Genomic DNA, 288358 nt, shown 5'->3' with positions numbered 1-288358 from the left:
GCCTCAGCTTCTACTTCATAGACTGTCTCATTAAGTGGGGGAAGGTAACGTAAATGAGGGATGACAGATCCAGGAACTAGCATAAGTGCTTCAACTCTTTAAAAAATGTTTTAACCTCCAGGCTTCAAGTTGTTGAGTTAAATTACAGGAATGTAAGTCTGAAAGACCATTGCCTTTTAATGTTCTAACAATTGAATGTTGTTGATTTCATATTAAAGACGCTCCCCTACTTATGACCATTCGCGTTACGAAAAGTTGAAGATACTAACATTTTTTGGGGAGTATCGAAAAATATTGCTGTAAGTTAGATTTTGTATTGTGCGGACTTTTTCCCGAGTAGAGGACATTACTCTAGTGCTTCTTTCCGCCGCGAGGCGCTGTGAGAGTTCACCCAGCATCCACCCTGTAGAAGAAATCCGCTTCCTCTTCCTAGTGTGTAAACATACTGTACAGTATCTCCAGCGCGCTAAGAACTTTTTTATTGACGTTTTTATTGTTTAATATCTTGTGCATCCATTCAATATTGTTGGTGTGAAGTGTAAAGGAGAGGCGAGCCGTTTCCTTTGAAATGAAAGTGGAATAAGAAAGCTTGATGCGGTTGAGAAAAGGTTTGGATTGCTTTTTTCTGCCACTTTCTACCACGGAGGAGGAAGTCGCCTAACTCTTGAAGCTCATCTTCCAAAAGTCAGGTAAACTTAACTTTTTTTTGTATTTATAGAGCATATTATTTTATTAAATGTTTTTTTTTAGTACAAAACAACATAGGTTACTTATACAAGCCTTAAACATACTTATATAAACTGTAAATATACATTCCATACAAAATATAGCACTGAAGCTCGTTCGTAAGTAGGGCAGCGTATTCATTTCACAATTCAAAGGATGAGGTGTATTGTTCGAGGTGTCCTTAACAAAGTTGAAGGTTACATTATTTTTCTCTATTATGTGTTTGTTCAAAATGCCCAACTGAGCTCAAACAGCCCTTATGCTTTATTTTCCACCGTGCCTATATATATATATATATATATATATATATATATATATATATATATAATTTACCTTTCCATAACAAACAACATAAACGACAACAAAAATTATAATAAAATAAATAAAGTAGTAGTTATGTAATAGGCTTCCATCTTTTTTCAAATTGATCTATTTTAAATAGAAGTCTTGCAGTGTTTTTTTCCGTAATGTACATTTTCTTTAATTTGTCTCTTAATTGTTTTATGTCAGGAGGTTGTGGTTTCAACCAGAATACTGTGATCCTTCATCTTACTTTAAGCGAAGCTGTTCGGGCTGCAGAACACATTAGGAGGAGAAATGGGGAGACTGCTGAAGAGTGACGTCATGCTCGTCTCTGCATTTTAGTTTGTTTGTTTCTACTGTATTTGTGAGTGTAGCATGAAAATGGTGAAAGTAAGTCCAAATGCTAACCCAAACCCCCCTAAAAAAGAGTTTTTTTCAAGCGTGTCTAAGTACCATGGTACCTCTTCTTTCAAGGTTAATTTCTTCCAGGATCGTGCTGTTTTCTCAAATTGCTCATGTAACGAGCACATTTCTCCGATATAAAATAGTTCAAAACAAATGTATCTGCACCCGTCCCCCCTGAAGCATCCATGTGAACCCTAAATAGCTATAAAACATATAACACTGATCACTGCAAACACATTCAAATAATAATTAAACATAAAGAAATACAGTAATAACATAAATACGATCATATCACCGAAATAAAATGTGAGTTTATTATGAGAGCTGTAATGAATGTGTTCGCGTAGTGCGGACAAAGTGGGGGTGTGGGGAGCAGTTGCAAGGGGAGTCACGGAGATCGCATACCTGTCAACTCAAACGTTATGCCCGTATTTCATAAGTTTTTTTGATCATTTCATATTGTGTATAGCGTATAAAAAATGTTATCCAGGAAAAAAAGACCGATCTCATCTAGGCTGTTTTGGCTCTAATCCGGGTCATCTCAGTCACTGGTAGAAGACGACAACGTCATTGTAGATATAATATTGTCGCGGTATTCTACAAAGTCTGTCTTGCTGTGAGTAAATAGGTGTTCTGTTTGTAAGGTATATTAACGCTTAATAAGGAGGATTTATTTCATCATAGACTGAGGTTGACAGGTATGGGGAAAAAAACTGTCTCTCATCCTGTTAGTGCTTGTTTTAAGGGATTTGTAGCGCCTACCAGAGGACAGCAGGTCAGGTAAGCGGTGGTAAACCACTGTGAGGGGAGTCCTTTATAATGTTGTTGGTTGTGTTGCATTAGCCCTGGGATTAGCTGCATGCAACAAGCCAAATAGCTGTCCGTGCATCCTCATCAGTGTTTGGGACAAACGAAGGAATGCGTTCCTGGAACACAATTATGTTACTCCATAACAACCAGTGTAACGTATTATTAATAACATTTTGTAACTCTACTGTCATTACAACATGGTGCGTTACTGCAGGGTTCCACTACTCACATTGTGTATAACTATATTCACTAATTGCTGAATGCTTCACTCGAATTGTCACAAACAAATTTCGATCTGCCAGGAACCTACCTAGAAGGATGTGTGTGTTTGTATTGACACAAACAAAGTAACTAAATACAGTTATGGTGTTGCTGTCTCGAGCACAGAGTATGAGAATTTCTCGTCATGCAGGCATTGTCCCTACTGTATATACTCGCTTCAGAGACAAAATTCCAACTATAAAATACAATTCTCAAATCAGTGGGTTAGCTTAAATGTGTGTAGTTAGTTGTGTCAAACGTAGCGATTGTTAGGCAGCTTGTGGGAAGGGCTTGTGGCTTCAACAGGGACAATAAAGCAACAGGATATCGATGGTGCAAACATGAGCATTGAATATTTGGCGAAAGAGTGCTAAATTTTGGTCTTCCTTTTTCTGATATTAGTTTTACAATGCTTGGAGAAGAGAAGAATACGATTTGGACAATATCCAGAAATTAGTGGTTTAAAGCCTGTGACAAAATGGATATAGAGTGTCTCGACTGAGGGTTCATTTGCGAGCTCTCAAGATTGCACAAGCCAGGAAATATGAAGGCTGCACTGTTTTCACAGTTTGGTGTACATGTTTTTGTCAAGTTCACTAATGACACCACAGTGATCTGTCAAGGCAATAAGGCATCCTACAAGGAGAAGGTCCAGAGGCTGAAGACATGGTGCTCTGGACATGGCCTTGAACACACAAAAAAAGGAGATTATCGTGGACTTCAGGAAGAATGAGTGACCTGCCCCCTCTGTACATCAACAGCGAGTGTTTGGAAAGGGGTCAAGAGAATCAGGTTCCTAAGGGGTCCTGACTGGGCAGCAAACACTACAGCTTTCAAATAGAAGATCCAGCAGCGTCTTCACTTCGTAAGAGTCTTCAGGAGGAATAATCCAGACACAAAGTTGCTGCTGGCCTTGTACCACTCACCCATCAAGATCCTGCTGACATACTGTGCTTCCACCTGGTACGAAAGCTGCACTGAGGTGGACACAGGGAGGTTGCAAAATACAGTGAAAGCAGCAGAGTGCATCACTGCCTGCCCTCTCCCCTCCATCATGGACATCTACTCAACTTGGTGCCTCAGCAGAGCCCAAAACATCATCGAGGACAGTTTGCATCCAGGTGCCCTCTGTATGGCGCTACAGGTGCATCGTAGCAATAACTAACAGAATGAAGAACAGCTTCTTCCCAAGAGCTATTATCACCCTGTACTCCCATTTTCAGCGTCCGTGACCACTATGTACTTTACAACTGTCAACGTAAATTTGCACATATTTATTAGATATACAGAATACATTGTTTTTGATGTTGTATATCATTTTGCACATGTTTACCTTTTTAAATTGTATTACTTTCAGTGAAAGGAGAAACCCTCCAATTTTTTGTACTTATATAATGACAGTAAAAGTCATTCATCAATTTGTAGAGAAAAAATTTTTTACAGTACATGTATTTCCGTGTATGTAATTCCGAATCTAATTCGGTGGTTACTGATTTGGCCTGCAAGTGCTGCTCATGATTTCCCTCACGAATTATTTGAAATAGCCTCATATTGTGTCTAGCATTTTTGTTGAAAGAAGCCAAACTCTAAACGTGTTGTATTTTTAGTTTTGAATTATCTATTTTGCAGTTCATTGTTATGGATAATGATTGATCAGTCCAAAAGGAAGATAACAAACTGGGAAGCACAGCAACTGCTAGCTTTTAGCGGCTCATTACATTGAAAATAAATTCATCAGTTAAATCGCACTCTGAGGAAAGTCAGAAGAGCGTAAAGAAATGCAGATCACCAGCGAGTTCTCCATGGATTTTTAGCAGATTGGTGAGCGAATGAGGGGGCGTCAGGGAGAACGCAGTACCAAGCTTGCAGGTCCAGCCCACTGCTACGGGTAAGCTTACAACCCTCACAAAGTACCCCAGCGGAGCCTGGCGAGTCACCAGATGCCAAATCCATTAGCCATGAAATGGACGATCTGGAGCTACAACTCGTGGGAAACGTCTACATTCGGGACTCTCGTATTTTAATCATCGCGGAGACCTGACCCTTTTCGAGAACACCCAATGCTAGCACGCAGCTAGCCAGCGGCTCTCTAACTTGCATTCTTACACTGAAAGGAGAAGCCCTAAAAATGTTTAATGTTGTATGATGACAATACAACAATCCATTCAACTGCAATTGTGTATTGTCAGTGTCTGAAACTCATGACAAAAAGTTACCGGACACCAGGGTAGACAACTCTGAAAAGTTGCCTGCCCAGCCATAAAGTTGCCTGCCCCATTTTTCCCAACTTGAAACACAACAAGACGATTAATCGCAAAAAAAACAAAAAAAACATTGTTGCATAGTATTAAGGATTGATAGTCAGAATATATAACAGAACAACTCTTTAAAATTAAGTTTATTATAAATCTACTTCTAACATTCATTGCATGTATACGACATCGCTGTTTTTCCATCTGTCATCAGTATGCACCAGTATTTACTCATCTTCATTCATGCAATGTTTGCGTTGCGTCGTCTGCTACAAGCCACGTGAACTCCTCTTTCCACGATACTCTTCATGTACGTTTACGTTTTTTAGCGTCATAAATTATGTTAGCTTCTTTTGAATCTTTCTTCTGGGGCTGAGGTTTTGGCTTGATTCCTAACCACTTATCCATTTTTCTTGCGTTCTCTGCGCGTTTACTTTGGAAAATGATATGCAAATGCACGACCTTATAAGTTATTCGATGTAGGCTTCTGATTGGCTGCCGAGTATGCAAATTGCCAAACGAACCGAAATTCCGAAATTTCCAAACCGAACAACGATTTTGAAATCAGAATAAAGTAAAGGTTTGATTTGAAAATAAATATTTGTTTCTTTTTTTTTTCTCCTTGAAAAAGTTGTCGGCCACCCGGGCGGAGACGTTTTGTAAGTTGTACGCCCGACGTAAAAGATGCACGCCCCGGGCAGACGTTATTTCAGACACTGATGTGTTATTTTGTAAATCTATCGTTGGTATTTTGTTACAGTCATATACTCTCAGTCGGTAATGACGTCACCTCGAAGGTGCAATGCTACTAGCAGGTTTTCATTTTTGCCGGGAAGCTCTGGTCCCCATTATCCTCGAAAACCAAGGGATCTGTGTAGTTACTTTCGGAGTCATTCGCTACCAATTGGTGTCAGTTATCCTGTGGGTAAGGTTTTTAATGAAGTAGCAAGTAACTGTACAACACTGATCATTACGCGACCCACCTTCCCACCGACCTTGGGTGGTCTCTGAACCCCCCTACTCCCCTTACCTTGGCTGGCTGTTGCTAAGCAGCTAATAATAGTGTTTGCTGCGTAATTTTTGCCATTCTGGATCCAATCGGGAGCGAGCAAAGTTTGCGGTGTGACAGCGGCGAGAGGCGGGATCTTGTTTTCCTTTTTTTTCTTCACTGGCCCCTTCACCCTCCTCCTTCACCCTGGTTTTTAGCCCTCCTAGTCCTCCCCCTCTGCTTCCTCCTCCTCCTCCTCCTGGAGCTCTTTTTCTGCTCTTCTATTCAAAGTCAGAGTTGGCCGTGACGCGCGGCCCAGGGGAAGACAAGCAACAGCACACATCGTCCGCACAATGCAGCGAGAAGCGCATTGTGGCTACTTCTGAGTGACAATCCAGGACTTTCCTGCCATTTTTTTTACAATCTCCCATGTGCTTAGTTGTTGCGGTTGTGACGAAGAGTGTCGGGAAAACGCGGTGCTAAAGGCGGCGGAGATCTCACCGGATCACGCGATGTGGGGATGGACGGCGACTCGCAAGACTTTGACTCGCCCTCTCCAAGCGGACTATGAGGTTCCCCCTCGGAGTGAAACTTTGTCGGATCGCAAGTGGGAATCGATAAGAAGCGCGCAACATGGCAACTTCGGCTGCTAGTGCGCCCCCCGAGTCGGGGACAGGAGAGCCCGGTCGGCCGAGGCTAACGCGGAGGACTCGGTGGGACTCGAACCGCGATCCACCTCCACAGCCGCCGGATCTGGACTACCTGCAGCGGCCGAGTTACTGTGACGCGGGTTTCGCTTTAGAGCAAATCTCTCAGGTATGTTTGAACACACTGAAAAACAATTCACAGAACACCCACATCCAACGGCGTGTTGCTTGCATCTCCTTCCACTCTTCCCACTACAACGGGGGTCTCAAACTCAATTTACTCGGGGCTGCCAGAGTTAGGGTCTGGGTGAGGTTGGACCACATCGGGCTCACCACATGAAAACTTCTGATGTAAACATTCCACTGTGATCCAATATTTTTTTGCCTACACAATAAAGATCTTAAATAAATATGTAATTAGTACACAAAATAATAACAATAGAGAGATTAACAAAGACTACATGAACAAATACGTGAGTAGATATATCTAATCCCATTCCGATTCACTTATGTGTAATAACAATAGGGCTGCCACTAACGACTATTTTTATGGTCGACTATTCACTGATTGAAACAATTAGTCAAATAATCGTTTTTTTAATTCAGCATGAAGTTGATCTTATAACGTGGCAAATGATAATAAATACAAGAAAAATAAGTACAATGAAAAAGACATCTTACACCAACTGCTCGGTCAGTTGAGACATATAGACATAAAAATGTCAACATTGTCCATTATCTTAGGGACAAACAAATAAATAATAAATTCAAATCAAGTAAGGCACATTAGCCGCAGAAGAACACAGTAAATACAACAAATGTGTCCATTTTGTGAAGTTCATTCAGTGGTCAACTGTAAAGTATGCAACAAAAGTACTTAACGATTCTCAACAGTTTGAAATCAAACGGTTTTATCAAGGGACGTTTGTCTTTTTTTAACGTTTTGGCAACTGATGTTTGTTTTTTGGATTGCATTTGTCAGGCAATGTCTGGCATAACGCTCAAACTCTCTTGGATGGCGAAATATACGAGCAGAAAATGTACAATGAATGTCTCTATAACCGTATTGAACGTTAATATAATTTTACCAAGCCAAGTTGGACTCCATTTGGTCCAACTGTCTCTTTAAATGTTTGTGCGTCACCGATCTACTGCCATGATGCGCAACGTCTGCTTTTCAAACTTTGCAAGTAGTCTTTTTATTCTCTGTTTAAAAATTGTTACAAGTTTTGCGATACATAGTTGATGTTGATGCCGCCATTTCTGTATGTTTATGTTACTGCACGAGACAGAGACATTTTTGCGACTCTCAGCATTTTTATATTCATGTTGAGATGCCTCTCGGTTGGAACACCTGAAATGCATTGTGTACTATCTTTATAATCATTTTTTGTGTACAGTGTCGACTATTTGCTGTAGCCCTACCTACAACATGGTTCTCAAACTCATTTTACTTGCGAGCTGCCGGAGTTAGAGTCTGGGTGAGGTTGGGCCACATCGAGTTTACCACAAGAACATTTCCGATATAATAATTCCACTGTGATCAAATATCAGTTTTCCCCTACGCAATAACGATCTAAAAATAAAACAATCTAGATAAATAAATACATTACTAATGAATACACATAATAATAATAATAATAATAATAATAATAATAATAATAATAATAATAATAATAATAATAATAATAATAATAATAATAGAGAAAATAATAAAGATTCAATTAACTAAGTCATGGTTCATGGATCCCTTAACCTCCTGGGTTGTAGAGGCACCACTCCTGATCTGACTCAAATACAGCACCTTCATAATTTGGTCGCTATTGTTTTTTGGTATAAAGCGTCATCCTGCTCTTAAGGTATATGCCGTACGTCTTACAATACTGATACCAGATTCTAAATCACTGGCAGAATAGGAATGGGTGCTTGAAATAGTTGAAAACGCTTGTATTTTAATTTTGTTTTTTAAACTATTAAAAAGTACTTAAATTATGAGTGAAGTGCTTGTACATGCTTAAAATTGTTGCCATGCTTAAAATAGAAGCTTACACTGCTCTCTAGGGCCTCGCTTGGCCATTGCAATTCTTTCATTATGATTAACGGCAGTTGGCATTAGTTTGTATGGCATTGTCTTATGAAGTATTTTCGTCCCATAGGTGTCTCAAAAGGCCAAGTTCATGCTAAACCTAAACAGGGCACTATGAAATGTGTATTAGTGCAAGTATTATGAGCCATGCAAAAAAAAAAAAAATGAAGTAGCATTTCCCAGTGGTAAAATAGTAATGGGAAGAACTTATTAGGCTACATATTAATGTCATTTTGACCCAACACGTATATGAAGACAGATTTGTCCGATAATGATAAATACCGTAGCTATTTTGTTTAAACATACAGTGTCATGGGTCAACCCAGGAATAAGCTAACCAATCGAATCGCGAGGCTCACATACGTTAATGCAAAACATTTGCATTCGAATTGGTTCCAATTTTGAGCCCTGGCTAAATAATTAACACAAAGGTAGCATGCATATTAAACTCACACCGCCTGCACATTAAGCTAACATTAAGCCTTTATATTAGGACGTGGGCCCCAAACTATCATAATGTCCCTGTTCCACCAGCCACGACTTTGAGACCCCTGCCCTACAAGCTTGGAGTATATCCTGATGTTTTCCAAACACGTAACGTTCTGCCATCATAGCTCTAGCCTGCGTACTGTGCAGCAGTGTGGAAGTCCATGTGGCTTTCCCCCCCAAGCACCAGTTGGACCACATGCAAAGCAACGCAATGCACTCTTTCTCTCACCGAATCCGTTTTTATTGCACAACACATCGGATTGGTCTTGTGCGTGCTTTGGCTCTCAATCGGATGCTATTTGTTGATCTTATTAACAAAAAACGCCTCTTCCGATTACTTTATGTTGTAGACGTTGACAGCTTTTATCCCCCGCCCCTCTCAATCTAAGCTGGAGGTCCAGCTGCAAGCATTCTTTTGGACTCTTAATACTGTCAGTTGTTGTTTTGTTTTTTCTTCAGAATTGTGATTTTAGCGTGTGCCAACATGTGTGTGTTACCGGTAAAGTTCTGTTCAAAATGTATTTTCTATACAAGTTTTGAAGAACTCTGCTTAAAATTGCTTTGTCAGTGGAATATTGATGTATGAACACCACAGAATTTTTAAAAAGAATGTAACCAGAATGGATGACTATTGACTTCAGTTTATGAAGAAACCCCAAAGTGGATAAATAGCGTTGTATATTTATCCTTTACTGCTAAGTTGTTAAACATATGGCCCATGGGCCGGATCTGGCCCGTTGTATGATTTAATCTAGCCCGCCGTAAATCTCTGAGTCTGTAAAAAATAAGTAAGTCTCTTGCTCATTTCAATCAAAAGTTATGAATTTTTTAAAAATAAATACAAACTACATGCTATTTTCCGTTGCTAGAGGGCAGTAAAGGTGTAAAAGAGCAGACATCCAGTCTGGTTTCTTGTTAAAAACGATATTGTGCAATATTTTCTTAGCTTCAGTAGGCCCAGTCAACTATTATGATCTGATGTATTTGCCTTTCACTGCTAAAACTCTTATTTTGTATCTTTTTCTTCAAAGCAGTATGACAAGTTACGCTAGCATATTTTTATTTATCCCTCCCACTGGAGTTTGTTTATGTTTGTGGTGAGTTTGTTCAGATGTTAAGCTGCAATCACTCAACTGTAAAAATGAAAAAATTGTCAACACATTCAATGCTAAACATGAAATTTTTTTTTCCAATTATTTGTGAATAAAAGTGGCATGCTTATAAAAGAGCCCTTATCATCTGGGTTCAGGATTTATAGGGTATGCTACAAATGTATGCTAAATGATAAAGCATAGTACTGGAAAACAAAATATTTGGCGTTGACATTTTTTACTGATCCGGCCCACATGAGAACATAGTAAAACTGAGTTGGGGGGAAGGTGGGTTGCGTAATGATCAGTGTTGTACAGTTACTAGCTACTTCATTTAAAACTTTACCCACCGGTAGCACCATCACAGAAGGGTAATAACTGTCGAAAAATGAACTTATAGAAACAATTTGTAAATGAGATATATTATTCAAATTATTTATTATTTTACAGTGCTAATTTTTGTGATCACATGTAAATAGTTCTGAAAAGTTCATATAAATTTAAAAAGAGAACAGCCTTCATGTGATACTGTGTCACTGAACCACTTGTGCTCCATGGTAAACGGGCTATTTCATTTAACTCTTCTTGATTTTCAATCAATTTTGAAATGCCCTTGAAAATTATAGAGAATTTACTCATAATGTTTGAATCCTACGAAACATATAAGTTGTGCAATCATGCACGCCCCCACCAATATCGAGCAATCATTGTTTGGTCCATTATTATGTGATTGTTTAAAAAAACGTGCTATGTCCCCACCACGACCAAACCTATGCCCTCGGTTGTGTGTGCAGTCAGTGGCCAAAAATGTGTATGTACAGTATTTAACACAGTGTATGTATGTATATATATATATATATATATATATATATATATATATATATATATATATATATATATATATATATATATATATATATATATATATGTATATATATATTGAGAGAGGCATACCATATATTTTAAGACAAAATTCAAAAAAAACAGCTGCACTCGCTCGCAGTTTATGACTCTGTGTGATGTTAGATGATTTGATAATATTTATGAAATGATAATAACGCCAGAGCCTGTGTCCCATATCAAGAAATATACCACTTTAAAGTTGTCTCCTTCGCACAATTACTAAGGATCGTTGAGGCAAATTTTGACCTTAATTTTTGAGGGAAATGATGGTTTCAAGGAAGGTGCAAGCAGAATTATTTTGTAAATAGGTCACAAAATACTGCAAACAAAAAGTTTGTGGATGTGTTTCCATTCAGCTCAGTGGGCGCATGTGAGAGAGGAGAGCGTTCTATGTGTTTAGAAATCTGGCCATACCTACTGCTCAACCGATCAAATCTATCCACTGTTATCGCTCACCCAGTCAAATTGTTCTGTTTGCTTGGCTAGCGTTTGTGGGTAAATACAATTTTTTTGTGTGTGGGTTTTAATCATAACATGTCTCAACAGTCAACATACATTGTTTAATAAGCTTCCATATATAGGACTTCTTAGGAACGTAAAGCCAAATGGGGTATGTTGTTGTGAACGGTGACTATAAACTGTAGTCAATACAGTGCTTTTTGCCTTGGCTATGCACGCACTTAACTCAACTCAGAGCCTAGCAGTATTGGAGCGCTACAGCGGAAATTTGCTCATGTAGCATTTTATCTCCGAGACATATGTACTCATGAAAAGAGCCATTTCTGTCTCGCGAGCCAAAGGTTCCTGACCCCCGCTGTTAGGAATGTTCTGTAACTGCTGTTTTTGTAGGTATTGGCAAGGGTTTTGCTCTGCTATTATGACTTTCATGCTTTGTAAGGGTAGGTAACTGCGGCGATGATCCGTACCAAAATATAACACCTTCATTAACAGAGGACATCTTATTGATGCTTACATTGCATCCTACCACAACTCTTATAACACTTTCAATTGCTGAACCAGTCAAAGTTGCTCATGACTTGCCTGGGCAGGTGAATGCATTGTTTTAGAGGCAATTAAAATGTAACACTTGTTGTTTTGGTGTCCTTTTTTCTAGGGTAAGGCGACTGGGAGGAAAGCACCCTTATGGCTGAGAGCAAAGTTCCAGAGACTTTTGTTCAGGCTGGGCTGCTACATACAAAAGAACTGTGGAAAGTTTTTGGTAGTGGGCCTGATGATTTTCGGAGCGTTCGCGGTGGGCTTACGGGCAGCTAATTTGGAGACTGATGTGGAGAAGCTCTGGGTGGAAGGTAAGACTTTGCTAATATATTTTTTAAAATATTGGAGGACGTTAAGGGCTATGATCAAAATGCAGATCACTTATAAGAACAGTGGCACCTCTTTATACGAGCACCTCCTAACACAACGATTTAGACAAACGAGTTTTATTTGGAAAAAAAATCTTGCCCGGCATAAAATGGAAAATCAGGTTATGCGCATTCCCAGAGGCTATCACTAGAGACTGCTTACCGTTTGTGATTGCTTACCTAACAAAGACAACACGGCACCTATTTATTCACAGCAAGACTAACTATGTAGGATGTCGCAACAATATAAGCAATCTACGATGAAGTTGTTGTCTGCTACCAATGACAGAGACGATCTGATGTTCTGCCGAAACGTCCTACCTTGTTGAGCTGTCCTATTGTAGGCTTTACTGACAGCAGCAATTTTGTTTTATTTATAATCAAGTAGAACTAGCAACACTGAAACTCAGAATTTTTAAAAACAGAACTTCTACTGATGATATAAAACGAGGGTTGGCACGCATACACGTATTGCGTTATTGCCATGTAGTCAACAAGCACCATGCTAGCAAGCTAGCACAGAAAAACCCGCCAAGCTTAAAAGCTATGTCCGAAAACATGATTTTAAAACAGTTGAAGAGTGAAAAATGACTAAAATCATAATCACCGCTTTCTAAGGCACACATTGCTCTCCGCACTGGGCATTGGTAGGATGTCTTAATGGGTAGGATGGAATTTCAAAACACCGGATTAGAACTGAAATGTAAAAACAAATGTCACATATGAAATTTTTATACGGTGTGCACAAGGTAAATGATCAGAAAAACGTATAAAATCACCATGACTCCTGCTTCGTCCACGCACATACATTTGTCAAGACACTCATAATAAACTCCCATTTTATTTTGTTAATATCATCTTATTTAGCCTTTTTCTGTATTTTTTTATGTTAAATTGCTATTTCAATTTGTTTCTATTGGTGAAGAAGATGTTTCATAGCTATACAGGGTTCACTTGTATGCTTTTGGCATGTCGGCAACAAACCATGTAGCTTTTTATCATTTAAAACCGGAAAATTTTGCACGTTACACGAGCAATTCAGACTACGAGCACGATGCTGGAACGGACTAAACTCGTATAAAGAGGCACCACTGTATGTTGTTTACCGTTGTTAAGCACAACGTTTGAAATAAACCTAATCATCGGAATGCCTTCCCTGCTTTTTACGCTAAAGTTGTAATTAAGTTCATAAGCAGCTTTTGTGGTGGACAATTTATTTTCTACTTTCTTGCCAAGCCGCCATTTTGTGTGAGAGTGTGTGTCTGTGAGTGTGTGCTTGTGTGCCTGCCCCCAGCATTTGAATGCTTGCAGACTGTGTGTGTGGTCCCGGTTTGGACAGCGCTCAACTTTCCAAAAAGATTTGCCTCTGGCTGCAAGGGGAAAAGGGAGGGAGGGCGGAAAAGAGAGAGTGAGAAGCTGCTTGAGTGAGGACAGGAACTCGTGTTTGTGAGGCGGATCATAAAGCTCTCGCTTGTTGTTGCTCGATAAGAAAATATACATAATGAAAGCTATAGTAGAGGGAAAAGGAGAAGTGCATAGGTGGCGTTATTGGAGAGGAGGTGAACGAGGAGTGGGGTGGTAGTTGGGGGTGTTCAGTTGCAAGCTTTTTTTCTTCGTCTTTCCTTTGATCCGCATTCCAGCACAGCCGTTGGCTCATTTATGAATGGAGGAGGGCATTTTTGTACTCTATATAAATATAACAACAAAAACAACAATTGTTATGGAGTTAAGATAACCACCAACCCCCACATAAACAAATAAAGGTTTTAAGTTTGTGGTAGCATCTGTGGTTGAATTTCTTTAAAAAATCTTATACGTGCAAAATGTGAGGATATCGTACATGGTTTTGCATAAAATCTTTATTTATTTCATTAGTATATACCAATTATTTTTCGAGATAATGCATTTCAAAGACAGCATGTCTTGTCTTTGTCCTCCTGAGCTGTGACGTTATCGGAGGTACACCGGCACCCTAGCAAGCCAGTCACCATATTGTTTTACGTGTTAATTAGTCAAAGAGATAAGTGTTTTAGGCAAAGTTTGGTAGTTTTGGTGGAGAATACCTAGGTGTTGTGTCATAGGTGGATGCAGTAATTCTATAACATAGGGAGAGGAGCCAAAAAAGGGGCTAACTGGCAAAACACACAAAGAGTCGCCAACAGGGGGGGCTAACTGGGACCGATCAACGAAAGGCGGCCGCAGCTTCGGTGGAAAAACGCAAGGCTGGCTAAGCAAGGAACATGCAGTAAGCAGCCAGGCAAACTGGGAAGCAACATTGATAAGCGGCAATGGCTACGGCCATAAACGCAAGCTGGCCGGGAATAAACCATGGGACGCGGCAAAATTTGCGCTTACACCAGGCTAGCCGATCCAAAAACTTGCGGTGAGCAGCTAGGGTAACTGGGAACCTACAACAAAAAGCTGCAATTACTATGGCGATAAACACAAGCCGGCCAGGAAATAACTAAGTACACTGCACAATCGGCGCAGGTCAACTGAGCAAAAATCACGTATAGCCCAAAAATCATACAGTGAGCAGCCCGGCTAACCAGGAACTAATGGAAGCGGCAATAGTGACGGCGATAAACTCAAAGCTGCCGAGGAATAAACCAAGGAAAACTGCAAAACCTGCACCAGTGCCAGGCTAGCTGGCCAACCGACACACGGTGGGCAGTCAACAAGCCCTCAGCAGCCCTGAAGATAACGAGGAGCTAGCGGACTGAATTATCCCAACTGCGAAAGACGTCGCGAAATACACTCACAATCGCTGTTCTCTACAATCGCTGTCTGTTTTGGAGCTTCCAAACATGTTGTTTTAATGGGATTCCCCATTTTGATAGTGTTGTGCTCCTTTAATGATGTCACAACTCTAGAGGAAACAAGCCAGGGACATTTTTGAGGCTACATTTTTGTCAAATGTCAAAAGTGTCAAAGTGTCTTTGGGCAAGCCAGATGCCCCCGATAAGCAGGTAGGCGCCTTGCATTGCTTTTGCCACTATCAGTGTGTGATTGTGTGTGTGAATGAGTATGTATGAAGCACATTGTAAAGCGCTTTGGGAGGTCTTCAGTGACTTGAAAAGTGCAATATAGATTAAACCCTTTACCATTCGTACAGCACAAAGAGGTATGTTCGGTTACTGCTATACTTACTTTTTTGTATTTGTTTGTTTCTTGGATTGTTTGTGTTTTGATTTTTGGCCGAAAATTGTGTCGAGCTAAAGTATTTACCTTAATTCTAACAACATTGCTCCAGCATAAGATTGTGACACTTACACAGCTATTTTTCAGGTTTCATTTAGAATCAGGATTTCATAAATTGTGTGAACATATATATATACAGTATATATATATATATATATATATATATATATATATCCTCAGTAGGGTTGCGGGGGTGCTGGAGCCCATTCCAGCAATCATCGGGCAGTGGGCAGGGGACACCCTGAACTGGTTGCCAGCCAATCGCAGGGCACACAGGGACAGACAACTCGCTCGCTCATTCACACCTAGGGACAATTTGGACCGGCCAATCCACCTGAAATGCATGTCTTTGGAATGTGGGAGGAAACCAGAGTGCCCGGAGGAAACCCACGCAAGCACGGGGAGAACATACAAACTCTGCACAGGAAGTCCGGTAGCTGGATTTGAACCCACACAGGAGGTTCCCGAGACCTAAGTACTGTGCCGCACACGCGCTAACCACTGCGCCGCCGTGCCGCCTATTTATATATATATATATATATATATATATATATATATATATATATATATATATATATATATATATATATAGATAGATATAGATATATATATATATAGATAGATATAGATATAGGTACATAGATAGATATAGATGTATAGATTTATGGATAGATAGATAGATGAATCACAGTTTACGGCGCTTCACTTTTTCCACATTTTGTTATGTTACAGCCTCATTCCGAATTGTATTAATTAAATCTCTTATCTCAAAATTCTACACCAAATACTCCATCATGACAATGTGAAAAAGTTTTTTTTTAACTTTTTTTGAATTTATTAAAAATAGACAACTAAGAAATCACATTTACATAAGTATTCTCAGCCTTTGCCATGAAGCTCAAAATTGAGCTCAGGTGCATCTTTTTTCCACTGATCATCCTTGAGATCTTTCTACAGCTTATTTGGAGTACACCTGCAGTAAATTCAGTTGATTGGACATGATTTGGAAATGCACACACCTGTCTATATAAGGTCCCACAGTTGAGTGTGCATGTCAGAGCACAAACACCAAGGATGAAGTCAAAAGAACTGTCTGTAGACCTGCGAGACAGGGTTGTCTTGAGGCACAAATCTGGGGAAGGATACAGAAAATTTTCTGCTGCTTTGAAGGTCCCAATGAGCACAGTGGCCTCCATTAATCGTAAATGGAAGACATTTGGAACCACCAGGACTCTTCCTAGAGCTGGCCGGCCTTCTAAACTGAGCGATCGGGGAAGAAGGGCCTTAGTCGAGGAGGTGACCAAGAACCCGATGGTCACTCTGTCAGAGCTCCAGCGTTCCTCTGTGGAGAGAGGAGGGCCTTCCAGAAGGACAACCATCTCTGCAGCAATCCACCAATCAGGCCTGTATGGTAGACTGGCCAGACGAAAGCCACTCCTTAGTAAAAGGAACATGGAAGCCCGTCTGGAATTTGCCAAAAAGCACCTGAATGACTCTCAGACCATGAGAAACAAAATTCTCTGGTCTGATGAGACAAAGATTGAACTCTTTGGTGTGAATGCCAGGCCCCATGTTTGAAGGAAACCAGGCACCGCTCATCACCAGGCCAATACCATCCCTACAGTGAAGCATGGTGGTGGCAGCATCATGCTGTGGGGATGTTTTTCAGCAGCAGGAACTGGCAGACTAGTCAGAATAGAAGGAAAAATGAATGCAGCAATATATAGAGATATCCTTGATGAAAACCTGCTCCAGAGCGCTCTTGACCTCAGGCTGGGGCGAAGGTTCATTTTTCAGCAGGATAACGACCCAAAGCACACAGCCAAGATCTCAAAAGATTGGCTTCAGAACCACTCCGTGAATGTCCTGGAGTGGCCCAGCCAGAGTCCAGACTTGAATCCGATCGAACATCTCTGGAGAGATCTGAAAATGGCCGTGTAGAAACGTCTCCCATCCCACCTGATTGAGCTTGAGACTTATTGCAAAGACGAATGAGCAAAACTGCCTAAAGATAGGTGTGCTAAACTTGTGGGATCATATTCAAAAAGACTTGAGGCTGTATTTGCAGCCAAAGGTGGATCAACAAAGTATTAAGCTTAGGCTGTGAATACTTATGTAAATGTGATTTCTCAGTTTTCTATTTTTAATCAAATCAAAAAAAGTTAAAAAAAACGTTTTCACATTGTCATAATGGAGTATTTTGTGTAGAATTTTTAGATAAGAGATTAAATTAATACAATTTGGAATGAGGCTGTAACATAACAAAATGTGGAAAAAGTGAAGCGCTGTGAATACTTTCCGGATGCACTGTATGTACACTACTGAAACTTACAGGACATGGAGGATCGCAACAGTAGCTTTGATTTTCTTGTCTAAAGTCATTTTTTTGTTTATGTCGAGTTGATGTTGTTGAGCATCATGTATAGTGTATATTAAAACTACCACTAGTTTTTTTTTTACTATCTTGACTGACCTGTGCACACATGCACACTGAGTCCAGGCCTTGACGGTTTCCTAGGTCCCCTACATGAAGGGTTCCAGATGTTGGTAGGGAAAGATGTGTTTGTTTGGATTAGACTACACAGCTGAGGGATAGATTAGTTTTGCCCGGACCGTGGAACGCTGTGCATTTGTACGGTGGTAGTGTTGATGGGAGGTGGTTTGGGGGTAGGCGGGGCGTGTCCTGGCCAAGTCATCCAAGAGGAAAGAAAACGGGAATGAGCGTATGGAGCGTCTGTTTATGTTTCATTTGGAGCTGCCCTCCGCAGCCGACCCGTGATCGACCCCGCTTGGTAAGCTGTGTGGGCTTGTGGACGCGCATGCACCCGCCTCAGCAGTCAGCATTGAGGGATATCCAAAAGAACTGTAAATGTGTAGTTGCTTGAGTTAAGGGCAGTCAGTTTGCTATTTAAAAAGTATGGGTTGTTTTCAGACGTCTGTAGTTAATGGTCCTTTAATCAATTTAAAGATATACAGATGTCCGTCAAGCCTTCCGTCTGTCAATCCATTCACCGCAGGATCTCACGATAAGACTCACCGGTTTAGAAGGTGCACTCCCCAAAAATTGTCTTTTTTTTTTATACATAAGGTGCACCGTACTACTGGGCGCATGAAATTGAGACTACAGTAAGAGTTACCGTGTGTACGGTACATATTACATTATATGCATTGCATTTTGCCACTGACAAAATTTGCCAAAATTGCATATGCACTGTGAGTCGTGGGGGTGAAAGTGCCGATACATTACCAAAAGACCACTAGCTCAGGGATGCTGCTGGAAATGTGAATTTCGGGGATGAATAAAGTATCTATCTATCTATATATCTAGCGGTACTGATGACATGCAAAATGGTTTTATAGTTAATCCCATTATCACACTATTTTTACTCATGTTGCCAGCAACACTGATTTGCCTAATGCATTTTAATATATTAAACCAGGAATGTCCAAAGTCCAGCCCGTGGCCAGTTACAGCTCATGATCAAATTTTTACTGGCCCGCGGCCTGTCATAAAATAAGTAATATGTGGCCCTTCAGATGTTAACAGATGATGGCAGTAGCTGTTTGGTCACCTTGCCTTTGGCTTTCCATGAGAATTTTAGCCCAAATTTTTTCCGACTGGTGACTGTAAATATAAAAGGCAAGGGTCACTGTTGCCAGGGCAAGTGGAAATTGGAGTATTTTTTCACCCCAATCCGAAACAACTGCGTCCCGCAAATTTGCTGAGCGAATGTTGCTGTTTTCAAAAAATATAATATCAAGAGGCATTGCTGGACAAAACATGCTGACAAAAAAAAGGTACGTGGAAACAAACGCTGTGAAAAGGTGAAGCAACTGCAAGCTGTTTCAACGACAGTAATTTATTAAAAACTGTTTAAAGAATGCGAGGCTGAATAATTGGCCCCAACACATCTTTAGCTTGGACACCCCAGGGTTAAACAGTCTTTTCCCCTTTTTAACCTGTGCGTCAATAACCTCTCTGTTGAACATGTATGCGTACATAGTATTTTCGTGAAAGACTTTCTGATTTTTCCATTCCCTACAATTTGTTGGTGAAGAAGTGGAGATACTGTTTAACCTATCAGAAGTCACTATGATAATCAGTGCTCCCTTGCACTGTAAAAATCGTGTTATAATGAGATAACTTCTAGTGACTTGCCGCATGTATCTTACTGACTCTTACTGCCACTACTCAGGTTTGATTCCTGTTACATACAATAATTTGCAATTTAGGTCAGCGATATTTATAGATTAAACCACTGCTCAAACACGACAATATACCATAAAACTATGTATAGTATCACATATGATATAATGATAATTGATGTATGCATTTCCAATCCTATATGGCGTATAAGACATCTGACCAAATACAGACGCTGCCCTACTTACTAACGAGGTTCCGGACGGTTTATATAAGTATGTTTAAGGCTTGTATAAGTAACCTGTATTGTTTTGTAGTAAAAAACATTTCATAAGATAATATGCTCTATTAAGATAAATAAAGTTGAGTTTAACTTACCGTAAATTCCGGACTATAAGCCGCTACTTTTTTCCCAAATATTCAGCCCTGCGGCTTATTCAGTGAAGCGGCCATTTTATGGAATTTTTCTAACAGGCGCCAGCGGTGCTGGAGTATAAAATGTAAGATTAAGACCAGTAGATTATGTGCGCCAAGAAAGACTGCAACCTCTACGTTTAAGCATACATTGTAAAGTTAAGGTACGTTCCTATATTGAGGAAGACGCCCTTGATGGCGATAGTTATGAGGAGGAAGTTGAGAATGATCTACCGTGAATTTCACGATCAAGGGATGCTTATATTTTAACAGGTACGTCTGATACCTTGCGAGCGTGATCTTAACTAGCGTGTTGGTACCTTTCAAAGGCACGGTTTGGGATGAAAGTTGTATTATTATTATTAAAGCTTTGAAAACTCTCTCGGTGTACCGTCTTTCTTTGTAAATATGTGTAACCATGTATAATATGTATTTGCAACTGTATATTTTTGTAATGTATTTATTTTAGAGATTTATTCTGTTATGTGTTCTACGGACGAATGAAAAAGAAGGGGCGGATCAAACGCAGGCTGATGGGAATTCGAGTAAAGCTGGGTTACCAGTAGATCTGTCTGTTGTCGCAGCGGACAATAGCGGATATATATTTTTCCCACCCTTAACTTTGGAAATATACATTTTGTTTCCTTGGATTACTTTCAACAGGACCCGGACTTTACAAGTCTGCATCATATGTTAATTACGGGTATCATTTTTCATTCATGATACCGACTGAGATTCTAAATTTGTGCACTACCTATGAAATTACAATCATGGAATTTTCAGGATGGTCTGGATTAAACTTGTAATTGCGTCACGAGTTCTAATGCAGTTCTAATGCGGGCACACGCGGCTTACACATAGGTGCGGCTTGTGTAAGTACAAAAGTGGCAAAACACCTAAAAAGTGGCAGGTGCGGCTTATAATCAGGTGCGCTCTATAGTCCGGAATTTACGGTACTTTTTGGGTTGGATGCTGTGTGACCTCTCACAGCGCCACACAGTGGCGGAAAGAATCACTAGAGTAATGTCTTGTAAAGATCCACACAATACAAAATCTAATTTACAGCAGTGTCCGGATATTTTCCGACATCCCGAAAAAAATGTTCGTATCTACCGTTTTTCGGAAGTCGAATGGTCGTAAGCAGGGGAGCATCTGTATTTCTTTTTAATTGTCTTTTCATATACTGTATTCATGACACATACCTGATTGTTGTAAAATAATTGTGGCATATGGGATATAATCTACTTCAGACATTTTTTTTTCCAACCCATCTTACTCTATTCCATAACAACAGTGTTTATAAGCACTCTGACACAGGAAGTTGTGTTTATTAGACAATGTGACAAGGAGTGATGTGGATAGAGAAGCTTGCTTACTCAAAGAGGTGAATGTGTCAAACCTCAGAGACAAATATTATGCTCAGGCTGTTTTTTTTTCTTTGCTATTGCAGCACTTTCTGGCTGCCTCAACAATGTGGATAAGTGCCATGTTTATGTCAGCAATAGCACTCACAGGAAGTCATTTTCTGCAACAGGAAGTTGTAGTATTGTTTGTCTCGACCTCCAGCTGGCTTGGCTCTTTGTTCATCTATCTTCTATCATGTTGAAGATGTGTACTTCTCGATTATTAAGCTGTTTCTGCAATCATGCAGCAAGTAAGGAGAATAAGACCGCTTGTTCTTTTTAAGCGCTCCACCCGACCGCAAAAGGGAAAATGGAGCCATCCCTCGGCATTATGGGCCCAGGCAAATTGTAAAGAAAATAGCTGCACCACCTGCCTCTAATTAAAACAGTATCGCATAAATATTGGTCTTCCTGTAGAACGGGCGCTCACATGTTCCAAGTCAACCCTGTGCGTTTCTCAGACTAGGCAGCACTGATGTTGTTTTGGGGCAGAGTACATAAAGTGACGATGAGTTGAAAATTTGTAAATGGAGCATGGATCTTTCAGCTTTCCACAGAAATCGGTATTGGAATAGGATGTCGGGTCAAGTCAAGTCATGTTTATTTGTATAGCCTTTAATCACAAGGAGTCTCGAAGGGCTGCACAGACCACAGATTATTGCAAACCACCGACTATTATTACAACATCCCCTGATCTAAAACCTACATGAGGGCAAAGAAAAACTCAAAACCTCGACATGAGGACAATAAAGAAACCTTGAGCAGGGACCGCGCATGAGGTAATCTCCTTTCCAGGATTTTCAGGCTGCAATGGATGTTGTAATAACAATTAATACACAAATATAATCAGCAGGAAATCTAGGTCATTCATAAGCTATAGATAGAAGTGTGTTTTAAGCCTAGAGGTTGCAGATCGAATCTCAGGAGGCAGAGCATTCAACAACATTGGAGCCCGAATGGAGAACGCTCTCGAACATGCGGTTCTCTTCTTGGCTCTTGGGATCACTAGTAGACCAGCATTTTCAGAGTGAAGGCTCCGGACCGGAACATAGGGGTAAATTGGATCTGAAAGCTATGAGGGAGTAAGTCCATGCAGGATTTTGTATAATACCAACAGAATCACATCTTAGGGGAGCCAATGCAGGTCAGCTAAAATAATAATGTGATCAAACTTTTTTGTCTTAGTTAAAAGCCTCGCTGCAACATATTGTAGCAGCTGCAGGATAAAGTCTAGCTAGCTATGTTTACATGCAGCCCATAACCAACTTAAGAAATGCATAGTGGGGATGTTTCGGAAGACAAATCTAATGCGCAGAACATCTCATTCAGATTTCGACCAACCAAAAATCTTTGGGATAAACTAGGTATCCCGGATCAGTAAAATAATGTCAACCCCAAATTTTTAGCTTTGTTTTTCAGTACTATGCTTTATCAGTCAGCCTACATGTAATAATCACAGATGTCAAATGATTTTTTAAGCACTACACATTTACAAACATAAGGGAAAGAGACTTTCCTGTTTGGCATTGAACGTGGTAACTTGTTTATTTAAACAGTTTGGTGTATGCAGTTTTACCCCTGAACCAATTCAACAGGACATACAAACTCAAGTTAGTAATATTTACTTAGCCTTTGTGGCTCATTATTCTTGTCTTATTATTGTACTTTGTTGCTTCTTCTTCTTAGTGACATATTTACGGAATATTGGTATTTGTAGAAGAGGAACTACATAGGCAAGCTATGGCTGTCTAACACACCAAACAAGTATCACTAATGTATTTATTCCCCTTGACTTTCTTATGTTTTATGTCTACAGTGAGAAAATTGCATTTTTATCGACATGTCCAGTATACACACACTGTGTATCTCAATGCTTTTGGCAGAAACTACCCGAGAGAACTATTGGGAAAAGTTAGCACAAATTGTAAGAATCTTACTTTTGTAGTTAGGCGAAATGACTCCTGTGCTTTTTTTCTCAGTTTGGGTGATAAGACGGATCATAAACTTAAATGCAGAAACCTAGATCTTTCTGTTTTTCTGGTGCGTAGCAATGTTTAAAAACCACATCACGTAAATGGCCTTTCCCTTCGCACATGTTAAGACATTTTTCCAATTGATTCAGAACACGGCACTCCAACCATTTTCAAGCTGAGAACTACTTTTTGTTATCATTTAGCACAATAGCACCCAGTTTGATATGCATTTCCAAAATATCAACTTAACTAGATGACTTATAAATGTCTAAAAATGAATTGTATAGCTAAAAGAATAAAAAGCCATCTAAATAACCAAATAGAAGACTAATTACAAAGCTAGATAGATAGCTAGAAAGGAGGCCAAAATGTAATCTTAATAACTAGCCAAAAAAGGTATAATATTAGCTAGATAGCATGCAAAAAGTGTAAAAAGTTAGTTAGATAGCTTGCAAAATAGCTAAAATGTAGGAAGATAGCCAATTACAAAGCTAAACAGGTAGCCAGATTGCTAGCTAAAAAAACGTCACAATTTGTGTTAACTCACTTTTTGATACACAGCCATTGGAATTTAGTTAGTAGTATTTCATGTAAAATAAATCAATAAAATATGAACAAGTACATTTGTTTAATACACAAATATATTCTCATTCTACACTCTTAATTAATTGCTTAAAAATAATTATCAAAACATGAATAGATTTATTTTTATCCATGAAGCCCATTAACTAGATAAAATAACAACTTATATTATTACTATGTTATTACCAGGTTAATTGTGAAAAATAGGGTTAAACAGACTCAGTCAACCAATAAAAAAAACATTTTCTGCAGGCATTTCACTTTAGGGGACACCCTGATGCCTGCTGGCACCACGTTGGAGACTCCTTTTTCAGAAGCTCAAACTGACTTAAAATCCAAAGCTCTTTTTTTTCTGTATGCTTAGGTAGCAATGATAATAGAAACAAGGCTCAATGTGCCATATTTGACATAAAATTGATTTTGGTTTTCTCATTCCGAGTAAACTATATTACGTGAACAAGAACTGCATTCTACTAATGTGAAGCTTTGTTGCTGTCTGCTGAACCATCAAACTTAACCACTGCCAGCTCGGCTAATGACTGTGATGATGGTTGCAATTAATCATAGTCTTTTTCATGGTTGAAGCTATAGTAAGTACTGTAAAACGTTTCTTTTTAAATAAGTAACCTAATACATTCTTTGGCAGGCACAGGTTCTCCACATTACCGTACTACATTCTAGACACCTTTTTCAGTTAAGAGCTAGTTTTTGTTACTAATCAACGCTAAGGGCACCCAGTATGATATGAAAAAATGCAACTTAGCTCGATGCCTTGCTAAAAAGTTTTTACAGTTTGGTTTTAATTATAGTGTCTCAACAATTAATATTGATTGTCTAATGAGCTTCCATATACTGGGTCATTTCGCAACATACAGCCAAAATGGGGTCTTTTTCTGTGTCACCTTGACTGTAAACTGTAGTTGAGACTGTGCCCTTTATATATATATATATATATATATATATATATATATATATATATATACATACTTGTCCGAACCTTTAGTGTCGGTGTTGTCTCGGCTTCGCACGTGCTACAATTGGCTAAGCATGTAACAGAACAGTGAAAAGTTGACCAAGTTTTGTTTTCTCTCCTAACCATATTCACTCATTACATGAGCCTTATATAGCTCACAAGCCATAAGTTCCCGACCCCTGTTCTAGACCATACCATACCAAAGCCTTTTGAAAACAAGCTTGGGTAATCTTTAGCTCTGGGATATTAGATTATTAATTGCCACTATCGTTAGCACTTGAGAGTTCTCTGGTTGCCATATTTGTACTGACAGAGTGTTTGGATTTATATTAATAGATAATTTGTTATTTCTCAGTCACTTGATTGAGGGATCAAATGGATGAAACTTAGAATTTGTTTAAGCCCTAGCCTGAAAGTGAGGCCCCTGGAGTGCTTTCTATGAGGGGTGAAGGAGCATAGTGTAGAGGCCAGGGGCCACAGGGGTGGACCCTTGGGATCCTGAGGTCATCTCGTAGAGGCCCCCACTATTTAAAAGCTCACCTGATACTCACCCTGTGGCCTGGGTGCAGAGTGAAGGCTCACAGCAGAGGGAAGGAGGTTGGAGGAATATTTGGAAAGAGTGAACAGGAGGGTGGTGGTGGTCTTGGGGGTGAAGCGGGTCTTAAAATGCAGTTCACGTTGCAGCTGTCACCAGTCACTGTTTGTGTCCTGCATGTAAGTATGTGTATAAGAGTTGTAGAATGTGAGGTCATTTGCTATATCATTACAGGGAGGTCCTAGGTTACGATGGTGAGGTTTCAAATGTAAAAATGTTTTGTGCAATTACGTGGAAATATGTTACAATGGTGCACAACCAGCTGATCTCAGTCTCAGTTAGTGTTGGGCTTTATGTTTTCTGTTTGTAATTGCCCAGAATTTTGTGTTTTTCATATACTGTATTTTCTATAAAGTGCACCGGATTATAATGCTAACAAAATATATATTTTTTTCATACATAAGGCGCATGAAATTGACGACAGTAAGAGCGACTGAATTTATTCCTGTTTACCCGTTGGGCTCCTATCCATTTAACAGCATGTGATTGCGCAATGTTTAGGTGATACGTATCGTATCTCAAAACATTGTTTGCAATTGACACTTTACCACAAGATCACCAGTGGCACAGATGACGTACAAAAAGGCATTAGCGCTTAAGATCAGGGGAAAGTGTAATTGTAACCTGTGCAGTTCTTTGATACATTATTTGATTAAGGGTTATACAAATTCATGTACCTTGACTTATCTCATTATCACTCTATTTTTACTCACAGTACCAGAAACCTTGATTTGCGTAGTTCGTTTGATAAGTTAAACAGTCTCTTCACTGCTTGACGTGTGCGTCAATAACCTCTCGGTTTAATGTACACATACGTAGAAGGGCTTTTATAGTAATTTGTTGAAAGACTTTCTGATTTCTGTTTTTCTCTTTCGTAACCTAATGCATTTCCAATCTTGTCCACCGTACTCTGTGGTATTTATGGCACATCGTGTTATAAGGCGCACTTTCAAATTTTTGGCCAATTTGGGGTTTGTAAGTGCGCCTTATAGTCCGGAAAATACTGTATGTATTAACGTTCTGACCTGTGACTGGTGACCTTTATGCTACATTCTGACAGCATACAGATTTGAATGTTACACACACCACCATAATAACTGGATGCACGGTAGTCAATGAAGTTTTTACTCCACCGGATAGCTAGGAAGATATTGCTACTAATTAATTTTCCATGAATTACTTGGCAGCGCTGCAAGGCCTCTACCGACAAAAAATGTGGCACCAGTTTTTAAAAATGCTATATTTAGTCTTGTATGCTAGTCAATCGAAAGAGCATCATGTGTTTTTATTTTTGCTCTTTGAAATATTAAATGAAGTTAGGTAATGGGTTAATGATCCACATGCTCGATACATGTGAATGCGGCTTTATAGTCCCCTTCGTTTTCAATGCTTTTCTTCCATCTGTGATTCCTTAGCATATATAGTGAAATTATAAACACCGTTTAGGGAGGTGTCAATTACTTTCAGATTTTTGTAGATTGTCTCCTTATCCTTCTCTTGTAATGTGTTTTAAACACTTTTTCAAAGTGCAAACAGAAAATATCACTGTGTAAGACTGTTGTACTAACCCATAATTTTGACCAGATGTGACAGATAAGAACTGTGAGGTTATTTCATGTGCATATTAAGGTGAGGTGCTTACTATAAACAGTGCTGGCATTCATTATTAATGTTTACTTTTCGCTGCAATAAATATGCACAGCATAGATTGCAAAATTTAAAAACAAATTTTCTTCAAAAGGCATACGTTAGTTCAATGTAAAAACGGGCTCATCTTTTAAGTGCCAGTAAAACTTATTTTACTGTGTTGAAAATTGTTGCAGACCGCAATGTGCCATGCTGAAGGGACTGAGTATTTTTACACTAAAGGGGAAATTCATTATCTGCTTGTGTCATTATTGCAGACTGTCAGCTCGTTCATGGTGCGCGTACAAGTACGTTCATTTTGTAGACGTGCTCGAATAAACTCTTTTTTAATCTTTCTTGAGGTTTGGGTTGGTGTTTGGACTTACTTGAAGAAGGCTTCAACCCTGCAGTGATACGCATGTTGCACTCTCCCGCACTCCTCAATTCCTCCTACATAATGAATTCTGCCATGAACAGCTTTGCTAAAAGTAATCTAAAAGCATATTGGTACAGTGGAAAAACATGCATAACGTCTAATTGAAATCGCCTGGGCATTGTTAACACATACCTAAGAATATATTTCTTAGGACACATCAAACAATGAATCCCACCTTAAAAAAATTCTTTTTTTGTCCAACGGTATAAAAAGTGGTCAGAATTTAGCACATTGCTAAAAACATTATTAAAAACAATTTGTGGTTTAACAAAGATCAGCCGTACTACCCTGAGAACGCCAGATCTCGAAAGTTACAGTCTTGGTTAGTGGGGGACCAGGTGCTGCAAGATGGGGATTTTTTTTTAACCGTGTTCTGATTTTTTTTCCATATCACCCACCCCTAACTGCATACATCCATCTTCTGTGCCCCTTATACTCAATAGAAGCGACGCGGTGCTGTATCCCATCCCAGCTATCTTCAGGCAGTGGGCAGGGGATACCCTGAACTGGTTGCCAGCCAGTCTATGGGCCCAACCGCTAAGTGTTATATGTTATTGGTTGGCATCACAAAGTATGAATGATAGTCACTATGTATTAGAAATCTGGGTTTTGTTTCACGAGTTCACCATTTAAAGTTGATATTTTGACTTGGCAAGAAATTATGGGTCGTACTTACACATATATTTTCGGTATTTGTGCGTGAACACGGTCAATTCCCTCCATAAAAAGGGGGGGTCCATAGTACTTTGGGTGGACCCTACAGTATCGTGTTGTATTGTAGCACAATTTCACTACAAAAACACGTATTTTGCTGGCCTTTGCATCTGTTTTACATTGCGTGTGATGGAGAGCTGACTTGACAGAGTTAGTGCCCATTTTGTTGTTGTGCTTGTCAGCACAGTGGGAGGGCTGAGAGGTAGAATACGTTCTTTTTTGTGGATGAGAAGGAGCAGAGTGTGGCGCACATGTACAACTGAGCCCATTTTTTTTGTAGGCAGTTTAAATTTTGGTCAACTCAGACAAGGCTCACTATGTTATTTTCTCCAGTATTCATTTTTTTCCTCCACGCTCCATCTCCAACCGCTCTCATTCGGCAACGACTCAAACATGGCCACACATCCCATTCAAGCTCTATTTTTTGCGCATAATATCAAGTTTTCTTTTATTGATTGTTGTGCTCAAAACGAGGGATGAAAGACATCACGGATCACATACAAACGCATTTATTCGACACCCAAAACTCAGACACAGCTCGTTTTGACCAGAAAATGGATTTAAGCGCTGTTGAAAGGAATAACATTCCAGCGTTGTTGAGTTAAACTTTATGAGCTGATGAAAAGTACAGACTTGCTGGTGAGGGATTTAGTGTTGGGAAACACTAAGCCCGTGGTACACCTTTTTTTTCAAGCTAGCTTGCCCTCCTTTGAAAGCACCTTTGTGCACGGTACCCATAAATAAGCTACAGTAGAACCTCCAAAGTCGAATACCGCCCAGTTGTGGTTAGGTTTGAAATGACAGCAATCCCTTGTTTTTCGCAGGAGTTGCATTCCAAAAAAAGTCCCACGATAGTCAAAACCCGTGAAGCAGAAACATTTATTTATTAAAATATTCCCGTTCCCACAAAAATATCTTATATAGCTGATGTTATATTTTCCTTGTTTTTGTTTTTCTTGTGCTCTGTGCAGTCCTTTGAGACTTTTGGTGATAAAGGGCTATTCAAATGAATATGACTTGATTTGACTATTAATTAGATATTACATATATGTGGTAACAGATACATACAACTGTAACGAAATGCCAACCATAGATCTACGAATAAAAACACAGAACAAAGAATTGGAGTTGAATGAATAGTTTTTGTCGTAATTATAGAATACTACAACTAAATTGGAAGTGGAATACAGGCTTTCATTGAGAGGGACGAAAGCATGACCGACCTGGGTGCCGAGATGCTCAACTTGTTTGGGTGTTTGGCATTTGGATTGGCTATGGTCAAATTTTTTGATACTTTTTTCCTTTCTTTTTGTATGTGCTTGTCTGGCTCTCGGTCACCCCTCACGAGGGATATGACCAGGATGGGTGGGTAGGTAGGTAGGTAGGTAGGTAGATGAGAGATGAGAGATGAGATGAGGTTCGGCAGGTGAGGTTTCAGAGAGTTGTTACGTAGCCTAGCCGCAGCAGTAGGCCAGATCAGCGGCCTTGCTATTGCTTTCTCTAACAACGCCGCCTCAGTCTCTTCACGGACATGATAACGATCCACAAAGCACTGTTGGTGATGAGCATAGCTTTGCACGAGGGGTAAGATTTTGGGCCTGGACCCAAAACCCATAAAATGTCAATTATGAAGCCAGGCTTTTTCTCCCGCCGTTATTATTATTTTTTTCCCTATATAGAGGATTTGGATAGCATGCATGCTGTTCAGCGCTGTTACGTTCACTTTGGTAATTATTTGCATGACTACTTTTTACCTCTACTTGAGTAATATTATTCTGAAGTAACAGTACTTTTACTAGAGTGACACACTTCTGCTGCTTGCTATCTTCGGCGCTGCATTGCACACATGATTTGAGGGACCAGGCCCAAAGTAAACCCTAAGCTGCACTTAAGTGCCGCGTGTACTTCAGCTGAAGCGCGCACTTTGGCGCCGAAGTTTGTGCTTCGGGTTTACGTCAGGCCCTGCCCCTCAAATCAAGTTAACAGTCGTGTTTGAGCTTATATGGGCTTTTCTTCCCGCGGGGCCGGGCGGGTCGGGCTGGATTTTTTGGGCCCGATCTCACCTCTAAATGGTAAATGGTCTGCATTTATATAGCGCTTTTCAAGTCAATGAAGACCTCCCAAAGCGCTTTACAATGTGCTTCACGCTTACCCATTCACACACACACTCACTCACCAATAGGAAGTCAGCCATACAAGGCGCCTAAAATATATTACTTAGCACTCTTCTGACTTTCTTTAGAGTCTTACTCAGTTGTTGTTTATTTTTAATGTAAAGAACTGCTAAAATGATAGCTGTCGCTGTGCTTCACAGTTGGTTTTGGTGGCCACATTGACTTGAGCGCCCACCCCACTGTTTGACTGAAAGCATACAGCCCATCACAGTTGCACACACACACAAAGCCCTCCTCAACCTGCCCCCGTGATAGCATTTGCTCTGTGCTGTCTACTAAAGAACACAATGCACAATATGTGAGACACTGTGTAATATTTAACCACAATGTCGCTGTGTGGTTAAGTGCAACTGAAAACAAGTGCTACAAAGCACATGGAAGAATATAAACCACGAAGAGAGAAAGTGACCAAAGCAATTTTATTTATTTTTTGAGGAAATTGCAGTTCTGTCAAATACTGAAAAACATGTTTCAGAATGCAGAAAAATAAATTTCAGATTTAGTTTTTCTTTTATTGTAGCGTTTAAGAGCGCAATTTTTAGCTTCAAAGTTGTTCTTAAAGTGATTTTGGGGACGGGTCTCTCATAAGCCTCTGGCTTCACCCCGTCATCCCTTTTTTCTTTTCAGGTGATTTGTTCTTTTTGTTATGCGATGTTTGTTGCAACATGACTGAAGGGAAAAAAATAATTGACAAATAAAATACAAATACAAACGTGAATGAAATCTTACTAAGGCGAGTCAGACTCTGTTTCTCTCAACTGTTTGACATGCTTTTTAAATGTTCGTGGGTCACCGCGTTACCGCCATGCTAAGCAAGGTCAGCTTTGCAAACTTTGCTGGTAGTTTTATTGGTATTGGTAGTAGAAATGCTCCCAAACTGTAGAAGTTTTTTACGTGTTAGGTTATTAATTTTTTGCAGCAACATTTTAGTGTCATGATTCTTACGTTATGTTTCATCCATTCATCCATTATCTGCACTGCTTATCCCAAGTAGGGTCGCGGGGGTGCTGGAGCCCATCCCAGCTATCTTCAGGCAGTGGCCAGGGGATAGCCTGAACTGGTTGCCAGCCAGTCGCACACACAGAGACAGACAACTACCTCACTCATTCACAATTTGGACAGGCCAATTAACCTAACATGCATGTTTTTGGAATGTGGTAAACTGCACGGGGAGAACATGCAAACTCCACACAGGAGGTTCGATCTCATGACCTCAGAACTGTGCCGCACACGCGCCAACCACTGCGCTGCCGTGCTGCCCCTTATGTTTCATGTTTTCATGATTTATTACAACACTAATACTAATTTTACATAATACATAGTGGTCAAGCTCGGGGACGGATACAATTATAATTATAGCTTGTTTTCTTAAACAGTGTCTCTGAAGGTTTTCCACCCTGCCATTTCCTAAAAAACCTTTTACCAACAAAGCAGATTTTAAAAAATGTTCTGTTCATAAACACATACATTCATACAATATGGAGTTAATAGTATTTGTATTATTATATTAATATTATAGAATATTATTATTACTAATTATTATTATTAGTATTAGTATTATGACTCCCTGACATAATTTCCCCCCTGTTGTGTTCCTACTCCAACCAATTAGGTTTACAGTATAGACCTAACGGGGCAAGCTAATCAACTTTTAGCCAGCTTACTTTCAAAAGCTAAACATAATATGTCTTTTAAAAAATTGTACTCTATAAACATTTTCCATAATTTACCCTAACAGTCTAGAACTTTAATTGTGCCTAATACAAGTATAACACATTTAAAATAGAATAAAAAGTGCGAAGGGTAAAAGTTAAAACTTACCTTTTTTTCCACAGTGAAATTCCCACCAAAATCAAACATATGTCACTTCCTGTGAATGGCTTTTATGGATATGTAGTCTTTCTTGGGAGGCAATTGAGCACATTCTAACAGGGTGGATAATTGCTCCTGGGACATGTAGAATTTGAACAAAATAAAAAGTAGAAATCTAAATTCACGATATTTAATCGCATAATGATATTAATTTTAGTGTAGCTTATCAAATTATTAATGATTTTTAAAAAATAATTGTAATGGCATACAGCTCTTAAGGAAGTTGATTACATTGCACTGCAGACACAACTAAATTAAGCATGTGTGTTACCAAAAAGTTATCTAAAATACAAAATAATATTTTAAGTGCATTTTTTCTAGAGTTAAACGTTTTCAATCAGGGTAAATTTTGCTCCAGACACAGAATCAACCGTGTACTTGAGGTTGACGCCGCCATTTCTGTATGTTTATGTTACCACTTGAGACGGACACGCTATTGCGCATGAGCGATTCTCACTATAGATTATATTCACGCCGAGACGCCTCTCTCCGTAGGAAAAATGATCAATTCAATCAATACCATTCTCGACTGTTTCTATTATCGATTTTTGTCGATAACATTGATGAATAGTTGCAGCCTTACTCTTCATACGAGCTTCATTTATTCCAGGATTGTGCACATAGCTCGAATTACTTGTGGAAAAAGAGAATTTTCCTTGTATGAAATAATTAAAAAAATAATTGGTCCGTCCTCCAAAAGTATCAAAATTATCATGATCCCCAATTCAACATAGTGACTACAGTAATGAGATTTATAAGATGATCATAAGGAAACAAAACGTGTGTTTATTTTGCGACGATTGCTAAAACGTGGTCCAAGTAGAGTTGAGGGAAGGATGCAGGAGGAGCACGATAGACTGTTCAGATTACGCAAGCACTTACTGTAACACTTAAAGTTGTAACTTTCAGTTTTATTCATCACTTTCTTTCACCCTTCTAGCTGTACTCGCAACATTTTCCCTTTCTAAACGTCTTTTGAAGAAAAACGTATCCAAGTAGATTTGTCTCTTACTCCCTCTTCAAAATGTAATGGCCAAGGCAAGTGTCATTAAAAATTGCTGGATCGCGACAAGTGAGCCATCGCGAGCGGTCTCTAGTGGTAGCTTCTGGGAATGTTCGTAACTTAAATTTTCTGTTATATGTGGAAAAAGATTTCATATATCGAAATTCTCGTATTTGGAGGTGCTTGTATTTTGAGGTATGACTGTATTATGGTATAAATGCGGCTATTCCATTTTCCTACCTAGGTATTCTTTTGTGATGACATCATCAACAAAGACAATTAGTGGTCTCAGATTTGCTGTTGTTCAACTTGGGACACATTTCCCCTTCAAAGTATGAATTTGGTTCACTCGAGTAAAGTTCGAGTTCGACTGGATAGGCGAAAAACTTTCGTCGTTATATTCTTAGTGTGTGCACACAACCATATTAGAGGTATTTTCACTCTCATTCATAAATGACACTCAGAGAGATTCCTCCAAGCCGCTCCGTTTACATTTTGGATTCTCGCTGGCGCTCATATTTGAAAAGCAGAGAGCGCTGCGAATGACCGAACGCAAGAGATTTGTGCAGAGAATTACCCTCTTCCCTCCCGCTCTTTCTCCTTCTCTCTGCCAGAAAGCTCTCTCTCTTTCCCTCCATGTTCCCCCATCCCTGGCTGGAGAGAGTGGCCTCAGAATGCCAGATGTATTACAGAGTGAGCCACGGCAATGTAAACACTCAGGCCTGCCATAAGAAGCAGGGTGGTCTGGCCTCCCTCTCTCTCCCTCCCTCCTCCGATCGCTCCCTCCCTCTTCCTTTTACCTCCCTCCCTCCCGACACTAGCTGCCAGAGGGGTGGAGGAGGCATCAAACGGTAGAGGGGGAGAGCATGCGTGTAGCGGGAGCATAGTAGTGGCCGTGTTTCTTCAATGCGAGCGTACCATAAAATTCTATGGAAGCCATCCAACCCAACCCTGCGACACGCACGTCATCAATCACAATTCTTTCTGCAAGGCGTAATGCAATCTGGCAATTACACCGATACCACATTTGCTCGCAAGTAAAAATTTGAAGATGAAAAATATATCTGGTTTTGTAGAGGCTTTGCGCAAGTGGACAATGTCTGTGTGTAAGTTATTGAAGTGTGTAGAGGTAGGCGATACTAGAAATTTTGGTATCAATACAATCCAGGTAAATACAGAGTAGTACCTATCGATACCTATCCGGTACATTTTGCTTGGAAATGCAGTGATCATTGAATAATTGAACCCTTCCCCCCTGAGTTAGTTTGTAATTTTGATAAACGCAGCACAAAGATGTTAGGCACCAAAATGTTTTATGTAATCATAAAAAACCACATTGCAAATTACATTAGAAAGTTTAAAGAAGGACCAAAGCCAAGAGAGTTAATCCATAAAAAGCAGTACTGTTACGAAAATACAACTACTGTATAACAATGTCAACAAGACATCTACCTATCTTTGCACAATATTTTGGAAATTAAGACAGCATTGTGTTGATTGTCTCTCATTGGCTCTGTTGCCATAATGATAACTCTGGGTTTTTGTTCAGGAACAGTACCATGTTTACATTTGTGGTTGCAACTCGTTGCGCTCTTCTTGTTGAACTCTATTGATGTGATCATTTCAAGTTGTGGTTTGGCCTCAGTAGCACCCCATTATCATGCAAATCCCACCTGGCATTGTACTTTTCTGTCGTTGAAAAAAAGTCCACACTGCGCATACGTTTGGCCCTCAGGATGCGGCTGCAGGCCAGGTAAAGAGAAGTGTTTAAAGTGTTCCTGTCAGTTACAACTCAGGCATAAATTCAGAGATTGACAGAGGGCGCTGGGTGAGGGAGAGGCGAGCTGTGCTATCTACATAGAAAAGAGGCGTTCTGAGGAAATTGGTGGAGGAGCGATAACCAATAAATTTCCTCTTTTTTAAAGCATGCTCTATCTAGAAAAAAAGGAAAACAAAAAAAAAAACCTTTATTATGTGTGATTTTGTTTGAAACACTATTTTGGGTCATTTGCCTAATAGTTATTTAGTACATGGTTCAAAACTTTGCTTGTTCGGTTAATTGCTTTTAGATCTTTTCTAGCTGTGAATATAAATGTGAATAGTTAACATAATTTCCAAGCTATACAGTGACTTGAAAACCCCAAACTGGCCAGAAATTTGAAAGTGCAATTTTTAATCTGTTGCCCCTTTTAAAACGAAAAATACGGTGGATAACATCGGAAATGCATAGTTGCAATTAAATGATACTGCATATGTTAACTGTTCTACCTTTGAGTAACATATAGAGTGATCTTTGAGCACCCTCTTGTGGTTAACATGTTAATTTGTATTGCTAAAAGAAAACAAAAGTGAAGCTCAGACGCCAACCTTCGAACGCTCAATTCAAATCCTCTTTTTGTTTTTGCTTTGGACAATAATTTTCCGTACGTATTGTGATTGCTTGAATAAAGATTATTTTTTTAAATGCTAACATTTTGTACAAAATCATGTACGATTACGTGATTGTTTTAGTGATACTGCATATGGTGGCTGTTTTGCCTTTGTGAAAGATAGGGCTCTTCAAGTGCCCTCTTGTGGTTAACACGTTCATTCTTTGTTGCCAAAATAAGTTCTAGTGGTGAAACCAGGTCTCATAATGTTAATTTATGTTTTATTATTTTTTAATATAAATGTATGTATTTATTTTTTATGCAACCCTATCACTCACTGTAGGTTTAAATGCATGCGCCTTATATATGAGGAGTATATCCCAAATACTATTTTTTGGAGGGTTTGCCTTATAATCCAGTGCGTCTTATAGTTCGGAAAATACGATACTTTTCTGGTCCGAGCTAAAAATCGACATCATAATCTCATGAACTTTAAAAAAAAATCTTTTCAAATATGAATATTTTTACACTGCTGGGGGTTAATTTTTACTCTACTTTTTCTAGGGTCCTGCTTCACATGACGTCAAAGCTCAGGAAGTCAAATGCATTATCCCTGAAAATAACTGGAATATACCAATGACATTTATATTGACATTGTGCAAAAAAATATGTATTATTTTCACATTTTGTATGTTTTAGAATTTGGGAATCCATTTAAATCGTAGTTTTTAGAGGTGCTAACTTGAATATTTTATAATGATACCATGGACAATCTATTGATCGGAGGACATTTTGTATCAGTGAATGTTTTTGGTGTCAGATATGAGGAAATGTGAGGAAATAGTACAGTACATGATTTTTGCATATAATTTATATATATCGAATCGTTATCTTCCAATTATTCTCTGAGATGATACATTTTAAAGACAGCAGGTCACCAGCATGTTTGCAAGCCACTCGCTAAAATGATTTTAAGTGTTAGACGAAGAGGTTACTATTATTTTAGGCAAATAATTGTTAGTTCTAGTGGAGAATGCCCAGGCGTTCTGTCACACGTGCATGTATTAATGGTACAGCTCAAGGTGTTGATATTTTCCGCTGGATGAAAGATGTAAATGTTTTGAGAAATCGGACCAAATTCAGGAGTGTTGGGAAGGCCCTTTAAAGTAGTGGGTTGCTTTGAAGAAATCAGCAGTTTTTAAGATTGATAGTGCATCATCTATATTTTCATCATTTAATATATTCCCAAAGGTGTGTACATGACAAGTGAACTGTGCTTCATGCCTAAAAACTGTAAAATTGCCTCTATGAAATTAGGATAGAAGAAGGTAATGAAATCGAACACTATCATATGTAGGGTCTTAAACACGAATTACCAATCTTGTGTTCTGAAAACCCATCTCTTCTCTTTGTCTTGATATCGCTGCATACAGATGCTCCCCTACTTACAACCATTCGACTTACGTAAAATGTTAGATACGAACAATCTTTTCAGGATGTCAAAAAATATCCGGACATTGCTGTAGGATAGATTTTGTATTGTGTACACCTTTTTCCGAGGACAGGACATTACTGTAGTGCTTCTTTCCGCCGCTACCGGCATGTGGCCCTGTGAGAGGTTACCCAGCAACCACCCCGAAGAAGAAATTTGGCTTCTCCTTCCTAGTTTGTGTGTAAACACAATACACTTTATTTCTAGCACGCTAAGAACTTTGATGTTTTTATTGTTTAATATCCCATGCATCCATTCAAGATGGGTGGTGTAAAGTGTAAAGAAGAGGCGAGCCATTTTTTTTTTTTATAAAAGTGGAATAAGAAAGCTTGATGCGGTTGAGAAAATTATTGGAATTTTTTTTGGCCACTTTTTATCACGGAGGAGGACCTCTTGAAGCGCATCTTCCAAAAGTAAGTTAAACTCAAATTTATTTATCTTAATAGAGCATATTATTTTTTTTCCAAAACAAGACAGGTGACTTACACAAGCCTTAAACAGACTTATGTAAACTTAAAACATAAACATATAGCACTGATGCAACATAAGAACAAATTCAACTTACGAACGATCGACCGGAAGTAGGGCAGCGTCTGTATCTAATTTTCTGGCACTGTAACTGTTTTCTATACACATATCTGTCAGGGACATTCTTTCATTATAATCGGCCAAAGAAATTATGTTTATTACAATCGCTGTATGATACAGAGCTCTCCTCACATGTTGTGTTAATGGAACCCACCATTTTGCTCTGCAGCAAACAAGCCTGATGGGTCAACTTTGAGACTTTCTTGAGTTCCCCGGCGCATGGAGTATTTTGCTAAATATTTGCATAATTGCGGTGAGGAACACTACACGTTCTGCGCCTGATTTAAGAAAATAATCTGTTTGGGAATGCCTTAAAAGTCAGTGGACATGTCAAACCATGAACGTGAACCCAGAATAACCTTTCAATTCACAACAGTTTAGGTAACCATGGCAACCTGTCATGCGAAAGCAAAGATCTTGTTGATGGAACGAAAACAATTTGTCGTAGTGAGTGTTCGCCACGCTTCAGGAATGCGGGGAATCATGGGGACACCTGGAATTACGGAGGGCTATCTTTCCAGGGAAATGACTGCGTGATGGCTGAAGCAGATCGTCTGTTTTAGCTGTGTAGATTTTGAGACACCAATAGGAATTTTTGCAACAGAGTTGGAGCCACAATCTGCTCTGATGTTTTTGTTTTTCTTTGTATTTTTTTGTTAGAAAGCTGATGCTCTTTTTCGTTCTTCTTCGAGTACTGTCTGAAAATGTTAGTGATGGGAATTCTTTCTCCTTTGAGAAAACCGGCTCCTTTGGCTCAGCTTGCTGAAAATAGTCGAACCCCTTCGACTCCCAAACAGTTCATGTGTTTTGTTTTGTTTTAATTACAGATTACTGATAATAATGAAACTTTAGTTACCAATGACATTCAAAATGTCAAACACCGAGCCAACGCCACTCATATTAACCATTCACGAGCGTCTTCTAGAGAGAGAGAAAGGGAGGGGGAAAGGGAGAGAAAGAAAGAGTGAAAGTGAGAGAAAGAAAGAGAAAGCTAGAGATAGAGTGAGCAAAATAGAGAGAGAGCGATAGAAGAGAAAGAAAGAGAGAAAAAGCTAGAGAAAGAAAGTTGAGAAAAAGAGAAAAAGTGAGACACAACCGGAGAGAGAAAACAAGAGGGATTGAAAGAGCTGAAAAGAGGAGGAGAGATAATAATAGGGAAAGAGATAGAGAGAACAATAGAGAGAGAGCAAGCGGTTGTGAGGGAAAGAAAGGGAAAACGAGAGAGAAAAAAAGACCGACACGGAAAGTGAGAGAGAAAGAACGAGAGAATGAGAAGGAGAGAGAAATATTGAAAGAGAAGGAGATATAGAAAGAGAGGGAGAAAGAGAGAGAAAGAAAGAGTGAAAGTGAGAGAAAGAAAGAGAAAGCTAGACATAGAGTGAGCAAAATAGAGAGAGAGCAATAGAAGAGAAAGAAAGAGAGAAAAAGCTAGAGAAAGAAAACGAGAGAGAAAGCAAAAGAGGGAGAAAGAGAAATAGAGAGTATTTCTTTTTCATGGGGCGCCAGTTCTCGTCGTTCACTTCAAAGAACCAGCTCTTCGTTCTTAAATGACCCACCACTAGAATACGTTGGACTTGAATTCTTTTTTGTTTAGGGAAGACCTGAATGAAGGCAGCAACGTGGAAGAATCTGCCCATTGAGAGAGTGTGTGAATGTACACCTCATCGGACTGCTAAATACAAGCATTTTAGGAGCTTCAGGGGCTGGACAGGTGATTAGCATAATCAGGGCCGAGGGAATCCATACATATGTTAATGCACCCCTTTAAATAGGGAGGGGGGATGAGTCTTATAGCCGGACATGGCAGTACACATGCATGTCATAGCACTCCCCTCATACATCTCTGCTCATTTCTTGTTTTTCATTAAAAATGTTCCTCTAGTTCAAATCCAAACTTTACTTATAGGTCCTTCTCCTGTGTGGTGGCCCCCCTCCTCTCTGAAAAGGGGACTGTTGTCAAGGGGAGGCTGTAACCCTGTTCACGTGGGGTCTTGCTTCTCAGTGAAGTCTTTCATCACGTATTTGAGGCTGTATGCTCACCTGTATTGCAATGCCCACATTCAACACTGCAACCTCACTTTTGGGATAAACGCAAAGGCCACTGCCAAATTTTACAGTAACTGTACGAAAGTCGAAACCTTTTTACTCATGGCCGCCACCTCTGGCGTGTGTCATCAGTGCAGCTTCTGTCGAGCACAAACACGATGCCCGTGCAAATAAGTGCACGTTGACAAACTCAACACCGGCGTTAAATGAAACGAAACCGAGACGTTGGACAAAGGCTCGAGAGCACAAAATGAATCTTAATAAATGCAACAGGAAGACCCGATTGCCCAACCAATTGTGCATTAATCTGGTAGATAAGCGAAGAGCTCCTTTACGACATTTTGAATAATTTCACTATATACAATCACTTGATGGTAGCAAGCAAACAGCTAAACAGTACATAAATACCAATGTTACATGTAGCAGGAGAAGCCGCCTGACTGAGCGCACTCATCATCTAATCGCCGTTCTTTTTGGTCTAAAACGTTACTCATGCTATTCAGAAATGAGTTGGATCTCAGCATTGACGGGCAGCGGCCTTACCTTTAACTGGTCACTGGGATTAGCTTCCAGTTGTTCATGTTTTCAACTGCTATAGACATGGTAAAATTAGACTTCAATGTGCAACTCGTTCCACAATCAGTGTTTAAGAATATTACTCTCCTCTGTGTTTTACTCTGAAGGTCTCGACGCCCCCCTGCTTACGACCATTCGACTTACGCAAAATGATAGATACGAAAACATTTTTCGGGATGTCGAAAAACATTCGGACATCACCGTAAGTTAGATTTTGTATTGTGCGCACCTTTATCCGAGTAAAAGGGCATTACTGTAGCTACAGAGCTACCGGCATGTGGCGCTGTATGAGGTCACCCAGCTTCCACCCCAAAGAAGAAATCCGGCTTCTACTTCCTAGTTCATGTGTATACACACTGCACTGTGTCTCTAGCACGCTAAGAACTTTGACGTTTTCATTGTTTAATATCTAGTGCATCCATTCAATATGGTTGGTGTAAAGTGTAAAGAAGAGGTGAGCCGTTTCTTTTGAAATTAAAGCGGAATAAGAAAGATTGATGCAGTTGAGAAAATGGTTGGATCACTTTTTTTCGTCCACTTTTTACCATGGAGGAGGAAGTCTCCTAACTCTTTGTTTTTATAGTCAACTCATGTTTATTTGTACGGCTCTTATTCACAAGGAGTCTAATGTGTAACTTTGTTTATTTAGTACTATGCTTTATCATTCAGCCTGCTTTGTAACGATCTAAGGCATATAATTCTATTAAACGTTTATTTTTCAGTTTCAAAACAATACAGGTTACTTATACAAGCCTTTAACATATTTATTTAAACCTTAAACATACAAAATATAGCACTGAAGCAAAAATTACTTATTTAATTACAAATTTAACTGAACGATCGCGTTTGTAAGTAGGGCAGCGTCTGTATAAGCATTGTGGAAACGTATACTAATGGGTTGATTTACGATGAATAACAATGGTATGGTGGGATAAAGTTGAATCAGCAGAATTGAGCCGAACTTAATTTTATGGTCAACGAAGGAGGTCTAGCAAAAACAACCAGATCCAGCAGATGGTGGAAGGAAAAGGGAAGAGGAGTGATTTTGTGGGCTGATTGGTGGCAGCAGCTGAGCATTTTTAAAGGCAGGAAGGAGGCAAATGGACAGCAGACATGCACTGAGTATTTCCTGTGGTAAACTATACCTGGCGTTTCATGGACAGTGCAGTTTTTTGCCCCTTGTTGTTTTATTTCTCATGGTGTAAACTGTAAGATGTTAACAAATATACAACCTCAAGGTTTTTATATTCAATTCTGAGAGTGATTTGTGGCGTTTTTTCATTTTTATTAGAAAATTTATGACAATCTTTTGATACAATATAATCAATCTAGAGGCCTGATCAAATTACAAGAGTAAATTTCTAGTGAATCCGTTTTATTCTAAAATGGTGTCATGGCCGCTTTACAGTTCAGGATTCTGTGTGAGGTTTGCAAGATATCCCAAAGATGATGTGAGTAAACAAGTTTGAGATAAGATAAGATAATCCTTTATTCGTTAGAAATAAAAGCAGTATAAACATATTATTTGCACCGCTTATCCTCAAGAGGAGTTGCGGGGTGTGCTGGAGCCCATCCCAGCTATCTTCAGGTAGTGGGCAGGGGACACCCTGAACTGGTTGCCAGTCAGTCGCAGGGCACTCAAAGATAGACAACTCATTCGCTCATTCACACCTAGGGACAATTAACCTGACATGGAAATCAACCTGACATGCACGATTTTGGAATGTGGGAGGAAACCGGAGTGCCCTGAGAAAACCCACGCAAGCACGGGGAGAAAATGCAAACTCCACACAGGAAGGTTTGATCCCATGACCTCAGATCTGTGCCGCACATGCGCTAACCACTGCGCTGCTGTGCTGTCCAGCAGTATAAACAAGTATTTAGGAATACAGGTAATCAAAAATAAAAACACGTTACATGGCATTTGTAATGATCAAAAAATTAAAGGAAAACATATACATTTACAGGCATGCAAATTACTCCTGGTATTGTCCTTTTCTGAAGTTGAAAAAAATCCCTTCCCGGACTGAACTTCCTGTTTTTCTTTAGCTTCTAGTTGTAGTGGGAACATAGTTTTGGTTTTGTCTTCTGCCTGGCAGGCATGGTACAGCAGTAGGCCAGGTAGTGAAAGTAGCTAAAAGTGTGCATGACAGTCAAAAACCAGGTATAAACTTAAGAGTGTGGCGGGCACTGCGTGTGAGAGAGTGAGAAGGGCTGCATGATCTATAGAAGCGGCAATTTGAGGAAATAAGTCCCACAGATAAAAACCATTGCGTTTGCGATATCTTATATTATTAAAAATCTAAGTTATATTGATTAATTTCACATTTATATCCATCCATCCATTTTCTGCACCACTTATCCTCAGCAACGTCGCAGGGGTGCTGGGCAGGGGACACCCTGAAATGGTTGCCAGTCGCAGGGCACACAGGGACAGACAACTATCTTGCTCATTCACACCTAGGAACAATTTGAACCAACCAATTGACCTGACATGCATGTTTTTGGAATGTTGGAGTAACCGGAGTGCAATGCAAGCACGGGCAGAACATACAAATTCCGCACAGGAAGGCTGGTAGCTGGATTTGATCCCATGTCCTTAGAATTGTGCCGCGGACGCGCTAACTACTCGGCAGCTGTGCCACCTTCACATTCATGTATATTTTAGAATATTATTACATTTTATAAGTCAAGTCATGTTTATCAGTATCGCTCTTAATCACAAGGAGTCTCAAAGGGCTGCACAGACACCAGATTATTGCAAACCACTGACTATTATTACACCATGAGACTCTTGCGAGACCAATTAAACCCTGGCAGCCCGCCAGAACCTTTCTGTTGTATGGGAAACACGGACATACATTACATTTAGACAGATGTCCACATATACTCTTCACAAACGCAAAAGAGAAAACTTGGATAGGTCTACATGACCTTTTTTCCTCATGTATTGCTGAGGTATCTGTTCAAGACTAATTCATGATATTAAAACATAAAATCAATCTGTAAAAAAAAGTTGATGTCCTCTTTGACTGGCCATTTTACCAGACTTTTGACCTTATGTGGCCCGTGACTCAAAATATTTGCCCACCCCTGGTCTACAATTTGTTCAGCAATCCAAATTTTTGAAAAAGCCATCACGAACCAACCCAAAAATAACCCATATATGTCTGGAGTCACAAAAAATGAAAGCCATTTATAAATCTATTTTTAAATGAAAATAAATAGAGGATTCATACAGTCATTTGTAATTTATTGTTAAAAAAAAACATCACACACAAAAAATGTTAATGTAGATTTAATTTGTCTATCTTTTTCTATTTTTAACATTTCTGAAAAAGCTCTGCGAAGACACCATAGCAGCGCTGAAGAGCCACATGCGTCTCTAGAACTGCAGGTTGCTGACCCACTGCCCAAAATCAACTGTAATTCAACATTAATCATACGATAGTTTTCTACTTTTGTGTTTTTTTCTCTAAAGCCCGATAATTTTTACACCTGACTTTTGGAGTCTTTGGGCACGGGAGGTCACTCTAAGCAGAGTGATGTAGAGATTACCTATTTTGGAGGGGCTGGGTTGGGGCAGTGGGGCTTCCTCCCCCACCACAGGGGGTCTCTGATGATAGGGGCTCTAATCCAGCTAATCCTTTTCTCTACACACATGCACAGATGCGCATGCAAACATCTGCGAATACACGTAGCGTGTAAATAAACTCGCATGCAGCTTGAGCACGCAGGACTTGAAGTTCTGTTGTCATAAAAGCTGCAAAAATGATTGGAAGTGGGGCGGGAAGGAAAAAAGGGGGCTCTGGTTTGACAGAGCGGCTGGGCTGATTGCCATCATGATCTGGCCAATCACCGACCGACTTTAAATAGAGCAAAAAAAAGGAGAGTGGGTGTAAAAAGAAGGAGGGGTAAAGGGGAGTTTAGAACTAAAAGGAAGGAAAGAGGGTGTGAGGGTATAAGGGGAGGGCTGCGGGGGTCAGTGTCAGTTCCTTAGAAGCCTATTTTCTCTTCCTCCATTATTCAAGAAAGAGGGGTGCAGGGGTTAATGTTATGCAACACACTGAATACTACCGCTCGCACAAGCCTTTTACTTTTTCATCTTTCAGTTTTACTGCTTTTATTTTGTTGGTCCCTCTCATCATATTTTCTCTAAGCTTGCCAATGTGTGCAGTATTAAAAAAGTATTTGAAAGCCTGACGATCTAAAACAGGGGTTGGTAACCAATAGCTTGCGAGCAATATATGGCTCCGTTCATGTGAGCTCAGAGATGAAACACAAATTGTGCAAGCGCTTCTGGCTGATTCTGAGAAAACATTGAAAAGGTTGGTAATGGAGTTTGTAAGAGTGTTTGATAGGCGTAAGTTATGTGTGAATGTTGGCAAGAGTAAGGTGATGAAGGGTTCATGTGATGGAGTGGGCATGGCGTTGGAGATAAGGTTGAATGGACAGGTGCTGGAAGAAGTTGAAAGCTTTAGGTACATTGGTTGTGATGTGGCTGCAGTTGGTGGAATGGAGTGCGAGGTATGGCACAGAGTGAATCAAGGAAGCATGGTTTTGGGTGCTCTGAGGAGAGTAATGAGTAACAAGAGTATGAGTATGGATGTAAAGAGAGGACTTCATGAGAGTGCCAACTGTGTTGTATGGTGTAGAGACTAGGAGCCTGAATGCAGATTTGAGAAGGAAATTAAATGTTTTTGAGATCAAGTGTTTGAGGAGTATGTTAGGAGTGAGAAGATTGAATAGATTGTGAAAGACAGAACTGGAGTTGTCGTCGTCGTTGAGTCACTCAAGGCGCCAAAGGTAATCCTTAGTAGCGCTAGACTCGCTCATGGGAGGCTCCCTAGTTCTCCGAAGGAGAGGGGGCTGCGACTGTCCTGTGCCGCCACGCCTGACAGGGTGTTACCCAAGCAAACCAAGCAGACGAAGCCTCTGAAGTCCTTAGTACGTTCGGACAGGCCGGTGCATGATTTATGGAAGCCCCGTGGGCAGGTAGTACATGTGATTGGGGTGTGGTTGCAGCGAATGGTTCGAAAGCACCACTGGCATTTGGACTGGGGGCCAGGGTCGCTCTCGAAGTTGCCCACCCTAAGAAGAACGGAGAGAGGAGAGTAGAAAAAAGAGAAAGGGAGGGACAGATAGAAAGAGAGAAAGTCAGACAGAGTAAAACGCAAAAGGGGGAAAAGAGAGTGAGAGAGGTGGGGAGAGAGTAGGAAAGAGAGGGATAGAGAAAATGAGAGACAAGAATGTAAAGAGGGAAGAGAGAAAAGGAGAGACAAAGAAAGAGAGAGGACCAAGAAAGAAAGAGAGAGCGAGTCTGAGTGGATTGAGTTGGATTCGTAAGGCTCCCCGGGAGAGAGCCCTTCGCAGGACACCACGGGAAGGTTCCTAGTCCTTGTCCTGCGAACTGGAGTTGTGGTGGAACTTAGCAAGCGTGTGGAAAAGAGAGTACTCGGTTGGTTTGGAGACATGAAGAGGATGAATGAGGAGCGAATGTTAAGGAGGATCTACAGAGCAGAAGTCAATGGAAGGAGACCAAGAGGAAGGCCGCGATTGACGTGGATGGATGGTGTTATGAGTGCACTGCAGGCAAGAGGTCGCAATATATTGGAAGCTAGAGCTCTTGTTGGTGATAGGAATGAGTGGAGAGGTGTTGTAAAAGGATAGTGGGATGTTTGGACGCGTTTTAAGGGATGGGCAGGGCACCTGTATGATGCGGCAGGGGTAAACCAGTGAAAGCTGTTGGGCCCTGCTGTTAAGCAGAAGAGTATGTTGTGTCACCCTGACCCAATGGACATCGCCTCTTTCTTGTGTCCTGTTTCATCTGGAGGGACTAAAGCATGACCAACTCGGGTGCAGAGGTGCTTAACTTGTTTGGGAATTTGGGTTAGCCCTGGTTATTTTTTTTTTTTGCTACTTTTTCCTCTTTTCTTTGTTTTTGTGAAAGTGTTTGTCTTGTTGTTGGTCACCCCTCTCGAGGGATATGACCCGGGTAGATAGATAGATAGATTGCTTCACACTGAGAAGTTTTCCATACACGCGAAGTCAAGTCAATAATGATAATTATGGGGTTCGATCCAGGTTATATAGGGCACAATTTTAACCACAGTTTACAGTCAGGGTGTCACACCAGCAGATTCCATTTTGGCTGTAAATCGCTAAATAGTCCTTTATGTGGAAGAAGAGGTAAGATATTGGGCCCAGACCCAAACCCAGCCCACAACCAGTTTTCTTTCTCGCCGTTTTTTTTCTTTTCTCTTTTGTTCTTTGTGGAGGATCTGCAGAGCATGCACTTACTTTTACTCAAGTAACTATTTAGATAAAGAAAATACTTATCATGCTATCAGTTTAACTCCAAATCACTAAATCCGAAGAAATTTTCATCCTCGGTGCTGGGGTAAAAGACACGCCGCTTCCTCCTCCACATCCCTCACGTCAGATGTCATTTCCGCTTCTTGCCGAGGACTGACAAGCTTTACAAACATTTTGTTTTTCGGCTATATATTTTATTATTTGCATCTAGTCATCTGCAGAATCTGATTTTCTTTTTGGTGCTGTTTCATTCAGTTTCAGGTTCGTTCGCTGCACGCCGCCAAAATGCGCACTTTATTTTGATGCTGCTATGAAATATGATTTGAAGGACATGGCCCTAAGTGGGCGGTTTCTGGTTTATATAACCGCGACTTGGGTCGGGTCAGGCTGAATTTTTTAGGCCCAATCTTACCTGTATGTGAAAGCTCATTTAACAATTTATGTTCACTGTTGAGGCACTCTATAATGAAAACTCACAGAACAAACTTTTACTCGAAACAAACCTTTTACCCAGAGGCTTTAGCAAAGCACCAAAAGGAATTTGTTTGGGTTAGCCAGAGGAATGGGCGGTGCTATGCACAGGACAGGAAACGCGCACTCTTTCTCCTTTGCCCAGCCCCATCTGCACTAAAGTTAAATACATTAGTATCCTCTTTATCAGTTTTTTTTTTACATTAGAACTTTGCTTGCACCTTGTTTTGAAACCACAATTTAGGACAAAAATGACTCAATAGTTTTAAGTAACTGCGGGAGGGAGGCAAATTTTAAGTGGTACATTTATATTGATATGGGACACAGGCTGTGGCATTATTAGTATTTCACAGATTTTATGAAACAGTCAAACGTCACACAGTGGAATAGAATGCGCTGAATAATTAGCTGTTCCAGGATGAGTGGGTTTGGAGGGTTTGTTAAATTTTGTCTTAAAATATATGGTGTGGTTCCCTAAAAAAAAAGCTAAATATTTTTGCTTTAATGTCTCTTTGGATTCTTTGTGTTTTGGGTGTGTTAGGTGCAAAAAGTAATATGTTACCTTTCCTAGGTACTTCATTTAAAAAGGAATACCATTTCCCTCCGGATTACTAACATCCAAAATTAGCGCGTTACTCTGAAAATAACGATCCAGTTACAACTGACCGCAAAGACTTACATTGAAACCACTTAAAAGGACTTGAAAAGGCAAACCTAATTCCATATATGTTTTATCTTTGGGCATGAATCCACCTGAAGATTTTTTTCCTCCATTGCAGAATACTTTCCAATACATTTTTTTTCCAGGCAAGATGTGTTTCAAAAATGTATGTTACCAATGAAAGGATCAACATTCTGAATATGTTCACCGTATATTCTGTGTTTACATTTGCCCCATTGTTTTCTTGTTGGTTTGTGACTGAATAAGCCATGCCCCCTCCCTCACACACTGCGTACAATTCGCTACTGGGGACACACAACACAATTTGTGTTTTAAGCTCTTATAGTTGTAAATACAGTTTAGATGCGGTATATATGGTATGGGGAATATCAGTAGGAAGAAATTCTTGTATTCTGAGTTTGAGATAGTGCCACTCTAACTGTATCGAGTTGTACTTTGTAGGGCTATATAAATATGCCAACTCCACTTTGACAACGTGAATAGGGCCTTGATGCTGGCGGACTAAGGGTTCATAAATCCTCCTTAGCGGGAAAAAAACAGGTACAGATTAGATGGCGTTGAAGTTCGTGAACTGTTTCAAATAAGTATTGGAGTTACGCACCCGATTGTAACAACGTTTGAGTTACAAATTTTAATTAATAATGCATTACAGTACTCGTTACCGAAGTAACCTTTTACTCCCAACCCTGCTTGTCTGTAACTTCATTAAACAACAACCTGCAAACCAATGAATTGTAGGGAGACCCCATGAAATAGGAAGTAATGTAAGAAGGATGGCACAGGAAGTAATGTTAAGTCATGCCCAAATTTAAGATAGTGCCACACGTTGTGTTCAACCAGTTTGCAAACGAACATGGCAATACGAATCACAAAGGAATCACAGCTTTCTGTACACACACATTTTCTTGGTCCAGCTGGGGTGTTAATTTCACCCCGAGGCTGTGTAAGTGTTGACCCCAAAAACGTCGTAACCTCGTGAAGTGAGGAATTCTGAAAGCCCGAGGCCGTAATGTGCTGTTTCCTGTCCGGCAAGTACATTCCTTTAAGTTTTGTCGTCTATTGCTTTACCAAAATCGAGTGGCACCACAGTAGAAAACAACTAAATATGATGCCACTCTTCTCCTGTTTTGTGCAACGTTCGTTTTTCATTAGTAGGGCCCGAGGGGTGAACTTGAAATCCCGTGTTGAATTTGTCAGACAGGTCGGTCTGCTAAGACCGCTATCTCTAAATCGCTTCCATGCCTTCTCCTTTTTTTGTCACAAAATAAAGAAAGGCATAATGTCAATTCAAGTCTCTTTTGTGGACATGGACTAATGTTAATCAGGGAGATTACAAACATGCGATCAGATGGCCAGGTTTCTTGTGATTTAGGGGAATAAAAATAAATCAAGTTGGTTTTCCTGGTGCCCTGAAAAGGTGTCCCCCTAAATGCACTGGTAGTAAGGAATGTATACAAATCTGCTCTTGTAATGGTAATGGTTGTAGTCTGCCTTGGAAGCAGTTCATACTCCTGCAACAGATTTTGGATGTTCTTTTGCCTTATGGTAGCGTTTTAAGTATTTGATCCTATATGGATGTTAATTTAAAGTGTTCAGAGGTCTTTCTTTGATGTTAAATGAAATGAAGAATGTTATGTAAACATGTGGATACGGTACACCAGGTTTTACCAAGGTCTTCAAAACGTGAAAAAGTCTTGAATTTGATCACCGTAAATTAAAATCTTGAAAAGTTCTTCCATATTTTTTTAGAATTCTAAAATTTAAGTCTCAAACGTCTTAATTTGTTCCTGTCTTATCTGCGCGATAGAGCTAATAACTGCATAATAAGTAAACTAACAAAAGTATCGAACATTGCGTCATAACTTTATATTTTATATTCCCCGACTTAATCGATCTCTGACTGATAAATGCAATATGTGGGTGGGAAAATCCAGATTTACGAGTTTTCAAAAATGCTGCATTACCTTGGAGCTTTTTGTACAGTTAGTCTCGGACCTAATGTCGTCGCTGGAGTAACTTTGGGATGGGAAAGTCCAGGTTTATCCTGTTGTGGTTGAGTGATTACAAGTATAACTTGCTTCAGGGTGTAGCGGGGAATGAGGGGGGTGGTGGGGCACCAAGCTGAGGTCTGAACCCACCGCGGCGGCAGCGCTGCTGTTGTCCAGGGCGGCAGGGTTACGGTGGGAGTTGGGTGTTGACCTCCGTCGTGGGGTCACCCGGCTCACATCCCTAACAGGTCGCGGTGGCGTGCCTCTCCGCCACCCCAGACGTCGGGCTGCTGAAGCCTTCCCTGTAGTTTGTTCCGGTTGGCGCACGATGGCTGCCCAGCGTGTGATGATTGACCGGTTAGCCTGCCGTTAGCGCTAGTTTTGCCGTGTGCCTTTGTTTCACATTTTTCACTTCAGCTGTTGCTTTCAAGTGTTGGTTCCCGGTTAGCCTGGCTGCTCACCACGTGATATTCGGTCAGCCAGCTTCTGTTTTTTTGCCAGTTAGCCTATTTTTGGCTGCCCCCTCCCTTTGTTGTACCACTACTACATCCACCTGCAACACAATGCCAAGACATTTCCACAAAAACTACCCAAACTTAGCTTAAAACATTCGTAACGTCTTCGACTGAGTAACACATAAAACAATATGACGACTGGTTTGCTAGGGTGCTAGTGCTGTATTGATGTCACAGCTCAGTATGGAAAAAGTCAAGACATGCTTTCCTCAGAATGCATTATCTTGGAAGAAGTATATATCGATTTTATGCATAAAACGTGTACTATTTCTGTACATTTTGCTTGTTTAAGTATTTGGAATTACCTTTAACACAAGATAAAGACTGTCTTTAGCAGAGGTAGGCTATCTAACCCAGTTCTTTCTGTTTGGTATAGCGATCCTCTAGAAACAAGATGGCGGACATATTGGCACGAGCGCAGTCGCATGCGTTTGTCTACCTGTGTGTGTTTGTGCAAACCTCTTAGCAAGGGCAGTTTGGCCGCGGCCATCGGAAGTAGCTGAAAGGCGGCTTTTGTAGCCAGGGTGAGCTGAGAGAAGAGGGCGTATGCACAAGGGTTAGTCCAACCATTATATTGCGAGAAGAAACTGGCAGAGAGCCAGCCTCTTTATCTCGCACAGATTCAATCCACATTGTCTGGCACAGCGTGTTCAAATGGAAGCATCGAATTTAGATTTTCTCATTGGCTGGTTGTGTGCAAAACGGGATTTTTCATGATACAAGCGTGATAAGGTTGAAGCCAAGTGTACATGACTTTTGCTTTGCTCTGTATGTGTATGTACCATACACTGTGTCTTATAAGGCGCTTTATGGAATTTGGAGTTTTTTTAATGTTTTACTACCTCTTGCTTGTTTCATCATTGCATGTTCATGATGCGCGTGTAAGTTCATGCATGTTTACAGACTCGAAACTGATGGAAAACTAAAACAAAATTGGGATGTTGGACGTCATGAAAAAGCATGCCCCAAGGGAACTGGATGCCCAACCAAAAGTGCATTGATAGGGTAAATTAGCGTAAAGCTACCTGACGGAATTTTGGATGATTGTGAATAAGCAACTAGCAGGATTGATACTGAGTGACAATGCAATTATCTCCACCACCAAAATTATGGTGCTTGCTATTCTTGTTATGAAATCACTTTATTTTTTTCATTATTTTATTAAAGTGCTGTTGGTGTGTGCACCAAAAGTGATAATGCATGTGTAACTGCTGTGCTGGGATATGTATTTTTTTAGGTTGTCCTTACAGCAATTAACGATCTGAGAAAATCGTATCATTTTTCTCTAAATGATTATTTTCGACTGCAAACAGCTAAACTGTACACAACAGGCATTGTTGCCTTGGCAGTAAACAGCCTGGTGTTGTACCTTTTGTCTTTTTGTAGTGCAGAATGGTTCAAAATACCTTACCTTTCAAGAAAATGTAAAACAAATGAATCATCCGCCAAACACTAACAAATAGGAACAAACATACAAAATAATGGGGGGGACGAGCGTAATATCATTCTTGCCCCTACCTAATATGTTCCGCCCTGAACAGCTTTGATAAAAGTAATATAAAAGCAGATAGGCGCTGTGGAAAAACAAACTGTAGGGGTTCTTTGACTAAGTTGGGCAATGTTAACACATACCTAATAGAGAAAATATAATACCTTTAACTTTGATAAGAACATCACAAACAATGCACCCCAACTTAAATGTATGAAATCAAACGTCTTTGGCTTTTGCCCATCTTTAAACTTTTACTGGTCACTTTGCTGGGTCTCATAAAAAGCTAAGTACAGGAGTGGTATGAAAATTGCTTGAGCTATGTTGGTTATGCGGGTCCAAAATCCAATTTGTTATAAAAAAATTGTCAGCTGTAACTGATGTCTTAGTAATTTGTCAAACACACACACGCATCAAACATTACCATCATTAATTTCTGTACCCTTTCCTAACAGTGGGCGGGCGTGTGAACCAGGAACTGAAGTACACTCGACAAAAGATCGGCGAAGAAGCCATGTTCAACCCCCAGCTCATGATTCAGACACCACGCCAAGAAGGAGACAGTGTGCTAACAGTGGACGCCATGCAACAGCACCTGGATTCAGCCCTGCGAGCCAGCAGAATTCACGTTTACCTTTATAACCGGTAGATATCTAGTGGTTTCATCATTTTTGATCATTAAAGGAGTTATCCTGGTAGAGCTAGTATAATGTTGAAATAAAATATATGGTGGAATGATTTCAGTACTGTGAATTCAGGACCTGATTATAAGCAGCACCCAAAGGAAAAAAACATTTTGTACATACATAGGCCACACCTAACCATCAGCCGCATGTGCCCACATTAAAACATGAAAAATTTACAAAGAAAGACGGTACACAGAAAGATTTAATTATGTACGGTCTCTTAACCCCTTAGCAATCTGACGGACTACCGGCAGGCCACTGGACTTTTAGAAGGAGAATTATCATGATCAGTCTGAAACAAGATATCCGAAAACTATAAAGCCAGCGTAACTCACCATTAAGTCCCCTGGCCATCTTCAACTTTTTTGAATGTCCGCAAAAATCGAGCCGTTACATCAAGAACAACTCATAGATTATTCCCGAACACACGATAATGCTTACAGATAAATAGAAATCCGCCTTAAAAATTTCTGCTTCGTTGGATTTTGCTTTTTGTAATGCGTTCGTTTCGCCACATTATATCCGTTTACAAATTAACAGACTTGTAAAATTATTCCCAATGTGGTAGTTAGCGTTCTATTGACACTTTTTCCATGACGAAGGCCTGTCTGTTCATGCTAGTTATATTTATGCACAAAGCGCAAAATTACATTAAATTCTCGTCTTCCTCGACACATTCCTTCCACCTGTCTCACTCTTACCTTTACTGCTCGAGTGCCCCTGGCGGCCATGAGAAAAAATGCATAAATTAGTCGCATCATTGCATAAGACGCAGGGTTTAAAGATTGTGACAAAATTCGTCGCTAATAGTCTGGAATTTACAGTACTCCTTAGGGTTTAACATTTCTTGCTTTTTTTTTCAGACAATGGAAATTGGAACACTTATGTTACAAATCAGGAGAGCTTGTCACAGAAACACATTATATGGATCAGGTAAGATTGAAAAACAGCTCTTTTCTCTCATTATGGTTAAATTTCAATCTGCTTGTACAGAGGTACCTCTTTATACAAGTTCATTTCATTCCGGATCGTGCTCGTTGGTCGAACTGCCAGTTTAATGAACAAATTGTCCCGTAATGAAACGATTAAAAACTAATTGGTCTGCTCCCGTCCTCCCAAAAGCATACAAAAGCTATAGCTATGAAACACATCTATCTTCCTCATCACTAAAAACACGTCCAACTAGTAACTGAATATAAAAACCAGTAATAAGATAAATAAGATTATATTTAGAAAATCAAATTTTATTATGAGTGCTGAAATAAATGTTTGCTCGTGGTGTGTAGGAAGAGGGGGTTGCAAGGAGAAGTCACAGAGATTAAATACCTGTCAAATTATATGTTTTGCCTGTATTTTTAGAAGTTTTTTGATAATTTCACATGTATGCCGCATACAATTTGTATACGGGATTTTCTTTTTTTTTTTTTAGACCCATCTCGTTTTGCTCATTTCAACTCTAATCTGGATCATAACTCATATTACACGCCATTACTTTAGATTGTTACTCTACCCCTTTTTCTACTCTCTACTCACTGTCTTGCTGTGGGTTGGTGACACGTTGTGTTTGTCAGGTTTATTATCACTTAATAAGGAGGATTTACAATCATTGATAAGGGGAGCAATTGGGAGATGTTGACAGGTGTGAGAACATACACGAAATAATTAACAGCACCATTTTTTACTTTTTATTTTCTTGCCTGTAGTAGTTTGCATGCACAAACTAGACGAGCAGGTGCTGGCTGTAAGCAATCACAACTTTCCCCCAAAAACGTGTATACTCAAATTCTCATGTTTAAAGGTGCTTGTAAAAAGAGGTACCACTGTATAAGAGATTATTTTGAGTACAATTCAAAATTTGACAGGATAAAAAGGAAATTATTGGACACGGCTCTTGTACTCATCCTCACCTAAATATAATATTGATTCAACATTCTTGAGGTTCGCCTTCATAATCCAATAAATGCAGTACTATACAAAAGCCGCATTAAGATATTCCCTTCACAATTGGGTTAATCGGAATTTCTTTTTTTTTTCAACGTTATGGTGATAAAGATTCCACAACCAGAAAACGTTTTACTGGTCCAGGATTCTATTTTAAGATGACTTAACTTGTATGTGTCTTTAGATCATTGAAAAGCTTCATCCCTGTCTCATCATCACACCTCTGGACTGTTTCTGGGAGGGAGCCAAGCTTCAGTCTGGGATGGTCTATTTACCGTGAGTATTTTCTTTTTAATCGAATCATTAGGATACCTAATGCAATCTTCAACCAATGTCCTTGCTTAATGAATTAAGAATTGATTGTAGATGTAATATTGCTATGTCTTTATGTCATTTGGTTCCCTTTCGTATCCTCCGTATTATTTTCTTTGTCATGTTTGAGGGAATTTTATAATGCTTAGTTTTTTTCCCACCCAATGTTGTGTTGCTGGGCGTTCTATTTGGGCGAGGTTGTTGGGGCCGTGGTTTGTTGAAAAACCGCTAAGGAGCCACATGGGGGTGCCAGAGAGCCACAAGGCTGTATGCACCACCAGAGACGTTTGTACACGATGTGGCAACCTGGAGAATGAAAGGCAGGTTTTAGATTTAAAAACACTCAACCAAGAGGCTCTCCAGATTGGAACAAAAGAAGGTTAATTGATTATTTCAAAACGGTTATGAGGCTGCGGCTACTTTTGTGACAAAGTCCAGACTTGATTTGAGGGACCGAGCCTGAAGTAAACCCAAAGATGCACCTCGGCGCTGCATTTCGGTGACACACGTACTTCAGCCGAAGAAGGCACTATTGTGCCAAAGCCCAGACTTTGGCGCCGAAGTATGCATGGTCTTGAAATGCAGCTTTGGGTTTACTTCAGGCCAGTCCCTGAAGTCAAGTTAATTGTCAGGTTCGGGATGGTTCGTGCTTTTATACCTGTGGGCCGGGTCGGGTTGGGCTTGATATTTTAGGCCTGATATTACCTCTACCCTCTAGTTAACTGCCAATCAGTCTGAGGTGTAGGATTCCTTTAGCTCTGATTTAGCGGTGATGGACAACAGTTTGTGCCATGTGACTGGCTGGCAACCAGTTCAGGGTGTCCCCTGCCCACTGCACGATGATAGCTGAGATGGGCTCCAGCACCCCTGCGACCCTACTGAGGATAAGCGGTGCAGATAATGGATGGATGGATGGATGGACAACAGTTTCTCTGTTTAAGAAGATGTAGATCTCTGGATCTTGTTTTTTATATTTAATGTGTGCTTTACCAAGCACACTCAACCTAACCATCAGACTCCACAAGCGCATGTCGAGTGTGATTGTGTGTGTCCTGAATTCGTTCCCTCTGAAGGCTCTATTGTAGTGCCTGCTGGCATGCGTATCGCTGGTGATCGCTTCTCTTCAACCCTGGGCCTCACATCATTGTCTGGCCTTTCTGTTACTAATGGCCTGCTGCTACAGTAATACTTTTTCTGCATTGTCCTGAATATGTCTTTGCGTGCAAATATTGGTACTTGAGTTTTTATTTCTCACTGGCTAAAGTCCAGTCAGCTTGAACAGCGTTTACCTATAAATTTACACACGCATGCTTCAATTTATCCTCTTGGTGCGAAGAAGTAGATGAAGTTTTTACCCTGTTCTGGTTGGGAGGATGGGAATAATAACCCAAGCCTGGTTAAGCACATACAATGTGCTCTGAATGACAGAGGGAGAAAAATGGAGGTTTAGGCTGGAATGTGCGAGGCATAGAGAGCTTAGAAAGGACAAGGAGCGCTTGGAGCAGGAATCCGACCCTGGCACTTGGAGCCCCTCTCTCCTCACCCTTGACCTCCAAGGATTTAAATGAAAGAAATTATTCTTTAACATGAACACCTTTTAATCAGCCTCATTCAATGAATCACATGCTCAGATTTATATATTTCTCATACATACGAGCACCTCAACTCATGAGAACTTCGATACACGATTTTTTTTTAAAACCGAAAATCTTGCTCATCTTACCAAGTAAGATCCAAGCCACAAGCATTCCCAGATGCTACCACTAGAGATTGCTTGAGACCACTCACTGCCCATGATTTATCACTGCCTGCATCAGATCAGTTTAGTTTGCGCATGCGCCTCCCGCCATCAGGCACCTTTTTCCGTGCCCTTGGTTATACCTGAAGAGTACTTGTATTCCGCAGCGTGTTCGTTTTGATCACATCTCTTTAAACTCATTTTACAGCATCTCCTTTATGTTACTTTCTGTGACCTTAAGAGTCCTGGAGACGGAAATGGTAAGGTGTTTGAAAAAGAGGAGAATAATGACAATTAAAACGAGGCAAGTAATAATAGAAAAACACGAGCGCAGTAGTAGTGTGAGTACAATCGGTATGCAGTGAGTGCCGATCACAAAGCCGCGGAAGAATTTACCCAGTGCTTCACTGCAATAATTTCAGAGGGAGATTATAATACTTTTGCAAAAAAAAAAATCTGTGAAAATGAAGAAAAACAGGGAAGCTGATGTTTACGTAGGAGATCAGAGAGGTGCGAGCTAAGTGGTAAAAAGCTGCTGCTTTGGTTTCGTATAAATAACATCCAGATAAAGTGGCGATTGGACATGCAAAAAAACATTTTGTGTGTTCATGTTGATTTAAAGTAACAGTTACTTTGACTTTAATCATATAGTAAGTTCCAACGTATCATTAAAAGTCACAATCACTCCTTTGGCAAATAACACCCTCCCCCCTCCACTCCTGCAGTTCTGACCATGCACACACATTCGTTATGGCGACTTGCATCTCTATTGTGAGTGCTCATGAAAACTCGCATTATTTTGTTTAAGTATCATCTTATTTATTTTATTACTGTATTTTTAATGTTAAATTACTCGTTGAGTGTCTTTAGTGATTTGGAAGATGTTTTTATAGCGGTTCACTTGTTTTTCTCTGAGAGAACGGTCACGGACCAATTCTTTTTTAATTATTTATTATCAAGAAAGTTTGCTCGTTACATGATCAATTTACACTACGGGCACGATTCTGGAACGCACGTCCCACTGTATTTTTTATTTAGAGAGGTGTCATTGGGAAAGTGTTTGGTAAGGAAATAATGAATAAAGTAAGAAAGATGGTGGAAACATCTTGTAAGATTGTTTTAATTTTCTCTGCCAGTGGTAAAGACCCTCTGCAGTGGACCAATTTTGACCCAAAAGACTTCCTGGAGGACCTGCGGCGTGCGCACTTTCCCGTAGAGAGCTTCGAAGTCATGTTAGAAAAAGCAGATGTCGGCCACGGCTACATGGATCGACCCTGCTTAAACCCCACCGACCCCGATTGCCCCCTCACAGCCCCCAATAAGAACTCCACCAAGGTAAGCCTCTGGGTGTGTATTTTTCGGCTCAATGTTGAAGTTTTAAGTGCAGCTGTTGACAGTTTGTTTTCCTGTCCTTTTGGGGTATTATTGCACCAAAAGCCATTAAATGTGGCATGGACGCTGAGTGGTGGCTGCTATGGTTTGTCCAGAAAGTACATGCACTGGCAGGAGGAGCTGATTGTAGGCGGGACCACTAAGAATGACAGTGGACCCTTGCTCAGGTTAGTCTCTAAAGCTTTCCTCCAAGTTTATTTTGAAAAATGTCTGTTCTGATCTTTCTTTTGAAATGGGAGTGCGTGTGTCTCGCTCAAAATCAAATATCGCAGTGATAAGCGGACTCCAATGAAGTGTTCCATCTGCTCCATTTCAGCAGACTTCTTGCATAGACGCAACACTACACACACATACATTCTGTACATAAACACAGTACTTGTGCTCACTGCCATTGCCTTGCCAGTTCATCTAAATATAACAAGTTTTTAGCTGCACCAGACCAAATTTGAAAACAGGCACCCAGTCAAATCTTTCAGGTCAAATAGAGGTCCCCTTTTTTAATGATACCAGATTTTTTGTGCACTCATAAATGAATGTGCATAAAATATGCATCTAAATGTTATACACTACACAACATGGAAACATATGTTGGACTGGAGAGGGATGAGCGCCACCGGCCAGTACTTGCCCAAAACACACCACAGGTAGTGGTGCTCCCACGACCCTAATATTCTCACAATAAAGTCCAAAGTGCAAAATATATCAAAAAAAAACTAGCAGACACAATTTCAAATGGAAGCATTGTACAACTTTCAGTTTGGTTTTATAAAATTGTGTTTATATATTTTTTTAAATATAATATTATGTCTTTATATAAACATCTCAGTTTTCAACCATAATAGATTAAAAAAATATATTTATCTTTATATAAATGTAACTGAAATATCAAGACGTCTGTAAAGAACCAGAACTGGATGAGGACCCAAACCTATGACGTTTCTCACACAAGCCTTTTATTTTACGGGAATGGGGAGTCATGCACGTTAGGCAGCGGTCTGGCGTGAAATGATAGGAAGCCAGAGCCCGACGAGATCGATACCTATTGCCCGAGTAGATAACGGACAGATAGGGTCGATACCGGACAGGACGGGACTGACAGGATTGATAATGAAACAGGATATCGAAATGAAACAGGACAAACTAGAAGGGAATACGGTAAAATGGTTCTAGCTAGACGAACGTGACTAGTGTATAATACAGGCACTTATTTTGGTGTGTTACGACTAGATTTCAGTAGCTAATCAAATAAAGTTTCTTAGAATTCTCCATCCTGTGATGATAATGATACTTGCAGATGTGTTGATTAGCGAATGATGCAAAGACAAACATTTGCCTCTGCGTCATGTTCAGGTGTATTAGATTTCCGTGCCATAAGCATTCTGAAGAATAACATTCAGCAATATGATGCGGGCATGAGGACTGAAGCATCTTTTATTCTCATAAGTTTTCCTCTTTCACTTTGAAGTGGCCATACAACTCAAGCACGACACTCTCTGTAGTACTCAAGTCAACATGCATTGCTGCGAGAAGATTGTAGGGTCCAAATCTCACCTTTGGCCTGAATTCATACCTTTAATCCTGTATATGTTTTGCAACCTCTAAATTTGACATGAGGGATAGCCTATTAAAAGAAAAACTCTGTTGCTGAAGCACCTCTTTGGGATTGTTGCCCAGTTGTCCTACTATCTGTGCTCTTATTATGCATCTTTGCATTTTTTTAATCTTTCTTTGAAAAAAATGAAGACAACAAACACCACTTGTATTCTCTCCTGAAAGTGATTGTCTTTTCTTTCTCCAGCGCTCAAGCTTTACAGACCATGTTCCAGCTGATGACTCCCAAGCAGATGTTTGAGCACTTCAGAGGCTATGAAGAGGTTTCCCACATCAACTGGAATGAGGAAAAGGCCGCGGCCATTCTGGAAGCCTGGCAAAGGAGATATTCTGAGGTATTCTTTCACACAATAATGAATCTCCTCTCAATCCTTGACCATGATATTGTAAAGTATGAGCGGGTTACATTGTGATTATGCATGCAGGTGACGCTAGCCAGCCCTATGGTATTTGGTAGCAGGTGGTAGTGGGCATACTGTAGGACAAAGGTAAGAGCTTAAACCCAATCAGAGTCCGAGCCAACTGTGATTTCAGCCAATTTCGTGCCTAAAATGTGAAACATTACGTTAGGGTTTGGGCGGGCTTCTCTTTCGCTGACTTTTTTAAAAACTTACATACATTTCTGGATGAGTGCGTAATGCGCTGTCAGTGTCAGAGCTCATAGTATGAGCCATGATGTGCAACAAACACCGTGATTAAATCAGTATCTTGTCACAACTCACTGTATGCTAATGCGTTTCGAGGCCGTGGGTAGTTTTGGCAATGATAGACCGTCAATGATAAAAAAATCGTCGGTGGATATAACCTCTGCAGACACAGAAGTATTAAATATATAAACGTTTATAAAGTGTGGTTTAAATGAGATTTTGCTACAGAAGACAGGTTTTATTTTTTTTAATTCTAAATCACCTTCTAGGAGGGCACGGCAGCTAAGTGGTTAGCGCGTCCCGAAAATATTCTGAGGTCATGGGATCAAATCCAGCTACCAGCCTTCCTGTGCAGAGTTTGCATTCTCTCCCCATGCTTGCGTGAGTTTCCTCCGGGAACTCCGGTATCCTCCCACATTCCCAAAAAATGCATATCAGATTAATTGGCCGGTCCAAATTGTGTCAAGAACCAGAACAGGATCAGGACCCAAATGCATGACGTTTTCACACAAGCCTTTATTTTATGGAAATAGGGAATCATGCACGTTAGACAGCGGTCTGGCGTGGAAATACAGGAAGCCAGAGATCAATTCCAATTGCCCGAGTTGATATTGGACAGACGTGGTCGATACTGGACAGGACGGGACAGACAGACAGGCTAGATAATGAAACAGGATATCGAAAACAAACAGGGCAAACAAGACGGGAACGATAACTGGAGAGAATAGAAACAGGACAAAAATAGACGGGAACGAAACTGGAAACTGATAGTTAACAGGACAAAAATAAACGGGAAGAATACCGGATTGGAAAATACCAACAGGAAAATAGGACCGAGTCAGAACCCACGTCTTACGGGGCAGAGATTCGTTGATGGGCTGACAACGGAAGCGTGACAGCGCTGAGCTTAAAGTAGACAGAAAGCCAATCTTTTTTTAGGCCCGATATTACCTCTAGTGTAGGAGGGTATAGTAAAGTAGTAAGCTGGACATGTGTGGAATGCATTAGGACCAGTCAGATCTCTCATACAATCACTTTCCCAGCTGTGGCCCCATTGGTGGCTTGCCTGTGACATCATCTATCCCCCACCCCACACAGAACCCCTGTTTGAAACACACTGACCTCAGTTTGTGCGGGCATGCGCACTATTCATCGTATGACCCCCTGGGGTGCACCCACACAAAAAGATTATTAGTTCAATGGCTGTATATGTATATTTTTCCATCAGTGCTTGTAATACAAGTTATATGTGTCGTGCTGTGTTGTGTATATGTTTGACGCATTGGGCATTCCTGCGAGGTATGCTAACAGGGTGCAAGTGTGTGTGTCCGTGCTGTGTGAACAAGAGGGTGTGTGTCAGCCAGCCACGATTCCCGCTCAGCAGTAACTGCAGGTCAATGTTGAAGACATCTGTCTGTACACAGATAGGAAGACAGGGAGAAGGTGGCTCATGGACTTTCTTACAAAAGCATGTTTATACACAGCTCTGATTACCTCCCCCAGGGATATTACATTTTTTGTAAAGTTTTTTTTCTGATAAGCTTTTTTTATGAACAATTTTGTGTCAGATTAGATTTTTATATATCTTTACGTGGTGGACAGCTTACTTCGTTGCCTTGGCAGTTTGTATGAAGTAAGGTTTCAGGATCTGGCACACCACCTTACCCCAGAGGGAGACATAATCTCCACACACCTTTCACTAATTATCTTAAAACTTTATATTGACTGATCAGACATTACACTGCGGCGGGTCATTGCCATTTTCATGCAACTCTATCCGGTCTTCAATTTAGGGTTAGTTTGTGTTTCTGTTATAGACACTTTTTAGTTGTTTGTAAATTTCTTTGCATTTTCATTTTCTGTTTGGTCTTTGTTTCTGGTTTGGATATGGGCAGATGTGATTTTGTTTGGAAATGTAAATTGTTGTTTTGTGACCCCTTGTTTGTTTGTTACTTTGTTCCTTGTATTTCCATTTTGGTCTTTGGTTCGGGTTTGGATATTGTCATGTTTGATTTTATATGGACGTGTTATTTGTTTTGTGACCCCTCTTTTGTTTGTTACTTTGATGCTTGTTTGTTATTTCTTATATGACCCCTTTTCGTTTTTAATTTGTTCCTTGTTTTGTTAAATTCTGTCCTCATTTTGAGCACCGCTTTCTCAGTTCCTGCTTCTCTCCACTTCGGTCCACCCCAAAACGTAACAGAATGACCGGACCCTTTTACGTTTACTTTACATTGTTACAAAGCACTATTATTTTTTTTATTTTCAAACATTGCATTTTTATTATTACTTTGGCCAATTTCTAAGATGTACTTTCCAATTATTTTTCCCCTTTTATGTGGATGGTCTTGTATCATTTTTTTTTCCTCTTCAAAGTCTTCATGACATGTTTACCCTGGAGTGCCATGTCTAATCTTGTCGCATACAATGTTTCACAATGTTTATATCAATGACAATGAAGACAATTCAATTCAAATAAGTTTAAAACAAAATGCGCGTTTATATATTAGTTCATGTATTTTTGTTTATTATTCAAATCAGTACAGTTTTTTTTAAATAGATAGTTTTTTTTTTTTTACTAATAGGAAGCTTTAAATAATACACAATGTCCTTTTAACAATTCAATACAATGTGCTCAATGGAAGTCTACTCGTGGTCCTACAAATGTTAGTATGTAATATTTTATACACTCTCAAAGGTTTTGGAGAGAATTTAGAGGGAGATTCTTTTATCCCATTATTATTTTATTTGTTCGTTCCATTAGGGACAAATAACTTAGTCATTCTATGCTAATCCCTTTGAATTTATTTCAGGTTGTGCTGCAAAGTGTGGCAGCCAATTCCTCCCAGAAGGTCTTGACTTTCACCACCACCACTCTGGAGGATATTCTCAAGTCCTTCTCCGACATAAGCGTCATTCGCGTGGCCAGCGGTTACTTGCTGATGGTAGATGACGCGGGCTTTAATCTAAATCCGTACAAGATCAAGTATTCCTTTATGTGTCATCTTCTTTGTGTTTCCCCAGCTGGCCTACGCGTGTCTGACCATGCTGCGATGGGATTGCGCCAAATCTCAGGGGGCCGTTGGCTTGGCAGGCGTCCTGCTGGTGACTCTCTCTGTGGCGGCAGGCCTCGGGCTCTGCTCTCTGCTGGGAATCACCTTTAATGCAGCCACCACACAGGTAGTTCCAGAACTATTGATCAAGATTTAACTTTTTTTTTTTGAGTCTCGAATGGGACTGGTTAGCGCAGTAATTCCAAGCTGAGGGCTATAAATGACTTCTGAATGTAATATAGTGTGATTTACATGAATTGCATTATGTACAGTGCTGGGCGCATTACTGAAAAACAGTAATTAGTTACTTTTACTAGTTACTCATTTGAAAAGTAATTCCGTTACCACCCCATATTACTGACACTCTGAAAGTAACTATGTAGTTACAAATTACCGCATTGAAGACGACCCACTTAAACTGCTTTAAGTTAGCCACGTAAAAGAAGAAATTGAGGAAAACATGTACACCAACACGTGAAGGCAGTGAATCCCCTCATATTTTTTAGCATGGGCAATCCTGAAAGCATGCAAACAAACCATTAAGCCGAGACACTCCATATCCATTTTTTTCAAGATTTCCGGGCACTCTCCAAGACGTTCCCTTCTTTTTCTCCAGACATGAAGTATTGCAAAAATAATTTACTAAATAAAAAGACCAAACTTCAGATGACTTTAACCGTTAACGCTGTACTCACCTTTGCTCTATTGATTTTGTTATTCCTGTATAAGCCACGCTTCCTCCGCACGCACAGTCTACCATTCACTATTGGTGAAAAACAACCAAATTGCCATATATAAACGGATCCCCTGATTTCAGTATTTGATTTTATAAATGTAAACACAGTCGTTCTGAGCGTAAACGGTAGAGAAATTATCAGTACGTAGAATTTCAACAACCTTGTACTCTGTGCTTTAGACGGCACCACTGTAAATGCATTTAGTTGTAATTTGTTGGTAAATATAAACACACTCACTCTTTTTCAACGATGCTGGGGATCAGTTAGCGATAACGTTGTATATCATGATCTGCTTTTAATAAGTAGAAGATTAACACACCAAGGGGTAATGACAGTTTAGTTACAAAATTGTATTATTAACTCATTACAGAGAAAAGTATTTGCGTTCGTAACTCGTGAGTCCCAACAATAATTACTGGTATATAGTAATATATGTGTCCTTTCTTAAGAAACAAAAAAATAATTTTAGATAGACATCTCGGTTCCTGCGGTTCCTTGAAAACTCTTAAAAGACATTGAATTCATTATTCTAAAAATAAAGCCTTAATTGGCATTAAATGTCTACGAAGCACAATTTATTGTGTGCAAGAAATATTTGCCTTTTTTTGTTTTGTTTTTTTCAATGATTTTTTTGTCGACTCAGTCTTAAAATCGATTTGAAAAGGCATTAAAAAATATTTAAAAGTCTGGAATTTATTTTGCCTTAACTGTAGTAACATGTAAAGTGTTTTTGTTAAGATTTTTAATACAGTAATACCTCAACATACAAGCTGCTCGAGATACGAGAAATTTGAGATAGGAGATGTCTTTGGAACAAAAATCTTGCCCGACATACGAGAAAAATTCCAAGTATGAGAACTTCCAGATGCTTTTACTAGAGACCACTTGGCCGCTCACCGCCAACATGAGCTAGTCCCACTTACAATGATCTTTTCCGCCATACAGACGTGATCCCGCGCGCTCATGTTGTTATTTTTATAGCATTGCATCTCTCATGCTAGCGGGGAGTCAAGACGGAGGGATGAGGCCAAGAATTTAACGCACCTTGACAGAAAGTGACGACCCAGGCACCCGCTGACCGCCCCTGACTGGGCTATTTTTGTCTAATTTATGTCGTTTCTCTGTTTTGATTCTTAATTTTCTACTTGAATGTGTTTTTAATGATCAGTAAGATGGGTTATAGCGATTTACTGTAGGGTTAACTTTTGGGAGGCTGGTAACAGATTACTTGGTTTTCAGTTATTTAATATTGGATATATGAGCAATTCGAGATACCAGCACGATTCAGGAACAAATTAATCTCGTATGTAGCGGTCTCATCACATATACATAATCATATTGCTTCAATTAGAGAGAAAATTTTTTAATGACCCATCTCAGAAAATAGACTCAATTACCTCAGCAACTCACACTTTGTCCTACTGATAGGCCTGGTATACAAAAAAACATGACTAAAATATTCTACATGCATTGACGGTAATTGTTGGGTGCAGGTACTACCATTTCTGGCTCTAGGTGTTGGAGTGGACGACGTTTTCCTCCTCGCTCATGCTTTCAGTGAGACAGGACAGAACAAGAGGATCCCATTTGAGGTGATTTGAAGGCATTCACACATTTTTTGCTTTTGCACAACTATAATAGCTTGCATTGCCAGAAGAAATGCACAGTAACTGACAATTCAGCGTTGATTATTTAATTGGTATTTTAGCAGTATATATTTATTCATGTACAATGTGCACTTGTTTATAACGTGCAACCCTTAAGTTTTATCAAGTATTAGTATTACAATTTGTTTGACTTTTTTCAGCTCAAACGAATTATTGTAAGTGACAAACTTGTTGAATAGGTTACGCTTTTTTTTTCTGATATCATAAACTATGACCACAATACCAGAATTAAATGTAGAATGTCAATTTGATGTCCCTAGTCCGATTTACCATCAGATTCACCCAAAAATTGTTTTCTTTGTCTTGTTTTTTTGGTTTTACAGTGGGACCTCGCTACTTCACTCTTCGACGTTCGCGGCTTCAGAGCTTCGCGGCCTGTAATAGTTAAAAAAAAAAAAAAATCTATATATATATATATATATATATATATATATATATTTTTTTTTTCTTTCCTTTGAAGGGGCGTCGCTACTTCGCAGATTTTCACTTTTAGCGGGTGGTTTTGGTCCCCATTAACCGGGTCTAAAAAATAATCATTAAAAAAAATAATAATAATAATTTTTTTTTACTTGCGCCGCACCGCGGGTGCCGTTCGGTCGCTCCCGCAAGCGAGCCCCTAAGCCGCGGCGCGGGTACTTTCGGGCGCGATACGCACGACACCGCGAGAAGCCGAGCGCCCGGCATCTCCCGCTCGGGCCGCGATGGCCTTCGCCTCGGACTCGCCGGGTAGGTCGGGGGCTCGGCGCTGAGGGCGAGCAGCATGGCGGCGCAGTGGTTAGCGCGTGTGCGGCACAGTTCTGAGGTCGTGGGAACCTCCTGCGTGGGTTCAATTTTTTTTATTTTTTATTTATTTATTTGTTTTTTGTTTTTTTTAAGGTGCGCCGCTACTTAGCGTATTTTCACATATCGCGGGTGGTTTTGGTCCCCATTAACCGCGATAACCAAGGTCCCACTGTATATATATATATATTTGAGGACGAGTTTCTGTTTTCTCCATTCTTTAACATTTGTCTCTGGTACAGTTAGTTTTTTGGCTAGCTGCTCGATTTACGTGATTTTCAGCGTGATCGGCAACTTTGATCTTAAGAGAAGCGTCTAGAACAGGGGTGTCAAACTGATTTGAACTCGAGGGCCACACCATAGCACAAACATTCTCTCGGGGGCCGGACTAGTAGATTCAAGAGAAAGAAAAAGAGAAAGATGGAGGGAAAAGGAGAGAGGGCGGGACAAAGAAAGAGAAAGGGAGAGAGCGTGAGAAACAAAAGAGATAAAATGAGAAGTCGGGAGAGAGGGGGAAAGAAAGGGAGTGTAAGAAAGAAATCCAAAGAGAAATAGAAATACAGAAGGACAGAAGAGAGAAAAGAAAGTGCGCAGGGTAGGGAGAGACGTCAGAGCAAAAGAAGTTAAAAAGACACAGAGAGAAAGAGAGAAAGAGCAACAAAGGAAGAGAAAAAGAGAGACACAGAGAGTGAAAGAGAGAGAGACAGAGTGGGAGAAAAGGGGTGGAAAAGAGGGAGAGCGAGAGAGAGAAAAAGAAATACAAGTACAGTGTCTTTGTTGGAGGCAACATCAAGTTGCCCTATTTCAACCTGCAGCTTGTTTTTCTCTTGCGCTTCTCTGAGTGTTGTCTGGCGGGCCGGATTCAATCCCTTAGCGGGCCTGATGTGGCTCGCGGGCCGCCTCTTTGACACCTGTGGTCTAGAAGGTTTCCTCTTTGTAGGCCGAATTGCCATTTAACAGGTACCATCATAGCTTTAAAATTAAGAAGAAGACTGAAGTGAAACTTTGTACTCTTAAGTATTTGCGCAAAACAGAGATACTTAATTCACGTTTCAGTGAGGAACCCCGCCTATGCACTTGAGCCATCGAGAATTACCTAATTTATTATAAAACATGAATGCTTGTCATTTGGATATTGTTTCTGAAAATACACTGTAGGCGTCTTGTGGGTCAAGCAACACGGTTGCATTCAATGTTTTTCGATATTGTTTATCAATATTTTCGACTGATCAATCAATACGTAAATCTACTAAGACCTCGTGTTTGAAGCGGACCCAAACTTTGATTTCTTTTTTTTAGTTACAACAATGCATGTTATAGACAATAACTAAAATATTTCATTTAAATTGAAATAAAGGCGGTGCCCTACTTACAAACGAAATTGGTTCCGGATGTGGGTTCGTAAGTTGAATTTGTTCGTAAGTTGCTTCAGTGCTATATTTTGTATGTTTAAAGTTTATATCCGTATGTTTAAGGCTTGTATAAGTAACCTTTATTTCACTAAAAAATAAACATCTAATAAATATCTACAAAGATAAATAAAGTTAAGTTTAACTTACTTTTGGAAGATGAGCTTCAACAGTTTGGCAACTTCCTCTTCCGTGGTAGAAAGTGGCCGAAAAAAAGCGATCCGACCATTTCATCAACCGCATCAAGCTTTCTCATTTCACTTTCGTTTCAAAAGAAACGGTTCGCCTCTTCTTTACACTTTACACCAACCATATTGAATGGATGTACGAGATATTAAACAATAAAAACGTCAAAGTTCTTAGCCCGCTAGAGATTTAGTACACGTAGGATGTTTGCACATGAACTAGTAAGTAGAAGCCGTATTTCTCCTTTGGGGTGGATGCCAGGTGACCTCTCACAGCACCACACAGTGACGGAAAGAAGCACTACAGTAATGTCCTGTACTCGAAAAAGTGTTCACACAATACAAAATCTAACTTGCAGCAATGTCCGGATATTTTTCGACATCCAGAAAAAAATGTTCGTATCTACTGTTTTACGTAAGTCGAATGGTCGTAAGTGGGGGAGCGTCTGCATTTGTTCATACACTAAAGCAGACCTGTGTGAAGCCAGTTTTGCAAGGCATCAGGTTAACTTGTCATTGCAACATGGATTTTTAAACATGTGTTCTAGAGCCGTGTGTGTTTTTTTTGTGATAATTTAATCTCCTGTATGGGAAAACAGGCATGCATTTGCTTGTTATTGTTATTTCCTGCGCTCCCTCAACCACCAACTTCCTTTGAGCAGATGAAAATGAAACATAGCTGTACCAGATCGTTCCTGTCTTTTCACTCTCTAGCACACACATGCACAAACATGCCTTCTTGCAGACGCTCCCTGTGTGGTCCCGCACGTCGTCAAATCTTCACACAGTTGCCGCAAAACCCTTTGATACTTATCCACTTGCATTTTAATCTTGGGAAAAAAATGTTGTCCAAGAATTTCTTTCTTTTTTTCTCACTCTCTCTCTTGTATAACCTGATAGCACCTAAGCTTACTGCACTTACTGTCAATCAGCATCAGGGCAAATGACAATGCTCCATCTCATGTATTACACATTTGCCTGGGGCAACAGTTGCATCAATAAAGCAGTAAGTCATATTTATGTCTTGTCTGTCGTAGGACCGCACAGGAGAATGTCTAAAGAGGACAGGAGCCAGCGTGGCCCTCACTTCTATCAGCAACGTCACCGCGTTCTTCATGGCTGCACTCATTCCCATTCCCGCGTTGCGGGCATTTTCATTACAGGTACATGCTGTTCAAATTCCTATTGATTTTCTTATCCTTTTGGACAATTTCAAAAATAGAAATTTTGAGGGGGGGGGGAACTTTTTGTAAGATTAATCGGCAGTGTTTTAGATGATATTTGAAGGTCTAACATAAAATTCAAATCATGGAGTATCTATTTATTTATTTATTTATTATTTTTCTGAAACCAAAAATGCACATTTAATCGTTTTCGGCACAAACATTTCCGGTGCTGAAAATTTGCTGCATCCCTACAAAATACATCAGGGGGTCTCCACCCTTTTTCAAGCTGAGAGCTACACCCAGTTTAGTGTATATTTCTAAAATAACAACATGTTATTACTATATTGTTACTATGTTATTTCTTGGTTAACTATTGGAAGTAGGGTTCGATAGACTCAGTCAACTACTGAAAAAAATAGCACTGGTGAGCAGTTTTCAGAACAGGTCCACGGTCACTTAAGCTGTAGATCCCTGAAATACATGATTTGTTTGGGTTTTCCTCAATTTTGACATTATTTATTGCAACAGAAAATGCAAAATTATATTGCAATATTACGTTTTTTTTCTACATCCCTACTAATTACTCTGCAATGGGTGAAGAGCACTTGTGAAAAACAGTATTGAGAAACATGCCCAGAGTTCCCACTTTATTATCGTTTTTCTTATTGGTGATTAGCGGGGCTATCCAATAGGGCAGGGGTCGGGAACCTTTTTGACTCAAAGAGCCATAAAAGCAAAATATATTAATTTTATTTTGGGAAAGAGCCACACCATATATTATGAGACAAATTTACTCAATTGCTAAACCCGCGCCCCAGACAAAAGCTTAGTCTTCAGCACATTTATTTTTGATGATTTGATAAAAATTATGAAAAGAGAATAATGCCAGAGCCCGTGTCCCAAAATCAACAAACATACCATTTTAAACTTGTGTCTTTCTTGCAATTACTCGAGATCGGTTAAACTCATTTTGACCCTTTTTTTCATACATATTGGTTTCAAAACCAGATGTAAGCTGTTATTTTGTAAAAACGTCACAACATTCTGCAAACAGGGAGCCTGATGTGCTTATGCGTAGGGCGAGAGATGGGAGGGAGTGCTTGCACTTTTTGCATAGCTCCACCCATCCCTCCCACTCACCCAATCAAAAAACTTTAAGTTCTCTTCAGGTGTTTTGGCGTATTTACAGTGTGTTCTGTGGATTCATCATAAGGTATCTGAACACTAAAGAGAGATCATATAGTGAGGTTTTATATAACGGATTCTTTAGCGATGTACAGCCAGAACGAGTTTTTTTTTTTCGTGTGACACCTTGACTGTAAATTGTAGTGAAAACGTGCCCTATATATTCTGCCAAGCACTATCTCAATGTTAGCTTTGGTTTGGCTTTGTGTGTATCTGAACAGGATTAGTTGCCTACGTTTTGGACGAGATGGAGAAAATTTGCATGCAATCGAATTTGTCTCCGAGCCATAGGTACTTATAGAAAGAGCCATATATGGCTCGCGAGCCATAGGTTCCCGACCCCTGCAATAGGGCATGGATGCCAAATTCATTTTTACTGAGGGCTACTTCAGCAAAAATGGCTGTCCTCAAAGGGCCCAATGTAACTTCTAAATGTAACTAAATGTGATTCAATGGTATGTAAAATAAACGTAACTACTCCCTCGTGTAAAACAACTCTTAATTTATTCATTATTAAGTCACAAACATTAAAGTTGCATCAGGAAAAAATGTTGCTACACATGTATAGTTTGTTATAAACTAATTATTACAAAATATTCTAGAATATTCTTAGGAAAATTGTATTTCTCAGATCCACTCATGGCGTTGATATGAAACACTGCCATGTAGACACTGAGCGATCACTTCGCGGGTTTGAAGTCGACGGGCATGGTGGGAAATGTAGTTTTTGGTCAAAGAACTCATTCAACCCATTTATTTTTAGACACCTTTTTGAACTTAAGATCCCATTTTTGTTACTTATTGGCACAAAATTACTACCATTTTGATAACAAAAAACCAACTTATGTTATTACTATGTTGTTACTATGTTATTCATGGTTCACGGCTCTTAGTCGTCAGGGCAGCACTTCCTGTGGTGTATCTTGGTCAAGTAAAGCCTGGAGGAGCCCATCCCTGGGATTGGGTTTTCTCCCCCACGTAAAATGGGTAGTATTAGTTTCCATGGTTACTAGTAGATGGACAAGCCCCCCAGATCTGACTCAGATACAGCACCGTCATCATCTGGTCGTTGTTGTTGTCAGTCTGAAGCAGGAGTCAGGAATGAAGGTGTGGCTCTTTTCACGTGTTCACCTGGCTCTGCGATAAAATTCACTTTTTTAAAGCATGGAAAGCACTTTGGGAGGTCTTCAAAGGATTACAAAAGACCCATTTTTCAGGCACAGAATTTGTAGTGTTCCTCCCCACAAACATGCAGATATGTTTTGAAATATTCCACGTGGCATGGATCTCGATGAATGAATTAAGTAGGTTTGATCTCATAGCCCCTATGGCTGTGACGTCACCGATTGACACCAAGAACCAAAGCAATGGCCTGTTGAAAAACAGACGGCGATTGTAGTGATCATTCTGGTTTGGGCTTTTGACTGTTTCATCTGAGGCGCTTGATTTGATCATCTCAAGCTCCGGTAAGTCCACCTGCCGTCTTAATGCAGCGTGCGTTCTTTTTTTGTCTTTGCCTCCTTATGTGATTGTTACTTTTCCTTCCTTGTTTTTGCTGCGTGTTTTGCAATTTATATAATATTGTCCTGACAGCTTCCAGAGGCTTTCAGTTTTGTTTGGTCTAGGTTAGTCCCGTCAGCAGTCGGCCAGCCTGCTGTGCTCATAGTTTTTTCTTTCAGCTGGGTCGTGTTTGTTGCTGGTAGTTTTTTTGTTGTTGTTTGCTCGCGGTTATCCTGGCTGCCTACTGCATTGTTTCAGTCAGCCAGCCTCCTGTTTTTCCGCCAATCGGTCCCGGTTAGCCATTTTTAGCAGCCGGCTAGCATGCCTGTGTGGTTTTTTTTGCCAGTTTGCCCCATTTTGGCTGCTCACAAATTGTTTTACCATTGCTCCACCCACCTGCGGCACAACGCTAGGCATTCTCCACAATAACTACTGAAACTTGGCTTAAAACACTTTAAATTTTTCTGACTAGTTAACATGTAAACCAATAGGGTGACTGGCTTGCTAGGGTGCTAGTGTGCTTCACGTGAGGCAAAGTTTATGAAGTCAAAGATGAGAGACTGTCTTCAAAATGTATTATCTCTGAAAATAATTGGAACATACCAATGGTGTATATATAGATATTATGCAAAAACATGTACTATTTTCTCAAATTTTATGTTTTACAATTTCGGGATGCCTTTCAGTGACTTGATAATCGCATATGAATGCACAACATTTACCATTTACTATTCAGGCCAAAAGTGCAACACCTTGTTTCTACTACTCGCGGCAGGAGCGCTGTAGTGCTTTTTCTACCTTTAATGCTTGTATGAAGACATGGCATTACAAATTTTTTCCTGTGTCTCATAGCCGTTAGTTTTCCTAGCCGTTAGTTTTCCTTTTACCCTGTTCAGATTATTAGAAGTTAAGTCAATCACTGAAACATCATATCAGTTAGAAATCATATTTACTAGAAAATCGCAATTTTCAGAACCTGTCCACCGGCAACTCAGGTATTCTTAGGGGGCTACCTGGTGCCTGCAGTATCCACGTTGGAATAGCGTGGAATTATTTAATTGATGTGGTGGGCCACATTTGCAAGGCAGGGAGTAAGTTGTAGTGTCTCAGCAAGAAGCACTTCCTGCTTCCTGTCTGTAGTAGATCCCCCTCCCCATTTTGCTAAAGGGCAGGGAATTGTGTCCTGATAACAGCACAAGATACACAGTGGAACACCCGCGCTCTTGTGTTGAAGACAGATGTGATGGTAAATCTTCCCACTCAGAGGTCAGTGAGCGGTCAGAAAAGGCCTGTGTGTGTGGAGTCATAAGAGATCAGTCTGGACATTAGTGAGCCAATTCTAACTGAATTGTTTTGAACACCAACCCATTCTGTCTTCCCCCTGACTACACGGTGAACGGAGGAAAGGGGAGGGGGATTTAACAGATGTTTGTGTTTGTGTGTGTGTTTCAAGAAGCAGTTAGTGGTATTTCCGAAACTAACAGATGTGTGTCACTGTGCATATTTTGTTGTGCAAGAGTTCTCTGCCTCATACCTCAGACCTCTTGCCTCTTTGGGTGGTCTCGAACACACACTGGACTGTCTGTGCCTATCTGCGTGCGACTGTGTGTAGCAGCTTGGCAGCCACGCAAGTCCCCGATTATGCACCCGGCAAGGCCACAGCCTGATTTCACTCCTCCCTATTATTATCTTCATGATACTTCTGCATTCTATGCACAGGGTTCATACGTGTGCTTCAAATCCTTGAAAATGCTTGAAATTTAATGTTGTGTTTTTAAGTTCGGAAGAAGTGCGTGTAAATGCTTGAAATTGCTGCCCTGTTTCTCAGCAGTCTGACTCAATGGACCATCCATTAAATGACTCGGATACAGTACCTTCATAATCTGGTTGCCGTTGTATTTCGGAGTGGAGCGTTATCCCGCTCTTCAGCCGGACCTCGGAATTAACGTGGGACAATACTGATACCTGATACCATTATTCACTGGGGAAAAACTCTTCCGTTCCGAACTTTTGAGTATCACATCTTACAATATGCAATGCATCATTTGTAGCTTACATATTTTTGTTGAAAAACTAACTTTGAGACGATGATGTTGAGTTATTTTGTTTTGTGACATTTTTTTAAACAGGATCATTAATTTATTATTAGATTTGAATTAGATTGGTATCAGAATTTAAAGAACTCACCAATTTACTGTATATTAGCAATTCAAAGGCATATTTTAGTTCTAGGAACTGCGACTCATTCATTTTTTATGATTGACAAATTAAACGTTTGTAGTAACAGGCAAATCGATTAATGCAAATATGTTTTTTCTTTAATCTACTAATACACACAATGTGAGGAAATAGTATCCAAGCTTAGAAACTAAACCATCTAGTAAATTTTATGATTTTATTTCCTTTCTTTTTAAGTTACTTTTCATGTAAGCAGTTATGGTAATTCAGTGTGTTTTCTGCAGGCTGCAGTAGTGGTGGTGTTCAACTTTGCCATGGTACTGCTCATCTTTCCTGCCATCCTTAGCATGGACCTGTACAGACGAGAAGACAGACGCTTTGACATTTTCTGCTGCTTTTACAGGTAAGCACACTCAAACACGTTTCTGTAAGTGATCTGATCTTTCACCCTAATGAATTATCCAGTTGTCTAGCTAGCACTGTCTGATGCCCTGCTTTATTTGTATACCCTGGCCCTTCTTGGGAAAGCGTCACCAGTCTGCTGCCAGTCTGGGCACGCTTTCTGGCACATTACTTGCACAGATGTTCACTGTAGACACACAAACACAGACACTAAGGTAAATCCAAGTTGGATCTGCTCCTACTTTTCCAGAATAGACAGCCTAAGGTCAACCTGTCTAAGCATATGATAGTCACTTCCAAAGCTTTATCAAGCCAAACCTCCCAGGTTGAACACAGATCATTCCAGGAAATGTACTCATATTTCGCTACACTTCCCACCATATGTCATTAAAATTGCTTCTATTGTTCAAATATGAAAGAACTTATTAACGTAACCACAATCTTCCTATTCCCTTTCAGTATTTCAGAGCAGCGTCTAACATGTTATTAGGAGAATAAGACTTAAAAAAACAATCAGACCTCAGAAGTTGGGAAATTTGTCACCAAATTCGAACAAGATACACAGTCAATGGAATCCTTTTATTGCGTTTCAGTATGTTTCATATAGAGTAGTACTGTGCTAAAAGAAAGTCATCTTAACCGCAAATTGCAGCATTCACAGGGAGATTTCTATCACCTTTCATGAAGATTGGAAATGAATGGGTCTGTTCGATTACACGCTTCAATACCTTTTATAATAAAAAGGGGATGACTGTACGACTCCAGTAGGCGTTAAATCTTGAATTACCTAGTCCCTTTTAACTGTGTTGTTTTTATTTATACAGAACAGCTAGCGAAATGAAAAGCCAAAAGAACGGACCAAATGAAGATTGTAAATAGTCAGTTCAGTTTTGGACCACAATTCCTTTTTGTTCAAAAAGGTGTACAGTTAGTATTAAAGGTTGCTAGTGATGCTAATGTATCTGCCTGGAAGGTTGGATTATTCCGGGTTTACACAGGTGCTTGGAATTCTTGACAATGCTTGAATTTTAATGTTTAATTTTCAAGAATTGAAAAGTGCTTGAATTTTGGGTGAAATACTTGTTGACATGTTTCTCAACAAATGAAGCTGACACTGCTCTCTGGTGGCTTTGCTTTGTCATCGCATTTTTTTCCCTTGATAATTAACGGCAGTTGACATTAGTTTGTGTCACTTTGTCCTATGAAGCGTTATCGCTCCCTGGCGGTCGTGCCTAAGAGGTGCTTTCTACACCGAAACAAGGACTATGAAATGTGTATTAGTCCAATGATTATGTATTTTTAATAGACATTTATTATGGGCCATGCAAAAATTTGATTAGTAATCCCAGTGGTAAATTATAATGGGAACAATTTCCTTCAACTGAAAATGTAAGCCACATATTATTGGCATTTTTACCCAACACCTATAATAGGGGGGATATATTTATCTCAAAAATATTTACACAGGTATTGTGCAGATCCCAAAATATATTTGCGATTTACTCAAGATCTAAAAATCATATGTGTGGGTAAATGCACAGATTTAAAAAAAAATATGTAAATAGCAGATATATTTGTGGCTCTGCAAAATAAATGATTTACACCAGTTTTCTTAAGTTAATGGTACTGTTTAATTTGTAAAACTGGCTATGAAAGTCCTTGAAAGTGCTTGAATTTTGTCATAAAAATGTGTACAAACACATTTATTGCTTCTTGTACCGTATTTTTATGTCATCCATAGGAAAATTGTATAAATGGACAGTGAAGTTTGTCTCTTTGAGTTCTTGCATGTCTTTCTTTGCAGCCCATGTGCCAATCGTGTGATCCAGATGGAGCCACAAGCGCACCTGGATGGGTCAGACGGGAGCCGCTACAGCCCTTTGCCATCCTATCGCACAGGGCTCCCCTCCTACCATACGCCTCCACCAAGCTACAGCCCGCCGCCCTCCTACAGCAGTCACGGCTTCGCCCAGCAAACCCAAATCACCATGCAGTCTACGGTGCAGCTCCGGACCGAGTATGATCCCCGCACGCAGGCTTTCTACACCACTGCCGAGCCCCGTTCTCAAATCTCTGTGCAGCCCATCAACCCACCTTCAGCCCGGAGCAACCCTTACAATGACTTTTACAACAACAACAATAACAACAGCGGCAGGATGAGTCACCGGACGGCTCGATATCGTCATTCTGAGGCTTCCCCAGCTGCTGCCTCAGTGGAAGTTCCTCCGCAGGATTCTGCTTCAGGAAGCGGCCAAAGCCCGGAAAATAACAACTCCACACGGGACTTGATCTCCCAGTTTGGCGAGGCGTCTCATGTGGTGAGGTGCATGGAGCCACCCTGCACCCGCTGGACTCTAGCTTCCTTCGCTGAAAAACACTATGCACCGTTTTTACTGCAATCCACCACCAAGGTGAGCAGATCAGAGTGGCTTCTGTGTGAGTGTGTGGGAGTTTGAACGATGAGGGCTAGTTAGTCACTAGGGCTCATGACAGAGTAGGCGGAAATCTGGAGTCATGTCATATCTGAATCACACACAGTCTGACCTCAGTCTAATGGGTGGCCGGCCCTCTCACAACTCAAATCATCTGGTGGCCTGTACTTGACATCATTGCAGAATCTTTTCTTTGTCTTTTCATCATGCTGTCAAATAATACTCCACTTGAGCAAATTATTTCATGCGCAATCCCCTGCCTTCTGCCAAACGGCTAAAAGGAACATTCCATTTTATTCCATCTGCGCTCTTTGATCCTCCATTATTAGTCAAATCTGGCAGCACGTGGTTCGATGATCAGAGGCTTTGTATACGAGATTAAATAAACCCTTTTAGTTGAAGATCAAACCACAAGTGAATGTTGCTGAGGATGCAAGCTCTTTCTCCAAAAATAAGCATGCAAGAGTATTCCCTGCCAGATTTCATTTCACTTCCTTAAAGTACAAAAGACAGTAATATTCATCTATGCCAGCGGTCCCCGAACTACGGCATGCCTCCACGTTTGGTCGGGCTCCCTGATAAATACCAGAGAGCTATTTGATGGACATTCTTTTTTACCTAAAAAGAACTCAAAGTCAGGGTGCGCGCTTTTGGTTGTACCGGAAATCAAACCCAGCGCGCGTCTGTTAGAGGGCCGAATTCTTAACACAGGACTACTAGAGATATAGATGACATAAGAAAAGGCATTTGATTTGATCACATTACATTTAGTCACAGTACTAGAGTAATTCTGTTGTGCACTTCACATGTTACAATGACGATACATTTGTCACTTACTCTTCTTAGAATAGAATAGGAAAGAAGCCTAACTGGTATGGGGATAATGTCCTTCCTTTTGCAGGTGGTGGTGATCGTGCTCTTCCTCTGCTTGTTGGGAGTCAGCCTATATGGTACAACCCAAGTGCGAAATGGCCTTGAGTTAACCGACATTGTTCCGCGGGAAACCAGCGAGTATGACTTCATCGGCGCCCAGTTCAAGTTTTTCTCCTTCTACAACATGTACGTGGTGACGCAGCGGGCCGACTACCCTCATAAACAGCCGTTGCTGCACCAGCTGCACCGCACATTTCGCACCATTCGCTACGTGCTGAAGGAGGACAATGGGCAGCTGCCCCCTATGTGGCTTCACTACTTCAGGGACTGGCTGCAAGGTATTGTTGATATTATTTATTTATTTTTGGGGGGTTTAACGGAGGTTAGTATCCTGAAACGGGGTCACTTCCGGTCACATCCTGTTGAAAATTCTGGTTTGAAACGGGCACTTCTTGTTTAAAACAGGTGAATTCTTGTTGTAAACTATTACTATCGGTTTGAAACAGTCACTTCTGGTTCCTTTTTGTACATTCAAAACAGCATTCGGTGTGTTTTGGTTTGGGACAGAAGACAAAACTAAGCCCCAACACACCACGGCTATACTAGCTAACGTCTTGTGCATTTTCTGGCTGGCGTACTGCGACAGCTAAAACAACTTGACTTGAACAAGCTTTTCTCTTTACCTTTAAAAAATCAACCGACTCGCCATGGTTTGCACATATTAGGGTCATCTAAACCTAGGACCTTAGGGCTAGAGTTACAGGGTCGGTCCCTTAAGTGCGTGTCGGGACCACAGCGTCTTCTCTTTTACAAGTTCCTGCTCAAAGGTAGATACTCTGTCCGGGCCGCTACTGCGCTTGATCTAGTTGCAACATTGGCTAGAGAACAGCGGGACTTTATATTAAAAAATAAAGTCTCTTCGTATCCGTATGGGCTAAAATTGTATTGAATAACTTTTCTACACAAATATTTCTCAAAATGTAACACTTGTTTTATTGACATGCTGTTAGAATGTTCAAGTTTTTAATCTACATGAAGTATATTCTCACTTAAACAGTCACCCAGGCCATGAACACAAGCATAAAAAAAGAAAAACGGCAATCATGCACATTGATATAATCTCAGTGTAATAAAAAGACACAGGTAATCCTGTAATTCTTGTTGATACGATGTCTTGTGAAAGCGTTCGCGTCGGCCAATGAAAGCAATTCATTGTATTTAGTTATAACACATACAACAGGGACGTGCACTTCTGATTTAGTCTAGTGCAGATTGTACACTTACAGTGGTGCTGAGTGCGTACGTGTGCAAACCACACAGCGAGAGCTTGTGTATGATATTGCTCTGTGAAATGGTGGGACAAATTGGAGCCAGACAGGGCCGAGGAACAAGACCCAAAACAACATCTCCCGCAGTCGGCCCACGGTGTGACTGTTGGGAGAGCGCAATGCAGGCACATATGGATGAAGAGAAAGGAACACATGTTCTTGATATACGGCCCTAATGGTCTCTATGAATAAAAAACATAACATTTTCAGCTTTTTCCAAGGTGGTTCAGGGCCAGTTATCATATTAAATCAGCCAATCTTGTTAGTCAAGGGTTTGACTTTCTGGTGTTGAGTACTGTGTGCGTGTGTGTGTGTTTGCACAGGTTTGCAGCTTGCATTCGACAAGGACTGGGAGGCCGGCCGCATCACTCAGAACAACTACAAGAACGGCAGCGATGACGGTATTTTGGCATACAAGCTTCTGGTGCAGACGGGACGCAGAGAAAAGCCCATCAACATCAACCTGGTAAGCTTCAGAAATCGTACGAGGTGTGTCTGCCTCTGTAGCAGTAATTCGATTGGCCCAAGAGCAACAACGCCCACCCTGCAAACTCGTCCATTCCCTCCCCCCTTACATCCTTTCCCCCTCCTGTCTGTCTTCTCTCATCCTCTCGCACTTTGTGATGACTTTACCGAGTTGAGGAATTTAAAGCTCTCGCCGGGACTCTCGGCCCGCCTTCTGAAAAACCTATTAACTCTTGCCGTGTGTTTGCATGTGATAGATGAACGTACATGTAGGGCTCCACAGCGGGATTTCATGCACCCTTAACACTTTGGGATTCCAGGGTGGAGCTTAAGGGAGCGTTTGCGAGAAAGTTCAACTAAAACCATTCGATTCTTAACGTATGTGCACCAGAAGTGTGCAACAGTTCTGCATTAATTTTTGTATTGACCATGAGCATAGGTGAGTGAAACTTCATTTTCACATTTAAATGCAAACCATAGTACTTGTATAAAAGGATTCACTCAAGTCCTGGTTGTTATTAGGAGTGGGTAGATCCCCTCTATTATTACCAATACTCTTGTCCTGGGGTCAATACTTGGTCCTCCCACCAATTTCCTCAAAGCGCCGCTTCTCGCTCTTTTTCCCGCTTGGTCGAGTTTTGAATGATTATGACATTTCCAAGAATAAGTATCTGTATCAGTATTGATCGATACTTCCCTGTATTTACTTGGTTTGGATCAATATCTAAATTCCTAGTATTACCCCCCTTAATTGTTATGCAGGTACTATGATGTCGATATTTACACAAAACCGTTTTCCCTTAATTGATGGACAGATCACTGTAATTTAATGTCAGTGCAGCAGTGGTGACACAATATTTGTTTCGGTGTTTTGTGATTTTGCATGTTATGGGAACTGTTTGGTGACCCAAGTGGATGTAATTTCTCTTTTTATGCCAGAAAATAATTCCCAATTGTGTATTATATTTTGATTTTTTTTGTTGGGATTTGAGTTTGTGCTATTTTAGATTATTCTCCATTCTTGTACTGTGAAGAAGTTGTAACTTCTCTGGAGCGGCTTCAACGTCATTGCCAATCAGTCTGAGATGCTGCTGAGTTAATACCTCCACTCAAATAAGCTTATACTCACTGCGGAATTGGGAAGGAAATGACACCAGCTAAGTTCTCAGTTGGAGGCCCGGATGGCAACACAGAGTGGGATTAACATTGTGTCTTCTCTTTGGCAGCTCAGAGATGCAAACTGATGACAATGGCTATAATTGGTCATTTCCATATGCTTGCTTTTTCATTAGCAATGGAAACATTACCTACATGCAACCATTAGCTTACGCTGATAAACAAAACAAAATCAAAACAACATTGCAGTGTTGGGGAACATATTTCATGTTCAAGTCATTCTTCAAAGTCCAGTTCTTATTGTTTATAAGTGGTTTCCTCATTTTTTTCTTTAGTCCATCCATTTTTCCCATTTGTCTATGAATTGGGTCTTCTGTATTCTTATTCCAAATGTGGTCCTCTCCATTACAAATATTTCCTCCACAGTGCACATCCACTGCTATACGATGGAGAGATCTTGTTTGTGCCATTATGTAGTTATTACTTTTTTGCTCGCTGTCAGTAAATTTTTAACCAGGTACTCAACCTTTCTCTGTAACATTTCTTCTGATAGATTCCCCAAATAGAGCACCTTGAATGATTTAGGTATCCCATATCCCAATATTTTCTTTAATTTTAACCATACATTTTCCTAGTAATCTTGTATTATTGGACTCAGCCAAAATATATTCATGTGGTCTACGTTTACTTCTCCACATGCTCTCCAGCATGGTTGTTGAACCTCGGAAAGATCTCTCCTTATTTTGGGTGTAATGAAGAATCTGACGACATTTGTCCAGTTGAATTCCATCATAATCCTGGAGCTTATGTATGTGTTTTGAGAATATTCCAAACCTCGGCTTCTGTAATTTTTGAATCCATCACCTTTTCTTATTTTCTTTCAATATAGAGTGATTTATACACATTGGCAATTGCGTAAAAGGTTTTACCTTTTATAGGCTCTTTGAAAAATGTTGATGACCTTATGACTAGTCCCTAGTTTATCTCTTTGTGATAGTACTGTAGTCCTAATGCTCTTCTAATTAATACACACATTGGGGAACTCAAGTTGGTTTCATGTATATGTTTAAAACAAAGGCCAATCAATTAAGATAAAGAAAGTAAAATAAAAGTAACAATGAGCTAACAAAATAAGCCAAGAAGAACAGTCAAGCTGTTTAAACCCAAGGTGTTTAAAAGCTTTGCTGTAAAAGTCTATGACTCGCAGGAGTAAAGAAAGATGGAAGTAACCAGCGCTTGCTTGTGTTTTTTTCTCATATTTTTTAGGAAGATCACAATAATCCACCACTGGTGAGCTATTTTAGTAACAGGTCTGCGGACGACCAAGTTGTTTTTTGGGGCTACCTGCAGCACCACGTTGGTTGCAACTGACTTACTGAGTATATAATTTCCTTCACTAATGTCCTACACTTGGTGTTCAACTCGAGAAGAAGTTGGATTTCCTACTGTTGAGCTCCACCATGATTTTCCTGAATTACCCCTCCCCTCTACCTCCTCGTGTGCACGGCTGCCGCGTTTCCCATTCAACAGGGAAGCCAAGACATGGTTCCTTTTTACATTGTATTTATTTTACTTCGACAAGAAGTGGCTTCTGTCAGACGCTAGGTTTGTGTCCACACAAGGCATTGCGCATAGGGGGTCAGGAGAAGCAAGCACAAGTAACATTTGTACAGATGTCGTGTTATTTTTATTGCTCTCCTCCATTTGCTGGGTGGCATTTCCTTTAGTGTTAACAACAAGGTTAACTACACACAGACTGGCTCAGAGACTTCAGCCCAATTTTTTTTATTATTACGCCAACTCAAGCAGTCTTTTTTTGTGTGTAAAAAAAGAAAAAAAATACCTACACCCGTTACTATTTCCTCAACCCCCCAGACCTTTCCATCCTTCCAGAGAAAGAGAAATTTACTGCTATTTGAAAGGAGAACGGCAGAGCAATGTATTGTAAAGCTTCAAGCTACCGGATTCCTTTTACCTCCACATGGGAGGCCGGGAACAGAACCCTGACTCTATATCTACTAAGTACAATACAACCTTTAAAGAAATGATTGTTGTTTTATCGATGAATGACATTTTCTTTTTCAAAGATTCCATCAATTCTCACACTCGGTATTTCATCTGCAGTCCACTTATTGCTAATTCATGATATTGTGGATTTTTGTTGTTTCCGTAACATAATAAGTGGTGGTACTTCAATAATATTTCTAAAATGATTTTGATAAAAAAAAAAAAAGCATTTATGTATAAATTCCACTCCAATACATGTAGTTTTGCTCCTAATCAGTGAAAAGAAGCATCCATGTTCACATTTAAAATCAAATCAAATAGCTTAAGGAGCTGTACGGAATTGGAAACTATTTTATCTGGGTCCGCCACCTCTGGATTGTGTCATCAGTGCAGCTTCTGTCAAATTCCTTCATGCTGCACGTGCTAGTACATGCTCTTATTTTTTTCATCTTGCTTTGGGTTTGGGTTGGCGTTCGGACTGTACTTAAAGCAGGCTTCTATTTTTCCCCATTTCCATGCTACACAAACAAAAAGAAAACCACGACACTCTATACCACCAGCCTCTCTACACCCATTCCTCCTACGTAATGTGTTCCACACCAAACAGCTTTGCCAAAAGTAAGGAAAAGGAGATAAGAGTAATGGGAAAAAACATTAGGGCTCTTTGAACTCTTTGAACAATTTTAACACATACTTAATAGAGAAAATATTTAACTCTTATCCTTTTGAAGGACATGTGAAACAATGACTATTCAAGCAATAGATAAACACTTTTTATTAAAACCTAAATATTTGTAACCTCACCATTTTTTAAAAACTGGCTTACCAAAAACATTATTAAATACTAAAGCATATATATAAATCGTTCTTGTACAGTTGAGAGAATAAGTGCCCCTGACCACAATTTCCATGTTTCAATGCAGCGTGATAATTCTGGGAAGGGGAGAAGTACAAGAAGTTTCCAAAGTAAAACCACATTCATCTCTGCCAACCATCAGTTGGAAAGAGAGCTGAACTAATATTTGGTCTTATTTTGAAAGCCTCAATCGTCCTCTCACCCTCATGCTGTGCTTATATATGCATTTCTGTGGTAACCCCTCGCTCATAAGTGTTTTCAATTCAACAAGTCTTCTCGCTTATATTGCTAATATTTTTCCATTTTCAAGTTACACTAGAATTTCCCATAAAACAACACAGAATTGGATGTGAGTGTCAAGAGATGAGAGCAGAGACTCCATATTCTTTTGCTTTGCCAGTTGACGCGGCACAGACTTGTGGACGTGGACGGGATCATCAACCCTGGTGCCTTCTATATCTACCTGACTGCTTGGGTCAGCAACGACCCTGTGGCCTATGCCGCTTCGCAAGCCAATATTCGCCCGCATCCTCCCGAGTGGCTCCATGACCGCACCGACTCCATGCCCGAGACGCGTCTCAGCAGTAAGTCAATGTCACTCACAGTCACAAAGTACAGTATTGAAATAAGTTTGTCACAATTAGCCCGAAAGGGAGGCTGCAGCGCGGAGAAGGTGGTTAATGCGTCTGTGGCACAATTCTGAGGTCATGGGATCAAATCCAGCTACCAGCCTTCCTGTGCACAGTTTGCATGTTCTCCCTGTGCTTGCGTGGGTTTCCTACGGGAACTCCGTTTTCCTCCCACATTCCAAAAACATGCGTGTCAGGTTAATTGGCCGGTCCAAATTCTCTCTCGGTGTGAGTGAGCGAGCGAGTTTTCTGTCTCTGTGTGCCCTGCGACTGGCAACCAGTTCAGGGTGTCCCCTGCCCACTGCCTGAAGATGGCTGGGATGGGCTCAGCACCCCTGCAACCCTACTGGGAATAAGTGGTGCAGATAATGGATGGATGGATATTTAGTCCAAAGTAAGAAAAACTGGTCCAGCTAATCCACATACAGTTGTACCTCTTCCTACCAGCTTAATTTGTTCTAGGATCCTGCAAATTCCTCGTCTAACGAGCGAATTTTCCTGATATGAAATAATTAAAAACTAATTGGTCGATTCAAATAGTAAATAAAAATAAAATACTGTCATATTAACTAAATAAAATGCTAGTTTATTGTGAATACCGTTACAAATGTGTCTGCGTGCAAGGAGTCACGGAGATTGCGTACCTGTCAACGTATGCATTTCCCCTGTATTTTAGTTGTTTTTGCATATTTATTTTTTTGTGCAATCTTGAGAGTTTGTAAACTAACATTTAACTGAAACACTCCGTATCCATTTAGTCTCTAGGCTTAAAACTACTTAAAGATTTCTTTCTTCTTTTCTAGCTACTATCAAAGAAGTTTTCTTTTCTCTCTAGGCCTGGTGTGTTGTAAAATTAATGAAAAAAAATAAAAACACAAAAATTCAGCACGCTTTTGAATTGTCTGCTTTTGCGTGCCCTTGTGTGATTTCCAGTTGGTTTGTTGTTCCTGTATAAGCCACTACCCCCTCCTCACGTGCTGCCCACCATTTGCTACTGGTGAGACAACCAAATATGCGCATATACTGTAAGCCAGGGGTCGGGAACCTTTTTGACTCAATGAGCCATGAAAGCAAAAAATATTAATTTTATTTTGGGAAAGAGCCACACCATATATTATGAGACAAATTTACAAAATTGCTAAACCCGCACCCCAGACAAAAGCTTAGGCTTCAGCACATTTATTTTTGATGATTTGATAAAAATTATGAAAAGAGAATAATGCCAGAGCCCCTGTCCCAAAATCAACAAACATACCACTTTAAACTTGTCTCTTTCTTGCAATTACTCAAGATCGGTTAAACTCCTTTTGACCCTTTTTTCATACATATTGGTTTCAAAACCAGATGCAAGCTGTTATTGTGTAAAAACGTCACAACATTCTGCAAATAGGGAGCCTGATGAGCTCACTTTTGGCGCAGATGGCGTAGTGCGAGAGATGGGAGGGAGTGCTTGCGCTTTTTGCATGGCTCCACCCATCCCTCCCACTCACCCAATCAAAAGACTAAGTTCTCTTCCGGTGTTTTGGCGTATTTACAGTGTGTTCTGTGGATTCATCATAAGGTATCTGAACACTGAACACAGATTATATAGTGAACTTTTAAATAAAGGATTCTTTAGCGTTGTACAGCCAAAACGAGTTTTTTCCCCCTTTTTTTGTGTGACACCTTGACTGTAAATTGTAGTGAAAAACGTGCCCTATATATACTGCGAAGTAACGCAATCAGACTTAGTTCTGGATTGGCTTTGCGTGTACCTGAATAGGACGAACTACTCAAGTTTCGAATAGGATGGAGAAATTTTGCATGCAATCAAATTTGTCTCTGAGCCATAGATATTCATAGAAAGAGCCATATATGGCTCGCGAGCCATAGGTTCCCGACCCCTGCTGTAAGCTGATGCCGTGATCTCAGTGTTCAATTTTATAGTTCTGAATTCGGCTTAGATGCGGTAAATTCAGTAAGGTGACTCATCTCATTTAGAAATTCTGCGGCCTTGTATTCTGCTTACTCTGTTCTGTACTTGACACGGCCTCGCCATAACTTTATTTAGTTGTTCTCAGTGTGTAAATATGTTCCATTTCTAATCGTGTATGTTTACTAAGTTATTACCTAAAACTCTAAAGACTATAATATTCTATTATATTCTGTTATATTATATCAATCTCACACGAGCTGGAATAATATTTAACTTCTATTTTAAGGGAAGGGGCCTAAAACTAGCATCCTCAAAACTTTCCACTGGTCAAGTCCTCTTCCTGTATGCGAACTTTAAGCCAGGTTTAAAAATGTTGGCCTTTTTTTCCACACTGCTTTACGTGAACTGTGTTTGTCTTTTGTGCGTAACAGGGTTGTTTGCCTCTCAGCCTTGAACGAAGTACATCCAGGTGTACATTTGTGTAGCGTGGGCTCAGGTTGAGTCCAAATAGCATTCGCTGCGGTCATTTTAATGACGCGCTGTAACGTTATAGTCCACGCCAGTGTGGGGGCTCCCTGTCATCGTGCTCCCCCTGCCAATGCATGAATAATTAAAAGTGGTACACCTCGTTCCATGTCACACTCGTGCACTGCCACTCTACTTGTTGTTTTATTCCACCCTGTGATTCCAATCCAGGAGGTGCTCTACATGGATGATGAAAATGATTGGATTATGAAGTTGAGTAGCACAACTAGATTACACGCAGGATGCTTTAAAGAAGAGAGGATTTTAATGTTTGAGATACAAGGTTCTTACTCCTGTCTGCCCACTGCAAGCTCGTAAAATGGAGCATGACAAATTTTTGTTATTATTTGTGATTGCTGCAACTATTATAATACCTCGAGATCTTATTCAATAATAATATTATATCTATCTTCTTCCGCCGAATTTTGACGGGCCTCTCCTCCCAGAGCTTTTGGAGTAGCCCAACGATTCATATACCAAAAATTCCGGCCCGATCAGGACCTCCCTGCCACGATACGGATGAGCGATACGAGTCTCCGGGGCCCCGCAAGTCCCCATCCGGAATAATGGGTTTTGAGAATCTCCCATCCGGAATACATGGGCCCATTCATATCTATGGGTAGTCATGGAAATGAGGGCTTTTTCAGAGGTTAGGACTAAGCAGGGACTGTCCGGGGTGGCTTGAGGGGGGCAAACCCCACATTACTTTGAACATGGGTAAATGGTGATTTCCAAAGAGTGGATGCTAGCGATAGGATGCTAACAACTATGTGCGCCAATATCCAAGTGTTGGGCTGGCAATATTAGCGCAAGCTAGCTGTAAACACTGTCGGCAATGCTAACTTCTTCATAGTAAATAATTTTGGTAATGGCTATATTTTAACGACTTCATATTTACCTTGTATGCTAATGAATTCGTGTTAATGGGTTATGCTAACAGTTGCGTGCTAAAAAGTGATGCTAACGGCTAAATGCTAACTTCTTCATGCTAAGAAATTTTGGTAAAGGCAATATTTTAACGACTTCATATTTACAAATTATGCCAATGGTCTCATGTTGATGAGTTATGTTAATGGGTAACTGCTAAAGAGTGATGCTAACGGCTGAATGCTAAGTTCTTCATGCTAAAAAATTTTGGTAATGGCAATATTGGAACGACTTCATATTTATAAATTATGTTAATGGGTTCATGTTGATGAGTTATGCTAACGGATACATGCTAAAAAGTGATGCTAACGGCTAAATGCTAACTTCTTCATGTTGAAAAATTCTAATGCTAACATGCTAACGACTCAGCAAATTCAATGGGCTCAATGCATTCCGGATGGGCCAATTCAAATCGAACGGCCCATTCTATTTGAACATGTATATTTTAAAAGTTTTTAAAGTGTAATAACAGTGTTATTACTATGGTTCTACCATGAATGTGTTTTTTAGACGTCCACAAGGCATATCCTTGATTTTGCGGTTGTGGGCCCATCTCAAATAAACTTGCCAGTACCGGGGGGGGGTGTGGGGGGGGCGGAGTCCCCCCACAGAACCAAGTAAAAAATGACAGAAACATCTCTCTTAGTTAAAAACTTTATGCTAACTCATAATGCTAACAACCAGGGTTTTATATATACATGCCGGGATCATCTTCCAGATCAATCACAACTCTTACAATTGCAGCGGGAATTGTCTAGTGTTATACACTAATCCCTCGTTTTTTACGAGGTTGCGTTCCAAAAAGCTCCCGAAGGTAAAATCCGAAGTAGAAACCTTTATTCATTCAAATTATTTATTATTTTATTCATTAGCATTAGCATTAGCTCAGGAAGTAGAGCGCTCGTCTTGGCATCAAGAGATCGCAGGTTAGATATGTCGAAGTGTCTTTCAGCAAGACACTGAATCCCTAATGCCCCCAATAAGCAGGTTGTCGCCTTGCATGGCTGCATGGCCGTTATTGGTGTGTGAGTGTGTGTGTGTGAATGGGTAAGTGTAAAACACATAGTAAAGCGCTTTAGGAGGTCTTCATTGACTTGAAAAGCGCTATATAAATGCAGACCATTTACATTTATTTATTTATTATTCATTCAATCCATCCTGTTTGTGTTCCTGCAGAAACCATATCTTTTTAATCATCAAACATGTTTAAAATAACACCAGGTAGCCATTAGGGAGCACTAATGAACTGCATTTAGCTCTAGAGCAAGTTTAGCAGGTTCAGAAGTCTAACTTTATTTTGTGTTTTTGTGGGTCCAGAGCATTTTGTTGACATGATGGCTTTTAAAGAAATTAAAAATAAAAGATAAAAATTTCATTCATAATGTAAGTTCAATTAGCTGTTTTACGTACGTGTACAACTTAGACCGCAACGCTATTAATGCACAGGCAGACACAGGCAGAATGCGGGCAGGCCAACTGTGTCGCAAATCAGAATGCAAAACACAAAGTGCGATGAAAATCCCCGAATAAGTGAAACAACAATCAGTAATCAGCAAGGGATTACTGTATAGTACTTTGATTCGTTTGGTAATGGCGTTTATTGCAACGTTACAATAACGGTGGATCAATGTTTGCGCTTACACTCGCTCATATGTGGAAGTGATAGGCCCTCATTAGGCTGGCAGGCCCACAGACTGGCTGGCTTGGACTCAATGGAGCTCTGTTTCACAATGTTCCATCCACCCCCACCACAAACGTGCACACACCTATCTAGTGACTTCATGGCTCTGTATTAGTGGTGTGGCCCAAAACCGTTCTAAATTGGCGACCAGTATTCATGATTAATATTCATATATTATAAATGTACTGACATTGTCATAATTAGAATTATTAAATAATATTTGTGATATTAATGTTTTTTGCCACTTTTTTTCAGACTGATGACAATGAATGAATGAATGAAAACTTTATTTCGAACATTAAAATAAAAACAGGACAAAAACAATGAGTCAACAACAAAATAATGTCACATAACATGTTCGAAAAGGGGCAATCAGAAGCAGATGCTTATTTTCCCTACCCCTTTATCTTCCCTATTAAATACATTTTACAATCCTCTTCTCCTCTTGTGTCTAATATGACAAAATCTCATGGATATACTTATTACATAGGTCAGATATCAATAATTATAATACTGTAATTACAATAATCACATATTTTATACTCTAATCTTCGTAATACCCATCCCTCAACGTCATAATGCCACTAGTTACCAAATATCACTGCGGCACCAATGATAATAACAACAATAAAAATAAACATAATATTTATAATAACAGTTATGATATAATAATAGCAACAATAACAACAAGTTAACCATAGTTTTAAACGCAGTTTTTCCAATCTCACTCATATCCCATTTTCTTCATCCCAGTATTTTGCCAGTAATGTTTTTTTGTATTTGAATTTGAATACATGAATAGTTGGACATTGTTTGATCTCATTTTGTAAGTTATTCCAAAGTTTGACTCCACACACAGACACACACATACCTTTCCTGGTTGTTCTCACCTTTGGGATTTTGAATTTACTGCAGCCCCTAAAGTTATAATTTCCCTCTTTCTGAGTGAATAATTTTTGGATGTTTTCTGGCACCATGTTTTTGTTGACCTTAAATAACAGTTGTGAAGTGAAAGAAAATATTAAATCATCCAATTTTAATAGTTTGGACTGCATGAATATAATATTAGTATGATCCCGATATCTTACCCTGTGTATGGTTCTTATTGCACGTTTTATTTGTCAACACCTGAGTAGTCATTTACAAAATACAGTACTTACACCTCAAGTACATTAAAATCCCGCCACCTCCCAAAAATACAGTTTTAACAAAAACCTATCCAAATTTGATAGATGCACATGATATGTTCCTTAAAACAGTGTTAAAAGACATAAGATCCCTTTAGATGGACATTGTGTAATATTTAGTGCATCCTATTGATAAAAAAATAATTAAACTATTGATTTGAATATAAACAAAAATACATGCACTAACATCAATGGGAATTCCTTTAAATACTCGTAGGTTGAAAAACTTCAATTTCATTTTTTAGTCATTAGGTGACCAAACCCCTCAATTCCAACCCCTAATGTTGAACGCCAAGCAGGGAGGCAATGGCTAACTAAGGTAAGTAAGTCTTAGGTATGACTCGGCTGAGGCTTGAACCTAAGACCTTGCAGTCTTGGGGCGGGTGCCCAACCGAAAGGATATGAAACTTGAAAAACGAATCTGCTATATTTGGGACAGTTGCTTTTCAATCATCAGGAAGACCTGGCTCAATTCGAGGACCCCCGATTCCAGCATGCTGCTAGCCGGTTGCTTTTTACTTTGATTCCTTAGACCGAAAGTAGAAGCCTTCCAATTTAATTGTAATATTGTATAATGACCATAAAGACCAATCATTTAACTGTAATTCCGTGTTCTGTGTTTTTATTTGTAGACCTATAGTCGGTAGTTTGTTACAGTCGCACATATTATGATTTACTGATATCCAAGAAATAACTAAATGTTTCTACTTCGTGGGTTTTGACTTTTGCGGGACTTTTTGGGAATGCAACCCCCACGAAAGAGAAAGGGATTACTGTACATTTAAGAATTAAGCTGCGAGACCCCACGGATAAAACAAAAATAACAATCAATGACACACATACATTTTGGGTTCCTACACTGTCTCAAAATGGTCAGTTAAAACTGGAGATTTAGATCTGGATGAAACGGTTTTCTAACGAATCCTTTCCATACTTTCATAAAAGCGTGCATTGGGATATAAGTGTAGTTTGCCTGTTGATTAAATGGATGTAAAAAAAAACTTTCAAATGAAATCAAGATTAATCAGACACTAAAGTGTTGATAACATTTCAGCACATGACCAATTCTTATGATCTGTTTTGGCTTTTTCTGTTCTTCAGTCCCGGCGGCCGAGCCTATCGAATACGCACAGTTCCCCTTCTACCTCAACGGGCTCCGGGAGACACCGCAGTTTGTGGAAGCGATTAAGAGCGTGCGAGCCATTTGCGGCAACTTCAGCCAGCAAGGACTTGCCTCGTACCCCAACGGCTACCCCTTCCTTTTTTGGGAGCAGTACGTCAGTCTACGTCACTGGCTCTTACTCTCCATCAGTGTGGTGCTCGCTTGCACATTCCTGGTCTGCGCCCTTTTCCTGCTCAACCCGTGGACTGCCGGCATCATCGTAAGCGTTTCCTACACAATGCATACTACGTACTTGTCAAAAATGATGACACCTGAACATGCACTTTTCGTCACATTTTGGCGTATGGTGACCTTATACTTTTCTGCTAACCAATAGGGATAATCAAGGATTTTTCTGGCTTTAATTTTGAAAATCGTTAGGATTGAAACAAATGATTATTTACTGCAATCAGGAAACAAATTTGCCCTATGTGTCACTGGTGCTCCACCCTAAATCTTTTTTTTCTCTGAAGGATGCTAGAATTTCCTACACTGATAAAAAATTAAATTATGTTATTACTTTATGTTATTTGAGTTCTGATATGAATTACTAATTCTAAGAAAATCGAATCAATGAACCAGGCCCTAATAGCACACATAATTTATTAACACAGAGAATCACTGATGAAAAGAAAAAGAGGAAAGGGAAGGCGCCAGCGATTATGGGAGTTTTCGACCGCTGAAAGTCTTGAAGTTACTAGCACAAAAATAAATGTTCCCGCTATAATGCCAGTCGATTCCCTTGTGCAGAAAAAAACGCTCCTTACTTATATACTGTATATGGGGTGATACAGACGCTGCCTTACTCACGAACATTCTTTCGTAAGTTGATTTTTTTTCGCTAGTAGCTTCAGTGCTATATTTTGTATGTTTAAGGTTTACTTAAGCATGTTTAAGGGTTGTATAGGTAACCTGTATTGTTTGGTACTAATAAATGAACATTTAATAAAATAATATCCTCTATAAAGATAAATAAAGCCTAGTGTTACTTACTTTTGGAAGAGTTAGGCGACTTCCTTCTCCGTGGTAAAAAGTGGATTAAAAAAAAGCGATCCAACCATTCTCTCAACTGCATCAAGCTTTTTTATTCCACTTTCATTTAAAAATAAACGACTCGCCTCTTTGTTACACTTTTTATACAGTAGAATTTTTACACACGAACTAGGAAGAGGAAGCAGATTTTTTCTTCCGGGTGGATGCTGGGTGACCTCTCACAGCGCCACACACCGGTAGTGGCAGAAAGAAGCACTACAGTAAAGTCCTGTACTTGGAAAAAGGTGCACACAATACAAAATCTAACTTAAAGCAATGTCCGTATATTTTTCGACATCCCGAAAAAATGTTCGTACTTACCGTTTTTCGTAAGTCGAATGGTCGTTAAGTAGGGGAGCGTCTGTACTTGTCTCTAAAACAAATATATTCACAGTTTTTACTTAATATCTTAAAATAATATCTTCACTCACAAGATTAATAATCTCATATGTAAATTGCAGGTATATTTATGGCTCTGCAAAATCCATGATTCACAGCAGATTTTTCTTTTAATGGTACTGGAGAAATTGCTTGAATTTGGCCATAAAAATGGTGTACGAACGTGTTCCTTTGAATATTTTGGGTTCTTTTTCTGTGTGGAGAGCAGACCAGAGCATTTCTAGGAGATACACAGGAAAGGAAGTGGCATCTGCCGAGTGTTTTTGTAGGCTCTGTCACCAGTGTTTATCTTGGGCTGTTTAGTCTACTTGAACACTCCCAGACACTAAATAGACAGGGAAAGGACGCTAAATTACTTTGAAACCCATGCATAAAAAAAAATGTAAGATTTTATTTCCATCCTCTGCTCTTTCCTGTCTGTGGTGGCGGCATTTCCACAGAATTTCGCAAACAGGCGGGCGTGTGTACGAATACCTGAACGCGCGTGGCTGAACACACAAAACACCAGGACATAATTCACACACAAACATAAACATTGATGTTTTTGCTCTCTGATGGTGGGCTGTGATTTTATTTTATTTTTTTTATTTTTTTGGGTGAAGTGGCTTCTGCGGCCACCCCGGTCCTTGGACTTGGAAGGAAAAAAGCGCCTTCATCCGTCTAGTTTTATGAGCAAAATCAAAGAACAGACTATGAAGAGGAGTCTGGTTTGACCATCAGAAAGCTCGCTTTTTTGAAAATAGAAGAAAAATGCATTTGAGATTTCTACTATAACATTATCGTATTGTTTTTCTACAGTATTTATTGACATCTAATAATACAGACATGATGTTATGAATCGATGTATTTCCCAATTAATAAATGTATTACATTTGTGAATGATTTTGAAACCAAAATGTGTATAACGCAGGCACGTGCATAACGCTCAGACATGTGCAATGCGCACACCTAATGATTTTATTAAAAAGCTGTATAAAATTTGGTTTCACTTCTTCCTTCGTTTTAAGTGACAAAAGTTAAGGCGTTGCCTCCAGGTGTTAGAGAGAGAGGCAGAAATACCTTCGACTGGTAAATGATTTTGCCAATACAGACGCTCCCCTACTTACGACCATTTGAGAAGAAGAAATCCGCTTCCTCTTCCTAGTTTGTGTGTAAACAAACTGTACTGAATCTCCAGCAAGAACTTTGACATTTTTATTGTTTAATATCTTGTGCATCCATTCAACATGGTTGATGTAAAGTATAAAGAAGAGGTGAGCCGTTTCTTTTGAAATGAAAATGGAATAAGAAAGCTTGATGCGGTTGAGAAAGTGGTTGGATCGCTTTTTTTCGGCCACTTTCTACCAGAAGCGAAAGTCGCCTAACTCTTGAAGCTCATCTTCCAAAAGTAGGTTAAAGTTAACTTTATTTATCTTTATAGAGCATATATTTTTTTAGATGTTTATTTTTCAGTAAAAAACAATACAGGTTACTTATACAAGCCTTAAACATATATAAAACTTAACCATACAAAATACAGCACTGAAGCAACTTACGAACAAATTCACCTGACGAACGATCGTCCGTCTCGTTGGTAAGTAGGGCAGCGTCTGTCCTGCAATATACTACCTTTATACACCTAAGTGTGTCACCCCAGCCCTCGGTAGCAACACGCATCCAAACTTTGAGTTTTTTTTAGGTAAACATTTTTTTGCGTGTTTTAATCATGTTTTTCTCTTGCATCTTTTTATTTTCTCCTGTAATATAACTACCAAAAAAATAACATATTAAGTGATAATAAATCTTGCTCATTGTCCATTCAGGTTTGTTGTCTATTCTAACACATTATACACAAACACACACTTGCACACACAAAGACAGAGGTCCCCCCTTTGCATGCTTCTTCAAAGGATTTGGGCCCCATGTAACCTGACACGTCTCTCTTTTTTTCATGGCCTTCAAAGATTCACACATTTCTCACAAAAGTACTAGTACAACTAACCATAGCACAACCGTGAGACTATACGGAACACCTACTATCTGCCGAATCAGTAGAATCCACATGCATGTTGTGAATATGTAAGTCAAATGAAACAGTGGGTTAACCATCCTGCTGGGTCTGTTTTTTTTTTGCAGGTGTTGGTGCTTTCTCTCATGACAGTGGAGCTATTCGGCTTCATGGGGCTTATGGATATCAAGCTGAGCGCCGTCCCTGTGGTCATCCTCATCGCTTCAGTGGGCATCGGGGTGGAGTTCACCGTGCACGTGGCCTTGGTACACACCCAAATTTAACAATGCATTTTCGACCAGAGACTTCCTGAAGATGGAGAGATAACACGTCTGTTTTTGTGTCAAAGGCCTTCCTGACAGCCATAGGGGACCGGCACAGGAGGGCAGTGCTGGCTCTGGAGCACATGTTCGCGCCAGTGCTTGACGGTGCTTTCTCAACGTTGTTGGGCGTCCTTATGCTCGCGGGTTCCGAGTTCGATTTTATCGTCAGGTGAGTGCATTTCAACACCTACGGATACGGCGAGTTACAAGCTGAGAGGGTTGCCCCTACTTGCGACGCATTATCGGGGTGTTTGTGGCGTCTATGGGCCTTTGAGACCAAGCCTCAACCTGCGTGTTGCTTTGAAATCTGACTAAAATGCAAGCCATGCATGAAGGCTAACCTCCCCTCCACTTTACCTTCTAATCCACTTTTTTGTTCTCCATTTACCCGGAAAACTCTTAGGACTTAATTTTAGAATTATGTAAATATTGCTTTAATGGAGACATTTAGTCAGTATGGTGTGAAATTGGTATAACAAATGCTTTAAAGGAAATGTTTATGAAATGAAAAAATATGGACAAAGGCGAAAACATGAGACAAATAATGTGATTTGGGATTACAGTAGTCCCTCAGTTATTGCGGTTATTGGGGACCGGAACCAACTGCGAAAAGTGAAACTCTGCAAAGTATCGTTGCACCTTCATTTAAGCCCCCAAGAGTCAAGCTTACCTCGTGATGACATCCTTACCGACTGAGAGTTTACAATATATCACGTATGAGTATATATTGATGTACAAATAAAAACACGGAACTGCAGTTAAATGAATGGTCTTTATTGTCATAATACAAAAGTACAACCAAATCGGAGGGCTTCTCCTTTCAGTGCAAGAAAACGATTTAAAGGGTGGCTGGATAGCTGCATGCTAGTATCAGGTATCCTTGAATTGAGCCAGGTCTCCGTGAGGACTACATTGCTACCGTCCCGAATGTAGCGGTTTCCCAAGAGTTGTCGCTCCAAGTCCTCTGTTTTGTGGGTGATTAAGGCTTGGCAGGAGTGTCTTATGAGAATTTTTAGCCTTGCCTTCTCTCTCTCAACGCCTCCTCTGTCACTTCACGACCCTGATAATAATGCAAGTAATAATGGATGGTGATCACCATTGTTTTGCACTCTTCTACCTTTCTTCAGAATCCAATTTAATTAATTAATTTATTTTGAATGTATCAAGCCCCTAAAAGCTAGTCGTCTCCATGATTGGCAGTCTGTTTTGGGTGGTGGACACATTTACTTGTGCATAAAGGAAGAAAAAAAGGCTAGAAGAATCAAAAGAATACAAGGGAAGAGAAAAAAGATGGGAAAAAGCTGGAAAAAATAAGAAAAAGAGGAAAAATGCTAGAAAAAAGAATAAAAAGCTTAGGAAAAAGGAAACAAAAGATGAAAAAAATAAATGAAAAAGAAGGAAAAGATCAGGTTCTCTCACCATACAAGATCTTCTGAAATGCCTACCATGTCATTGGGCATTTATGTTGACCCTTTCCTGTTCTCAGGTTGCATGCAGGTGGAGTTTCTCTGCTTTAAAATGCGTGAAAGCTTGGCTGAGAAGCTTACTGTCTAAAGAACTTTTGGAGGCCTTGATGCTGATCTACACCGAAAAAGAATGTCTCATGTCCATAGACCAGGGGTCTCAAACTCAATTTACTTGAGCTAGGGTCTGAGTGAGGTTGGGCCAAATCGGGTTTTCCACAAAAAAAATCTGATAAAAAAGCATTAAACTGTATGTGTGGCCCCTTCAAAAGGTTTCTTCACTCTCCTCCTGCCGAGGTTTTTGAGTTTGTTCTTGCCCTCATGTAGGTTTAAGATCAGGGGATATTCTAATAGTAGTTTGTTGTCTGTACACCCCAATGAGACTAGTATTTAAGGGCTATACAAAACAAAACATGACTTGTTCTCAAATATTGCTTTTTTTATTATTCCATACTCAAAATAAGGATATACTAATAAAAATGTCAAAAATGTCAAATGCCAAATACTATACCTATGCAGGGGCAATTTCAGGTTGAGAGCTTTGGTGTCTGATGGTTAAAAGCATTTTTTTTTCAATTTCATTTAAAGTGATACAACATGTAAAATTCAATTATGATAACATTTTGATTGAAATATTATTGAATGTTACTACTAAATTGAATTATGGCACTCTTGGGCTTCCGTGATAACATCCCCTCACAGTAATACACCGGAGCCTCCACAGACTCCGCTGCTATACCGCAAGTAATACTAACCAAGTGAAAAAGAAATGAAAGCGGTGTTAGGAATCAAATGGACTGAACCATTTCGAGGCTGTGGAGTACTGTCATTCCAACGCTGGGGTGAAAAGAAAAGAGTTTTGAAAGAACAATAATCTAACACGGTTGCTGGGATGGGCTCCAGCACCCCCGCGACCCTACTGAGGATAAGCGGTGCAGCTAATGAGATGAGATGGGTTGAAAAACCTTAGTGTGCCCTGATATAATCCCAAGAACTCTTTGTGACCTCATGTCTTTGTGAGAAACCTTGTAACTTCAAATCTTCAAGAAATCATGAGCACACTTCCACTGAAAGCACCAAAACACAAAATATGACAGTAAAAAACGTACCGAAAATGACAGGACCATATCTAATTTAGTAAGTTGCTAACAATTAGAAAACATGCTACCTGTTCAAAACATATTTAAGACCAAACAGAGAAGTTTGAAAAAAACACATAAGTTTACAAAGGCAAAAACTGTATTGCAAAAATGTATTAGCTTAGTGCATATATGTACAAAATGGCTCACTTTCCTTTCAAAAGAAACGGCTCGCCTCTTCTCTACACTTTACACCAACCATATTTAATAGGTGCACGAGATATTAAACAATAAAAACGTTTAAGGTCTTAGCGCGGTAGAGATACAGTACACGTAGTATGTTTACACACAAACTAGGAAGTAGAAGGCGGATTTCTTTTCCAGGTTGGATGTTACAGCAATGTCCGGATATTTTTCAACATCCCGAAAAAAATGTTTCTATCTACCGTTTTTCGTAAGTCGAACGGTCGTAAGTAGGGGAGCGTCTGTACTGGTCTGAAAACTCGTATTCAGTTTTTTCCCAAATTCGTGCAGCCCTACTGTGAAATGTTTATGAGTGCAAGGATTACATATCATTTATGGACATTTATTATGGTCCATGCAAAAAAAACAATGTTGTGTTTCCTAGTGGTAAATGGTAATGGGAAGAACCTGCAACTGAAAATATAAGCTTCATTTTGCTTTCTTTTTTAAATGGTAAATGGTAAATGGTCTGCATTTATATAGCACTTTTCAAGTCAATGAAGACCTCCCAATGCGCTTTACAATGTGTTTCACACTTACCCATTCACACACACTCACACACCAATAGCGGTCATGCAGCCATGCAAGGCGCCGACCTGCTTACCTATATTGGGAAAAGATCATCTAAAAACGACATATTTGTGGTTTTAAAATACATTACTTGATAAATGCACACCAAGATTAAAAACCACATATGCAAATTGCAGATGTCTATTTGGCTCTGCAAAATACATGATTCACACTGGCTTTTTTCTTTCAATGGTACTGGAGAAATTGAAAAATAGGCTTTGAAAGTCGTTGAAAAGTGCTTGAATTTGGCCAAGATAAATGTGTATGAACCCTTCAACGTTCAAAGTAATTCGTTTTTGCCTGTCCCTAAAATTAGCTGTTCTGTTGCAACAATTCTAGCTTCTAGTTAATGAACAAAGAAGCAGTGAGGGTCACCCTAATAAAAGATAGCGAAAACAAGAATGGGTGCAAATAAAATTTGAATGGGACGTCAGTGGTTTGTGTCCAGAGTATTAAACTCCTCTTTAAAATATGTTTCCGGTAGTTTTAAACAACCCTTGATGGACATATGTGAATGTAGGGTGTGGCAGGGGGAGGGATCTGTTTGGGGGGTGCTAAGAGCACAGCTGTGGAAAACCCGGAGAAGTGGAATTTAAAAACCGACACACTCTGTGGTTTTATTTGGCGTGTGCACGCTTGCAAGCTGAGAAACTTAAAATCAGGCTTTACTGATGCCAAAGATGAGGCAGGGTGCTATACATTTACACTCCCAGAGAGATTTAGAAAAAGTTTCCAGTGAGCTCAGATTGTAATTTCATATTGACGTAGGGTTGCATGAAGCCGCATCACAGGCTATGAGAGGCCGTCTGAGAAGTAAATCATTCTTGCTCTCACATTTAACATTGTACTCTTAAACCTGCACAACTATACTCTTATACATACACAGTCAACGCTACTATACTCACATACATACTACTATACTCTTATATACACACACTACTATGCTTTCACACACATACTACTTTAGTCCCTCACACACATTATACTCTTTCACGCACAGCTCTATTCCTTCTCAAACACAATTAAAATTGCTATTACTGTAGTGGTTTTACACACCTAGTATAATAATCATCTCACCCCTCAGTGTTATTTTACTTGGGGTACTTTGGTAACCATGGTGATGCACACTGATCTGTGGGTAAGACAATCACTAAATGGGTATTTCAAGTGTCTTCCTGTTAGCCCAGACGGAGTACCTGGTTAATACCGCTCATTATAAATGTCCATGAATGAGGTTATACTAATATGTGTGAGAGAGTATAGTAGTGTTTGTATAATTGTATAGTAGTATGTGTGTGTGAGTATAATAATTTGTGTACAAGAGTATGGTGGTATGTGTGAGAGTATAGTAGTGTTTGTTTGAGGGTATAATAGTTTGTGTTTGAAAGTATAGTAGTGTGTGTTTGAGAGTATATTACAGGGTATATAACAGTATAGTAGCATGTGTGAGAGAGTATGTAGTATAGGTGAGGGACTATCGTAGTATGTAAATGTAAATGGGCTGCATTCATATAGCGCTTTTCAGGTCAATGAAGACCTCCCAAAGTGCTTTACAATGTGCTTCACACTTTTCCCTTTTACACACTAACTAACCAAAAGCAGCGTCAGCCATGCAAGGCAACTACCTGCTATCTATGTGGCGACTGCGTAGTTGTGTGTCTGTGAGAATTAAGTCATACAGTAATCTCTGTTATTGCGCTTGATGGCACCAGACCCCCCTGCGAAACATAAAAGTACGCAAAGCAGCGGTGACCTTCCATAAAAGACCCCAAGCATCAAAATTACCTGGAGATGACGTCCTTACCGAAAGAGAATATACGACTGTAACAAAATAACAACTATAGGTCTAAAGATTAAAAAAAAAAGAACACAGAATTGCATTAGATTGAATGGCCTTTATTGTCATTATAGAACTGTACAGTAAAATTAGGCGTTTTTCCTTTTAGTGTTAGAATGCAATTTGGAGAGCTGCTCGCTAGCTGCACGCTAGCATCAAGTATCCTTGGATTCAACAGTTGTAGCAGTTTACTGCGAGTTGTAGCTCTAGGTAATCAGTTTCATGGGCAATGGATCTGATGGATCTGGCGTTGGTGAGATACAGACTCATCATGGGATGCTTAAGACCTTTTTTAGCCTAGCTGTAGCAGTGGGCCAGACCTGTAGCCTTTCTATTGCCTTCTCCTGCGACACCGCCTCAGTCGCTTCCGAACCCGAGAATAATCCACAGAGCATCCACTGGTGATCATCATTTCTTTGCACTCTTCTGACTTACCTCAGAGTCTGATTGTCTTATTGAATATCTTTTCAATGTGATGAGCCGCTAAAAGCAAGCTGTCGCCATGCTCCGCAGTTTGATTTAGTGGCAACATTGACTTGTGCACCTGCCCCACAGTTTGACAGCACACACCAGCCTATCTCTGTCAAGGCACACAGGCAGTCACGTTTACCCAACACACAATCATTTACCCTGCCCTGGTGATAGCATTTGCTATCTGCTGTCTGTTCCAGAAAAATATACACGATACGTTAATATCAATGACAATAAAGATTATTTAATTAAGTGAATGAGAGTGTAGTTGACAGAGTATCATAGTGTTTGTGCATGCGTATGACTGTATAAGAGTGTAGTTGTGCATTTGTGAGAGAATGATGTAATATGTGTGAGTAAGTATGATTTATTCTCAAACAGCCTCTCATATCTTGCCTCCCGTGTCATTCACATGGCTTGCCTCTTTAAACGAAGGCAGTTTTCAGGTCCATGTGACCTCTAAACATACAAACCTCAGTCATATGCGCATTCACCTCCCAATCTGCTCTCTGACCTTGTAATCATGAAGGTCAACGACAGTGCGCCTACCAGCCAGGCCACACACACACGCATGCTTATGATGGACAGTGCGAGGACACTCAGGCTGCAACTAACAACTATTGTCATAGTTGACTAGTCACCAATTATTGAAATGATCATGTGAATAATCAGATAATTATCATTTTTTTCTCAAATTTAACATGATGTATTTAATCATATGGTAAATGATAATAAACAAGAAAAATGGGTACATTGCAAAATACTTATTTTAATTAAAATACTCTGAATTGAATCCATAAACAAACCTCGTTCCATTTATTTAGGGACAGGCAAATAAACAGTTAATTAAAATAAACATTTTGTATCCCTGCAAACCATGAAAAGGCACATTAGCTGCTTAAAACAGTAAAAAACATAAATGTGATATTGTGAAGTACATTCAGTGTTCAACCGTAAAATCTGTAACAAAGTTACTTATCGATTCTCAACAGTTTAATATCAAAGGGTTTTCACAAATAACGTTTGTTCTCGGACTGCATGCATTTAATTACAAATAGTTTGTCCGGCACAATATAGGATAACGCTCGAGCTCTCTTATCGGAAAATACATATAAAATGTACAATGCATTTCAGCATCCGATTAAACGTTACTAAAACATTACTGAGGCGAGGCAGACTCTGTTTGGTTCAACTGTCGGATGTGGTTTTCGAATGTTCGTGCGACACAGTTCTACCGCTACGATACACATGGTCTGCTTTGCAAACTTTGCTGATTCCTGGCTGAAATCCTCCAAAACTTTCAAAGTTTTGGTATGCATTGATGTTGACGCTGCCATTTCTGTATGTTTATGTTACCGCTCCAGGCAGGGACGGTCTTTGCTATTGCACATGCATGACTCTCAGCAGAGATTATATTCATGTAGAGATTCCTCAGTATGTAAGAAAAAACGTTGCGACAATAGTCGACAATGGAGTCGATTGCAAACGGTTTATTTTTTTAAAAATGGTCGACAACTTGGACTAATCGTTGAAGCCCAAGTGGACGCTTCTCTAGTCACCTCCAGCAGCTTTTTTTGCTTTCTGGCCCTCCATTTGGAAAGTTCTGCTGTTGTTTGAGCAAACAAAGCGGCACATTGAGACAGCGCATTAGCAGCACAGCCATGCTCGTATTTTCTTGCTGTGAGTGTTTCCCTGACTTTCTCCTGTCAGCCCTGTGAATGTTTTCTCTCTAAACAGCTCGTCGGGGGCAGCCGGGCCCCATATGTAGACTGCGCATGCATGTGATGTGTGTTTGTGTGTGAGCACATGTCCTGAACGTGATTTCGGCTTTACCCCACATCATCTGGACCACAATCAGAATTATAGTTTAGGTTACAGTATTTGCCACACATTCATTTTTTTCATTTACTGGCTCAGCTGTTGCAGATATTTGCTCAAAACTACTAAATACCATCGTTTGTGCATTTCCTAAGCTCTTCCACATGGATAAGTTTGATGTCACTTACCAAAAATCATTTTTACCCGTGCATAATTCTTATACTATCGCCATCAGCGCTAATGCTGAAAATAAGCCTGTCCTGTCCTATTCCTGGCATACTTTTTTATTCGATTTATGGCTGAAAATTGGACAAAAGCAGTGGACACAGTGATTCTTTTCTTCACATTTTCATTGTAGCCAATCAGTTTGTGAAACCGGTGGTGAAGGCCCGCTTGCAGGCGCTGACTCGCAAACACTCAATCTGATTGGCTAAAACAACAGTTTCATCATCACTTATTTTATGCCTCAGAGCTGATTGCGAAGGCCTCCGGTCAGATTCCTGACCCTGACAACAAGCAACGGCTGAAATGTGATCGTTGAATGCTTAAATATGAAAGCACACATCTCGAAGCAGTGTAACCAGGGAGAAGCAATGAAAGCAAGCTGACAGACAATTTGGAATTAATATAATAAGTCTTGATGGACAAAATACAATTACATCATGTGATTCAGATATTTTTAGGCCAGAAGAGAAGACATTGCAGGCCCTGGACACCACTATAGAATGTTAGGTACATGCTGCAGCAGCATGTGGTTCATTTCCCACTTGCTGATTACCAAGTACATCATTTGATGTTGCAATCAGGAACTGGCTCAGTATGAAAGCACCTGCTGTGCGAGTCAGAAGCAGTTGAAGACTTCATTCCATGCATCTGCTCCATACCTTAAAATGAAATTTCCAGTTAATTTCAGTGAAGGAAGATTAATTGAGCAACGCGACTTTGCTTGTTTTGAGTTTTTTACATTTTAGCATGGTTACAGAGTAAATCATATCGAACGGCACAGCTGTATTCGGGTTATGCCTGTAGACAACGGAGGTGGGGCTCCTGATTGAGACTTTCAAATTTTAAAGGGTAAAACGTGTTGTTTTTTACCTGATACATTGAAGATTTAATCAGACAGAAGGATTGTGGCTTGTGGAGTGGCCCGGGAATTTCACAGGAGCTTAGCTTAGAAAAAAAAAGGGAGAAAAAGCAAGAGGGTGAAATAAAAGACGAGTGGGGGGCATAGAAGTGGAGGAGGTGGTGTGGGTGCTCCTTCCTCCGGTAAATTGCTCTTGCTTCTAAATTCTATAGCCCTCACTCCATTCACTTTCTTAAGAGAGGAGGCCCCCTCGTCGACCCTCTTTTTCCCCGCTCCTCCTCCCTTCACATTCCTCCTTGCTTTGTTTTCCTCGTGTTTTGCTCACAAACCACACACACACATACTTATACACTGAAGAGGGTGGCCCCCTTATGCCCCCCACCTCCAACCCCCTTAACCCATCACTTTTTGTCTTTTTGTATTAACCTGTGCTGGCTAATTATTCTTCCTCTTTCTTTTCTTACAACGGCATCTTCAAGACTAACCTCTTTTTAGGCGGACTTAAAAACACATCAGGTACATTTCTGGTTTGTTTCAAACACACAAGTGCAAGCATGGTTTTGTAGAGGGGTCAAGTGTATTTGAGATTACTTCCGGTAGTGGTTTGGTGTTTTAATTTCAGTTATTTCGTAGGGTTTATTTTTTTGATTTGTTACTATTTGGTCATATTCCAAAGTTCTTTGCATGTAGAAGATGATCATAAACATGCAAATATGTGTACGGTTCTGTCTATTTGTCCTTTTGGGACAGTGTTTACTATTTAAGCACTAAATGTCGCTGAATGTAGTATAATCAAAGAATAGTGGTAAAAAGCGAAACATAGAATACACACTACAAAGGCCCAGAATGCATCATTTTGTCCAGCCTTTTTTTGTTTTGAGTAACCGGATCAGCCAGATAGAGAATGATGTCAGCTCACTTTAGGTGCTACTCATGTTATGTTAAAAAAATGATTTCACAACCTACAAATATTTTGAAATATACACGTTGATAGTTTGAGATTTTGTATTTATTATTTAAATGAATAAAGTTTTTTTAGAAGAAATATTTTACAACTATAAGGCTCGACATAATGTCCTTTTTAGAAAACAAGTCGGTTTTCTGAAATACAATCGATGCAGGAGTACTTATTAGTGGTGTTTACGCTTAAAGGGATGTTGTGTATTATTTAGCGACTCTTTGTGTTTAAAAAAAACTCCATCAAAAACAATATGATTTTTTTATCATAGGCAAAAATACACGTGCTTTTTTTGAATGGACGTAGGTCAAGAAATTTGTATTTATTTTACAAAACATATGGCTTAGACCTGACCTATGACCTAAAGGGTGGTGACATCACTGTCTGCCATTTTGTTGCGATGGGTACCCCAAAAAACAAAAATCTCACAAAAGGTTGGGCAAAAATATGAGAAGAAAAATTGTACAGTTTGGTCACTTTGATTTTCTGTAGGTTGTATTGTTCCTTGTGCTTTTTAGCAACCATTTTTTGTTGCACTAAAAATACAGCGACGTCTAGTGGTGAAATTACACAGTCTCCCTTAACTCAAAAGTGAAAGTGTTGAATTTGTTTTCATTTTTGATTTTACTCCTTAATCATGGCTTAAATCTTTATTTGTTTTAGCTTTAGCTCTTGTTAAAGTAGATTTTAATATTTCAATCTGAGTTAAAGCTTAAACATGTTATACTCAATAGTATTTAACTCAGATTTATATAAGCATCTGCTTTTTGGATGTGATTCAACTTAGTGTTGTCTGTTTTTTCATTTTTGGAAAAAAATCATCTTAGTTATTGTTAGACATAACTGTAAACTCACACTTAAAATTTCATAGCTTGACTTATGCGTGGGTTGTGTTTGCAGGTACTTTTTTGCAGTATTGGCCATCTTAACAGTTCTGGGAGTTCTGAATGGACTCGTCCTTCTTCCTGTCTTACTGTCCTACTTTGGACCCTATCCTGAGGTGAGCAAATGAACAAACTATAAACAACGTACAATGAATCCTCTTAAGTAGAACACCTCTTGACACAAGAATTTCGGTATTTGAGTTTTATTTGCAACAAAAAAAGGAAAATCCAGTACATGAACAGTCCCAGAGGCTATCACTAGAGACAGCTTAAGACTGCTCATTGTTTGTGACTGCTCACTGCCAGCATCAGCTCGTTCAGTTTGTGCATGCAAACTACTACAGGAAAAAAAGGAACTGTGCTGCAAAATGTTTATGTGTGTAACTTGTATTTCAAGTGTACAATAAGTGCTTTCGTATTAACAGTCTCTTGATCTCATATGTGTCAACACCAATTGCTACCCTTAATAATGATTGCAAATCCTCTTTATTAAGTGGTAACAAAATTTACAAACACAGCGCGTCACCTATTTACTCTCAGCAAGACAGAGTATGTCAAATATAATATTCAGTACAATATTAGCAATCTTCAATGATGACATCATGTGCTACCAGTGACCGGGACGATCCGGATAAGAGCCAAAATGAGCCTGTCAGAACCAGAACATATGGTAGAACCAAACGCGTACCGTTTCACTCAAAAATGTATTGGAATATCAAGGAAACAAACGCCAGCGATTCGGTGCTCGCTGTACAGGGGGAGCAAGCGGGATCGGAAAGTGATCGGAATGCGGAAGTTGATTTGCCGGAGCGGGAGATCGGAGCGTGGTCAAATTGGCAAAACGGGTCGATAGCCGGACCGGGAGATCAGAGTGTGGTCGGTGGTCAAAAACGGGTCGTTAGCCGGAGCGGGAGATCAGAGCGTAGACAAATAGACAAAACCGGTCGCTAGCCGGAGACAAACGGGAAATCAGGAACAGAAGAGTAGGATACGGATGAAGACGGGATGACGGGAGCCAGAGTCAAAGTACTTGCCTTGCATATGCCGAGGTTTGCTGACGGACTGACAAGGGATGACTGGAGTACAGGGTATATATAGGGGGGGACTCAATCAGGCAACTAGCAGCAGCTGGCGCCAAACGAGCGGGTACAGGTGAGTGCAATGAGCAATCATGAAAGGGCAAGATGAGATCGGTCTTTTTCGAAAAAAAAAAAAAAGATTCATGTATAAAAAATGTTATACAGCGTACACATTTTGAAATGCTAAAAAAAAACGTATAGATATGGGGAACACATGTAGGTTGACATGTATGCGATCTTCAGCATTTTGCTTGCAATGAAGTCTTTCTCCGCAACACACACAAACGTTTGTTTTGTTTATTTTAATCTTATTTTTTTTCTGTACTTTGGATTACTCTTTAAAAGTGTTTTTAGCTGTAGGAAGATGTGTTTTATAGCTACATGGGGTTCACGTTTATGCTTTTGGGAGGTCGGGAACAGGCCAATTCACATTATCATTTCATATCGAGAAGCAAGACCTCGAAACAAATTAAGCCCGTATGAAAAGGTACCACTGTATTTTGTATCCCCAATGTATAATAATACATTTGATCAATTTATATCAGGTATCCCCAGTGGACGGTCGCAGTAGATTACCTACCCCAGATTCGCCATCCCACGTGGTGCGCTTCTCGGTTCGTCCCCGACCCGCCACTCCGGGCACGGCTTCGGATTCGTCGGATTCCGAGTACAGCTCCAATAGCAGCACCTCAGGTATCAGCCAGGAACTGAGGAGTGACAACTTGCCCCGGCACGGGGATCAAGCTGGATCCCGGGAACAGCATCCGCAGCAGTGCCACCCACCCGCCAGCAGGGGCAGGATGGCCAGGATAGAAGAAGAAAGGAGGGTGGCATCGGGCAACAGGCGTATGACCAGGCAGTCAGACGCATCAGCCAATAATATTTCCTCGGTAATACCATACTTCCTCTTGCCTGCATACAAAATTACATTTTCTATCGTCACTAAAAATGAAAATAATTGTTATACAACATGTAATTCCATAAAGGTATAGAATTAACCACAAAATAATTGCTTTTTTTTTAAAGAAAAAAGACCATGTTTCCATCCCTGAAGAGTTTGATGAGAATTAGGAACATTGTATTGTATCATTTACCACTCATATATTTAAAGGGGTACGGTGTGATATTTAACCACTATATGTCGCTGTTGTGTAGTGCAATGTAGTGTACAAACTACGGAGACTCAAAGTGACCAAACCTTACTATTTTTCTTTGAACTTTTTACCCCCAACATTTTACAAGGTTTTTGGTATTTTGGGGCTACCAATAGCAGCAAGTTGGCTAACAGTCACCTCAGCTTCCTCATTTTATTAAAAAAAAAGAACAATTTTTTTGGACCTTTTTTGAAATATCCCTGTTTGTAGAGATAGTTCATGTATTTTATTTCTTACTAATTATTCTAGTATTGTTTTTGAAATCTTTTTTTCACCACTAGGAGACGCTAAAAAAAACCTCCTTTTCCATAATAAGAGAAATACATAAATTGTCATATAAACATGCATTTTTAAAACTAGTAAGAATAAGCAGTGAAGATAACTTATAGTAAGGATATTATTGTTGTTATTGATTCTTGTATGAGGTAAATATTTGATTTTGTTTTTGACAGTCTCAGGGTTGTAACGCTGGACCCGGGCTCAGCGCTCCTCAACACGCCAGGGACCCTAAAGTCCAGCAGCACCGGCAGGCCCCACCTCCAGGCCGCCCGCGAACGGACGCTTTTGAAACCTCAACCGAGGCCGGAGCCGCCGGCCACAACAGGGAACAGTTTTCCGGCTGCCGGGGCCATGCGCCCCCCTACCGCTCCAACCCTTACGTGCAGCCCGTCACTACGGTGACGGCATCTGCCTCCGTCACAGTGGCCGTCCATCCTGCCGGCTCCTCCTACCATCCGTATTCTGCAACGGACGCTTACCGCCAGGACGAGCCGCAATCGTCTTTTCAGGACCCCCACGTGCCTACCACACGGAGCACGGCGGAGGCCATGGAACTCCAGGATCTGGAGTTTGAGGCAGCTGATAGCAACAGTAGCAGGGGGGCCAGCTGAGGTGGGTGTGCTAGATTGATAAGTTTGTCTTTCCGCTTTACGCTTCGATCGGGGTTCGGCAACCCGTGGCTCTGGAGTTGCATGTGGCTCTTTAGCTCTATCTAGTGTTATTTGGGCGCTTTTTCAAATACCTTTTACAATGGAAAAAGATAATGGAGTGAAATATGTGTTTTTTTCCTTTTAACATGGTTTCTTTAGGAAAACAAGCATAATACAAACATTATTAACATTTTCCAATGCTGTAAAAATGTCGAGAGATATAGATCTAGAAAATGTCGACTCTTTTGTCAAAGATTATTTGCATCATAGCCTGCGACACATCATCAAGGTGGAAAACCACGCATGTGGCTGTTGTAAACAAACTAGCGGGGGGTGACGGGCCAAAGACCCCAAATGTAAAAAGTTAGAATTTACTGAGAACAAGAAACAATGTTTCTAAAACCGTATCATTTGCATTCATTGCCTATGCAAGAGGAGTTCCTGAATGTTTGTTCTTTATCAAAAAGTTGTCAAATAACAAAAAGAGCAACGCTGAAAGACATTTCCAGTAAAAGCATGCTAAATTTGCATCCGAGTACCTGTGTGAAGTGAGGAAAGTGCGATTGAATCTCACAGATTTAAGAAGTGGATTGAATCTTCAAACTTTACTACCACCGGAGGTTTTGTTGCCATCCGGGAGAAAAATATTTCATCAACATAATCTTCTTACGAAATGAATTGGTTCCAGCAGTGACATTGTATAATGAAATTGTTGTAAATCGAAGCATGTTTTCCCATTGCAATATATTGTAATGGTATTAATCCGTTTCCAGGTCATCAATTGAACCAAACCCCCATTAAATCAATTGATATTGCCCTGCAGACAATGTTTATAAATATGCCACATAGTATAGATAAAACAAGAAAGAGGGCTAAATAAATGCAGATTATTTATTTGTTATACAGTACAAAGCTTCATTATCCGAGAACAGTTTAAAAACAAAACAACAACAACCGAATGAAAATTATAAAGTGTAAAAAGTCAGTTAAATGTCTTAGCAAGCTTTTCCACTCACTGTGCCAGTATGGTCGCTCAGACTGTGGTCTCGTAATGATTTTGAAATGTTTCAGACAGATTTTATCAAAAATTTCCATTGACCGTCCACTTTTGGCTTATGTCTTTCTATGATAAAGGCCTGCAGTTTTCCCCGCAGGCGAACGCTTCCTTAATTTCTGCCGTCGATAACATGATCCAAATCAGCTTTCCTAAATGTTCGTTTATTGCCACTTTCATATTTTGGGATAATATTTTGCTTCTTTTCGATGGTTACTGTACTCTTGGCTCTTTTTTACTCCTTTTTTGCTGGACCCATGGCTGGAAACATTAACGATGCGTAATGGCGAAAATAAACTAAGCCCGGTTGCTGCTACCAATATATTAACGAACTAAACCATTTGGCGTCACTGACTTCAGATACTGAAAAACTGATAGTATAACGAGGATGATTTTAGCCCAAAGCACACTTCGGATACTAAAACATTCGTGAGATGGGTTGATCGTAAACCGAGGTACCACTGTTTTTGCAGAGTTCAAGAACCAAACCGAGGTATGAAAGAAAATCCAAGACACGCCTTTCTCCGCTAAGATGGTGAAGCAAACGTCACTGGTCAGCAAGTCATAGACATCAATACAGTGGCTGCTGCTGCGTTTTACCCATGCACCAACAAGTTTTAAATTTGCACAGAAATCTAACGTAAACAGTTTTAATTCAATTTTATATACTGTATCTTTGCTAAAGGTAGCTGCTTCATCGATGCATGCTGCGTATTAATTTTGTTTTTGCCCAATTCATTTTTTTTAAAGCCTCAAAATAAAAATGCCATCAAAATTATTTCAATTTAATTAAAACAACGGAACACACTGTAATTCTTTATTATTGTAATAAAATTAAACTTGAGACGGCATTCTACCAGGTGCGTCATTCAGGATGCGCTGCAGGTAAAATAAACATCTAATCTTGCCAGCTCAATATAAATTTGTAACCAACTTTGGATAGTAAGCTAATTATATAGTTAAATCAAGTCAGGTTTTTTTGTATAGCCCTAAATCACAAGAAGTCTCAAAGGTAGTACAGACACCATCCCCTGATCTGAAAGTTACATCAAGGCAAGGAAAAACTCAAAAGCGCCTGCATGCGGAAAATGAAATAACTAGTATAGAAGCGTATAGCATGTGGTGCTTTCATGATAAGGCATATGTATACAAGGCTATTCAATACTTTGTGACACCAGACATATTTTTTTGTGTTCCTATATGGTTCTTCAACATTTTGGTTCGTCGACCCTTGGGTTGGATAATGATTGAATGAAAACTAACGATAGTATTGAATGACATTACTAATAATACTTCCTGTCTCTCTTGCAGTGTGTTTGTGCTTGCCACAGCCAAAGACAGACTTCAAGCTGTTTACTCGGACCGGCGCCGCTCACCTACGGTCCTAAATCATTCTCCTCATGGTGCTCATTCTTACTGTAACCCCGTGGTGTTTTGTCTTAAAATATTTCTATATATATTTAAAAAAATGTATACATATGTAAATAGAAACAAATCAATTAGCTCTCTGTTTTTTAGAAACTAGAGATGTGCAAGTCCTGTGGGACTGCAATTGTGTTTATTGTGTACATGGATTTGTGTGTGAGATTCAAAAACATCATGTTGATCCATTTCAAACTATGCAAATATATAGAAAAAGAGTACAAAACAACATGCTAATGGTGGGCATCACAGACCAAGCAATGTGATATTCCAATGCATTATAATACAAATGTCAGATATATTTTATATAGTAAATACCATCTCTGCATGAGTATTAGTGTTAAGGTAATGCTGCAATTTTCACCCTTAAAGTTTTCCTTCCAATATATCATCATCACAGTGTTGAAATACCAGTTCATAATCCTAAAAATTCTATTCCATTTTTATAAAATTTGTATCTTGTAAATATTGTGAAACCTCTAATCTGGTAGTAAACAAAACAGTTCTGTTTCGTAAAAATTCCAACTTATCGCAAAATACTTGTATCAGTTCATAAAATTTGACCAATCATCATTCACTCCTAATGTATTAGTATTGGGGTTCGTGCGGGTGCTTATAAATCCTTGAAAATGCTTGAATTTTAATGTATTGTTTTCATGGATTTAAATGTGCTTGAATTTTGGGTTAATTGTCTGTAAATGCCTGAAATTGTTGCACAAATCTGCTTAAAAAATGACACTGACACTGCTCTCCGGTGCCTCGTTTTGCCATTACATTCCCTTTCCCCCTGTGATTGACCATAGCCGGCACTTGTTTGTATGGCATTATCCTATGAAGCATCATCACCTCCTAAGGTTCATGCTATACTTAAACAGGGCAAATATTAAATGTGTATTATTGCAAGTATTACAGACATTTATTATGTGCCATGCAAAAAATGAAGGTAGCGTTTTCCAGTTGTAAATTGTCTCAGGAAGAACTTCCTGCAACTGGAAATGTAAGCTACATGTCATTTTTACCTTACGCTTAAATGGGGAGAGATTCGTCTAAAAAACAAATATTTTTGTGATTTAAAGATCATTTGTCTTGACAAAGGCAACAACAAGATTGAAAATCACATATTTAAATCACAGATATATTTGTAGATCTGCAAAATTCATACTTCACAAAAATTGAGAATAGAAATTGGATAGTTGGCTTTGGGCATCTTTAAAAAGTTCTTAAATTTAGCCGTAAAAACGGTGTACGAACCCTGAACCAAACTTGTGATAGTGCTAACATTTTTAGCAATATAATATTGAATGATATTTTAATTTTGGGTTAAATAGTATATGCTACTGATATAGTGGGGGGAAAACTATTGTGATGTTATTGGAATGTTTATAGTATTAACAAAACACCAAATTGTGATATAATTGTTGATTGCAATCCCATATTGTGATTCTTTGATCCCCACCACCAATGAGAGTTAGCAAGCAGACTAGTTATTTTACACTCATTTCATATTTGAGTGTAAACAAGATTAGAGATGTTTGCTTGTACAAACGTGTGTTTATGTGTGTATAAAACATGGACGTGTTTGTGAAAGGTTGTTCGACAAAGGTACACCGGTTAACCTATGACTTCTTATCACAAACCTGTGGTAGTTTTTATAACAAGGACTGTTTTAACTCCACACGCTATGCGTGCTATTTAAGTTGAGCAAATATGAAGACTTTTTTTTTTTCAATGAAGCTTGTTTTTTGTTTGTTTATCAAATCACTGCCTCTTAATCGAAAACTGTTTGTGCACTCAGCTTCTTTTATTTGGGAGTTCCTTTTTTTGTTGAAAAGGGTGGGGAACCGTTGAAGTAATTTAAAAGGCCTCCGATTTCTTGACTAAAGTAGTCTCACGAGTAAGGAGTACACTCAAACATAAGTAAAGCACTTTTGTTTATTTAAATAGAACAAAAGACTGCTAATCCTACAACCGGTTAAATGTATCCATCAAAACGTGCACCAAAAAATTTGTTTACCTCTTATTAACTTATATTGTGAAGTAATAGTAAGATCAAGCCTAAAAAAATCCAGCCCGATCTCGACCCGCAACCATTAAAGCTCGAGAATGACCGATTAACTCGATTTGCAGGACCGAGCCCGAAGCAAAGCCGAAATTTCATATTTTATTTGTGAGGACTCAGAAGGAGGAGAGGTGATTTTGTGGACAAAATATAAGTTAAACAAGACTGTATAAACACATATATTGTTTATAAATCCCTGACTGCAGAGGTTACATTCCCTGACAATTTTTCATCATTGACGATTATTTTTCAAAAGTTGACGGGAAACTTTTGAGGCCATTTGTTATTTTACTTACTTATTTTAATTACCGGTTGAAAATTGGGCCATAAACCACAGCAGCGGTACGTCCTTAAGAATATAGCACGGCACTTTAAAAGAGAGAGAGGCAGAGACAAAGGAAGAACATTTAATAGACATACAGGATGGCTAATAGACAGACAGGAAGGAGTATTTCAATTGACATTGCAAACGTTTAGTACATTATTCACACATCGTTTTAGTATACATTTTTATAAACATAGCTTTTATTTTTTTAAAGTCAGCGAGAGGGAAGCCGGCCCACCCTGAGCGTAATGATTGACGATCTAGGCCCGACCCGGGCCGGAATTTGGGTCGGCATCGGGCTTTGGCTTAAGGTCCTACCTCTTTTGTGAAGTGAAGAAAAAATGCTAAATTAGCTAACTTACATATTAGCTGAAAGCTAACTAGACAAAAGCCGCAAGAAATGCTCTTAAATGGCCCATGAGCCGTTATGTTCCCCACCCATACTTTTAAAATTTCTATCTTTTTTTAACCTTAATAGGCTGCTAACATTTTTGTTTTTCTTCAACAACCTCAGAACGTTCTGGAACAGGGTCCAAATGAACTTTGAGGGGACTCAGTAAACCCTCATCTGGTTCAAACCTAGCGGATAAGCTAAATATTCGCACTTCATACTGTACTAGCTTAATTCTACTCCAGCCCGTCGCAACAACCATCTTTGTTCAAGATTTTTTTTCCTTTTAGACCAAGCACTAAGCTAGTAAACCTAGAAGCCTGCTAATGGCTAAATGCATAAAATTAGCATTTTGCCTACCGTAAATTCTGGACTACAAATCACACCTGATGAAAGGCCGCATGTGCAAAATTAAGACCAAATCCCAAACTTATTTCTGTATGAGAAGCACTGGATTTAAAGCAACAGGCTTAAACAGTTATAAATATAAACTAATTCACGTCCTTTTCTTACATTTTCAAAGCAACACCGCAATGAATACACTCCTTTGCGGACTATTTCCAGTGGACAACTGAGGACAGAGTACGCATAGGAGTGTCTTAAAATCGTGGCACAATATATTACTTTTCTTACACATTTTTCCGTTGATTTCGCAAAACCTCAATTTTACTCCATAAGGACAGTGGGAATCTTGTTTATCCATTCATGCGCGTCACTAATTAGGTGACGAGGCATTTAGCTACCGCAGGAACTCTTAGTTACTACTGCCAGTGCTTTATTCAGTTTCTTTACTTTGACCTTCAGGGAACCTGGCAGAAATTGACATGCCTTGTTAAATTAAAAAGTCTGATTCCCTTGCAACCATACGCCTCCTGAAAAAAAAAAGAACAAACCGAACCGTATATAAAGCTGTAGTGTACAAAAAAAGTAGCGGCTTGTAGTCCGTAATTTATGGTATGTATGTTTTGTTAACTGGAGTTAGAATGATCACCAAAGCGACCCAGGACCCTACTCGAGCAGCCCCTATTTTGTCAATGTCTTATTTTACTTCCTGTTCTCTATCCAATCAGCTGCTTGCATGAACAAAGTCGATCTCTTTTTATTATGTTTTCTCTCTCCGCGTCATATTGGCAGTAGACGAGAGAATCATAGCTGGCAACTATTGTATTCCATTTAAAATATGTTTTGTTTGTTTGTTCTCGAAAGTCAATTTTGATATTTATATTTTTTGTAATATAAAATATGTTGTCGTTGTGATGCCAGTGGATAACAAATGCAGGGATTTTATGAGAAAAAAATATTGTTTTTGATCTGTATAAAGTGCTAACTAATGTTAAATAGGGGGACAAAGAAAAGATGGTATAACAATTTTACACTACAGGTTTCATCATAGCTCTTATAAGATTTTTTCTTCCCGAGTAAAATAAAAAAAAAAAAAAAAAAAGCAATCCTTTTAGACTGCCATTTTGGATGTATACTGTTGTTCCGTTACAAAGATAAATGTATGCCATATAATTTATTTATATGAAAATTTATTTTTGTAGTGTACATAGTAGCGGTCAAGGCTATTTTGACAGAGGTATATTTGAAAGAGTTTATATTGAATCATATAGCGTACCGTACCACGGGAAAGGTGTACACAACGTCAACGCCTACCCATCAGTATTACACGGGAGTGTGTCTTTTAGTGTGTTTGTGTGAGCGTTTGTGTGCGTGTGTGGCCATCCAAGTACAACTTTGTATTAGCTCGCCAAATATTCATGTTCAAACACTGTTAGAAATCTAACTAATACAATTGAAAAAAATATAACTTATTTGTGTCTTTGTTCAACTTTATTAATAAAAAATGGAAATGCAAGGATAATGTGGTCTGGCTGGAGTTTTATTTTCATGTTTCTGAGTCATTTAAATCTTTTAACATATTAGATTGTGTTTCACATTATTCAGAACATTAAACAGCTGTATGGCAATGCCAGCAGGTCTGTACTGATCAATAGTATAGCTGGAGTGTAGTTTCAAACCACAGCCAGTGTGTGACAAGACTGCATTCTTTCAAAGAAGCCCTGGACAAATATTAGGGTACAGTAAGCATTGGGGGTGATAATGCCACAAACCTCCGTTTTGCTAATGATATTAAAAATAGTTTTTACTCGTCGTACATCACGATCCCACAATGTTACAAGAGTGAATTTTGACTTCAAGCGATTGAAAGACCCACAGGTGGTCGAGAGCTTCAGGGCCTTTATTGGCAGGAAGTCTGCTCCTTTGCTTGCCCCAATCAAAGATGTCAAAACCCTTACCACCAAGTTCTCAGAAACAATGACTGAAGCTTCAAAGTAGATTTTAGGGAAATATTATGCTACCATAGAAAGAAAACCTCCACTATGCTCCAAATAGAGAACCATCAGTTTCATCAGCCATGCAAGTAAAGCTATGCAAAAGGCCCTACTCAACAGTCTGAAACCACAGGCTGAAAACAGCCCAGCCGAAGAACAGGCCTGTTTCAGGTAGAGAGGGAGAAACACAGAACAGATTTTTAATCTCCGCATCCTATGCGAGAAGTTTCAACAACACCAGTGAAACAAGTCTCTGTGGATTTGAAGAAGGTGGTTGACAGAGTACGCCAAGCTGCCTTGTGGGCTACCATGGGAAAGTTTAACATGGGCCAGAAACTAGTTCAGACCATTGAACAGCTGTATGCCAATGCCAACAGTGCTGTACTTATCAATAATATAGCCGGAGCGTAGTTTCAAACCACAGCCAGTGTTAGACAAGACTGCATTCTCTCTCTGAAGCCCTGGACCAAAATGAGGGTACATTAAGCATTGCGGGAGATAACGCCAAAAACCTACATTTTGCTGATGATATTACTGGACTGTCTTGAGAACAGCAGGAACTCAGAGATTTGGTCTATTGCCTGGACAAAGCATCATTCCAGTATGGAATGGAAATCAGCAAAGAAAACAAGTAATGAGCAACAAGCCCCAGGTATCACCACATACATTACCATCAACCACAGAGAGCTTGAACCTGCCACCTTATTTTATATTATTGGAGCTGTCATATCAAAAGAGAGGTCTGGACCATCAATCAAGGCCAGAATAGCTGAAACAACAGCTGTGCTTGCCAAACTCATACCCATTTAGAGGGACAAGAACATGCAGTAAAATCAAACTTCAGAATCATGCAAGCGCTGGTTACTTCTATCTTCTATGCTTGCAAGACATGGACTCTCACAGCGAGTTACTGAAAACAGTTATTGGTTATATTTACTTGTTACCCCCAGATTCATGGTGGGGGGATTTTTTAAGGGTTATTGTTCTGTCTTCTTTATTCATTATCCATTATCCGTTATCGGTCAGTTCAGCTGCAAAGCCTAGGAGCCGGGACTCTTACTCTCAGCCAAAGGGCCAAGCTAAGGTCCTAGCCTTAAAGCCTTGCTGCGGTCATTGCGAATGCACCGTTCATGGTTAACAGATCGCTTAACTGCCTGAGTTGTTGAGGCACCACTTTCTGTGGTGAGTCTTGGGCAAGTACAGCCTGGTGGCACCTATTACTCTCCAGGTAGTGTGTTACTTTGAAATTAATTACTAATTACCATATATACTCGCATAGAAGCCCCCTAAAACTGCATTAAAATAGCCACATATGAACAGAAATAAAGGAAAATGTGCACCCCAACCTCTGAAATCAGTGAGGCCTTCAAAATTTTTTGGGCATGTGCAATATTGAGAGCTTGCAAAGAAATACTTAACCGAGACACTCCATATCATTTATGTCTCTTGGGCTTCAAACCACTCAAAGATTTTAATACCCATTTCTGGATTCTGTCCCAGACGTTTTCTTTATTTTCTCCAGGAAAAAAATAATTCAACAAATAAAAGTACCCAAATTCACCACACTTTTACCGTACATTTTGTCCTGCCCGTTGCCATGATTTTGTCATGGACCAGGAACGGAGTATGTTGTGTATGTAGTAGGGTTGTAGTAGGATTGTAGTAGATTCAAGACAGGCAGGGACGGTACATTCATAGAGTGTTTACTTAACTTCTTCCTCGTTAGTTCTCAAGCACAAGTACAAGGCTGCACATTGGTATACAGCGACACCGCAGGAAGGGGAGTGTATTACACGACACCACATATTCCCTTTTTGTTAGAATAGGACACAAACAGTAGCATTAATCTGAAATACGCAATAACTCTTCGGTAAGTATGAGCTTATAGAAAACATACATTTCATTATTCATTACCAGATTAGAGGTATATATTTATCAAAGGTAAGCAATATTGTAAGGAACTATACTGTCAATATCGGTAAGCAAAAGTGTGTAAACCTTGTAAACGTAAGCAGACTGTATGAGGATCACATCATAAACAAACATGACAATTTTTTTTAAACAATGAACATTCATCATGTTTTTTTTTTTTTTAAGTCACGTAATCTTGAAGCCATGCAGGAGCATGTCGTATTCTCAGTTTCAGGTTCAGGTGGCTCAGCACCTTGGTTGCTTGGCAGGAGACAAGCATCAGCATCAGCAGGCTGTGGCGCTGAGGCAGCAGCACAGGTGGAAGAATGGGCAAGGTGGAAAGCATTCCACACCTTTGCATCAGACAGCAGATAAGTGGCTGGACCCTTTTGGGCTACCACTGTCAGTGGCTTGGTGAACTTTGAGTGTCCTTTGGCAATGATTCCAGGTTTGCGGATGCGAACCGTAGAGCCAATCTGGAAGCTGGGTGATTTTGCACCGCGACGTTTGTCGGTGTATTGTTTTGACTTCCGTTGTTTGTTTTGTATGTTTTGTAGCATGTTGCCTTTGTCAGCAGTGGGGCGCATGGAGTGAAGACCTGTGATGTGAAGCTTTGTATTCAGTGGTCTACCATGCAACAGTTCAGCGTTAGTTTCTTAGTTTTATTTGAAAAGAGACGTAAGATGGCACCCATGATCCAGTGATTGTTGATTGTGCAGAGCAGGTCGATCGGGACCCGGAAGCGGCACTTCTCTGGCGAGCGATAGCGGTGTCGAAGAGGGAAAAGCAGGTCAGGTTACCGGGGCGCAGGAGCAGAGATGTTATCAAACGGAAACAGGTCGAAGCCGGGAAACGTACGGGAGTCAAAAACAGGGAGTCAGGTTCGGAAGGCTTGCCTTAGCGGGAGCTGAAGGTTCGCAACGATCAGACGCCGGTAACAGGGAGCTGGGGGGTTTAAAAAGTGGCAAGGAACCAATCAGCGACCAGGGCTGTTGGCGCCACTGAGGCAGCCACAGGTGCCCCGAATCAGTAATCATGACAGATTTCCCGATTTTTTTTTGTTCCTGTAAAAATCACGCACCCCACCCCGCCCCCTGCATACCATTCACAAATAGTTACAAAAAAACAAATATGTGCATACATGCCAAAGCCCACACCCTCCGATTTCAGTATTTCGTCTTATTGTTTTACATTCAGCTTAGGCGTGAGCATATACGGTAGAGAGAATCTCTACATAAGAAAAATTTCAGCATCCTCGTAGTCTGTGCTTGAGACTGCGTCGCTACAACTGTACTGTATTCAATTGTACTTTGTAGTTAAATATGAACATTCCCACCTTTCGGAAAGCTGCTGATGGATGGAGGGCTATATGTCATAACATGAGCGATTCAGGTGTATTAAGCGAATAGTAGACACTATAAGTTATGATCTGCATTTGATAAGTGACAGAATAACGCAGTAACACATTATATAGTAATGACAGTTGAACAGCGGCTGTGGTTTGAGGTACTCTGGCCATGATTGTTGGTCTAGACCTCTCTTTTGATGGTTGATGGTAATGTATGTGGTGATACCTGGGGGTTGTTGCCCATTCCTTTTTTTTTTTGCTGATTTCCATTCCATACTGGAATGATGCTCTGTCCAGGCAATAGACCAAATGGCAGAGTTCCTGCTCTTCCCCAGACAGTCTAGCAATGTCATCTCAAAACGGAGGTTTGCTGGCGTTATCTCCTCCAATGCTTAATGTACCCTCATTTTGATCCAGGGCTTCAGAGAGAGAATGCAGTCTTGTCGAACACGGCAATATTATTGATTAGTACAGCACTGTTGGCATTGGCATACAGCTGTTCAATGGTCTGAACTAGTTTCTGGCCCATGTTGTACTTTCCAATGGTAGCCCACAAGGCAGCTTGCCACACTCTGGCAATCACCTTCCTCAAATCCACAGAAACTTGATAGAGGTTTCACTGGTGTGGTTGAACCTTCTCGCATAGGATGCGCAGATTAAAAATTTGTTCTATGTTTCTCCTTCTCTCCCTGAAACAGGCCTGTTCTTCGGCTGGGCTGTTTTCATCCTGTGGTTTCAGTCTGTTGAGTCGGGCCTTTTGCATGACTCAACTTGTATGGCTGATAAAACTGATAGTTCTGTAGTTAGAGCATAGTGGAGGTTTTCTTTCTATGGTTTCATAATGTTTCCCTAAAATCTACTTTGAAGCTTCAGTCATTGTCTTTGAGAACATGGTGGTAAGAGTTTTGACATCTTCGATCAAAGCAATCAAAGAAGCAAACTTTCTGCCAATAAAAGCCCCAAAGCTCTCGACCACCCGTGCGTCTTTCAATCGATTAATGTCAAAATTCATCCACTCTTCAAACATTGTGGGACCATGATGTACGATACGTACAAACTATGATTGTGTGATTAAATCTTATGCCTTCCTATGTCATCAACATCACTAGTGGTCTAGCGATTACACAATTTATATTATTGTTATTATTGTCATTTATTTATTTGTTTTTTTACTGTTTATTGTGCGAATATTGTCAGACAATCAAGTGGTACAGAAAAGGTTGAGAACCATAGTATTAACATACTGTTTCTCCAAAATGTGGCCTCTAGCCCCTCTAATTCTGCCCAGCCCCACCCTTACCCCTGCATCCCTCTCCTCCATTTTATGATTTTGATTGACAGCTTTATAGACTGCAAGGAAATTGGTTGTAGTCCGAATACAGCTGGCCTTGCTCAGTCATGAAAACAGGGCATTTGGCTTTGAGCTAGCGGCCCTAGTTGGTTAGGGGTTGGGATACACCCCCTCTACCCCACATACCCCGCTAGCTCGACACCCCCAAACCCAAAAAACCCTTGCCGGCCGCATGGGTGGCAGCTCTACATCATCTGGCAGCTTGCCATTGAAAGTAACGACATGAAGACAGTTTCTGTGAAATGTCTTAATATGTCTTGTCTGCAATGTGAAGGAAAAGGGGGGTTTACCTCCTTAATTTTTAAAGACCCACAAAATAACACACATAAACAGCATACTGTTGACTATCACAGTTTGAACCCCTCTAACTCCGCTTGACGTTTTTAGTCCATCAGCTTAGAAGAATGCAAAGATTTTTTTTCTTTTTTTTCCTTTAGTCTGTTACAATCATGCCAACCTTTTGACACTAAAAAGCGGTAGATGCTATCATGCACCCTATTTTTACACGTGAAACACAATCCGTCTCCAGAATATTAGAAAAACAACATGTGCTTGTTTGGAACCGGAAGTGGCAAACTTTTAATAAAACAGAAGTTTAATGGAATTGTTGGAGCGTTTTTTTCACGCACAAATACTCTAAGATAAAGCAGCCTTAGACCAAAACAATAGTCTCGAGTGAGTCAAGATTTTTTGTTGATGTTTGAATTTAAAAAACAGACTTTTCAAAAGAAAATAATATATTTATAGGTTTTGGTAGTCTGGTGCATAAAACAGGAGTGTTGATTAGAATGCTACATGTAACTCAGAAGCTATTACATTACATTATACACACACACACACACACACACACACATACATATATATATATATATATAAAGAAGAAAATAAGTATTTGAACACCCTGCTATTTTGCTATTTCTCCCACTTAGAACCATGGAGGTGTCTGAATTTTTTTTATCTTGGTGCATGTCCATTGTGAGGGAGATAAAGTTAAAAGAAAAAGAAAAAGAAAAAAATAGATGGATAGATAAATAGATAGATAGAATAGATAGATGGATTGTCACAGACCAGGAACGGAGACGGGACCCGATTGCGTTCGTTTTACTCAGCTTTGTTTAGAAGGAGGAAAGGACTTGCACCCACGATCCGATGATCGTTGGTCACGGGTAGCAGATAGCTGGGAACGCGTAAGTGGCACTTCCGTGTCGAACGAAGGCAGTGTTGAGAGCGAGAAGAAACAGGTCGATGGCCGGGACAGAGAAGCAAAAACATACGGGTCCAGAAAAGAGGTCAGCAACGGTAATCAGACGGAAAACAGGGCAGGATAGAGTCAGGGAGTCACAAAAGCTTGTCTAGTGTGTAGCGTAGGTTCGCAGATGATCTGACGAGTGTTGTCAGGAAGGCGGGGGTTTAAAAAGAGTACAACAGCCAATTAGGGTCCGTGGCTATTGGCGCCAAGGGAGCAGACTCAGGTGCCCCGCATCAGTAATCATGACATAGATAGATAGATAGATAGATAGATAGATAGATAGATAGATAGATAGATAGATAGATAGATAGATAGATAGATAGATAGATAGATAGATAGATAGATAGATAGATAGATAGATAGATAGATAGATAGATAGATAGATAGATAGATAGATAGATAGATAGATAGATAGATAGATAGATAGATAGATAGATAGATAGATAGATAGATAGATAGATAGATAGATAGATAGATAGATAGATAGATAGATAGATAGATAGATAGATAGATAGATAGATAGATAGATAGATAGATAGATAGATAGATATTTTTTTTGGTCATTTTGAGTTTCGGTAGTTTGTATTCTTCCTTGCAGTTTGTAGCACCTATTATGTGTTGCGCTACATGATACAGTGACATCTATTAATCAACACACATTCACACTGGCCCTTTAAAGTTGCTTAGTATAAAAAGTCGAACGTTTAAATGAGTTTAGAGGTGACTATGGTGTGAAAAAAAAACGCTGCTATAATTTAGTAGTATAGTAGATTTTTTTAGAATTATTTATTATGTAAATTTGTGCATAATCTTACATAATAATTGGGAATATATTGATTAAAGCAACAACATCAAAATCTGAAGTGCCGTTTGGGAAACAAAATAGTTTTTTTTCGTGAGCCGAACCGTGTGTGCCGATTCTCTTAAAAGAGCTGCAATTCCGAAGACTACTGTGTATTTGTGCACACTTCATATTGCTATGGAGGCAAAAATGTGTTTACGCGCTCAATAACCTCAATCTTAAATCATTATATTCTTGTAGGCTAGTATTCCAGGAAGTCAGTTCCCATGCGTGTCTGCAGGTGTGTTTGTGAGTTTGATGCTGTGCACTTGTGTGTGTTGGAATGTCAGCTGTGAATGACAGTAATGTCATACATGGATGCAATTACTGGCTCTGTTTGAGTGATGACATGAGTTATATTCACCTGTAAATGTACTTGTGTCATGCACAACGTTATTTATATGGAGGATCATTCGACGAATGAGGAAAGTTCGACGTTAAAAAAATGTGATTTTAAGGTCATTGACCCACAAACCACTTTATTGCTACCCAAATTTGCTTATTTCATTTATCACAAAACCATTCAAATCAACCCTATTAGAGGAGCTGTACAAAATTCTGAACTTTTTAACTTGTATAATGCCATCATTGCAGCCTCCGTCAGCTCGTTCACGGTGCGCGTGCAACTACGTGCAATTCTTAGAAGCGTTCAAACAAACTCTTCTTTTTTCATCTTTCTTGAGGTTTGGGTTGCAACAATAAAATCTTGCCTCGAGACTTGAATCTTAGTCCAATGTTACATTATCTTGAAGCAAGACTTTCTTTGCATGTGAAAAAACACTCCAACGATCATATTCGATTTCAGTTTCGGTAAAAGTTTGCCACTTCAGTTTTTTTTGTGTGTCTTTGCATTTGTTTTTGTTAATATTGTGGAGATGGATTGTATTTTACATGTAGATATAGTTTTTTTGAGATAACATGTGATGGGTGGGTGGATTTGCGTGTGGGTGGATTTGCTGGATCCCTTAACCACTAAGGCCTGGTGGCATCCATCCCTCTCCAGGCCAACTACTGCTTTTTAAAAAGGTTTGCCTGTAAAGTATTATGACTTTTTAGGAGTAAAATAAATCGTTATCCTACAGTTTTAATTTTCATGAATTGGGGTATTTTTTGTCCATTTTGAAGCGTTTTTAAAATTACTAATTGAATTGTAACTTAATAACTCGTCAAATGTCATGTCCTGCATGGTTGTCATCCGCCCAGCTGGCCCCGCCCCTTGACATTGGCTGAGACGCATTGGACTGATTGCTCTTGGAGTACTTAAGCGCGCTCCTTTGTACTGTGCGTTGCTGGAAAGTTTGTTAAACCTGGTTAAACTCCGTGAGACCTCTGTAAGACTTCTGTGAGACTTCTGTGAGACTTCTGTGAGAATTCTGTGAGACTTCTGTGAGACTTCTGTTAAAACCTGTTAAAACCTGTTAAATGCCTACTTCTGTGAATCTGCCCGTATTTGATCCTGTTTTTTTTGGTCTGATCCGTTTGTTTGTTTTTTACAACTTGTCTTTTGTTTGGATTTCTAATCCACTCCGCGACCATCGATCCCCGAAACGAGTGTGCGCACCCGCCTCATCCTTCCCCCAATAAATTGTGAGTACGTTTACGCGAATGGGTCCTTTTTCCCTTTTTCCTGCTCCGTTTCGTGACATCAAATCACTCATTCAGAAAGTAACATAACGGCTTAGCTCACAAATAATAAAATTCATTTGAACTGACTTACTGATTGACTCAGTCATTCATAATTCTAATACATTTTTAAATGTTTTTTGTGACAAAAGAGGACAAGTACAACTGTTGACGAAAATTAAAAGAAAATATATATGTGAGCTTTAAATGTGCATTTACTACCTTTGCCAACACTCACAAACATTACGGGGTTGAAATATTTTAAAAAGGTCATCGACTGAACCTACTCAGGAACAAAACAAACTCCCCCTTTGTTTGTTAAATATCAACCATAAATGAGTCATCAGCTTACCTAAAGAGAGTTGTGTTATTTAGCGCCTTCTAGTGGTAATAAAAAGCTTAATTTATTAAAAAAAAAGGAAAACACATGAACTATTATCATAAACATGCATTTTTAAAGACTCATAGGTCAAAAATGAGCATTTTTAAAAAATAAGCTTCATCTAAAGGGAGGTGACATAATTGTCCGCCATTTCGCTGCTACAGTGGCCCTAAAACCTCAAAATGGCAAAGCAGAAAAATAAAAATGTGCGTTTATGTCACTTTGAGTCTCTGTGGTTTGTGCATTTTAGCACTCTTTTTCAATTGCACTACACCTGTGGTCCAATAATACACACTGTCCCTTTAAGATCCGTTCTAATGACAAACAATCTACTTACAGGGCAAATTGATTTATCAAAGAAACAACTCAAATGGGTGAAACCATCTTGGTCAGGGGTCTCCAAAGTGGTGTTGGGGACCAAGTAGCCCCCTAAGACCACCTGAGCAGCCCGCGGACACGTACTGAAAATAGCTGACCAGTGACGGATCACTGCAATTTTCTAGTAAATTTGATTTCTTACTCACGTGATGTTTTAATGGTTGACTTAACTTCTAATGATTTAAACCAAGTAATAACGTCGTACCAACATAGTAATAACACAAGTTGTTATTTGAGAAATGTATAACAAAATGGCAGCCATTTGCGCCAATCAGTAACATAAAAGTAGCTCCCAGCCTCAAAACAGTTGGTGACCCCTGATCTAGTTATACAATGACGTTGACCAGTGGTAAGGGCCTCGGCGTTTTTACTATCCTGGGGCAGGGCAAAAAGAGTAAGGGCCCCCAGGGGCCTCTTTTTCCTGAGGAAGCTACACAACAACCTCATGGTTAACTATTTACAGGTGTTCTGTGGACACTGTCATCCGAAAGTGCATCGCAGCATGGTGCTCTTACCACACCGAAGGCTCATTAAATTTACCCTTCTCATATGGGAGGTCCTCATAACTAAATATAAGGGTGACATTGAGCAGACCCACTGTTGTCGAGGAGGGGCCCTAAAAATCTTCCTGGCCGGCTACTATTTATGTTACCCCCATTTGTAAAGAACTACAAAAAAGAAGCCGGGGCACACTACCATTAAATGTTATAGCACATGTAGTGGGGGATTGGAATTAATTCATTACAAACTCGCAAAAAATATCTATCTATCTATCTATCTATCTATCTATCTATCTATCTATCTATCTATCTATCTATCTATCTATCTATCTATCTATCTATCTATCTATCTATCTATCTATCTATCTATCTATCTATCTATCTATCTATCTACTCGAATGTTTTAAGATTTTTTAGGTGTCCTTTAAAAGGTTTCATTACAAAATTTAAAATTAAATATGTTCTCTGTCAAGTAAGTGTTAATAATGCCCAAGTGTGTCAAAATCACCTGGATCGGGAACACCGGTGCTCAGGATTTGGCGCCAACAGCCAGGATAGCTGATTGGCGCACCCTGTCCATTTGAATCCTCAGCTTCCGGAAACAAGCTGTCTGATTGTACTATGCTACCTGTTGCCATCTGCTCAGAGAGCCCGTACCTCCGACTCTTTGCCTGCCTCCTGTTTTCTTCTACTTGATCTCCATTGCCGACCTGTTTCCGAATTTGCCTAAGACTTGCCCTGCCCGTCTGACTCCTGATCACTCTTCCCAACACGACGACGCCCTTCTTTCCAGCCCCGACCAACAACACGACGATTACGCCTGTCCACGACCATTCCCGGCAAGCCTTCATCTGCCTGTCAAGCTTCGTCAATCCGTCAAACAACGAATCGAAGAATCACGCCTTGTCATTCCTTCCTTCCAATATAAACCAAGAAACGAGTGCAAGTGATCTCAGTTTTCCTTCCATCTGACAAAGTGAGCCTTTATATGTATTTTCCTCCGCACCTATCTGCTTTCATGTTACTTTTACCCTTGATGTTCCACCGAGCGCATTACCCTGGAGGAAAGGAGGCAATGGGGATGAGGACAGGTAAGCAATTTCACGAATGTGCTCACGGTTTTCTTTTGTTCTAGGATGAAAATGTTGTCGCAGGTTCGATTCCCAGCTCCTCCGTGTTATATGTCGAAATGTCCTCGGGCAAGACACTGAATCCCTAATGCCCCCGATAAACAGGTAGTTAGTTGCCGTGCATGGCTGACGCTGCTATTGGTATGTGAGTTTGTATGAATGGGTGAGTGTGAAACACATTGTAAAGCACTTCGGGAGGTCTTCAGTGACTTGAAAAGCGCTAGATATAAATGCAGACCATGAAAGTAAGAAAAGGACTGCTTCACACACACCCAGATGCCAACCCAAACCAGTCAAAGAGATGAAAATATTTTTTCGAGCGTGTCTAAGGATTTCATATGCTTGCACTCGCAACAAAAGACGCTTGACAGAGGCTGCAATGATGATTTCAGCCAGAAGATGGCGTCAGCAAGTAAAATATTTTGAAGTTACAGAAACCACCTTTATGTACCCAATAGTGTTAGGCAAGAATAAACATGAAACATGAACATCTAAACTAACAGTAGGTTTTGGAAACAACAACTGCTAAAAACACCATCCCAGCTATCTTCGGGCAGTGGGTAGGGGACTCACTCCCTCATTCACACCTAGGGACAATTTGGACCGGCCAATTAACCTAACATGCATGTTTTTGGAATGTGGGAGGAAATCGGAGCGCCCGGGGGAAACCCACACAATCACGGGGAGAACATGCAAACTCCACACAGGAGGTTTGATTTCATGACCTCAGAACTGTGCCGCACACGCGCTAACCACTGCCCCACCGTGCTGCCCCAGATGAACTAACAAAAGAATGAAACAAACCTCAAAATCACAATGAGTATTTAGAATTTGTGGATTTAGTTACTGCAAATCATTTAAATATAAATCATGTCTTTAAATGTCCACGGCCTGAAAGAGTAGCACCCACACTTTATTAACATTGCCATGTGATACATTTGATGCAATGCATGTAATCAACTTTGTGAATCTAAAAGTTGGCCTGTGCTTGTGCGAATTATTTTGCAGCACTTTTGAAAACGCTCATTCATAAAACAATTTGAGTGGCCAGACAAGGATTTATGAACTTGATGAAAGGCTTTGTGTAATTTTCAAATCATATGTGTGTCTCTTTGGCGGAAATATACAACGCTTTGAAATTGAACATGTGCATGGACAAGCTGTGTATAGAGTGAACAAGTCTGAGCGAGAATGAATGTGGCCTTTTTATGGCTCTTAAAGTCGACAGGATGAAAGACATTTCTACACTGTACAACTGAAACTATGTCTGCCAGGGTTCTGAATATTTCTGAATGTTGAGTGAATGTAAAGCAATTGATCTTTGGATTCAAAGTAGTGTTTTGATATCTGTCTGTCTGTCCGCCCATCCATCTGTATGTCCATATGTCTTTGTTTATCCATCCATCCATCCATCCATCCATCCATCCATCCATCAATTCATCTATCCATCCATTCTTCCTTCCTTCCTTTGTTCCTTCCTTCCTTCCTTCCTTCCTTCCTTCCTTCCTTCCTTCCTTCCTTCCTTCCTTCCTTCCTTCCTTCCTTCAATCCTCTGAGTATTTATTTCATGCTAGCTAACAACCAAATGTTAGCCTAATGATGACTAATAGATAAGGAGACAGTTGTAATGATTCAAAAAATGACTACTTCTGTACAGTCTGTACTCTGTATGGACAAATGCAAGGGCAATGAAAAGAAATAAATAAAAGAAAAGCAGGTAGATTGTTTTGATTGGGAGCAATTCTCCCAGGAATGCTACACCCTAGGTCTTATACATTTACCACAACTGTTTGTCAGACTCTGATTAACAAAGCTGTCCATGATAAATGATAGATATGACAAATATTGGACTATCTGGTAATAACAAATCATACTGTTACAACTGTACACTTGCAGAGTTACAACTGGGTATGCTTCTAACCAGGGTTGGGTAGGGTTACTTTAACTTGATTACTTTCAATTACTTTTGGATTACTCCAATACCAAATATGCTAATAAAAGACAAAATAAACTAAATATGAATAAAATTACTAAATTTTGGGCAGGCTTGGGGAGTAACGGAATACATGGAACGGCAAAAATGATGTTGGCAAGCTGTTTGGATTTATTTTCATTTTGTCGCATTTTATGTTAGTTTTGCGGAGATCAAAGAGATCAAAGCCAGGAAAGAAAGCTTACCACGTGTTGTGAGTCATAATTTTATTCATATTTAGTTTCTTTTGTCTTTTATTAGCATATTTGGTGTTGGAGTAATCCAAAAGTAACTGAAAGTAATCAAGTTAAAGTAACCCTACCCAACCCTGCTTGTAACACTGTGTAATGTGTATCCCTCTGTTTGGGAGACTCTCACGCCACTGTACCATTGATGTCTGCTTGTAGAAGACAAATGAATGTACAATGTATAAAAGTTTGAAATGACTAGCAAAACAAATCATAAAATGAGGAGGGAGAAAGTAAAATGTGTTACAACTGTGCCCGGCCTCCCCTACTGGGTTTTTTTCATCTAAGTGGATGTTATATCAATGTTTCATCTTTTTGACATGGACCTGTCATGAACCGGAACAGGAGGAGAACCCAGATGCGTAACGCTTCTCACACAAGCTTTATTTTACAGGAAATGGGGCAGTCATGCATGTTAACCCAAAAATGCCAGTGATTCGGCAAACGTTGGGTGGAAGACGTAAGGCAGCAGTCTGGCGAGGAATGACAGGAAGCCAGAGGTCGACGATACCAATAGCATAAGCAGATATCGGACAGATGGGGTTAATACCGGACAGGACGGGACAGACAGGATTGATATCAGGCACTGGAGACTGGAGTCTGATAACAATCAAGACGAGATAGACGGAAACGATACCAGATACTGGAGATTGAAATTAAACAGGACAAACTAGACGGGAACGCTAACATACACGGGAGATCGATAACAAACAAAAAAAATAGCCAGGAACGAAACTGGAGATCGATATTAAACAGGACGAAACAGACGGGAACAATGCCGGACAGGAAACACAAGCAGGAAACCGAACAGAGACAAAACTCACGTCTTGCAGGTGCAGAGGTTCGTTGACGGACTGACAAAGGGTGAGTGAGAGCACAGAGCTTAAATAGGAGGGAAGTCAACGAGCCGCATCTGGCACCAAACGGGCAGGGCCAATTGGGCGACATAAGCAACCGTGACAGGACCTTCTGCTCTCTTGAATAACAAGATTACAAAACCGATTTTTAGAATAAGTTTACAGTTTATTGGTGACTGAAAGAAACATGTTTTCCACCACAGTGTCATCTGTTAGATTTATTATTGTACTTCATAATTCTATATGCAGTTTTGCGACTTTATTAAAAAGTCAATACTATACCACATTTTACTATCCTGGGAAAATATTGCATTTCTTTAATTCAATCCAGTCAAACTTAATAGTCATGTACAACTACAACATTCGGGGCACTTTTATATTGAATATGGTGTACCGTTAGTTTTGGAATATACAAGTGCAAATCCATTTCCATAATTGATTTATTGATGAGTATGCTACTAGTATGCAACAGTACTTTTAAACAGCATTTACGCAAACATATACACACACATTACCAGAAAACAATTTGAGCTTTTGAGTGTGTTCCGTGTGTTGTGCGCTCAATGCTGTTTCAGATTGGTCACAGTACCTTCTCATTTTCGTCACGATTCCCCCGGTTCCTCTTGAAGCAATAAAACCCCCATAAAGATACAAATGTTGGGAATACGATAAATATATCACATATCCAATATTTCAAAGGCCCAATGTGTAATATTTGAAAACTAGATGGCACTGTGTTGTCTGGTACGAGCGAGGGCTACTGATACACGGCAAATTGGGCGGCAGGATGCCGGAAGAACATGATGCCGATCCAAGAAGGGATTCCACGGTGAAAAAGAAATACATATTCCTCGACCTATGAATATATAAAAAAATAACATTGATATGATAGTTCATGCATTTTTGTCCAGTATTCAATTTTTTTTCTTGGATGACAGTTTTTTGTACCTCTAGGAGGCACGAAATATTACAGACTGTCCCTTTAAGTTACGTGAAAGTGTGTCAGGTGACACCTCGAAGAGTCCAAGTGCAGTGTGCACTGAAAATTGAAAAATAATGTCACGACCACGACGGAATCAGGACCCAATTGCATAACGTTAACCACAAGTTTTATTGATAGAAAGGGGAAGGGCAGCGCCCGCGATTCGGTGCTCGCTGGACGCAAGAAGCAAGTTGCTCTCGCAATCGGATTGTGATCCGAATACGGAAGTGGATCTTATGTAGCGGGAGAAGGCGGTGTCAAAAACGGAAACAGGTCGACAGGAGAGCAAAACGTGGTCGGGATCAAAACGGGTCGTAAGCCGGGACGGGAGAGAAGACGTGGTTGGGATCGAAAACAGGTAGTAGCCACAGACAAACGGGGAGATCAGGAACGGACAGGGGGAAAAACGGGTGCAAAAACGGGACAGGCGGGAGTCAGGGTCAAAAAGGCTTGCCTTGTAACAACAGAGGTTCGCAGACGGACTGACAACCGGAGAGTGACAGGACTGGGTTTAAAAAGGGACAGGGAGCAAATCAGATAGCCTGCAGCGGCTGGCGCCAAATGAGCGGGCACAAGTGATTCAAATCTGTAATCATGACAAATAATGTATTTGTTTCATATTTCTAATGATCTAAATCAATTGTGGCGGGTTTTAGGCACGGGCGAGGCCGACAGCCTCCTGGGCGGCTTTTTTACCATGACACAAAGGGGCGGTACAAAATCTTCCGAAAAAATAAAAAAACAATTACAAAATATGTGCGCCAAAGATAATTTGTATAATCTAACAACATATGACTTTGCCTATTGTCAAATGGCCGCCCCGTCGTTGCAGCTTTGACGCCCTTTCTTACTGTAAAGGTGTGGGGCGCGTATGAGGCTGAGACAAGAAAAAGTTTAAGGAAGGGGCGGTGTCTGGGACACTTCACCTTTGACTGGGGGAGGAGAAAGATTTTCTTTACTACTTCTATAGATAAAAAAATAGTTAGCGGCTCCTGCTTTTCAAATATTGCACAATATTCATAACTTCCAAAATACAGGCCAACTACTGCGCACTATTCTCAGTTATGGTGGCTCAGACTGAGAGGAGCTTTTCAAAACGGGAGTTGATAAAAATGTACCTGAGGTCAACCGTGTCTTAGGAAGTGCTCACTGGCCTTGCTATCATCAGCATAAATCACAAAATAGGGGAGCAAATTGCTTATGACGATTTTATCAATGAATTTGCATCAGGGAGAGCTGGAAAAGTCAGGTTTTAGTTTGTGTGTGTTTTTTTGCATTATACAACTACATTTTCTTTAGTGTGTTTTCCAATGTGTGTAATTGTATGATTTGCTTTATAAGAATAAATTTTTATTTTATATGTCGGGGTCGGTTGGAAGTAGTCTCGCCCAGGAAGTAATTTAGTGTAGAACTGCCACTGGGCATATAAATGTTCCAAAACACTTGGCATTTCCACGACTACGTTTCCTACAAAGCATTGCGCTAAGTTACGTCATGACAGTTAGCCAATCATATCCGCTCATATGCGGAACTTTACGAAAGAGGGAAATTTAGTTTCTTTGGGGGTCTATTTAGAATCTTACCTTTTTGGTGTCAAAAACAAAACGATACTTTCTTTTGGTATTTAAGGGTAAGTTTGCTTGAATTTGATAACTATCACGAGTCATGAGTAAAAGAAAGAATCCGTGTACGGATAAAATATCGAAAAGTACAACGTATTTATTTTAATTTAACTTGTAGAAATAATACTACTCGTTCGTATGTTGTCCTTGTTATTGTGTTCGTTCAGATGCCCTCCAATATTTTCACAGTTTATTAAAACGGGGCAGTGCAATGAAATCGAATGTGATGTTTTACTGATTTGATTATACTGGAATAACATAATCAGCAGTGTCATAATTGAAATGGCAAACGGACTCCGACCTAAAATTCACAATTTTGGTCGTGCAAATCTTCACAGATAAACTATTTGACCAGCCACACCTTGTTCCTTTTCTGGAAGGTCTCTGGGCAGCCCAAAAAAACGCGAAGAGCTCAATTTTTGCATGGATATTCTGGGCAATTTATGTGGTCGTGTCAGCACTTTAAGCACTGAAAGAATATGCTGTGCGATTCCATCTCAGGATAAAAAGTTGCATTGATCATGTTTTGTTGAGAGCAGTTTAACCTCTAAATTGTGCTGTGCAAGTATTTTTTTACAGCTAATGTTATATTTTACTAGTTATTTATTTTGTTGTTGTGCTGTATACAGCTCTTTGAGACTTTTTGTGATAAAGGCCTATACAAATAAATATGACTTGACTTGCAGAAAGGTGTGCTGGCCAACAAAAAATGAAATAATAAAGATATAAACATCAGTAAAAACATCTTGATAGGAACATAATCTTGGGCTGGCACAGCCTCAATTCACCACACATACAATGGATAAAAGATTTTGTTTCAAGGTCAACTCCCCGGCATTCACATGTATTTAGTTCAAAAATATTATTCCGGGAAGATAGATAGACAGATAGATAGATACTTTATTCATCCCCGTAGGGAAATTCACACTTCCAGCAGTCTCCTTTGTTGTTTATTAACAGGATACCCTCGGGGTGCTTTGTTGTAGTTTAGCCACAGCGGAGTGGATGACTTCACACGCTAGTCCAAAAGTTCGACGTCCGTGCGGCAGATGCAAATCTTTGTGCCCAGGGATACACCACCTCGTGTTAGCTCCGGATAGCAGCTCCGGTCCGGGTAGCTCCGGGTTTATAAAAAAAAAAAAAAAAATCATGAAATCGTGTAATTTGCCTTAGTGAAACATTTTGCACCTCTAGTAATTAATTTTTTATAATTGTCTAACTGAAACCCTGAAAAAAGAAAATGAGTCGATTTTTTTTTTCCTAAAGATTGCGTACTCTAAAAGTACAGTTTTGTCTCATAACACTTGGCTTAGCCGTTGCCATGGTAATGTTTGTGAACTAGCTGCTATGACATCACAAAGGTTTGAAAACAACATTTTAAAGGGCCTCTGCTGTCTTGGCTTAACTGTTCGTGCCAGTATTTGTGCAAACTGCTGTTGTACAAAAATCTGTTGTTTTCATGTCTATCCCCAGTGGGGTGCCCAGTATGTTCTCTCGCCTGATGCTATATGCCTTTGACCTGTATGACATGGCCCGCCAGAAGATGTTCGGCGTGTTCTTTGCGGCCGAGAAAGAGTGTTTGGTAGAAAAAGTGAAGAACTTGCAAGGGCAGCTCCATTGTCAGGAGGAGCGGGTCAAGTCTCAAGGACCAGCCATCCAAAACCTCTGTTGCAAACTGCAACTGGAAATGGATGAGTGCAAAACCCTGTGGGACCAGGTGGAATACTTGACCAAACAGGTGGAAATGGAACAGGCGCGAAAAAAAAAAGAAAGTGATCTTCTTCAAAAGGTGAGGGACATGTGCTTAATAGACGACGATCAGAGAATGAGAACACTCCAAGAACTAACCTTAGAGGAAGACCACGAGGTCACAGAAGCTCCGATGCAACCCTTCCTGAAAGAACGGGCGGAAAATGACGAGGAAGAGCGAAGTTGGAATGATGTTTTTGTGGCCGTGATGGAAGCAGAGAGCCAGCTGTCTTATCAGAAGGGCCTAGAATTTATGTTGGGGATGAAGGACCAGGAACTCCGCAAACAAGAAGCCCAAAACAAACTGCTCGAGTGGGTCATCAAACAAGAGATGGAGTTTTCTGCTTATTACAAGAAAGAAATGGAGAAGCTCTGCAAAAGCAGCTAAACTGGCATTAGGGCTTCACAATTAACCAAACTCTAATTGATATTGCGACGTGACGTAGTGAGATTTTGTAATTGCAAGACATTGTTTTTTTCAACGATTTTTATTTATAAGGATTTCTATTTTTATATTTGGCTCACTAGAATTGTCACAATTAGGGTTTAACGGCACTAGCGGGGCAGTTTCTAGGCAGCACGCAAAACACCCACTTGTGAGCGTCGTGTGAGCAGACAGCAACCCTAACAAAGCTCCCCAGAAGAGGGCGCTGTTTACTAAAGTTTAAAGCATGTCGGTATTAAGTAACGGTACTCACAAATAAACCGAACTTGCACAGAAAATGCACATTTCTATTTAAATTGAAAATCACATAAAAAATGCAATACTAGTCCGAAAAATCGCAATTAGGTTTTTTTTTCCCCAAAATAGTTCAGTTTTAATTGGCATTTTAGACTTGAGAATTAATTGAAAAAAAAAAAAAAAAAACTAAGTGAAGCACCCCTCTATGTTGCCATTGAACTCAACTAATAAGTGTGTCTGCCACATGTAATAGTGGATGGATTATCTCTCCTTTTTAGTCTTAAAGTAGGATCCAAGACCGCCTTAAATAAGCGTGCATGACTGTAAAAAATGTGTTCCTTTCCAGTTGCTTTGAAAAAATGGGTAATCAGATCTTAATTATCGACTTATTTGTTTTTTTTTGCTGCTGCTAAATGTTATTACACTGCATTTCATTGCACTATTACAATGCACTATTTTTACAACTTAGGCCAGTCGCCAAGCACTACCTTGTAAATATTTGTGCCTATGTATCCTAAAATTCTTTTATCTTACTTTTCTCATATTTTGTGTGTTTATTAGGTGTTTATCCTGGAGTGCCATGTGTAATGTAGTTGCAAACAATGTTCGCTACGTTGTTATCAATGACAAGACAATTCTGATTTTAGAAATGGTCATGTTAGAATAGATCAGCAGCCCAAGTGGTTAGTTTTAGCCAACTTGGAGATGCTTCAACATGCATTCAATTAATAATTGTAACCAATTGATTGTATTAAAATACATTGTGTTCTCTGTAATATGAGTCAGTGCATGTTTAAGCATCCTTGTTTATTTTTTGTAATTTAGTTTTCTAATGTTCAACATTCACCAGATCATGATTATACTATGTGAACGCTTGCCTAATGTCTTTCTTCCCTGTTAAGTTTTTAAACTTTTGTAGAAACTCAAAATGAGGAGAGAAGACATAAATGGCTTGTGAACTTACAAGGAAGACTGGGAGCGAAGCCTTCTGATAGGGAATTCTCTATTTCCATTCTAAAGCCTTTCCCAGAGCCCCCTCTTTTTATTCAATTTTCAAAGCTGCAAAAAACTAATCAGATATCAAAAAACAGCAAAATGATTGGTGGACAGCGACAATGATGTAATAGTCAAAACACAATCAACAGTGTGCATTAATAATTAAAATAAGGACCTGGCATCCTTTAAAATCTCCTTTGCATTTGTGCAATATTAAAAACAATAAATGGATCACCTGAATATTGAAAATGCACACTACATGCCTTCTCTGTAATCATAACTGACTTCTTTTTCCGAAAGGATGTTGGTTGAACAAACTGAGCAATGGCTCAATCGGTGGTCTTGGTCCAGGACTCAGAGGTGCAGTTGTGGCTGAATAGAGTTGAAGCTTGGGAGCAGGCCGACAGGGTGGACGTTCAGAAAGAAGCCTGCCTTCACCTGTGCTCACTGAGGGATTTCCTCCAGCGACTCATTTTGCACATAAATGGCATGGTATGTATTTAAATGTAATTCCATATTCTTAAACATGCAAATTGTGAAAAAATAGTACGTGTTTTTTGCATATATATATATATATATATATATATATATATATATATATATATATAATTTGACGATGCGATTTGAAGACCAAATGTCCTTGTCTTTGTCACCCTGAGCTGTGACATCATTCAAGGATCACCAGCAATTCAGTTGACAATATTGTTTCATGTATTAATTAGTTGTAAAGATTATAAGTTAAGTTTTAGTACTTTGGTAGTGTGCGTTTTGCCTGTGGTACAACACAAAATAAAGGTCCAAAAAAGGGCTAAGTGGCAAAAAACAAGACTAACTAGGACTGTTGAACAAAAGACAGCTGTATCCTCGGCAAAAAAAAAAAACAAGAAACCAAAAGGGTGGCCAACCAAGAAACACGCGGTAGCAGACAGGCTTACTGGGAATCAAGAATGAAAACTGCCAATGGCCATGCCGACAAACGCGCACTCAGCTGTGAATAAACAAATCAAGGCATACGGCAACCTGGCACTAATGCCAGGCTAGCCACACAAACAAAAACATGCAGTGAGCAGGCTTACTGGAAACCAACAACGAAAAGTGGAGACGGATATGGCGACAAACGCGAAGTAGGCAAGGACTAAAGAAATCAAGGAGCACCGCAAAACTGGTGCTAATACCTGGTTTGCTGGCCAAACGCCACACAGTTGGCAGCCAACGTCCGCCAACAGGGAGCAAACTAAACAGTGAAGCCCTTGGTAGCCGCGACACTAACGATGAGCTAGCCGGACAAAATTATACCAACTGCTAGATTCGCACTGTATAGCTTAATGGTCAATCCCAGCTTTTAGGTGAAATCGGATGTTTTTGTGAGATTGTTCACATTTGGGTTGTTTACAGTCCCAACTAAATGGAACTTGTATGTGATCCCCTGTGTAAACCCCACTAGTGTCCTGCATGCACAGAAGTTGACATGTGCTGTCACACGCTATCCGCTCAGGTTTGCAGAAGTACTCATGGATGTTAACGGCGGAGCGTTGTCCCCCCAAATACTAATTATGGATAAATCCAAAATCAGGCTGCACGATGAATTGAAATCTAATCGACATTGCGATGTGACGTAGTGCGATTGTCTAATCACCTAACACTGTTTTTTTTCCAAGGATTCATAGGGGGCAAACCCTAACAAAGCTCCCCGGTAGAGGGTACTCTTTACTTAAATTTGACCTTCTTAGTAATCCTGTAAAATTCACCTAAAACCTCAATCCAAGACGTACCAACAGTAAATTAAATGCTGCTGTTGCCAGTTTGGAGAATATGGATGGTTTCTGTCTCCTATGAAATGTAACACTAAAGTTTTGCCCCCAACTAGAAATATCACTGCAATTGATACTAACATGAGCAATCTAAGTTGGAACACACAGAAATGGTTGGCTCTTATTCTCGCCTGATTTTTTTTTTTTTCATTCACACGCAAGATGATGGTATTATCTTGGTCATCAAAGCGGCTGCCTTTTCCAGCAGCTGCCCTGTTGTTTTATTGTCTGCTCCTATCTTCGGTGTTTTTCTTCCCGTTTTGACAACTACACTATGGATTACTTCTATCCTATGGTCATGGGTTTTAGCGCACAAAAATGCGTCTATTCAAGGAATCAACTCCTTGCCCTGAAGAATTCTCGTGCCGGCGTGATGAAGGGGCCTATCGTGGAAGAAGAGCCGGAGCTAGCTAAGCGGCTAGCGGCGTTATAAGTCTTCGGTACCATCCTTAATCATGGTAAATGAGAACTCACGACCAAATAAGATCATCAAGTGCTGGTGGAAAACAATCGAAGGAAGCGCAGTTGCTGCATTTTGCGGAAACGTGGCTCACGTTTAGCATTCCGGACGCTAACGTGTAGCCACCCGGAGCTATCCGGCTTCAACGCCGCTATACAGAGACACGAAAGCCGGGGGGAATCGGAGAGGAGGTGGACTTGCTAACACGAGGTGGTGTATCCCTGGATTTTCACAAAGAAAAGATTTCCATCTGCCGCAGGGATGTCGAACTTTTGGACTAGCGTGACGTCATCCACTCCGCTACAAGCACCCCTAGGGCATCATGTTAATCTGTTAATAAACAACGGGGTAGACTGCTGGAAGTGTGAATTTCCCTACGGGGATGAATAAAGTATCTATCTATCTATCTTATGGGCATCTTAGCTGGGAAACAGCTGGAACAAATGCATGACACCTTACCTGGTCCTAGGTCAAATATGATTACTATCTGAAAAACTAAGCATTAGTATTTTGCACATTTTAAGTGTTTCCGAAAGTGGACATTTGGAAAGTCATCACTGGTGACATCATACAGACACCTCTTTGCTTAATAACAGTCCGATGGCTTGCAGGCGGGTTAAAGCCTTTCACTAGTATTAACCCTCTGAGGCATAACTGGAATCAAAAATTCAAGTCAAGTCATTTTTATTTGTATTGCCCTTAGATAATCCCATTGGTTGTTATTCCTCAAAATCTTTGAAAATAAAAAGTTTCAATACTGTCATATTCCAGGTATTCCTCATAAAACATGTGCACGACATGATGCCATTAGTATTTTTTCCCTACTAATTATCAACCCCACTCATAGGAGAGTGTATAAACTGATAGGTCATGCACCCAAGGGTTAAGTACTCATAAAAAAAATAACAAGCATAGAAAAATGCACTTTCCTTTTAAAAATCGAAATCACATTGAAATTGCAATACCGGTCTGAAAAATCGCAACTAGTTTTTTTCCCAAGATCGTGCAGCCCTAATTCAAAACCCTGCTTTCCACCTCGTTGAATGCTCTCCCCTGTGGTGTGACATGAATGTAAATATTGTCAACTACCACTAGAGAATACTAGCGCTTTATAAATGAGCGCCACTGTTGTCTACAGGAGTAACGTTGAGCAACATGTTGTAAATCCAGTTGTGATGTTGGCTGTAACAAGTGTTCATCTTCCATGAATTTATAAGTTCAGGATATGTTTTTGTCTGCCGTGGCTGTTGATTTGTTCGGTTCCTCCTGCCTCATTGAACGCCAGAACAGTGACGTCGGTCGCCTATCGATGGTGTGCAGGTCGCATTAATGTGTCTTGACCCTTCACGCTGAAGTCTCATTCCAAAAGATCAGATATAAATCGGATTCAGGACCATATATGAATGTGGCCTGGGCCTGGTGTAAAAATCAGATATGTGCCATTCAGATGGACTTTTATTGATCACATAGAAGTTCGCGTCCATGAAAAAAGATTTAGATTTGTGAACTTAACCTAAAAGGAAGCGAAGACAAGGTAAGCAAGGTTTCAGTTTCTCCAAGAAGGTTAAGTGCTATGCAATCGTTGTTCACTACAATTGCTGTTTGTTGTGTTAACATACCTGTCAACCTCCACGGCTCCATGCCCGTACAAACTCGTATTTTCCCGTACAAAATAATCGTGCACCATATATATATTTTTTTTTGGAATGATGCATGATGGGAAATCCTCAGACAACAGACAGATGCACACAGTAGCATCAAACAGCTCGCTTCGTTTGCAATGAAAAAAAGGATACGGAGATAGAGGCTTCTGTGGCGAACTCCTTTGACTTGATTGATTTGCCATTTCGTGATAGTCGGTGTACAAATTTGTCTTTTTCTGTCCAGATTTCCTTGTACGTCGTACTCATCTTAAAATGCATAAAAAACTTACTTTGTACGGCAAAACCGTACAGATTGACAGGTATGTGTTAATGGGATTTGCCATTTTGAAAGTGTTGTGTTCCTTCAATTGTGTCACAGCTATACGAAAACAACCCAAATAGGTAAACTTCAAAACTAACTTTCCTGTGTGCACGGGCGTGTGGAATACTTTGCAAGATGTTTGTACATTTGTGGGGAGGAACACTACACGTTCTGTGCCTAATTGAAAAAAAAAAATCTGTTTGGGAATATCTTTAACCTGCTTCAGATAAATTATCAATTGACTCAGCAGCCAAATGGCCGTCAGATTAATGATGCTAGGTAGTCTGAGTACACCCACACAAGCCCCGGCACACATTCTCAGCCTCTGTCCATGCCAGCTAGTGAACAGTAATTCCAGCGTTTGGAGGCCAACAGAGGTTGTTTTGTGCACTGCTGAGGTCGTCTTGTGTCTGGCCGGCATCGCAGCAATGTTGAGATTTTCAGTTGATAGCCCCGTTGGGACCTGCAGCGCTAACCTAATGTATCCCCAAATAAGCTGCAGCAGCCTAGGGAAGGAAAGGGGGTACATAACCAAAATTTCAGTGTTGACTCTCAAGTGCTCTTATCAGCTCTCGGTAATAGAAACTTTCTTGAATTTTCTTGATGATCTAAGACAGGGGCCTGGAACGTATGACTCGCAAACCAGATATGGCTCTTTTCATGAGTAAATTTAGCTTGGAGATGTTTTAAGGACCATGGTAATCTTCTCTATTACTTTCCATTTTTAGTATAAGCAAAGAATCAGCGACAGTGTTAAACAATTGTTCGTTCCAGATCTTACGGAACAACTAAAGTTTACACTCACGTTGTTATCCCAAAAGTCCCCATTTTGGCTGTCTCCAAGGAATCTTTTGTATCAAGTGTCGGGAACATTTTATACCATATTTGATAGAGCCATACCATATATTTTAAGACAAAATTCAACAAAGCTGCCAAACTTGCGCTCCAGACAAAAGCTAATTTTTCAACGCGTTATATTTCACTGTGTGATATTTAATAGTTTGATGAAATTTATAAAATAATAATAATAAAGTTTGTGTCCCGTATCAATATAAATATACTGTACAGCTTAAAATTTGACTCCCACTCTCAGCTACTTAAAGAGTGTTGAGGTTCATTTTGACCGTCATTCTTGTCCTAAATAATGGTTTCAAATAAGGTGCAAGCAAAGTTATGTAAAAATGTCCCAATATACTGCAAATGAAAAGAATACCTTCTTTTCATTTGGCACAGACAACGCTGGACAGAGAAAAGAAAGGGCGTGCGCTTTCTGCATAGCTCCGCCTTTCAAATCGTGCAAGTGTTTTAGGGTGTTTACACTTTGTTCTGTGGGTTTTCATCTTAAAGTGTCTCAAAAGTGAGCATACATTGTTTAATAAGCTTCTATGTAGAGGATTCTTTAGAGACATACAGTCAAAATGAGGTCAGTTGATGTGACACGCTGACTGTAAACTTGTCGAGACTGGGGCCTATGTATACCAGACTGAACTCTTTGAAACATTAGGGCTGCTTTAGCTTTGCAAGTAAAAAAAACTGCAACGCACGTATCTTATTTCAAACAGCATATGTAATTGAGCTGAATTCTATCTCCGAGCCAGATTTACTCCTGAAAAGACGCATATATATGGCTCGCAAGCTATAGCTTTCCGTTCCTGCTTCATATGGAAGCTCCTTAAACAATTTATAGTCTCTGTTAAGTGACTTTTTGATGAAAATCCACCGAACAAACTATAAACACCTGAAAACGCCAGCATAGCACCCAGAGCAGTTTTATTAAGTGAACGGTAGGGTGGGTGGATGTCTACACTTGGAGCACTCCCCAAACATATCCGTATCTTTCTTGTTTGCAGTAATGTGTGACATTTTCATAAAAGAAAGCTGCCCGCACCTTGTTTTGAAACCACTATTTACCAAAAAAAAAAACGAGCGTCAAAATTAGCCTCAACTATTTTAAGTGAGGGCAGTGGTTAGCGCGTGTGCGGCACAGTTCTGAGGTCATGAGATCGAACCTCCTGTGTGGGAGTTTGCATCTTCTTCCCGTGCTTGCGTGAGTTTCCTCCGGGCACTCCGGTTTCCTCCAACGTTCCAAAAAAACATGCATATTAGGTTAATTAGCCGGTCCAAATTGTCCCTAGGTGTGACTGAGCGAGCGATTTGTCTGTCCCTGTGTGCCCTGCGATTGGCTGGCAACCAGTTCAGCGCGTAATTAATGGATGGATGGATCTAAAGTGACTGCGGAAGGACACATTTAACTGGTATATTCATTGATATGGGGCACATGCTCTGGCTTTATAATTGTTTCGAAAATTTGATCAAATCATCTACTGTAATACAATGAAATAAATTTGTGCTTAAATTTGAGCTTTTTATCAAGAGAGCGGGCATGGTGGTTGTGTTGAAATACGTCTTTAAATATATGAATTGAAGTATGGGCAAAAGGGGAAGCCACTTCGAAACTGCTGTCCCCAGGAATAGGTGTGCTAGAAAATTCTAAGGACAGCATGCCTTATTTACGTAGATGATGCAATTGTGTTATTGAATGGGTGTTCCAATCACCACTCGTCACTTAAAGCTAATAATGACCAAAGGGGATAATTTGAACTGGATCAAAGGGAAGATTGAATATTCAATGTTAGGAATGGGAATATTTCGTAATATACATGCGCGATAGCCCAACTGGGCCAATATCAGTTGGCCAGCTCACAGACTGGCTAAACGGTGAAATTAATCAAATTGTTTGTGTGTTTCTGAAACTGACACTGAACAAATGAATCTACTTTGACATAGGTAAAAAGTGCTGGATTTTGCTACTTTATTCCTTTTCCTATTCTACAAAAGCAAAGTCCGGTTGGACTAGTCAACTACTATCTAATGTTTTGTCATGATCAATTTTATACTTAATGATAAAATAAATCTAATTTGGTCCTATCCCTCCACAAACAAAAAAACAAAACATAAAGAAGTGTACATGGTTGGCGGTGTAATGTTAACATAATGAATCTATGACGATCCGCATTAGGTCTCTTCAACAATGAGGTAAATAAAGTCAAGTCACAAGTCGGACCAGCTCAGTAGCCTAGATGGTAAGGCGCCCGCTTTGAGACTGGGAGGTTCGGGTTCGCGCCCCGGCCGAGTCATTCCTAAGACTTAAAAAGTGGTCGGCGGCGCCCTCTCTTGGCTGCGGCTGCATCGGGTCAGGTGCAATCGACATTTCGTTCTGTGTACATTGTTACACAGAATGACAATACAAGGAAATTATTATTATTATTATTATTATTATCTTTATTTGTATAGTCCTTGATCACAAGTAGGCTCAAAGGGCTGCATTGACCACAGATTATGATTACACCATCCCCTGATCTAAAACCTACATGAGGGCAAGGAAAAACTCAAAAACCTCAACATGAGGAAAATGAAGAAACTTTGAAGGGACCGCACATGAGGTAATTCCCCTTCCAGAATGACCAGGCTGCAATGGATTTTGCAATAACAATTAATACACAGACATCATCAACAGGAAATATAGGTCATTGATAAGCTATAGAATAGAAGTGTGTTTCAAGCCTAGATTTAAACAGTTCCACTGAGATTGCAGATCCAATCTCAGGGGGAAGAGCATTCTACGACACTGGGGCCCGAATGGAGAACGCTCTCAAACAATGCGGTTCTCTTCTTGGCTCTTGGGATCACTAGTAGAACAGCATTTTCAGAGCGAAGGCTCTGGACCGGAACTTAGGGGGAAATTACATCTGAAAGATATGAGGGATCAAGTCCATGCATGATTTTGTATAATACCAACAGAACTTTAAAATCACATTTTAAAATGAATGCAGGCACTAATTGGGAATGAGCACATAAGATAATCGGTTTGAATCAAAAGCGTTGATTGAGTCCCAAACTAGCTTTAAACTTTTGTTACAACAGAACTTAACGTTAAATTTTCATCATGACTCTATGCATATGTCATGCTGGGGTGGGTATAAAAATTCGAAGAGAAAAGAAAAAAAAGAGCTAGAGAAAGCTGGTATAGTTTAATTGGACTGAAATCCTTTTTACAGGCACACGAGTCATAAAAGACCAGCTGAGGATAGCCTGCTTCTTGGCAGTTTTCTTCATCCCTTGATGACTTCCCTACTTTTTTTTTGTTGCGTATGCCCAAAAAGTAAAATGTTGTAAGAGAACAGTTGCTCTGGAGAGAAATGTATGTTTCTCATTTTTTGTTGATCTCATTAATGGGCCACAATACATTAATTCCACAAGTAACAAAGCTCTCCACGGCCCGGATAAATAGAAAGGAGATGATGAAGTGTAATACAGTCTTACACTTTGTTCTGCTCACTGTGGAAATGCCTCTTTATTGTCATGACTGGTGTTGTTGGGCTTGATGCCAGGAGCAAGTGTTTCATCCCTGTGTTCTTATTAAATTACCAGTGATTTTTTATAGTTTTGTAAGCGTAATCTGATTCTGTCTGTCTTTTATCAAAATACAAAAAACAAGTGTTTTCTTCATTTGTAATTCAATTGTCAACAAGGCTTCAAATATACTAATCTTTTCTCTTAATTTTGTGCTGGTCAATTGTCTTTTTGTTTCGGGTTTTACAGTTTACCAAAAGACAACTGGCTTCTTAAGAAGCAGAGTGGTATTTCAATCAACTTCGTCCATTTAGCAATCCTGTCTTTTTTTATGCTACCTACACCCCAAACCATTTTAAGCCATAGGCAGAAAGGATAAACATTCTCTACTTTGAATATCTAGTTTACCTTTTCCATTTTATATATAATGCCTTTTTCTTTAGTATGAATACACAATATGAGGTTCTTTGTCAAAATATTTACCCCAGAAAGAGAAAATTACATACATTCTCCCTGCCTTAATGGCAACAATGATTTTTTTTTGGAGTACAAAACACCAGGATCGCTAAGAATTTTCACTAGAAATGCCATTGTTTTCCAGGGTAAAATCTTCCAAGCGTCTGGGCTTTGCATACCAATTATGGAAGTACATGAATAGCAATCAGGAAATCTATAAAGGCCATTTCAATGGCACATGCATGTGATTGTAAGAGAGCTTATGCTCTTTCAACACTTTGAGGCCCAGTCAGTTTCTCTGCTTGAGAAACGGCACATTGCCTCAATTACGCTTGCACATGTACATTTACACTGTGTGGGCTTCAATTTCAACCAACTCGTAGTTCTTCAACTTAATTAGCTCACAGTACAAACATGATACAGGGTGATTTAGGTAATACAGGCTTTGCTGTGTTTTGGGATACCGGTGTGTTTTTAAGGTTCAAAATGTAACCCCTTCATTTTTTTTTCTTTTGGCTTGATTCTGTTCCCAACAAAAGTTTCTAAATACTTAAATGTTGTGATCTAAAACCCTACCGCGTACTGGAACTGAAGCCGTGCATTAATGCACGCACTGTGTTTATAAAGAGAACAGTGTCAGGCACCCATTTGTATTTTCATTCAGACACCAATTTACATTTGCTCTTATTGCTACTAATACTATATTGCGTCCTTTGTAGTAATAGTACGGTAGTTTTTGTTGCATAAGTATTTCCGAACTTGCTTCTCCTCTTCACAGATGAAGAGTACAGTGATGAATTTAACATTTTGATTTTATTTGATTAAATACATGTTTGTTTTCACTTTCCCAAGAATTCCACAACAGAGACTATGAAGAAGTTGCCCGCTCTTGGCCAGATTCTTGGCCGCTTGTGCTGGTACCCTGTTGTCACTTCTGATGGTGAGTACGTCTCACAAATCTTGTGAACTGTGGTTAAGTGCGTCTTTTATAAGTTTGTCTATTCTAATTTTCCTCATTTACACTCAGGAACACTTGCTCTTTCTTACCGTAAGAAGAATCTGCAGACTGTCATTTTACAGTATATTATTTATAGAAAAGTTTTTTTTTCTCCCTTTTTTTCAAGATAAAAGCAGGGCACTGATTTTCCAGTGTCTGTGGGAACTGTACTCTGATCACCCAGCAAATGCTTTGGAAAGAAAGGCTAACCAGTGGATACAGGTAGGATATTTATTCAGTAAAAGTGCCAGGCAACCCCCTCAAAAAACTGTTCAATATACATGACCTGTCTCGTTGACCAGGCGACCTTTTAGCTTGTATGATGCCCCACTGGTCTTCATTAAAATTAGCTTGATTTGGCACTTGGCTATAGTGAGTAGCTTTTGACTACAATTCATTTTTTAGTGTAGTTGTATCCAATTGACATCTTGTTGCAGTTGTGGTGCAGTAATAATGATGGTTTTAGTCAATTGATATAAAGTGCAACAGCAGCTGAAATTGGGCAGTTTTCTCTTAGTCTCCTCACCAGGCAAAGATTAGCATTTATTGTGGTCTTAACCACTGAGTGACTTTACTGTGGTTTTTTTATGCTCACCAGGCTGCTCAATCGTTAGGAACTTTATAACAGAGTTCATGAAGTTTTACTTTGTTTTCTTTTGATTATTCATTTGCCATAAATACCATTGCCAATCAAACACCACACATGCAAGTAAACCTTGGATTTTCCATGTGGATATTTTTTTTAGTATTTGAAACTTGAATCAAAGTTCAATGTACAGTATTTATTTTAATCACAATAAAGTTGAAAAATGCAGTTAACCCTAGTCTACCTAGGGCGGGGGTGTCAAAGGCAAACCTATAGAAGTGCTTGGAAAAAAAAACGGAACAAACTGGATTCATCGAATATTGATTTTTTTTTTTTTTTTTAATTATGCATAAAGTCTAGCAAACCTAATTGAACTTTCTGAAAAATAAACAAATATATTCCAATCCAATCAGATTGATAAAGCAATATTTTTAATGGCTCCAGCAGTAATCTTCCATTTTCAACAGGCACAAGAGACACTTTTATTTGATATAAAATCACGCTTGCATGAACATTAAATCAAACTGAAGCTGGTATTATTTGGGCAACATTAGTTAACTAGATTTTATGTTTTTGCAAAACCCATGTAGAGAAAAAAATAATAGCATTTTTTTGTCATTTACTTAACAATAATAAAATAAGTTGCAAGGAGAAGTAAAATAAGGTGAAAACAAATACACAACTATTCTTGATGTATGGTACAATAATGAATCAAGATCATCTCAGAGGCTGGAGAAAAACTTCCTTGAGGATGGATGATTCATGTTTCGTCAATTTATTTTTTATACCAGGAGTCCATCCTAGCCGAAGTATTGCCCCCGACAAGACAATTTTGACACATTGCCATATCTTAGGCTTCAAACTTATAGTATGGATAAAAAACTCAAAATATGATCTAAGAATCAACTAAATGTGAGACACAATCGTGAAAAGAAACCAAATTTATTAAATATTTGTGATCACTTTGTGCTAACAAATAAAAAAATAGAAAAGTAGGCGCTGCAAAAATTTTGGCCCCATTTGAGTTAATACTTTGTACAACCCCCTTTTGCTGCAATTACTGCCACAAGTCTTTTTGAGTATGTCTTAAACATTGGAGACATCTTGAAACTGTAGTATTTGCCCATTCTTCCTTAAAATACGCTCAAGTTCTTTAAGGTTTGCTGGTGTTCAATTTGGAAGAGCATTTTTCAGATCTTTCCAAAACTGCTCTATCAGACTTTGGCTCAGCTGTCCTAACTCCTTTATATTGTTAGTTTTAAACCATCCCATTGTAGACTTTGCTCTATGTTTGGGTCATTGTCCTGTTGAAAGATGAAACCTGTGCGCCATTCTCAGTTCTCTTATAGACTTCAACAAATTTTCTGCCAGAATCACCCCTGTGTTTAGCCGATTAATCCCATCAACTATGACGATATTCCCATCAACCAGAAGCATGATGCTGCCACCACCATGCTCGACAGGCATGGTGTTTTCAGTGTTACTCTCATTTATCCCAAAAGGTTCCATTTTGGTCTCATCTGACCAGAGCACCTTGTTCTACAGTAGTAAAATGATGTCCTGAAATGGATTATATCGTATAAGTTATTGAACTTATAATATCTCTGCGTGTTTCTCTCATTCCTTCTCCCACAGCCTTTGCCAATTTATATGTTTTTTATATACGTCTGGGTTTTGACTTTATATTTGCTGTGTGTCTCAATTAAAACCTGCTTGATGTCTCTATTTCTGGGGTTAAAAGATTACATCTGACTAATCATTTGTCATCCAACAATAGTTTGGTCTTTTATCGCTGGAAACCACGCCCTTTTGGTCTATTTGAAAGCGCGAGCAATTTACTCCAGTTGGTCATCATTGTGTGTAAGCAGGTTAACCTTCGCTATTTGTATTTTGTCAGGCCCACCATGCCTCAAGCTAAATGGGATCGCTTTTGTGTAGGCTCGGCCTCAGAGAGTGCTCACATGGTAGTGATTGGAGTTTGTTCTGTGAACCGATGTGGAGGGTATAACCACATGGCTCTGCCGAAAAAACGCCAATGGCCCGCCGCATGGTATTCCAACTATTTTCTTGTCCCATTTTCAAGACTCCATGATCCCATTTTGTCTGCAAAGACTCCACTCTTTGCGGTGGGCTTATTACTGCCATGCGTTGAAGACACAAAAGCGGAGCAAAATTGAGGCACTGTTGTAGTTTTGGTTCTTTGAAAAAAGAACATTAATGTGGTCCAACAGAAGTGGTTACATCAGAGAAACTAAACTTCTTCAAACCAAAATGTCGTTTAGGAGTGATCTGATCTCTCAGTACTGCGCTCTGCACTCTGCCTTGCATTTATACTAGCTTTTAACAAAATGTACGTTTGTTTGGACCACCATTTAAACCCTGCTACTAAACTTAGTCCAAACAGCCCTTTAAATGCCATTTTTGTCATCAGTTTAGCATTTCCGCTGCTTTGCCTCACTTCATTATCACCATCAGCACCGTCAGCCATTTTCACAGTCAAGGGTCATTTGAATTTATTGGTGTTGTTTATTCAGTTTGTGTATGTATGTGAGTGTTAGAAAGAGATGAGGCCCCTTCTGAAAAATGCTTGTAAAAATGAGGTCCTTTATAACAAAGAATGCTCACATCTGAAGCGCTTCCTCATATGCTGTCCATACATGCTTACCTCCCGGAATGCCTTTTTTTCTTTTAAAGCTTTGCAAATGTCTTTTAAAAACTGCCGTTAGGGTTTTCCCTAATTAGCTTTGACAGTATGAATCCGGCTACAAGCTTAAAAGAATAACCTGCTGCTCCATAATGTCGCCATGACTTCCACAGAAACTGTTGTGTCAGCTTACCACTGAAGATGACGAATCAACACCTGTCAATTTTCTAAAATATTTAGATGTCTCACCAGCAGAATACCATCTCCAAGTACTCAGAAAGGTATTTAATTCTTGGTGATGGTGGCCTTTTTAATACACTGTAAAACATATACATCATCTACAAGAATTAATTTCCCTCTGTTCAGGTGGTGTCACTGTTACAGGCTGACGTGGGACAAAGCTGCAATTCTTTGGCAGGCATAACTGAGAGGTGAGCAAAAATAGTTGGACGAATTGTACCTTGTACATTAGTTACGACTTCTAAGCCTGCCTTTCCAGTAATCTGTTCATTCACTAAGTGATAGGCTTTCTGCTCAGGTGTTCATGTGAAAGGATCGTGGCTGTATGCAATGCTTGCATTCCCCTGATTACTTGCCCTGAGGTTTCACCTCTCATTGGAGCTTTGCTGCAGGGGCCACCCACATGCGCACATGCAACCATACCTCATAGCTTCCTGGAATCTATCAATGCTGCTTATGCTAGGTACTCAACATTTATTTTGTATACATACTGTGCCTTTGTTACAATTCTTTATATTGTGTTTGTATACAATAAAGTTATTGAATATTAGGTTTTTTGTTCAACATTTTGCACTGTAAATCCATGCATATTATATTTTCTTTTAGTTTTTTTTTTAAACAACTTTGCATTAGTTCTCTCTACATGTATGATTTTTTTTTCTCATGACTTTGCAGTAAGTATACTTTTCACCATCTGACTCGTTTTTTTTTCATGTTTACCCAGTCTTGATTTTTTATAACCGCAACTTAATGCACAGAAAAAAAAATACTGTAGATTTAAATGAAGACTACTGTATTTACTACCGCTGATTCTATTTTGGCCCTGTGCCCTTAAAGCTGAGTTCAACCCAAATTGTTTTCTAAACACATCTTGTCTAATTTGTTTAATACTGTATTTGTCGCTATTACGTCCTTCAAACCTCCAAAATTATTTTATTTTTTGGAAGATACATCAATTCAATCGCTGTATTTCCCTCCAAATCTGATATTTTTTTTTTGTACATGTAATTCACAATATACTTTATATTTTAATATTTAGAAAAAACTTAAATAAACCATTGCGGACCGATTTGCAATGAACAAACAAGAACGAGAAAAACAATTATTTGTGGATTCAGAGTTACCGTAAATTCCGGACTATGGCTCACACTTGATTAAAAGACGCACGCTCAATTTTAAGAACTAAAGTTTTTTGGGGATCTTTGGACAATTTCATATTTTGTACAAGCCGCACCAGATTTTAAGCCGCAGACTTTAACCCAATGCCCACCTGGCACCAACCGTGTTAGGAATTTTGGGGTTTTGTTGCCCCCGCACTTCTGAAGCCGTTTTCAGCTTTAGTGTAGGTTTTTACAACACGTCTTTTCGGATCATGTAACCATTCAAGATGTAGACTACTGGAGCAATGACGAGAATGTGCTCATATTTACTACTATGTCGAAAGAAGACGCGCAACCATACTGTTGAGAATAGTGCTGGATTGCAACACAGACGTGTCTTTTTGCGTGGTTGTCATTAGTGGTTGCCGCTGTGATGGCCCAAATTGCATTCGCTTATATTGTTTCTTCAGAATTTAAAGGAAATCTAAGCGACATAACAATGACTCAGATGATAGGAAAAGACAACAGAAATATTTTTTATGGATAAATTTCACTGCTGATCAATTTGGATGTATAAATTGAAGACTTGATTTGTGGGTGAAAAGGTTTAAGTTTTGTGAGTACGTGGTCAATATCGAACAAATTACTGTGAAACTGCTCATTTTGCTCCTGGTATTTATTATATGAAGAATGTTGTCAAAAATATTGACTCATTTCTCCTCTATGGGCTTCATAAATGTTTTCACACGTCACTGCAGAGTTTTGGATGCATAGATTAAAAGGTCAATCGCGGCTTTCCTCTTTTCCCCACAGCCTTAATGGATTTAGCGACCAGGACCCAAAAAGAGCAAATCATATTTGATACCCTGTGCCATTGGCGCCGCGAGGTTTCCGTCCAAAATTGCCCCAGCACACCTGACTGATTTACAATAACAGAAATTGTGAATAATTATACAATTTAATTTGACCTCTCTGAAGTACTTGTTGGTTTTTCTTGACAAATTGTTTTAATAAGTCACACTAAAGCTAAAGCCACAGTGTTTAAAATGTAACAAAAAAGTAGCAGCTTGTATTTATGATGGAAACACATTCACACATATACAGATTCTTAATTTTGCTCTGAAAATGCACCAGAACGATGCGTTTGAATTTAAAATGTACAAATTTTTCTTCCGGGAGAGCATGACCCCCAACCCCATTAGACTGTCCACTCACCAAAGTCTCACAAAAATCTATGGGAAATACTAGTATACAAGATCGCTTTGGTTGACTTTTAAGCTTAAAACAAAATTTCTTGTACATTTGTTTGCTTTGACAACTTTTGGGACTCTCAATCAGTTGGTTATTTAATCAGTGTTTTAGTTCAGCCTCTTGTTCCACTTAAGCTAGTTGAAGTTCCTTTGGCAACAATGCTTAACACATGTGTTTTTGATCATTTGTGCTATTCTTCTAGGAGCAATCACTGTTAAGTATGTTGTGTATATCAGGACACAAATCAAAGGCTCTAATTTCCTAGTTCCAAGTCTGTGATTGCATTGTTTTAAAAAGTATCCAAAGCTGAACCTCAACATCTGTTCAACACATGTTTTTCCCCTTACAATTGACATAATAGATATGACTTGAATTTTCACAGCGGGTGCTTGCCGCTGGAGGACCAGTTTGTTGTGGCCTTGTGGCATCACAACCTGCCCAGCCTTGAGGAGGCTCTACTCCATCTGCTGGAGTCAATCATCTTTGCTGAACCGGCGCTGTCCTCAAAGCAGATCGAGCAGCGAATAGCAGAGTCACTGCTGGTTAGTTTCTCACACTACACTGTGATGAAGGAAAAATAACACCTGCCCATAATTAATGTATTTTCCCGACTATAAGGCACACACAAAAACTCAAAATCGGTCAGATATTTGAACATGCGTCTTATAAGTATAATTTTATACTTATGCAATTTTTGATCAGCTGATATTTATCGCTGACCACAATTGCATGACAATGGTGGTCACCTAATGCCTTTCGTGATTTGTATGTTTCCGTAGTGGTCTGGTAGATAAGATCCGTTTTTGTTGAATTTGCTCAACATGTATCACATCGTTTCTCCCACTTCGAACTGTGCCTTACATCATTTGGTGTGCAGTACACAGTGCTCATTGTGTAGGCTAAATTGCTCGAGTCCGCCAAAACATCCTGCCCCCTCCTTGTTTAAAAGCCGAGCCTCACGCAACCGTTGGTCGAGCAACAAAGTCATTGATTATAAAATGACGATTAAGGTAATGGCAAACTTGCCTAATGTTGCGAGAAAAAGTACAAGCCTGTCCTACTTAAGGCGAAAAGCGTTGCGATCATGTTCTTACTAAATATTTTCTGCTGTATATTGAAAATTACAAAGGGGGATTAGGTATTACCGGAATAATAAAAACAGTAAAAGTAAAGTAACCCTCATCAAATTACTGACAAATCAGAGAGTGATTATTTTCACTTCAGATTTCTGAAAGAGACAAATACATCGATCTGAGACAAATTTACACTTATGAGTATTCTGTGTTTGTCATTATTTTTGTAAATAGCGTCACCTAGCGCTGACACATCAAGCAGTAAAATTTCTTGTATAGAAGAACAGAGGTAAGATATGTGAAATGTTAGCCTGGGTCAGGAGCAATGTTCTCTCTAAGCTGCGCACGTGCGCAATCGCGCACTGCCCACACATTCTCAGCCAGCTCACAAAAATCAGGGTTCGAAATTGCTAATTAAGAAGCGAATTAAGTCAAAGTTACAGTGCATGAAGGTAAAAATACACGGGTTCCCCTGACGCTGTTTTCTAAATGCGGTATTTTTAAGTCAATGTCGAAGGAGACCGAAGTTGAGTAAAGTCAGTAGAGTTTCTCGAGAACCGGCTTATTCGGCTCAGCTCACTAAACAACCAAACGGCTCTTCAGGTTGTTTTTGCTTCTTTAATCCCTACACGACCAAATATTATGTAAAATTGTGCACAAAATGACTTAAAGGAACGGGGGGAAATAGAACAAAAAAGAAAAAAATACCAAATTATAAAGTAGTGAAAAGCTGAGAAAAAAAGAAACAATAGGAAGAGAAGGAAAAATTCAGAAAAAAAAGAAAGAAACAAAGCAAAAAAAGTAAATAGAGAACAAAAAGAAAAAAGTAACAGCTAGGAAAGAATAAACACAATGAGATTTTTTTTAAAGGAATTCAAAAAACAGGGAAAAAGAAGAAAAGGTTTGTGTTGCATTTAAAGAATTTCCAATTACACCAAGTCAATCTTGTTGCCAACATTGTACTTCCACTAAAAAATGTGCTTAAATACAGTTCTGTATTGTGCAACCGACTAAATAAGCCCCCAAAAATGTTAGTATTATGCGACAAAAGATACCAGGAAAAAAACAAATGAAAATCTTGTGAAAGAATTGTTGTAAAAACAAATGACTTTTGTAGGCTGTACAACCTTTGCAAAAATACATTAGTCAATTCATTCAAAAGTGAAATTGTGTTTTGCATTGCCGGAAACTCAGCAAAATGTGACTTGATGTCAAGTTTTGGACATGTTTGATAATGGATTAGTTGCCACACTTGGGATTGCCGTTGCTCACTGTCGTTTCAAGCGTTGCTTACCGACTTTGTGTGAACGCTCAGACCCGTGGAAAATCAGAGGGAACATTGGTCAGGAGGGATTATTCATTCACGTGTTCACAGTTTTTTTTGTGGTATGCTACACATTTAATTATAGCTGCCCGGGGCAGTCCGTACCTACAGCTTTCGACCATTTGCATCTTTCAAAAATTTTGGATGGCATTATAGAGACAAGGTGTGCTAATTGTCTTGCCCAAGAGCACAACAACACATGACCAGGAGGGAGATGGTATTGTACAGGCAATCCTTGGGCTTACTGAACAACCCCCTGACCCCCTTAGCCACCCTCATCATATTTGCAATTTTGTACGAATCAGATTGAGCTACAAACTATTTAGTCGTCCAGGGGAACACAAAAGAAAACACAAACAGGCTAAAAGGAAAAAAAAAACAATTGTGACAGTAAGGTTAAATAGAACTTATCTAATCCAGATGCAAAATCACATAGCGTAATAGAAACACCAGCTAGAAGAATCTTATTTACAACATTCTAAAAATCGAGTTTTCAAAGGGTTACCCCTATGTCTAAAGGGAGAGCCCAGACACCCTGCGGAGTAAATTCATTTCAGCCGGTTGTATCCAGGATATTGTTTTTTGTTCATGACCATAGGTGAGGGTAATAACGTAGATCGACCAGTAAATCGAGAGCGTTGCCTTTGGCTCAGCTCGTTCTTCACCACCACGGACCGGTACAGTGACCGCATAATGGCAGACACTGCATCGATCCATCTGTTAATCTCTCGTTCCATCCTACCCTCACTCGTGAACAGGACCCCGATTACTTGAACTCCTCCACTTGGGGAAGGATCTCATCCTTGACCCGGACAGAGCATGCCACTCTTTTCCGGATGAAAACTATGTGATCTTCATCCCGACCGCTTCACACTCGCTGTGAACCGCTCGAGTAATAGCTGAAGATCATGACTTAAGGAAGCCAACAGAACCACATCATCTGCAAAAAGCAGAGATGCAATGCTGAGGCTTCCAAACCGGACCCCTTCCCGCCAAGGCTGCGCCTAGAAATTCTGTCCATAAAAGTTATGAACATTGTCGGTGAAAAAGGGCAGCCCTGGCAGGGTTCAACTCCCACTAGAAATAGATCAATCTTACTGGGGCAATACGGACCAAACTCTGGCACAGGGCATGATGCAGCGATAAGCCCTGATAAGACTGTGCAGTAGCCCATCCTCCAGCAACATCCCCTATAGAGCTCCCAGACAAACACAGTGAATACTTTCTCCATGTCCACTAAACACAAAGGCACTCCAATGCTCCTTCGAGGACCATACAGAGCTGGTCCACTGTTCCACGGCCTGGAGCAAAACCACACTGCTCTTTTTGGATCTAAGATTCGACTTCCTGAAGGACCATTTTCTCCAGTGCCCCTAATAGACCTTCCCAGGAAGGATGAGAAGTGTAATTACCTGGAGTTGGACCACACTCTCCGGTCCCCTTCTTGAAAAGAAGGACCACCACCACAGTCTGTCAGTCCAGAGGTACTGTCTCCGATGTCCAAGCAATGTTACAGAGGCGTGTCAACAATGACACGCCCATAACATCCAGAGACTTAATGAACTCTTGGTGGATCTTATCCACCCTTGGGGCCTTGCCACTGACGAGCTTTTTGAAACACCACAGTGACTTCAACAAGTTGTACACATTTCTGTATGTAAAAGGGAGAGACTGAGAGGGTAAACATTTGTTTACGCTGATCTGATATTTGCTTATGCTTTCAACCTACCGACTGGGGTAGTGTGAGGAGGGTAACGAGGACAGCAGAGAAAATAATCGGGACTACACTTCCCTCCATTCAGGACATTGGCCAGAAGCGCTGCCTATCCCATGCTAAGAACATTACCGGGGACCCCTCTCACCCCCATCATGGACTGTTCACTCTGCTAGCCTCTGGGAAGAGGTACTGCAGTGTGCGGTGCAGGACCACCAGGCTCCGCAATAGTCTAGTCCCCCTGGCCATTAGACTGTTAAATGGTCAATCTAACATATAGTTAACTTAAATCTAAACGGCTGCTAATCTGACTTTTTGCACTACTGGCAGTTTTTTTATAGCTTGCCACTCCTTGCACATTGCTCTCTGCACTATTGTAATTACAGCGTTATTGTTACAGTGTTAATGTTACTGTGTACCTGACTTGTTAACCTGACTGCCCATTTTGCACATCTGGTTAGCTACTCTTCTTGCACTATCGGCACTATGGTAAAATACTATACGTAGCCAAAATACAATACAACTTTATTTATATCTGTACATTCAAGGAAACTGTGGGGGTCAGATGCATCGACATTTCGTTCTGTATACACGTGTACTAGAATGACAATAAAGTAGATCTGAATCTGAATCTGAATCTGAACCATTTCTGTTTCATCTCTTGTTTTTATCACCTTGATACACAAGCAAGTCTTTAGACACAGCCGGGTTTTGGTGAAATACTCATTCCATCTGTTGTAGTGTGTCTGTCACTAAACAGGTTGGAGGCAAATGTTAGGTTTTACCCAGCTCTTAAGGATGTTTCAATTTCAGACTGGTGCACTCATGTGCAGCCCCTTTGTGTTTGTTTACTCCTTGTTATTAATGACTGCAGTCAAATGAGGAAAACCTGACATCAGCGAAGACAATCCCTCTTTGGGTATGTGCCACTACGCATAGCCAATGACAATAAACCTTCGCTTGCTCGTTTCCAAAAGAAAACAGGATGTTGTTGTGTGTTGTAATTTAGCTTCCTCCAAGTGTTAGCTGCAAGGTAATGGAGGCGGACACTGGAAAGGAAGGCCCATCTGTTTCAAATAGCACAAGCTGTGGCACAGTGTGCAAATTGGCATGCCAAGAATTATGAAAATACACACTTGTTCACTTTGCTTTTGTTTACAATGCACACAGCGCACGCATACAAGTATACCTAATTTGTTACTGGAGCCCACCCAGTTGCTCACATGCAAGTTTTGTTTTACCAGATATACCTGCAAATCCACTTGCTTTGATAGATGGCGTCACACGTTTCTGAAAGGATTTTCAGGATGGCATCACTTTGTAACTGGCGGTAGCGGACCGTTCATTTCGCACATGTGATTTAAGGAGTGTTACGTCTGAATCAATCCAATTCTCAAGAACTAGTTTATGGCTTCAAAACAATTACTGCAGACACATATAAAAGCATCAATAATAACATTGTAGAATTGCATTATTATTTAGGAATATAACCACATTTTACTCGCCAAAATCCTTTAATTTTGTGCACAAAATCCAACCTCTTTTCTTTCCTCATGAAGATTTCAATTACTCTGGCAAAGATTATACATGCACATACATGCAGTTCCATCAAGAAGTTCTTTTCTATCGCTATCAAAGCTAATGCTGTGTAGACCTTTGCGTAGATTTCTGACCCTGGCAATAAGTAATGAATGAACGGCCCACCACTGGTTTCTGGTAATAGGGGTACGGCATAGTATTTCTACCAGACCTCTGCAAAATCACATAGGAATAAATGTAAACTTAAAACTGAACTTTTTCCACCAACTAGTCTTGTGACTTGTCTGTCTGAGGTGCTACTTAGTGTGTTTGTATACATTTGCTTAGCTCACCACTGTACATCCATATTAAACTCTGTACATTGAAGTCATAAAGTCAGAACCATAACATTTTGTGTTATGTACTAGATCGCCTTGTATTTTTAAACTTAATAGTACAAAAAAGCCTATTACTTTGACTTTCAGACTTGGGTCTAGTCAATATCAACAATATTTATTCCTAGTTAGGAAATTTCTATTTTTTTGTGTTATGGCCAATTATAAAACTGTATTGTTGTTGTTTTTCATTTCATATGTATTTTTTACAATGTATATAGGCAAAGTTCCTGCAGTGATCTTGAAAAATTCCGGCTTTTGTCTAAAAAAAAAAAAAAAAAAAAGACCATTCTGTCTACTAACATGGATATTTGAAATGACACTCAAACAGGAGTTATTTGCAGACATGAGCAAGCTTCGCCTTTGAACAAGATCACACAGTAAACTTTGGGTATTAATTAAAATGTCGAGAATCCGAATCAACTGTAGAGCCTTATCTTTAAAAAGAGCAAAGCCCATCTGGTAAGCGTTTGTGCTGGGGCGTTTTTCAGAATGTGTTAAATGTAAACCATATGAAGTGCTTAGTGGAAATGAAAAGAAAATGAAACCGGAGCTGACTTGGGTAAAGTTGTCCTGGTGGGACATCTAGTGGTGTTTTGCTCACAACCCGTTTGCTTGTTTTCTAGCCAAGGGCCTGCGCTCAACACTGCTCCATCTTCTTGGTGGTGAACGACATCTTCAGGTGAGTAACATGGACAAGAGCGTAGTTTTGGCATGGACGGAGGGGACTTGTCCCCACCAATATTTAGCCATTGTTTTGTCCCCACCTATCTTATCTGTTCACTAAATAACGTGGTATATCCCCAACGTAGCCAAGACCAATCCTATGCCCTTGCACATCGACTTTTGTGTACACTTTGTGTGATGGTTGGAATAAACCAGCTTTAAGTTATTTACATCGTGTTTATCTGGAGTTTTTTACTTGTGTATTTTGCAGGTCCATGATTAAAAAACACGAGGATCACCCATGCATTAGGGAGCTCATCCAAAGCTTCACCAGCCGCTTCTATAGGGAACTGACTCTCACTCAAACTCTGGTACTGTATACTTCATATTTTAAAGATGATTTCATTACAATTTTTGCCTTTCATCTAGGAATGTTATCAGACCAGTTTATATGACTGGCATGAGGAGATTAATGCATTTATGCTCACCCAAATTTACTTAAATATTTATCTCAATTAATCATACGTTTCTCTCATATTACAGTTTCACAGTTCTAAATGACTTTGTAATAGTTCTGGTAATTGTTGGTGCAAAAAAGTCGTTGTCTTTTCAAAAACTGTCAGGGCTACAGTACAAATATTCTATAAAATGTTTATACTTGTAAGTTTTGTATAATGTAAAATAATTTTCATTGTAATTGAATAATAATTTTACAACTTTGTATACACAACCGTTCAAAAGTTTGGGGTCGCTTAAAAAAGCTCTTTTTTTCACTTTACAGTGGCTTGCAAAACTATTCGGCTCGCTTATACTTTGTGACCTTTTGCCTCATTTTAAAATCCAAACATAAAGATATAAAACTGTAATTTATTGTGAAGCATCAACAAAAAGTGGGACTCAATCATGAAGTGGAACACACTTTATTGGATATTTTTAAAATTTTTAACAAATAAAAAACCGTAAAAGTGGGTGTGCAAAATTATTCAGCCCCTTTCCTTTCAGTGCAGCAAACTCTGTCCAGAAGTTCAGTGAGGATCTCTGAATGATTCAATGTTGGTATAAATGACAAACGATGATAAATGGAATCAGCCTGTGTGTAATCAAGTCTCTGTATAAATGCCACCTGCACTCTTGATAGTCTGAGTTCTGTTTGAAACACAGAGAGTATTATGAAGAACCAAGAACACACCAGGCAGATCCGAGATACTGTTGTGGAGAAGCTTAAAGCTGGATTTGGATACAAAAAGATTGCTCAAGCTTTAAACATCCCAAGGAGGACTGTGCAAGCAATAATATTGAAATGGAAGGAGTATCAGACCAATGCAAATCGACCGAGATTGGGCCCGTCCCCCTAAACCTTCAGCTCATACAAGGAGAAAACTGATCAGAAATGCAGCCAAGAGGCCCATGATCACTCTGGATAAACTGCAGAGGTCTACAGCTGAGGTGGGAGAATCTGTGTCCATAGGACAACAATCAGTCGTGTACTGCACAAATCTAGCCTTTATGGAAGAGTGGCAAGAAGGTAGCCATTTCTTAAAGATATCCATAAAAAGTGTCGTTAAAGTTTGCCACAAGCCACTCGGGAGACGCACCAAACATGTGGCAAGAATGCAAGACTTTATGTGTGGCGTAAGTGCAGCACGGCTCATCACCCTCAACACACCATCCCCACAGTCAAACATGGTGGTGGCAGCAACATGGTTTGGGCCTGCTTTTCTTAAGCTGGGACAGGGAAGATGGTTCAAATTGATGGGAAGATGGATGGGGCCAAATACAGAACCATTCTGGAAGTCCGCAAAAGACCTGACACTGGGACGGAGATTTGTCACTAACAAGACAATGATCCAAAACATAAAGCAAAAGCTACAATGGAATGGTTCACCAAAAAACATATCAAAGGGTTAGAATGGCCAAGTCAAAGTCCAGACCTCAAGCGAATTGAGAATTTGTGGGAAGAACTGAAAACTGCTGTTTACAAACGCTTTTCATCCGGCCTCACTGAGCTCGAGCTGTTTTGCAAGGAGGAATGGACAAAAATCAGTTTCTAGATGTGCAAAACTGATAGAGACATACCCCAAGCGACTTGCAGCTTTAATCGCAGCAAAACCTGGCGCTACAAAGTTTTAACTCAATGGGGCTGAATAATTTTGCACACCCACTTTTTCGTTTTTTATTTGTTAAAAAAGTTTTTAAAAATCTGTTCCACTTCCTGATTGTGTCCCACTTATCATTGATGGTTCACAAGAAATTAGTCTTATATATTGATGTTTGAAATCTGAAATGTGGCTAAAGGTCACAAAGTTCAAGGAGGCCAAATGTGGGCAATGTTTAACGCACAAAATTTACTATTTAATTTCGTAGTAGTTTTTTTAGTATTTCGGTATTTTTGTCCAGACACGCAATGGAACGATGAGGACAAAGTTGGCACCAAAATGTTTTTTTTTTCTCAGTCGTACTTTGTATTAACTATTTTGTCATTATATTTTTAACATTTTCGTTGATGAAAAAGCCTGGTGGGCAGCATGTGGCCCAAAAGGCAGTATTTCCCCCTCCCCCCATGTTTTAAAGTATCTTATTGCTCTGTTTTTCCTGTCCGAATTTTCCAACCATACTGACATGTGTTCCTTTATGTAATATGGCGAACACTAGATGGCAGTGTCAGCCCATTCAACAGACGCCGTCCTTTTAGACCAGGGGTCGGGAACCTTTTTGACTCAAAGAGCCATAAAAGCAAAAAATATTAATTTTATTTTGGGAAAGAGCCACACCATATATTATGAGACAAATTTACTAAATTGCTAAACCCGCGCCACAGACAAAAGCTTAGTCTTCAGCACATTTATTTTTGATGATTTGATAAAAATTATGAAAAGAGAATAATGCCAGAGCCCCTGTCCCAAATTCAACAAACAGACCACTTTAAACTTGTCTCTTTCTTGCAATTACTCAAGATCGGTTAAACTCCTTTTGACCCTTTTTTCATACATATTGGTTTCAAAACCAGATGCAAGCATTTATTTTGTAAAAACGTCACAACATTCTGAGAATAGGGAGCCTTATGTGCTTACCTTTGGCGAGAGATGGGAGGGAATGCTTGTACTTTTTGCATAGCTCCACCCATCCCTCCCACTCACCCAATCAAATGACTAAGTTCTCTTCCGGTGTTTTGGCGTATTTACAGTTCTGTGGATTCATCATAAAGTATCTGAACACCGAACACAGATTATATAGTGAACTTTTAAATAAAGGATTCTTTAGCGTTGTACAGCCAAAACGAGTTCTTTTTCCCCTTTTTTTGTGTGACACCTTGACTGTAAATTGTAGTGAAAAACGTGCCCTGTATATACTGCGAAGTGTTTCCTTCGCATTTAGCTTTGGTTTGGCTTTACGTGTACCTGAATAGGATAGACAGTCCCGGTTTTGAACAAGATGGAGAAATTTTGCATGCAATCAAATTGGTCTCTGAGCCACAGATACTCATAGAAAGAGCCATATATGGCTCGCGAGCCATAGGTTCCTGACCCCTGTTTTAGACGCTACATTACAGCACAGTGTGTCACTGCTACCATAACCTTGCCATCAGTGCCACGTTTATCATTGACAGAGCGACATCCATTTATTCCAATTTTTCTCCTGCCACTTCAGACTCCCTTGAAGGCTTTCTTCCCTCACTCGCCCCCAAATCTGATGCTTCCGCTCTTGACCCAGCCTCCAGGTTAGTGTGCGTTTGTGTGTGAGTCTGCACAATCACTCAATGCACAACACATCGTGTTGTCTGAGTAAAAAGCTACTTCCTGCTCCGTTTTGAATGAACACTTGTTCCGCTGATCAATATTAGTTAATGGGCAGTTGTGATGACGCTCATGTGATGTGCCGTCAAAGTTATCCATCTCCTACTTGGAGTGCTAACCTGGGCAATCAATAGAAAAGCTGGAGTTCTATACAATGGTACCTCTACTTATGAATTTAATTTGTTGTGGGAGTACCTTCGTGACCTGAGAACTTCGAAAGTAGAGACAAATTTTGAATGCAAACTCGCTAATCCATTTCAAGCTCTGCAAAAGTAAAGTATATATTTTAAATAAATTCTTAAGGAGCATCATAACATTAAACAAATACATTTCCGCACAATAAACATAAAACAAGAGACACATCATGCAGAGGAAATAATAGAAGTATTAATTTTCCTTTTTGCCTCACGTTTCTTGAAAAAAAAAACCGATCCAATGACGTCTGCTTTTGCCTGTTTTTGACAATCTATCTGAAATGCTCAAGCAGACATAGTTCAGTTTCAGTTTTAATGGTACCACATTCCTACAATGAGATTCTAATGGGTCCATTTTGAAACTAACTGATGTGTTGACCAAACAACCCAATTCCTCCCCCTAATGCCGAACGCCAAGCAGGAGACAATGGGTACCAATGTTATAAGTCTTAGGTATGAGGCTCGAAACAGCAACCTCCCAGTCTCTGGGCGGGCGCCCTACCCGCAAGGCCGCCGATCTGGTAAATGGCGATAGCCAGACCCATCAACATGTGTTTTGGGTGATTCCTTTCGACAAATTTCGAGACTACATGGAATTTTGCTTGAACGTCTTTAATTTGGGCTGCTAGAATGATGGCTGCGTCCTCCTACCCGCTATCTTGCTGGAACTCCTCCACCTTGATGTCTCTGAACTGTGACTGTGACACGAAGAGCATGCTGGGAGTATGCATACACAATGGTTTGCCAGGCAGATTTTAAGCAATAGCCAGTATTTCAAGAAACTGAGTAGCTCTCAGGTGCGTGCTGTACTGGATTTTTGAACTAGTAACCTGAAACTCCTTTGTAACTAGAGAGAATATTTTCCAGTTTATGTACTTTGTAACCTGAAACTTTATATGTACAGACATTCGTATGTAGATGTACTTAAATCAATTTGACTTGTTTGAGTCTATCGGCCAAACAAAAAACATAAAAGGACACACAAGGAGCTGCCTCTCTATGCTACAGCTCACGCAAGGAAGGAGACCAACCGCCTCCAGGTTGTGATTCTTCTTAAAAGGACATTGTGTAATTTGACCAGTAGATGTCACTGTAATGTGTTGTGCAACTGAAAACAAGCTCTAAAAACCACATGGAATATTACAAATTTCGAGACTCAAAATGACCACACAATGTTTTCCTCACATGTTTTTGCCTAGTCTTTTCTGAGTTTTTTGGTTTTTGAAGCAGTATGGTTGACAATCATGTCAGCTTCCTATATGTGAGCCTCAAGTCAAATCAATGCAAATTTCTCAACCTAGAATTATTTTTAAAAATGCATATTTGTATAATAGTTTACGTATTTTTTTTTCCTTAATACAATATAGGTTTACATGATTTTTTTATTGAATTAATTTTTATTAGCACTTAGAGGAGCAAAATTCAGGGATCAGAATTTTCCGCGGATCCGCGGATTTCCGCTGTTTTTGAACCCCAAAGGCATTCCGACTTTTTCTCTTGCGTAGCAAACAAATTCAAAATCCGACTGTCTCACTCTTTCCTTTATTGCTCTGGCGCACCCTGGCGGCCGTTAGAAAAATTGGCCGCATTGTCGCACAAGCTGCAGGGACTGAACTGCATTTGAACTTATCTTGCAGTATTTACAAAAAAATCATTTATGTGGGCAAATTATTTAATATATAATCTTCGAAAAATGTTACTTAAATGATAAATATAAGCATGGTTTTGGACAAGTAAATTGCCTAAAACCCAGGTTTTTGTTTTTTTTTTTTGGGGGGGGGGAGATGGGGGTTGGTTTGGGGAGGGGGGCTCCGCCCTGGTTTATTCCTGGACGCTGGCTATTTCAGCTGAAAATGAAAATCTCCATTCTGATCCCTGAAAATTATACTCACTGTTCTTTTATTTGGCCAAACCTTTTAACGAAACAACACAATCGCAAATACCACACAAGGTTCTTGTAGCTCTTAGAATGGACTAAGTCCATGAATCTGAGAACAAGTCCAATACCTTGAAATAGATTCAAAAAAGTATTTAAAGGGAAACACTAGTTGTCACAGTTCAGTGTAGTGCAACCTGAAAATGAGTGCTACAAGGACGATTACAAACTACGAATACAGTACTCTAACTGACCAAACCGCATCATTTTTCTTCTAATTTTTATGCCCAGTCTTTCTCAAGGTTTGCTTTTAAATTATTTTATTCTTATGTATTTTCCTTTTTTTTAAGGTACCCTTAGTAGCAGGATGTCAGACAATCATGTTAGCTACCTATCAGTGAGCTTCATAACTAAAATTGTCAACCTACAAGCATTTATTTGATAGTTTGTTTTTGTTTGCTTGTTGTTCAAATCAATATTGTCCTTTAACCACTAGGAGCCGCTAAGTAATACACACAGTCCCTTCAAAAGTACACGGCAATTTGAATTGAATGATCGTAAATGAAAGCCTGACCAACTCATCTTCTGTAAATTCCTTGCGTTTAGAATCCGCTTTTCTTGCAGAAGTGGAATTACCTCATATGCGGTCCCTTCTTAAAGTTTTTTTTGTTTTGTTTTCATGTTGAGGTTTTTGAGTTCTTCCTTGCCCTTATGTAGGTTTTGGATCAGGGGATGGTGTAATTATAGTCTGGTTTGCAATAATCCGTGGTCTGTGCATCTCTTTGAGACTCTTTGTGATTAAGGTCTATACCAATAAACATGATATGACTTGACTTTTACTCCATGCTTTGTGGAACTCATTTTTAGTTGCATTTCACAATCCGGCGACATCTAATGGTTAAATAACTGACACTGCCCCTTGTAATTAAGGGCTATACAAATAAACATACCTTGACTTAAAATGCGTCAAAAAAGGTTACCATATTCTATACATTTATCAGTGTGTTCCAACACCTGTCCTCCATCTGTGCAAGAATTGACATGAATGGGGCCATTATGGCAGCAATGGAGCATAGCAGGAACTCTGTCAATGATTACAATTTATTCTTGTGCGTGCCACAAAAGGGAATTCTTCACGACAGCCTGAATGTAAATAAAAAGTGAACTTTTCACATTTGTTGATCCTGCTTTGATGCTCACTCCAAAGTTGTCTTTGCAGTATTAATCAAAGCTCGAAAGGATAGTATGTGTTTTTTGACCACTAGATGTCGTGGAGTGTCGAGCAACCGAAAAACAAGTGCTAATAAGTGAAAGAAAGAATAGAGACCACAGGGGTTTGGGTGTCCAAACAATAGCGTTTTTCTTTTTTTTTCTTTTTCTTTCTAAGGGTTTTTGGATTTGAGAGGTACCGACAGCAGCAAGATGACAGACAATCATTTAGCTCATTCTAGTGGAGCCTCATGTTAAAATAAAAGCACATTTTCAACCTCCAAGTATTTTAAAAAAGGAGGTATACTTGTGTATATATATATATATATATATATATATATATATATATATATATATAAGTTTTTGTTTTACCAGCAAGAAGTGTGAATGAATGAATGAAAACTTTATTTTGAATATTAAAAACAGGACCAAAACAATGTGTCAACAACAAAATAAAGTCACATAACATGTTCGAAAAGGGGTAGTCAGAAGCAGATGCTTATTTTCCCTACCCCTTTATCCTATTAAATACTATAAATAAGTGTGAAATAATACTACCTCCATCGTTTCTTGTAAAGAGACACTGTGTAGTATTTGATCACCAGATGTCGCTTCATTGTGTAGTGCACTCGAAAACAAGTGCTAAAATCACAGGGAAGATTAAAAACAGATACTCAAAAGGGGCCAAAAAAGCTAGAATTTACCTCATTTTTAAATTTTATTTTTTTAGCAGCTAGATCGCGAAACAATCTTGTCAGCTGCCTCTAGATTAGGGGTCTCAACCCTAAATTACTGTGGGGCCGCTGGAGTTCAGGTCTGGGTGAGGTTGGGCCTTAACCTCCTTTCCACAAGGAAAGATACAATAAAGATCGTTTTACAAAAAAATAAGATCTAAAAAAAAAAAAAAAAAAAGCGTTTTTAAGAATTATTAAGAAAATCCATATGTCTTAAAAAGGGAAATAATACAGCATGTAATAAATACTTTATACCTCTTCTACTAATCTGGGGTAATAAATACTTAAGAAACTTAAAAATTTGAGTGGTAAAATTATAATCAACTTGTCTCAAAGGCAGAAACTCACCCAAAGTTGCATGCAAGATGCATTCACTGTCCTTTAAGCTGTAGTTCAACAGTGGTGGCGATCTCCCATACCTGGTTCCATGTTTCATCCATTCATCTATTACCTGCACCGCTTTTCCTCAGTAGGATCGCGGGGGTGCTGGAGCCCATCCCAGCTATCTTCAGGCAGTGGGCAGAGGGACACCCTGAACTCGTTGCCAGCCAGTTGTAGGGCACACAAAGACAGACAACCATTCAGTCACTCATTCACAACTCGGGACAATTTGGACATGCCAATCAACCTGAAATGCATGTTTATGGAATGTGGAAGGAAACCGGAGTGCCCGGAGGAAACCCATGCAAGCACGGGGAGAACATGCAAACTCCGCACAGGAGGATTCGATCCCATGACCCCAAAACAGTGCCGCGGACGCTCTAAACACTCAGCCGCCCTTCTATGTTTCAATATAAGTACAATATTTTGCTATTAGATTGCAAAATATGACTCATGGAATTAGTTCAATTGTTCAAGTTTAACTCACGGCCATGGTTCAAACCAGGAAGTAGCCAGCCAATCAAATTCCAGGGCAGACGAATAATCGCTTTCAAAACATGAGCAAGTGAATTTTGAGCCCTGCCTAACTAATTAACAAGGAGGTAGCATCTACAACAAATTTGCGCGGGGCCCCAATACCAATTGAATTCATATTAAGGCAGGCGGAGGGCACAAATTATCATCTTTCGGTCGGCAAATGGCACGCTTCACACAAGTTTTAGACCCCTCCTCTAGGTGAGGCTTGTATCATGTAAAATGAATACAAATTTGTCAACCTACCAGGATTTTAACCCTGGAGAACCCAGTTTATATGATTTATTTTTTCTTATTATTCAATCAATATTGGTTTTTTTTTAACAAATGCACCCTTTGTGTTAGATAATTCACAGAGCCACTTTAAACCAAGGGTCTCTTATATGGTAGTAGTCCTAAGACCACCAGAGTCGCTTGGTTTCTAAGAATATATCATGGGTCATTGTGATTTTCTAGGAAATTTGATTTCTAACTGGCATGTTGTTAAGTGGTTGACTGATCTCATTTTAACATCGTAATATAATAGTAATAACATGGTAACAACATAGCAATAACATGTTATTTTAGAAATTCATATCAAATGCTAGCCCTTCTCACTAATTCGTAACAAAAAGCATAAAAAAGGTTGGCAACCTTGCTTTAAGGGTTTAACTGAGAGAATAAGTATAGCAATGTACACTACACGTGCACTTTAGTTGGTACACTTGAAAGTTCCACCCGATAAAAGGTCTCAAATGCGATTGAATCTGGCTTTGATAAATATACAGAATAATAAACTCTGTATTGTTGAAAGGCCAACAAAATCAACTCACAAATGTATCCATTTACCTAAAAAAGCCTGAATTCTCCCCAACTGCATCGTCATCGTTTTTCGAAGAGCAGAGCTTTTATATTTGGGACATTTTGCTCGATTGCATGATTTTCAGACTCTAATTGAGTGTAAAAAGTGCAGATTTGAGTGCTGCGTGAGCTAATGTGTTCTTTGCAAAAGCATCTGGGGAGGCTTGCAGACGTCACCTGAATTGGCTCAGCGATTCGCTACAGAAGCTGACAGAAGAGGAAGAGAAGGAAGGTGCTCGCACCAGGTCTGTCTATCCGAATTGGGTCGTAGTTTCCACACTATAAGGCGCACCGTACTATAAGTCCCACCCCCCAAATTTTTCTTGATTAATATATGAATGAATAAATAGAGGCTTCTGTTTCGCAGGTTTTGACTATCGTGAGACATTTTTTGAATGCAACTCCTGCAAAAAAACTAAGCGATTACTGTATATCGTTAAACGCGTATAAATACTGTATTTGGCAGGATGTAAGGCACACCGGTTTATAAGCCACACTTTCAAATTTCTGCCCAATTTGGGGTTTTTGGTGCGCCTCATAGTCCGGAAAATAAGGTAATTTTAAGTTTAATCCAAAGATTTTGAATAAAAGTAACGTCATCCATTTAGTGTATGGGGTAACTTGTTTGAGGCCTGGTTCCTGCTGGTCCAGTGTTCTCACTGGGTGCAGGTGGCTCTCCAGTTGCTGGCCACCAGCAAGCCTGGTACCTGCAAGCCCTTGCTGTGGCTTCTGACTTTTTACCATCACCCCACCAACAGGAGGCACCGTCGGGATGAACGACAGGTAATTCTGTCTTTAAACAAGCCGTTCGTTCACACCTGAAATAGCCATTCAAATAGAAATTTATTGACTTAAAGGCAAGTTTCCTGTTATAAAAATATAGTGACATCATGCGATAAGTAGCAAACGGTGATAATTACCCAATGGTGAGGGAAAGGGCAAATCTAATACAATGGCCGTCCACCTATAAACTTCAGACAGCGAGGTCCATTGTGAGATATGAAGTGAGTGCAGGAAAGACGAGCGCTCTAACCTCAATTTGGACGGCATGAGGATGGTATTTTTCTCTTAGCTGCCATTTCGGCCTCATATAAGAATTTGGGATTGTAAGGACACAATCTCCGTTTTATTTGAAAGACTGTACGTTATAAGCTGCACTGGATTGTAAAGCACTCCCCCCCAAGATAGTGTTTTGTGATTTATTTTTATATATAAGGCACACTGGACTTTAAGGTGTACAGTAAGAGCTAGTGTGGAATAAACAAATGAATTCATTCAATTAAAATGATTCATGGAACACAAATTAACATGACATATGGTTTTAACACTAAAATTAATTCATAAAAGTTTACTGTGATGTCCTCACTCTGAAGTACAGTAACCCCCTTTTTGACAGCTAGCAAACAACGTCCCGAAGTACCCCATTTATTTTCTTAAGCTGTTTATTTGGAGAATGGCCTCAACCATTAACCTTGTAAGGTTGCCGTAAAACTTAAAAAATAACAAAACAAAACTAATAACAAAGTACTAAAGAGTCCTGTTTGATTGCTAACTATACACGTACGTTAATTCCCATGAATAAAAATCACAATACGTTTCTTATAAACAATTACAACAAAAGAGGATTTGCAATGATCATATTCACCACAAGAGGGCACTAGAAGACCATTTTATGCGATTATCAAAGGCAGAATAGTTACCGTATGCAGTGTCATCTAGTTGTAACTATGCATTTCCTATTTAATCAACCGTGATTATGTTACATAAGGCTCACTTTCAAATTTTTGGCTGAATTGGGGTGTTTAGTTTTCAAAATATGGTAGAAATCAGTCAAAACTGTTTTAAAATAATTGGGGAAAACCAATGGAGAAGGGAGGGTCAGGCACATAAAAAAGGAAATCAATGATTACCGCTATCTATGCGAAGACAATGACGAAATATGGATCCTTCTCTGCTAACAGCGGAGAGGCGCCACCGTCTGCAACCGTCTTTCCGTTCTTCGCCTCATATTGACGTCTGTTTGTACTGGCAGGTTTGTGTCCAGCGAGCCTGGGAGCTCACGCGCGACCTTTTCTCGGTTCCCCGTCAAACCGACCCCTCCGAGGCTCTACGCCCCCTGCTGGCCCTTGTCTCAGCGAGCGCTCCGCGGCCATCGCCAGTGTTGATCCTCAGACTGATGCTGAACTGCGCCATCTTTTCCTGCCAGTCGCTGAGCATCTGCGCACCCGTCATCTTCAAAGTGAGATGGCCGACTTGCAGACGGGAAACTGGAGAAGTTGGAAGGGAAACGGTCTGATATGTTTAAAGTTTAGAAGACATTCAAAATGAGGATTCATCAATGGATTTCAAACTTGCAAGGAGAACAGGGATGCGAGCCTTCGGATCAGAAATTCCAACCTCTAAAGGCCCTCCCCTGATCCTTTGATTAAATTTCCTAGGTTACAAAAGCAGATCCACCCTAAAGGGTGTGGTCAGCAATGAACAGCATCATGATTGGCTGATAATGGCGATGATGTAAACAGTCATAATACGGAGTGTATGTACTGCCCTACTTACAACCGTTCCGGCCGATTGTTCGTAAGTTGCTTCGGTGCTATATTTTGTATGTTTAAGGTCTAAGTATTTTTAAAGCTTGTATAAGTGACCTGTTTTGTACTAAAAAATAAACGTTTCATAAAATAATATGCTCTATAAAGTTAAGTTTAACTTACTTTTGGAAGATGAGCTTTAAGAGGTATTCCTCCATGGTAAAAAGTGGCCGAAAAAAAGCGTTCCGACCATTTTCTCAACCGCATCAAGCTTTCTTATTCCACTTTCATTTCAAAAGGAACGGCTTGCCTCTTCTTTACACTTTACACCAACCATATTGAATGGATGCACAAGATATTAAACAATAAAAATGTCAAAGTTTTTAGCATGCCGGAGATGCAGTATAGTATGTTTACACACGAACTTGGAAGACGAAGCGGATTTCTTCTTTGTGGTGGATGCTGGGTGAGCTCTCACAGCGCCACCACACACTGGTCGCGGCGGAAAGGAGCACTACAGTAATGTCCTGTCCAGCACACAATACAAAATTTGACTTACAGCAATGTCCGGATATTTTTCGACATCCCGAAAAAAAAAAGTTTGTATCTACAGTTTTTCGTAAGTCGAATGGTTGTAAGTAGGGGAGCGTCTGTAGTCAAATCAAACCAACTGGTATCCTATGCTATCTCCTTTGCAGGTCTCCAACATTGAAAACAACAACAATATCAAAGTCTAAAATCAGAATCTTGTACCATCCTTTACTTTTAAAATATTGTTGATATCTTTATAAATTAGTCGACAATCAAAATATGAAGAGAATACATTAATGAATTTTGAATTTCATTAGTAGAGGACCCAACCCCTTAAATAAGAAATTCCAACCTGTTCTGAATTGTCCTCTTCTAAGCCCTTTTTTTTTTTTTAAATAAAACTTTTTGTTTCCAGAAGTTAGTTTCACTGAAAACATGTCAAATTCAAAGCACAGCAAAATGATTGGCTAATAGAGATCATGATGTACACAGTTCATAATAGTCAAACTAACCAGCTGATATCCTATGCAATCTTTTTTTTCTAAGTGTCCAATATTTAAAACAAAACAAACTTATCAAATCTATGTTCATTCGTATAAAATGATTTGTCAACTTTTGGAGCCTCTTTTTTTGCCATTTGCATGCTTTTGTGTGTCGATAATCAGCAAGTCGAGTATGTTTTGATGTAATTCTGCATGCTTGCCACCAGGTGGCGTCTGTGTTAGGTCCCATCAGCAAAGCGTGTCGCATCCTGAGCCTGCTGGAGTCAAGTCAAGAGCGTCTCCTGTACAGGGAAACTAGCAGCGGTCCCCATGCGCCCTCTGTGAGGATCCGTCAACTTCGGGACGCGCTGGCCACGCCCTCGCACGTGCTCATCACTCATGCGGGACACGCCCACTCCTCGCACTCAGACAGGTAGGGAGTTCACACACTCACACGTACGCAGTCGTTGGTCCGACAGGAGTTCAGGGTCCGCTTGAGACGTTGGCAACGTTATTGAAGGTTGTGAGTTTTTCACATCCGGGATATGAGCACACAACACACAAGGACAGGAGAGCAGGAGCAGTCAGGCTGCGATGAATGCTTCTCAAACTGATGGCTGACTACTCTTGGGCAGCACCAAAGATGCATGCAGAGAAAAATAACACCCTTATTCTGCTTGCATGTATAATAATAACTAATATATCGCGGTTTTTTGCTACTTGACAGATCAGATTATGCATTCTGATTGGCTTTACAGTCACCCGCCCCTTTTCTGCCTTGTTTGCTTGTGCGTCAATAACATCGCAGTCTAAGTATTACAAAAACGTCAAATCAATTCCAACGTATTTTTAAACGGCATGACAAAGTTGTATTACAAAAGTCTTTTTAAATTTCCAGTTTCTCTAAAAGCCGATATGTCAACAAAACACATTGGACCCGCAAAAGCACCAGCGGGGTGGGTAAAATCAAAGTTGGACTCATCGACCCGCTAAACTTGCTCTGGAGCCGTATGCGGCTCTTTGACGCTCCCTAGGTGTTCCCTGGCACCTTTTCACAAACGTTGGATGGATTGGATAAATATATAGTTTCCATAGAAATACAAACAGGGCACGTTCTTAACGTTTTCCAATAAATATAGATGGTTACAGTATGTTTATTCCCTTATGAGGCTTATGTATGGCTGTGACATTTTGGGTTGCTGACCCCTGCTTTGAAGTAATGAAACTATTTGTAAAAAAAAAAGTACATTTCTTTTATCTGTAAACAAATGTTTGAGCTGCAAATAGGGTTTGTTCTGTGGGTTCAATGAAAATATAGTATTTCAGCCCCTTAGGTCCATAGCAAGAGTTGTGCTGCCAATGTCTTTGCTCTATTTTTGTGATGCACTTACAACTTGTAGATTTTATTTGAGTATTTAAGTTATCACGTTTGTCCTGGAGTGCCACGTCTAATCTCATAAACAATGTACAGTATATCATCAATGACTTTGAAGACAATTCTATTTCTGTAATGTATGAGTGGAATTTATTCATTGTTCGACTTGGAAAAAGCATCCAGGGATTAGGCTTCAATACAGTAATCCCTCGTTTTTCACAGGGTTGTTTTCAATAAAGGACTCTTGAAAGTTAAAATCAGCCAAGTAGAAACCTATTTATTTATTCAATACTCTCATAAACTATACTATACATTGAAATCCAATAACAGAGCTTTTTACAGGCTCAAGCATTTAACAAAGAAAAGTACTGAACTTTGTTAAAGTTTTTTGAACTCATAACTTGGATACTGACAAATTATATTTTAAAAGTGTAACTGCTGTGATATTGCACGATTGATTTCGAAAATGGGGTGGAAGTGTGTTGCGAACACTATTTTACTTCAGAGTATTTTGTTGCCATCGTGTGGATGTTTTTGGTAAATGAAAATGTGGCGTAGAAATGCTTTCACCTTCCTCTGGAATGCAGTCCAACTTTGTTGGCGATAGAAAGCGTCTACCTCTTTGTTTTTATGTTTTCGTCAGTCCAGTGTTTAGTTGACACGAAACATTTGCGCTTCGTAATGTTGGCTTGGTGAGGGATGGGCACCACCAGGTTATACTTGCCCAAGGCACACAACAGGAAATGGTACCCCACCCTAGTGGTTTAGGGATCCAACCCACCAACCAATGTAGGTTCATCAAGCTGTTGTACATATGTGTACAACTTAGACAGCGACGTTATTGGCAGAAAAGGGGCTGGGAGACTGTTTAACCAATCAGAATGCAGAATCACCCAAAAGTAAAGCGCAATACAGCAAATTATTACCGTATTTGTTTTTTTCACCGGAGCATTCTTTTTCTTTTGTCTTTTAATACTTTTGTTGGCCTGGAGAGGGATGGGCACCACCAGGCTGTACTTGCCCAAGACACAACACTGAAAATGGTGCCCCTACGACCATAGTGGTCAAGGGAAGCAACCACCCACCATTACATGTGGAGTGCCGCGTCTAATCTCGTAAACAATATACAGTACGGTAATTTATCAGTGGAATGAATTCTTCACTGCAAAAGCATGCAGGAATTGGCATCTCGTATTATGATTCCGTCCCGATCCCGTCCGCGCGTCCCACGGTCTGACTTCCATGAAGTCATGTGTTAAATATGAAAACACGCCAACAAATTTCCAGTCTAAACTCTTCACAAGCTTGATCGGATCCTGAGACTAAACACAATAAGACACCACCATCGACTTCTTTTCCAGATTTATTTCAGATGCAAAATTGACATTTTTCAGCATGGCCACAAGAGACACTAATGCATTGTTCAAAGTTCCCCACCAATGTTCCTTTTTCTGTTTGTGTGCAGTTAGCAGCTTGAGATGTTTTCTCCTGTGGGACCGCCACGTAAATTCCACTGTTGCAGGACCCGTTAACTTCTTGTCTTTCTGCTGCCTTGGAGATGAGACAAAAAGAAGAATTGACATTAGAAAAACCTCACAAAAGAAAATATTTACTAGTGGACAGAACTTTAAACTCTTAACACACAACTTACATAATCATTGAACTGGTTTGATAACCAATTATGTGATTACTGAAATCAACCACAATGTTCATAATGAAGCATTCTCTTGTAGATATATTTGACGTATCTTAAGCTTTTATGTCTTTATTACGTGTTTATCATGGGGTGTCATGTCCAATCTCATTGCAAACAACGATCACTGTGTTCCCAATGACAAAGACAATTATAATTCATCTTTGCCTTTTTGTGTGAATTTACCAATACGTAAGTGGATGCACCGAATCTTCACGACTTTAAGGTGCACCCATGGAAAAAAAATCAATTTAACCCAAAATTTTAAAGTGCACCTTATATACTCCAAAATACAGTGGATGAAATTTGAAATGCATGGTTTCAATAACATGATACTGTATATGGCAACTGTTCTGCCTTTCAGTAACATAGTACCCTCTTGGGGTTAACATGTTCATTGTTTATTGCAAAGAATAATTTTTTGGGTTATAAAACTAATTTATGTTCTATGAAATTACCGTATTTTACGCACTAGGAGGCAACCCTGAATATAAGGCGCACGGAATTAAAACTGCTGTAAAAGCGACCATATCTAGTTGTCAATGATTAAGCAGTCGGAAATTGTCCCTGACCAAATTCACAAAATCATTGAAACGGGAATCAAACCCAGGTCTTAATGGTGAGAGCGGCAAAACACATCCTCACTATACCAACTAGTGATACAAATGATTTACAAAAATGCATTAGATTTGATCTGATTATAACACTATCTTTACCTACGGTGCTAGAAACAAATTTCGGAGAATTGAGAAAAAGTCATGCAATCCCTAATGCCCCCAATAAGCATGGCCTTGCATGGTTGACTCCCACTTTGTGTGTGTGTGAGTGAGTGAGTGAGTGAGTGAGAGAGAGAGAGAGAGAAGCACATTGTAAAGCGCTTTGGGAAGTCTTCATTGACTTTGAAAGCGCTATATAAATGCAGACCATTTACATTTAGCGCGCCCTAGTGGCTCCTTGGCACTTTTTCAACAAACCACGGCCCCAACAACCTCACCCAAGTACAATGCCCAGCAAAGCAACGCCATTATCACAAAAGACTTAGATTTTTATAGGGGTGTGCCTAATAATTGGGTGCCCCTTACAGTACGGAAGATACGGTAAATTGAAATGACAAAAAAATGACTAGATATGTCAAATCCCAATCCTTCGTAGGGCTTGTTGGCGAGTGATCCGAACACCTGTTCCTGCTGAACTGAGCCAGTTGTTGTGTAAGACTGATTATCAGCTCAGTAGGCACAGGAGGCCGAGCCCATTTGTTGCTGCCCGTCAATCAATAATTCCACATTTTATCATCCGATTCACATCTCGGGGTCCTCCCAGCTGTTGCAGAATGAATTCGGCCCGCATAAGGTTAGCTCGGCTGTTCAAAGACCACCTCGATTCACTGTCAGGCTAATAGAAAAAGAAAAGGCCATAAACCACTCAAACGTCGTAAACGAGCAACTTAAAGGCCGTAAATCCATCGAAGGCTTTTGCACGATCAACAGTTAGATCGTACCGACGCGGAGACGCCTTTCTGATCTCGCGATGAGCCGGGGTTTGTTGTAAATCTCCGGTATGTATATATATATATATATATATATATATAATGTGTGGGTGGTGAGGGCTGTCATACCCTCATTGCTCTCTTTAATAGTCCGTTGATGACCATTAGTCCTTTCATGGGGTCTATATATAGGTGGACTGATGACATTCTGGCCACGGACCTCATGTCTAATTCACACATGAGCCGCCTTCATGTACTATAAATGGATGCCCCTTCATCAGAGCGTCAGTCAGACTTTGGACCAAAGTCTTCTGTGGTGTGGGAAATGTTCTCCTCAGGTGCAGAACTTAGCCACTGTGAACAAAGAGGAAATCAATCACTGTTCACCAATCAGCTAAGCTCTGTGCCTGACTGGAGACAAAACACACAAAGACTCTTGAAACGTTCTCATCAGGACTACCGAGTCCAACCCGGTTTCTGGAGGATCGTCTCCTGTTCGGTTTTAACTGTGCACAAATTGCCTTAGCAGCAGGTCGGGTCAGGGCTGTGTGGTAATCCCTGGCAATGTGATTTTTAATCTTAATTCACAAATCAGCACGCCAGGAACCCCCGCAGCCCAGACAGAGGGCATTCACCGCGCCCCGGAACTTTCCTCGTTGAGCGGATGGAAAAAAGTCAACGCATAGGTCAGCGGTGCCAAATTAATTTTAGCTCAGGGGCCACAGAAAAAGCACTCTGACGGGAGCCGGACTAGTGAATTGATGGCATAAAAAGCGTGCCTTAGCTGGGGGTCTTTTTGGAGGCTCACAATTACCACACTATTAAAAGCACTTGTTTATATGGTGTAACCCCCCAAAAACAGTCCTTTGTGATTTTTTTTTCATATATGAGGCACACCAGACTACAACAAACACGGAATGAAAACTACAGTAGTGGCTAGGGATGCATAAAAAAACAATAACAACCATGTGTGTGCATTAATTAAGCAATCCACATATAATTCCTGATCACAATTGCAAAAAATCGGATGCAATGGGATTTGAACCCCAATCGCGGCATGGAGAGCGCCTACTATCTACTTAATCACTTTGCTTCCTTCATTCTCTAACATTTGTACCAGGTACCGTGACAAACTAGTGTGACAATGAGATAAGACCAATTCCCTTTTCCTATGTCATCTATGTCCCTAGTGGCCTAGTGGTTAGGAGCCGGCTGATCCACTGTTATTTGGGTTTAATATCTGTTGCCACCATTAGCAATGTTCCTCATGGTAATTTACCAATATGCATTTCCAATTCTATTCACAGAGCGCACTGGAATATAAGGCGCGCCATCAAAATGTTTTAGGTGTGCCTTATAATCTGGTAAATACAGTAAATTATGACTCGGCAATGTAAGATTTGATTGGAAACGATTGGGGGATTTTCCCCTCCACTAAGATTTAATCTAGGTGCATTTGTATACAAACAAAACAACAAATACATTTTCACTACAGTATAAAATCATGCAAACTGGAAGGTGACAAAAGAGCATACAAACATTAAATAATAGATTTAAGCTTCTTCCTGTATTTTATTTTATATGAACATTTTTACCTAAATATCTTTTCTTTGCTGTTACATTTCCTATCTATTATAGAAAGGATCTAAAGCCTCTTCGAACTTGTGCGAAGACAGCAGGGGATTGCCTTAAACAGCACGTCTGTGACTTTTATTTTCAGTAAAATAACATCAGGATGGGTTTCATCAATGTTCTCTGGTTGATAAATTCTAGTCATCAACCAGTGGTGGCACAGCGAGTGGCGCCTGTCTCCAGTGACATCCAGTGGACAAATTTGTGACTGCAAGTCATCTTTCTCTTGTGGATTCTCTCACAATTGTGTTTCAGGCCACATAGAATGATGCGGGGGGACAATTTTTGGCCCACGGACCATGAGTCTGTCACATGTGGGGTAGATCTTTCTTCTGGTTGGCCACACTCCACTAACTCAACGATATGCTCCTCATTAAGCGGATCAGGACGGATTCCGAAGGCATGCGGCGCTCGGATGGAATGCCGGGGCGGGAGGACCACCCGTCTTTTCCTATAAAGACTTTAAAGAAAATGAGTGGAAAGTCCCGATAGACGGCCATGTTTTTAAGTCTTGCTTTGAGCTCCTATATATAAAACAAGCAAACCCAAGTCGGAAGAATTACAAAAACACGTCCATGCAACTGGGGAGTAAATTCATCCATCATCTTAATTGGGCAGAGGTCTACACCGGACAGGTCCACTTTTGTTTACACAACTTGTAGAGTTACTTGCTCGAAGGGGCTCTTAGGGAAGCTTCTGTATGTTCTAATCTACAGGGTTCATACCCCCTTTCCATGGCCAAATTCAAGCACTTTTTTAAGGATTTCCAAAGCCAATTTCTCCAGTACAAATAAAAGAAGAAATCTGGTGAGAATCCTGTATTCTGCAGAGCTCAACTATATCTCCAATTAACATATGTGATTTTTAATCTTGCGTGTTTATTTATCAAGGCATATAGGTGGAGGGCAATGCCATACAAACTAATACCAGCTGCCGTTCATCACAAGAGAATAAATGCAACGGCTAAGCGAGGCCCCCAAAGCGCAGTGTCTGCGTTATTTTGAAGCAGACGTGTTCAGAAAAATGGCAACAACTTTAAGCATTAACGGATAATTCACCGCAAAATTCAAGCACTTTTCAATCTTTGAGAACATTAAAATTCAAGGATTTTCAAGAACCTGTACTCAAAGCCTCCAAAATGACTTTTTCCGTGTTTTGTCACTGTAGTTTTAGCTGCATGGGAAACTGATGACATACTACACCAGCTTCTGGGCCGAGCAAAATCATGTTTTTTATGGCTTCACAAAGTAACTCCACTAAGTACGGTAAGGGTCTCAAAGTTTCAATTGGGGGCCAATCACAGCCCCTAAGATGATAGTTTAAGGCCCCCGCCTTAATATAAAAGTTTAAGGGACAATGTGCATTATTTGAGCAATGGATGTTGCTGTATTCTATTGTGAAACCCATAACTAGTGCCAAATATCACAAGTAAGAATAGAAACTAGGGAAACTCAAAGTGAACACAAAAACTGTTGCCTGAATTCAGGCATGAAGAAAATGGGTCAGGGTTTAAGAAGCTGAGAAGGGCGCGGAAGAAATAACCTTTTTTTTTAATGTACTGTATAAGGCGCACTCCTGAATTTGGCTTGAAAATCGGTCTTTTTTCTCAGTTCGAATTTAGCATTGAAAGTGAAAAATGTTGTTGAACAAATAAGGTAAGGTCATGATTTAAATCATTTACTGAACACAATACCAACATAAAAATAACAATGTATTTTTTAATCATGTGCTTCCAAATCCAATTCATCATCAGATACACAAGGAGTTCTTTCCTTTGTTGTGCTTTTTTGCATTTATTTATATCTTTCCGGACAATTTCCTGTTTTCTTCATTCTCCAAGATTTGTCTTTGGTACCATGAATAAAAATCTGACACACGGATAAATACAGTAACTGCTTGTGCGAACTACTCTAATTTTAATTTTAACGCGTAACTGCAATGTAATGTAAATTGTCTGCATTAATACAGCGTTTTTCAAGTCAATGAAGACATCCCAAAGCACTTTACAATGTGCTTCACACTTTTCCATTTTACACACTAAAATACCAATGGCAGCGTCAGACATGCAAGGCAACTGCCTGCAATCGGGGGCATTAGGGATTCAGTGTCTTGCCCAAGGACACTTCCACATATAACACAGAGGAGCCGGGAATCGAACCTGGGACCTCTTGATCCCAAGATGAGCGCTCTCCTGAGCTAATGCAGCCACAATTTAACTTCAAAATGGTGAATTTCTTTTTTTTGTGATAATTATTAGAATGAATGTAAAACCTTGGGAAGTTTTTTGACATAATTTGTCTTTTGAGTGGTTGGAAATTAAAAAAAAAAAGCAAATCAGAAATGACAAAGTTAAAATACTGCAAAGGCATGGACATTCCATGGTCAAAATACCTCGAGTGTACATATAATTATTACTAACCCCAATGGGCAGGGGTATGAGAAAACATGACTTTCTGTGATAACAGATAGGATTGGTTGTTCACTAATACACAAAGGTAACTTGACAATGAAAGTGATAAGGACTGTGTATATTATTTGACCACTAGGTGTCGCTGTATTGGAGGAAATTAGTAATATTTTCTTCTATTTTTTTGCTCAGCCTATTGTTAGGTTTTTGTTTTTTTGTGTACCAGTAGCAGCAGGATGCCAGACAATGTCGTTTCCCTCTAGGTGAGGGTCATTTGAAACAAAAGCAAACTTTACAACCTATGAGTATTTTCCCAAAATGCACATTTACATGATAGTTTATGTATTTTTGAGAACTTCCCCTTTAAGTGCAGCCCTATCAATCCATATTAATTCTGAACTCCAAGTCAGTCACAAGGGTTTTGTCACGATCCTGTGCGCTGAGTTTTGTTTCTCTATTCTCTCTGCCTCACTTGCATTTAGCACATTGCCTCTGGTGTTCTGAATACTCTCGCCCTCGCCGCCTGCCTTTCCATCTACCAAACTCTGCCCTAATAAGGACTACCGCTTGAAAATACTATTCCGAGTGAGTTCATGATAGGTTCATGTGGATATATGTTGGCAGAAGCTCAGGAAGGTCAGCCTCACAAGATTGAAACATGTTTGCAGAATAGACAAAAAAACAGAGACACCTTCCCATTACATCAACCAAAGAAGAAATTATACTGTCATTGGCTTTACTTGCAAACTCAGTTTTGCTAAAATTGGACAGATAAGGGAACGAACGAGAAATAATTGGGAATTTGGCAAATCGGGATTTCTGCAAAAAGTTCTGATTTTCTTTTTCTCTCTATCCTCATCCATTCATTATCTGCACCGCTTATCTTCAGTAGGGCTGCGGGGGTGCCGGAGCTCATCCCAGGAATCTTTGGGCAGTGGACAGAAACCCAGAACTGGTTGCAAGCCCTTATATTTCTCTCTTTCTCTTTCCCCTGATGTATTTCTCTCTCTACCTTTCTTTCTCTCTCAATCTGTCTTTCTCTTTTAAACTCCCCCTTACTCTGTCTTTTCTCTCTCTTTTGATCCTTCTCTTGTCCCCCTCTCTTTTTCTCTCTCTTCCTTTCCCTCTAATGAAGTAGTCGCGCCCCCACAGACTGCTTTTACAACCATGTGGCCCTCGAGCTCAAATAAGTTTGACACTCCTAATATAGACAATAGAATACGCCCATTTCTGTTGACTATTCAGGACAGAGATTGTCTTAAATATTGGATGTATGCCCTGCACATAATAAGTCGTCAAATTATTTGCACAGAAAAGAAAAGGAGAAACCCACTAATGAAAAACAAAAGTAATAGCCTTCAGGGAGGTTACACTGTAGATAAAATACCACATGCATGGTGTTAGCAACACATGCACGTCACGTTAGACTCCTACCTATCAGAGTACCATCTCCTCTACCACCCTGCGTGCCGATTGGTCCATTTCCCCCCCGGCCAACGAGAGGCAGCGACGAGCCAGGGCCTGCTGCTCGCCGTCCTCCTGAACCATCAGCTCACCGTACAGGTACACGCCCATCGCCTGCAGTCACGCAAATACATTTAAGTGTACGACCGCGCTGCCATCGATGACGTGGGTGTGGAAAACGCTTTTACTTGATCATGGAGCAGGAAGTTCTCCACGTCGCCATAAGCGCGGGCGTGCTTGTGTTTGACCACCAGTTCGCACCAACGATGTCGCACCTGTAAGTCACAACACAGGGAAAATGTGTTTAATATTTTATGCCGTTGACCGCTATGGCCATTAAAATTTTGAATTACCGTACTATAAGGCAGACCTAAAAACCCCTATTTGGTCAAAAATCTGAGAATGCGCCTTATATACTGCTGAATACATGTAGGAAATGCATACGGTACTTATTCGTGTGCGTTAATACACAAGGATTTAGGGCAGGATGGACAAACGGGTCGCATTGGGTTAAAAAAACAATAATTGCACTGGGGCCTGATTGATGTACTGACATAAACCAATCCATTTTTTATTGTTTGGATTCATCTGCACAAGTTATGTTTCAATGTCTTATTTCTTCATAAAGGGACCATTTCATCCAATTGGTTTTGAAACATTCAAAATATATAAATATAAACATATGCATTTACAGATAAAAATAGAGTGGTAATGATATATTTTCGAATGCCTTTTCATTTGTTATCTGTACCACTGGTGGTCCAGTAATTAGGTTTTTGCTCTCACCACTGCGACCCGGGAGGGATTCCCATTCAATGTATTGCGATTTAGGTCGGCGACATCTTACGACAGAGCAATCGATACTCTAAATACATAACGTATACAAAAATAAATATGGTAACTCTTACTGTAGTTTTAATTCAATGTGCCTTGTACCGCGGTGTGTCTTTATTATGAAAAAAATATGACACAATGCTATTTTTGGGGGGTGCACCTTATAATGCCCAAAAAAACCCCCCAGTAGGCTTAAGATATGGTTCGCTTTTGAAAAACTTACATTTATTAGTTCATATCTTGAATCCCAAGAGTTTAAGCTTTTGAATGAGATGTGACATGACGTAATTTAGTGACTGGTGACATCGTACAGACATGCATATTTACGTTAACGGGTTAAGCTACAGTCTTTATTTGTAAATATCTCATATTTCAATTTGGGCACATGCGGCTTATAATCGGGTGCAGCTTATATAACAAAAATGCGGTTTTATAGTCCGAGTTTTACGGCAATTACTCGGTAATGCGTCTGTCACTGCCAGCGACCCTGGTGAGCATTAGCGGTTCGGAAGATCAATCAATAAATTGTGAAAAAAATGATAATGATCTTGCTCATATGGTAATAACATGATGTTGAAACCATCGAGCCTGTCAATCCCTTCACTCTCAAGTCCTGTCCTGGAGTCGGATAAACCAGCGAGTGAAGTCGCGAAGCGCGTCTGGCAGGCGGCCACCGAAACACTTTAAACGGAGCTGACGGCTCATCTGTGCTGGCTGAAGGCGCAGGAGTATATTTTGGCTCCGGTCCTGACCCGCTGCCGTCCAGACGTGACGGTTTACCGAGGGGAAGGTACGTGCGTGACCTTCTCAAGGTCGGAAGCTGAAACAATTTTTGAAGAAGCTCCTCAAGGAGGGAGGACGCTTGATAGAGTAAATGTGAGGCCGGACCACACGAAAAACTTTGGATTGGACTTTGGAGGACAAATACTTGTACAGTGGTACCTCTTTTTATAAACAAAACTCGCTATACGGAGACTCCAGGTTCGCGAGCAGTCCCAGAGGCTACCACTAGAGACCGCTGGTGACTTCTTACTGCCAGCATCAGCACGTTTAGTTTGTGCATTCAAACTACTCCAGGCAAAAAAAATAATAATTGTTTTTAATGGACGGTGAGTGCTTATGTATCTTGACTATCAATCTCATACCAGTAAATTAACCAACTTATTAATTGCCAATTCTTTTTTTTGAAGTGTTAATGTACCCTACTAACACAATGTGGCCCCTATTTACTTACAGCAAGGCAGACTATGTAGAATCCGGTCACGATATTGGTAATCTACGACAACCTTGTAGTCTGCTACCAGTGACAGATATGATCCGGATTAGAGCGGAAATTGTCAAAACGAGATCTGATGAGATATTTTTCCAGTATAAAAAAAATGTAATACGGCATACAAAATGTGAAAAGATTGAAAAAAACGTATTGAATACAGGGAAAACTTAAATTGACCGGTATGCAATATCCGTGACCCCTCCTTGCAACGCCCCGCCCCTTTTGACCCTGCAGAACGCACACACATGAGTTAAGGTGCTCATGATAAACTCACATTTTATCTTGTAAATATTATAGTATATATCTTATTAATGTACTTCTTTCATGATTAATTTCTATTTTAATTGGTTATTAGTGATCAGAAATGTGTTTTCAAGCTATTTCGACCAATTTGGGTTTTTTTTCTTATCGGGAAAAATCGCTCGTCCGAATAAAGAAATCACTGATTCTGTTAAAGAACCACAACAAATATCACCTTGTCAGAGTTTGCAGACCTTTTAATGGGATAATCCAAGCACATTTTCAGGACTTTCAAAGCAAATTTTCCAATTTTTCCAGTCTCAATTAACGAAAAAAACAAAGAAAAATCCAGTGTGAATCATCTTTTTTGCAGAGCCACCAATATATCTGCATTTATTTACATATGCACATTTATCAACACATGATTCTTAGGTCTTCAGTACATATTTGTTTTTGAGACAAACTTCTCCGCATATAGGTGTTGGGTGAAAATTACAGCCTACATTTTTAGTTGCAGGGAGTTCTTCCCATTAAAATTTACCACTGGGAAACGCTACCTTAATTTATTGCATGAGCTATAATAAATATCCATAATCGCTACGTAATCCTTCGAATCAAATGTACTCGTAAACCAATAAATTGCCTGAAAAAGTGCTGTATAAAAACATGTAGAGCAAAATAAGACTATACAACAATAAAATCCCCTCCTTTATCCTCTCGCAATAACCCGAAACACCACATACACAGACGAACACAATAGTTAAAATACAATAAAAATAAAATAAATAGTAGTAGTAAAGGTCTTATATCCAATAAAATAGTAAATAAAATATGATTATGACAAGGCACAGACTACCCAAGTGTGGAAAGGGCCCCGAGAGGGCCTTATCCACACCGATAGGGATGGCAGCAGTTGGCCTAAGATGTTAAGTCATTAAACCACATTCAACCAATGTAATCCCCACCTCCACACACATAAAGAAACGCTAAAATAATAAAAATAGAACAACAACAGACGAACAGAAACACAAAAGGTTAGAAGTTAAACAAATCAAACTAAATAAAAATGATTACCATATTTTCCGCACTACAAGGCGCACCGAGTTATAAGGCGCACCCCCAAAAAATAGTTTTTGGTCCTATATTTTCCATACATAAGGCGCACCGGATTATAAGGCGCTACAATGGGAACGTCGACAAAACAGTCAGATAGTTCAGTCAAACTTATTACCCCCTTAACATTCCCAAAGCTTGCAAAGAAGCAAATACGTGTCTCAGACATATACGGAAACAGTGTCTGTACGATGTCACTCAAATGCATCGTTCCAAATATCATTCGGAAAGTTAAAGTCGTGGGATTCAAGAAATGCCAACCATTCCTTAGTTTCCATTTTCTTTTTCGCACGCAACTTTACTGTGCATATGACAATAAACACTTGGAATTGAGTTTAATTTTAAAAAAAGATATCACAGAAACATCGAGATCAGTCTGAAACAAGATACAGGGAAAATATATAGCCGGAGTAGCTCACCGAAGTCGTTGTGTTCAATAATAATGTGCAACCATGGTCCTCTTATATCTGTGAGTGTAGTAAATCCAGGAGAGTAAAATATTTACAAATACAGTACAGAATAGTAAAATACTGTTTACTCTATGCCGTAGTTCTACCCAACATGCTATTCACATTCATCTTTTTCGGCCAATTGCAGGCTTTGTTTTGCCCCTTTAGCCTATGCGAGCCTGTAAATGATCAAAAGGATCCGCCCCCTTTACCTCCGAATAACTTTAGCCAATAGTGATCGATTCAAATGATGATTGACACATTGGTTAGCCAATGAAACGCCGGTATATAAATCCCAGCATGCACCGCGGACTACTTCGCGTTCGGGGGAAAATCTAGTCGGCGGCTGCTTGCATTAGTTGCCAGACTTTGCGACTTAATATTGATCCATATATAAGGCGCACTGTATTATAAGGCGCATGGTCAGCTTTTGAAAAAAATTAAGACTTTTAGGTGCGCCTTATAGTGCGGAAAATGTGGTAATTAAAATCCTTGCACTCATACGCATTTCATAGTGCCCTGTTAAGGTGTAACATACAGGGCGATGACGCTTCATAGGACAATGCCATACAAACGAATGCCAACTGCTGTGAATCAGTGTCGGTATAATTTCCAAGCAGACTTGTTGAGAAACATGGCAACCTTCAAGCATTTAAAAGCTCTTCAACCAAAACTTCAAGCACTTCTCAATCCTTAAAAACACAACATTCATTTTCAAGCATTTTCAAGGATTTCAAGCACTCGTACGAACACTGCGTCGTGAGGAATTGTGTAGATTCAGGAATTTAAATTATTTTGAGAATAACATAACTTCTGTGTTACCCGAATAATGAAGCGGGCAGAAGAAATGAACGGATGTGCGACCACGAAGGCAGCAAAAGGAACTCATGGTTTCTTTTGCGCACAGCTCACGGGGGCGCTCACGCGGCCCCACGGCAGCTGTTGCCGTGGCCGGGTTACATTCCTGGGGAGAGCCCTGGGGCACGGCAGCTGCATGGAGTTCACGCTATCTTATTTTTTTCTTATTCTAACTTGACTCCTTCCTCTCCGAGGGGCCCCTCTCGCTCTAACAGTGACATTCCTCCATTTATTAGCACCCCCCTACTGGCTTGCTACTGCAGCAACTGATACAACCTGAGTTGCAGTGTGGAGGATCACAAACACTGTTGGGACTAACGTGTTCCAAAGGAACGAGTTCCTCGATTGAATTGCTTCTCTCTGTCACAAGTACTGTGACTCATCATTATTAACATTTTTAATCGCTACTGTCATTACCACACGATGCGTTACAGTATTATTTTAGCTACTAATTTCATGCAGATCATGAATTAGTGTCCCCTGATCATGGAATACGCCTGCATCACTTATGTTTTCACATACAACCTTCCATCCACCATCCACGCGCACTGTGGTGTGGGTATGTTTATATTTAACCAGAAAGTAGAACTGAAACGGTCGGGGGTGGCCGCTGGAGCCCATCCCAGCCATCTCCGGGACGTGGGCAGCGGACACCCTGAACTGGTTGCCAGCCAATCGCAGCTGCAAATCACATTCATGTTCTTCATCGACGCACCAGCCGAGTGATCCACCGCTAAGAGTCGCACAGCTGGGCGATTTTACGTCCTCCCGGGACGATCGGAGACAAATTCACGACAGGGTTTATACTTGCGCCGCACCGCGGGTGCCGTTCAGTCGCTCCCGCGAGCGAGCCCCTAACCCGCGGCGCGTGTACTTTCGGGCGCGATTCGCACGACACTGCGACAAGCCGAGCGGGTCGGGCGCTCGGCGCGGAGGCCGGTGTCTGCCGCCCGGGCCGCGATGGCGCTACACGGCCCTCAATGGCTCCGGCCGACGGACGGGCGGCCGCGGGGGAAAGAGGTAGCTGGGGGGACCTGTGGGGTTAGGATGGGCGGGATTTCAGAACTAGAAAAAGAGAGAAAGAGAGAGAGAGAGAGAAAGAGAGAGATACTTTGTTCATCCCTGTAGGGAAATTCACACTTCCAGCAGTATCCTTGTGTTGAAAAATAAAATAATAAAATCAAGATATAGAATACAAAAATACCCAATATAAAGTTTTGCTATAGAGTATTTAAATAGTGCTACGGAAAATACATACTGTAATAAAAATAAGGTAATATGCAAATGTGGGGGTGTGGTTTAATGTGGGCTTTTACTCCCCCGGGTGGAGTTAAAGAGCCTCATGGCATGAGGAAGAAATGATCTCCTCAGTTTATGCAGGTGTCACCAGTAGTAAATGGTAGGCACTGCGTGAGGAGAAGGACATACAAACAACAACAAACCAACAAGAAATTCACTGGGCAAAAGTGAGCACAGAATTTACGGTAAGCGTACGGAATTTTGGTCTTTTTATTAGTGCAATACACCATGTCTGGAGGAGATAAAGAAAACGTCTGTCCTGTATGCTGATCTCGAGCTGAACGTGATAAAAGCGGCTAAAGAAACAAGCAACCTTGACGCAGCAAGAAAGTTTGGCTTAAATGAAAATGTCTGACGATAAAAAAGATACATCACTAGAAGTTGCACATTAGGCCAAGCGTGCAAAAGAAGGATATAAACATGGACAGTGCCCAGAAATGGAGGAGATCTTCGAGTGGTTTGAAGCCCAGAGACAAAATGGATATGGAGTGTCTCAGCTAAGTGTTCATTTGCAAGCCTTTGAGATTGAACAAGCCAAGAAAATATGAAAAGGATTCACTGTTTCCACAGGTTTGTGTACACATCTTATTCTATTTCTGTTAGTATGTGGCTATTTTAAAGCAGTTTTAGGAAGTCGGCCCATATACAAGTATATTTGCTCATTTGTAACAAGATAGTTTCTTTCAGAGAAACACACTACTTTTAGGCGGTAGTAATCAAGGGGTAATTGAATTACTTTTTACATGAGGTAACTATAATTAATTACTGTTTTTCAGTAACGCACCCAACAAAAGCCTTCTTATCACATCATTTGAGCAAAATGTTTGAAAATAAATATATGAGACAGACATCGCTGTTATCAGTTATCCAGCTAAAGTCAGCAATGTTGTAATTACAAAGGCAAACTATTATCACCTAAACCACTTTAAGGGACGACAACAAAGCCACAAGCGGGTTGGAATACCTCAACCATTACGCGTTGCATCATGCGCAAAAATTAAGTTGGTTCAGAAACAACCCAATTTAGGTCATGTCTGGATAAATGCGATAATTGGGTTAATTTGACCTTGCTTCCTAGGTTTTTGTTTCATAAAGACAAGAAATACAACCACATATACAGTTGCTCCTGTACATACAGGCAACATCCGTTACGTGAAATTTGAGCTACAAGATGTCTTTTGAGCAGTTATCTTACTGGGCATTGAAGAGAAAATCCAACCAAACAAAAACAAAAAGGCATTGTTTCAACTAGATTTCATGACAAACTGTGTTATCAGTTCCAGTCAAGCCAATTAAACCAATCTGGTGGCACCACCTGTTATTCTTTGGCTCCAGACGTGAAAGAATGAACAGCGATTAATTGTGTCCATTACTCATTGGGCACCATTTAAACAAATGCATTGTTCGTACAACATGAGCTTTGCAGACTAAAGTTTGCGATAACTCTCCTAAAATATTTTGGGAGATTTAACCGGAGTAAATTATAAGCCCCCTCGAAAAAAAAAGTACCCGGACAAAAATGATACTCACAGGACAATAAACTTTAAATATCCCGCTATAACCTCCACTGAAATTAAAACGTATCTGTTACAAGAACAAAAATATCACTCATCTGCTATTCTACCTGAAGGTGACCATAAAAGCAATAATTGGTCAATGCCTGGTCATCATTTTAACAAAGATTAGTGGCAACATTAAACTGTCTTTGCTGCGGGAGCACATTGACAGTGCTGTGCACAGCATAGTCACTTTTCAGATTTTAAAAACACGTGTTCCAAGTGTTTGAATGATGTGGCCTTCAAGGGAAAAATAGGACATGTTTAACAAATACCTGAGATCAAGTTCACATTCCAGAGCACCTCACATGGGAAAGGAAGCGGACCAAAGTCATGCGGCCGGCCTCAAACGAATGGATATTCGTGGTCACGAACAATGTCCCGGAGGGAAAAGCCTATGTGCCAGAAGATGCCCGATTTCTTTTCGAGGAGCTTTATGAATCATGCTGCCAACATGGCAGACAACTTGATGTGGCCAGCACTAACAGTTGCTGAATAAACGTTGCCAGCGCCTTTTTTACATAAAATGTTGTGACAAAATAAAAAACGCAATTAACCAAAGATTCAACATCAAACAAAATGGGAACCTAAAAGTTATCCTAAAAAAAGTTACAATATAGTAATCTCTCGATCTATCGTAGTTTACTTTTCATGGTTTCGCTACTTTGTGGATTCTCCTTATACTTTAAAATTATGAATTGATAGTACACAGGTTTGGTACACCGTTTTCACGAATATTTTTGTTGATCTGAACAATACACCTAAAAATATTTTTGAGACAAATCTCTTTTATAGGTGTTGGGTAAAATGACGGTATATGTAGCTTGCAAATTCAGTTGCAGGAAGTTACTTCCATCACAATTGAAAACTGAGAAACGCTACCTTAATTTCTTTCATTGCCCATAATAGATACCCAATCCTTGCATCATGGTGCCCTGTCTAGCTGTAGTGACCTGTAGGGGCCGATGACACTTCATAGGACAATTTCATACAAACTAATGCCAGATGCCGTCAATCACAAGTGATGAAGGAATATGATGGCAAAGTGAGGGATATTCATAGCTTGGTTGTTAGCCAGGTCCGTAGTAGGATAGCTGAAAAGAACAAATCACTGTAGCAACTAAGCTGAGCTAAATTTAACCCACGTTCATGCAACAGACTTAAGGCTAAGTTCAGCCAAGATAATAAACATTACACCAGCTTAATCCTTCATCTTGGTTTCGTGCAATACGCCCCCTGGAAGCGTCATGAAGCTTGTTGCCGATCCATGACCAGCATCAAACAGTCTCTGAAAAAATGCAAGCTAGATAAAACTGTCTGGAATCAATTGATGTAGAAGATGCAAATGCTTCTTCACACAAGAAATGGGGCTTGAGAAAGGTGTGTGCGTGTATTTGCCTAAGTGTTTTTCCATGCACCACTATGTTGATAATGGGCCTGTGTATTTTTAGTACACACTTAAGGTTTTTCCTGGAAACTCTAGAGTACGACTCCCCTTCAGCGTGTGCCAGGAAGTTCAACTAAGGATACAAATCCTCAACCAAATTTGAAGTTGTTCACGACAAGTACTAAAAGCATGAAAAAAGTAAACAATATGGTTTTCTCAAAATGGGTATTGTGTAAACAATTAACTTTGTTCTGTCTTTCATGTCATATTCTGACCTTAGTTTTACTCCTTTGTACTTGTTACACGGGGTACTGCGACCCAGGGGTGGAGCGGAGAACAAACAAGAGACAAGCTAAGCACACACATACACGCGCATATTGTTAATAGTGCCATTAAGGAACTTTGTGCAGCACTAAAAAAAAAACATGACGTGTATACTTGTGGGATTTTACTCAGTAATGGCGGCCATAAAGAGGAGAGTTGCTATTACGGGGAGAATTTACTACGCATTACTCAGCGCTGTAGAAGCTGGGTCGGAAGGCAAAAGGAGACTGTGCGCTCTTATTCTAAGAGGCTGTGCGAGTGCAGCTTACCTCAGCGTCTTGATTGTGCAGGTCGTATTCACGAGCCAAAATGCACAGGGTGGATGCGCTCAGCTTGTCTTCTTCTAAGAGGAGCTCCAAAAGCAACACAAGTTGATCTGAGGTCACCTGAAAGCAACAAAAAAAGACATCAACTGCTGCAAATCATTACACATTTACAAGCATATTTTCATTTGTGAGCATTTCCTGGAAGTTTCATTTTGTGCGACGCGGAGAGCAACAACACATCAATACAAGTCAATTAAAGCATCCATTTCGAGGCAAGGAGCATGGAGATAATAAAAGTGAACCGAACGCTGTAATGAAATAAATATGATAAATTGAGCGCATCCTTTCCAAATGGGGGAATATTAGAAAAAGAGCTAGAAATGCAGTGTAGAAAAGAAAAAAAACAAAGCAATCAAGATACATAATCCAACAAACACTGCAGTGACGAGTAGATACAGACATATATTTGACTCAGATTTTTTTACCGAATATAATGTACAGTTCATTAATTTTGCCTTATTCATTCTATAGAGATTTGGAAAATACATGAAAGAGAAATACAGAAATGCTTGTTCAATAACAGAAGAGCAATTAGGATTGTGCATAACGCTAGGTACAAAGAATATACAAACGGTTTTTAAAACCCCACAATTGTTAAATGGACACTCATTATCTAAGGGTAATCCAACACTTCAAGGTCCAATATTCAAGTACAACAATGACAACCTATGTGCCATCTGAAAAGATATTAATTTATGTAATTAGTCAGGTTTTTGGACACATGTTATTATTATTGTATTGTACAGCTGTTTTAGTGCAAATATTTTGTTGTTTCCTATTAATAGTTGATGTTGTTTTTTTAAAGGTAAGTATAATAATAAGCCACAATCAAGGTGTCATATTAAAATAAGGTTGAGGGTTCGAGTCAAGAAAATGTTACCTCTGAAGTGCAAAGGCAGTAGAGAAAAAAATAACGATTCAAAAAGAGATAAATTCTTCAACTTCTTTTCTCCCGATGACAAACATCATGAGGGAAGCCGACAAGTTGGCGGTGGATTAAAGAGATTATTCCGTCGATGGATGTGGGCTGCAATGATTCAGAATCCACCCGGGTGGGAAAGACTCTCAACTCAAAGACAGACCTTCACTGTGAGGCATCCCTTCGGGAGGGAAAATGAATGGCTAAGGCCTCCATAGAGGCTCACATGGAAGGAAGACAAAACAACCAAAAAGAATGAATAAAGTGGATGCTGTGGTGCAACAGACATCCGGTTTTCTTTCCTCACCTATCTACCCCTTACGTAACAGTATTCCGGTGTGCCCATAAAACAAGATCTCAAAAATGTAAAGTAAATTCCGGACTACAGAATACACCTGATTAAGAATGACACTCCACTTTTCATTGTATGAGCTTCACTGGATTTTAAGCCGCAGGCTCAAACAGCCATAAAAATGAACTTAGTCACATGCATTTTTTACATGTTAAGTGTACACCTATCGCCAACCGCGTGGGAATTTTGGCGTCGACACCTTTGGCTGAAGAACTCCAACGGCGCCCTGAATCGAAAGAAAGTTCTTTAAAGCTCAATAATGTATTTAATATAACAACGTCATAGAAAACCCTCATAGTTTTCTTTTCTTTTTCAATGTTTGATACATTAAGAAACAAAACATTTAATTCTAATATATTATATATTTATTTATATTTATATATTATATTATATATATAATTTAAATCTCAGGCATACACCACCTCGTGTTAGCGAGTCCACCTCGTGTTACCAAGGTGGAGGTCAGCTCCGGTAGCTACCGGTTGCTCCAGGTAGGTCTACGTTAGCGTCTGGGATGCTAGATGTGAGCCACGTTTCTGTAAAACACAGCAAACTGCACTTCCTGTGCGCTTTGTTTTTCACCAGCACAGCCAGTTCGTCTGTCTTATTAGGTATAGAGTTCACATTTACCATGATTACGGACGGCACCGAAGACCTATAACGCCGCTAGCCGCTTAGCCCTAGCTCCGGCACTGCATCCACGATAGGGCCCCCTCATCAAGCCGGCGCGAGAATTCTTCAGGGCAAGGAGTTGATTCTGGCAGCGCCAATAGACTTTTGTTTGAAATGGTACTTCGTCTCCATCTTGCGGTGGAATGTTTTTACGATTGTATTAATTTAATTTGTTTTAAGGGGAAACCCGTAGTTTTTGTGATCCAACCTTAACACCGTAGTGGGTTCAAGAAAACCGTACTCATTACGGCAAAACCGTAGTACTTGGCAGGTATGCAAATCCAACAATCGAAGACAGCCAGCACTCCACAATTCATCTTAACATTTAACTATCTTAAAACACTAAGCAGCCGATCACCATTTAACCAGCCACGCTTCTTTTTATCCTTCATCCTTTTCCTAAAACCCTCATCCTCTCCATCTACCTCAAATGAAGTAAAATACCCAATCAAAGATAAATGTAAGAAAATCAACACACACAGACAGACCCTAGAAACTTTCAAATGCGATGAAGTCCTCCCTCATTGATAAATTTAATCTCTTTTTACTATTGGACAAAGAATATTTCATAAGATGCAATGGAATTCTCCTATCTGAAACCAGTACTCCCAGTACTCCTTGCAGGTTCAAAGTCAATTGATGTCTACTCTCCTTATTTTGAGTGTCTACTAAAGATTCAGTTTAACACTCATCTTCACCCTCCTCCAAAGTGGGAAGATAGCGTGTTCGCTGAAGTGGACACTTTCTGAAGGGCCCACCCATGATCTTGCGCACCGCTTAAAAAGTCCAAAGCAATAAACCACACACTCACAAATCTTTGCAGTAACTCACTCACACACACACACACACGTGCTGCTAATCAATATGTCTGCGCCACTGTCGCCATAACAATTTTGCAGTCAAGGATGATTTATTAAAGATTGAACACACAATGTTCCACTAAATTTGACAACAGTTCCCTTTCACTTACATCAAAAATGCAAACTTCCAATACCCCTTAAAATCCGTATATTGCCCGTGTATAAGTTGTGTACTCACTTATTACTTTGCACAAGGCCTTGAAAAATTATTTAAATTCCTACAGATCTCAAAAAGGCGGTTCAATGTCTACTGCAGATATCTTAAACTTGTGGCCCCGGACGCCAATTGCAGCCTTCATCATGATAGTTTGAAGGCCCCCCGCCTTAAAATGAAAGTTAAAGGGATGGTGTGTACTATTTGACCACTAAATGTCGCTATATTCTGTCATGCAAATGAGAACGAGTGCTAAAAATCTCAAGTAAGAAAAAAAACTACAGAGACTTAGCATGATTATAAAGCACCATTTCTCCAATTGTTTTTGCCTATATTACGTCAGTTTTTTTTTAACATTTCGTTCTTACAAAGAATGACATACAAAGGAAATTATTATTATTATTATACCCATAGCAGCATGACCATGCCACTCCTCTAGGTGAGGCTCATGTTATGTAAATTGAATTTAAATTGCTTCACCTACGAGTATCTAAAAAAATACACATTTATGAAAGTTTATATAATTTTGCCAATCATTCAAATCAATATCCTTTTTTAATGATTGGCATTTTGTACCACTAGGAGGCATTCAATAATTCACATTGTTTCTTTAAGTGCAGCAGATTACGGAATAATTTCTTACTGATTGATGTATTTTGATAGTAATTCTCAAATGTTTTTCTACTTTTAGATCTTATTTTGCGTAGGGAATGTTTTTATCATAACATTATTTTGGAATATCTGATTTGGCCATATATCACCCAGACCTTAGCTCCGGCGGCTCTCAAGTAAATTTAGTTTTAAACCCCTGGTCTACTCGAAGTATGAGTTATTATTTTTTTTTTGTAGGAAGCTTGAGGTATTTGTCTTGATTGTATAACACACTCAACCTCTATTACAGGAACAAAATTTCAAACCCAATAGCACAGGATTGCAGCACAACACAAAATTGACTTTTAGATACTTTGCACTCAGAGTTGCTCAAAGCAATTTATGATTTATTGCTCATTAGCATTACTTGCATTGTGTTTGTGATGCCCAGAGAAAGCAATTATAGGGGAAAGGTGAACTTCATTGCTGAGTGCTCACTTATTAATGAGAGTAGAGAGAATGGCAAACAACCACTTACTAGCAAAATACACACAAACGTGCGCAACACACCCACACAAAATACTATCCTGACCCAAAATGCAATTTAAAAGAGCATCTAATTCCATACCATCCCTGGGAATGGCCGAATGTAGCTGGGCAGACTGTCGTTTAGGAGACAATGAGCGTCCCAAACATACATGCAAACTGCTGACACAAGCACCATTAGGTATTTACTGAGCCAGGTCTTGCAAAGACCTCGGGGAAATCTGCTGTGCATTTTCTCGCTTTGCAGAACAATGGCGTTCACATGACAATGTTCCTTACAACAACAGGTATGGATGTGAGTATCGGGTGCTTTGGAAAAGTCAAAACGAATCACGCTGGTGCAAAGGGCCATGGGAATACGCTAAACTGGTCATGCGATTGCCGATTTGTTGCTTGTCGAGGCAAGCTTTGACCTCTGGAGGTTTCACAAACAAACACGAATTCGCAAATACTCTTGATCGCCTCACTTTTGGAGACGGTCACAAGTGATTTAAAAGGGGTTGTCCAGATAAAGTATTTCGGTCCTAAATCTGCTTGCCAGCAATCCATCAGCTTCTCCATGGCAACGACAATAAGTTGAGCTCAAATCTGTACAATAAATAGCAGGGCGAACCACTAATGGTTCGATGCTTGAATTGATTGTGAGACTTGTTTTCCTCGTGATTTCTGACCGGGGTCCGTGCATATCCTGGTAGGCCGCATGTAACACTTCACAAAATTTAAGTTTCGGTACAAGCCTAACTTCTGAATTATAAGTTGCACCTAAAGAAATTTGAAAGTGCACCTTATTACCTGGTGCGTGTTACCTACCACAGAATACTGTGGATAAGGTTGTACTTTTAGATGTACATTACCATACAAGGTTTTATGGCATACGACAAGTGATGCAATGTGTATTTGTACGATGTGATACCCAAAATTCTGGAACAAAATAGTTTTTAAACAGTGATTTAGGATCTAGCATCAGCATTGTTAATAGAGGTTGGATCTCAAAATGTCAATCATTAGTTAGGGTTCAGCTCGGGCTGGGCTTCTTCCTCCCTGATTTTTTTTTAAATTTCCATTTGTCATTTGTTCTGCATTTCCTTTTCTTTGTGGAGGATTCGCGCAGCTTACACGCTCATCGGTGTGTGCGGATACAAGCAAGAGGGGAAGTCGGCCAAAATCAACCTTTTTTCCACCTTACAAATAAAATATGAAAATTTGTGTTTGCTTCGGCTTTGGCCCCGCAAATCAAGTTACTGTATCAGGCTTAGGCTAGGCCCGGGCTTTAATACCCGCATGCTGGAATTTTTAGGCCCGATCTTACCTGTAATTGTCACACACCACTCCCAGGCAATGCTAACTTCCGAGTCATTTCTGAAGAGCGAGGTAATGGTTTTCACCCAAAGAAAACAATGGCGACCAGATGATGAAGATGCTGTATCTGAGTCAGATCAGGAGGCTTCTCCTCTAACTGGTAACCATGGAAATTACTACTATCTGTTTCATGTGGGGGAGCAAAGCCCTACCGAAAAAAAGAAGGGAAAAAAACGGTCAGGAGAGGGATGGGCACCACCAGACTGTAATGGACCAAGACACACAACAGGAAGAGGTGCCCTGGCGGTTGTGGGATCAGTGAATCTAGTAGTGGCGGTGAGAGCACCGACATTTTACCACTAAACCACCAGTTGTTCAGATGACATACAAAAAGGTATTATATCTTATCTATTTATAATCAGACTATTTTTTAAACAGTCTCTCCACTTCTTTTCCAACAATTGTTGGAGAATGGAGAAATCAGAAAATCTTTCCACAAAATACTATACAAGCTTTTTTATGTACACAATACGCTGCAATGTTATTGACGCACAGGTGTATAACCTAAGACTCCAACGGTTGTACACAAATACACAGGGTAGCTCTGACTTTAGTCACAATTTCACACACCCAATATTCTGGTGCGCCCTATGTATAAAAAATATATGACCAAAAATCGTTACTAGGATTTTTGTGCGCCTTCCAATTTTACTGTGCCTTACAGTGCGGAAAAATTGGTAATTATTTGGCTCAAAGTGGAGATAATGGTAAGCGAGTGACAAAGGAATTACTGCTAAGAGTTACCAAAAACCAGAAACCTATTTTAAACTGTGTGGTTGACAAAAACCCCAAACATGATGCCATTGGCACCATTCAAAGGCGCAAGGAGGTGTTGCTCATGCCTTCTTTTCCTCTCCTGCACGCCTACTACCCCCAAGGGAGAGTACGGTGCTTGTTCAGCCGTAGCACATTAAAGGCTTTGGAGACGTTGAATAACTGTGACATTATAAAACCAAACTGTGATTTCTGAGAGGCCATTGACTTGCATGTGTGTGTGTGAGATGCCATTCAGCCGCTTGGCTGGCTTTTATTTCTGTCTGACCGCGAGCTTGTAAAAAGCCATTCTGGCTCCAGCGGCTAAAGGCCTCGTCTACTTGTTAGGTACTGAGGTTCGGCTCCCTTCTTTTTTTGTCTCCCTCGGCCGCCTCGTGTCTCCATGGTGGACTGCTGTCCCGAGACAAACGCGCTTCTCGTCACTCTTCCCCTGTCGAACGCGCCATTGTCCACTCCAGTCTTATTTTCCCCTTGATTTAAAGCTATTAACGTCCACCCACTTTTACACTCAAAGGTCTTGAGGAGGAATGGCTTGTTAGGCAGGTGTTGGGATTTGGTAAACGGTCTCACAACACTCACAATTTTAATTATCCTGTAAGTGCTCGTTACAGCAGCCAGGAATTTTAAGGCGGAGCAAAGATGGGACAGATGGTGGGGAGCAAAAGAGCAAGACGTGAGACTTCCAAGCCGAATGACGTAAAGCACATAAATGTTGGCAAAGAGTTACTGTAATTTTTGTCCTTTCAGCTTCCATAGTCAAAACATAACTCAGCCAAATGACCGCATCCTACGCTCAAATGTTGCCAACGTGTCTCTCTTCTCACTACAGTGGAACATCTTTATAAGACCACCTCTAAACACCAGTATTTTGGTACACAAGTTTTGTTTTCAACAAAAATCTTGCTCGCTATACGCAGGAAAATCCTGTTCCCGAGCAGTCCCAGGGGCAACCACTAGAGACCGCTCACCACTAGTGACTGGTCACTACCAGCATCAGGTCGTTCAGTTTCACATGGAATTTTATTACAGGGAGGTAAAAAAATTGTCCTGTGAGCATTGTTTGTGTGTACGTTCATTTAAAGGAGAGGTGCGTGGTTTGAGTTGTCCTTGAAAAGTTTCAAATAAAACATTTTCTTTGTTAAGTATGTGTTTAAAAGGCCCAGCTGAGTTCAAGGAGCCTTTATATCTATCTTTTTCATCGCGTTTATCTGCTTTTATTTTACTTTTATCATCGGTGTTCCAGCCACAGATATGGTAATAATTTAGCTCCAAAAGAAGATGACGGAAAGTGAATGACAAAAGAATTACTGTGAAAATTTGGCAGAAAACCTTTAAGGACAGGTTATTTTAAAATGTATGGTTGACATTTACCCCACCAAAACGCACCATTCAAAGGCGCATATTGCGCAGTTATATTATGTGTGCGGTCATTATTTTCTTCTTGTGAGAGGCACCGCCCACCAAGGGATTGAATCCTGCGAGACAACCCGAAGAGAAGCGCAAGAGAAAAACGAGCTGCAGGTTGAAATAAATCCACTTAATGTTGTTAAAGCCAGGTGCCTGTCACAAGGAATTGAATCCTGCGAGACAACGCTAAGAGAAGCGCAAGAGAAGAATGAGCTGCAGGTTGAAATATATCCACTTAATGTTTTTAAAGCCAGGTACCTCTCACAAACGCTGTATTTGTATTTCTTTCTTTCTCTCTCTTTCTCTTCCTCCCCTTTTCTCTCTTTCACTCTCCGTTTCTCTTTTGTTGTCCCTCTTTGTCTCTCTTTCTCTCTTTCTTGCTTTCTCTTTCATTCTTTTTACCCTTCTCCTTTCTCTCCTTCTCTCTTTGTATTTCTCTTTGATTTTGTTCTATGTCGTTCTTTCTTTCCCCCTCTATCAATATTTCTCTTCTTATCTCTTTTCAAATACAGTCCAAATGCCTACCCTGACCCCCAAAAGTTGAAAAAGAAGGGGTTTATTCGAGCGCATCTAAGAATTTCACATACTTGCAACGTGCAACAAAAGGAGCTGCAATGATGATTTCAGCCAGAAGATGGCGTCAGCAAGTAAAATATTTTTGAAATTACACACACACCTTTAAAGTTGTCAACCTCTGCCAATTTCTTCCCTTATCAATGATTGCAAATCCTTGTTATTGAGCAATAATAAACCTTACAAACACAAAGCGGCACCTATTTACTCAGAGCAAGACAGACTGTGTAAAATACCGCAATGTTATTAGCAATCTACGATGACGTAGTCGTCTCCTAACACTGACAATCTGGATTAGAGTCGAAATGTGCAAAATTTATCACTGCTTTTCAGTTCAATCACTATTTTAATATGTTTTAGTAATCAAGAGGATGTTTTCATAGCTATTTTGGGTTCACCTTGACTCTTTTGAGAGGTTGGGAACGGGGCAATTAGTTTTTAATGATTCCATATCTGGAAAATGAACTTGGTACACAAGCATTTCCAGCTACGAGTACAATCCTGGACGAACTAAGCTCGTATGAAGAGGTATCACCGTATAGCGCATGTTGAAACATATGTGGGAGTGTTTCATAAAAAGGTATGGCGAAGATGACTGTAAAAATAAATACGCTAAGTGGCCAGTGCAAAATGAAATTCCCCAGACTGCCTTGCATATGATACCGCAATCTTGTGGTTTCACATGGACAAAGGAGAGGCTAATAAAAAAAAGAAAGAAAATGAAAAAAGAAAAAGCTTGCTGACATCAGAATTTGCAAAACCAATTTTCTGGTAATGGGATTGGAGATTGTAAAAGGTTATCAGTGAGTGGCACGCTTGCCATTGGATGGGTGCTATCATCTCTTGGGGCAATGTTTACACCTGCTTCTGCTGCAGAGGCGCTACGATCTCAAAGATAGTTCCGGTCACACGCTGATGACTTCGGCGATGACCTCCAGATGGTGTAATGTGATGGTTGCAAGCTTTTCTTTTGAAAAGCACTTCAGCAAGCGCTAGCGAAGAGCTCGTGTTAGCGAGTTCAAGGAACACACAGAGCGAACCCGGCGGCAACAACAACAGCAGCAACGAGCCGCGATCAATGTGCCATTGATGCTCTGTCTGACTCGGGAATGTTTGTCACCATAAATATCACCATAATGGTGGGGAAAATATTCCATACACAAACACAGAAATGCCAATCATCAAAGCCTCTTTGCACTATTTAATTTCATCTTCTCAGCAGACATGCTAAGCCAGGGGTAGGCTAACTTTTGGAGTAGCAGGCCACGTTGGGTTGGGAAATTGGTCAAGAGCTGGTCCAGGAGACTTGATCTAATTCTGTCATGAATAAATACAAGTTATACATAAAAACAAGTTATATTTCTTTTATATTTGCAAAAGCAAAATAATATATAAGGTCCCTACTTTAAACACTTAATTTGATATTTAGTTTTGTAGTATTACTGTTTGTTGGTGATAGGAATGAGTGGAGAGGTGTTGTGAAAGGATAGTGGGATGTTTGGCCGCGTTCTAAGAGATGGGCAGGGCACCCGTATGATGCGGCAGGGGTAAAGTTTTGTAAAGGTAGGCGGCTGGAATGCCTTAATACAGGGCTACCCCCAGGCCATCCCCTCCGTCCGTGTGCTCAACACCACTTGCGGTATTCCCCGGGAAGACTCTTTCCACGTATTCCGAGACCCTGTAAATTCTGATCTCCCGTGGCCCGGTATCATCGTCGGCATGACCATCCCTTCAATGTGGTACTGGTGCTCGGATCAGGTAAAGTTCTTTGTTTATTTTTGTTCATGGCTTATGATTACTCCTTCTTGTCTTATCAGTAAATTGTATGAATGATTGAAGATCATATTACAATTAGTGTAAATGTTTAGGAACATGAGGTGCCCCTCAAGGTTTCCATTTTGGAACATTTATTTCCCCTTTATTGCCTCCTGTAAGAAGAAATATGTAATTAAGAACAAAGAAGTCACTTTGTTATTTAAGTGGTCCGTTTCACAAGTTAGCATTCCACCCTGCCTCAAACCTCTATAATCCCAATCTCAAAGAAGCCATCAGTGTTCAGCCTCAATGACTACAGGCCTGTCGCACTTATGCCTGTGGCCATGAAGTGCTTTGAGAGGTTGGTGTTCCGGCTCATCAAAGGTTACCCACCCCCAGACTGGACCCTCATCAACAAACGCTCCACCGACGATAAAACGCTGCTTTTCATGCTGTACTGAACCATTTGGATTAACTTGGGAGCTATGTCAGGATGCTCTTCTTGGACTTCATCTCTGTGTTCAATACCATCATCCCAGAGATCCTGGTGGAGGAACTGTCCCACTTGGGGCTCTACTCCTCCATCAGCTGCTGGAATATGGACTTTCTCTCCCAAAATCACAGCCGACACGTCTTTTCCACCCTGACGCTGAGCACCGGATCCCCCAAATTGGATGCTGAGCCCTCTACCGTTCATCCTGTGTACATTGGACTGTTCACCAACCCATCCCATCCCACAAATAGATTGTGAAGTTCGCTGACGACGCCACTCTGATTAGCTTGAGGCGGAATAGAGGAAGAAGGTGGAGACTCTGATCATGTGGTGTTCGAAAAATACAACTAATACTAAACACCACAAAATCAAAGGACTAACAGGCTCAAAGACTGTTTCTTCCCCAGGGCCATCTCTATCCTAAACAAGAGTGCAAAACTGTGAAAATATATATTTTGCGACTTACTTGGGACTTTTGTTGTTGCTGCTAATTGTTATTACACTCATTTTCGATGCACTGCTGTTACAATGCACTATGTGCCACCATTACACGATTTGTCAGCGCTCGCCAACTCCCTAGGAGCTCATGGACGAGGTAAGTATTAGTTTCAGGAGCGAGCAGCAGCAAGTCAACTGCAGGAGAGAGAGTGGGAAAGGTGAGAGGAGAGAGAGTGGGAAAGGTGAGATGGCACAACATTCATTTGGACAGGTAACTTAAAATTAGTTTTACCTGGTTATATCAGTATCAGAAATTATTTTCCCCCCATTTTATTAACACTCCACTTATTGAAACATGAATATTTTGTTTGTTTGTTTGTTTGTACATGATTCAATTGTTTGTTTGTTTGTACATGATTCAAATTGAATCTTTTCTTCCGGCGCCGTCACGAATGGCAGCCACTCCAGCAGCTCCCGTGTTATTTTCGATTGTTCTCGATTGTTCTCAGCTCAGGGATGCTGCTGGAAATGTGAATTTCCCTTCGGGGATGAACAAAGTATCTATCTATCTATCTATCTATCTAAACCAGTGAAAGCTGTCGGGCCCTGCTGTTGAACAGAAGAGTGTGTTGTGTCACCCTGACCCGAGTGACATGGCCGCTTTCTTGTGTCCTGTTTCATCCGGAGGGATGAAAGCATGACCAACTTGGATGTTGAGGTGCGTAACTTGTTTGGGTGTTTGGGAATTTGGGTTGGCCAGGGTCCAAAAAATTTTGTGTGTTTTTTTGCAACTTTTTCCCTTTTTCTTTCTTTTTTTTCTTTTTTTTTTTAATTTTCATTTATTTTCTTGATTTTTGTATGTGTTGGTTATAATTTTATAGTATTGTTTTAGCATTTCCATAGTATTTCCGTACTAAAAAAATTTGTTGTGTTTCAGTCCAAGGATTTTCGTTGTATTTTCATTGTAGGTCCTACAATGTAGGATTTTTGTAGTATTAACGTATTTGAATTTTGGAGTATTTCTTTCTATACTACGATTTTTTTTAGTAATTCTGGAGGGTTTTTTTTGGAGTATTTATGAAGTAGTATTTTTGTATTATAGTATTACTGAAGAAACATTTTTGATTTATTTCCGTACTCTGAATTTTGTAGTACTTCTGGAGTAGGTTTTTTTTTAGTATTTCTGTAGCAGTATTTTTGTATTATAGTATTACTGAAGTATAATTTTTTATTTATTTCTGTACTAGAATTTTTGTAGTACTTCCGGAGTAGAATTTTTGTAGTATTTTAATAGTATTTTAGTAGCACAATTGCAGTATTTCTGTAGAGCTTTGTAGTATTTCTGTAGTATTTCTGCAATATTTCTGTATTAGAGCACTATTGCAATATTTTTCTGTAGTGTTTTTTTCTTTTCAAAATTAAAGCAAAAATAATAAATTTGGTCCCCATTTTAAAGCACTAAATTCTGCCTTTAGTTTTGTGGTAATATTTGAATATTTTCTTAATAGCCACAGAAATGGAGAATAGGGGGGGAAAGCTGACACTAAGAAAAATACATTTATATTAGCAGTATTTTTTTACTAATCAATACAGAATATTTTCATGATTAAGAAGCAAGTGGCCCACGGGCCGTAGTTTGCCAGAACCTGCGTTAAGCGGAAAACGTGGCCAGACAAAAGGTTGCATGCGGCACATTCATTAGGCGGGAATCAAATCAACGTGATGAAGACTAAAGTACATGCCGGAGGCTTGACAAGCAGTCGGGGTTGAGTTTCTTCATTATTTGTGCAGTTCTCAGAAACAAAGTAGAGTTTTGCCTTGCAAACTTGCCGTTCAATAATTCACCCGACTTTAAAGTGACACATCTGCATGATATAGATTTTCAGCAGTAGTTATGTTTAGTTAAAGTTGTTGGAGGAATGCGTGACAAATAAATGTACAGTACATTTTTGGTGAATGTTAATGATTGAATCTGTATACATTCAGCAACCATCCATCCATCTTCTTCCATTTATCCGGGGTCAGATTTTAAACGTATAAGTTAGGATATGTTCATTCATTTCTTAACCTTTATTGAGTCAAAAAACACTTTCAGAGAAAAATCTAGATGCACACTGCTACTAGAAATTTTAAAGAGATATTTATAATTAAATGAATTAAAATGAAATTTAAATATTTTTATCCATTTGAAACTTTCTTCATGTATTTATTTTAAATTTTCCAGACACGCAATAAAACAATCATAATTATATTTAAAAAAAAAAAAAAAAAATTAATCTTTTTTATTTAATATACTAGGTTCAAATCCAGCTCCAGACTTCCTGTGCGGAGTTTGTATGTTTTCCCCGTGCTTGCGTGGGTTTCCTCCGGGCACTCCGGTTTCCTCCCACATTCCAAAAACATGCATTTCAGGTGAATTGGCCGGTCCAAATTGTCCCTAGGTGTGAATGAGCGAGTGAGTTGTCTGTCCTCGTGTGCCCTGCGATTGGCTGGCAACCAGTTCAGGGTTTCCCCTGCCCACTGCCCGGAGATGGCTGGGATGGGCTCCAGCCCCCCCGCGACCCTAATGAGGATAAGCGGTACGGCTGATGAGATGAGAAAATAATCCTTCTATAAGAAATATATGAAAAACACACACACACATACACATGTATACAAACACATATATATATATATATATATATATGCACATACACATACATATACACACACACACACACACACACACACACACACACACACACACACACACATATACATACACACGCACGCACACACATATTATATATATATATATATATATATATATATATACACATATGGTACATATCAATTAATCAATTAACAATGCAGTGGTCAGTGGAACACATCTTTTATTATTTATTTTATGAGTAAAAGCTCAAACGTTACCTTCCAACCAAGTTGGTGACCATAATTTTTTGCCTGTACTCATCCGCTCATGATGTAACATGATGATTTAACATTGTCTGATACGACAAACAACAAATAGAGCAGTGGTGGCCAACCCGGTCCTCAAGAGCCGCATGTCCTGCATGTTTTGGAGGTTTCTCAGGTGATGCAAATTTTAAGATTGTTTGCAAGCTGTGCGGGAGCTTGATAATGACCCAGGTGATTGGGATCACCTGTATTTGAACAGAGAAACTCCAAAAACATGCAGGACATGCGGCTCTTGAGGACCGGGTTGGCCACCCCTGAAATAGAGTATTACAAATTAGAATACACACATGATTATTTCACTTAATCTCCTCTAGCACACTAGACAAAGTCCCATGGTTCAATATTATGCTAGTTGGAAAACACTGATTTAATCTATTGCAGGGGGGGACCACCAACAGATTTAGTCCGATACTGAGAGAAGTAAAAGATAAAAAAAGAAAAAGGTCCCAGAGAAATCAATACATAGTCTTGTTTAGATAGTAAGCCAGAGTAGAGGTACCACTGTATGTATATATATATATATATATCTGTGTGTGTGTGTGTTTGTATAGGTCACCTTAGAGTCGTTTGCGAGAAAACATGGTAAATGACTTCTAGCACTTAAGTATTAACAAAAACATGTGTAAATAGCAATGTCCTCCTTCACCTTCTTATAACCTGATGGGCCTTTTGCCTGCAGTTAACCCAAAGCATTGTGAGATGAATTGGCGATGTATTTGTGTGAAAACAAGTACTTCACACCCTTACTCTAGTTTTTGCACATGTTGGATAGTCAAAATATGTGCTACATGTGCAAATGATATGGGTGCCAAGTTCCCACAGTGCCCATGTCTTCTGTGTATCTTGACCGTGTTCGTACAAGACTTTTGACCATCCCACATGTGGTATGGGTTTAACAAAAGTTCAGGGGTTAAGCTAAGCTAAAGGAAATACTACAGTGAATTTTGCTGTGGGGAAGGATTTCTTATGATACCATCATGTGCGCAACATCAGTGAACTTCCTAACACTACTTTGCTTTCTTTGTGCAGCTGCTGTTGAGTAAAATGACTCCTAACCGCAGTTGGACCCTGATCGGCAAAGCAATTACCACATTTTCCCTCTTGGTCATCACCACTATGGCTCAAATCGTTCAAACTTGCAAATACACCTCCAAAACCTCGGGGAGTTTAATTAATTTCCAACACATTTTCAATCCCACACATTTACCCGTCCCTAGCGAATGCTTCCCATGGTGTCCAATCACAGTTCTGGCATTAAACCGTTCCTTTGCCGATGGAGACATAAGAAACTCCTCAGCTACCATCACAACTTGTTTTTTATCTTTACACCTTCATCCTAGTTTAGCAATACAGATCCCTCTTCAGGAGGACGGTTTGTGTTCTGTTTGATCTGGGGACTTTAAGATAGAAAAGTGTCTTTTTTCACTTTCAGGCTCCACTGCAAAGGTGTAAAAAAGATCTCTCGGATCCAATTTTGCCTGCCAAACAGGGATTGAACCTGGGTCTCAGAAGCTGCTGCCTGAAACTGCATTTGAAGGGAAGACAATTTTGACAGAGTGCAGAAGCAAAAAGGCCAAGTGTGGTGAGTGAGATGCATTTGTTCGACGTTACCATAACTGAACATTGGGATATTTAGCCTAATAATGAGACTGATGTGAAAGAAGAAAAGCGGTCATCATGAGACCTTAAATAAACACAACTTGGTGAAACCTTTTGATGTAATGCAAGGTACCATCACAATTGCAGAGTTGCAGTGTAGCTCAAATTAAAATCACACAGCACTTGTCTATCACTCAACTGTGCAACCACAATAAGTAAAGTATTTAAAGATCATGGTCAATAAATATCAGAAAACACATGTAACAAAACACATTTCGGATGACTAAAATCCTCTTAATTATTCACTGAAATATTTCTCCCTTTACGGAGATACTTTGATGCAAAATATGAAGTAGCTTAAAACTCAAACCCTCTTGCCGGAATTGAAAAAACGCTCATCTTCAAATCATGTATCTCACACTCTGCCTTAACAAAATAAGGTGCTCCAGTATGAAATGTGACTAAAGGCTGAAAATAGAAGCTCTGACAGATTTAATTTCCTCCTGCCATTTGTTCTGGCCCCCGCTCCTATGTGGCGTGGGAGGTAAAATATCCCTGATGTTTGAAAAGAAACATCAGTAACCTCTGGCCTAACTATGCCTCCCTTTAAGGACAGTTGGATAAATATTTGTCGTGGACGGTACTGCTCTTTATAATTGGCGAGGTGAAGGGGCACTAGCTGAGTCTAGGAGAGTTGCAGGTTTGATACTGAATACGGTGGAGAAAGTACCTAAGACCAAATACAGACGAAAGACTAAAGTACAACGGTTTTGAGACACAAAAGGACCAACCTACTGCCAATGTAGGGCATAACAGAAGTATGTGTATATGTGAGTTTTGTAGTTAGGGAAGGTAATTAATTTAAACGGTGAAAATCTAATTTGGGAATGTGCAAGATCAGTTTCAATTAGATAGGATTCAAAATTGGAGCAAAACATCACGATATATTGCTGTTGTTGGGTATCCTGAAAATACAGAGGGCAGGAAAGATGAGATTAAAGAGGAAAGATGACTTGCAAACAAAAAGGGGGTGGCAGCGCACAAAGAGCGAAAAGGAGACAGCGCCAAGACGCTATCCAGATCCAATGAGAAAAAAGGTCAAGTTAAGGAAAACACGCTGTGAATTTTCCTTGTGTCTGAAGTCCAAGCAGACAATGGGTATTAAGAAAAGAATAAAAGCAGTTATCTTGTTCAGGGAAACGCTCAAAAAAGCAAAAGGCTTTGTCCGGTGTACACATCAGCCAATCTTTGCAAGTTCTATTGTGATCGGAGGGTGTGATAATACAAATAAAAGAGAAAAGACATTTCAGAGAAACTTAAAATGTTCAGTTTCCCTTACATCGTAATAGTGGTGACTCCTGGGGAAGATATTCCTTATTTTGCTGTGATAAGCCTACATCTAGAACTGCAACAACGAAATTGATTATTCAAAGTGTTGGCAACAAATTAGTTCATATTTGGTGTGTTGCACGATTTATGCGTCACTCAGTACGTATCGGAGACAATGCTGTCACACGCAGCGCAAGTCGGCGAGCATAACAGAATAATGTGGAGTGCGAACTAAGGCACTATTTTCAATTGCTACGGTCAATTCAACTCATAAAACAAGACTGACACGGAGAAATCAGTTCGACCGTAGTCCGCAAAAATGACGTAGCACGCCACTTGCACATCACAAAACAATTCGTCACTTGCAAACTTTGCAAAAGTCATATGGCACAGGAGCACCACGCTGGTGAGGCAGCAATCAAAACGAATACATAGAGTCACCGACGAGGGTGAAGGGTGTGTCACGTTTTAATTTTCTGGGGAAGTCTGAGTGATTATTGTGTCATTGTGAATTGTGTCATAATAATACTCATACTATTATCGCATTAGAAAACAGCAAACAATGAAAAGCTTCATGACGAGAAAAAGACATCATGCATGCCACAGCAAGCAGCTGTTATCACTGAGAGCATCCTCAACATGATTCTCATTGACGTGCTCATATTTTTGCATTGTAATGTTCTCAAGAAAGAGTGAGTGAGTCTGTAAACAAGGGTGAATGTGGTTTCTTTTAGCTTATTTATTTTGGAAATCACATTACTGGGTTTTCACACTTGCATTTATTTCTTTTTCCAAAAGCTCATGTCTCTTTTTTGTACTTAAAAAGACTATATTATACAGTAAATTTGCAGGGGTATACCATTGATTTGTGTGTATTTTTGTTTATTGTTAAGTTATTTGAACACCTTGAATGTTGATTCGTGTCACTGGGTTTTCAGATTTGCAATGATTTCTGGTTCCAAAAACTCATGTGCCTTAAACAACAAAGATGACATTTTTTGCACTTTATTAAAAAAAGTATATATTTTCAGCTGTATACGTTTGTATGTATTTTGTTTGTAATTTGTCAAACACAGATTCTTTTTTTGTTTAATATTAAAGAATACTGTTCAGCGCACCATTTTCTTTTTTCTTCCACACAATTTCAATATTTGAATACGGAAGAGGAAATTAATAATGCGTTATTATAATCGCCAGATTAATCGATTATTAAAATAATCGTTAGTTTCTGTGCTACCTGCATCCAGCCAAACATGTCGACAGTACGGATGCCCAAACTGGCAGGAGTTGGCACCAACTCCATGGCTTTCACATGAGTGCGCCGGCCTGTCTAAAAAGATCCTAGATTACAGAAGACATTGGATTGAGGGAGACGGTAATTACATGTTGTCATCCCCTGGCATGGTGAATCACAACCTTTTTGTGGGGGGAACAGATTCGTTACCACAAAAAACTTCTTTACTCTCTCAGCCTCTAAGATTGGACCACCCTACCAGTGTTCGAAATTCGCCCAAATGTGGGGACGACCTGTGCAAATCTACATACCATGAAACTCATTTATTCTCATTGTTTGTAATTTTCTTCCTTAATCAGAAAATTGACAAAGAACGCAGTACAGGAGAGCAAATCCGATCAAATCATTTTTCAACACCCTATGTCAACAGGCATACGCACAGATCTCTGGTGATTGGTCTCACATGCTAACAAATCCATCATCTTTGGAACAAAGTAGCAAGAAGCTGACCTCACTTTTTGCATGCGTAAGCAAGTGAGAGTGTGTGTTTGTGTCTTTGTCGAAGCTAATTACGTTAAGACCGTCAGAGGGCTACCCAGTCGTTAGTGGGGCCAACAGATGTTTCAATGCTGAGCAAGCTGTGATAATTACAAAACAAACTATCAGCTCATGTACCTTTGAAATCCATGAGGTATCACCCAAAAATGTTTAGTTAGGAAAGTTATAAATACAAACTGCCCTTCACTCAAAAATAAACAAACCATGCAATTTTACAACTACCTTTAATACCTTTGCCCAGTTAATCTGTTTTTACCAAACAAAAACGGTGGACATGCTTTTATGAGGTTTTCCATCCCCCAAACACAAACAGTATCATACTCTATTGTTCTCCACCAAAACCTTTCAATATTAGCCTGCATGTCTGATTAGTCCATTGGAGAACCCTCCTCTTATATTCAAAAGTGTCTAGTTTTGGATTGCAAAGCCCATTTGAGTTTATTAAGTATTGAACAAAGTAACACTTTTTTTATTCAAAGACACACCTGCCCATCAGACCTGTTTGACATGAGCACTGCATCATGACGGGAGCCCAACCCTGCTGGCTGCCACTTGTCGAGCTGCGCCTCTGAAGGTCCGTGGCATTGTGCAATTGTAGGGGTGATTCCCGACACCCACACAGTGCCGGAAGCGAACAAAATCATACGAAAAATGACCAATTACAAATAAGTCATCTTGAACACAATTTAAATTAAGACGTTTGATATTACTGAAGAATAAAAAAAGAACCCTCTGAGGATTTTAATTGCGCTGTTTTTTTTTTTTTGCAATATACAAACGGTGCTGTACATGGCCTACCGCTGTAAATAGTATTTTATTGAACAAGGTTCGACAATTAAAAAAAAGTTGTCTAGAGCGGCAAAATATTAAAAGCTTTACGTAAGCCTTATAATGAATGCAACACATATTGTGCGCTTCCATATAAGCTATATTACCATGTCAAAATGACTAAGTTGAATGCAGCACATCATATGAGAAATGATACGCCACATGACTACTCTACTGTAGAATCCTCAGGCCTAAGCAACAAAACAAGTGTCGTTCAAAATATATACTGACTAAAATCAGAAATCATTTAATAAAAACACTTTGTTCCTTAAAATGCTTACAACAGCATTGTGCTCTTACCCGTTTAGTTTGATTTCTGTGTTGAAATTAGGAGTTCAGCGTTAAAATGTGATGCTACCACTTTAAATGTGCTGAGCCTCTGCTCCACCACTTGGCTCTAACAGGAAACACGGGAGAGAGGATACAAGCGAAGAAGCTGATTCCCCCTTTTATCTCAGTAACACCCGGAGTTGCAATGTAATATTTATTTTACATATTTTTACAGCATTGTCATACTTAAGTTTGTGTCATGTTTGACCTCCTAGTGAAACCATTTTAAAAGAAAAAAAAATTTACTCAATTTTTTCAATTTGTATTCATTTTTGGAAAAGTCCCAGGGAACCACTCTGCACAGCTAAAGAGCTGCATGCGGTCCTGAGCCGTTGCTTGATGACCCCAGATCTAAAAGATGGCGCTTCACTGCAAGCCTTATGTCTGAGTGTGCCAAGACACAGCTTGTCTAATTCCTTAGTCTTTCCTATTTCGTTGTCACAATATGTTAACCCATTTTGTAACAATGACAATAAAGGTATATTCTATTCTATTCTATGCTGTAAATCAAGCATCATATATAGAATTGTGCAATGTTAGACAAACACAATTAAGACAAATACAGTCTCCTTGGGTTTCACGTGACCCCAAAAAAATGCTGCTAAGTGATTATCGAGACAAATACATGCGGAAAATTCTCACATGTTACCCCTTTTGCTGGTTAAAACAACATAAAAAGAACAATCACTGTGAATACAAAGTCTGTTGCCACTGGAAGATTCAACCGTGGGAAATGTGGTTCTTCACATAAAAAAAATCTTTGCCCAATTTTTGTTTGTTGGGTCAAATAAAATACAACTTAATTGCTAAAGCCTGATACAATAGTGACTACTAATGAAGACATTAGCTCAAGAACGTAGTTTGCCACAAATTGAAAAAAATTAAAAGCATGTGCCTAGCCTTCTGTATTTTTGTAATATTGTTCATGACAGCCTATTTTATTAAACCAAAAAAATGGCTATCAAGCAATTAACAAACTTATTTTGTCCAAATTTGCATTAAATTTAACTTAAAAAAAATCCTCTTTTGTCAGAAAAACACAATGTCAATTGTTATTAAAAAATGTGCATGACCTCTTAGCTATACATTGCAAAAATGAGCTTAAAACTGAAGCAGTATGTTTATTAGTAAACCATACTGATCGCTCAGTAAATCTGATGATGGAGTAATGTACAAACACGGACCCGCATACAGCGTATACCTCTTCTCTGACCATTTCCCGCCCTGCTGTGATGAAGCCTGTCCGGAAACTACCTGCCATTCCCAAAAGGTTTCTAGTGCGCCTCTCCTGCATTATTCCTGATTCATTGACACTAAATGCCAGAAATGGAGGACCAAAGATAAAGGTCAGATGTGATAGAAGGTTAAGGAGGCAATATAAAGCAAGAGACAGTGATGGGAAAACAGATATGAAGGGAAAACAAATGTTCAAGAGATCTCCTTAATCCTAGAGTCGCCAGAAAGAGTGCTTTGAACTAGTGACAGGTATGATTCTTCAAAGTCCAACAGTAGAGAGTATAGAAAAAGACAAGGTAAATGAAAGAATACAACAAGGTTTAGGTTTAAAGGATTTGGGGTAAAAGTCTTCGATTGATTTCTCAACAAGCACCAAAAATGTTTTTGTTTTGTTTTGTTTCTTTTAGAAAATTATTTTTGAAAACGCGACCTAAATTGGATCCGTAACAATAGGTAGTATCCCAAAATACAAACCAGTAAAGTGTAATTCTAACAGAACTCGCCACTGTCCTGGAGTGACTCTAGTCCAAACCAAATTTTTCAAAATCCTGAACATTATATCGTATCTTTCTAACCATTTATTGAGCTGTCCTCATTCTCCCATGCAGAACAGAACTTGTGTTGAAATCAACTGGGCAAATGGAAAGGTTGAAAAAAATGTTACAAAGTCAAAAGGGATGTCAAAAAATCTTAAATGTGATTATTGGGAGGAGGTATTAGTGTAAATCCGGCATGTGATTTGATGTGTCATTTTCAATTACTCTCAAGACAAAACACCTAATGATTGCCACTTTTCTACCATTCTAAAGCGTAGCCTACATTTTTAAAATGTATATTACAAATCTGTAAGATGCAAATCAGCTGACTTTTCAAAAGAGTTGATGGAGGCCATTTACAGTTGGTGACAATAAAGCTTATAGACAAATTAAGTTAATCGCTGGTCAAGAAATGCTTCAGAGATGGTAAATATTCACTGACCCCTCCTTGCTAACACTGTTACAGGTATTCCTAAAATCTTTTTTTTTTGCATTTAGGCACAGAACGAGTAAGGTTCCTCTCAAACTTATGGAAATATGTTGCAAAATATTGCATGTGCTGGGGCACTTAAAAAAATGCAGTCTCAGAGTTGACTTATCTGGCTTGTTTGCTGTAGAGCTGTGACATCATTGAAGGAACACAACACTTTCAAAATGGCAAATCCCATTAACACAACACGAGGCCAGCTCCAAAACAGACAGCAAATTTAGCTTGGTGATTGTGCCTTTTTGTTTGTGTTTTTAAACGTGTGTCGCGGTTTTAAAAAATGTTTTCCGAATAGCGCCGTCGCTGCCAGTTGGCATGCGTTGGCTGCCCACAGTGCGTTGTTTGGCTGGCTAGCCTGGCATTAGTGCAGGTTTAGCTATGTCCCTTGTTTTAATCCCAGCCACCTTTGCAATTATCACCGTAGCCATTGCCACTTTACGTTGTCGTTTAGCCTGGCTGCTTACCTTGTGTTTTTTATCGGCTACCCTGGAGTTAGCGCCAGGTTTGGCGTGTTCCTCGGTTTGTTTATTCCCAGTTGGCTTCACGTTTATCGACGTAGCTTTTCGTTGTTGGTTTGCGTTTTTTTCATCGGCTTTCGAAGTAAGACCATATCGACACAGAGAAGCCCCATTAGGTTTCCCCAGCTTTTTTGTACTTAAAAGTTCCCTGCCCTAACCAAGAGGGGCAAACAGGTCATTATGTTGCTCAGTAAAAGCAGAATGAAAGCTATTACCACACGGCCATGACTAATAATCTGCGAGATTTGCAGTGCACTGGACACATGCATGTGGGGCACATGTGCACACACACTGGTTATACGTGTCTATTAGGGGTAGTGGTCAGGCATGGGAATTAGGTGGACAAATCAATACCCTCACCTCAGAACTAAATAGGAAGGCAAGGGGGAAGTTGGTAATAAACAAGGATTTTATTATAAAGGGTAAAACTGGCGGCTCAGTGGGAGGTGTCTGGCTTTTTTCCATATCTCCAGTTGCGAGAGTGTGCATAAGCGTTGTATTCCCTAATCATCCATCAGGTCATTAGTCCCAAATGCTGCCTGTGCTACAGCTGACACGACATTTCAACTTTTTCTCCTCAATCACGCACTTCTGACTTAACCCGACATGCTTTTCAAATGTTCACTCTACTTACAAAATAAGAACGTTAGAACTCACGAATGACCTTTATTTTCCGAAGCCACCTTGTAACTGAAGGATTCAATTGTGATATCACGGCATTAGGGCAACAAAACAGTAAATCAACAAGGTGGATCAGCACTGCATACTTGTATATTATGCAATAACAAAACAACTACGCTTTATCTCCATATTCTGTTACCTTTTCATTTGAACCATATATGCAGTTCCTTGATCAGAAACTCTCGAGACTACCTGCCACTAGAATGTTAGCATCTGTTGCAAAAGCCATGCTGTCTTAAGAGTTGTATTTACCAGATCTGGCAGTATTTACGTTTTCACGCATTTTACCGGGTTTATTAAATTGCCTGCTTGTATTGAATGTGCCTAGTTGTTGATTTTGAATAATTGAGTATGTCCCTGTTCACATTTTGTCCACAATCAGAAGTGGAATTTTGAATACACTAATGATGTGTTGGAAATTGGAAAACACAATGTTAAAATGACAGATTGTGTTTGAATTACTCACAGGCAATACAAGATTGCAAAAAACAACAATCTCTAATAGTAACGTAACCAGAAAAAGTGGCCAATTGTTGATTGTAAATGCACATTTTTAATATTTTGAGGGGATTGAGATTTTTCTCAAAGGAATTAACAAAACATACACCAAAACATATTTGTTTCTTGGTTGTACACTGCAAATGCAATAGTCAATAGCAACCAGGGTCGACAAAGAATAGATTTACAAAAACTCAGAGGTGGGCCTATTTCACACCTAGGCATACAGAAGGCTGACTCGATTCAACACTCAAAAACTATTTTACGGCTATAAAACATTTACTGCAGCTACAGCTGCAAGACATAAAAAACTATAATAATAACCTCATTTAATTGCATTATTTAGAAAAATAGCCACATTTTACCCACCAAACATCCTTTTTCTTTGTGCAAAAAATTTCAATTATTATGTCGTATAGATTCTCCATGTGATATAGTTCCATCAAGAATTTATTTTCCAGCACCATCAAAGCTAATGCTGAAAGCTGAGCTTCTCTCGTCATATTTCTGGGATACTTTTTTTTTTATTTAGGGCTGAAAATGTCTATTTGACAGAATCAGTGAATCCGAGGATACTGTATTTTTCTTGATCCTTTCATTGTAATATTTCCGTTATCGCCTTTATAGACCTCAAAAAATGTTGAATTGATCCGGATTTTAAACATCTTTTTAAATTTTGTATTGAAACTAATTATGGGACACAATGCCAGATTTGATGCATTATGAGAAATAATCCATTTTAAATTAATTGGCACATTGGTCCGCCCTTTTTATGGCAGCACAGAAAGTTATGCTATTTCCCACTAGATGGCAGAAGGTACAATTTATCTGGGCATCAACCTGTTGCCAATCACAGAACAGTGTTTTCTGTTCACCTGAGCATGTGAAACATTGAGTATTTGTAATCTAATGAAACAAGCCCTTTATTATTTACATTACACTGATCTGTGTGCCCCAATGTCTGGCATTGCGTCGTGAGATTTTTGCATTGAAAAATAATTGCCCTGGAAATACTAACATAGAAGCATGACATCCAATTTTTATTGCTTTCTCCTACCTGTTGCAGATCCCTTTGCTCTACCGTGACCATTGTGATCTTAATAAAATTCAAACAACAAGCTGTTGGGGAGAGGAGCAAAGAGAAGAGGATGAAGTGAATTTGGACTATTAGCGTTTGAAGTACATGAAGGACTACTATAAAGTACACCTGGTCCTTCCATGGGGCAATCTGCACACACATCAACAAAGGGAGGAGTGAGCCTGGATGCAAGGGAGTGGGGTGAGTGAAAAAAAAAGGTGGCGGTGGAGGGGTCACTTCATGTTTCCTTTCACCGTGGCTTTTATGGTGTAACTTCAAACGCTGACCTCCACCTCCCCTCCCGCTCCCTTGTTCCATCCATCCATCCATCCATCCATCCATCTAGCCACTCGAAACCTCCCCTCCCTCTTTCCGCTATTGTGTACAGCCAAGTACATAGCAATTGGCCGTTCTTTCATGCAGTGGATTATGGCACCCCGCCTTCACGCCATCTTCCCCTCCTTTCAACCTCCAACAGGAAGAGGTCCTTTTGCTGCCACTTTTGGAAGTGTGTTTGTGCACAAGTGTGCGCCTTGTAAATATACCAGACGGTAATTTCTGGTGCTTGAAAGTGGTATGGGAGGAAGGGGGGCAGGGTGTAGTAGCTCTACAGGCATGTGCGTGCCTCTGGATAAAAGAAACCAAAATGGGGCACTAATCTAGATCTCAAGGATATCATGTCTGGGCTTGAGGTATCTACATACTGCAGGTACGTGCACAGATGTTGTGGATAGATACACAAGTACAAAGGCAAAAAACTATCAGTTCTATAAAGTGAAAACCCTAATGTCCAGCACAATATACTTTGAGAGGCGGCATCCAACAATGATTTCCCATAGGATATAACAAAAAAGAAACAATATGTTCAAGTGTAAGACCATGTTCTCACTAAAAATCTCACCCAAAAAAATTTGAAAAATGAGTGGTAAAAAATAAGAACGCAAAACCAACAATCCCAACTCGAACTTCTTCACATGTCTAATTTGCTATTAAAGTAAGAAATATACTGAGGGTTATTTAAAATGCAAAACCCACTATCTTAACAATAATAAAGCACAGTTGACTGGGCCTTTTGGTCCAGATTGGTGCATTTCCATCAATGCAAACAAAGCCCCCAAAGGGCAAAATATTGGAAGGTTAAGGAATAGTATCACAAGTATATATATATATATATATATATATATATAATTGGGGCGGCAGTAGCTCAGGAGGTAGAGCGATCGTTTTAGGATTAAGGGATCCCAGTTCGAATCCCTGCTTGTCCGTGTTACATGCCGAAGTGTCCTTGGGTAAGACACAGAAACCCCAATAGCCCCAATAAGCAGGTTAGCGCCTTACATGGCTGCACAGATCACGGCCGCTATTGGGAAATGTGAAGCACAATGTAAAGCGCTTTGGGAAGTCATTGAATTGAAAAGCGCTATATAAATGCAGATCATTTCAGATCATTTCATAATAATGTTTAAGAATAGTGGATATACAGTATCTGAGCAAAAGAAAAGGTTTGGTTACAAGCTTACATTAGTGACAGGTGAGCGCACTGAAGATGGCCTATCCTGTTCATTTTAGCAGGTTGAAATGGTCTTCAATGGATGACTGCACTGATTTGGCAGATGTAGGAGAACAACTTTATGGGACATATCTTTGAGCATGGAAGTCTGCACCATCAAAATATAATGACAGCAAATTAGCGCCATGCAAAACACGCACTGTGCGAGACTCATCTTGGGGTGGATCAGAAATGAGACTCAACTTTAATCACATTGACAGTTCCTAAGAAAAAAAAATATTTGAGGTTCTCAATGTGTGGTAGGCCTTGTCAGTGGGATGCAAAACGTTTTGGAAACTCTGATGTTTGACTTACAGGGCATAATTTAGCTGAATTTAAAAGATTCACTTAATTGCAGGAGATAATAAATCAGGGTTCCTACACCTTTTTCATGGCCAATTGAAGCACTTTTTTAAGGTCTTTCAAAGTAAATATTCCAATTCCTCAATCACCAATAAAATACAAATTCTGGTTGGAACCATGTATTTTGCAGAACCACAAATGTGTCTGATTTACATCAGCGATTTTTAATTTTGTGGTTGCATTTATCAAGACAAATTATTTTTTGATCTTGAATAAATCGCAAATATATTTGGGGATCGAAACAATACATGTACAAGTATTTTCTCCCAATGTGAGTAAAAATGACAGTAAGATGTAACTTACATTTTCAGGTGCAGGAAGTTCTTACATGAGAATGTACCACTGGGAAACAATATCTTAATTTTTTGCATGTCCCATAAAAAATGTACATAAAGGATACGTAATCCTGTCATTAATACACATTTAATAGTGCCCTCTTTAGTGTAACATTTTCTATTTGGCTTCAAAAGACACTGTCATGCAAACTAATGCCAATTGCCGTTAAACATGAGGGACGAAGAAATGCAAATGCAAAACGAAGCCACCAGAGAGCAGTGTGGGCGTCAGATTTAGGCACACTTGTTAAGAAACATGGCAACATTTTCAAGCATTTACAGGCATTTCAACCAAAATCCAAGCACTTTCCAATCCTTGAAAAAAACAACAATAAAATTCAAGCATTTTCAATTATTTCAAGCACCTGTCCAAACACTCATAAATGGAGAAAAACCGAGTCCGTCAGGAGTTCCACACAATTCAGAAACACACAGAGGGTGATATTTAAACGGCAAGCTACTACAGCTAATGACTCCTGGCCATCTTTAAGGCACTCGGATCAGTGTGTGTCCATTAATGTTGCAGGCGTATGCCGCGTTTGTGTGTCAATTAGTGGGTGGAAGGGATTAGCCCTCCCTCGGGATGCTTAATTAGCGCCACACACACGCAGACACACATGCGCAATCCAACACTCCCAATTTTATTGTATTTTTTTCTGAATAACGCGAACAAAGTAAAGCGTTCCTGTAATGCAATTACTTTCCTCTGTCACGAGTACTGTAACGCATTATTAACAATTCTTCACTCAAACGTCCTTTCAACATAGGAAGCTACTCCGCTACTAATCAAAAATAGTTCATGAATTTCAATGCCATCTAATCGGTACGTCTTCCACCCTTGTTCAGGACAGATTAATGAACCTTTAGTCCGCCAGCATCCACCACTAATTACGTCATTGAAGTGGAATTGGCATGTTTATATGGCCGTACAACTTATGGTGACACAATCTCAAGTGTAAGAATTTCTCCCTACTAATATTCTCCCCCCAAATATATCTTCATCTAAGCTGTGTTTCCAACTCTGAAATAAAATACCGAAATCAGAAGGTCAGCTTAAATTCACAAGTTTGGTTGGGCGTCACAAGTAGCGAGGGGAGTAGGCGTGGCTTATACAGGAACAACAAACCAACAGGAAATCAATGGGACAAACCTAAACGATAAAAGTGTTCTGAATTATTGTCTATTTGTAAAAATATGTTTTCATCATACCAGGCCTGGAAAAATGAAAACATCTTGGACAGTACTCAGCAATGGAGGAGAAAATATTCGAGTGGTTTGAAGTACATAAACAAAATGGGTACGGTAAGTGTCTAGTCTTAAGTTTTTGTTTGCAAGCTCTCAAGATTACATAAGAAATATGAAGGCTTCACCACTTCCACAGGTTGGTGTACACATCTTCTTATTTTTGTTTTATTATGTGGCAATTTAGGCGGTCGCCTTTGATGCAAGTATACATGGTAATTTGTAACAAAATAGTTACCTTCAGAAAAACGGGCTAATTTTGGGTGTCAATAATCAAGGGGGTAATGGAATTACTTTTTAAATGAAGTACCGGTAACTAATTTTTATCATACAGGCCAAAACGAAATTTAGTGGAGCGACAAATGAGACATACCCTCAATGGCAGAAGGTCATGGCAAAATGTGTCCACTCTTCCCCCTCCCTCGTTACTGAACACATACAATGACCATCACCGCATCTAGAAGTGGCATGTGATGTATACAAGTGCTTAACAGGTTAAATATGCGGGTAGAGGGCAGCACAAAAACAAATCAGTCTATAATTACAGCCTCAACATAAACTAAAGTCAATATTTGGGGATTGAAAAAGAATACAAAATAGCCAAGATGGTGATGAACAGCAAAAAGTTGTGTTACCGATATCGCACAGTGCTCCTTACCTCTTTGTAGTTCACCTTGGATTCTGATCGCTTCCTCTTTCTGCCCTTTCCCTGATGACTGAAGAGAATCCATTTTGCAACCTGCAGGGAGGATGAGGTGGGCGGGTGGTGAGGACGAGGTGTGGAGGGGGCAAAAAGAAGGAGGAGGGAAATGAGAGGCGTAATGAGGTGGAGAGAAAAACATCAAAAAAGTAGTGTTGAGTGAGCTATGAGAAAAGGGAGGGGAAAAAATTAAAGGGAAGTAAAGGAAACGGCAAATGCACGACAGTTAACCTGCGAGTGACGTTGCAGGATTTGAAAGTCATACTTGGGTTTGTTTAAGAGTCACTATCTGTGACTTAACATACAGTGCACAGTCTGCTCTTGCTCACTTATTTTTTTTGGACAGACACACATTTAATTCCAACCTTTCAGCGCTCTCCGCCACGCTCCATACATGACACAAACAACAGACAACCAAGACAAAAGAGTTAATAGTGGAATTAGAGCCCTGGAGCGCCTGCAAAACGGAGCTGCATTACAGTCAGAAATCTTAAACGGACAAAGTCTAAATGTGCACTTTTTTGCTGCGGCTTCAGCAAGAGTCTCAAGTATCTGCCACAAATTCTTAAGTTGGGAGGGTTGGGGATTTGAGCATTTTCAAATAAAACAGCCACTTTCTGGCAAATGTGATAGACTGAAAAGCAACAGATGCACGGGCAGCAGGCGCGCAAGTACTGGCTGGAGAGAAAATAAAAGGTGAAAGATGCTATCAGACACAGAGGAACGAATGAGTGAAGAACTGGTGACAGGGAGTGGGATACAGTTATAAAAGGAAAGAGAAAGAAAATAAAGACTTACCTCTTCCTTGACCTCCTCCACTAGCGTCGCCTCAGACCACACGGCGCTCCTTTCGCGCAGCCACTGGACGAGAGGGGAGAAGAAGAGCTATGAGCGATCGGGACAGAGTGGAATGCTGTGCGGAAAGAGTGAGGGAGAGAAAGAGAGAGAGCAGGAAGGGGAGGGGAATGCAATCACTCGCTTCTTCGACGGAAACTCGCAAGTTGACTCTTCGGAGGAGGAAGTGGATGAAAGGTGATACCTGACATCAGAAGGAATGATCACATCAACCTACAACCCTTAAACTCGCACACACACACATGCACACGTACATTCACTCGAGCACAAACACAGACCACTTAGTTTCTAACCTTATTAAGGCTTTCAGCAGAACTGAAGCTAGAGTGATGTTGACCCCACAACAACATACAATAGGAGCACTCAGAGGACCACCACCATAGCTTAACCCCGCAAAAATCAATAAAGTGAATATCCGCTGTCATCGATTTAAAAAAAAAAGAGTGCATCACGCTCAGTAAACACTAAATCAGTTGCATAAAATTAAGTTCTAGCCAAATGAATTGTTAGTGTAACTCCCCCTATAAAAAAATGAAAATGTAAAATTTGACACACACACACACAAGCCCTGCAATTGGCTGGCAACCAGTTTAGGGTGTTCCCTGCCCGCTGCCTGATGATTGCTGGGATGGGCTCCAGCACCCCCGCGACCCTACTGAGGATAAGCGGTGCAGCAAATGAGATGAGACACACACAAGCACGCACGCACGCACGCACACACACTGTGTGAAATATTTTCAATCGAATATGTAAAAATGCGTTATTGGTCCACCAAAACGTACATTAAAAGAAAACCTGACTACATTAAAAAAATGGTGATGACAAACCCAGCTGGCCCCGAAATCTTGTACTCCTGTCAAGTGTATACCAGGAGTCTCCAAAATAGTGATCGCCACCAGTGATGGGTCAGAGTCATTTTCTAGGAAATTTGATTTTCAACGAGCATGTAAAATTACTGACATGATCATTGTCTTTAAAAACAATGTTTCAGTGGGTGAACTAGCTTATTTTTAACTCTACTTCTAATAATTACAACCTGGTCACAACAACATAGTAATAACTAATGCTATTTTAAAAACGCATTTTAAACTATTGGCAAGATTTGTATAGCGTTTTCAAGAACAAATTTCAAGAAATGTTCAAGGACTTTCAAAGATCGTTTAAATTTGTCCGCACCATTAAAAGTGGAAATCCCGCGTGAATCATATATTTTGCAGAGCCACAAATATACTTGCGATTTAGATGTGGGATTTTTAATCTGGCAAGTGCATTTATCAAGACTGATAATTTTTAGATATTGAGTCAATCACGACCAGTGTTCCCTCTAAGCTGCGCGTGTGCGCAATTGCGCACTGCTCGCACGCTCTCAGAAAATCTAGCCAGCGCACAAAAATTAGGGCTCAAAATTACTAATTAAGAAGCGACTTAAGTCAAAGTCACAGTGCATGAAGGTAAAAATACACAGGTTCCCCTGACGTTGTGTCCTAAATGCAGTATTTTGAAGTCGTAGAACAAAGTTGAGTAAAGTTAGTAGAGTTTGTCGAGAACCGGCTTCTTCGGCTCAGCTCACTAAAAGGAATCGGCTTTCGGGTCCTAAACGGCTCTTCAGGTCGTTTTTGCTTCTTTAATCCCAACATGACCAAATATTATGTAAAATTATGCACAACATGACTTAAAGGAAGGGGGAATAGAACAAAAAAAGAAAAAAATACAAAAATTAAAAAAAAGAAACAAAAGGAAGAGAAAAAAAGAAGGAAAAATTTAGAAAAAAGCCAGAAAAAAAGAAAGGAAAGAAATGTATAAAAAAAGTAAATAGAGAACAAAAAGAAAAAAGTAACAGCTCGGAAAAAATAAACACAATGAGATTTTTTTTAAAGGAATTTCCAATTATATCAAGTGAATCTTGTTGCCAACATTGTACTTCCACTAAAAATGTGATTAAGTACAGTTCTGTCTCGTACAACCAACTAAATAAGGCCCCAAAAAATTTAATATTATGCAACAAAATATACCAGGAAATAAAAAGAAATGGATATCTTGAGAAAGAATTTTAAGAACAAACGACGTTTGTAGGCCGTACAACCTTTGCAATAGTACATGAGTCAATTCATTCAAAAGAGAAAACTAATTTTTCATTGCCGGAAACTCAGCAAAATGTAAGTTGATGTTTTGGACATGTTTGATAATTAATTATCTTGCCACACTTGGGATTATGGTTGCTCACTGTTGTTTCAAGCGTTGCTCACCGACTTTGTGTGAACGCTCAGACCCGTGGAAAATTAGAGGGAACATTGATCACGACTATTTGTTTTTGAGGAGTTGGATAAAAATGATGAATGAAATAAGATAGAGATATATAGATAGATAGATAGATAGATATAGATAGATAGATACTTTATTCATCCCCATAGGGAAATTCACACTTCCAGCAGTATCCTTGTGTTGAAAATAAAACAATAATAAAGTAAAAGGAATATAATACATAAATACCCAATGTAACGTGTTGATAGAGTATTTAAATAGTGCTACATAAAATACACACTGTAATAAAATAGGGTAATATGCAATGTGGGGGTGTAGTTTAATGTGGTATTTTACTCCCCCGGGTGGAGTTAAAGAGCCTCATGGCATGAGAAAGAAGTGATCTCCTCAGTCTGTCCGTGGAACAAGACTGTGACAGCAGTCTGTCGCTGAAGCTCCTCTTCCGTTTGGAGATGATGCTGTGTAGTGGATGTGATGATTTGTCCATGATTGACCGCAGCTTTTTCAGTGCCCGTCTCTCAGCTACTGTTGTCAGGCTGTCCAGCTCTGTGCCCACAACAGAGCTCGCTTTCCTCACCAGTTTATTAAGACGAGACGCATCTATTATGTAACTTACATTTTTAGCTATCCACAATGCTACCTTAATGTTTTATATGGACCATAATAGATGTCCATAAGTAATATGCAATACGTGCACTAATATGAATTTCATAGTGCCCTGGATAGGTGTAGCATGCACCTGACCTCTTCGGCACGACCTGTTTCATTGGGAAAAGAGGTACAAAGCAATGCTAGCTGCCGTTAAATACGTGGGAAGAATAAATCCAAATCGTGTCTAAAGCCCCCAATGAGCGGTGTCTTTGTTCTTTATAAGCAGACTTGTTGAGAAACATTACAACAATTTCAAGCATTTACATGTACTTCAACCTCGAAAACAAAACATTAAAATTCAAGCATTTTCAAGGATTTCGAGCACTAGTAGGAACCCCGATTAGCCTTTTGCGCTAATCAGTACCAAAAACGTGGATCTTAGGTTCAAGAAGGTTTAGTTGATAAAAATTCCTGATGTTTAAAAAGTATCTCAATGGGTTACATGCAATGTTCAATGCTATGTAAATATGCCTGAGTGCATATGACACAAAGCTACTCCAGCAGAAACGACACGGCAGGCAAAGATGGAGAAAAGCTCCGGGAGGACGTTGTCAGAGTGTGCTGCGGAGAAGCCAGTGAGTGCTGAGGCAGTAAATTGGCATTGTGTAACGGGATACCGCACATAGCTCCTTTTGCAGCCTTGATCCCTGCTGCCATTCCACGAATAGTAAGGCTTTTGTCTACTTCTCAGCGAGTGCCCAACGACCCGTCTGTGTCGAGTCTCTTTCAGTCAATCAATATTATCTGGATTTACACCTCTGAGCCATCATCTCATCTCGCTCACCTCACTTAAACCTTTTATGTTAAAACTAGGAAACAATTATTGTGATAGTAATCATTCCATGGTGTTTAAAAAATGAGGTTCACATCGCTGTTTTCTAAACATATAAATCATGTTTACTCAAAATGAAAATTAATAGCATTTGCTAATCACTCATTTTGGGTTAGAGGGGAGGTAGACACTTATTTTGACTTTAGTGTTCATGCACACAACAATCTATGGTCACTACTTGATTTGAGTGATGTATTTGATTATAAAATAGGGGTGAAATTGTAATATTATTATTCATTTAAAGAAATTAATATAATTTTCAGACTTCCGACTTCCGGAATGTAAAATAACTGCTCAAAAGCCTCTACTCAACATAATGCCGTTTGCTGTGCCTGTTGTGGTTGGTTTTGATTAATTTCTTACTTTTTATTGTACAGTGGCCATGGAACGAGACTTTAATTTCAATACCGGGGGAAAAAAATGTCGAACCAAAACTTGAATCAGTTGGGTGTATTATTTTATTCTTATTAGTTGTCTTAACACTGCGACTTGCTGGCAACCAGTTCAGGATATCCCCTGCCCACGGCCCAAAAATGGCTAGGATGGGCTACAGCACCCCCGAGACCCAACTGAGGATAAGCGGTGCAGATAATGGATTGATGGAGGGTTGGCTGAACACTTGATTGACCAATTGTAGAAAATGGCTCGCTCTTGAGGTTTTGACCCATTGTTAGTGAAACAATTAATTAAAAACAGGGTTTGTATACCTTTTTCTTAGTCAAGCACTTTTAAAGGACTTTCAAAGCCAATTATCCAATTTATCCAGTACCATTATAATAAAAAATTCGGTGTGAATAATGTATTTTGTAAAGCCCCAAATTGATCTACAATTTACAAATGCGATATTTAATCTTCCGTGCGCATTTATCAAGACATGATTTTTAGATCTTTGCGCATAAATATTTTTTTGAGACAAATCCTTTACTATATAAGTTTTGGGTAAAATTTAGCTTATATTTTTAGTTGCAGGAAGTTCTTTCCATTACAATGTACCACTAGGAAACGTGATCTTGTTTTTTTGCAAGGCCAAAAATAAATGTCCTTAATTGATACATAATCTTTCCATGAATACACATTTTATTGTGCCTTTTTTAGGTGTATGATCTGCATTTTTTTATATAGGTGTAGCGTGAACCTGTCCTCTTGGGCAAGACCTTTAGGGGGCGAAGACGCTTTATAGAACAATGTCGTAGAAACTATAGTCAGCTTCCGTTTATCATGAGCGAAAAAATGCAATGGCAAAGCGAAGTCACCAGAGAGCAGTGTCGGCATTATTTTTAAGCACAGTTGTTGAGAAAAATGGCAACAATTTCATGCATTTACAAACACTTCTCCCAAATACATGCACTTTTCAAACTTTGAAAACACATTAAAATTCAAGTATTTTGAAGGATTTTAGGCACCTGTATGAACCCTGTAAATTGTTTTCCCTATTTACTTTATGTGCTCTGTGATTGGCTGGCAACCCGTTCAGGGTGTCCCCTGCCCACTGCCCGAAGATAGCTGGGATGGGCTCCAGCACCCCCGTGACCCTACTGAGGATAGGCGGTATAGATAATGGATGGATGGATGGATATTTACTTTATTTCCTACCCGTCACAGAGCTTGCAAATGAAATGTAATTTACGGATGGGCTTAATTGTAAAGACCACTTTAACAACTGATGTTTTATTTTAATAATCCATGAAAATCGAATAAACAGATCATGTGAAGATGGCGACTTAAGAGTCAAAATACAACGGTGAAATAAAACTGATTATTTCTTTAAATAAAATTAAGTCTGACTGAATTCCAAGAATGACTCCCGGGACCCAGCCTGTTGCTTGGATTGTGTCATTTATATTGGAATTTAACCCCTTAACGTTACTGTTAAATTTGCCTAAAATCCCAATCCAAGGTCTACCTAAATGCTGTTGTTGAACTGTTTGGAGAATCTGGATGGTTTTGGTCCCTTTTGAAACGTAGCACTCTGAAGTTTTGTTCCAAACTGAAATAATCACTACAAGTGCTACTAACATTAAGTATTCTTCTGTAAGTTTGAACACAGAGAAATAAAAGGTTTTTATGTTCGACTGAATTTATTTTTTGCTATCACAAGCCTGCAAAAGGATGTAGCACGGGCATCCTAGCTAAAAGACAGCTGGGACAATAGCATGAAGCCTTATCTGGTCCGAGGTCAAATTTGATCGTTAATTCAGAAAAAACTAAACATTGTATTCTACAAATTTTTCTCAAGGTATGTCAAAGCGTTTTCAAAAGTGGTCATTTTGAGCCAACCAGGTTAAAGCCCTAAAAACTAGGCAGCCATGTATTTTACTTTGGTAAATTTTGAGACATTGTGAAAAAGTTGTAAATGTGTGACTTCTCTTTCCAGAAGTCAATCCATGATTGTGCACACTTGCACGTGATAACAGGTAAAAAGCGATCCTGGGTTGCATTTATGTGTATTTTCGGCTCTGATTTGAATACAGCCCGTAAAATTACATACAATTATGTTAAGAATTCTATTGGATAACCAATGTGTCAATCAACATTTAGATCACTCACTTTTGGCAAAACATTTTGAAGCCTATGTAGGTCATGGGTTTTTTTCCCAATACAAGCCCTCATAGGTTGTCATAGGCTAAAGGCCCGGTCACACAGCCTTTCACGGGCGTATCGCGGCTGAATCACGGCCAGAAATTTCTGCCCGTGAAGCAGACGCTGTTGCACGCTTTGAGATCGCGATACAGACGCGATACACCCGTGCTTTACACACGGTAAGAAATTCACACGCGGTTGGCCACGCGAAAAAGTTTTGCGCTGCTCAAAAATTTAGACCACGGGTAACCGCAGGCGGCACAGCGATGCAGCCGCGGTTACCCGCGATAAGGACGCGGAACAGTCGCCGGCCATTTTTGCACATTTTCCACCGCGGGCAACCACGGGCAAAAAAAAAAAAAAATCGCAAAATTTTACCCGCAATACAGACGCGAAAGGCTGTGTGACTGGGCCTTAAGGACCGTAAAAAAGGCTTGCAATCGGCGGATAGTGGTGTTAAACAAAATATTGAAAATCATTTAATGAGTCTATTTGTTTTTTAAGGGGAATTATCAAGAAAAATGACCCGATTACAACAAGGATCGTCAGAAGATGCAGGAATGCTTAAAGGGAGATTTTTTTTTTTTTAATCGGTCGGCATTATTTTGGTTCTGGAGTAAATATTTTACAAGGTAAGATTGACTGGAATGGTCTTGGATGTAACGAGTCAATATTTGCGGGGAATCCCAAAATCAGTTGACTACAAGAGCATGTTATTTGTGATCTATAGTTTTCGAGTTTGTGAAGATTTGTGATGAGTACGTTTTAAAACGGTCATCATATCTTGAATCCCAAGAGTGATATGTGGCATTTCATATTTCAGTGACTGGTGACACGGTGACGACATGACTGTTTTTTAACAGTCTGACGTCCCATTAGTGGGCCTTTAGAACGTAAGGGGTTAATCTGAACAAACCGCTCAACTTTTGTACCTGAGGGCCGCTTAAAAAAAAGAGAATACAAGGTCTACTCTTTTTTTCCTTTCTCGGTAATCCAACAGTCACACCATTTTATTTGTATTTTTTATTTTTAGGGATTTGAACAGAAATGCAAAATATTTTCTATTGGGTTACTATGAAAAATGTTCCTTTCAATTTGCGAATCGTTCATTTGCATCTTTGGATTGTTAATAAAGCTTCACGTTATACAGAACAATTATTTTTTGGGGAAGAAAAATATTTTTCAGTATGTGCTGTGGGCAACTGAAATGTGGTGGACAAAGGCTGCCAATCGCCCCCAGTTCCTATTTTAGACACCCACGCCAGATTCTCAACTGGCGTGTCAAGACCCAAAAGTAGGTTGTGGCCCCTTTTTTAGTGGTTCCCAGGCCTTTGCCTTGGCAAAAGAAGAAAAAAAGAGGGTCAGTTAAACTCCTTAACAGTAGATGGCGATAATGTTCAACTCAATCTCTTCTACCTGTTCAGTCGATTGGCGCGATTGACAGGGACCACATTGCATCATTGTGTGATTTTGTTGGTTTGTTTTCTCTTTTCTGCTCATAATAAAGGGTCCCAAAAAGTTAGTCAACATGGGAAGGAATAGTGGAAAACAGTGACAACAATGGTGGAGTCGGACCAGAAAACAATTGCAAAATACAAAAATAATGTACAAGTGTCTGCCATTAAAGCTATGCTGGAATATTTCTTTTTTTATGTGGCTATCATAAAGCAGTTTTAGAAAGTCGCTTATGTGCGATCTCGACTTTTATGCGAGTTTATACTTGAGGTCATTTTGGTTTTGCCCGTCATTATGTTTTTTTTGACGAAAAGGCGAATATATTCTACCATCTCTGCTTTAACTGCAAAATTCTTTAATTGAATGAATTTGAGAAGTTGTATTTTTTTCTTGTTCGGGTCACAGCTGGTCATTAGGGTCAAATATTACATTCATAATACTACATATTACCTCTTGTTTTCTTTTATTGATGTTCACTATGTTTTGTATACTGTTACCTAATGCTAAATCTATTGCACCCTTGTCATCCTGGAAGGGGGATTACCACTCGTGAGGCCCCTTCTAAAAGTCCCTTATTTTCCTCGTGCTGAGGTTTTGAGTTTTTCCTTGCCCGCATGTTGGTTTTAAAATGGTGTAATTGTAACCTGTGCAGTCGCTTGAGATATTTTGTGATTAAGGGGTATACAAATAAATGTAACTTGACTTGATTTGAATAGTGCGTACTGAAGTCAGACCAGTTTCGAACCAGTTTAGTAAACGTTGACATATCCTCAAAAGACATATATAAAAGATCTAGCACTGGCAAAATGAAGCCCATGTAAATTGTGGGCTAGTTCTTTATTTTAGGTACACCTCAGCCAACATTTAACTCCCAAAGAGATCGCTTAGTCATCTGTTGTGGCGTCCAAAAGCCTGAGCTCATTTTTCCATTCCTGCTTTTTAGCAGTGGGACAGTTAAATGTCATTGTTTAATATTTCCTGCCTTTCTGCAACTCAAACCTCTGTGGAGAGGCTCTGTGGACGCTGGGCAAACAAGACACATTCAGAAAATGCTTTTTCTTTCCCTATTTTAAACAATGTTTTTGTCCTGTGTACATAGCATTCACACGCGTGTGCATCTGTAAAAGGTTTCGATCGATGGGGCTGATCTGATTATGCGACGGCTGGCAGATCAAACACAAGAAAAAAAAATCTCTCTGCTCGGGGCCAATCAGGTAGAACAAAACAGAAGTCTGCTTCCCACTCAAAGCGAACACAGCCGCCCCTTAGAACCTGGAGGCTCCTATTACATCATCTTCAAAATGAAGGCTCCCACCCAGACGACAACAAACATGCATACACTACTGATTAGGCTCAACTTGATGGTAAAGAAAAAAATACAACTGAAAATGGAGTGAATGAATATTGCATGTAAAATGACAGCCAAAGATGAGACCTCGTTCAGAGTAATCATTTTTAAATGTCCTTGTTAATGCATTTAATTAGCGAAATATTTAAATTTCAAAATGTGTTTTTTTGTGATTTATACCCTGGGTCCGTAACCTTTTCTGCACCATGGACCAGTCTACTGTCTGACTATATTCTCAGGGCTTGGCGCAATTATAACACGAGTAATAATAACAATAATGATAATTTAAGCCTAAATCCACTGTGTAACGACTCGATCAATAGGGATCTTGATGACATGAAAAGGCATTAGATTTTATTTCATCATCATACTACATATTTTTACTCACAGTACTACGTTGTACAACGTTGCTTTGTCTAAACTCTTTCCCATAATGCTCCATTACAACATTTTACAATGTGGCACCATGAGTAAAAAAGGTGGCATCTATCTATCTTTATACCAAGATGGTATGATGATGAAAAAAAAATGTAATTCCCATAACACGCACTCCTGCATCCAATCTACAATCCAAGTAGCCTATACGGCGCTCTCCATGTCACTGTCCGGGTTTGATTCCAGTTGTATTCAAAGCTTCGCAAATAAGCTCAGCGATATTTTTTGACTGATCAATTATAGCTCATTTGTGATGACATACTACTTTAAGACCTTAGACATACTACTGTAAGACCTGGCTAAGAAAAAAGTCACAGTATAAGCAAAATTTAGGCTAATTAATTTTCTTCCTGTGCTGCCCGGTACTAAACGACCCAGGGCCCGGCTACCTGGCTCATTGCTAGGGTGGAGCTAGCTGGCTGCTCTTTAAATCGCTTCTTGCACTGAAAGGAGAAGCCCCCCGATTTTTCTGTACTATTCTGTAATGACAATAAAAAACATCCATTCAATCATTCGTCGCCATCTCAGTGCACTTTATAGGAACCGATTATTTTGTTGCCTTTTTCAGACTGCAGTTGTTGTATCAATAATATTTATTCCTGGTCTGTGCACACATTTTGGCTGCTGACCTCTGCATGCATTTCCCATGCATCACAGTAAATTCTTAATGAGCGGCATGTGATCTGCTGCATCTCTGAATTTGAAGGACCAGGAACATTTGGCATCTTGACATCCGAGATGATTTTGTTTCAGTTATCCCCTCAAAATGTAGCAAATGTCTGTGACAGGTGACTCTTTATTGGATTTTTCTTTCCACATTGCCTATTCTTTCAATTTGAGCTTATTGAGATCTCAATGATCATTGTAGATTTTTACATAGGTTTTTTTTGACTTACTCTAGTTTCCTAATTTTTCCCTGAATTTTGTCCAGTCTCTTATCAGTTTTGTCTTACCATTGCTGTATTTAAGTTTTATTTTGACATGCTCGCCATTTATTCTAATACATGACTTGCTTCGTTTGAACACATGGAAAGAATGGAAAAAGACAATTTGACCAAAAGAGTATGTAGTGCAGCAGTGGTAAATGGAATGAGAGGAGGGCCAAATATGTTTGGTCGGATGGATGGGGTGACACGTGCTCTGGAATTGAGGTTGATTAATTTAATGGATGCAAGAGTGCTTGCTAGGGATAAATGTGTATGGCGAAGGATAGTAAAGAATGACTGATATTGACGCATATGATGCGGAAGGGGTAAACCAGTGAATGCTGTCGTGTCTCACTGCTGATAAAGGGTGCATCTCACCGCTTGTTGTGCTGTGGCTTAATGTTCGATGTCAGGTTGGGAAGAGCAAATGAGTAATAATGTTTGGTTGAATGTGAGCGTGTTCCTGACTCAAGCCACCTCCCACGAGGGGGATATGGCCTTGGTCACATTCTATCCACACTGATACATTTAAAATGTGGACATCTATTAGTAAAACAAAGGGAACAGAAACCTCACCTGCGGAATTCCAGGCCGATCCAGCCAGTCTGCATAAATTGTGTCGAGCGTTAGGCCTTTTCTAGAACATAACGGAATAAGAGTTAGTAATTCCTTTAAAATTATCTATTCACTCACCAGAATTGCCCAAAACACCTCATGAAGGTAAAGCTCTGGGAATACTATGCCTTTAAGTTGACAGCAAACTTTGGGGTTAATCATAACACTTTAAACAAAAGATGGGGCGTACACGCAAGAGCATGCCGAAACAATGAAGTGAATATAAATGTATGCCGACGAGAGTAAACAGGAGGCGCGTGCAGCCGAGGAAGTCCAAGCACACACGCCATGACCTCAATGTCTAATAAACACATACGTGGAGACAAACATTCCAAGAGTGTTCGTAATCGTGCGGGTATACAAAGAACACACAAAGGACCACGCTAAATACAACACATTCCACATCATTATTCCTCGTATGTGCTTGAGGGGAATTCCACACTTTGTTAGCCGGAACCATTTATAGCACATTAATATGTGTCGGAGAACCCGTGAAAAAAGTTATTTTCTAATTAAACCTTTAAGTCAAACTTTGGAAGAAGATAAAAATGCATAATGCATTACATTGAACATTATTTCTATGTTATAAGACAATGCTAAACATTTACTTAACAGATTTACATATACAACCGGCACAAGGGAAAACATTAAAAATACTGCATTTTTTTTCCTCTTCACCCCATCAGATTTATTACAGAGTTCTGGTTAGGTTATTCTAAAATGTCTGTAAAAATAATTATTGCGCAAAAATTACAGTTCCTCTGGGCTTCTTTTACACCCAGTGTTCTCGATTGCCCGCGTCCCTGCGTCCTAGACGCATCATTTTTGCTGGGGACGCATAGTGTCAAATCAACGTGCGTCCCCAGGACGCAACTTTTTTGACACAAAATTGTCATTATTACCCGATTACTTTTTTTTTTAAACAAAGATTTACCGCACGCCAAAGTTTTCGTCAGGCAGATCCGCCATTGTTGTTTTGGTCTTGCGTTTTGAGTTTTCGTGTGCACGCCGATCTCGGCGCTTCGAGATCACGTCATTGTTGTGGTGGTTGTCGTTGAGGGAAGGTGAAAATCAACACAAAATTGGTAATTTCTTCAGTGTCAGTAATAAGTCGAAACATAATGCAGAAAGTGATAAAAACTGCAATAATTCCGGCAAGAAAAAACGGCGGAGAAATTCATACCTGTCAACCTGTACGCTTTTGCCGTACAAAGTACGTTTGTTATGCATTTTAAGACGTGTACGACGTACAAGAAAATCCGTACGGTTAGGAAAAAAAGGAAGTATAAAAGAAGAAAATAAAAAAAAGAGGTTTGTGGTTATCCCTTTAATCGGTATATTACCAACAATAATTTAAATCAGAAAATGAATTAATAATTTGAATAAGAAAATGTATTATTCTACTTAATTATATTTGCATGTATTTTTTCCTTCTACGGTGAGCGTCCAAGCTACTTAATTTTTGAACCTTTTTTATAATAAACCTCATTCATGTCGAGCAACTCAGTATCTCACAACAAAATGTTAATTAACAATATATATGATATACCGAAACACATGTACAATATAACATGTTAAACTACATAAATAAACACGTTTGAAAAAAATATGGTGTAAGATCATTTTGTAAGGGAAAATACAACATTTTGTAAGGGCATGGAGCCGTGGAGGTTGACAGGTATGGAAATTATTTGAAAGATCGCGGAGGCAAGGAAAACACGTGTGTTCTAGCGAACGATTCGACGAAAGAAAATAAACAAAAGAATTCTCCTAGCAAGAAAAGGACTTTTCTGCCAAAATGGACTCAATTATATTCCTGGTTACGTTATAAGGAGGATGATAATGGATTGGACCTTGAGAAGGCATTACAACTGTGGCAGGACAGCAAACCACGAAGAATATATGAACTGAAAGATCTGAAGTGATAACAGCTTTGTATTACCAATTAACTGATGATTAAAACTGAATGAAAGTATGGATTAATATAATTATTTCAACAATATTATTTTGTATAATCTACAATATTGTTGTGAACTGAGAAATCTTGAGGTGATAACTGATTTGTATTACCAATAAACTGTGATGATTAAAACTGAATGAATACATAGATTTTTATTGTATATTTGTCACCGATTTACAATTTCAACCTCGATAACACTAAATTTTGGGGACCTATAGATCTCTGTTGGGACCCATAGATTTTTGAGCATGCGAGTCCCAGGGACCCATCACTTTTCAGGGGTAAAATGAACAACACCTATAGTGAACTTCCACATTTCTATGAAAAGAAGAAAATATAATCTTCCCAAATACTTTATTTTACAAAGAATGGACGTTTCTCAAAGCCACGGGATTTATCTACTGTACTTGTACGTGTATAACAAACATTTATTTGGACCTAAAAAATATCTCAAAGTTTGGTTCCACGATAAAAACATGTGGTTTTACAATTGGAAGAGTGATTTCACATGTTTTTTTTTTTTTGGGCGGTGTAGCATGAAAATGATCAAAGTAAGAAAATGCCTGTTTCAAATAAAGTCCAAACGTCAACCCAACCCCCAAAGAGATGAAAAAAGAACCTGTGTATGGCTTAAAAATAAATCAAAATGGCAAAAATTGGCTAGGACTGGCTCTTCCAAATTGAGGAAAAAATGTCTGGCATTGAATGAGTTAAAATTCAAGTATTTCAAGCACCCGTACAAACCCTCCACACATGTACATGACACACAAAAAGGCTTCCGATTTTATTTCATTACAGTATCATACCATTTTTACTCATAGTACAACATGTGATTGTTTTTAGAATGGAGAAAAAAGAAATTCATCCTGAAAGATATGAATAACTACAAAAAAGCATGAGGGGGGAACGAACTCTTTGCTGTATCTGATGATGGACTTAAAGGGGTTGCACGTAAACACAAATAAATACCGTAATCATGGTTTAAAATCTCTAAGTTAAGTTTTTTTAACCTAGAGCAGCTAGCATATATTTAGGACTTTTGCAAAACTTGCTCTTCAAATGTCCTCGATGTTCAGCAAGGATAGGCAACTCGTACTATTGCATGGCAGCACACCCACACTATTCCATCATCTCTGACGCCAGCAGCGGCCGTTGTGTCTTGTAATTGTAGACTAGGGCTTAACTTAACGAGCAGTTAAGGGTTCTTTGAAGTTTTTTCATGGATGCATGCGAGGGGTAAAAGGGAAAAATACTCCCAGAGATGCAGTATTTTGAGTTACATGGCATCATTAAAGCTTTAAACCTAGATTTAAAACATTTTAACGCAGACATGTAAAATTATCAAGTCTAACCACAATAATTGTGGGAATATAGATCACAAAGTTACACAAATGGGAATAACTGATTTGTTGCCAGTTACGAATTCCATTCTTACTACATCATAGACATAAGGCACCGTTTTCCACCCAACCAAAGCAATTTTCTAACTGAAGGTATCTCTGAAAGGCGCTATACCAGGCGTCTCCAACCTTTTTTCGAGCTACTTTTCATTACAAATTAGCGCAAAGGGCACCCAGTTTGATATGAATTTCTAAAATAACAACTTTTCGTGTTATTACTGTTATTACAAGGTGAATTATTGTAGACTCAGTCAACTACTAAAATAGTAATTTTACTAGAAAAACAAAATGACCCAACACCATTTTCAGAACCTCTCCACGAGTAATTTAGGTGTTCTTAGGGGGCTACCTAGTGCGCGTAGATTACACATTGAAATAGTCAAAATATATAGGGCAGAGTGCCAGCTACAGTTTACACTTACGGTGTTACACCAACAGACTTCTTTCTGTCTGTAAGTCTCTATGGAATCCTGTATATGGAAGCTCATTTAACACTGTATGCCAATGTATGTCACTGTTAAGACTCTTAGATGAAAACCTACAGAAAAAAACGTAAACACCCAAATCACCAGCTTAGCACGCAGAGCAATTTGATTGGGTGAGCCGTAGGGGTGGGCTTGCACTTCGTTTAAAAAGCATTATTTACTAACAACATGACAGTCAAAAATATCCTCAACAATCTTAAGTAAGGCATATAGGACACAAGCGCTGGAATTATTATTATTTCATAGATTTCCTCAAATCTTCAAACGTCACACAGTGAAAAAAAATTGCTTTTGCGTGGAGAGCGGGTTTGGTGGTTTTGTGTTAAAATATATGAAAATATGTTTAAAAAAAAAAAAAAAAATATATATATATATATATATATATCCTCATATATATATATATATATATATATATATATATATATATATATATATATATATATTCCTTTCATGAATCTGAGTCAAATAGGTTCCCAACAAAAGCATGCCAATAAAACAAAAATACACTTTCTTCAGTAGCTTTAGAGAATATGACTAAGCCCCAAACTTTGAAAATGTATTATGGGTTGAAGATGTTTGAGAAAATATGGAACAAATGTGAATGCCTCAAAAAGGTGACCTGATAAATTATCGTTACACATCCGCCAAATTTAAATACTTTCAATCAATAATACAGTCACTATAACCGTTACTCTATTGTTCGTAGCTTACCAAAGTCTTTATTTGGCTAGCGGTGGTAATGCTAGAGTCCTTAACGCCCCACTGCAGGTGTAACTGGGGGCCACAAATGACTGTGGACACTTTAATGACAGCCCGACACAGAAGTCCAGCAAATCACATTTAACAAACCAGGCTGTTGTGATTCAGATATCACCTGTTTGAGGTAGGGAGTGAACAAAATAATGGCTGTGCACAAAATAATGTTTATATATATATATATATATATATATATATAAAGAGAGAGACAGAGTGAGAGAGAAAAAGAGAGAAAATGTCATTCATCTAAAAATGATAAGAACAGCTTAGTTGCTAGTTGAGAGATCTTGCCTCATGGGAGTTTATCTCAACCCATGCTCGGTTTTGAATACTTGTTTAATAAGATTTCGTTCATTATTAGGGATTGATTTCCTGACCAATATACTGATAATCAGTATACTCTTATTTTCTTAAAACATCATACTCAGCCCTGCAAATTGAGTTAATTGGTCGGGCTCAGGCTGGGTTAGGCTTTAATACCCATAGGCTTGGGGTCAGGTTGGATTTTTTTCAGGCCAGATCTTACCTTTAACCTGCCAGTACCCTCATTACAATGTTCAATAATGAATGACACTTATAATAGATAAAAATAATTAATTATTGTTGAGAGAATACTGTTATTTACATCTCTCAGAGTTGATCACTTCATATTTTCGATAGACTTGGCGCATTCTCAGTACTAATCAGTGACTTCGTTTACTGTGTGTGTTCTTCCCCACTTCATTTTATGTTCCACTCTTTATTTTTATGTTCAGATGGTTTAGTGATGTACGCCACAGGGAAGGTTTGTAACATGAATGCAGCAAGTGCCCACTTACATCCCTCAATGTGCTTCTTTTAGTGGGCTGTTTACTGGAAGAGACACCAGACCTAAATATTGACTATACCCAACTTCCTCTCTTTAATTCAATCAATCTCTCCTCGTCAGGAAGGCACATAGGAGAGACGGACAAAAAACAACAGCAGCGCCGAGAGCAGACGGAATGGTGTTGAAGGCTGGAGGGGCGAGCGAAACTAGCAGACGGATTTAAGTAAGCGAGGCAAGACGAGGAAGAGCGAGACGGGCAGTAGGAGAGGTTAATGAGGCAATCATGAGAAATAGAGAATTGAGTGATTAAGCCAGTGCTAGAGAGGAGGCTAAAAATTAGAGAGGAGGAAGGCAGGAGGGGCACTTGTCTTTTTACACTTCAGTTAATACTGGAGTGGATGAGACTCGTGCTTACAAGGATTGATGTTGGGGCCCAGTCTTCACTGATCGGGATCAATGAGAATCAAGGCCAAATCCGGCCAAAATCCCTGGAAACAAAGTTCTTCTTTATAATCCTAAATTACTAAAAAAAAAAAACAAATAAAATGCATCCAAACGCACCACACCCCGATTTATTCACTAATGTTTATTAGGGCAGAAACGATTAGACGGCGTCAACAAAAAAATGATGATAGAAATTGTAGACAATATATATATATATATATATATATATATATATATATATATATATATCTTAACTCATCAGCTGCACCGCTTATCCTCAGTAGGGTCGCGGGGGTGCTGGAGCCCATCCCAGCAATCATCGGGCAGTGGGCAGGGGACACCCTGAACTGGTTGCCAGCCAATCACAGGGCACATGGGGACAGACAACTCACTCGCTCATTCACACCTAGGGACAATTTGGACCGGCCAATTCACCTGAAATGCATGTTTTTGGTATATAATGTATATTTACCAGTATTTAATCTCTGCTGAAAATTGCAATATTGTCTCTGTTACAAGTGTGAACATACTGTAAACATACAGAAACGGCGGCTTCAAAATTATTTCCAGTAGTTCAAAATGTGAAACTCATTAGTTCAGTATTTTCTAATGATGGAGATTACATCCATGTTGGGGTGCATCGTTTGAGGTGTCATTATAAAAGTTAAAAGCTAAATATTTTCTTGACTATGTATGGGGTAAAAATGCCTAACTGAGTTCAAAGGGCTCTTATGCTTTATTTTTGATTGCTCCCATTAGCTCTTATCTTACTTTTAGCAAAGCTGTTCCGTGGGGAAATCATTAAGTAGGAGGAATAGGGTTCGCCGTGGTTTTTTTTTTTTGGGGGGGGGGGGGGGTCATTTTAGTAAGTGTAGCATGAAAACGGTGAAAGTAAGATACGCACTTACTTGAAGTAGAGTTCAAATGCCAACCAAAATCCCAACAAAGTAAAAAAAAGATGAGTTTATTCAAGCGTGTCTAATAAATGAGCAGACCGAGGTTGCAATGACAACACAAGCCAGGAGGTGGCGGCAGCGAGTAAAAAAGTTCCAATTTATGTACAGCTCCATTAAAGAAACTCCACTCTTTGTTTGTTACAGTTTAATCTATTACATATCGACTCAAATACATAGCCAATACCAAAAATTTTCAATTCATTCAGCTGCACTACACACCAATTCACACCAATTAAATTGGAAGGAAATACATTAACATGGGAGTCAACCCCAAAACCTTTTCTTCACAATAACAAATAGTCCATGCCAACTAGTCAAAACACAGCATTCTGGTTATTATGGAGTTTCGGGATATTGACTTAAGAGAATATTCGACCTGTTCTGTGCATCTCAAATGATGACCATTTTCCAATTGCTGTTGAGTGAAGATGATATCACAGTTGGTCTGGACTCGGGTAACAGCAAAAAACAGCTTTTAAAAAGAGTTGAGCTCAGATTGATTATCTCCTGAGCTCATTCGAACTGCGATGTCATCTTTAGTGGACGAGAACACGTGGTAAGGACGATATTGATCTTGATATTGAGCAACGATAAGAGCATGTAAGTTGAGCTACAAACGACAATGTACTGTGAAGAGCATATCCTAACCTAGGGTTCTGGAACAATTTTGACTCAAAGAGCTATGAAGGCGAATTTCTTTTTTTTTAGACCCATGCCACATGTTTTAAGACAAAATTCAACAAAACCACCAAAACAGCTCCCTAGACAAAACTAATTATTCAGCAAATTTTATTTTACTGTGTTAAGTTCATGCTTTGATAAAATCTATGAAATAATAATGCCAGAGCCAGTGTCCCATGTTAACGAATATACCACTTAAGACGTGTCTCTCTCCTGCACTTACTTAAGATTGTTGAGGATCAATTAGACCGTCATTTTTTTGTTGTGAATAATGGTTTTAAAACAACATGCAACTGCAAACAAAAATGATATGAATGTATTTAGGGGACGGCAAGGCAGTTGTTAACGCGTGTGTGGCACAGTTCTGAGGTCGTGGGCTCAAACGTTCCTGTGTGGAGTTTGCATGTTCTCCCTGTGCTTGCATGGGTTTACTCCGGCCACTCCAGTTTCCTTCCACATTCCAAAAATATACATGTCAGGTTAATTGGCCGGTCCAAATTCTCCCTAGGTGTGAATGAGCGAGTAAGTTGTCCGTCTCTGTGTGCCCTGTGACTGGCTGGTGACCAGTTCGGGGGGGTCCTCTGCCCACTGCCCGAAGATGGCTAGGATGGGCTCCAGCACCCCCTAGACCCTACTGAGGATAAGCGGTGCAGATAATGGTTGGATTGATGTTTTTAGGGGAGTGCGCTATTTGTACAGAGATCCACCCACTCCTACCGCTCAGCCGAATCAAATTGCTCTGGGTGCTTGGCTGGCGTTTACAGGTGTAGTCAGTTTGTTCTGTGAGTTTTGTTCATAATGTGTGCCACAGTGAACAGATTGTTCGATGAGTTTCTATATAAAGGATTCCTTGGAGACATACAGCAAAAACTGGGTCTGTTGGTGTAACACCGTGAGTGTAAACTGTAGTTCAAACATTGCCCAATATACAATATAATGGACCAAACAATTGTCTTTCTTTATTGTTTCAGCTTCGCATACACTAAAAGTAGAAAGTCACAGAGAGGATTGCTTTAGCTCTTAATTCATCTCGAAGCCAGATGTAATCATAAAAAGAGCCAAATCTAGCTCGCGAGCCATACGCTTCCAGACCCCTGTACAAACCAATAGTTAAAGTAATACAGATTATATGATGCTCTATTATCCCTCATTTTTTATCTCTGAAAGTTACTGAAACAAAGAAATATTTACACGTGGCCTAACATGGCGGTCAAAGACATCATATTTTGCAAGAGCGAGAACTCAGCTTAGCTAAGACACGAAGGATCGTGTCCCTGAGTCAATTATTCATGAATCTACGCATTCCCCATTAGCACTTCATGCAAAGTACATACCTTTCAAGGTCAGGAAAGCTACATAGCAGCATTTGCAGGAAATCCTGTCAAACAACAATCAATAGAAATGCATGCATTAACAGACATAAATAGGACCGTGTGTAAGGCATTTCGTTTTTTTTTAGCAAAACTGTTTAAATAAGGGCCATTAATTAGACAACAGAATCCAGGTCGACTGTATCAACTACACACTGTAGCAACTCAAACAGGTGTGGTTGCTCAGAAACGATTCATACAGACACTTGCCACTTAACTGTTGCACTGTCACAAATTTCGGAGGAAAAAAAACTATTGTAACACAGTGACACTGGATTTAGAACGCATCAGAATCCAATTAATTTATGGAAATAACACTGCGCCTGGGAGGACGGGTCACATTAAACGGTTCAAATCGAAGCTGAGATTTGATTAACAAGCGCGGAGGAAAATGCGAGCCACCATGGAGATTCCCAATTAATGCCATCGAGTGGAAATTACGTTCTTAAACTGGAGGCCTACCTGAGATAAGATGAGTTGCCCGTGGTATTTCTTCACAAACGATCTAAAGAAGTGGATAAATTGTTGCTCTCCTACGTGACTGGCCAGGAACACGAGGAGGAAATACCCCTAAAAAATGACAACGACAAATAATTAAAACAATTATAGGGAAAGTATCCATTCAAATAATGCATGTTCTTTACATAATGGTGATAAGTAAAGATGGAGTCAAAAACAACATAAAGAGTGAGAAATATGGCCTAATTTATAAGGAATTATGAAACCATTTTCTGAGGCAGATAAGCAATTAACAATGTTAAATTAATTAGGTAATACATTTGAAAGTAATAAAAAAGTTTAGTCATTCATGAGCTAGAAAACATAATTATGACAGTCAAGCACTAACAGTTTGTTGGAAAAGTGATTTGTGAACAACCAGTGGTTACTAAAATAGAATAAAAAAGATTGAATAACCGAACAAATTCACAGGTCATAAGTCATAGCACTAATGACCAATATAAATTTCAAATTTGATAAATTTATTTTTAAAAAAATGGACCTATGTAGGTTCCTAGGCATCTCGTCATGTACTAACCTGAAGATTTGACAATGGCCTAACAAAAGTTGTTGTGCATGTTTATTTATCTTTTTAAAAAATGATTCATTTACACTGAAACATGATCATCTCGTAAGGTTTCATTCTGCCAGCAAATATGTAATAAAAGATTTGGCAAATTAACACTAGAAATAGCAGGATTCATTGGGATAAATTACGTTCTACAGATGCTGCCAGAGAATGTAATTCTGAGAAACAATAAAGGTTCTCTTTCTTAACTAGCCAGAGGTTTTTTTTACCAATCTATCTCTAAGTCAGATTTCTGAGTGCCAACAATACACACTGTCCTACAGCCAGATTAAAAGAAAAAAGTTATTAAGGTATATGGAAAAACAGCTTGATGCTCTCATATTCTTGTGATCACAACTTGGTTCAACTCCATTAAATTATTCATTACCCTTTTTGAGTTATCTTACCTTGAGGTAGTGGACTTGTAGGAAGGACTTTTCTGGTTTCAGGGCATGTTTTACTTTGGAGGAGCCAGATTCATTGACCAGGCCCGTTTTGTCCATGTTGGGTCTGCAGAGGGACAAATAGACAAACAATGCTCTCCACAGTGAATACAGGCCAACACCAATACTAGTGAGATATGGACTTATTTCAGAAATGTGTGCAGCAGAACAGAAAAAAATCCAATCTAAAGTAAAAATACAATGTCAGCAGCATTAAATTCTACAACTCAGCTCGTCTATTCAGCGGTTAACACCTTGCTGCCATGGTTTTGCCCAAGGCACACTGCAAATTCATAAAATAAAGCTACACTGTGTTTATATGACCTCATAGAAATGTGCTGTTTTCATTTTATTGCCTGTGACTCACTAGAGGCACATATAACACAAGAAATCCACTCCGTGAGGATGCACAGGATAAGCTAGTGCTGGACATTTCTGTCACATGGACACAAATCATTCCTTGGACCCCCGTATAAAACATAAACAAACACCTACAAACCCAATAAATCCCAGGGAAACAGTGAGTGACGTGGGACGTGGTGCAATGATAGTTCCAGTTAGCCTGTATTGATCCAGCTGAGCAGATTAACTCAGTGTGCCAATAGGAAGGCCTTGAAGGATGGCCCCGCTGCCAAATCGATGCGGCAGGCGCCTGGCCAACCAATCGATGCGCACCTCCATCCCGAGCTACCACTTTTCCACCTCATGACAGGGGTGTCAAACAAGCACACGGACGGATGACTGAGCCCAAAAATCATGTACCCTAAAGCTTGTCAGGGAATCAACTAGCTGGACATGGATCTTATGCATGTTTTAGCAGTATCAAATTAATGATTGCAAAATAAACTCCAATTAAAGAAAGCAACTGAACAATGACAACTTTAAAATGCAAACAGAAAAGAAAAATAGAAAAGTACATTCAGTTAAGATTTTGTTTATAAATCTATAACTGAAAAACCAAGGGTGGTGTGTGTGTATATATATATATATATATATATATATATATATATATATACACACACACACCGTGTTTTCCGCACTATAGGGCGCACCGGGTTATTGGGCGCACCCCCAAAAAATAGTTTTTGGTCCTATATCTTCCATATATAAGGCGCACCGGATTATAAGGCGCTACAATGGGAACGTCGACAAAACAGTCAGATAGTTCAGTCAAACTTATTACCCCCTTAACATTCCGAAAGCTTGCAAAGAAGCAAATACGTGTCTCAGACATATACGGAAACAGTGTCTGTACGATGTCACTCAAATGCATCGTTCCAAATATCATTCGGAAGGTTAAAGTCTTGGGATTCAAGAAATGCCAACCATTCCTTAGTTTCTATTTTCTTTTTCGCTCGCAACTTTACTGTGCATACGACAATAAACACTTGGAATTGAGTTTAATTTAAAAAAGACCCATCACAGAAACATCGATATCACTCTGAAACAAGATACTGGGAAAATATATAGCCGGAGTAGCTCACCGAAGTCGTTGCGTTCAATAATAATGTGCAACCATGGTCCTCTTATATCCGTGAGTGTAGTAAATCCAGGAGAGTAAAATATTTACAAATACAAAACAGTAAAACATGTTTTATCTATGCCGTAGACAACCAAACAAGCTATTCACATTCATCTTTTTCGGCCAATTGCAGGCTTTGTTTTGCCCCTTTAGCCTATGCGAGCCTGTAAATGATAAAAAGGATCCGCCTCCTTTACCTCCGAATAACTTTAGCCAACAGTGATCGATTCAAATGATGATTGACACATTGGCTGGGAAATGAAACGCCGGCATATGTATCCCAGCATACACCGCGGACGACTTCGCCTGCCCACTGACCGATGATGACTGAGATGGGCTCCAGCCCCCCCGCAACCCTACTAAGGATAAGCGGAGCAGATAGTGGATATACACACATATATATATATATATATATATATATATATTATATATATTATATATATAGATATATATACATACTTTAACTCTTTTAATATTTCAGGATTTCATTTTCATTTGTTGCATAAACAGTGTATTTTCTGTATTGATTTATTGACTTTGACTTCACTGTTTTGTGTATCAACGATTTCAGATGCCAGCTGTGGCCAGTTGTTTATAAGAGTATATTGAATGCATTAGTCAAAGCTCCATCATCTGTTGTTGTTATCATTTTTTCTGGAAGGTTGGATTTTTTTAGAATCTTAGTTTATTACGTTATATATTATGTTCCATAAACTTTTCATATTGGTTTTGTTCTTCTCAATCGGGTCCCTGTAAAAGTTGTTTTCTGACAGGTTTTTATTGTTTGTCACATGCCTTTTTTCATGTACTCAACTTCAGACTCTAGTGTACACTTCCAAAGAATGGTTTTGTATGAAAGTAATTTCATATGACATGTATTAAATAATAATTTGGTCACGCATGGGTTTGGTTAATTTGTCCATACATATAAGATATAAAGGGGGAATGTTGATCATGTACAGTAAGTGTCCAAAAGTGTCAACAAAAATGTTACTTACAACGATTACATAGTCCCAAACTCATTTCTGACATACTCTGAATTTTAAGGCATGTTCAGACCCATTTTTTGGCATCTTTGTTATTAATCTATTTTGTTTTTTCCCCAGTATACTTTTTTTTTTTAGAAGGATAAGTCACATGATCTAAATTAAATCTGAGGGTGAGCAGAGGATGTGGGAGAAACCGATAATGGTTTGCTTGTTGGACTGAGAGAGGAAGTCATCAGCTTCCTGGAATTTCTAAATTTGACAGGACAACAGTTGCGAGCAACTTTCATCATGGATCTGGGGATGTTCAACTCTATATATGTGTTGAGGTCCGTCATACAAATGACACCAAGTGACCTGATATGGGTTTTTCTAAAAATACAGTATTCCGGTTATGATATTTGAATTTTTTGCCAAGTTGCTGTCCGTGCACTTCCATCCCTGCAGTGCCAACATGTGTCTGCTACTGCTGATAAGATGAAACAGACAGCAGGTTATGCGCTATGCCTGTGAAATCACACAGCTACGGTGAGTGGAATATATGTGGAAAGTGAGTGTAAGGCAAGGACTATAAGCCAAAGAGCAACTGAGGAATGATACTGTTAAAATAACAAACTGTATTCCTACAAAACGTGCCGTAAACACATTGAGGGCGTCACAATGTAAGGGAAAAAAAACATTTATCTATCACAACTGTCTTACACAAAAGATCTCCGTGCTTGCCACTGTCCAGACCTGGCATGTACTGCCATGTAAATCCCTGTCTTTCTTTGTTGGAGATGATTTACTGCAGCTTTAAGAGGAATCAGTGCTCCCTGCTTTAGGAAAATCGCACAATAGGGCTGTGTATTTCAGAATAAATGCTTCTCTTATCTGCCTTGTAGGCTGTATGTGCGAGAGAGCGGCTGTGTGTGTCGATTTCTGTGTGTGCATGTCGCCATAGCCACGTGTACACCTACCTGGGTGAGTCTGAGATTGAGCGACTGAGGGAAAGCGCAGGAGGAAATCAGGAGCTATTACTGACAGAATTTAAAGTCAAAGGGACACATGCACAGACACACGCACACCAACCCCGCATACACACAAGAATGGGTTTATAGCACCGCAGGCCATCTCCTGACAAATTACGCTACGTTGACTGTGGAAACCGGATAAGAAGAGCAGTGCTCCCAGCAGCCCAGTAAATCAGCAGGGAGAATAGTGTCTGGGCTGGGCCACCCTAAATAGAACTCATCTGAAAGGCACTGATAAACACAGGCCACCGGCCGCACGCTGCCGGACGTTCGACTATTGATTGTGACCCACTGAACTTGGACATCCTAGTCCGACATTTAGCTTTAGTAGGCGAAGGAATGCTCCTTGACTTTGTTGCACTTCCCATTCTTTGAACCCACGGCATTTTATTCAACCTTTCCTCTGCCAGCATAAATAGCCGGCATGAGCATTTGCGTCTGGTAGCCCTGTTGTAGCAATACATACACAGTGAATGGGAAGTCTGTTCATTGGGCGGAATCATTGGGAGACAAGTTGTTGCTCTCCAACCTTCTTGTGACCTCTGTGTTCCATTCACACCTAAGGCGGCCCTTTTGTCAAACAATCAACCGTGACGTTTACAAGATAAAAGAGTATGCTCGAGTGAATTCCTGAGAATGTTTTTTTTTTGGGTCTTGTTTATTTAAGCCTGTCAGCTGCAGAAAACCTAATCCTAATGCTGCTAATTACCCTTTGGTTGTCTGTACGTCTCATCAAGGAGAGCACCCTGATGTAGACTGCCACATGGACACTACTCTAAGCTTAACCCTTCATTTGTTGAGTTGCAAAACATAACTCCTGAACTAAAAAATCTGATTCATTAGTTTTCCATACAATTTGTCCTCAGTATGATTGAAGGTGAGCTGAGGCCTATCCTATGGAGTAGGACACAGATTATACCTTGGACTTGCCAGTCAATTGTAGGGCCTGAAAAAATATTCAAACTCACATTGACTTCCTTGCACAATTAGATAGATGAACATGTCTCTGGAATATTGAAAATGACCACAGATTAAAAAAAGACATTCAAGCACATTAAAATATGTTGGTAAGTGGAAGTAACAATTTGAACAACCAGATGTGCCAACTACTTAGGGCTATAAGAAATATCTGACTAAATTACAGACAGTCCTTAGTTCACGATCGGTTCATGTCCGTTGAGCAGCAACATAACCCATATTTGAATGCTTAAATGTAACTTTTAACTTTCAAATATGTGTAGGGCTTTCGGGGTCTCATTGGTTAACAACATTTATGTTTAGGGGCTTATTAGGGCCGTAAATGTTTTCATCCATCCATAAATGGAATGGACCCATAAATATAAATGCCATAAACCGCTGCAGCCAATTATGTCACTTAGAATTTTTAAAATATCAGTTAAATTGAGTAACTTTTTCATTCTAAGTGATGAAGCATGTTCACACTTTTCTGGAAACTTCCTGACGGCTTGTTCATTACGCATTTCCTGGAACATCTAAACCTTAAAAGCATGCACCTTCACATACTGAGAAAGCTTATGCAATTTCATCAGAATTCCAGTCCAATCGTGTTGAAATAAAAAGAAACTAAGATAGGGGACTGAGGTTTTTTCTCAACTTTGCCAGGCAGAGCGAACACTGAGAAGTGTGACACAGCATCCAACAATCAAAAAATACCAACACTTGCTTCAAGGATGGTGAAATGTCAAGTGTTGAACTTAAATACTGCATCCTGCTACTACCTCAAAAAACAAAATAATTTGGTAAATGATTCATTTATGCGAAAAAAAAATCTGTACAATTCTAGCTTTAACAAGCAAGGCCGATAGAGCTCGGTCTGTTCATTGAAACACTGCTCAACAGAGGGTAAAATTGACTACTCTAGTGTTTGCATTATGCTCTGACAGGACATTATTTGAAAAGTGACACATTTGAAGTTAATGCCATGCAGAAGTACAATCAAATCAATAAGGGGCTGACACGTTGCTGCACAGTGTATTGCTTGTTGTAATTGTAAATGTCAAAAACATAATATGCCTGCGAGAACTGGTTAATTGAAGTTGCAGAATAAAGTGTTGCCATTCTGAAGCAGCTAAATAGAGGTAGATATTTTACACTGAAACAGTGAATAAAAGACAGACATAGGTAATCTATGTATTACCAATCCACCACGGATAAAACCAGTAAGGTGTTAGTCCGCTTGTGACAAAAAGTAAAATGTGTGTGTGGTGTGTGAGTGTGTGTGTGTGTGTGCCCGTATGAGTGATTGAACACGCATTTTAGTTTACCGACCATTTCTAAAGAACATGACGGTACATTTGACTGCACAGCCACACCTGCCACACCTGTAGCTCTGGAATGCTTTTAGTAAACTTAAATACCGGTATGTCTGCACACAAGGATAGAATGTAATAACAATGAGGACAAAAATATGTGGTAGTGGCGTTTTAGGCGCTCACGTCTCTCATTCTAATGTGAACAAAAGCCTTTTTTACAGGTGACAGACATATTCAGTCGGAAATGCTAAGTATACCAGGAATGCGTTGATTTAGAATTGTCTTGAGAAACTACAGGGTAGCAATTAAGAGATGCTGTTTATTTGCTAACTGATGTGTTATTGGAAATCGGCCTAGGCCAAGGCAAAGACACAACTCTGATTTTTCTTCTCAGAATGATAGAACATTTCGAAGGCACGAGATTTTAAGAAAACCTACGTAAGGATTATCAGCTTTACAAATCACCAAAATAGTGACATATTTTCCCCAATTATCATGCAGTAGTAGTACTCAGATATCAATCTTATGATGCATTTAATCTGTAAGTTAACTGTTGCCATGTATTTGAAAGCAAAATATTACAAAGCAGTCATCATTTGGGGACTGCCTGAATTTTACATTTTAGGGTAAAACGCCATTTTATCACTAACAAGTAATATTAGTTTACCAACACTGAAAAATTGAGGTTGGAGTGAGAGACACACCTGAGGATTTGAAGCTCTTCTTCAGAGTTTTGCAACTCGTCCAACAGTCTTCTCCATTTCAGCAATGCCTTCAAATTGGACTGTTCTGCAGCTTCTGCAGCAGAAAGCTGTATGGGAATATAAGTAAACGGCATGTGATATAGAATAGTACAGTTGATAAACATATAATAAGGATCTAACAAATTTGGTGAATTTAAAAACCCACTTAAATGTAGAGAATCAGATGCAAAATGTGATTTTGGGGGAATGTTGCAATCATTTTTCAAACTACTGGACCATTTTCATGAATTGAGTCAATGAATAGAGGATTCCACTTACTCTTTGCTACTAATAATTAAATGAGATGATAAGGTTGCATCGAAAGGCAACAGCACCATTTCATTACAAATTGAATATTAAAACAGCTAAACATACATACATACACGAACGCACGCACGCACGCACACACACACACACACACACACACACACAACAACATGGCATCTTAATTACAGGCAAAAAAACATATAGAAATGAAAAAATATTCAGCCAGATAATCTTTTCAATTGCACAGGAGCCAGATAATCTTTTCAATTGCACAGCCTTTCCAGGAGAACACAAAAAATGAGGTTTCCTGTAAATAAAAGGGAAGACAAAGGGCACACTACGCAATGGTACAATTGGCTGTATACCCGCACAACAACGGTATCAGTCGCTGAGCAAAACTTGACCATCATTTCACGTATGAGATAGCGAGCAATCAAAACTGGAGAAAAAAGAAAATTCTACTGTATTTTTTAGTTTAGGGGCGGCAACTCCCAATTTTTTTTGGTTTTAATCAAATGATGAATCCATTTTTTTAACATTTTTTATTTCATCCTATAATCAAATATTGAAGTTGTGGACAAAAAGAAAAATGGTGCACAAAACAACAGAATCTTCTATAAATAAAACAATTTAAAGAATCCAAAATTTCAACATGGCATGGAAGAAAAAAATAACTCGTGTGAGTCCACTGTAAGACAGGTTTACTTCTATGATTTTTTTTAATGAACTTTAGATTGTTCTTTGCTTATAGCAAGGATAAAAAAAAATCATAATACCTTAACGATGCTGAAGGAAGCGGTAAATAAAAGACAGTAAGTGTCTGGTCAGGCCACACATAGCGAGACTTCATCCCACAACAAACCCAATTCAATTCATTTGGGAATACACAGAGGATATTTTCTTCAGATGTTTTGCTCATGTGACTATGAGGCTTTTACAACAAACAGCAAGAGAGAACACGGATGATAAGTAAAACCTTCTGTTTTAAAATTTTCTACCTGCCCTTCCTTGTATGGGGAGCCATCCTCCCAAAAAGAAATCTGTGGCTGTAACAGATGAGCTACATGGCCTTATATGTTATTTCTCATTCACTCCTAGGAAGCCCCACCATTGCAATTTATTTCCTGGGGATTAGACAATTAAGTGACATCAAATTGCTGCAGTAAACTACAACAAAAGCACAGTTCAGCGGCAGTAAATTACAATAAAAGTATGGCATACTTGTTGAGCCTGGGCCCAGATAATGTCCTCGAGGTAGGTGGCAAAACCCTCGCTGATCCATTCCTCTGTCCAATCTCTGGCACCGATGACCAGGCCAAACCAGGAGTGGGCAATCTCGTGGCACAGTCTGGACCCGCACAAGGAAAGACTGTTTTCACTCGGAAATGAGCTGCTAACCGGCAGCGCACTCTGAGATAGGAAAATGATGTGGGGGCTAGAGGAAACAGGAGAGACGGAAATAGTTAGGGAACGGAACATTTGATGTGCAAAACTTGAATAGTCTTTAGTGTCATTGAAAACAACATAGTGAACTATTATTGGTGACGAGATTAGACGTGGTATTCCAGGGTAAACTTGTAGTTAAGACTTTAAAGAGAGGATAGACTACAATTAGGAGGAATAGTCAAAAATATTTATAATAAAGTGCTTAGAGACTGACCTATGTTGTACCAATGGTAGATTAAAAAGTAGTGCAATTACATTTTGCAGCAACAAAAAGTCCCAAATAAGTTGAAATATATAACCTTTTCAGATTTTGCATGCTTGTTTAGGGTGGTTATAGCCCTGGGGAAGAAACTGTCTCTGAACCCGTTGAACCCGTTGAACTCCTTGTTTTAAAAGACATGTAGCCCCTACCAGAGGGCAACAGGCCAAAGACGTGGAGATGGGTCGTTTGAAATGTCAACAACCAACCAAACAAACATAATTTAAAATAACAGAAAATGGAACACAACTTTATATGGAACAATGCCACAAATTGGAACTATTACATTATTCAAAATTAAATTGCAATATCAAATACTACACTCACATCCATCCATCCACTATCCGCGCCGCTTATCCTCAGTAGGGTGGCGGGGGTGCTGGAGTCCATCCCAGCTATTTTCGGGCAGTGGGCAGGGGACACCCTGAACTGGTTGCCAGCCAGTCGCAGGGCACAGAGACGACCAACTCACTTGCTCATTCACACCTAGGGACAATTTGGACCGGCCAATCAAACTAATATGCATGTTTTGAGTATGTGGGATGAAAGCACCCAAGCACGGGGAGAACTCCACACAGGAAAGCTGGTAGCTGGATTTGATCCCATGACCTCAGAACTGTGCCGCGGACGCCCTAACCACTCGCCCTCCGTGCCGCCACTACACTCGCTTTCACGATTCCAAAAATTACAAAATCATAAAAATGAAATTTTTCTTTTTGACAAAGTTTGAGTCGTTCTGTCAAAAGCATCTTTATTTGAAAAAATAATACTATAGTCAGCATAGTCATGCATCAAAAAACTAAGATTGTTTATCAAAATAGTTCAACAATTTTAGTTTTAGTAGTTTTTTTAGTAAATTTTAAGCGCATAGGAGCTAAATGCAATGTGGTTGGTTATAAAATGAATGTATTAATTCAAATGTATTGATACTCATTTTATTCAAAGCTGAATTGAAAACCCAAAACATTTTTGGAAACTCTAAATCAAAAGGGAACTTAAATTGGGTATATACTGTGGTCTTCATTAAACGTTTCGCTTCAATCAGCCGTCTGTGAGAATTCCAGCACATGAAAACAGCCTGGTGTATACTTTTGAACGTACATCTGTAGGAACCGTTAGATGGTTTTCGCAGCAATTCTCTTAATAGCGATACAATTATGGGCTCATTTGAAAAAATTAAATTGTAAAGTTAGACGTAAAACATCTGGAAGAAAACTGAAAAAAGAATCAGATGCCAGTTTTTTCTAGGAACATTTGAAAATTTTGACTGTATGTCTGGTCTTTAAACAAGTCTAGCGAGACATCTTGTGTTTTATTTCCAGGTGAGAATCATTTGCACCAAATAAACTAAGATTACGATGCGAAAAGGCATTGTCGTTGCGTTAAATATCTAAATATATAATGGGTGGCCATTATATATTTTATGGTGATATAGAAATATTGAACAACCATAATTCTGAAATAGTAAGTGCTTTAAAAAAAATGTATGTTCAAATATTTTTGGGGGATGCATTATACGTTTTTTTTTCTTACAGGGAACCTCTTGAGACCGATACGTTTACCATTTTATTTTAACAACATGTTACTGTATATCAATAAAAAAAAAAACATTATCAAAGTCATTTTTTAAAATTTGTGTTATTTATTTTATTTTTTAAGTCAAGACATGTTTATTTGTATAGTCCTTAATCACAAAGAGTCTCAAAGGGCTGCAGACCACAGATTATTGCAATTATTATGACACAATCCCCTGATCTAAAACCTACATGAGGGCAAATAATACACAGATATTGATAAAATATAGGTTATTCATATGCTATAGAACAGAAGTGTGTTTTAAGATAAGATTGAAACATTTCCACTGAGATTGCAGATCGAATCTAAGGGAGAAGAGCATTACACAGCACCGGGGCCCGAATGGAGAACACTCTCGAACCTGCGTATCTCTTCTTGGCTTTTGGGATCACTAGTAGACCATTTTCAGAGCGAAGGCTCGGGACCAGAACATAGGGGGAAATTAAATCTGAAAGATATGAGGGAGCGAGTCCATGCATGATTTTGTATACTACCAACAGAACCTTAAAATCACATCTTAAGCTAAAAGGGAGCCAATGCAGGTTAGCTAAAAACGGGGTAATGTGATCAAAATTTATTGTATAGTCAAAAGCCTCGCTGCAGCATTTTGTACTAGCTGAAGGTTCTTGATTTTGGACTTGGGAGACCGGAGAGTAGTGCATTACAGTAATCGAGACTGGAGGTAACAAACGCATGAATTATAATCTCCAACTGAGACAGCATAGGGCGAATTGTAGCAATGTTGCCAAGATGGAAAAAAGCTGTTCTAGTAGTATTCTTAACGTGTGCTAGGAAGGAAAGATTGGGGTCAAATGTGACACCTAAATTTTTGAGAAGCATTTTGCCTGCTTAGTTTGTGGTAAAAAAAATTGGAATAGTTTAAGCTTTAAAAGTCAATCAAAATCCCACTCTAGTGAGAAGCCTTACACCTGCCGACTTTGTGGCGGTAAATATTCTGCACATCATTCTGGGTGATATTATATTTGTCAATGTTCAGAGCAGTTTATAAGAAAAAGTCACAGCATTTTGATGGACCAATAACTAACATTTCGGTCTTCTTAGAGTTAAGGCCCAAGAAGTTGAGTGACATCCATTCTTTTTTCTGAGTGAGGCAGGCCTCCAAATTTCCACAGTTTAGTGTGTCAGATTCCTCCATTGGAAGATATAGTTGAGTGTCATCTGCATAGCAAAGGAAACTAATATTATACTTGCGAATAATACAATACAATACAATACAATAATACAATACAAATACCATTATATATGTCAGATAAACATGTCTCCAGAAGAAGTGTTGGACAGCTCTCGTCACTATAGCTTGTACTTTATCAATCAAATAATCAAAACCTTCCGGTACTTTGTTTAAGGACGATCAATAAGGAGCGGTAAAGACGAGAAAGTATTTGTGTTTGCTACTCCAAATTACTTAAGAAAATGTATACTATATATCAAAACAAGGGACATAAGCATGGCTCTAACTGACATGTAAAAACACACTAAACTATACACCAGTCATTAAGAACATTCCAAACGTTTTGTTAAAAAAGCATAGACAAAACCAAGTCAATTGAAACAATGGTGTCTTAAGCTAACTGACCAATTATCAGGTGTATTTTTTCTTTATCAGGCCAATTACTGTTACATAATTTTTTGCCAGTATCGTAAGATAAATATCAGGCAAATAATTATTATGCATCCTTTGTATTTTTACATTTCTAAAATAGTTTTAAAAAAGTGATTTCAATTATAAAAAAGAATTATGAATAGTTTATAGGTTTATAAATAAGACACTCAAAATAAGGAGAGAAGACATCAATGGGTTTGGAACTTGCAAGAAGAACAGGAGCCCACAGATAAGAAATTCCAACCTGTTCTAAAAGTCCTCTCCTGAGACCTTTCTTCTTAGGTTACAAAATCACATCACCCTAAAGGGTGTGGTAATTGAACAACAGCAACTTGAGTGGCCAAAAGTGACAATGAGTAACCATTTCAAAAAGGTCAAAACAAAAAACAAAAGTGCGCAGTAATAGTCAAAATAGCAAACTGGCGTCCTCTGCATTTTCTTTTTTAGATTAAAAACAAAACGTAAATGTATCAGTAGTACTTATTTTTCAATATCGCAGCCTTGCATCGAAATGTAATCATATTTTCTTCAAATCTAGTCACCTGCATAATTTTGCAAAGATAAAGAACATAATAGTGGTGCCGAGAATGATTTCAATACAGTTGGGAGAAGCATCCTACCTCTCAGATAGGACGCACTGTGTTAAATATGGTGAAATGACATCTGAGCCCTTTAATGTTACCTGCGGTGTTCCGCAGGGTTCAGTGCTTGGCCCCCTTCTTTTCAGTATTTACATGCTTCCATTAGGTGATATTATTCGCAAGTACAATATCAGCTTCCACTGCTACGCAGACGACACTCAACTATATCTTCCGTTGGAGGAATCTCCCACACTAAACTGTGGAAATTTGGAGGCCTGCCTCATTGAGATAAAAGAGTGGATGTCACTCAATTTCTTGCGTCTTAACTCTGAAAAGACCGAAATGTTAGTCATTGGTCTATCTAAATGCCGTGATATATTCTCAAAAACTGCTGTGAACATTGACAAATGTCACATCACACAGAGTGACTCAGTTAAAAATTTAGGTGTCATATTTGACCCTGATCTATCCTTTGAAATGCATGTAAAGAAAATTACTAGAACCGCTTTCTTCCATCTTCGTAACATTGCTAAAATCCGTTCAATACTGTCTCAGTCTGATGCGGAAATTATAATTCATGCGTTTGTCACCTCCCGTCTCGATTACTGTAATGCACTACTCTCTGGTCTCCCGAAGTCTAGAATCAAGTCACTTCAGCTGGTACAAAATACCGCGGCGAGGCTTTTAACTAGGACAAAAAAGTACGATCACATTACACCGATTTTGGCTAACCTGCATTGGCTCCCAGTTAGCCATAGATGTGATTTCAAGGTTCTCTTAGTATTGTACAAAATCATACATGGACTTGCTCCCTCTTATCTTTCAGATCTGATTTGCCACTACGTCCAGGTCCGAAGCCTACGATCTGAGAGTGCCGGTCTTCTGGTGATCCCAAGAGCAAAGAAGTGTTCTGCTGGTTCGAGAGCGTTCTCCATCCGGGCACCGGTGCTGTGGAATGCTCTTCCCCCTGAGATCCGATCTGCAACCTCAGTGGAAATGTTTAAATCTAAACTTAAAACTCACTTCTACTCCATAGCATATGAATAACCTACTCTTCTCGTCGGCTGAAAAATAGTCTGTGTAATATAGTGTGGTGATCTGTGAAGCCCTTTGAGACTCTTCGTGATTTAGGGCTATACAAATAAAAATGACTTGACTTGACTTGAATTATTCAATTTTTTGGAGAAAAATCTCAAGAAACAGTAACCTAACATGTAAAAACACATTAAACTATACACTAGTCATTAAGAACATTCCAAACGTTTTATTAAAAAAAAAGCACAGACAAAACCAAGTTAATTGAAACAATGGTGTCTTAAGCGTCCCTGCAAAATAAGTAGTGTCTGTTAAGATCACCCCAGGAGCACAATTACCAACCACTAGCGGGTAAAATCAATTAAATTAAATTAGCAGTTTTAAGAGGATTTTATTTGACACACAATTACAAGGGAATGCTGTAAATTACGATCTGACTCTTAAGCTTTTTCAGACCCAGGGGAACATACTTAGCTGGTTAACGTTTATTTAGAAACTGATCTGTAATTACTGCATATTCGCATCTGATTTACTGGTTTGTGGAGATTATCAGGATTTCATTGGACGACGGGCTGCTATCAAACATGTGGTTTCACTTATGACAAGCTTTGAAATTATATGCCTCAGAAGTGTAGAATCATGAATGTGTTGGCTTTGCTTCCACTAACCCTGATAAGATGCAGTAAGTGTTAATTGGAATACACAATCTGAGCTGAGAGAAGCACAGAAGAAACATGGACTTTCATAGGGTTCATTCACATTTATATTGGCCAAACAAAATTTTACATTTTTTAGCACTTAAAATTAAATTATAAATATTTAAAAACACAACATTAAAAAAGAAGAATTTTCAAGAATTTCATGCCCCTATACGAACCCCTGCTTTTTTTTTTTTTAATTAACTGGCTGATACAAGGCCCGACTAGCAATGCACACAATGTAGCTTTATTTACCAACTACCCATTGATCAACCAGAAAACATTGAGGATCTCCATTCAAATGTTATTTTACTTCAATAAAAGTGCACTGTTTATGGCAATACGAAAAATACTAAATTTAAATCCAAAAAAGGAGCACTTGGGTGTCAGCAGTAATTTAAATATGCTTTAGCTCCTTTCAATAATAGATATGGAATGTGACAGCGGAGTTCCCATATTAAGATAAACATTTTCATGAGAAAAGAAAAAGCAGAACGACTTAAATCATGAAATCAATCATTAAAATATGTGTTTGTATGCTATTTTTGTCACTTTCCCGTCTGCTTGACCTTCCTTGAGTTGAATTCATTTTCACTGCAGTTTAATAGTTGTTGTTTTTTTTTTTTTTTGCAAATGTACAGCTGATGAACACTACAAGAGAGTCAATCTTAGTGAAGGAAAAAAAATGTAGAAAAAAACTCTTGATAATCGTTTTATAATCAAATCATACATCCATAAATTATAGAGTAATTGAACTTTGAGCCTCTGAAAAAAAAAGTCCTCTTGCTAAGACACACTTTCTATGCCATTATTTTCTAGTTCGCCCCCGTGAGAAAGTTTTTTTCCACCACGAGGCCCCTGAAGCTAAATGAGTTTGGATACCTCTTATGCAGACTGTCCAGGCAAATTCTGTCACAATTTTGGATGAAATGCAATAACATTAAAAAAAAACTAACTTCTACAACATTCCAGTACGGGAATATGGGATATTTTTCTTTTAACCATGAGCCTGCACTGACAGAACTAGAGCCATAAAATATCAGAGTCAAGGTCACGGCTAAGGACATTTCCTGAACATTATTTACTTGAGTTACATAAGCCGCTCTGAGTAGCCTGGGGGCTGTGGAGCCTGGGGATGTTCGGCTGTTTGGGTCCTACTGTAAGTGAGAGGCCTCACAAGAATAGGGTGGGTTCTCTAAGACGATTGCACATGTTATTTCATTTCATCAATGCAATAACTTAAAATCCCTAAATGATTTGCACTTCTTTGACCAGCGTTATGTACAAATAAAAACAAACATAAAAATACGTACCAAATTGTAAAAAAAAAAGTTGGGTCCAACAACAGGACATGCTACACACTTACAAAACTTAAAAAATGGTAACCTCGACTCGCCTCTGTCAAAATAAAACAAGACAAAAATAAGAGACGCTCATTTTGAATGAAATACACAAAATGAGACATTATTTCAAGGAGCTGAACAGAATTTGGAACTTTTTTACTCACTGCCGCCATCTTATGGCTTCTGTCATTGAAGCCTCGGGAGCGGGTTCACGTTGCGCGTGCAAGTAAGTGCATTTCTTAGACATTTAAGCTTCATGTTTACAAAGAATAGTATATGTACCCAATGGAGAGGCAAGACACCTGTAAACACGCTTAAAGCTGGTTCTTAATCAAATGGACATCCATGTACCACTTCAGACCAGAAGTCTATTCCAAAAACGTAGACTTTAAAGTGCTTTACCAAATATAAAGTGAGCACTGCCAATACGAGTGAATCTGCTCTTCTCCCTGCAACGAATTAGTAGCAGTTTAGTGAGGTTATTTTATAAACGTTATATGACATTAGATGAAAGGCTGCTATTATTTTGTTTCAACAACAAAGAGTTTGAAATGCAACAAAGGAAAAACTGTAAAGTTAGGATCATTTTTACCTGCCTTGCAATTAGTTTAAGAGCACATTAAGCTGATGTTTGAAAGACCCATCAATCTGTTGTGTCTCTGAGGAGAGCTAATCAGATAGAAAGCAGCTTCTGTTGTTAACCAACATGTCAACGTCATAGATAAGGGTCTTATGGGCATACTTCTCAAATGTAATCCCACATTTCTCCTAATTACAATAACAAAGGCTCTCGCTAGAGCAGCAGACGCTAACATTAGCCTTATGATTGTCTTTGTAGCCTAATCTTACTCCCTTCCAAATGGATAAGCACGCCTTTGTTGTCCGTTCCAGCAGCGCACATGTGCGTGAGTGAGCGTGAAAACACAAAGACAGCCTTTCAGCGACGGCGTTTGCACACGCTCTTCCGAGGGAGGTGGAATCCGTCACCACAGTGACAAACAGTGTCATCCCACCATTGCGGGGACACCAAACAACAGCATCTTTCACGTTGGTTGATACACTGACTGACAATATTTGACATAGGGGACCCGTCAGAGCTACCCACATGGGAAGACTTTCACATGCAGCACTGCATAGTTAGTGTACAGCTTTCTCCAAGAAAGATGTGGGGATTACCGTATTTTCCAAACTGAAGGCACATTTGCAGAAAATTCAAAAGTGTGCCATATAATCCAGTGCGTTCCATAGCCTGTAAATTACGGCATGCATGTGTTTTTGCACTGCTAATCCTCACTAGGTTCACGAGGGCACTGGAGTACATTACAAGTGGCTTCGGACAGCGGGCAGGGGACACCCCGAACTGTTTGCCAGCCCATTATGGGGCACACAGAGACAGACAACCTTTCATACACTCACCCATACTAGGGAGTTGCCAATCAACCTTGTTTTGTGGTAGAAACCACGCAGGCAAAAAGATGCAAACACCACACAGTGGGGGCAATAGCTAGAATTACACCTGGGACCTCTAGAGTGTGGGCCCGACACACTAATCGCCCTATTTTATATATATATATATATATATATATATGCACACATACATACATACACACACACACACACACATATAAAATATTGGTATGTACAAGTCAAGTATTATCGTGGGGTAATTAAGTATTTAGTCAACCACCAATTGTGCATGTTCTCCTACTAGCAAATATTAAAGAGGCCTGTACTTGTGAATATGGGTAAACCTCAACCATAAGAGACGGAATGTGGGGAAAACATCCTCTGATATCAAACCTACATAAGAGTGAGGAAAAACTAAAAACCGAAAATAACAGCATGAAGAAAAACAAGGTAATGGCCCTTCTTAGACAACAAGGCTCCAATGGATCTGGAGTGTGCACCAATCGATGGCACATGATCAAAATCATCACTGAACAAACAATAAGAGAAATTGTGCAGAAGTCCCAAGACTGGTGGTTAAACAAGAGAAAAGGATGAGCTTAGATGTTGCACATAGCATGTATTCCAAATCAACAGACCAGCATCTGGTCCTGATGCATGCCATCACCTGGAGCCCTTCTGTATCCACCGGCTGATTGACGAATAAGCTTTCTACCAGAAATATTCTCTAATACAGTCATGTACACCGCAGTAAAAAAAATTGATTTTGAAATTCTAGAATTTCTCGAATCGCAAAATTATTTTCACCATGCGTAATAACTGAAAACTAATTAATCCGTTCCCGGCCTCCAAAAATCATCCAAGTTAACACCGAATAGCTATAAAACACATCATCCCTCTTGTTTTTAGGCGGACACATGTATTTTACCCTCACTGAATTACGATGAGGTGTGTGTGTTTTTTTACTACTCAACTGATTAAAGGTAATTGTACGTTTAAATACAGAAAACTTCCTAAGCTTTGATCGACCAGTGGCATAAAATAGTGATTGAAGCCCAATTATGGCTTTTAATGTGACAACGAACAACTCTGACACACCCTAGGTAAGAGAGCAATGAGCGTCAGGTGTGTGCCAGGGAGAGTCCTCAATTTGGTGGGACATGGATTGCAATAGCGTCTGTTTTTTCCAACTCTCCATCCATTATTCATCTTTCCATCTATCATCCCTGGCTGTAGGCCATTTATTCCCCAGCGGGACACTGCCATGCATAATGCACGAGGAGCCCTATCATAGTCCTGTAATTGACATCCTCAGCCAGACTCTTCGAAGGGACACTACTAAAACTGGCCAGACTGAGACGCAGAGAGTAAAATGGAGAGAGAAGTGAGAGGGAGATGATGGTGAACTCCTAATTATGTACACTTGGTATAAAGCGAAATGCTTATTTGGGGACGAAACCAAAGAATGCAAATGGGTAACCCTTGGCCAAAAAAATTGAAACACCACCACCTAAATAATCTAAAATAATAAATAAACATGTATTTGCATTGAGCCACTGAAAAGGGATAATGGTCAAACACTGACTGCTAAATTGCTAACTGCTGTCTTAAAATGTTGTTATAAAACATTTTCTCATAAAACAAGGCATTTCAGGGCTTAAAAAATAATCCCCTAAAACAACAAAGTACACGAGATGAAGTAGAACTGCTGGAAGATATAACATGCAATTCATGTGAGCAAATTCATGTTACTTAAGTACTTTGAGTTTAGTGGCTAGTTATGATAAAAAAATAGTTTGTAGCTTCTGCACATTCCATTTCTCCCTTTTAATATGTACATATTTTGGGGCATTTTAGAAATCAATGATCAGGAAAATAAATAGGGGCAAATTGACCACTTATGGTCAATTTGTGCAGAAGCAGTTTTGTTGTTGAAAATCCGGTGCATCCGTAATGTATACTGTGTGCATAAAAAGAGGGTAGGGGGTGGTTGGGGCAATGGAGATTGAGTGTTTAAAAACATAACATACAAACACAGTGGTACCTCTTTATCCAAGCACCTCTAAACAAGAGAATTCCAAAACACAAGATTTCTTTTAACAAAGATTTTGGTCACTTTATGAAAGAAAATCAAGTTTACGAGCAATCCCAGAGGCTACCACTAGAGACAACTCACCGTCAGCATCAACTCTTCCAGTGACGTCCAGAAGCATGGCTTCACCACAGTTATATGAAATAAAACTATGCAAAGATAAACCTTTCAGTGAAGAGTGGAGAAAGTAAGTCAATGGACAAAAGCCACATGAAAGATGACATTCACACAAAGTACACTGTGGTCTATTCTTTCCTATCAACAAAAAGGTCATCCGTTCCTAATGTCAGTCAACAAGAATTAACTTTGTCTCCCTCTCTTTTTTTGACACAGCCGGCTATTACGGACACTGGGGACTATTTCACTCAACTTCTACCCACCTTCATCCTTTTTTAACAAGTCTGACTCACAATGTCTGGAATTCCAGGCTGGCTGCATATCAGCTCTGTGCTTCCCAGACAGGGGGCCCCCACAAGGCCAGGCCTAATGCCAGCCCATGTAGGGCCAGGTCACATGAGCATGGAGGCCCGCCTGGAGTCACCAGAGAGATGCTCAAATCAAATAGATTGCACAGTACAAAAAAACATGATCCCATAACAAGCATTTTTCTTTGTTTTTCTAGATACAAATGAAAATAATATAGCTTCATGGTGAATCAAACATTGTTGTTTTGGGGTCCTTAACACCAAATGCCCAATCATGCAAATGGAAGTAGACTTGAAGAGGTTAAGTTATATATCACATGGAAGCATCCAAACGGGCCATAATCTGATGAGACAAAGCACAAAGCATTTAGGATTTCCAAAGTAAAGAACAACAAGAACCAGCATGCAAAACCTATTACAACACATTCACACACTTGACCAGATCCACTTTTAATCCATATCAGCTGCATCGTGATAGCTGAGCTGTCTTCTCTTAACGCTAAAACAATCCTTTACTATTCATTGCTGGTGTAGTAAAAAAAAGCTGATGTCATTCCAGAGGAATTGTTGGCAGCAATGTTATGTGATAGATAACAAACACTCAGACTGGCGAGTTGGTCGTCTGCTTCAAATCGGTTGCTTACTGCTTTTTCTTCCACTGAGTCACAGAGATGGTGCGTCAGGACAACTGTTAACCGACTGCTTGTCACTCACGGCACACTCCATTATCAGAAGATATTTATGAACTGGTGTCAGAGTCATACTTTAGGGTTCACGCATGTCACTGATCAAAACGAACTGGTTATGTACTTTCATGATATTTTGCAAACTATCCATTTAATTAATATATATTTCTGGTAACATAGTTTTAACTTAATTGAAGAGACATCTGATTCCATATGCAAAGTCATACGCTTTTGCAATTGTTAGTTGGGAAATAGGCATGTTAGGTAGAATTTGTATTACCCTCTTAAAACAAAATTAAGCGAAAATCTTAAACTAAGAAATGATAGGGGTTCTGTGTTTTGGCTGATGAATAGCAATGTGGCTAAAAAGGCAGACATGACTAGAACAAAAATAATACATGAATTTACACTGCAGAGCCAACTAAAAGTTATTGTTTGAACAACACGCCTGTCACTAAATTATCGGTATATCCTCCCAATACATTTTGATTATAAAAATACCATGACTGATGAGGTATGTATAGGGTTTTAAGCAATTATTTGGTTTTAAACCCAGATTAGCGAACTCTGTAGTGCGACTTTATTCTTGCCAAATGCTATCTATGTTCAAAATTGGAAATTGACACCATATCTCGTAAATTTTGATGTTTAATTAAACTGATTGGTGTTGCATCAATGCATTAATGTTGAACTAGACACAAACAATCAAAAATAAAACAAAGTGATGCAAGCCTGTTTATCGTGAGCCTTGGTCTAGAATGGAAAGCTTCAACTCCTTAAGAAAATATTTTTCATCCAAAAATGTGGCTGAAAATATTGCCCACAATTCCAAATTGTATGACTGGGTGAAAAACAGACTATATATCACCCTCATGTGAAACATAGTGGCACCAGCTCATGCTTTGAATCTATTGTTATCACAATGAAACAGTTCTAGACCTTAATGATGCAATATTTATGTGAAAGCGAAAGAACAGTAAAAAAGACAAAGACTCCTTCACCGAACAACTACATATTTTTACACCACTATCTGATTGAGTTAATGGCTTGCCATCTGTGACCACAGGCCTCCAGTTCTCAGGAATGTATGTTTCCAGTAAAATCCTTTCTAATCTAACCTGGAAAGGAAAATCCAGGCCATGGAGATGCAATGTTCCAGGAAACTTGCAGGCATCAGCTTAATTCCATGTGACGAATGAAACGGTGGACAACGCCATCAGAAGGCAAATTTGACCCTAGGAAGACCTTTTGTCACGGTCCAGGGGGGCAGAAGTGGAGGATGACCCCCCCCCAAAATGGGCCGACAAGATTAAGAAATGGACCGGTACCAACTTTGCCATGAGCCAAAAACAGGCCAGAAACCGTCAACAGAGAAAGGTGTTCAGAGTCGAGTTCTTAGCTGTGTCCCGACGAACCAGGCACTTCAGGGATATGTCGACCATGAATCGTAATGCAATGTTAGCTTTTTTGGGTGAAATAATACAAAATGTAGGTAATGCAAGACTTGCAGCTAGTAAATGACTCAGAGTGAACCTCTTTCCCCCAGGCTATGAGGGAAGAGGAAAATATTACAGCATAGTTTTTCACAGTACTTTGTTTCACAGAGGTCCCACGCCCATTAAGGCGTCTGGCTTTGCACAGACAGATGAAATTACCCTCAGCCTCAAGGTTCCACACAGACGCACACACAGCTCAGGGTACGCATCGAGAGCAGCTGTGTCCCCTACGCTGCACAATGGATCCATCCATCACTTCTTGCAATGGGTTCGATGGACTCATCCATTAGTTAGGGGAATGGGTGTGCAGGGACAAGCCTGTCTTTAATCCAGAGTTATAGCACAGTGTGCCTGCTTTACTGTTACTTGCAGCACTCTATCCCAGCTGTTGCCAGGAGGTTAACATTCAAGGGCTGTTCAATGCAACTCATCTCGGTTAGCTGATCATTGATCACAATTGAGGTGTATAGAAGATGTCAACTGGGGGGAGTAGGTGGGGAGGATTACATTCAGAAGTGGCTATAATTTTGAGTAATGCTGCAAATACACTTTTACAGTTGCTCGTAAAATCCTTAAACTATCAAGAATAAATTGTTTGTTCATTTTTGCTGTGGAATAATATTCAATGATTTTCAAGACAAAGTGTGTAAGCCAAACCTCTCATCGGGAGTAAAATTTCTTGGCTTGAAGTTTCAAGTGTGGATAGTGATGTATTGCTTTCTAAATAAACTATGAGATTGAGAGCACAGGGAAAAGCTGAATAAAACGTGCTAACAAGTAGAATGCCAGAGTGGTGTTTCACAAAATAAATTTGAAAAACAAATATCAGAATTTGATAACCATGCAATTATGAAGCAGCAGACGCAAAAAAATGAAACCTGAGGTCTGTGTAATATTGACAAAATCTTAAAGTTAAAGAATGGGTTCTCAGGTCACGATCAGAATATTAAATGAGTGTTTATATAACAAAGGGATATGTTTCAAAGCCAGTGGTTAGATTTTGGAATTATGATTTAAATGCAGTTTGGTCTCAATCTAGTTATTTAAATAAATGTTAAGGCAAAAAAAAAAAAAGTTTTGGGTAAGGGTTTTCAGATGTCCAACCTTTTGAAACTGCAACCATTTGAAAGTAGGGCAAAAAAAAAAACCTGTGCGAGAAAATATGCTGAGCCATCAAGGGCGCAGGGAAATATTGGCTAGAGGACAGAGTGCCAACACATACGGTTTGTGAGCTGCCTCCCAAAGACAGCATATGAAACAAGAGATTACAAAATGTAAAAAAAGCTATGCCCAAAAGACTGAACAAATGTAATCACTCAAAGTGTACACAGGACACTCCTCCATCTTCTGTCCCTGTGCAGGCATGCGGAGGTGCCTTTTCATCTCGTCATGGTGCCTTTACGGGCCAACAGAAAAGGGGGGTATTCACATTAAATGGTGAGAAAATCCGACCCTGACCCCCTCCCACTTTCCTCAGCTCATCCTTAACAACTTGATTAACAATGTTGTCCTCCCATGCAAAAAAGGGACTTAGATCCATGCCCACCAAAACACACACAAAGAAAAAAAAAGAAAAAAATCAGGCCACCTTTTTTGCAAAATAACCTCCCAAGTAGCTCATGAAAAGCAAAGATTCTGTTGGACACAACTCAAGTTAAGGAGCAGAGAGAGTCAGGGAGTAGAGCAGAAAGCCAGGAAATCCTCTGAGATGCGATAAAGAAAAGACACAACGGCAAGACTTCGGGGAATACCGGGCGAAAAATACAGCGGGTTTTAGAAGTTTTGTGTGTTTTGAACATGGTCAATTACTTTATGGGATGGGCTCCAGCACCCCCGCGACCCTACTGAGGATAAGCGGTGTAGCCAAAGAAGAAGAAGAAGAATAAACTGGTGCAACACCTTGTAAAACATCAATATATTATTATGGTTTAAATGTGTTTTGCTATAAGTCTGAAAATGTTCATTGTTTAAGGGGCAAAAAGAAGGATTTGATTTCAATATGTCAGAGTGAGGTATGGGTTTAGATCCATGGACATGTTTTCAATAACCGTAGTGTGAGATTATCCTTAACCATCATAGTTAAAATTATTGTACACAGACACCATAGCTGGTAAAATTTGACCTGAAAAGACGTTTTTTCAATGCATAATGTATGAATCTTGAACTCGAGCTGGATGCTGCATATTCAAACAAGAATCAGAGAGTCACATGATATCAAGGTCAGACATGGATGATAACTTTTATCCTCACCCATGTTTACATCAGAACCCTGAATAAGCCTTGTCTAAGAAGTGGAATTGTTGGCTGAGCAAATCTCAACTAATAACAAATGTGATGGCAACTGACCAAATGACATACCTACAGTAAACCAGCTACATTATGTCATGGGTAACATGAGGGAGAAGTGTTGTACTATATAGTCATTCAGAAAATATTACTGAATATAATGCCGGTTTTATACAGGTAAATATCCTAAAACAGAGTACCACAAATTAACACTTTCAGAATGATCCAAGGCCCTTACATTCTTTATGTATTGCTTTACCGAGGGTAAGTCTGTCATACAACAGTTTTCAGTAAATACATTGATATTTCAAGCAGAACCATCGTAATTATCAATCCATTAATCGTCATTAAAGCGGCAAAGTATCCAATGTTGACGCACATCTTTTGTTCAGTTGACTTAATAAAGATGATCAAGGGACAGGCTTAATTTGAACTGAAACTGGTCTTTCATGAATGCCACGTTAGGTGCATTTTTGGTCAGTTGTTTCTGTATAGGAACTTGGGAGATGGTACTAAAAGCACCGTCCTTTCAATTACTGAACAATCACAAAAATCCAGCAATCATGGGCTCGGTCCAATAAAAGTTTAAAAAGGCATCATTGCACTAAAGGGCAGCGTGGCAGCTGGATAGCGTCTAGTGGGGTGCCAAGCGCCCCAGGCAGCCCGGCGAGTAACTTCCTCCTAAATGTGACCAATGTTACTTCCTGTAAGACCATAAACATGGGATGCAGTCAACTGAAGTCAAGCTGAAAATCCTCTGGTGCCACTTAGTAAGGTCAAGAGGTAAATGCCAAAGCATATTTTCCCCACTTTGACAGCTATATGGCTGCTTCCCTACAAGTCAAAAGCTCATGTTCATTTTCACAAAAAGTATTTAGATATCCACACATTAGCAGAAAGGCTAAAAATAAATCAATAAAATGATTAGGACTATCAGACATGTAAAGTGGTCCCAAAGACTTTTGCAGTGACAGGTTGATACACAAGTTTATCTGAGTCTGCTATCAAGGATGTAGCATCACAAACTGTTTGCCCCTTTAAAAACAACATGACAATTACAAATGCATATGTCTGTGACATTATCCTGAAAGACATAATGTGACCATTTCACGAACAATGGATGCTTGCAAACATAGACAAGCACAGGAATCAGTGTGTCAACGGTAAAACATAACAAAACCTTCATCGCCTATGGCCTTAAAAAGACCCATTTCAACACTGATGTCATTTCTCAACGTCATTCTAAAAAGAGGAAAATGACCAATCCCTCTGGCATGTCTTCATTTGTCCCTATTGCAAATCAACGCTCATATCTGATGGTTTCGCCATGTCCAGCAGGGACAGACATTGGCTTCAAAGACAGCAGAGGAAACACTGTGCCCTTCCTGTCACACCCAGTCGGGAACAAAGGACATAAAGATGCAATGAAGAGATTTCCCCATTGCACAACCAGTTTAAAGTGGATTATGTATAGCATATACTTTTATTGCATTGTGTGTTACAATCACAATATGGCTCACGGCTTGTGCCTAGAAATCATCAGGGATCAAGAGTGCAGTTTTGGCATAGACACATATAACCAACGTAATCGGCTGGGTCTTTCTCATATTTCACCAAGCCTTAAGTTTTTGCTGCTATGTTTATTCATTTGTGCATATTTGGTTCTGTGTCACCAGTACCGAACTGTGGTCAGTACATGGCAAGGAGGCATGGCTTTAAGAGTAATTACAAACCAACAAGATACCAATTAGGCAAACGTGAGCATGCAGCCACAGAATTTAGATTAAAAGTGTGCCGAGTTAGATATTTTTATTTGTAAAATTAGATTTAATGGTTAATATTGGTGACATAATTTAACCGGCCTGCGAGCACAGACTCTTGAGAAGCAAAGAGGTGTTATGCAATTGCACAATCGCACTACTTCACACAGCAATGTCGATTCAATTTTGGTTATTGGTGCAGCCCTAGTTCGCAATAGCACAGAAATAATTTGTTTCTGTGTGTCGCACATTGTCTTTTAACCTAAAATAATTTTTGGTGCGTGTTATACACAAGGTTTAACGTATATTAAATATAGCATATTAAATATCGCTGACCACAATGGCAAAATATTGGATGCAACGGGATCGAACCCGAGCCGCGGCCCTGCGTACGCCAAACCCTAACTACTATACCACGAGTGATGACATTTAAGAAGGAATCTTGTTATCACGGACTTTGAAGGACATGAAGTACAGTACATTGTACATTTTATGTTGGTATTGTGGTCATAGTTTACATTGTCAATAAATTATAATAATAAAGTCCGCACATATTCAACATTTATCACTTACAAAGCTTATACCAATGTTATACCAATAAACAAAAAATTATGGGTGCACGTTGTATACGAGTGTAAGGTCATACACAAATGAATGCACTAAGTGTACGGCTTTAAGATTGTGACAGAGTACTTATTGTACTGTAGACTACAGTATCTCTATAATAAGTCAGTATAAACGCCCTCATTGGTCTAAACACAATTGTGTTTACAATAGTGTAAGTGGCTGTGGAGGTTGTCAGCAGCACCAAGATCCTAGGGGTGCACATCAAAAACAAACTCACCTGGACCGTGAACATTGCATCACTGGTGAAGAGGGCACAGCAGCGCCTGTACTTCCTGCGGAGGATGAGGAGAGCCCACCTGCCCCCACCCACCCTCATCACATTCTACAGGGGCACCATAGAGAGCATCCTGACCAGCTGTATCTCTGTGTGGTGTGGAGGCTGCAGTGCCTCGGACTGGGGTAGTGTGAGGAGGGTGATGAGGACAGCAGAGAAAATCATCGGGACTTCTCTCCCCTCCATTCAGGACATTGGCCAGAAGCGCTGCCTATCCCGAGCCAAGAACATCATTAGGGACCCCTCTCACCCCCATTATGGACTGTTCACGCTGCTAGCCTCTGGGAAGAGGTACTGCAGTGTACGGTGCAGGACCACCAGGTTCTGCAATAGTTTTGTCCCCCTGGCCATTAGACTGTTAAATGGTCAATCACACACATAGTAAGTCTACACTGCTGCTAATCTGTACATCTGTTTGTCTGTTGTTGTTTTTTTTTTTTGCACTACTAGGAGTTCTTTATACCTAGCCACTCCTTTGCACATCTGTTCTCCTCTGCACTATCGTACTACAGTGTTATTGTTACCGTACAGTGACTTGTTTACCTGACTGCCCATTTTGCACATCTGGGTAGCTGCTACTCTTGCACTCTGCACTACTGTATAATACTATACATAGCCATAATTATTTAGTATATTATTAGTACTTCAATACTCCAACTCAATCCAACATTTTATTTATATCTGTACATTCAAGGAAACTGTGCGGGTCAGATGTATCGACATTTCGTTCTGTATACACGTGTAATAGAATGACAATAAAGTATATCTGAATCTGAAATCTCTGAACACGTGTAAAGCAGAAAGAAATGTATATACACCTGTAATTTCTTTGATAAACAACAAGTAGCAAAATGGTTATTTAGTTATTTAGTACAGTGCCAAGCCACATTAGGTAATATTTAATTTAAACATCACGCTTTAGCAAACTCATCTCAACATCTACGTACTTTTTATCTTGTCTAAAAAAAAAATTCTCAAAACGAAAACCCTTAACTGAAAGAGATTCATAATGAGAAATATTATATTGTTTTTATGTTTGAATTTTAAGACTGACATATAAAGCAACTGAAAAAAAAAACAAAATTCCAAAAAGAGCTGCCTGGCCTCATGCCTATATTCACATAGGCTTTGTTCATACATATTTGTGTGTGTGTGTGTTTGCTGATATTCTACATTGTGGCAGGCTCAGAATGAAGACCTGCCCTTACTTGACTGCTTAATCTTGCATTTCCTGCCCTCCCACTGTGTATCTGGGCAAAAAAACTTCACACCACTGTGGATCCTGCACTCCCCCTTTTCCCCAGGGTCACACTACAACAGATTCATGCTTGCCTGCCACAAGGCCCTCCACTCCTGCTGTTTCCGCCGGGCGACTGCACAAAATCGGCACTTGGCCCGTTCCCAAGCAGTTCCTACATGCCTCCCAATTTCCAGATTAAATAGCACCCGTCTCTGAAGTCCTTCCAGAGGCTAATGGCTTTTGTTGCTGGGAATAATCCGCACATCCTCTCCCACATCCCAGGGGTCTGAGGGCCTATGGCGAACACCGCCAGTGTGCCTCATCGTCCTCTCAAGCTTACATCTTGCTTGACCTCCTCATTTTCCAAAGGCATGACTGCTTACTGTGACGTACAAGGGCAACCTGGGATTCAAACCACCCGTGACGGAGAGAGGATTCAACTGAGTTAAAACCCATGCGGAGTTTTATAAAGTGTCAAAACAGGTGCTGTTTTAAATTTAATGAAGTCCTTAAATCTTGTTTGCTTGTCAAGGGTTCTGTTTGAGGAGGCAAACGAAAATGTGGGCTGTAAGTGCTGTTTATTTGCTCAACAGCAGGAAAAAAATAAATCAAGCAACTATCTCGGATGAGGAGTCAAGGAGTGTGGAAACCTTTCTTTATGTTCACAAATCCAGAGATAAATAACAATTGTCAGGTGTACAGGGAGTTAATATGTCTGTTAGGGGAATGTGTAAGTCCTTACTTATTTGGGGCCAGGTAAAGTGTCAGCTTTAAGGGAAAAAAATAAAAACATTCAGATTTGTTTTTCAACAAACTTTCACAATTATTATTTTAACACAATGTTTCTTAAATTGGGAACATATTTTTACATATCTGACCATTGTCCTCTTGTTTTCAAATACAAATAAACAAAATGTTTATGGAAATTATCTACTTTCTTTAGAGGTTTAATGATAAACTAGATGCACCAGATTCAAATACTAACCAGAAAATAAAAAACAAAAACTTGAAACATTCATCTCAAAAACTTAAGCTGAAATGACGATATGAAAGAAAAAAAAACACATTTTTTTTCACTTAGTTGCTAAAGAAAAAGGTACAATAAAACGTTAATAACCGACTGGTTTATTACTACATGCTGATTTGAAGTTTAAATAAATATATATATATATAAAAATATATACACACACACACACACACAGTAAGAGAGAGAGAGCAAGAGAGGGAGAGAGAGAGAGGGAGAGAAATTGTCCCTAGCTGTGACTGAGGAAGTGAGTTGTCTGTCCCTGTGTGCTCTGCGACTGGCTGGCAACCAGTTCAGGGTGTCCCCTGCCCACTGCCCGGAGATGGCTGGGATGGGCTCCAGCGCCCCCGCAACCCTTTTGAGAATAAGTGGTGCAGATAATGGATGGATGGATATATTATATATTTCTTTTGTTTCTCTTCTACATATACACACATATATCTCATCTCATCTCATCAGCTGCACCGCTTATCCTCAGTAGGGTCGCGGGGATGCTGGAGCCCATCCCAGCAATCATCGGGCAGTGGGCAGGGGACACCCTGGACTGGTTGCCAGCCAATCGCAGGGCACACACACACATATATATATATATATATTTGCACAAGGAAGAGAAACAAGAGAAATTATGTATAAGAGAAACAGGAAGCTCCGATTTAAAGCAATGCAGTATCAAAAGCACAAAGAAGCAGAAAGCTAATTCTTAGTTACTAATAAGTGCAATGGCCCACCAATTACAGTCATATCTAAAATAACAACTGCTATCATATCTTTACTTTGTTGATTCTTCATTATGTTTTTATTGGAATTATGTGGGCAGTTACAAATATTAAAAAAAAAAAAATCAAAAACAAAAACAAAAACTGTATTGATGAAAACAACAAGACAAAAAAAATCGTGTAAGTAGATTTTTTTCTAAACACTCTTAGTTTTTAGGATTTGTATCTATTTTACACAACCAGTCAGAGCTTACGTAATAGTTGTACCCACAAAACAAAAACTTTGCAAAAGGCGCAAAAAAAAAAAATGATTTGGTTTGGTCACTTGGGAGTGCAGTTTGTCCTATTCCTTGCACTTTTTAGCATTTGTATTTGGTTGCATGACACAATACAAAAATATCTACTGGTAAAATAATACACACTGCTCCTTTATGACAGTATCAAGTTTGGAAAAACACTCATAACGTTCATATTTTTCTTATGCAGGATACAAAAATACCGCACAGGCTAGAGATAGAATTTAATTAGATGAGTTTGGTGGATCAAAAGGGCATTTGGGAGAAAAGTTTGTTTTAATAAATGTGTAGGTTGGGAAGCCCAGTCACTGACCCAGCAGGTCTCCAAATGTTTGCTAGAGCTAATCTTGGCTCATGACGCACCAATCCGTGAGCTCACATCCAGACTTGAGAATAAAATAACAGGGAAATAGACTATGTTGACTGAACGCTTCAAATAACGTCTCTTTGTCAACACTGTAAATGGCAGAAGCTTGACAGTGAACCAACCCACTTCCATTTTAGCTTCATTCCAGTACTTGTGATTGTACTTATTATTTATTTTTTTAAACAGAAGGGAGTATTTTTATTTTCAGTCAGGAAAAATAAAGAAATTAACAGACCACCCCTACGGAACCACCTCCGACGAAGTTCTGTCCGACTGCCGTCTTGCAACAATTATCTTTTTTGTAGATTGGTGAACATTTTAATCAACTCTTCAATTGTTTTTCAGGTGTAAAGTCTGGCTTTTTTTAAAAACTGTATAGAGTATTCTTGTATTTTGTAATTCATTTGTCGTGACACTGAAAAGTCCTTATTTTTAATTGCGATTTTGTTGTGTCATGCAGGGATTCCAGTTGCTTGATTTTAAAGTTGCTAAGTATGAAAAGTGTCAAAGTTTAAGTTTGTTAAACGTTAAAAAAAATTTACATTATTATAACATAATATACCGATCACAAAGACTACCCAAATCCTACCTTTTTTCTTGATTATTTCTTGTTTTCCCTTTGATTTCTTTTTTCACTTCTTTATTTAATTGTTTTCCATATTGTCCATAATGTTACACAATCATTGGTAATATGTGGATTAAAGAAACAAAAACAACCTAAAGAGCCATTTTGGAGCTGAAAGAACCGCTGAAAGAGCCAGTTCTCTAAAAAGAGATGCAATTCCCATCAGAACAACAGTGGCATGTGCATTTCGAATACACACAGCACCTACTTTGAGTGAAGGCACTGCTGTCCTTCTGCTCGGACTTTTTGTCCTCTAATCCATTTGCACTGACCAAATCTAACTGTGTTTTTTTCAAACCACTCACTTATCCATCGTTTCAAATAAATGGAGGCGAGCAAAAACTCTCACAGATTCATTCAAGTTATTCCAAAATGCACGCTAACTTGCGCGGCAACATTGACGTGGTTACGTAGGTGGGTAAATAAGGTCACGTTACTTGGGGACTGCGCTGAAAGAGTGTGCTGTAGGTTGGGGAGAGTCCGCGCTAGTGTCCACTGACATACACAATGTTCTATGAATGGGATTATCCGATTGGGATAGCATATGTGGTGCCTAGACTGCCCTCATTACTACATCCACTTTTCTTTTGGGCGTAAGAGCATGTCCTTGGGTGGGCATTGTCCACATCATTAATCAATCACATTAAAAATCAAAAAAAATTTATGGGGCGCATGAATGGAAACTGAGGATTAAAATGGCACCAAAACAACAACACATTTAGTTGTAAGTTTGCATTATAGTTTTACCATTTTTGCCTATCGGGCTGTAGTTTGCCAACCTCTGAAATACACACTCCTAATTCATATGGCACATCTTAAAAAAGTTATGCAATAAATACTTCTTTAATAGTACAGTACCCGTTTTGTTTTGAAATTTGACCTAATAAATAGATTGTTTTAAACTTAGTTATTTCCAAGATTCTTGAATTCAAGTTCTGTATTAAATAGTGTAGAAAAACGAATTTTGTTATGATGCACTCTTCATTTTCATACACAAACATTGCACTCTTATAACTCAGGACAGTCTCTAATCACAATGTTGTATATATCTCTTTCTCCTTTTTATCCAAATAATCTGTTATCTTTTATTTCTCTTTAAAGTTTTTATTACATGTTCACCCTGGAATGTCATGTCCATTCTTGTTGCATACAATGTTTCACAACAGCAATGATAATGAAGACAATTCTATTCAATTCAAATAGCTCCATAACCTGTAATAAAGTTGATATAGATATAAAGATAACAGCATGAATGCAGGAGAAGGTTAGAGATAGCAAATTATTGTGATGTTTTGACCTGTTAGCACGTGGTATAGTAATAATTATGAATACTAGACATTTCTATTTTATTCCAAACAAACCATTCATTTTTTGCTCCTCAACTAAAAATTAGCAGTTGAAATCAATGCTTATCAGTACGTTTTAATTTGTGATCAGGATAATAATGGTATTAATTGGATCAATTTAACTTATTTTACTTTTTCAAGACAATTGGAAAAATAACAGTTGACAGAGGAATTCTGCTTTTGTCAACATATATATAGGTGAGAAAAAAAGAGCCCACTTTAGGTAAACTCGGTTCTTGGGGAAAACATGTCTCGTTTGAGATATCACCTCCACCCCTATGAAATGTGTCCTGTAGCATTCAGCATTAGGTGTCATAATAGGGTTGTGGAGTGGAGTAACTCATAATCTCGTACCTTTAGTGTGCATCTTTGCGAGGATCGTTAATAAGATCACCCAAACAGGTTTGGTGTTTCCTAAATTGTTATTTTAGGAATAACTTTTTGGGTACTCCTAATCAACACAAATTTTCTAGTAAGTCATCAGTTATCAACATAATTGAAAAGAAACAAATGGAGTGCAGTGAAAAAAATGTGTATTTTTGTTGAAAAATCCACTTTCAGATGTTAATTTATGGAAAAATGAGATAAAAGGAGTGGAAAAATGTCACGTGGAAATTTTACGGATAACGCCTATTAAAAGTATGCACAAAAGCATGCTAATCTACTCTGATAGAGTTTTGACTGTCTCTGACCTTAACAAATCAACAGGCGGACCTCTGTTAACACTGTACGCAAACACATCAACATAAATCTGGCTTTTAGAGTGGAGGGCCTTGAGATCACCTGGGCCGCTGCTGGGGAATGGAGAGGGGGTGTTCAGAAGAATTACTGCAAAGTAAGGATAAGGGCATTTTCCAGATGTAGTATGGTTGTTGAAGATGAGGAAAGCCCTGTTCCAGTTTTTAATACAGGTGGTGATGCTCTCAATTTAAAAGAAAAATATTTAATGGAGAGTAACACATGACCCCGCTAATGAAGAAAACACCTCTTAAATATGATGGGGTATTGGGGGAGCTGGGTGGTCGTTCGAAGACCTTAACATTCAAAACAAGCAATAATTCACAGCCCAGAAACAAGTGAAGCTGAGTCCAGGCAGCTTATTAAATGGTCGAAAGGATTGCAGCCAAACTCAATGTTTTCATTGCAATATTAAATTATAGCTTGCGTCTTCCAAAAATGCTAAAACACCCCAATACATAATCTGAGGATTTATAGGCACATACATTGCAACAGTATTCAATAAACATAATCTCTGTTTTGCTGTTGACCACTGCCAGTTCTTAAACCCACCAGACTGTGGGTGACCATCTCGCGACTTTGAGGATGTGTGTTTGTACCTGGCCATGCCCAGACTGGAAAACCCTGCTGGCACAATGAGAACATCGAGGCGGGGGAAGGGGTGAACGCCCAGAGTGGCTTGGGCTGCAGACAAACATCGAGGCAACAGGGCTAAGACTCCATTCTAGGATTAGAACATAGACAACAAAAATACCGGAATTAGATTTGGACTAAATACTAGCACTCATACTTTTTATAGACAGTAAAATATGAAAAAAATGATGGTGATATCAGTTGTTATAACTTTAAAACATCGATTGAAAAAGTTGGAAAATGACTATGTTGGTCCAGCCCAAAAGTGGGCAAAAAATGGCTCAATGATGTTCTTTTTTCTGTGTATATGCTGAGAGAAAGTCTTAAATCCGAGACCTCTGCCATACATGAGGAAAACAGATCAAATAAACCAATCCATTTGTTCTCATTTACCTGCACAAGTTGTTTTGTATTTGTTTATAAAGAGACTATTTCGTCCAATTAGCTTTGAAACACCTAAAATATACAAATTATCTTAAAAGAAAAACTTTAATTAAGAGCAATACCTCACCTTTTTAAGGACTACATTTGATGATTTGCATTGAAACACTCAATACAATTTAGCTATTTCAGAAGTGCTTTATTGCATGAAATTTTGTATTTTCAATTAAAAAATACAGAAAATTTAGCCAGTTATTCAAATGTTAGCCATTACCTTAATGAAACATATTAGGACACAGGATAAGAAAGACACCAACGTATAAATGCATTTTTACTAGTATTTTTTAAACATATTAGTTAGCATATAAAAGTGATTGATTTAATTATTTGAAAGTATTCTCCTGCTTTTTTTATGTAGTGAAAATGTTTACCCGAATTTGGGAACTTTGCCATTAGATTTCATATATATGGTAGAGTTTTGCTAGTACACCCAGGTGCTATTTCTTAATTGTGTATTTTTTATTCCAAGTGAGTTTAAACATATTACATTAAACAACACGTGCAAAATAACATTGGGCTGGTTCATTTCCTCAAATGGGATCCGATTGATAAATTGTAGTCAGCAAATCAAGCTTTGGAAGTGGCACTTATCTTAGGCGTCATCCAGTGGACATATTTAAAACTGCAGGTTAATGTTTGACGATGCAGCTCAGTTTTGTCTTGTACTTCTCTCAGCTTTGCCTCACGGGCCTGATAAATCCGGTGGTGGGCCTGATCCGGCCTGCGAGCTGTAGTTTACCCACCCCTGGTTTCCTCACACTTATTGTATTAACCTTTATTCTTTCTCAATTATGTGTTATTTTCTATAGCTAGAATTAATGAATAACACGGCTCGCTCATAACAACTTTCTTTGACGGATTGACTGAGAATTTACTTTTTATTGTCATCTCGAAATGTGAACTGTCCTAACCTGCGCCTTGTCCAGTAGGCTTACAGGCGCAAAGACACGGTGCGGGATCACACGCTGAGACTTCACACCGCGCTCGGTGAACCGGCAAGGGTAGTCACCATGGGAACAAAGGAAGCTGTCATCCAACATGGCTGATTGGTCTGGCACAGAACCATGCCCGTGCTGAGAGGACGGGTCGAGGCAGGCGTTCCACTCTTCCCTTGGAACACATTGAACAGTAAGAGAAAAGATCAATCCAAGTTCAATAAAAAACATTGAATATGTTTATATATTGAGGACAAGTAGTGTGCGTGAAGTATAAGACTGAATTCCATTTGTGCTGCCCCTTTGTTCTATATGTAAAAACGAAAGCCATGGAAATAGAAAACCACTCCTAAAAATATAAAGGTGTCATTATGTAATCCATTCCTTCTAAACGCAATAACTAGTGCTCATTCCGTAACCAAGAGTTTTCGAGCCGCGTCCAAGTTTCCTTCCAGCCTTTTACCGAAAATAAAGGCCTGCCTTGTAGTGGGAGATTCCTGAGGCTGGCGGCGAGCTACGGCTGGACTGTTACGAGAGGAAAATCAAGGCGGGAGGAGGAGGCTTACTGGAAATCACTGGCAGACGTAGTAGGCTTGCAGAGCAGGGACCCCAGTCGAATTGGGCCCCGCAAGCCAGTCACTCACTGTATCCCACATCCATAAAAATCTGTTTTTCTTGTTGGCACTCCAAAGACAATTTTGACTGGGTGCTGAATCCAAAGCATGGAATTTCTCAAAGCTTTCATGTATTTGCCATAGAGTTCTTCAGCAAGAGCTGGATCTGTACGGTAGGGGGAACGAAATAGAGAAGTTTGCCGTTGAATCTAGAAAAGGCAGACTCAAGCTAAATGATGCCAAGGAAGGAGAAGTGTCTGGTCCAATGTAAAACAGCATATTAAAATGATTAGGGAAGATTCAAAAATACAGGGTCTGTACACTTTTTTCATGGTCGTTTTCAAGCACATAGATAAATCTCTCCCCGTATATGTGTGAGGTAAAAACTTCCATTTTCAGTTGCAGGAAGTCCTTTCCATTGCAATTAACCACTGGTAAACAGTACCTTAATTGTTTGCATGGCCCATAATAAGTGTACATAATTGATACGTAACTCTTGCACCAATACACATTTCATAGTGCCGTTAAGCCATAGCATGCACTCGTCGTCTTGGAGGCGACCATTATGGGACAATGACGCTTCCTAGGAAATTGCCAAACAAACTAATGGCAGCAGTAGATGATCACATGATGATTTATCAGTTGATAAGTGTCGGTGACCATAACCCGAAAAACGTTTTATACAATGGGAATCGAACATGAGTAGTGGCGGTGAGAGCGCTGATATTCTACCACTAGACCACCAAATGTATAGATGATATACAAAAATGCATTCGAGTTTATCCTATTATTACACTATTTTTACTCACGGTGCTAGGAACACTAATTTGCTAGGTCATTCTGAGAGGTTTAAGAGTCTCTCCTCTTCTTCACCTGTGCGTCAATAACCTCTTGGTTAGTATTTTGTTTAAAGGCCTTTTGTTTTCTCCATTTTCTCTCATTCGTTGGTGAAGAAGTGGAGATTGTTTAACCTCTTCAAATTCACTATGCAGATCAGTGTTCCTGGCACCAAGAGAAAAAAATAATTTGATTATGAGATAGGCTCAAATGCCCTGTAATATGTTATTTAGACCAATGATGGTCTAGAAGTAAAGTGGCATCGCTCTCACTGCCACTACTGGGGTTCAATTCCCGTTGCATACAATGTTTTGCATTATATGTCAGCAGTATTTATTGATTTGATCAATCAATGCACGATCATTGCTAAAAGGCGGTGTTTACAGTAAAATATTGTACGTAAAACCCTGTATGTAAAACTTTGAATGTATTCTGCTAAGGCACAAAGGGTTATAAGGCGCACTGTAAAATTTCTGGCCAAATTCAGGTTTTTAGGTGCACCTTATAGTCTTAAAAATACATCCATCCATCCATTTTCTGCACCTCTTATCCTTAGTAGGGTCGCCCTCTTGAAAATACAGTACATCAATATATATATTATATATATGAAAAAAAAAAAAAAAAAATATATATATATATATATATATATATATATATATATATATATATATATTGACCCACCTACCTGCTGGTGTGAAGGCTGGAAAACTGAGGGACAGACTCATCAAAATCATCCCTCTTTCCCCCCCACCTTGTTTCACACACAGGAAGAAGTGAAGCAGGGACTTGCTGCCAATGGCCCACTGCCAAGGTCAAGGTAGAGGCCGGCATGGGCATGGTGACGAAGTAATTCCAAAGCAACAAATCTATGGACACCAAAAACAAAGGCTCGTAAAATATCATACTGTACATCGACATAAAATCTCTGGAAATCTGCTATTGTTTTTGTGTGAGGCACAGATGTCTTCTGGGGATGTTGTTTTCAAGCATACCTTTCTCGTTTTCTTGAAATGAACTTACCGTATTTTCACGACACTAGGGCGCATCATGTTAAAAGGCGCAGTCTCTGTAGCTGGTTATATTTCTGTATTAAACACTACGCAGTGCGCATCACACAATAGGGAGTGGGTGACCTCTGTTGCGGCAATGCCCCATTACAACACGAACAAGCATACAAGTCTGCATATTTAAAAATACAACAGAAGCAAAACGGAGTTTTGTTGTGGTTTATTTAAGTATTGATTGGGATGTAAAAAAGAATGTCGGTCAAAATTGCACACACCAAGATTTAAAAATTGTCGGGCCACTTCTGAGGCAGAATTAGGGAAATAAGAATCCTGAAAGTGCAGTGTATGGTGTGTATCAACCGATCCACTCAAGACTCCAAGGGGGGAGTAAAAAAGGAAAATCACGGCTTCAGATTGGCTGTACAAAACAACCACTTTCTGGTCACTTTCTCTCGAAGGATGCACCTCATTAAGGCGCCAAAAATCAAAACTGTTGGGAGATTGGTGTGCCGTATTGAACAGCCAATTTTGGCCAGAGCACAAGTTTGAATAATCAGTTGAAATTATATTTTCAAGTTCAGCCCAACTATGTGCATGCTTATGTTTGTAAAGAGGGGCCAAAACAGTTTTGATTCTCTTGCAAAAGCTCTCAGCTTTAAACCTTTTTTCCCCCGAGAATACACCAATGTCATTCAATAGCCTCAAAGGACAACATTTACTTCTGAAAGGTGACCCAAAATTCCCAGAAAGGAAGAACAGTTATTTCAACGCTAGGAACCCTACTCCTAGGCAAGGCGCTAAGTGCTAATTTTAAGCCAAGATGGAGATCCAAAGGTTGAGTTTTTTTGTTTTGGTTTTTTTAAATACCCCAGGTGTAAACGCCATGTCAAACCTTTGCTAAATGCATGCCGTACTGATAGGGGAGAGTCAAATATCACACTCAAACTTCCTTCTTTGCCGTCCTATTGTGTTCACGGAACAATCTATAATGTGACTGGCTGCACAACTTGATGGTTGACACACTTTTTTCTCAGTATAAATGGCAAAATGGACTGTCAGCATTGTACTTTCACTGACAGAAAAGGTCAGGTTTTCAACACAATAACGCTTACACAACACAAGAACACAAAACACTTACGAAGCCAAGTTTTAAATCTGCAATACAAGGCCCCTTTTACCCCATAATCGGTTGGGGGAAAAAAACGTACTTGTGTCCCCATCCTCAGCAGGTACGACTTGCTCCTCCCCACTCATCAGCACCACACAGTCGCGGGGGGCCCGTACCCTAGCCTGCCACGTTGACATGGCAACAGGCGGCTCCTGGCAGGGGAATAGGGCTCGGTTGTTGATGGGTGAGCCAGCAGTGTACACGCACGCCCTGGAATGAATAATGAACAGGGGACCAAATTTAGTCACTCATCAAAAAATGGCACGGCTATGAGTTTGATCAAAAACAAGTTCACTCCGATTTCTGCACTGCTTCGGAGGATGAATGGAAATGCAAACCTAAGCCTGTTTATAAAAAAATTACATTTACATTTTCTCCATTTAATTTTCAAAAATATGAGATTTGTTACACGGAAAATATATTTCAATACTTAGCTTTCCACATTGGAGAGCATTCTGATAGACGGCGCCACAATGGGGTATACCAGGAGCACAGCAGCGGACGGGGAAACTACTGTATACAGAGAGTTATTAACACAGCCCAGAAAAACATTGGCTGCTCCCTGCCCATTCTGCCCTGCTATCAACATCGAAACTGAAGCAAAAATATCATCATGGATTCCTCTCACCCCAGGCCCCACCTCTTTGACCAGTTTCCCTCTTTGACCGCTTCAGGCACCTTAAGACAAGGATTAACAGGTTTAGGTACAGTTTCCTCCCGAGGGCCTTCACCAACCTGTGACAGCTGCCAAAACTAATTGGAATAATCTTCACTGTACTACTCTTACAAAAGAAAATTGCACTTACAACTTTTCCATTTTCTCTTTTCAGTCTTTATTACGTGCTCATCATAATGTTCACTATGTTGTTATCAATGACAATAAAGACTACAGTACTTCAGTCTTCTATTTTATTCTTTATGAGTGAAATAAACTTACATGTGTTTTTTTTCTTGATTATTTCAAATGGTGTAAGCTGTTTAACACTTTTTTTTTACCAGAAAAACAGTATACAGATGCTGCTAAGTATAATAAGCAACACTAAACATTAGCTCAGGAGGTAGAGCACTCGATCGAGAGATCGCAGGTTCGATTCCCGGCTCCTCTGTGTTATATGTCAAAGTGTCCTTAGGCAAGACACTAAATCCCTAATGCCCCAATAAGCAGGTAGGCGCCTTGCATGGCTGACTCCCTATTGGTGTGTGAGTGTGTGTGTGAATGGGTAAGTGTGAAACACATTGTAAAGCGCTTTGGGAAGTCTTCATAGACTTGAAAAGCGCTATATAAATGCAGACCATTTACCATTTAAATTGACACCAAGTAGAGAAAGAACTGCGGAAGATAATGAGATAATTGCGTTGTTTACGTTGTAAATAAACTTGTTTACACAAACTGTCTTTGGTTTTACTCCACAACATGGTCTGTCTGACGCTTGCTGCAAATAGGTGCCACTTTGTATTTGTATAGTTTATAGCCGTTTAATAAGGGGAAGCAATTGGCTGAGGTTAACAGTTATGTATTAAAAGCATTTTTGACAGAACAAAATACAACTACTATGCTTTGAAGTCAAACAAAAAGTACCTAAACCTCACACTGAGTGACAATTCATTTTGTATTCATCGTAGCTCATCAGACAGCGCACTTTGACTCACCTGTTGTCTTGGTCTTGTGTCCACCTCACAGAGCCCCCGGTAGGTTTGGTCTCATAGGAAATCCTGAGAACTTGGGGGAACTCCTGAGCGGAGGACACCCCCTGCTTCCACACCTTTAAACTCCAGCGGTCGTTGTGAAAATGCAACAGGTCACCACTGTTCTCAACACCAGGACCCCGGCTGCACGCTGAGAAGAGCGCCTGTTGCTGCCTCCATTGATTAAAAGGCATGGAAAGCAGATTTTGGATGAGGTCATGTGGTTGCACACCAGGGAAAGCATCAGACAATGATGCAACGTCCACTTCCTCCACCTGTGACACGGTAATGTCACAGCAGTCCAGCACGACAATAAAATGACGTTCAGGTGAGAAATTGACATGATCCAATGTCATCTTGACATCGGCAAAACCACTTGAAGATGGGGCAGTGTTTCTGCACTGAGACTGGTTCTCATCATGTTCCTCGGGCTCTACTGAGACAGAAGGATCCAAGAACAGAACCACACTACCACTAATAACTTTCCTGTCAAAATGAACAGTGAGGTCGAGAGTATAATGCCTGACTAAAATGTGGCTGGAATTGGCACAGAGTGGAAGGTCTTCGGTATCGGGACTCAAGTCCCCATGTTGCCCCGCCATGGCATTTAAATGACCATATATAGAGAATCAGATTTTTGTGTCAACACTTCAGCTCTAGTATTTGAAATTGATGTTGACAGACATGTGACAAGTGACGCATGCGCATTGCTTCGAAGTCTAGCATCCAATCTTCGTTGACGGACTCTTGAAATAAACTGGCAAGATTCCAGAGGAACATGACACAGTTTTTATGTTATTTGAGTCCTTAGCATGGGCACAAGAGCGGTGAAACATAACCAGAATACTAAAAAAAACCTCTCGAAGCTAAAGACTTACCATGCTCACAGCCTAAACGATACCGCCAATCCTGTCGAAAAGCATCGACGTCAGAGAAAAGCGACAAGTGAGTACGTTGGGAAATGTAGTTCTTCCTCTCTTGACGCCTTTCTTCGCTAGATTAGTGTAGTTAAAAACCATTCGTTCTTTGAATTACTGTACTTCTCATCTCATCTCATTTGCTGCACTGCTTATCCTCAGTAGGGTCGCGGGGGTGCTGGAGCCCATCCCAGCAATCATCGGGCAGTGGGCAGGGGACACCCTGAACTGGTTGCCATACTTTTTATATTGATAATAAAAAAAATATATATATTAGCTTAATCTATCTATTGACTGCATATGGCTTCTGCTCACTAACATTACTTGGATACCCAAGATGATGATAATAATAATAACAATAATGATAAGAATATTAGTCACAAGGGCAGTTATTATTATCATCATAATAATACTTATAATACCAGATTATTAGTTTTACCCATCTAATGCCATGACGCCACTCATCACTAATCTCATTCAGACACCCATAATAATGTCAATAATTACAATACTGATAATAACAGTTATAATATTATTTGTAATAATATTAATAATAAGAAGGTTATTTATGGCTCAAACCATCTATTTGCTATGTAATGGTTATAAACTCTAAATATCATTCAGACCCAGTTTTATTCCTCTGTTGACGTTCGCGGATCTCTTAACCACTCAGGTTGTAGGGGCACGACTTCCTGCGGTGTGTCTTGGGCAAGTACAGCCTGGCGGCACCCAACCCTCTTAAGGCAGTTCTTTTTTTTATTTTTACCCAGCACCTTCATCATCTGGTCACTGTTGTTCTTCAGTGCAATGCGTCATGCCACTCTTCATAGATCAATCCGACCTGGCTGCCAAAAGCTGCGATTATGACTTAAAAACAGGAGACGGCTGCAGACACTAACAAACTTTTCAAATCCTGCCCCTGTACTTTAACAATATCGTTTTGGGTTTTTTTTGCATCTGGATTTGAACAAGTGAACATTTGGACATTGTTTGAGCTTATCCTGCAATTCAGTGGTCTCCAACTCAATTGAGTTGGGGGCCACTGAAGCTAGGATCTGCGTGAGGTTGGGCCAAATGGGGTTTTTAACAAAAACAGGCCTAATAAAAACATCCCACTCTTCTTAAAGGGACAGTGTTTTTCATTTTTTCACTAGATATCACTGTAACGTGTTGTGGAACCAAAAGTGAATCCAAGGAAGACTAGAAAATTGCATAGACTGAAAATGAGCAAAAAGCACATTTTTTTCTTCCAATTTTTACCCATCCTTTCTCAAAGAAAGACCTAAAGAAAGGTAAAAATATTAGGAAGCAGAAATGAAAAAACAGGCAAAAATGAAAACGGGAAGAAAAAGGAAAGCAGGAGAAAAGAAAGCAAAAAAAGAAAATGGCGAAATAGTAGGAATAAAGGGAAAAAAAGTGAGGAAAAAGAGAGCAAAAAGACAAGAAAAAAATGCAGTTGTCACTCATATTTTATTTTCTCGAGATTTACTTTTTGTCTATTTTCTTTTTTTTTTCATTCTTCTGCTATCTCTTTTTTAAATATTTTTTTTCCTATCTTTTTGTTTTCTTTTTTCTCTTCTTTTCAAAATCAATAGGTTGCATTGTGGTCACTTTAAGTCTCCATATTTTGTATTCTACCGTTGTACTTTTAGCACTCGTTTTTGGTGGCTCGACAGAATACAGCAACATCTAGTGGGGAAAATGATACACACTGCCCCTTTAACTTTCATATTAAGCCGGGGGCCTCAAACTATCATTCTGGGGGCCATGAGCACGGGACCCCTGCTGTAATTTGTTCCAGAGTTTCATTCCACATACAGACATACACATACTTTTCCTGGCGGTTCTCAAGGGTTGGACCTTAAAGTTACTACATCCGCTCAAGTTAAGCTTTCTTTCCAATTTTGAGGTTTTCGCTGGCATTACATCCTGGTTCACTTTGAATAGTAGTTGTGAAGTTGAAAACTTCACCAGATCAAACAGTTTGATAATTTGGACTGCAGAAATAAAATACCGGTGTGATCACAGGATCCTGCTCTGTGTATAACTCTTATTGCACGTTTTTGGAGAACTTTTGTAATTTATTGCCCCGGACTTCTGCACAATACGTTAAATCTGTCAAAACTAGACAACAATACAATAAATACAATGCATTATAGTTTAAAAATAACCTGACTTTATAAAAATTGAAATGCTTATAGATACCTTAGTTTGTATGTGTCTGATTTGTGTTTTCCAGTTTAATTTACTGTCTAATGTGCCCACACCTGGCAGCGCCAGTCTACCGCATTAATAACAGCCAATGTTTGTTGACCCGATTGCCCTAAAAGCATATTGACTTTCGTTATTAATTTATACTTATCTATAAATCTGTCTAGTCTATTATTATAAAGTTTCTGTAATAGGTTAGAGAACTGAAGAAGCAAAGATATCAGTCTGTCGTTTGTGAATACTGTATTTGTTTGTTTCCATTTTTCTATGTTGGTATAACTTTTGTTTTCATTTTATTTGCAAATTTCCTTGTTAGAAATCATAGATTGCAAATGAAAGTTGATAGTTTCATAATGGTATGTATAATTTGCTTAGCTACTATAATGTCTATTTTAAAACAGTCAGTAGACATTTTATTTTTCCAGTTGTTTAACACGTCTAATATCTCTGATTCCGTTACTCCACACAAAAACATGCTGTTTGAGTTTATCAGTGACTGGAATATTTTTTTCCCACTGCACTCAAGGATATTTGCAGCTAGTTCCAGTCCAACATTTAAAAAAAAAAAAAACCTTAAAATTTGAATTGAATCATGATTTACTGTTCTTATCAATGAAATAGTTTGGATATGTATTACCTAAATGACTACTAGTATTTAACATTCCCCAAATACATCTAATATTGCTTTTTTTTCTAATGTTTGTATAATGTAATTTCTTAATATGCCCGTCAATTTGTTTTTATATGTTTTATATTGGCTTCCTTGGTTTTTAGTTTATTGCATTTTAAAAATCAAGTGATTTTCTTCTTGCAAGCAATGTAGGAACCTTTAGTTATCCATGGATGTTTTGCTCATTTATTGTTAATATCAATTTGTCTCATTGGACAGTTTTTTACTATACTCTGTACTAAATATTTCCGAAAATATATCAAACGCACTTATACCTATCCTCTGTACCATACATATTCTCGTTTTGTTTAGTTAAGTCCTCATAAAGTGACATAATAGTAAATGTAATTAATAATTTAATTCAAGTTGGTAACATTCCCGCATATTTATGATGTAAATAAAATGTGATGCTTGCATTTTTTTTTTTCAACTTTCGACCTTTGCCGTAGTATTGTGCATTAACATTGAAGGCTTTCGTTTCTAACATAGTGACTGAACAATATAATTACCTCGTTTTTGTTTTTTTAAAGATAAACAAGCCAGTGGCCCCAAATGTAAATTGGGTCATTTTATTCAGTTGTTTTGCAACTCCAATGTTGCGAAACACATGAACAAAAAAATAAGAATATTCGAGGAAAAACATCTAAAAAAAAAAAAAAATCATGGCTACCGAGTAGAACTACAAAATGTATAGGTTGAGGAAAGTAGGAGAAGTCTTGAAGTTTAGGTCCCTGTTTAAAGCCCTAAATTTGATATTTAGTTTTGTAATAATTTTAAACTCTTTATTTTGGAACAAATAGTGTTTCCCCAGTATCAGTATTGTCACATGCCGCTGCCCATTAATGCTGAGGTCCAGCTCACCTCTGGAGAGCAGGATGATGCTTTATAAGAAAAAAAAGACAGCAACTGGATGATGAAGGTGCTGTATCTGAGTATGCTTAGGAGGTATTTTCTGCTACTGGTATCATTACTATCTGTTTCTTGTGGGGAAGCAAAAAAAAGGTGTGGTTTGCTCACCAGCACTCTCTGTAGTTTATATTCTTCCTTGTGCTTTTTGGCACTCGGTTTCAGTTGTACTACACAACACAGCGACATCTAGTGGTCAAATAATACACACGGCCCCTTTATATGTACATTGTGTAATATTTGACCACTAGATGGCACTGTATTGTCTAATGCTAACGAAACCCATTGGGGCGGCAGTAGCTCAGGAGGTAGAGCGCTCGTCTTGGGATCAAGGGATCCCAGTTCGAATCCCGGCTCGTACGTGTTACATGTCGAAGTGTCCTTGGGTAAGACACTGAACCCCTAATACCCCCAATAAGCAGGTTAGCGCCTTACATGGCTACAAGGCCGCTATTGGGAAATGTGGAGCACATTGTAAAGCGCTTTGGGAAGTCATTGACTTGAAAAGCGCTATATTAATGCAGATCATTTCATT

At 39.5% G+C, this 288358-nt stretch overlaps 3 protein-coding genes across 6 annotated transcripts; 2 read left to right on the top strand and 1 right to left on the bottom strand.

Moving 5' to 3' along the window:
• The first annotated feature begins 52450 nt into the window (after positions 1–52450).
• On the top strand, positions 52451–116077 carry ptch1 (patched 1). The gene is made up of 22 exons (XM_088336138.1): positions 52451–52611; positions 53516–53585; positions 54778–54869; positions 57780–57978; positions 58081–58202; positions 59834–59981; positions 63107–63238; positions 63318–63473; positions 65577–65675; positions 69162–69287; positions 74438–74556; positions 76360–76966; positions 77889–78198; positions 79512–79654; positions 84033–84216; positions 91598–91878; positions 95205–95342; positions 95426–95568; positions 105823–105922; positions 107431–107775; positions 108492–108930; positions 111334–116077. Exons 1-21 carry the CDS (start codon positions 52481–52483, stop codon positions 108927–108929), a joined length of 4083 nt encoding a protein of 1360 aa, XP_088192264.1. The 5' UTR covers positions 52451–52480; the 3' UTR covers position 108930; positions 111334–116077.
• Positions 116078–132818: 16741 nt separating this feature from the next.
• fancc (FA complementation group C) lies at positions 132819–175160 on the top strand. The gene is made up of 16 exons (XM_088336137.1): positions 132819–132957; positions 136677–136868; positions 146274–146361; positions 146546–146640; positions 149822–149929; positions 150015–150079; positions 150187–150351; positions 152622–152781; positions 158890–158945; positions 159201–159300; positions 162578–162647; positions 168643–168736; positions 169100–169274; positions 170524–170730; positions 172260–172465; positions 174873–175160. The coding sequence occupies exons 2-16, from the start codon at positions 136701–136703 to the stop codon at positions 174874–174876; spliced, it is 1761 nt and encodes a 586-aa protein (XP_088192263.1). The 5' UTR covers positions 132819–132957; positions 136677–136700; the 3' UTR covers positions 174877–175160.
• On the bottom strand, positions 174753–284050 carry aopep (aminopeptidase O (putative)). 4 transcript variants are annotated; one of them, XM_088336136.1, is made up of 18 exons: positions 283998–284050; positions 283084–283289; positions 281474–281643; positions 279944–280124; positions 277784–277982; positions 276398–276522; positions 251054–251267; positions 249527–249633; positions 242993–243095; positions 241982–242089; positions 241484–241527; positions 232621–232681; positions 221499–221561; positions 220659–220739; positions 191692–191808; positions 182278–182364; positions 182060–182203; positions 174753–174958 (listed from the first exon to the last, which is right to left on the bottom strand). In XM_088336136.1, the coding sequence occupies exons 1-17, from the start codon at positions 283998–284000 to the stop codon at positions 182063–182065; spliced, it is 2010 nt and encodes a 669-aa protein (XP_088192262.1). In that variant the 5' UTR covers positions 284001–284050; the 3' UTR covers positions 174753–174958; positions 182060–182062. The 4 variants fall into 4 exon arrangements, with proteins under 4 accessions (XP_088192262.1, XP_088192258.1, XP_088192259.1 ...); XM_088336132.1 differs by having other exon boundaries at positions 283084–284035; XM_088336133.1 differs by lacking the exons at positions 182060–182203; positions 182278–182364 and having other exon boundaries at positions 283084–284035.
• Positions 284051–288358: the final 4308 nt, after the last annotated feature.

The sequence above is a fragment of the Urocampus carinirostris genome, chromosome 5, assembly GCF_059441175.1.
Source record: "Urocampus carinirostris isolate Australia breed hairy pipefish chromosome 5, RoL_Ucar_1.0, whole genome shotgun sequence".
In the NCBI taxonomy this organism is placed as follows: domain Eukaryota; kingdom Metazoa; phylum Chordata; class Actinopteri; order Syngnathiformes; family Syngnathidae; genus Urocampus; species Urocampus carinirostris.
The sequence above is the reverse complement of the archived record's forward strand: the minus strand, read 5'-3'. Positions and strand labels throughout refer to the sequence as shown.

Bases quoted from the DNA above. Each gene is read 5' to 3' on its own strand.
- ptch1 (XM_088336138.1), top strand. From the start codon at position 52,481: ATGTTCAACCCCCAGCTCATGATTCAGACACCACGCCAAGAAGGAGAC. The intron at 74,557-76,359 runs GTAAGCACACTC...CTTTCTTTGCAG, and splicing joins ATTTTCTGCTGCTTTTACAG to CCCATGTGCCAATCGTGTGA. The intron at 105,923-107,430 runs GTGAGCAAATGA...AATTTATATCAG, and splicing joins ACTTTGGACCCTATCCTGAG to GTATCCCCAGTGGACGGTCG.
- fancc (XM_088336137.1), top strand. From the start codon at position 136,701: ATGGCTCAATCGGTGGTCTTGGTCCAGGACTCAGAGGTGCAGTTGTGG. The intron at 146,641-149,821 runs GTAGGATATTTA...TGACTTCCACAG, and splicing joins AGGCTAACCAGTGGATACAG to AAACTGTTGTGTCAGCTTAC. The intron at 159,301-162,577 runs GTACTGTATACT...CTGCCACTTCAG, and splicing joins TGACTCTCACTCAAACTCTG to ACTCCCTTGAAGGCTTTCTT.
- aopep (XM_088336132.1), bottom strand. From the start codon at position 283,721: ATGGCGGGGCAACATGGGGACTTGAGTCCCGATACCGAAGACCTTCCA. The intron at 281,644-283,083 runs GTGAGTCAAAGT...TATTCATTCCAG, and splicing joins ACACAAGACCAAGACAACAG to GGCGTGCGTGTACACTGCTG. The intron at 182,204-182,277 runs GTAAAAGCGTTT...GCGTGACTGCAG, and splicing joins ACTTCCTGCTCCATGATCAA to GCGATGGGCGTGTACCTGTA.